Here is a 212077-nt window from a genome sequence, read left to right on the forward strand (position 1 = left end):
TCCGTCATCCTTTTTGACCATTTATCCACATATTCTTTGTGTGTCACTGATTCTGTGTTTCCCAATAATCCAAACAAGAGATCCACGGGGAGACGGGGGTGTTGCCCATACAGCAGGTAATGAGGTGAGTATCCAGTGGACTCGTGGCGAGTACAGTTATATGCGTGTATCATTTGTGGCAAATGTTCTTTCCATCTCTCCTTTTCTCTGTCTGTTAGGGTCCGTAACATTTGCAGCAATGTGCGGTTGAACCGCTCAGCGGGATTACATTGTGGGTGGTATGGGGATGTCCGTGAGTGTCCGACCCCTGACAGACGTCCAAGGGTGCGGAAAAGGTTGTTCTCAAACTTGCGTCCTTGATCATGGTGGAGACAATTTGGATAACCCAGACGAGGTATGTTATCATTGTATATCCGTTCAGCTGCAGTTTGTCCTGATTTATTTTTGGTTGGGTAAGCCTGAGCAAATCTGGTAAAATGGTCTATTACTACCAGAATATACTCATAGTCTCCCTTGCTTTTCTCCAGATGTAAGTAGTCTATGCAAACCAGATCGAGAGCGGAAGCAGAAGTCAGGCCACCCATTGGTGCGCGTATGTGTTTGGTGGGTTTCTTTTGTTTTATGCAACTGCAATTTCTTGTGACATACTCCTCTATGCATCTCTTCATCTGTGGCCAATAGAAACGTTCTCTGGCAAGATGGAGCACACGTCCTGTGCCAACGTGTCCCATGTTGTCATGGAGATGTTTTAGGGCAACTGACCGGTAATTGGTGGGTAGGACTAACTGTTTTCTCTCTGGTGTTTGGCGGTACAAGACTCCATTCTCCAAATGTAGTTGATTCCACTCATGAAGGAGTTTGCGAGTGAGCCCACTCACTGACCTTCTGACCTCATCAGTAAGAACATTATTTGACTCTTTCAATGTAATTATTTCCCCTATTCCAGGGTCCTCTCGTTGGGCTTTTGCCAGCTCTTCGTGGCTTATTTCGGGCAAGAGTGAATGAGGCTGTGGTATCACATCAGCAGAGGAGGTGTAAAGTGCAGCTATCCATGCTACATCTTTCCTCTGGGCTGCTCTACTCCCTTCCCAAGTCGCATGCAGCACATCCTGAGACAGCTCCTCCGTGCATTTCGCCACATAGTTGTCAATATCGAGTGGGATGCGTGAGAGCGTGTCCGCGTCTATATTGTTTTTTCCAGGTCTGTATTTAATATTGAAGTGGAACTCTAACAGTTCTCCAACCCAGCGATGTCCAACTGCATTGAGTTTCGCAGTGCTCATGATGTAAGTCAGCGGATTGTTATCAGTGTAGATGGTGAAATGTGGAGCATAGAAGAGATAGTCTCTAAATTTCTCACACACTGCCCACTTCAGAGCAAGGAACTCGAGTTTTCCGCTGTGGAGTCGGTAGTTCCTTTCAGCAGGTGTCAGAGTTTGTGATCCATATCGGATGACTCGGATTTTTCCACACTGTTGCTGATAGAGGATTGCGCTGAGCCCTTTCTTTGATGCATCCATGTGTAGGATGAATGGCTCCTCGAAGTTGGGGTATGCGAGGACTGGGGGGTTGGTCAGCATACTGACAAGCCTTTTCAAGGTACTTTGGTGATCAGCCTTCCATAAGATGGGTGTTTTAGATGGGAGTTGTGGACCCTTGGACTTGCAGTGACGTGGAAGGGGTTGGGGCATGGAGGACTTAACTTGGAGCAGCTCATATAATGGCTTTGCTATTTTGGCAAAATCCTGTATGTAGGAGCGGTAATAACTCAGGAAGCCAAGAACCCGTCGGAGGTCACCAACTGTTTGGGGCGTTTTGGTTTTTAAAGCCATCACTGCCTCTAGGTCTTTGGGGTCAATTCGAACTCCCTCGGCCGACATCAAGTATCCAACATAGCAATCCTCCTTCTGAAACATCTCACACTTTTCTGCCCGTAGCTTTACCCCATGCTGCTGCAGTGCTTGGAGGACCTTGCGAATCACCTCCACATGGTCACTGAAAGATCTGGAGTAGCACAGTAGGTCATCTAGGTACGGTATACAGTACTCGTCTCTCAGAGAGCCTAACATCTCCTCCATGCTCCTTTGAAAAGCAGCAGGTGCATTAGAAAGTCCAAACGGGATCCTTACCCATTCGTAAAGCCCCCAGGGAGTGATGAAGGCAGTGAGATGGCGTGACCCTTCTGCCACAAACCCCTGGTGGTAAGCTTTACCTTGGTCCAGTATGCTGAACATTGAGTACCCACCTAGTGTGTCTATCAAATCCTGTATTCGCGGCAGTGGATGTCTGTCAGGTATGGTTTTTTGATTTAGAAGACGATAGTCTATGCAGAGACGAAGGGTGCCATCCTTCTTCCGCACACATACAACTGGGGCGGAATAGGCAGACTTAGATTTCACTATCCAACCCTTTACAAGAAGATCTTGAATGTAATCTTTCACTTCTTTAAACAGTGGTTTGGGAATGGATGTGTACGCTCTCTGCACAGGAACATCGTCGGTGAGGTTGATCACCATTTGCAGATTTGGGATACAGCCGAGGTCGTTTCCATCTCTTGCAAAGGCGTTTGACTCTTCCTGAAGCATCTTTCTAGCAACCTCTTGCTGTTGTTCCTCCAGATGGTCGAGGTTTACCGGTGGGTCCCACAGAGGTGGATCTGAATTGCTGACCTGAGTGGTGTTTACCTGACTGACAGTTGCTGCAGGCTCTGTTTTGTCCAGGATATCTGCCTCCACGACATTTTCAACACGCTGCAGGATCCCTAGAGCTGTTTTACGTGGTATTGTGATGTCATGATTGGTGTTATTACCAATTGGAATGGTGACATATGGCTTGATTGGGTTCTGGATTTCAAACAAACCTGGCCCTGCATCCCACTGTCCAGACGGTAGGCTGTCTTCATCTGTCTCGAACAACACTAATCGGGTAGAGGCATCTATGTTTGACGGCACCTGACACCTCACCCACAACACTTGACCAGCTGTGAGCACGATATCCTTGGCACCTGTTCTTAAGCGTCCCTGCTGCATAACTGGCTTTGCTGCCTGAATAAGGTTGACAAGAGCTTCAGCTGTTTCTTTGGGAACAGATATGGCATTGCTAAGAAGGCTAGCAAGTACTGGCACCAGTCTCTCTGGTTTCCCACAAATTAGCACTTCCAAAACATTAAAGCCAATCAATGGTTTATCCATGGGGTAGCTGCTGATGAGGAATGGGACACTAATGGACAGGTTGGGGTCCAAATTCCCTGGCAAGTTCACTGTAATAGCTACCCACCCATCATAGGGAATGAGACTACCATTTGCAGCAATAACCTTCAGTTCCTCCTCCCCTAAGATCTCAGAAACTGAGTGAATACTGAGGTCAGGTAGGTTCTCTTCTTTCCAGGCACAACTGACTATACTGACTTGGGACCCAGAGTCGAGCAAAGAAGTGACTGCTAAGCCATTTAGATAGCTCTGAACAAGGGCCTTTTTCCCAATCAGGCTAGCAACCGCTCTGGCTTTAGCTACACGTGGTGACTGGGGAGGGAGCTGAGCTACTTGGTTACAGTGACTTACTGTGCTTGTCGTTATTGGGGTTAAGGGTGAGGAGGGGAGTGTTTTGTCATTAACGACCTCACTTTCTGGTTGGGACTTATTTCCAGACCCGGCCACTAGACGTCCCTCTCCAGTGCCCGGTTGGAGTTTCCCTGTCTCTTTGGTCGCTTGAGACAGCCTGCTGCATGGTGTCCTTCCTCCCCACATGTGAAACAGTGTTTACAGTCTTGTCTGTCTTGTTCCACGCAGCTTGGACAACCATAGGGTTTTCCACGTTTAGATTGTGTCCTATTTTGACTGTACTGGCGCCCTTTGTGAGTCAGCTGTTGTTGGTTTTGTTTTTGCATGGTCTCAACCAGTCTAGTGAGCTCCTCTACTTTGGACGTGAGGTCTCTCAGAGGATCGGGTTTTGTTTGTTTTGCCCCTACACTCTCTGACTTTGTGCTAGGTGTCTTTACCACATCCGACTCGAGCTGTGCGCTGTGCGCATTTGTTACAGTCTGTCGACGGAACGAACCAAGTCTTTTCATTCTCTCGTTTTCTTCACTAGTGATTTTCATCACATGACGCAGAATCATCTCATCAGTGACCCCACTGTTTGTCAACAAAGGTTTGAGCTCTCTGCGTATGTCAGTGTGTTTGTGTCCAAAGCCTTGGTACACGGTATGTAGGAAAACATCTTGCACTGTAGCTGTAGAATATTTAATGTTAGTGTCAGCCAGTCTTGATGTCAATAGGATGCGTTGTTTTAAGCCAATTAAACGATAGAGAAACTGCTGTGGTGTCTCGTTCTCATCCTGTTTCGTACACATCAACTCTTGGAATAGCTCTGTGCTGTTTTTTTCTCTTAGGTGAGTTTGGAGAAATCCCTTGAGTTCAGCCACTGCCATGTCATCTTTGTTTATCAACATCTCTTTGAATATGCCTGGTCTTATGATTTTGAGCACACCACGAACAATCTCTGAGTCTGAGAATCCTTCTTTGATTCCATCATCAATTTGCCTACAGACATTATTGTAGCTGATATCTGAGGATTGATCACCGATCTGCCCGCCTTGCACTTTGAACTCTCTCCGTGAAAGGTAACTGAGTTCCCTTAAGGACACCATCCCCTCGCGAGCCGAATGAGAGGCATGCTCACCTGGTGGATTCCTTTCCGGCTGCCTTAACAGAACTGAGGATGAGGGCATGTGTCTCTGTGATGGCGACGCATGTGCTGGTATACACTGTATGAGTTTCTTGCTAAGCTCCTCGTAGCTAGCGAGCGCTTTAAGCAAATCAGCGTTCGATGTGTCAGGTACATTTAACATTGTAACCGAGCCTGATTCTGATTAGGCAATACCACTAGGCAATGTAGTACTGACTAAAGTAGGTTTGTGTCGACTCTGCGGGTGAGTGTCTGTGGGGATTTCAGGGTGTGTTTGGGTAGTAACAGAACCCTCAGAAAAATCAACAAGATCATCAAGCTTATCACCACTCTGCCTAGTATGTAACTCAGAATCACCCTTTACATTTAGAAACGACATAACATCACGACATTTTACTATCTCATCAATAGTATCTTTTAATATCAGCAACTGAACCATTCCCTCGTCCTCTGTTTCAAGTAACTGCTTACTGTACATGAACGAGTTGATGTGATCGTAGCATTCCTCCTGATCTCTCTCCACAAGCTCTGACTGGTCCATGTCCGACACTGGATTCACCGCTCTGGCGACCCGAAGAAGCTCGTCAGCTGTCAAGATAAGTAGGCTCTTCCTAATGTCCCACACTAGGCTCTTCCTCCCACCACTCGACATTATGGCTCTTCGTCTCCCTCACAGCTGGCAACACAGTTCGGTGATGGTGCAGTCGGCTCTGGATCGCAGACCTCCACTCGTCCACGTTTGCAGTCCCCAAGGCTGGACAGGGCTAGCTGCTGGTCAGCGTTGTCATCACTCGGCTCCCTCTCCAATAGATGGCGCCGAAGTATCCCGGAACGAGCCCCCAAGAATCTGTAGCGGGTCCCGGCCAGGTCTCCGCTGGCAGATATATAGATAATCCTCTGATAGGAGTGCTCTGGAAATATTAGAAATATTACAGAGAAATCAGTGACGCAGGACAACAGTTGCTCATTCTCCATTCACTCGGATTATATTTATTTTCAACTTCATTTTAACTTTGTATCTGCAATCATGAATTATTTTCTGTTATTTTTGTCTGCTTTGCATTGAAGCACAGTGTATATCCACATTTGGATTACATGAAGTCATATAATCTTCAACAGTCTGTTTTCACATAAATGTATCCTCACATATTTTTTCCAAACATGAACTTAAAGTTTGTATGAAACAAAAAACTGACACTTTCCCTTTAAATCACGTTGTCTATCATCAATCATGTCTGCACTTCTTCATTTAAACACCTATCATCTTTGTCCTCTTATCAAAAGAGCATTTTTGTAATAACTGTACATTTTATAAGTGTTCACTTTATACAACAGAATAATTCTCATTTGCAGTTAAAACTGTATTACATTTACACTATAAGAACACAGACTTCAATAATAAACATATCTGCCTCGTAACTTGGCACTCAGTTCTTTGAACTAAATCTGTATCATTGTAATATTACCGTGCATGTGCCCTTAAACAAGGCCGCAGCCGTAACTGGTCTTACGCTGTACATTCACATTAACTTTTTACCCTTTTAACATTGTGCTACACTCATAGCTGTTTTCCACACACACTGAAATAACTCACAAATGCCCCGGAGCCATAAGGTACAAATAAAATAAACAATTTGCGGATGTCGGCCGCCATTTTCTAAATTGTGTACTGTCAACTTAACGGTTTACACATTTGACATACTTTTAGCTTACAGAGCACACATCACCGGGAATTCCTATTAGCTTATAAACCTCTGTAGTCACATACAAGGTGTGTAACTAACCTGGAAATATTACAAATATTACAGAGAAATCAGTGACGCAGGACAACAGTTGCTCATTCTCCATTCACTCGGATTATGAGCTCATCTTGCTCTGCGCATCGCTAAATGACCCAGTGTGACGCTGCTCATGGTTACTGCCACCCAGTGTCCATTTTATGAAAAGAAATCTCTCATTAGTATTCAATTTAACAATAAAACAGACAAAAATAAAAATAAAAAAAAATGAATAAAATAAAATACTATTTCAATAAAATGAAATTAAACAAAAACAAATAATCTCAACAAAACATATAGTGTTTCATGCTCCGCTGACCTTTTGATTTAGTGTTTCATGCTTTGTAAACTTACTCTGTGGTTACTCAGTCATACAACGAGCAGAGAGGAAGAAGATGCATTTGTCAAAAGAGAGAGAGAGCAAGAAAGAGAGAGATCGGATGAGTAACATAAAGGAAGGAATAGAGTGATAGAGAAAGAGAACCTCCTGACAGATGGACGCAAAAGGGGAGGAGCAGATAGAGCGAGAGCAGTAAAGGGAGGAGGCTAAAGGGTTGGGGGTCAGGTAGACAGACAGACCTCAGCATCCATGGTGCTTGCTCAGACAGCTGAAGTTGAAGGGTAAGTCTTATACTTCCAATATTAAATAACTGCTTGGTTGAGCAATTATGTATTTTATCTGATAGGATCTGACCTAAACCGACATATAAAATGACGTAATGTCATGTACACTGATCCTAAAATATATTTTAACACTTAAGCCGCTGTTAAAAATAAATGTCATTGCATTATTTGTCAAACCAAGCAGCATTCATTTCATGTAAAACATTTCACAAGAAGGAATTTGTTGATAAATCACTGTTATAAAAAACACCATTGAAGACTCAATGTATTGTGACATTTTTTAGTTCTAAATCTTTCTGGAACACGAGGAGAATCGACTTCATCTGCTAAAAATCACCCTGCTGCTTAAAAGTTATTGCAAAATGACTAGTGAGTAGAATTGTGAGTATAATTGTAGTTCTGAGAAAAATTCTAGCAAAGTTTTTTTTTTCCGCAGATGCCGCTTTTAGCCAGATATTTTGTTGTCTAGAGTAACTTCATGGTCCAGATAATCACTCATTAGTAAATAAATTAGTGGTAAATACTCATTATGCATTGATAAATAAAAATTTTTAACTGCGCACTTGCAATGTACAAGTTGGTTTGTATTAATCAGGTGCTGTTTAGAATAACCCAAAAGCTAGGAAACACCGAAGCATTTTGTGAAACCAAGAGTGTGAACAATATGTTTGCAGCGATAACTCAGATAAGGAGTTGAGGTTTAAACCTCTGTCAAATAAACTGTATCCAAATTACTTGCCAGCTACTTTTAAAAGTGTTCAAGTGAAACCGCAACGTCAGTGTTTGCTGTAGACTGTCATGTCACTGTTTGATATCTCTCATCGCTTTGGCCGTTGGTATACAATACGCCTCTTTACAAGAAGTCACCTTACGGTTATAGCTGAGGGTTTCTGTTGTTGTCTGTGGGTGTCATTTTGTAGTGTTAGTGGAAATTGCATGTTTATAGGCTGACCACCCACTCACAAAGAGGGGCGCACTGCTGACAATGGCCCACTCAGCAAAAGAGCCAAAGGTAGCTTGCGACATATACGCAGATCTAAAACTCATCTAAAGTTCATGTCAAGAATTTTGCAATGGAATTCAATATGCATGCTCTGCAGTTTAACGTATTCTTTGGGCAACATCCTGTCAGGTAAAAAGCCACAGCAATGCCATTTAAAAGTGAAAGTCTGAATTTTAAAAATTAAAGTTCTTTTGGCTGACTGGCTGTTTGCATTATTATGCAAAAATGTAACATAAAATAATCAACGATTATGTACAAACATTTAGAATCACTTAAAGGGAAATATAACACCAAAATGAAATTGTTATAATTTACTCACCCTCATGTAGTTCTAAACCTTTTTTCAACCTTTTGTTGTTCTAGACATTCTTCAAAGTATCTTCTTTTGAATGTAAGAAAGTAACTTGTATAGGTTTGTAACAATATGAGAGTATGGAAGCCTGTTTATGCCAGGGAATAAATAAATAAAGGTAATTGCAACAGTTTATTTCACAATTCGTACTTTGTTTCTCGGAATTCTGTGTAAAAAGTTAGAAGAGTGAGACATAAACTTGCGATTGGGTGCAAGGTAGAGATATAATCTCACAATTCTGAGAAAATAATTCACAATCACAAATATATATATATATATATATATATATATATATATATATATATATATATATATATATATATATATATATATATAAATTCAAGGTGTTAACTCAGAAGTCTGAGAAAAAGTAATTCAGAATTGCCAGGTAGATGGTCAAAATTCAGAGTTGCAAGAAACTTGAAAACAGGTATCCATATGAGGGGGAGTAAACACTGACAGAACTTACTTCAAACTAACATTAAAAGGATAATTCATCCAAAAATGAAAATTCTGTTTATTTTTTCAATACTGTGGAAGTCAATGGCTACCATCAACTGTTTGGTTACCAATATTCTTAAAAATATTTTCTCTTGTGTTCAACATAATGAACAAACTTGTACAGGTTTGGAACAACTTGATGGTGAGTAAATGATGACCTTTTTTGGGTGAACTATCCCTTTAAACTTCGGTGCAAAGCCTGTTTACACCAAGGACGAAAACGAAAACATTGACAATCACGATAATATTGACAGCCAATCAGAGCTCAAGCATTTAGAGCATCAGATGACATAACTGAAGCGTGCGCTTATACAGTAAACAGAACATTATTGTCCACATCATGGTTATTGTTCTTGGTGTTAACGGGCTTTAACTGTGGACTTAAATCATGCAGCTTTGAGAGAAAGTTGTGCTATATGCAAGTGATCGTCCGTACGATTTTGCTTTGCAGATGAAAAAATGGATAGAATATTATTCTTTCATTGCATAGCCCTGTTGAAAAAACAGCATATGCTGGTTATGTATGTTTTGAAGCTGGGATGCTGGTTTGAGCTGGTTTATGCTGGTCCTTTGCTGGTTTAAGCTGGTCATGTGCTGGCCCTAAACTGGTCCGACTAGCTTAAGACCAGCACGTCACCAGCTAAGGACCAGCATAAACCAGCTCAAACCAGCATCCCAGCTTCAAAACATACCTAACCAGCATATGCTGTTTTTTTAATTTGATTGTTTAATCATCCCATTTCAGCGTGACTTACTTAGTCTTCCTTCCCAGCAGCAATATGGACTATTTTGTGCATTTCTATGTGTCACTTTCAGCCACAGGTAAAATCCAGCTACATTTGCGGTCACGTTCTTAGTCATAGTCTCCATAGCGACAGTTTGAGTTATTAACAGAACATCATGGATCACATCATCTGATTACTACACTAGATATTATAGAAACCATAGAAATTGATATTTTGACAACAGATTAATGCAACCACAGTTGTGCTTTATTGAGACCAAGTGTTAACCTCATTCACTCTTATAAATAAAGGTTCCAAAATAGTTTTTTTTTTTTTTTTTTTTTTTTTTTTTCTCGCAGTGATGCCATAGAAGAACCAATTTGGTTCCCTAAATAATCTTTCAGTGAACAGTTCTTAAAAGAATGACTTAATGTTCTAAAGAACCCTTTTCCACTATAAAGAACATTTTGTGTGATGGAAAGGTTCCATGGATGTAAAAGGTTATAAATGCTTACAGTAGCATGTGTTGCACTTAGGGAGTGTGAATCATGTATCGATGGAATTTTGAGTGTTGATATATTTTTGAGTGTTCAGTCACTCAAAAAGTATAATTGTCATCATTTCCTCACTTCATGTCATTCCAGACCTTTTCTGTAATGCAGAATGTTTTTTTTTTTTTCTTTTAAAGAATTATGTTTTACATCTGTGTTTAAGATCCAAGGAGTGATGAAGGATTACTGGCATACCCCTCTCTTCATCTTCATCTTCATCTTATTTTATGGAACTGGCCAGTCCAGGAAAACGCAAACAGGTACCTATAGCAAACACAGAACGTTCCCCTAACATTAGTATATGGTTCCCGTTTAGATATTAAATTTTTACAGCCATAAAATAATGTTCCCAGAAGGTTGCAAGGAGTATTTTTTTAGACTTTAAAATAACTTATAGATGAATGTTCCCTAATAACTATTTTTAGCAGAACATTTAGCAGAATCATTATATTTCTATAAATATATATATATATACATATATATATATCTATATATATATATATAGATAGATAGATAGATAGATAGATAGATAGATAGATATAGATTTTGTTTTGGAACCAGAAACAAACATTTACAGAACATTTTGAGAACCAATAAATGTTAGTTTGGTATATTTACGTCCACCTATTTTGTAGGGAACTCAGTTTTTTGCCCATTTTGTAACGTTATAAATACTGAAAAACAAAGCATGTGTTTTCTAATCTCTCATTATGTTTGTCTTGGTTCCACCATAAACAGCAGGTCTGACCTGTGTGAATGACTACGTGACGAACATTTCTTGTGTGTGGTGGAACTCTACAGATTTCTCCGGCCAGCAATGTAAACTTGTGGGGAAAAGTGACACAAAAAGGTTTGAGGTTTTAGTTTCAAGTCTCAGAATAGACCAAGAGTCGGCAACCTACGGCAGAGGGATAATCGCTGGCACGCGAGCAATAGGGAAAACTGCATACTGATGTACATTCTAAGGTAATAACTTCAGTTAATGCAGCGTATTAATATAGAGCGGTGATTAAACTGAATGGTTTTAATGCATTGGCCCTGTCACACACACACATACAGTGATGTTCAGTATGGTCACACTGTATATCTGTTATTTTGAAAAGTTTAAAAAACAATTTATGAAAAAATCTACAGAAACTATTTGCATGAAAATTAAAGTAGGCCTATTGTTTTTTTTCCCGTATCATTTAAAAATGTGTATGTAGCCTACTGTACAAAGCATTAATGCGTACTGTATAATACAGAATGCGTTTTAAAAAAAGAGGCGGTGTGGGTGGAGGAGGTTTGCACAGTAGTTAACCAGAAAAATTAAAAATGGCACGTCAGGCCGAATAGGTTGCCGACCCCTGGAATAGACAACTTTAACATTGCTCAGTAAGCCTTCTCGAATCTGAATTGAATTTAAATGTGTTTGTAGATCATGTGAGCTGGTGCCACTGAGCAGTCAAACACATCCTAAGAGAAGCTGTTCTTTACATTTTCACAAACGTGTGAGTAGAAATGGCTGAAATTTAAGTTACATTATTACTGACACTGATTAACATGTATTTTCTTCCTGCATTTCCCTCTCTTTAACACAGAACTTTTTTTTCATTAACAAAATCTGGTTGAATGTAACCTGTAATGGATCTGTCATCACTAAACTGCGTTATCAGCCTGGCCGACACAGTAAGTGGAAGAATTTCTGCTATTAGTGGGTTTTAGATGTGTTTAAAATGGCAGGTAAATGTAAAAATAAAATTAATAAAATTAATCAAAGATCATATGCAAATTTGTGTTGAAAAAGCGTGTGAACTTCAGTCATTTGGATTGATAATGGTCTTTTTAATCCTTGGCACAATTAGACAAACTCTTTGATACCTTTTACACAAAGCATTTAGGATAAACTTAGTCAAATCTATAATAATATGATAAATGGAAACAGTACTAGTTCACCTCTTTTTCTACTCGCTCCTCAGCGATTGCAGCTTGCTTTTGCGAGCGTCTTTGTGGTACGCACTCTGACAAACTTTAACTTTACACCAATGAAATGTGTTTATTGCACATATCCAGTCTTGTTTAATTTATATATTTTCTGAGTTTTGTGTGTGTGTGTATGTGTTTAAGCCATTATTAGAGGATTCAGTCACCACAAACTCCCCATAATCCGTATGCTCCTTGCTGTGCAATGAATTTAAGGATGCTAATTGTATTGTTTACATTTATGCATTTGTAATTTAGATCACAGTCAAAGTGTTCATCAGTCCCTGCATTCCTTAGGAATGAAACCCATGTCTTTGTTGTTGCGAGCACCATGCTCATTTTAAATGTTCTTCATGGTTGTTTGTATTTTATTTTTGTTTTTAAATGACAGTTAAGACCCAGCCTCCAGATAAACCCACTGTAAACAGAGACAACATAACTTGGAGTAAAGGCAGTAACTTTCCAAAAGACATAGACTCTTATGAATTTCAGCTGCAGTTTAAAGCCACAAATACAAGCTGGGAGGTCAGCGTTTGATTTAAATGTTTTCTTCAACATTTAACTAATTATTTAATGAAATACAATTACATGCATTTAAATCTTTAGTAACCTGCTCAAATACAGTCAGTCAAATACAGAATCATTTTAAATGTATGATTGCATATTTTTGCATGCTTCTGCGCTATAGAGGGCAGCACATATGAATGTTTCTCATGAAAGTTACGTGCTGCTGGACGAGAATAAACTGACCGTAGGAGAAGAGTACCAGGCCAGGGTACGTGTGAAGCCTACTGAGCCCGAAAATTCTGGTTGTTTTCGGGGGGAATGGAGCGACTGGAGTCCTACTGTGTCCTGGAGGTCTGAGATTGGAAAGCCGCCAGTGAAACCAGGAGATGATGCATCTCCACCAGGTGGGGCTTCTTGCTGGCCCAGTGATATTTGTCTGTGAGTTAAAATGATAATATATTTCATGACAGCATTTTCTTTTTTTTTCAGTAGCTGATGATATTGTTCTGATCATTGGATTCCACATATTGCTTGTTTTTGCTGTTCTTTCTTTGGTCATCTGTAAGGCAAAGAAAAGCACCCGGTGAGTATTAGATGTATATGTGATATGTCTTGATGGCCCTTCCTTTATATAGTAACTTATCATTGTTGACTTTTTCTAGCTCCTCCTCTTTGATATATTTAAATTTTTACATTTATTTATTTATTTCAACAAATGAATGAAATCACACTGTCAAGTCTGACTTTTAAACAAGTTCCAAAGTTTGGTAACAAAGTTGCAAAAATTTCCAACCCCACAGAACACAAGCATAAAAATAATGCACACATTTTTAGTTGGACCTCCTGAGGTGGATGAACAACATTTGTAATTGACCTTTTGTTGGAGAAGAACAAATATTTGACCTCATTTGTTAAGACGTTCAAGCCCTAGTTTTTACTCTATTTGTGGAAAGTGCTGTGTGGGCATGTGTGTGTAGGTGTGTGTGTGTGTGTTTCTACCTACAGTATTTCCGTGTCAGTAAGTTGGTGTTTGTACCTGATATTTGTGTTGGTTTGTGCATCATTATCAAGTATTATTTCTTTGCAGATCAATAAAACCAAATAATCTACATGTTCCAGACCCCTCCAAATATTTCCAGCCTCTTCACACTGTCCATGGTGGAAACTTCCGGGTGAGTTCAGTTTTATTTTATGCAATTTTTTTTTTTTTTTATGTTAATAATAATAATAACACTCAGATTCACACATTGTTCTTCCTATGTAAAAACGTACCCATAAGAACTAACACACACACACCCATGTTAACAGATGTGGCTGAAACCTGCATTTCTTGCAAATGCCTAATCATATCTTCTTTTAGCAAGCCACAAAACACACACACTGACTGCATGCATTTCCTCTTACCTGTCCACAGAAATGGCTGGGCTGTCAGAATTCTGTTGGGCCGTTTCTTACCCCTCAGTCATGTGACGATATCTCACCTGTAGAGGTCTCAGACTTTTGGGATGTGTCCTTGATGGATCCAAACGCTCAGATGTCTACTGCCGCGCTCATTCACTCCAGTCAGATGGACTCTGGACTGGACAACAGCGGCACTAGTCATGCATCATCATCCGGTTTCTTTAACATGGGCTACTTCTATAGCAAATCCAATACAGGGTCTCTTCATCTCGAATCGTGCCCTGTGTACTTCACCTACCACCCTGAGGAAGGCACAAGCTCCACTCTCTCGTCGTCTGGGTCTTCATACGAATGCTTGCAAACCCCAACTTACCAGACAGAACAGCCCATGAGCCCAGATTCAGGGTTCGACATGCCTGAAGAGGAGCTTTTTGAGGACGATCAAGAAGACGAAGACATCAGTGGCGCGGAGAGATGTGCGGCTGAAGGACACGCGCTGGTTTCCTTCATTATGTCGCTGTCACAGGGTTCCCGTGCTGCTGTTCACCCAGCAGAGAGTTTCACTCCAGCGGCGGTCATCACACCGTGGTCTGAACCTGTGAGAGCACCCAGTTGTGTTTCCACCTCTGAGCCTGCAGAGGGCGCCGGGATCAGACCCTCCTCCATGATTGAGCCCAGCGGCAGTGGATATCTGACCCTGAAGGAGATGCAGAAATACAGCAACAAATCCATCTGAACGGAGGCCTAGTCCATCTCTGTCTGTATAGGCAAGACCGGGGGAAAATAAAACTCAGGTTAGGTTTATTTTTGAAAGTCAGTTTCTGTACAGACAGATAGAGTACAGTTCAAATGTTTGGGGTCAGTAAATGTTTTTGAGAGAAGCCTCTTACGCTCACCAGGGCTTCATTTATTAAAAAAAAAACAAAAAAAACAAGTAATATTATGAAATATTATTAGAATTTAAAAGAACTGTTTTTATTTTTATATATTTTAAAATGTAATTTATTCCTGCGACGGCAAAGCTGAATTTTCAGCAGCTATTACTCCAGTCTTCAGTGTCACATGATCCTTCAGAAACATTTTCATTATTATCAATGTTGAAAACAGTTGTGCTGATTTATATTTTAGTGGACACCGTCATATATATATATATATATATTTTTTTTCCAGGATTATGCAATGAAAAGATATATATTTGAAATAGAAAATTCTTTGTAATATAAGTGTCTTTACTGTCACTTTTGATCAATTTAATGCCTCCTTGCTGAATAAAAGTATTAAAATGCGCTCACCCCAAACTTTTAAATTGTAGTTTACCTTGAAGACTATAATTAATATTCACAAAAAACTGTTAGATAGCTTTATAAAGTGACATGATCAGCTAGATTTAAATGCACTTTCTTGGTTAAACAGTTTAAGCTCTATTTGAATGTCAGTACCACTGTAATAAGGACGATATAAAGAAATTTACAGCTCAGATAACTCGTTTTTGTATGGAAAGGGTCAAGTTGAACTGATGGTCAGATGCTGATAGAGTGGTTATGAACCCAGAACATTCCCGTTAAGAGACTGTTACACTTTTGTGTGACACATATGAAGGAAGCAGTACATTTGTGTTTAACATATCTTGTTTAAGTTTGCTTTATTAATTTAATAATGTTTTATTTAGCAAATGTTATTGCAGAGTATATAGTATATACAACTTTTTTTGCTGGGGAACCTTTTATGTTGCTACCATTTCATATTTTAATTTGTGAAATATAATTGTGAAATAAAATGATTCTCCAAACTAAACATTTTTGGTATTCAAAATCGAGTGCAAAGCATTTACTTGATTTTTCAGCTGCTAAATTAATTATTATTTCATGTTTATCTGACTGCTGTGAACATGGTATAAATGCTGCTTTTCAAATGTGAATTATTTGTTTGGAAATTCAGGGGGTCATTTTTGACTGCACGGCAATCCATCAGTACAGAATCCTCAAGGGTGTTCGGGGTAAAAATCTAGAGATATTACAACACTCCTGTATACTGATATCTATACGTTTTCTAACAGAACTTTTTATAGCAACTGTATGCAGTTTTGTGTATATTTGTGACTTTAGCACCAGAAAGTTAATTGATTGGAATCACTGTTGTAAATTACAGTTGTACATGTGGAATGTTGCTGCCATAAAACACCACTTTGTACCCGCTCACCAAACCTACATGCTTCCAGAACAGCCATTTAAGGGGAATGTGGAAAAGAAACAGAATCCATTTGCCTTATTAGAAGTCAGTGTACCATCAGAATGATTTTAAAACTGATATTTCAAGGTTTAAAAAAAAAAATACATACAGTTGCTATGAGGATTTTAGTTGCATTATTTGAGCATTTCTGGATCATACCTTTTAGAAAGCTGTAGCATTAAAATAAACTGTATTCACTTTTTTCTAAACTAGTAAAATATGTATTTTTATTTGATCAAAGAATGCAATTCATTTTGTACTTGTTGCAATTACATAATACTTGTTTTATGTTTGTTACTTTGTTTATATATATATATATATATATATATATATATATATATATATATAGTTACTTTTCCTATGTATTGTTGAATTTTTATGGTTTATTTTTTTTTTTACAGAATTGAATAAATTCCCAAAAATATGATGGTGTGATTGTCATGTTGTTTACACAAAAAAATCTTGAGTGTGTGTGTGTGTGTGTGTGTGTGTGTGTGTGTGTGTGTGTGTGTCTGTGTGTCTGTGTGTCTGTGTCTGTGTGTGTGTGTGTGTGTGTGTGTGTGTGTGTGTGAATGAGAGGTATTGCAGGTAGCTTGTGGTCTGACATTTAGAAGTGCCAGCCTGTTTCCGTTCACCGCTGTGGAGCGCGGCTTGTGTAACCAGACAAGTCAAAAAAATGAACTCAGTGAACCATAACAAAGTAGTTTTTCTAGTGAAGGAACATCAACATGATTTTTGACTTTATATGTGCCTGTGTGACTTAAGTTTTTGAGTATGTTGTTTATGATCCCTGCTACACAGTTTGGCATCCTGGTCCTCCTCATGTACCGTATAGGTGCTCCTGCCTGAATTTGACCATATTTGAGGAAACCTGGTCTAACTGTTGATATTTCCACCAGAAGGCAGCAGAGAGCTCATGACTGAGGGATGAATTAAACAGAGACATATTGGGGAGGTAACAGACCTCTTGTAGGAATATGAATGGGATATAATGGAATCATACAGTATAGCAGTTGTCAGTAGGATTTTTTAAAAGAAAGAAATCAATGCTTCTATTCAGCCATGATGCTTAAAATTCACCAAAAGTGACAGTAAACACATTTATAATGTTAGAATAAAATATTTTCATTTCAAATAAATAATAATAAGATATATTAAGATAATAAGAAATGTTTCTTAAGCAGCAAATCAGCATATTAGAATGATTTCTGAAAGATCACGTGAAGATTGGAGAAAGGATGCTGAAAATTCAGTTTTGACAACACAGAAATATATATATATTAAAATAGTAAACTGTCATTTGTTATTATATTTTAATCAGTGGAAAATAGCAGCATGAACATTGTGCCTACTATCTCTTTTTGTGTTCCACAGAAGAAAGAAATCCATATTGCATTTGAATGACATTGGAGTTTTTTATTTATTGATTTATTTATTTAATCAGGGACAATAAACATTAATAATACATAAAATCAATGTAAATTGTTTCATATTTAGACAGGGCAGGTTGATGTGAGAAAAAAAAAAAACCAAAGACAAAAAAGAAGATTCATCAAACCACATTGACTTTTTATACCTTTTAATTCTATTGGAAGTCTATTCTAGTCATGTGTTCCTCTCAAGGAAAATGATGGATGAACTACTGAGCCATTAAATGAGGGCGAACTATTCTTTAAGTTCTTATATATTTCCAGAAAGTTCTTACTAAACCCTGTAAGAAAAGCTTCATAATAATGTTTTTCACAGATCTTGACGTTAACGGAGAATAATTATTATGCGTGCAAAGCTGCAGAGGAAAATGTTGGACAACAATACTGAAAGGAAAATGAGGCAGCAGATGGAGAGCAGTGCAGCATGGGTTGAGTAGAGGACAAAATCAGCTTTTTGCCAATCAAAGGTCAATGACAAACCTTAATTTTCTTTCCATATGAAAAGAATGAGATGATTACTATTGCATAAGGAACAAGAATTCAACCAGTGACCCAGACATACTAATGCAAAACAGATGAGTGTGTGAATTCAAAGTAGGGTGTGTTACATTTAATATTTACAGAACCGCAAAAGTCCTTCTTCTATTACACTTAAGTTTTTTAATGATCCATATGTGCTGGAAACATAAAGCCATACATGCAGTATTGGCTATCATTTGTGAGCTCTATTATTAGTATTGATACTTTCACTACTCCAACCATATAATCTCTTTTCATTTCTATTGCCTTGCACTATTTTAGGTTACCTTGGAAAACTTCATTATTCCAAGTAACAGTAATCACCTCGCCCCCCTTCCATTATTCATTTATTTATAATTATTAGAAAAATACTACATGGACAAATCTATAGTAATTCTCATCTTTCTTTTTTTTTCTTTTTCTTTTTTTTTGCATAAAAAAACATGAGTATCATTTAAGTATAGCATTTAACCCACTTACTTAGATAAGTAAATGTTTGTGTAGGTCAAATTTTGTCTAAATTGGGAGACCAGCCTATGATTGAATGAGAAAAAAACAGCTTAATAAACACTAAATAATGTTTTAATGAAATTGTAAAAATGCAAAAAGGTATGGGTTTGGTTTAGGGTTAGCTCAATATAAAAACAATAGAAATCCATGGAAACTCCCAACAAATGTGTATGTTTTCACAAATGTGCATGATGAAATTGTGCTGGCATTTTCCCTGAAATTCCTTTGTGGGAGATGAACACGGGTCTCTGAAGATGGAAAAAAATCTGGGTTTTTCATGTAACAAGCCGCATCCTGCTAACATGCGTGCAACAGGACATATTGAGTTTCTGTTTGCGTGTGCTTATAAATGTTTACGTTCACAAACATTACGGGTTTTCACATTGTTCACTCAGTTCTAATGTAGAGCAGGGAAACCTTTGAAAGAAACAGACATAAAGTTCTCTTTCAGAAAACAGCTTGTTTGGACATAGAAAGTTTTCTTTTCTTTGAAACAGTTTTGACAGTCATTTTATTTTAGAAAACGTCCGTCTGAGCTGGCAGTCTCATTTTGTGTATATTCAGGAATGGGATGGAAGAAAAGCATTGAGGGTGAATGAGAAAGCGAGAAAGGGAGGGAGAGAGAAAGAGGGAGGGAGAAATAAGCTGACCAAGGATTTTTCCTTTTCTTTTTCTTTCTTTTCTCTTCTCAGCTCACTGACCCAACTGCAGCTGCAAACGCAACAAGTACTGTAAGTTTTGCTTACACACACACACACACACACACACACACACACACACACACACACACACACACACACACACACACACATGCACTTAGAATCACACCTGAAAGATCAGAAATATTGTGCTTTATATATTTGGGCTTTTTATAAAGTAAAATGACTTTAATGGCACTTTTGTAACCAAAATTTGGCAGCCTCATTCAGATGATCATTAACAGTGAGTTGCTCAAAACTGTTTTTTTCCGAGCTAGTTAACATCTTGCTAGCAGCTGGACAGCTGCGGAGACAGACAGCATGTGCAAAGCTGCTGTATCCCACAAGCCTAAACTGCGTCTTTTACAGTACAGTAATATAGGAAGACAGACTTCATGCGGTTATTTTGTTTTAGCATGTGTAGATTCAGATTTGTTGCTGCAGGTTATTAAAATCTTGTTACACTGAAAATTTAAAGTTAGAACCTGGGTCTACAAACATTTTCAAGCTGTACTAAAATGGTCATTGCATTTTAAGCCTGCTTTAAAAAACAAACAAAAAAACATGTATATAGTACCAGATTCATGCAGTTGCATTCTTTATTATGATGCTTGCCTGGCAAATCTATTAAAATAATCATTATTGATGTATAGAGTCACATACGTCTTATATTATATTTTAATTTTGCTTGATACATTTGTACTGAATTTAAACATTTAGCTGAAATGTTAGCTTATTAAAATGCATTAATGTCATATGCCTTTATTTTTTCTAGTTAATTAATTAATCAGCTAATTAATCATTGGTGGTTGTGGATCCTCTGTTGAAAACCTTGTTGATTTGTGTTGTGAATTTGAGTCGTGCTTTATTTCGTCATTAGCTTTGGTACATTCAAAACATGTCTAAGTCTGTCACTTGCACCTTTGCAGTGGAAATTGCCAGTACTGAAATTTTTATGACTAACCCCTTCAGACATTCATTTTGATGCTATTATCAAAAGCTTCACTTTTCTTATGGGTCTCAACATGTCAGACCCAGCAGCCTGATATAGTCTGATGTTATACAGATACCAGCAGATCATAAAAATCCTCTAGCTCAAACTAAAGCTGCCAAAAGCTCTCAGTGATCTGATTAATTCAGAGAATTCAGATGTGGTGCTGATATGTGCTTCTGCTTCTCAGTTTTATTTGGCTTTATGGCTTGGTGAACATGATCAAATGCATTTAAAAGTGGATTTGAGCTTCTGTTTCAAACATACATATGTTAAGATTTTTAAAAAAAGATGTTTTTAAAAAGGTTTCTACAGTAAGAACTGTTCTATTACATTACTGCAATTTAAAATAACTGCTTTCTATTTGTAAATATTTTAAAATATCATTTATTCCTGTGATGACAAAACTGAAATTTTGATGGAAACTTCAGCTGACGTCTGAGTCACACGATCATTCGGAAATCATTCTAATATGCTGATATGATGCTCAAGAAACATTTCTTATTATTATCAATATATTATTATTATTATATGTTGTGCTGCTTAATTGTTTTTTTTTTTTTTTTTGGAAACTTTCTAGTTTTTTTCAGTGTTCTTCGATTAATAAAAAAGTTCAAAAGTACAGTATTTACTTGACAGAAATATTTTGTAACATTATTAATGTCTTTACTGTCACATCTGATCTATTTAATGCATATTTACTGAATAAAAATGTTATGGTAAAATATATATATATATATATATAATTAAAATTGTGATGTTGCAGTCCTATCCTCAATAGACAATAAACTTTTTTTTTTACCCTTTTTAAACAATGCAGATGCTGGTTTCAATATTTGCTGGTCAATGCATGTCTTTCAACCACAAGGAGTTATATTTTTAGGCTTTGATTATATGATGATTATATGATGTTTTATAGCCACTGATTTAGGCCATGATTTAAGGTCTACTTGCAGCTTTTATTTTTGGCCAAGAACTGCTAACTTGCCCTACATGTAAAGCATCCAGCTAGGTTTTCTTCTTTTATGTGCTGTTTGGAACAGTTTATCGGAAATAGATTAAACCATAATCATAGTATATTGTACATAGTATACACAGTATGGCAAAACTGCTGCATGGCATAAATGTATTTAAATAATTGCATAGTGGTCTCCATCTGATATGATCCATGGAAATGAAACGCAGCCTCATTGTTTACACTTTTTGGGGGAATCAACCTATGGTTACTAATAGTATCTGTACATTTAGCTGGGACGTGAGAAATAAGCATCAAGATTAAACCTCAGCAGCGGACCTGAATTTATCTCATGAGAGTTATCAGATGAACTCTGGAAGATACGAGCTGGTTTCTGTCGAGTAGAGAGACAGACAGACTGAACTGTGTTAGTTTAGCTGTAGTCATGTGCAGGTTGGACTCGGTCCAACAGAAACACTTATCTGTGTCTTGAGGGGGGCCTACATTTGTCAGGCTGCATTCCAATCTCTGCATTACCCAGAAGCCCCTCTCTTTCTGTTTTCTATCTAGTCTACCTTAATGATCCCTTTATTAAAGGAACGGATGCTTCCAGAATCTCCTATTAGTGAAAGAATAACAGTGTGTGGAAAGTTATTATAGGGAGTGACTGAAATACACATGAAATGAAAGCAATTACTCTTATGAGTGCATATTTATTCTTTTAACTCAGATCGCACAATGTTTGGGTCCCTCCTCCTTGCCTGTCTGTTTCTACATCTGGTTGTCTCTGTACCTCAACCGCCCTGCCGTCGATGCTGTGACCACCTCCCAGCACTAGATGAAGCTGCAACCCTCAGAGAACGCACACCTGCCATGCCTGAGGTCCGCACATACATCAACATGACCATTCTCAAAGGTACACGAAAGTCTTCAAGAAGTGCTTCAGCTTACATGACGACAAGAAGTTGTGTAGTTAAAAAGCTACACGAGCACAGCTGCTACTTCTGTCGATCTCCATTCTTCGGGAGCAAACCATGTAACACTGTTTATTGCAAAATCTAAATCAAAAATGAAAATTTGATAAAAAATCTTATAAAATTTTTTTTTTACTCTTTAGGCCAACCAAGATGTAGATGAGCTTGTTTCTTCGCTCACCAGCGGCTCCTCTGCAGTGAATGGGTGTCGTCAGAATGATATTCCAGCTGATAAAAACTTCACAAAATAATTGGCACAGTAGTCCACACAACTCCAGTCCATCAGTTAATGTCTTGTGAAACGAAAAGCTGCATGTTTGTAAGAAACAGTCATCATTACATCAGACATTTATAACTTTGAACCATTCCTTGCAGTCCTCCATCCATAATATTGCTTTCTCCAGTGAAAAAGTTTCACCTGAATCAGGAGTGAAATATGCACAGATCAAGTAGCCTACTGTTTGCAAACAAAAACAGTCCAAAACAGATCTGAACAAATATTTTGGTGGATTATGATACACTGAAGGAAGCATTATTATGGATTATTGACTCGTATTTTGAGCAGAAGTGACAGATCAAAGTTAAAATGTCTCGATGATGGATTTGTTTCTTACACATGTGCAGCTTTTCACAAGATGTTAACTGATGGTGATGTTTTTATCAGCTGTTTGGGCTCTCATTCTGACGGCACCCATTCACTACATAGGATCCATTGATGAGCAAGTGATGTAATGCTATATTTCTCTACATTTCTAGGTTGTGGGTTCAATTCCCAGGGAAAACACATACTGATAAAAATAAAAATGTATAGTCTGAATGCACTGTAAGTCGCTTTTAGCATCTGCTGAATGCATAATTGTAAATGTAAATTTCTCCAAATCTGCTCTGATGAAAAAAAAAAAGAAAAAAAAAAAAACTCATCTTCATCTTCATCAGGGTGAGTAAATTTCCAGTTTGGGTGAACTATTCCTTTAAACCACTGCAAGCATCCATAGGATCTGTACATGATGTTTCAGATAACATCAGCACACACTTTAGGGAATATTGAATGTCACTATAGCCAAATTTTGAACCCAGTGATCCTTGTTGGATTTTAGTTTAAACTGTTTCCCAATCTATTGCTTCTCTGGCACAAGTGCTGTGGGATATTGGTTCTGAACTGCAAAATATAATTCAGCTGGAAAATAAGGCAGTCACTGGGCTGAATGATGTGAATATGTGTTTTCAACTGCTCTCTTCCCTTCTGTGAGCCTCAGTTAACCTCTCTTGGCTCAGAAATATCTGCTCCACTGGAGGCCTATACTTGGTGGACAGGAAGTGACAAACCTGGCAGGAAAGGTGCTGATGTGGCTGGAACCACATGAGAGTTGTTTTAATGTGTCTGTGCATGCACATATGTGCATGTGTTTGTTGCATATACGGGAATGAAGCCTGCAGGAAATTTGGTCTTCGGAAACTTTGAGCTGAAGTCCCAATTAGTGCCAGAATTGTATGATGACAAAAGACAAAGAAAAAAAGGAACCTGAGATAAATGTCTGAGAATGTCTTTTTTGTTATTTTAGAAGCTGTGATTTGAGGCTCTGGGAAATTATTTTAGTCTGCCAGAATTTGTGCTTGTGCCTTTTCAGTGAGGATTTACAATACTGAAAAGGCCCAAGTCTTTCATACACCAAGCTTTTATGGTTCATATAGTGTACAGAAGAATACTCAAATTTTATTACACTAAGCAAAATTATTCAATTTGGTGCAGAATCTGATATTTTATCAGCCATAAAGATGTCATTCTGATAGCTTTTATATAAATCAATTAGATGTATAACTTTATAGCAGCCTACTTACATAAAATGCATATAAATATCACTCTATATCTCCCAGTGGATGATATGATGATATCTAAATGCTCAGTTTTATCATCAAAGCTCTGTAGTTTTTAATATGGGGAAAAAACATATAATGCAATGCAATAAAATGATGACATATTTGATAATTACATTTTAACATGATTTTTCTAAAAAAAAAAAAAAAAGATCTATTAGCAGTCAAGTAAACCTACGTTGATTCAGTCCAGTGAGTGTTCATCTTGAAATATTTAAAAATAAATAAATAAATAAAGGTTAATTTTAAAGTTACATTTACTTTAAAAAATGTGTACCACAATCTGAAGTGCAACGTTTTTACAATTATAATAAGATATTTTTTGACAGAAGGCATTTATTAGATTGTGAACAACAGGATTTTCAGCAAACTTTTAATAATGTTGATCATATAGAGGCCTAGGAGCTTGTGTATCAGTGATATAGTAGGCTTTCATAGGGTTTCGAGAACTCTTTATAATATCCACCTGAAAAATAAGTTTACTTACTGCTTCTAGTGCTTTTTCCTTCTGCATCTTTCTGCCATTTTCATTTAATCTCACACCTTGTTGTCTGTTTTAGGTGATAAAGGTGACCGTGGAGAAAGAGGGACACCTGGGAAGCCTGGGATTGAGGGTTCACTGGGACCACGGGGGTCTGAAGGCCCCAAAGGAGATAAGGGACAAGCCGGAGCTCCAGGTGACGCCTGCAAGTCCCAGTATTCTGCTTTCTCAGTGGGCCGACGGAAGTCCCTTCATAGCGTTGACAACTACCAGGCCCTAATCTTTGACACTATCTTCGTGAACTCCCCCGAACACTTTGACATGTTTGCAGGGAAATACCGTTGCCAAATCCCAGGAATCTACTTCTTCAATGTGAACATCCACACGTGGAACTTCAAGGAGACGTACCTGCACATCATGCAGAACAACAGCGAGAAGGCCATCGTCTACGCTCAGCCCAGCGACCGCTCCATCATGCAGAGCCAGAGCATCATGCTGCTTCTGCAGGAGGGCGACGAGGTCTGGGTGCGTCTCTACAAACGTGAGCGCGAGAACGCCATCTATAGCGACGATGTGGACATGTACATCACCTTTAATGGATACCTCGTCAAACCAGAAACTGAGTGAGACCAGAAATGGAGACGGGACATGAAGTTTGAAAATGTGCCAAAACGCTTGATTAGCAGCTTTAACAAAACTGAAAAGCATCCAAACATTTCATATTAGATTTCTGCAGTCCAAAAAAAAAAAAAAAAAAAAATTCCTAATGCAGAGAAGTCTGCTTTTTCTACTTCGGTGTGGGGTCTTGTATGAAGAGAACCGGAAAATTGTGGTCACATTTAATTATTTCACATTAGAGTTTGGCCAAAAAGTTTCCCAGCTAATGCCTTCTACTGATTGCGATTTCAGCAATCTGATAATATCATTATCATGTGATAAGGACAACAATTTATGAGCCATGACCAAAGAAATCACCACGACGGTTTAACGTTGGGCATCTTTCATTTGGGGCAGCCTACAATTGTTCAGTGCAGACCAGGCATCACAGGGAACGTTCTCAGAACTTTGGCTAATGTTTTGGCAAGATTCTTTTAAAGTTCTGTAACAATAATAGAACGTCTGAAATTTGAGTGTATTCGAGAACACCCGTAAAATGTCTCGGAGCAAAGGTAAATATGACCGCAACTTAACAGTTCCCAAAAGTCAGTTCAGCTGACAATCGAAACAATTGAACTGTATGCACAGCAAAATAAAATGTGTCTTCAAGTTTCATCAGATATGTGGTTGGGTGCTGACCAATTTCATGGTGATATCAACAAAAGTGTTTGCCTTCAGGGACCTTTCTGTTTACAGTTGGACGATAAACACTTCTGACCTCCAGATCTTAAGTGAAACCAGTTGAGAACCACTGATGCAGCCCAGATATTTAGGTCTGTGTCTAGGCAGGGTCTTCTTAAAGTCCATCAGCAGCATCTGAGAAATGGTAGCTGGTTTATGTTAGTGGTGATAGGATGTTTACATGGCGTGACTGACTGCTTAAACCTGCTGCTGGTCCCTTCAAACATCGACAGACCGCTGGAGTCATTCACTTTGAAGCATGTGGTTGCTAGGGTGTTGTAGGACGTCGCTAGGCCATTGCTTACTAGCCCAAGTTGTTAATTCTTTTAATCTGGTTTAAGAAAATGTAATCAGAATCAGCCATTTGTTGGTTTTAAATGGGCCAGGTCCTGAGAAGCTCTGCTTTGAGTGTATATATGGTTGTGTCTGGCTCTGTTTATTGGGGGGAGGGGGCCTTTTTGTTGCTGTTAAACAGGATGTATGTGGCTTTCCTTTTTCAGTAGCAAGAATCCACTTGAGAGAGACTCACATGATAGAAATATAGACAGGGAGAGTGAGATTGAATGTTCTGAAACCACAAGGCACCGATCTCTGCCCCAATCAGTGACTTAAAAGATTCTTCAATAAATCTTAAAACCACTTCAGTCTGGACTGCAGAATCTGGATCTCAGGAATGTAGAGATTCTATAATATTAACAAGTAAAGAAATGGTGCTGAGGAAAAAAAAAAAAAAATCTGGTTGCATTGTTACCAAGGAATCAGGTGCTAAAAATGATTTGTAAGTTGAACACATCAGGTGCTATTTGTTACATACTTGACAGTCATTTTAAAAGGTTTTGGTTTGTAACTCAATGGTGCTTAATTTTTATGTACTGTGTGGATGTCTTTGATTATTTTATATGCCACAATAAAGGTTTTATTTCACTGATGTCATTTTGAAAAATTGACTAACGGAATCCAAATTTTCTTGTAATGTTCCCCTTCCTTAAAAATGAAAATTATGAATAAAATTACACTGTTTTTTTTTTTAACCTCAACACATTTCAAACTTTTTTTTTCATCCATAAAACATAAGGTTCAAAAAGATTTTGGAAGACTCCGTGCAGGATCTGTATGGATTACTTTTTTGTTGTTGTTGTTCTTACCAGTAGAAATCATCATAAACTTTAAAAAAGAAACCATTCTGCCTAGCATTTTGTGTTACAGAACAGACCGCATTTTTATTTTCGAGTTAAGTATTATTCCTTTAAACTTGGTTCTATGTGATATTAGCCACAGCTACAGTTTTAAGTGAACGAATGAAGAGAAACTCTTGTGTTATAACACCCTCTAGTGGTGAGAGGGAAATGCATTTCATTATCACAATGCAGATGAAATAATCATACTGATCTTTTATTTAGAAAAGATGACTTAAAAAAAAACCCTGATTTTATTTCTCCCAATAAATACAAATTCATACAAAAATTGCTTCTTACGTGAATCATTTGTAAAAGCAACTATAAATTTCTCTGCAAAATATTTGACAAAAACGAGTAATCAACATTGAGTACAATTATCCACATTATTACAACTGTTCAACCCCAAACACAAAAACAGACATATGAAAAATACAATTCATTCACATTCTTTTCTAAAACACAATCTGAAATATCAATAATTGCACAGCAATCATCAAACAACAGAAAAAAAAACAGTGACTGCAGTTTTGCAACATCCAGTGTGCTAACATTTGACAGATGAATATCTGAAATGCATGTTTGTCTACTGTCATACACACATAACTTTATGTAAATAAGCAACATCAGTTAAACATCAGTGCACAGCATTCATATTCATATGAACAAACTTCAAATCAAATTATTGAGTCAATTTAAGTGCTATTTGTTATGATTGCTTTAATTATAAACTTCAAGGTTTGATTTCCCTGCTTTCTAAAACTTCCCATATTTGTCTTTGGCTATTTAGGTTTGCTCTCTTTGAATTTCTTTCCTGTTGCTGCTAACTTCACTGGCACATGGTCAGGCTCTTGCAAACCCGGTTCCTGAAAGGATATCTGGTTTCAAAGCACAGTTTGCAAGACCCACATCAGGGATGCTGATGGCTAATGCTTAATGTATCCATATACAAGCACACAGAGCGTGACCGACCCTATAAAAGCTTTGAAACACAAGTCACCAGCAAAATCTTAAACCTTTCCTGGATGTGACAGGCCATCAGTGGACTATGAAAAAGTGAAATTGGCATTACAGCTGCATTATCATTGTCCTTTGGAGTGTAAAAAGCATTAAAATATTAACTGCTGATTTAGATTTTTTTTTTTTTTTATCATCTTGCATAAACTCCCATACAACGACCATTTTATTGTTTTTACAGTATACCTTTTAGTTAGTTTTTACTTGTTTTAAGCATAAAGCTATTTTAAATAATTTTTTTTAAGTGTAGATAAAAATTCATAAAATCCTGTTAACAAAACCCATTAAAAAAAAAAAAAAAAAAAAAAACATACATACAGTAAGACAGTGTTACCACTATGTGACCAGACCAGATCTTTCCGCTGCATCAGCGAATATCAGATTTTATATCAAAACATCAATGAAAAGAATCAATTTTCCCGATATGAATGTAATACTCCATGCAGATCTCCTTTATGAATACAGAAACTATTACTAGATATGGGGTTTAAGGCAATTAAGTGCTCATTATTCACACGGAGTAACCATTTCTATAAATAAACATCACATCAAATCACCAAGTCTATTTAAATGCTATTATTTTTATACATTACTATGATTATGTTTGGAGATCTTTTCATATTAATGAAATATGAGTAAGCCTTGGAGTTAACCTTAGTATCACCCGACGGTATGGAGAATATACTCATTAATTGTAATTGTTTTTAAACCATAAAAACATAATTTTATAGCCATGTAGTGGCTAAATGTACTACACAGAGCCGTAGTCCACCGACAAGCTACACAAAATCGCCTGCGATTTTAAAAACGATTTTCTGTAGACTGTCAGTGAATTACGGCTCTGTGTAGTAAATGCCGCTCCACCTGAACCAGTGTTGCCAAGTCTGCAGTTGTTTTTCATGTTCGGGGGTTGAAGTGACCCCAATACCAATAACGTGATATTTAGCCCCTAAAATGTGAATTTTACCAAGGGAACCCTGCCGAAAAACGTACATTTTAACCCCGGGATACAATTTTTATCGGGGAACCTCCTGGAAACGCGATTGGGCTAGTTTTAGACTAGTTTTGAGAAGCAACTGGGCAGGATTTGTTGTGAAAACCTGGCAACCCTGATCTGAACGCACATGCTGGAGATATACTACTAATTACAGGAGCGTCTTTACTGATGAGATGCGCATGAAAATCGTATTCAATTTTTTGCACAGCCCTACTGAAAAACAATGCTAATGCTTCAATGCTTGAAAATGTGTGTTACGGGCCGGAATGCCGATCTTTGTTTTGTTTTATGAAATCCGTCCAGTTGGCGGAAAACACAACGTATTTCATTTCATTCATAGCCAAGTGCACTAGTTCCTGTTTGTGTCATCAATCTGGCAACCTGTCAAGTCTGAGGAGGAGGGGGCGGGTGAAAAAAAAAACCTCTCCAATATTTTGAATTTGGACTGCAATACCTAGTTCAACCACTCTGTGTCAATCCTACATACACTAAGCGATTTTTGAAAACTATTTTGACCACTGTGTCCCATAACAAACTCGCAGCCAATCAGCAGTAAGGGGCGTGTCTAGTAATGATAGGGAAAACAGTGGTGGAGAGAACTCAATGAGCGGAAGGGAATCAGACGCCAAGGTTGCTTTGTTTCTTTTTAATAGGCGAGTTATGTTGATTCTGCTTTTTCACACAACTTCTCTGTGTTGGCTTTTGCTTGAATATGCTGCAGCGGGGAGGCATAGCAGATTCCAGTAGCCCCTCACTGCAGAACACAAGATCCAGGGGACATGGTTTTATCCACATCTACAGGTGGAGATGGTTGGGTTTAGGGATTAGGGCAGGGATCTCCAACCCTGCTCCTGGAGATCTACCATCCTGCAGACTTCAGTTCTAACCCTGCTCCAACACACCTGTCTGTAATTATCAAGTAGCCCTGAACACCTTGATTAGCTGCTTCAGGTGTGTTTGGTTGGGGTTGGAGCTGAAATCTGCAGGACAGTAGCTCTCCAGAAGCAGGGTTGGAGACCCCTGGATTAGGGGGTGGAGACGGGTAGGTTTAGGTATATGTCAGGTGGGATCTGCATCCATCCACGCCCCCTGGACTTGTGTTCTGCAGTGAGGACCAGGATCTCACAGATTCCGCCATCATCGGTGCCAGTGTTTGTGTGGGGCGGAGTTATCAAAATAGGGGTGTGGTCCTGTTGGGGTATGGGCGCATTTGTTTTGGTGCTTTCAAATATCAACATTGTTGGGCAAAAATCGCTTAGTGCACCTTTAAGCTACCCATTTGAAACAGACCCATTTCTCTTAATGTTTCTCTTTTGTGTATGGGTTCTCCAGCAAGTAGCGATATTTTTCATAGTTGTCCAGCAGGTATTTGGGAGCAAACATATGCTCTTTGGGGTCTGATGGTGGATAGTCTGGTATAGACCCATCAAACCAACCCCCTGTCCGTACTAAGTCTTTAATATAACTTATGTTCCGTTTCTCGCTGTAATCGCCCCAACGTGGGAAGTCTCCATTTTGGGCCGATATGAGTTTGTAATAAATTCCTTCTGGTTTAAAACACCAGGAACAGTGCCATCCAGCGTAGTGAACGGGGCTTCCGATGGCCCATGGTACCAGAATGCGTCCCGTGGAGTTTTCGTATTCCCGGAATCCCGACATGGAATAATACGAACGCCGTCGAAGAAGAATCCCATCACCGTTGTAAACCTTAAAGAGCATAGCTGCCGTGCAAGCAGATAAAACGTTTAGCGTTCCAAACTGCCTCCAGTAGAATCCATATAGGGATTTGCGCATGTGGATCCCAACCGGTTCCGTCCAGCCATTGTAGAGTTTGAGGAAAAGGATTCCATCTCGAGCAGGAATTTCATCCGCATCATCGATGATGAAAACATCATCCTCTTTGAGGCCCTCAAGCCTCGACATTCCATTTTTGGTCAAATAAGTGCGTAGGTAATCATCCGCGATCCAGCCATCTGCATTGCCGCCATCAGGAAAATGGTCCAGGAAGATGTACAGGATTTTGTGCTTTATATAGTCAAACATTCCCTTTAGGATCTGCTGGCGGAAGACAAGAGGTCTTGAGTCACCGTACGCCGTGAAATTGGATTCACAGACCAAAAACACATCCACAACATCCCCAAGTTCGTGGAATCGAGCATGTAGTAGGTCAAACTCGTGGTTGATGTTGATGGCATTGATGACCCGACGTGGAACTTTTCTGGGTGTTACTTTTGACTTGGATGGGAGATTGGAATGATACACAATGGTAGGGATGCCACAGTGAGGGCCGTGCCAACCCTGCCGGCAGGGACACTGACCCACCATATCGTCTCCACTGATTGGTTTAACTTTGGGGTTGATTTTTCTGTGATGTTGCTGTAACCTGCGGCGAGATGCGAAGGCGGCCACTTTCGTCCCCTCTCTGAAGCACACTGCTCCAGATTTGGTGTGGATGAAATAGGGTGTGGGATCATCATGGAGTACAAAGGTACGGTCATGAAGTTTCCCATCTGGAGGATCTGGCAGGATCACATTTGAGTCAACATTGCCCTGTTTGGAAGTAAAGAGAATTATAAACATATATATATATATATATATATATATATATATATATATATATATATATATATATACATCATACATATACACACACACATACATATATATATACATATATATATATATTATATAGATAGATAGATAAATAGATATATGTGGTGTAACGGTACACATTATTATCGAGATTTTTCGGTACAGGTCTTTCGGTTCAAATACAGCACTGGTTTAACCACTGCATGAGAGAAACTTCATTTGGAAACTTTTTTTTACTTTTTTTCATTTGGAAACATTTGTTACTTTTGATAAGAAATAAAGTATCATCTCTCAAATTATGTCAATTTTTTTTTTATTCAGGAAATTCAAACAATAACCAATAGACGGTTTTGAGCTCTATGATGTGGCGCACTAGATCACTCGATCACAACTCGTGTTAAGTGCAGAGAAGAGCATTGGGCGAACTATTAGACTTTATAATCATTATATTTTACTTTACCTGTTAGTGATGTCTTAATTATTCAATGTATATTTAAATAAACCTGTTATGAAAAAGTTCCAAGAGCCACTGTGTAAATGATTTCAACAACAAATAAAATATTTATAATTTAGAAGTTAATTTAAAAACTGCATTATGTGCAATTTACATGTTTTGCGTACATTGTTTTAAAGATGCGTGTTGATGATTATGTTTAAAAATAATTAGTAATTCAATTTAAGTTTGGGCTCTGTTGTTAATTATAACGGTAATGTAAAAGGGCTCCCTATAGTTTAGAGATTAAGCTAGGGTAGATTTTTATCCCTAAGAAAATTTTAATTATAATTTAATTTATTTAAAGAACAATTTGTTCAGTAAACCACTATTTAATTTAAAAAAAAAAAAATATATATATATATAATATATATATATTATAGATAGATATATATAAATAATTAGTTTTCCCCTTGCTGTACCGAAATCACACAGAACCCGTGATGTTTGTGTACCGTTACACCCCTAATTTAAAACTCAACATAAACCCAAAGTATACATTAAAACCTGGCCCAAATCTCAATGAGTTATCAGGTTGGATAACAGACTAAGAGCACAGACTAAAACCCTTAGACCTCTAGATGTTCTCTGTTGACCCTCATTGGATCTACCTTTGGGTGGCTGTGTTTATGAAAGTTATGCGGGGAGTGGAAATCAGCAGCCGGAAAATTCCAGAACATATCACCGAACATCTTTAACATTTTTAGATGGGTGAAGGAAGACAAGAGCTCCTTTAGCAGCGAAATATTGTGCAGGGCTTTGTAGTATTGGAGGAAGGAAATGACACAAATCCCCAGTAAGCACAACAGGATGACTTTATACCCTCGTATTCTCCTCCTGTAACACAGAAAAAAATTCTGTTAATGTAAAACGTAAGCATGTCAAAATTGTCTGGCTGTCTGAGTGTCCTCTCAGTTCAAAATTACAGCTAATTAAATAACGGCAAGCTAACGCAATGACACTCAGAAATCTCTTTTTGCAGCGGATCACAGGAGTTGTTCACAAGCATTTAGAGACGAACTAACACTATTTAGTCCTTAATCATACTCTTCTCTCTTATTGAGGTGTTTTTGTCTCAGTCTGATAAAAAAATCAAAGATGGAAATCCAAAGATATATTACCTGATTGGCTTGCAGTTTGTTTTGCATTAAGCAAACTGGACTGCTGAGTTTGTTGAGCACTTGTCTATCTCATATTTTCCACTTTATGGCCTTACTACACAGTTCTTAAACCTGTCTCCAACAACTTGGAGCAAAGATCTGACCTGAACTAACAGTCACAATAAAACACACGGTAAGCAATGGGTCAATCCAAAGTGTTCTCACTGCAACATTTGCAAGCTTTCTCATATCGATGACTTGCTAATGCTGTCTATGAACAAGTCAATTTTACTCAAAGGGATAGTTCACCCAAAAATTTAAATTTCTCATCATTTACTCACCCTCAAGATTTTTCAAACCTGTATGACTTCCTTTCTTCTGTTGAACATAAACAAATACTGTTGAAAAATATATTCTTCAGAATATCTTCTTTAGTCAGCAGAAGAAAGACATTGATACATGTTTGGAATGATATGAGGGCAAGTAAATGATGACAGAATTTTTGTTATAAATAATATATTTTATTTGTAATGTAATTTTACATTTTATTTGTACATCTCTTAAATGCCTTCATACACTATTTAATGTTGCACAAATTAATAAGCAAATGTTCCCATGCCAGAACAAAACATTTGAATCAAGGAAGTGGTTTTACTGACGCAACCTGTTATATTCCAAAAAAAGAGAGAGAAAAAAAAGAAAGGAAATTAATTAAAAAAGGGAGAAAAAACCTACAAGCACTGAAAAGAGACATGTACCAGGGTTCTTATCATAAAAAAAACTTTTTTATTACTTAAACATTAACTGAAATATTTCATTTCAACATTTCTGTTTAGTTTAACTAAAAAGATAGAAGCTGAGTGAATAATTGACCTGACTCCTGAGCTCAGTTTTTCTCTTATCATCAGTTTTCTCGTCTCGCAGTGTATCCTCAATCATCATGTTTATGGTACAAATGCCAAATTACAACCAAAAAAAGTGAAAAAAAGTGAAAAGTGACGTGACATTCAGCCAAGTATGGTGACCCATACTCAGAATTAGTGCTCTGCATTTAACCCATCCGAAGTGCACACACACAGAGCAGTGAACACACACACACACTGTGAACACACACCCGGAGCAGTGGGCAGCCATTTTATGCTGCGGCGCCCGGGGAGCAGTTGGGGGTTCGATGCCTTGCTCAAGGGCACCTAAGTCGTGGTATTGAAGGTGGAGAGAGAACTGTACATGCACTCCCCCCACCCACAATTCCTGCCGGCCCGAGACTCGAACTCACAACCCTTCGATTGGGAGTCCGACTAACAAACCATTACTCCAATAATCAACAAATAGACTGCCAGTTATTATCCTCAATCATCATGTTTATGGTACAAAGGTCAGTGTTTGACCATATGATGAATATTTTTTGTCTTCAATTATTAACAAAGAGACTGCCAGTTATTAACAAAGAGACTGCCACTACTAATAATAAACATTTTATTTTAAATTTTTATTTCACTTGATAGCAGGCATCCTGAGTTTATTAGTTTAACCCATGTCATTTCTACAGTTTAAAATAAAATGATACAGCTTACCTGACTTTACCCAATCCAAGTATTAAAACCAGTCTGCTCATTTTCAGTCTCTTGAAACCACAAAACTGTGATTTTACAGTGTAGTTTTATGTGTGTTTATATTCATGGCCCTGAGAGTGTGCTGCCAGACAGACATGAAGCATCCTTCCAAAACAACATGCTGAATCTTAAACATAACACAGCTACATTCACAGGACGATCTGCGAGTACGGGCGCTGTCTGTGCTTGCCTGAGCTTGTGATGATGTCATATATCCTGAGTCCCTGCTTAACTTCTGACTGAAGGCCTTGTTTTGGTCATCACTCATGAAATACAGGTGGGGTACCACAATGCTGTCGGTTAAGGTGTGACTCAGGACATAAAGTGCCATCCATAAATTTTGGAACAGTAAAGACACAATTGCTTTCTCTGCTGTGGAGTCAAGACATATGCAAATATGATTAAAATATGAATATGCAACAAAACTACAGAATGTCACATTTTATTATTAGGTCTTTCGACACATACATGTTTTACCAAATAAAAAGGACAGCACTTTTAGAGTTCATCCCACTATTTGATGTGAGCATAAGTATTGGAACAGTTGAATTTAAGGCAGATGTAAAAGATTAAAAGCTAATATTTAGTTGCAGATCCCTTGCATGCAATCAGAGCAGTGAGTCTGCAGCCCATAGACATCACCAGACTCTTGGTCTTATGCTTTGAAATGCTTTTCTCCAGCCTTTAATGCAGCCAATTCCAACTGTTGCTTGTTTTCGGGAGTTTCTGTCTTTAGCCCCCTCATCAGCTGGTGAAATTAATGTTCAATCAGATTTAAATCTGGAGATAGATTTGGGCAATCTAAGACTTTACATTTCTTTGCCCTGATAAAATCCTTGACTGAACTGGCAGGGTGTTTTGAGTCATTGTACTGATCCAATATGAAGAGCTTTCTAATGAGTTTGGTGGCATTTTCTTGAATATTGGTAGCCAAGATGATTTTGTACCCTTCCAAATTCATTCTGCTACTGCCATCATACATCAAGTCATCATTAAAATGAAGAGGTCCTGTTCTAGAGACAGCCATGCATGCCCATGCCATGACACCACCTCCACCAAGCTTTACAGATGAGCTTGTATGCTTAGGATCATTTGCAGTTCCTTTTTTTCTCCACACTTTTGCTTTCCAATCACTTAGATAAAGGTTAATCTTTGTCTCATCGGTCCATCAACTCAGTTCCAAAACTCTACTGCCTCACATTTGTGAAGAATCTTGCCTTTCTATTTTTGGTGCTGATCAGAGGTTTACATCTTGCTGTGTAGCTTCAGTAATTCTGTGTCAAATTCTCCTGCGGACTGTAGATTGACAGAGCATCATCCCAGCTTTCTGGAGGTTGTTGGTGATTTTACAGACATGTATTTTAGGGTTCATTTTCACAGCTTTTATGATTTGGTCTGTCATCAACTACTGTTGTTTTTCTCAGCCAATCAGGTCGTCGTTGGTTGCTGATGTCGCCAGTAGTTTCCAAACTCTTGATTTCTCCATGCCCTTTGTTTTTCCTATAGTTCTAATTGACTTCCTTGTTTATTTTAGCATCCAAATTGCTTGCTTTTCTTTCTCGTCTTCATCCTTTTTTGTGTGTCATCACCGAATGCAAGACTTAGAATGCAGAAGCAATGGATATAACTGATAAGACACATTCCCTGCTTTTAATATCTGAAGAATTAACGCAACAGGACACAGCTGAAGACTTAGAAAGACCTGTGAGGCAACTGTTCCAATACTTATGCTCACATCAGATAGGGAGATGAAACTCTAAAAGTGCTGATCTTCTTAGCTGGTACTGTAAAACATCTTTGTGTTGAATCACCCAATAATAAAATGTGACATTCTGTAGTTTTGTCTCATATTCATCTTTTAATCATATTTACAGATTTCTTGACTCCACAGCAAACAGAACAATTTTGTCTTTACTGTTCCAATACTTATGGAGGGCACTGTATATCTGAGCATAAACACGTCCCAAAGCTATTGTTACAAAGCTCTTTTTAGCAGATGAAGTAATGGGGCAGATTACATGGTTGTTCTTACTTGTTCCACCTTTAAGCAGTATTAGTGTCCACTGTTAAACATTTGCCTTGTCTACCTCGGACATGATGCAACAAAACTTGATGCAACAAAAGACTATATAGAACCCATTATAGTCAGTGATACTATCTACTGCAAGTAGTGATTACTGCAAACTGGAGCAGTGGGCGTGCTGAAAGATTAGGGTGTGCCGAAAGGTATAGGGGGCATGGATAAAGTTCTTTCTAATTGGTTAGGGGTTAGTTTCTGTTGTAGCATACACCTTTCGGCACTTTTGCCATGCCCATTACTCCAACCTGCAGCTAACCCTGTCTAATCTACAATGGATGCCGGACAGTAAACTGTTGCTGCCCCAGTATTACTCCAAGCTATTTCTGACACGAAGGACAAACTGATTTGCCAGTCGTCATTACAAGCGATTTAACACATCCAATGTAGACAGTCTCAAGCTGTTGCGGTGTCGTAGACATGGTGTAAGGCAAATCCTGTTAATCCAAATGTAAGAAATTAGGAAAATAAAAAACCCCTATGGAATGGCGCTAACGAGGCTGTTACAGCAAATACAGTATTATACAGGAATTAAAAAAAAAAATAGTAATTCTCAGTATTTGGTGTTTGACGTTACAGAAAATTCCCATGATGCAGTTATTTACTGTAATGGGAATTTGAACCAGTCCACCTACCTATCAGACCAGTGCTTACAATCCAAATGAGCTTCTACATAAATTAAAAATGTTTTGCACCACATGTCGTCATTATACAGCAAAACTGTTTAAATGATATTTTTAAATGATATTGTTAAATGAATTATATATATATATATATATATATATTTAGTGCTTGTTTACAGAATAGAATAAAATATATTGTTAACAATCACCTGATATTCACACTTCCTGTTTGACAATGTGTAAGTAAGCCTGTGTGTATGTGTGTGTTTCTTCAGAGGGCACCAATGCCAGGGGCACAATGGCTCCCTTTTTTCTGTCAGACTCCCCCTCTTCTAATTCTCAAATGTCAACTTTTTTCTCAGCCTGTACAAAAGCTCTCTTCTCTTGGTTTGGGAACACACGCACACACAGATGGAGCACACCAGCAACTTTGCTATACTGTAGCGCTCAACAGAGAAAGAGGATTACAGTTTCTCTTTCGCATACAAACATCTAATTCACTTAATTGAAAACACTGTTGTTTGTTTTTAGGGTTAAAATCACCACTTAGAAACAAACAAAGCCATGTTTGGTCATCCAATACTTGCAGCCGTAATGCTGCTATATATACACTCACCGGGCACTTAATTGCTTGGTAAAACAAATTGCTAATCAGCCAATCACATGGCAGCAACTCAATGCGTTTAGGCGTCTAGATGTGGTGAAGACGACTTGCTGAAGTTCAAACCGAGCATCAGAATGGGGAAGAAAGGGGATTTAAGTGACTCTGAACGTGGAATGGTTGTTGGTGCCAGGCGGGCTGGTCTGAGTATTTCAAAAACTGCTGATCTGCTGGGATTTTCACATACAATCATCTCTAGGGTTTACAGAGAATGGTCCAAAAAAGAGAAAACATCCAGTGAGCGGCAGTTGTGTGGATGAAAATGCCTTGTTGATGTCAGAGGTCAGAGGAGAATGGGCAGACTGGTTAGAGATGAGAGAAAGGCAACAGTAACTCAAATAACCACTCATTACAACCAAGGTATGCAGAATACCATCTCTGAACACACAACACGTCGAACCACAAAACAAAATCGCAAAACCATCACAAGACCACACCTGGTGCCACTCCTGTCAGCCAAGAACAGGAAACAGAGCCTACAATTCGGAAAGGCTCACCAAAATTGGACAACAGAAGATCGGAAAACCGTTGCCTGGTCTGATGAGTCTCGATTTCTGGTGTGACATTCAGATGGTAGGGTCAGAATTTGGCGTAAAGAACATGAAAGCATGGATCCATCCTGCCTTGTCTCAATGGTTCAGGCTGCTGGTGGTGGTGTAACGGTGTGAGGGATATTTTCTTGGCACACTTTAGAACCGATTAAGCATCGTTTAAACGCCACAGCCTACCTGAGTATTGTTTCTGACCATGTCCATCCCTTTATGACTACAGTGTACCCTTCTTCTGACGGCTACTTCCAGCAGGATAATGGACCATGCCACAAAGCTCAAATCATCTCGGACTGGTTTCTTGAACATGACAATGAGTTCACTTTACTCAAAAAAAGTACACTTTACCCTCCCCTTCACTCTGCTGACCCACGACTGCACACCGTCACACAACTCCAACCTCTTCATTAAGTTTGCGGATGACACGACTGTGGTGGGTCTCATTAGCAACAGAGATGAGAAACTACAGGAGCGAGGTGAGCCGCCTGGCCGGGTGGTGCAGTGACAACAATCTCTCTCTGAACGTGGAGAAGACGAAGGAGATTGTTGTTGACTTCAGGAGAGCGCACACTCAGCATGTTCCTCTGACCATCAACGGTGCGACTGTGGAGAGAGTGAGCAGCACCAAGTTCCTGGGTGTGCACATCACAGAGGACCTCTCCTGGACCGACAACACCGCAGCACTGGCCAAGAAATCACAGCAGCGTCTCTACTTCCTCCGCAAACTGAGGAGAGCCAGAGCCCCACCCCCATCTACAGAGGCACCATCGAGAGCATTCTGACCAGCTGCATCACTGTGTGGTATGGAGCCTGCAACGCATCCTGCCGGAAGACTCTGCAACGCATAGTGAGAGCAGCTGAGAAGATCATTGGTGTCTCTCTCCCCTCCCTCCAGGACATTTACGGAACCCGTCTCACTCGAAAAGCCCTCTGCATTGCAGGTGATCCCACTCACCCGTCACACAGCTTCTTCAGTCTGCTGCCATCAGGGAAAAGACTGCGGAGTCTCCAGGCCAGGACCAGCAGACTGAAGGACAGCTTCATTCATCAGGCTGTCAGGAAGCTGAACTCGCTCCCGAAATTGCCCCCCCATCCCTCTTCTGCCCCAGGCACCACTGAACTATGAACCTTCCCCCCAGATCCCACATCCCCAGGTCCTTCCACCCCCTCCCACTAACATTCGATGACATGCACCAGTCACTTTGTGCAGCATTGGTCTGCTCACTACCTCATTTACCATGGAACTGACGTCATTCTACCACCTCATCAGTCAGTTTAAATAAAATAACTGCTCTTGAGCCCTTTTGTCACTTTAATCAGACTGAATAAGCTTTCCTTTATGCACTAAAAATCTTTTTATCTGCACTGTTTGTTCACTGGTTTGCACTCTATCTGTCATGTGCCTTGTGCTGCTTTTATTTAACTTTATTTTAATTTTTTTTATTATATGTCTGTTTTTACATTCCCTTATTGTATAGTTATATCTTATATTTTATATTTGATCTAGATTTTTTAGGCTCTACTGTTAGTGTTATCTGTATGCACCGGGGGTCTGAGAGTAATGCAATTTCGATTATCTGTATGTATGTACTGTACATGTGGAAGAATTGACAATAAAGCAGACTTGACTTGACTTGACAAAAGGCCTCCACAGTCACCAGATCTCAATCCAGTAGAGCAGCTTTGGGATGTGGTGGACGGGAGATCCAATCCTCAATCCCCATGAATGTGCAGCCGACAAATCTGCAGCAACTGCATGATGCTATCATGTCAATATGGATCAAAATCTCTGAGGAATGTTTCCAAAACCTTGTTGAATCTATGCCATGAAGAATTAAGGCAGTTCTGAAGGCAAAAGGGGGTCCAACCCGGTACTAGCAAGGTGTACCTAATAAAGTGAGTGTGTGTATATATATATATATATATATATATATATATATATATATATATATATATATATATATATAGGGGTGTAACGGTACACATATTTGCACCGAACCGTTTCGTTACAGGTCTTTTGGTTCGGTACGCATGTGTACCGAACGAGTAGTTTTTCCCCTCAGGAAATTCAAATAATAAATGCCGTTTTGACAGTCTTTGATGTGGCATGACAGATCGCTGTATAAACGCCTTGGAGAGCCGCTTCTGGGACGGTTCAGGGTCAGGGTATATTCTGGTTAACTGTTTACCAGCAATCATGTTTCGCAGTCGGCAAAGCAGACTGTGGTACACGCCACAAGGTGTTAAAGTAGAGGTGTTAAACCCAGTGTTAAAGTAGAGCGCAAACAATTATATTTGGAACATTAGAATGATGTATTCAGTATGTGGCAACTTCCTCGTATTCAAATCGTTTGGCATTAACTTCAACTTTTAAATGTTTTACCTGGTGCCCCTGCCTTCTACTTCTCAAAACACAAACTGTCTATGGAATGTTGCTAGGAAAACAGGAAGGAACATTGTGCTTTGCCAGTTACCCATCACGTGTTGGAAGTGGCGCGTACCACAGTCTGCTTTGCCGATTCCAAACCGTGATTGCTGGTAAACAGTTTGCCATTTAATTTACCTCAGCAAGTCATCCGTGTCCACAGCTTGTTAGTTCACTAGAGAAATTAAGTTATGAAATGAAAATGAAGTTATGAAATGAAGAAAATTACACCATATACTTAATATATTTTACTAAACCTGTTTGTCTTGATTATTTAATGTACAGTATGTTTAAATTAATCTGTTATGAAACATGCTATGACAGCCATTGTGCAACTGAATATATAGCTTATAAATAGCTTAGAAATTTTATTATTTATAAGTTGATTTAAAAACCGCATTATGTGCAATTTACATGTTTGCATACAATTTTTTTTAAGTTGAGTATTGATCATCTATTTAAAAATAAACTGTAATTAAATTTAAGTTTGGGTTAAGTTGTTAGGCCTAATTGTAACCTTATTATGTAAAAGGGCTCCCTATAATTTTAAGCATAAGCTGAGGTAGATTTTTTATCACTAAGAAAATTGAAACTATAACTGAATGTATTTAAAGAAAGAGCAACTTGTTCAGTAAACCATAAAAAAAAAAAAAAAAAAAAAAAAAAGTTTAGTTTCCCCCTGCTGTACTGAACCTTGACGCTAAAACTGAGGTACGTACCAAACCATCATAAGTGTACCGTTACACCCCTAATATATATGAAAACAGGATATATATATATATATAACTATATGTATAACTATATATATATATATATATTAGTTGTACTCAAAATTATTCAACCCCCATTGCAAATAAGGTTCATTTTTTTTTAAACTTTTCAGACTTTCAGCTGTTTGCAGTGAACAAATCAAACTACAACAATTGAAATAGTTCAACACAACAAATGCTTCATGTGGTTTCACCAAATCCAACTGAAAATTGTAACTTTTAATGACTTCTGCAGTCTTTAAATTATTTAACCCCTTTATGTAAGGCATTTTTTAGTACTTAGCAGAGCTCCATTTTGCTGTTTTGACCTGCAGCAAACCAAATGCATAGCCAGACACCAGCTTCTGGCAGCGTTTCTGAGGAATCTTAGCCCATTCCTCTTGAAACAATGGCCTCAAGATCATTATTTATATTCTTGGGTTTGAGTGCAGCAACCGCCTTTTCCAAATCCCACCAGAGATTTTCTATGGGGTTCAAGTCAGGTGACTGTGATGGCCACTGCAGAATCTTCCAGGACTTTTACTGCAACCGGGCCTTGGTGGAATCTGATGTATGCTTGGGATCATTGTCCCGTTGGAAGGTCCAGTGTTGCCCAAGCTTCAGCTTCCTCACAGACGGCATGACGTTTTCTCCCAGGATTTCCTGATACTTCAATGAATCCATCTTGCCTTCCAGAGGTTCTTCCAGGTTTTCAGAGGATGCAAAACAGCCCCAGAGCATCACCAAGCCACCACCATGCTTAACTGTAAGCAGATTGTTCTTTTCAGCGTATGCTTCATTCTTCCTCCTCCAGACATACCGGTGATCCACAGGGACGAAAGGTTCCAGTTTTGTTTCATGGCTCCGCAGAACAAAATCCCAAAACCTCTGTGGCATATTTATTTGATTTTAAGCATATTGGATTCAACTTGTGCTTTGGGGTCAGTAGTGGTGTACAACTTCTGGCACGGCATTGAGTACAAAGTGTGCAAACTGAATCCTAAGTCCCTGTTGCCACCAAGTCTTGCTGCTGGTCCTTTGCAGTCATTTAAGGGTATTTCACAGCCTTCTCAAAAACCTGGTTGCAGCTGTTGAGAGCTTCCTTTTTCTGCCCTGTCCAGGTAGTGTAACCACTGTTCCTTTACATTTGAACTTGTGAACTATGTTTCCAACAGTGTCTCTAGGAACATGCAGTGTCTTTGCTATTTTTTTTTTTTTTTTTTGTACAAACCCCTAGCCAGTTCAGGTATTTCATGTGTTCTAGCTCAAGCAAAACTGGTGCAACTAATGAAGTCCTTGATTAGTTGCATCAGGTATACTTGAGACAACACCTGTTTTGCAGATTTCTGCTGTTGTGAGAGATTCTATTCAGGGGGCTGAATAATTTTAAGACTGCAGAAGTCAGTAAAAGTTGTATTTTCAGTTGAATTTGGGGAAAACACTTGAAGCATTCATTGTGTTGAGTTATTTCAATTGCTGTAGTTTGATTTGTTCATTGCAAGCAGCTGAAAGTCTGAACATTTTTACAATAAGCCTGATTTGCAATGAGGGTTGAATACCTTTCAGCATTGATGGTGCCTTTCCAGATGTGTAAGCTGCCCATGCCACACGCACTCATGCAACCCCATACCATCAGAGATGCAGGCTTCTGAACTGAGCACTGATAACAACTTGGGTTGTCTTCAAATTTTGATTCGTCTGACCACAGAACAGTTTTCCACTTTGCCACAGTCCATTTTAAATGAGCCTTGGCCCAGAGAAAACGCCTGCGCTTCTGGATCATGTTTAGATATGGCTTCTTTTTTGACCTGTAGAGTTTTAGCCGGCAACAGCGAATGGCACGGTGGATTGTGTTCACCGACAATGTTTTCTGGAAGTATTCCTGAGCCCATGTTGTGATTTCCATTACAGTAGCATTCCTGTATGTGATGCAGTGCCGTCTAAGGGCCCGAAGATCACGGGCATCCAGTATGGTTTTCCGGCCTTGACCCTTAAGCACAGAGATTGTTCCAGATTCTCTGAATCTTTGGTTGATATTATGCACTGTAGATGATGATAACTTTAAACTCTTTGCAATTTTTCTCTGAGAAACACCTTTCTGATATTGCTCCACTATTTTTCGCCACAGCATTGGGGGAATTGGTGATCCTCTGCCCATCTTGACTTCTGAGACACTCTGTCACTCTGAGAGGCTCTTTTTATACCCAATCATGTTGCCAATTGACCTAATAAGTTGCAAATTGGTCCTCCAGCTGTTCCTTATATGTACATTTAACTTTTCCGGCCTCTTATTGCTACCTGTCCCAACTTTTTTGGAATGTGTAGCTCTCATGAAATCCAAAATGAGCCAATATTTGGCACGACATTTTAAAATGTCTCACTTTCAACATTTGATATGTTATCTATATTCTATTGTGAATAAAATATAAGTTTATGAGATTTGTAAATTATTCCATTCCTTTTTTACTCACAATTTGTACAGTGTCCTAACTTTTTTGGAATCGGGTTTGTACATGTCAAAGTAACTTCCACATGAATGCCATCCAAGGTTTCCCAGCAGAACACTGATCAGAAAATTGGGATATGAATACTATAGTGTGGGAACATGGTTGACGCATTCAAAGGAAAATAACTTTAGATTTGCTTACAGAAGTGCAAGCCAAAATATTAAGACTTGCCAAAATACGCAGAGACAGACAATAGGGTAAAGGCTGGAATACACTATACGACTTTAAAATCTGAACAGATTTTAAAACAACTGGGGATCATACACTTACCATCTTTGTAATAGTCACATAGAAAAAACTGGCCATTATACACAAAATGAGGATCTCACACTCACAGACTTTAAAGTTGTTCCAATCACAACAAATTCATGCAGAAACATGCGCCTTGTTGCTAGGAAATGCTTGACAAATTAAAACAACATGTGTTCTAAAATCAGCTCAAAATATCAAACATGTTTGATCTCCCCCAACTGGATGGAATCATAGTCTTAAGCAAAAAAAAAAAAAAAGTATGTGAGCATCAAACACAACATGATTTTCTATGACCTCTGTCAGCTCAAACCTGAAGACCGTCTCTGACTTTTGGCAACTAGCATCGACTGTAAATCAGGGCAAAATCGGGGCAAAAAACGTGTAGTGTATTCCAGCATTAAAGGATTAGTTCACTTCCAGAATAAAAAATTTTGACTAGCATTTGTGGTTAAAAAGTATATAAATGCTTATTTTGTTTTTAGAAAATAAGCAATGGTTTTGCTAGATAAGACCCTTATTGGGATCATGTAGAGCCCTTTGAAGCCGCACTGAAACTGCAATTTGGACCATCAGCCCATTGGTTCCCATTGAAGTCCAATAGATGGAGAAAAATCCTGGAATGTTTTCCTCAAAAACCTTAATTTCTTCTCGACTGAAGAAAGAAAGACATGAACATCTTGGATGACATGGGGGTGTGTAAAATATCAGAATTTTTTTTATTCCGGAAGTGAACTAATCCTTTAAAACAAGGGTAAATACTGTCTGTGTTTATAAAAGAAGGAGGAATGTTGCGTATGGATTTCAGTTGAGGTTGGGTTAAATTATTTGGAAATAGGCTTCCTGTTTGTAATTCCAAGTGACACCAGTAGCACAGAAACGGCATATTACACTTGAAATCATTTGTTGGCATTTCAGCTGCAGGGAGTTTCGCTGTGAGTAATTTTTGACATTCAGATTGTGTTCCACCTGTTTTTGGAGCTTCGCGTCAGCTTCCTGTCAGTGTAACTACACAGTCACTGCAGCTGCAGACTCGAAAGAGTATTCACACTGGAAGCATTTGCACAGCAGCAGCTCTAAAGCTACATTTACATTTCATTACAAACACAACTATAAATTTGTTTGTAAATGGTAAACAACAAAAACACCTCCGATCACGTCATTTCAGTCATACTTTGATACAGAATGTGCTAATTATAATGCTATTTTTATAATACACCACACTTTTCCCCTAAACGGAATAATTAAAAACAAGTTTAAATGGGTAAATCTTCTATACATATTTTTGATTCTTCATTTTCTTTTCTGGCATATACCAGTTCTTGTAAAACCACACTTAGACCACACTAGACAAATGCTGTCACTTTTGATGGACAAAAATAAATATGATTTCACACTGCAAAAAACGACTTGGCACCGAAACCACTTCAGTACTGCTTACGTAAAGAAAATATATATAGAACAATTGTGAAGGAAGATAAATGGTGACTTTATAGAATATGAATAAAGTTTGAAAATACTAATAAAATGGCTTATCGAAACAAACGTTGATGCTGGCTGAACCAAAAAAAAAAAATTTAAAAAGCCTGTAAAGGCATTATATATTTTGATTACACTATGGATAACATGATGGACAAATAGATGGATAGATATTAAGCCACATGGTTTGATACAAATCATGTTCATAATCCTCAAACACACCCTTCTCTGTACGTTCTTACATTAACAGGCAAAGATGCAGATACAGAAAAGAGAAAGGTGATAAAGAACACACAAACAGGCTTGTATCAGGTGGCCATATGGGCATCCCCTTCATCTGCATACAGATATATAGAACCAAACAGCTCATAAAAAACTGCTATCACATCAAGCGCTATTTGCTTAAAGCAGGTGTTTCCTGATCACGTTTGTACTCATTTCGAAACATTGAAATGGTCTTGAAACCACAATTTGACTCATTGTTTTGCACTGGCGCTCAAAGGCTTACACTTTCAGAGAAACTGTGTTGGCCAGTTGGTTAAGGAATCATCTTTGCATATGCAGATGTGAACGCCTGGTGGTCCTGTTGTAAACGTGCTTAACATATGTTCTTAGGCCACCCACAATCCATTCACTGAAGCATACTGCACTTCAAAATAGGAAACATAAAATGAAATCACCAATTCCAATCTGACTGGAGTTTAAAAGGTACCATGTGTACATACAATGAGCAATTATTTACTGGATTTGCTAACGTTTGTGGCTTTAAATATTTCAAACATACTCTGTTTTCTCTGGAGAGAAGTTAAGATATCAGCAAACACAACTCTACTGTATTTTAACTTTGATTTCTGGTTCACATCTGTGAAATAATCTGATCAAGTGGTCTATACTCATTTTATGGTAACTTCAGCTAACTTTCAAGACACTTGCTTGAGCATGAGAGCAGTTGATCTAAAGCATTTTGTAACTTAACATCACATGCGGGTGTGTTGCAACAACATAAAATTTGCACAACTTGTTGTCATATAACAATTTTAATTTCACAAGCCCCATTGTTTTCCTCAACAACCTCGCAATGCACCATTTCCAAAGTACAAACGTATGGCTCAAACTTTAATGTCTAATGTCACAGCTGAGCTTGCATAGATGAAAGTTGTTGCATTCACAAACTCGCATACAATTTATTTCAAAGGAATTCACCCTCAGGCCATCCAAGATTTAGAAGAGTCTGCTTCTTCTTTGGAACAGATTTGGAGAAATTTAGCATTACATCACTTGCTCACCAATGGATCCTCATTAGTGAATGGGTGCCGTCAGAATGAGAATCCGAAAAGCTGAGAAAAACGCATAATCAATTATTACAATAATCCACAAGTAATCCACGTGAGTCCAGGCCATCAACTAACATCTTGTTTGTTTGTAAGTCTACAATCCATAAAAAAAGTCCATCCGCTTTTGTCCCTTCAATCACAGAAACAAGCTGCTTTTCCACTATCGGGCCAAACGGTTCTCTTTGCTTAACTGTTCCATTCCTTGCCGATCCGGGCCAGTCAGCATGCATACGGTTTCATTTTCCACTGTGGTGCTGATAACGGAGCTCTTTGGAATGTAATAATTATGCGCCAGTCGTTGCCTTGGTAACGCAAGTGTGCTGTAAACAGCGATATGGACGATGATCAGATATTTCTGTTTTTGGGACTCCTTTTTTATCTTAAAAGGACACAACTCTTGACGAAAAATAAAATAAACAGAATAAGCCCAGTAAGCGCAAATGTTTACTCCACAGACCAAACTGTCTCAGACATTTTTTTTATACTGAACGTAGCATAGCGGTTTACTTGGATGCTTGATCAAATAGCACGCTTCCACTTCCGCAATGGAGACACTGGTAGCCAACAGATTTGTGACGTCACGCACATGCTCAGCTCGGTTGTCTGTGCCGATAATTCCTGGCCGAGGACGGTTTGTAACCGTGTACACGCTGTACCAGGCTCACGTGAAAATACCACTGGAACCGTAGGCCTACTTGACAGTTCTTAGAACCGTTCGGCCTGATAATGGAAAAACGCTCATTTTTCTTTTTTTAGAACTGTTGTAAACAGTCCTTAAACGGTGCATATTTCTCTCCTGATTCAGACTTGGCGACTTTTTTTTACTGAAGAAAGATTATGGATAGAGAATTCATATTTCAGCCTGAAGCAATGTTTGTCGTTCACTTCAAAATGCTTTAATTGATGGACTGGAGTGGTGTGGATTACTGTGACATTTTTAACAGCTTTTTTAACTTTCATTCTGACGGCACCCATTCACTGATCCATTGGAGAGCAGGTGATGTAATGCTAAATTTACATTCAGGGGAAGTCGTGGCCTAGTGGTTAGAGAGTTTAACTCCTAACCCTAAGGTTGTTGGTTCGAGTCTTGGGCGGGCAATACCATGACTGAGGTGCCCTTGAACAAGGCACCGAACCCCCAACTGCTCCCCGGGCGCCGCAGCATAAATGGCTGCCCACTGCTCCGGGTGTGTGTTCACTGCTGTGTGTGTGCACTTTGGATGGGTTAAATCCAGAGCACGAATTCCGAGTATGGGTCACCATGCTTGGCTGTATGTAACATCACTTTTTTTTGTCACTTTCATTTAACCAAATCTGTCCCTATGAAGAAACAAACTCATCTTCATCTTGCAAGCCAAAATTTAAAAACTTGCCAAAATATGTTCAGCCAGACAATGGGATTAAACAAGAGTAAACGTTGCTGGTGCTCTTACAAAATGAAGGAATTTATCAAAATGGAATGGAACGTTTGAGCTTCTAATCGACAGATAAGCCACTCTCAACTTTCTGCCACACAGGTTAGATCTTGACTGTCAAGGCCCCGTACGATCTGTGTTTCTGATGTCTGAGTTGGGGGAAGTGTGATGTGCAAAACGGCGAGATAAGTGTAAAGAGCATTTGCAAAGTTTAATTCTGCCAAGTCACATTAACAGAAACTTCTGAATTTCAGCTGTAGGGAGTTTCGCTGTGTTATTTTTGGCATTCAGAGTCTGTTAAGAGTTTGTGACTTCCAACAGCACCTGCATCACTCTTTTTCTTTTTAGGTAATTCAGCTTTTTTTAACACTGGCTAAAGAAAGAGTTTTGTACTAGAAATGCAAACAATCTAAATTTTGTGTTCATACAGTAAACAGGTATGTGTTTGTGTGTGTGATCAGGAAGACTTGCTATTTGGTTTAGTCATTACTCAAATGTTATGCAATACAGTGGAATACTGCAATACGTTTAGTATACCGCCCTAACCCTACTAAGCTTTATTTGTTTATTTATTGAGCCCCCTAAAATTGAAAATCCTAGAATCGCTCCTGTGAATCAACTGATTAAATGCAGAAGCTCATAATATCCACCTAGGTATACTGAAGTTTATGATCTGAACAACATCAGCGGAAAAAGCGGCGAATCTCTCTCCAGCACAGTTCGAGTTAGCGGTGAGGTATCTTACCTGACAGACAGGTGTGATCTTCCCATGCTGCTCCTGCATGTGTCCGTCAGGTCGTTTGGTCTTAAAGCATGTAGCGTTTCTGTGTGCTCGCGCTCTTAACTGTTGTTCAGACTCGCGCAGGAAAGTAACTGAGCACACGCGCAGGCTCGCGCGCGCCACTGTGAACAGCGACAGCGTGACTTCCTTGGGTTCATCATCAGCCCACTCCCACTCTCTCCTTGTCAGTGTTGCCAACTTAGCAATTTTGTTGCTAAATTTAGCAACTTTTCAGACTACCCTAGCAACTTTTCCCCCCCAAAAGCACCCGGCAACAAATTTAGCAATTTTTACAGTTTATTTGGCAACTTTTAGCAACTTTTGATAAGTGACTCAGACAATAAAAAGGCACACATTTCCCATTCAAATTACACAAAAAGAGGAAACCAAAGATGCCTAGCACTAAACACATCACGTGAACTGCTATGTTCAATTGTTTCATTTAATAATAATTTAATAATTGTTCATTTATGATACACTTTGTTAGTAGCTTGTACCTGCAGTTAGTACTCTGTAAGAAAAATGGAAAAGATACTAATTTTCCAGGACATTATCCATCATCACCCTGTAACCCGAAAACACAGTGTGTAATTTAAAATGCAGGTTAAAAATAATAATAATAATAATAATAATAAAATACGGAGAATTCTTTCATATTAACATAGTAGATTGTGCGCTATTTGTACAGACTTTTCTTAGAGTGTAGCACACTAACTACTAACACACTGCTTAAAGCATAATTGTTAGGAAGGTGTAGTATTACTAGTTTACTAGCTGTGTTAGTGTTCACTGAATTTAAAAATACAGTCACTTATATTTTAATATTATATTATGCATATTATTTTACAAACAAATCTAAATCAACATATACAAAATAGTTTTTTGCTGCGACTTGATGTGACGCAATGTTGCGTCGCGATTACGCAAAGACGTCATCGCGCAATGACATCATAACGTCATTTAGCAACTCGAAGCAACAAATCGACCTTCCTTTAGCGACTCTCTCTGAAAATGAGTTGGCAGCACTGCTCCTTATCAGCTGTTTCAGTGTGTTTTATTGGCTTGTCAAAAAACTCCTAGACTGGGACTGAGCGTGGCCAGACCTAAAAGATATAAGCAGTTGCATTGGGCCCCAGGGCCATATCAGGGTTCAGACAGTACTGCTTGGTAATTACATTGATAATGTTTCATCGAATTTCGATTCAGTACATGTTTAGATTTGAATCCAGTGTGCTGTTTAGTGTTACATCTTTGTATTTGACTGCACTAGACAGGTCTTCCACTGCAACAAAACCTTGCATCTTGCAGTTTAGTAAACTCATTGTTATAAAAACAAATGCCATTTATACTGACTGCAGCCATTAAACATATGACATTCTTCTTGGCAAGGCAGCCCTGAGACTCATTGAAAAAAAATCCATAATATAAGAATGAAAAACACTTTTCAACTCAACAGATAAAATCTAATGAGCTGCTATATTAAGATGCAAGGTGCTATTAGAACTGCTACATTTCACTAAAGTGCATGTTGACTTCTGAGAACTGAACTGAGTTTACTTTACTGTTCATCACAGACTGGGATGTCTAGGTTCTTTTGTAGAAACAGAAGCTGGTCTACATGTTCCGGAGAAAGCGTGCTTCACTGTGCAGTTACTACTATCTGCTGCAACACTAGTACCAGGGATGCATTGATAATGCTTTGCCAACTTGGTCAGCAGCGGGAAGGCAGTCCACCAGCTGACGGGGTTTTAGTGGGGGATAGTGGAGGGGGGCCTCCAAATATCTCCTCAGCTCTGGCATCAGCAAATCGAGGGAAAACTCTGCCATTATTGAACGCCTTGCACAATAGATTCACCAGTGCAGATGTTCTTTTCGGGGCAGGGCCTTCACCTAGGCCTTTGTCTGTACTATCTGGCTTAGCAGGGTCCTCAAGCTCCTCCTTCTGCAGTGAAAGAGAACAGAAAACAGTCAACAAAGTCCCATATTTGAATTCCAAATTCAGTGTTATCTTGTGTCTCTTTCCCTAAGATAAAGTTGGATGCTCCTGATAAATTGGTGTCTCTGTTCTGCACATGACACACACACACACACACACCAATTTATCACACGCATACACAATGTATGGTAGTTGTTGTGGGGTCGAAGCTCTGCCACACTTGTGTATCTCTTGGCCAGATCTTCATGGAAAGCCTGTTTTACTTCCTGAACGACTGGTGCATCATTACCACAAAAACCTGCTTCTGGTAATAACATAACTTGTCCAATGATTGATAAATAAATATTTGATCGCTGAATATTGTACCCTTATTGAGGTAGCTGTTTAGTAGGAGCATGATTTTGCATACCATTGTGTGAATGAGACATAATATATTATTATATTTATGACTAACAATCAAATGTTAGAAACTAGTTGTTATGAATATAGGTGCCATTGTCTTCTTATGAATGAATTGTTTGTCATTGAGTCAGTGTTGCTGATGCAAAGTAGGCTCTCGTTACCAAACACCAAGAAACTAAATTAGGATACAATTATGAGTCGTTAGCAAACTGTTAGTTACTTTAAACTAACCTTCATCTAGGAGATCACAGGGATATGTGAATATTTGATCTGTTAGCTGGTGGGCTTATGACTCGGCAGAGAAAAGCTGCTGCTATCAAACATTGTTTACTTCATCAACTTAAGTCAGTGTAATGGCGAAGGTTTAGATCAAATAGGCCAATTGATGGAAGGTTTGCGAAGAAATTTCACGCTCTCTTCTAAAGGTATTTTTTTGTATTTTTTAAATACAAAAATACAGTTACTTGAAAATTTTGATGCTTGAACAAACAACCCTGACTTGACAAGCCCGCATCCAACAGGAGCTGCAGGAGTTTCACTGATCACAAGACTGACTAGACCAAGCTCAGTGACAAACATCATGTCTTGTAAGATCTGCTCCCTTTACACAGAGTAAACGTGTTTGAAATCAAAGGTGAACAGTGCGAGCTGTACAAAAGTGATTTATGACCGCTCCCTGCTAAAATTATTTAGGCGTACAATGTTAGCACATCTGCGTGGGCGGGTGGTACGAAAACACAACAGAAAATATATAATTTTGTGATTGGCTGTTATGTAGTGTGGGGCCAGGGTGGGCCAAGCTTCTGTGAGCCTGGACTGAGTCGCCCTTGTTCTCCACCCATCACACATCAGTGCTACTAATGTTGCTGTCTTCAAGGCTTCTGCAACCTTTATCTTCATTTCTTGGTATAGCTGAGGTGGGTATGCGGTATTGCAGCTCACTTGACTATATGTGTGGTTACTTCCTGGTTTTCGATAAGCCAGTTCAGTCATTTCCAGTCAACTGTTTTAATCAGCTGTGCTATCAGGGGAGTGAGGGCCCTGACTCTACATAATCCATTCACAATGAAAAGTTTTGTTTGTCTAAGAGGACCATACTGTATACTACCGTATATTGTTTCAGGAATGACACAAGTGAATCCGCTAAATTGTTGCACGGGTGTTTGCTCTAAATTGATGGTGAAACTGTAGAGATGTAGGAAACGAACTAACTGACAAACCGATGTCAAAAATAAACGTGCATTAAGTGATTCAGACTAAATTCATAGTAACAAAATTGTAAAAAAATGAAAATAATTATTTTTTAAATCAAATCTAAAAATATTTTTAAAATATTAAGTGCATTATTTAATTGTTGTACCATTAAAAATTAATTATTTAATTTGTAGTTAACTAGTTAAGTAATTGAATAATTAACCCTTATAGGCTGTTGGTGTCTGGGCTTATTTTTTTATTTTTTTTAATGACATGAGAAATTGTGACTTCCTGCACTTGCAATACTTTATACTTTAGTGCAGTAAAAGTACTCAAATGTATTACAATAGTCATTTTATAATAAATCCAAAAGCAAGACTTCAAAAAGAAGAAGAAAAAAAAACTGTAGGGAGTTGAAATGACAACTGACTTCCATCTACTGGTTATAATGGTAATTTCATGTCATTTTTTATCTTAAAAGTCTTTGTTCTAAGGTTCTAAGATGATATTAAGACAGTTTAATTTTTTTTATAACAAAATTAAAAAACATTTTCTTTACTTGAAATAAAATAAATGTTAACTGAAATAAAATACTTAAACTGTTTTTTTAGCCAGTTGACAAGGAAACATTTCACATTTTCATTTAGTTGATCTTGATGTAAAATAACTAAAAGTAAAACTATTTTTTTTAAATAATTATAAAGACACCAAAACATAGACATTAAAAAAAAAAATCTAATAAAAACAACAAAAACAAACAAAATTGCTAAAACTAAAATGAAAACAGAAAATATAAAAATAATTCAAAATGTTTACAAAAACTATAACACTACCTGAATGATACTAAAATAATATTACTGTACAATAAGGTGTAAGAGGCCCCCAACTGCTTAGGGCCCCCAAAATGCCCTGCGTCAACGTTGTTGAGAGAAATCGTGTGTAAGTGCAGAGGGTTGTGTGTGCTGTGTAAACATGATGCTTACTGTAGTTCTACACTAAATGTCAACATCCATTTATTCATCTCACTCGCACAAAAACAGATTCAGTATTCCTCAGAATGAATAAAAACAGTGAAATGCAAACTCAGAATATGACACAAAGCATATTAAATGTTAAATAGCACAAATATCCTTTGTGTTTAATCCCATTTTATTAACCAGTGTCTTTGCTGCTGACCTTCAATGATCCATTTCAACCCTAAGCAAAAAATTACTTTAGATAAACATAACATTTGTGTTTCCTTTTTTTTATTGCTGAAAAGAGAAAAATGAGCCAAGCCCAGATGAGAAAATGTAATGGAAAAGTAATGTAACATCACTTTCCAAAAAAACTAAGAAACCCAATTAGTTGAAGCTAATTGTAGCTATGATATTAATATAATTTTCCTATGTTATTGGATTGTTGGATAGGGGTTGAGGCATCAAAAGTAATGAAGTAACAAAATGTAGGGATCAGTATTAGTCAGTGTAAGATGTTTGTGCTCATTATGGGTTATTCTCCTCACTAAAGACTTTCTCAAATGTGTTCTTTGGCTTGTCAGTGAAAAAATCTCATTTAAAAGACACCATTTTATAATCTATTTTTAAGTAATATAAAATCAACATATTTATAATTGAATATGGCAGATGGCTGAAAAAAATCCCTTGACCCCTTCATCTAGTATAACACTTACCTTTTGATGTAAGATTTTTTTTTTTTTAATTTTCAGCCTTTTACATTTACCAATGCTGCAATTATTTCTTCAAAATAAATTTAAAATAACTATTTTGTATTTGAATATATTTTGAAATGTAACTTATTTCTGTGATGCAAAGCTGAACTTTCAGCATCATTACTCCAGTCTTCAGTGTCACGTGATCCTTCAGAAATCATGACTTGATGCTCAAGAAACATTTATCAATGTTGGAAATCATTGTGCTGCTTTATAATGTGGAAAACAGTCAAGAATTACTGCAAATACATTTGAATTAAGGTGTATCCCTATCATTGGTGTTATCAGTGTTAAAAATAACACATTGATGCAAGTTGTGGATAAATCTCACAGGGAGATATTTTAGCCTTCATTAAGTGTCATTAATAAATGTTAAACTGAAGGTAGAGATGAGTTAAAACCTTTTTGCAAGTCATTTTTTAATTACCCAGTAGTTGGAGAAATACATCTGTAATACAATCAATGAATGATACAAGTATAAAGTACAAAACATAGAACCAAGCAATAAGCTTGAATAGCCACTTAAGATTTGTGCCATAACTATAAACAAGTGGAAAAAAAAAAAAAAATTTTTTTTTTTGTTTCATTTGCAATAATCAAAATCGGTTCCTTTGCTTTCAGCACTCTCTGAACATTTAGAATTACCAAAAACAATTTTCTCTGCTCTTCTGCAACAATGATTCAATACTACACTGTAAAAGATAAAGCTATATAAGATGCATTAATATTAAGACGTCCTAGCCGCAACTTCTGCTACTCACAAATTCAGACACAAAAAAAAAAGTGTTACTTTTAAGAGTTTATTTGAGGACCATGCAATGGCCATGAATGGCCCTTGACATTTTTTACAAGTGTAGATCCTTCATTAGCTCTACAGTACAAAATAAGTTTAAGTTACTAAAAAACAAAAGATACATCTAACAAAAACAAAAAAAAGGGGAGGGAGAAAAAAAAAAAAAAAAAAAAAAAAAAAAAAAAACCCTGCACAGCAGACTCTGGGATGCTTGTGACGGCATGTACATTTTACAACCTGCTCTGAAGAAATAAAGTTACATGAACGGAACAGTTAAAGATTGAGATTAGCAAATGAAACTTTACTGAGGGAATGTGGGAGGAGCCATGGGGAATGGCATGGACTGTGGCATCTGTTGGGGGTTGAAGGGGAACGGTGGAGGGTGGTTCATGCTGTTCTGAACAGCCCCTTGGTTGGGAGCAAACTGCTGGTTCTGATAGCCTTGGTTTCCGTACCCACCAGATTGACTGCCGAAGTTACCCTGTCCGTTATTGCTGTATCCCGCGTTGAAGCTGTTACTGCTGTTGTAACCGCTAGATCCGTTTTGAGTTTTGTTTCCAAACACCTTCTTTTGCCCGTAAGAGTCACTGTTACGGTTATCCTGGCTGTAGCTGTTGAAGTCCCGCCTGCCGCCAGTGTGGCGATCGCGGCGGTCATCCCTATACCCTCCACCTCGACCTCCCCTTGAACGACCTGGAAGAGAAACTGGAGTTAAACCTGGATCCGTAAACCGATCGGAACTATGTAGAAGAACCATACCCTTTAAAGAGAATGCAGGACAAAACAGGCTGAGGGTAAACCACAGTTCTTGTATCTCACCAATTGGATTTACCTCCTCTGTCTTCGGCCATTTGGATGAGCTTGGGGTTTATGGCTTGGTTGGCCTCACGGAGGACCGAGACGAGGTCGTGAGCCTGTTTCATGTTGTTGGGCGTAAAGAAAGTGTAGGCTGTGCCGGTTTTCTGACTGCGAGCCGTACGGCCAATGCGGTGAATGTAGTCCTCAGAATTGTTGGGGTAGTCATAATTAATGACAAATTTGATGTCCTCCACATCTGTTAAGAGAAAACGGACGCGCCATGGCAGGAATAGAGGAGTGCGGGTGCACACCGCCATAGCAGCGAGGACAGGAGGTGTTAGCAAGGGAAACAACGAATGATAGGTCATCGACTTACCACGCTGAGGAAAGGATGGTTAAAATCAGGACCTTAAGGATCCAAATGACAATTAACAATGTCCTCTATTAAAAGCGACAGGACAAACTGCTGCATCTTGCCAAGACTCAACTCGCTCAAAAACGAGACCGATTAAGGGCTTAAATTTAAGGCTGACGCAAGCTTTCCAACCAACCGGTGCTCACTTGAAAGAAAATATGATTCTCTTTGGCAGGACTCGACATGACTGAAGCCAGCAAAAGGAGGGCACGCATCGACCAGCCGGGTAATCGCATTCAGTGCGGAGGCATGTAGGTTAAAGCAACTGCTCTCGATGGAAAACCGCTAAAATTTCATACAACGCACTTCCTTTAGAGAAAACTCACAGTCCTTAAACTTAAAGTTCAACAGTTCAAGCTGTTGCGCGAGAGCAGGACGCAAGTGCAACCACTCAACGGCAAAGCACTCCTCCGTGGTATGCCGCCCCTTGGATTACACCCCAATCACGGAGCTCCGAACACCTCTGAATGCAATTTGATTGGCTGGCAGACAAGTAGAACTCCACAGAGGAGCTCCTTACCCCCTCCTGGTGAACCTGGACGCGTCATGCCAAGGTCCTGCCTCCAAGACTCCACCTTCAGGTGAGAGGGGCTCAGAAAGGCACAGCAGTTAAAAGGAAACGGCAGAACTGTATAGTATACACAATAAGTGACAAGGACATTAAAACGCAATAACAAACCTAGTCCTCTGGAGGCAACGTCTGTGGCAATGAGGATGGGCGCTTTGCCATATTTGAACTCTGTTGAGGTAGAAAAAAAATAAATTAAAATCATGCAAATTAACCAAAAATGCTGAGACCTTCATGGCAAACACGTACCATTGAGCACCCAGTCTCTTTCCTGCTGACTCTTGTCTCCATGGATGCCCATTGCTGGCCACCTGCAACAGGAAAAACCAGTCAAATTCCTCCATTTCAGACCCAAACAAAGCAATCATGACAAAGCAAAGCAAAGTAGGTCAATCTTACCCATCCCTACGCATGCTCCTGGTGAGATCATCACACCTTCTCTTGGTCTCCACAAAAATAATGGTCTTGTTCTCCTTCTCGCTCATGATTTCCTCCAGCAGACGCATCAGTCTGAAAAAGAACCAGTTTGTCGTCATGCGTTCCCTCTCACAACCCTCAAAACCAAACTTTAATGTCCCCAGCACTCACTTGTCTTCCTTTTCGCCATCATTGCAAACGTCGACAATCTGTAGGATGTTGTGGTTGGCGCTGAGCTGCAGCGCACCGACGTTGATCTGTACATAGTCCTTCAGGAAGTCCTCAGCCAGCTGCCTCACCTCTTTGGGCCACGTAGCGCTCCACATAAGAGTCTGTCTGTCCGGCTACAGGAGCAAACGATTCAAGAGTTACTATCTTTTGAAAATCGACAGCCGATACGAATCTCTCCAGACATTTTAAAACGATGCATACTCTAATTTGGTCCAGGATTTTTCGAATCTGAGGTTCAAATCCCATGTCAAGCATCCTGTCAGCTTCGTCAAGCACAAGGTACGTGCATCTGCGCAGATTTGTCTTTCCAACTTCAAGGAAATCGATAAGTCTTCCGGGTGTGGCGATACAAATCTCGACACCTGACACCAGCAATGGAAAAGACAGACATTAAACACCCACTTAAAGCATGCCAAAAGAGATTCAAGATCTGTTCCAACTCGCACCCCTTTCCAGATCCCGGATCTGTGGTCCTTTGGGAGCGCCTCCGTAGATGCAGGTGGACTTGAGACGAGAAGCCTTGCCGTACTCTGCCGCCACCTGCTGGACCTGCTGCGCCAATTCACGGGTGGGTGCCAACACCAAGCACTAGAGACATAAAAACATCCGATTAAAACACCGACTTAAAGACAGATTGAAACATACTTGACAGGTCGCTGAACTTACAATGGGACCGTCGCCACGTTCCAGGAATGGTTGGTGGTTTATGTGAACAATAGAGGGAAGCAGATACTGTAGAAAGAAGGGATTATAATTATAACCAGTTCAAATGAGTCAAAGCCAGATGATTTGTGTCAGGATTGTTTAAAAGCATCATACCGAGAGCGTTTTTCCAGAGCCGGTCTGTGCAATGCCAACCATATCTTTGCCACTCAGTGCCACTGGCCACCCCTGAGCCTGGATAGGAGTTGGATCGGTCCAGTTCTGTTTAGCGATCACATCCATCACATAGTCTACAAAACAGAACAGTTAATTTACCCTCACAAAACTCTATATTCAAAATCTTTTAAAACGTATTAACTTACTTGGAAAGTTTGCTTCATGGAACTTTACAATGGGTTTGGGACAGTCTCGACCTTTCACCGTGATCTCCTTGGTTCTCCTGTAGTGTTCAACATCTTGCTGCAATACAAGAGACACGCCACATCTTAAACTCTAAAAGACAAGAAAAACAAACACCACATACACACTCAACTGCAGTGAGAGTTTACGTACAGCTGACCGCCGAGAAACCTCAGGATGCTCCTGGTAGAAGTTCTTCTCAAACTTGGGGAGCTCGTCCAGGTTCCAGTGCTTTTTCCGCAGACGTTCACCAGGATTCCCGAACTTCTTGCCCGCAGGAGGTCCGTTTCTGCTGCCTCCAAAACGTGGAGGACCACTGCTGTAACTACTAGTGGAGAAAGAGGACATTTTAGAACAGCTGAGGCTCAATGACAAATTAACTGGCCAGTGTGTGTGTGTGTATACAGATCAAAAGCACCACAGAATATCTATCTGCACTGCCATGGTACTTTTAAAAAAAAAAAGAAAAAAAAGGCACTTCAAGTGTAACGTTAGTTCACGTCATTTTAGTGTTTTGGTAGGAACATTTATAAATAAATAATAAAATAAAAAACTAAGTTGCTATGTGTAGTAAACCTACAAACCAAAAACCTGGTAGCAACATAGTACAGTAACGCGTCACGACACTTTAGATATTCACACCATACAGCTATGTCGCATATATCACTGATACACCATGGCCACACACACACACACACACACACAGATATATACAGACACATACACGTACTTTTGAACCTATCCTCAAACAAAACAAAAAAAGGTCCGTTAAGCAAAACTCAAAAGGCCTGAATAATAGATGACAAAAGCTCAGGTTTGGATTCAGATCGTGAGTTCTTGTCTGCGCCACGTTTTAACGTCGCTGCCATTTTATTTCCTACCGGCAGGAGACAAAGAGGAAAAAAACCGGCCGGCATTTTACAACATCACGGTCACATGGCCCGACGAGGCCTTTAAACGGTATAAATCCACGAGATTTGTGTTGAAATTCAATTAAACGTGCTTTTTTCGACATTTACGATGTGTTTTACGCGTTAGAATATCAGAAACTCCTTTTCCGCACGATTTGTGTCGTGTAAACGGACACGTAACGTAACGTTACCTATTCATCCGCCATAACACGCCCTGATCGGATTGAACCACACGACAAAACCGACGGAGAAGTGATTTGATTCATCCGCGAGAACAACCGATCAACGGCCACATTATAACGAAACCCGCGTCGATTGATATTTTAAATTATCACAAATATTTTCATCGAAAAAACATCGACCCATCTTACCCTCTGTCACGACCGCGGTCTCTGTCGGAATATCCAGGCATATTGTAATCTGAAATGATAAATTAAAATTTAAATAATCGGACGTTTCTTCCCCCGGTGACTCGCAGTGATGGTGCTCGTGAACGCCGATTACTGCGTGAACTCGCCGGGTTTTATAAGAAGACGAGCTGACTTCCGGAAAATCGTTGACGTCTTTCTGACGTATAGGCGTCGCGCGCGTTCTCGTCGCCGAGCATGCGCGTTGGAGATTAATGCCTACTCTGAATTCTTACCAAATATTGTGAGGGTGCTATGATAAAATAGTGGTAACAGATGGTAATACATTATTAAGATAGTTCTATCTCATTGTATTTACACTAAACTGAAAATAATACCATGGGACAATATGTCCCCCGAAAAAAGGCAGTGTGATTGCACTTTTTTTTGCATTAGTAAACAGTAGTTGATATTTTATAACAATGCAAAACTTCAAAAATTGAATTGGATCTGGAGCTTCAAAAATCTTTTAAACCCTGTAAAAGTCTCTTACCACATTTATCTTTTTTATAAACGCAAAACTGTTATTTTAGAAAGCTATGAGAAACTCCAATGGTTTGAAAAAGAAACGTTAGTGGAGTATAAAATAAGAGTTTCAAGCAACTTATGTGATATCCCGAAGAATTACATTCCTATATGTTCAGAAGCTAAGGGCTGTATAAACGTTAGTGGTTATATATATATATATATATATATATATATATATATATATATATATATATATATATTTATACAGTCATGGCCAAAAAAATTGGCACCGTTGGTAAATATGATCAAAGGCGGCTGTTTATTTCTGGATCTTTTATTTTAAAAAATTCACAAAAATCTAACCTTTCATTGGATAATAAGAATTTAAAATAGGGAGAAATACCATTATGAAGTAAATGTTTTTCTCAAATACACGTTGGACACAATTATTGGCCCCCATGTAAATTCTTATGAGTAAAATATCTCTGAAGTATATTCCCATTCATATTCACAATTCAAGCACTCCAGGGTGATTATGAATATGAAATCATCCAGCTCTGGCTTCCTGTTTCACAAAAATATAAAGAGGAGGGAAAACAAAGCCCAAATCCCCTTAATCATCCATCACAATGAGAAAAACCAAAGAATATATTTCTGATGTGCAGCAAAAGATAATTGAGCTTCACAAATTGGTGAAGTGGCTTTAAGAAAAGAACTAGAGCAGTGAAAATTCCCATTTCCACCATCAGGGCAATAATTAAGAATTTCCAACCAACAGAAAATGTTACAAAACTGCCTGGAAGAGGACGTGTGTCTATATCGTCCTAATGTGCGGTGAGAAGGAGAGTTTGAGTAGCTAAAGACTCTACAAGGACCACCGCTGGAGAATTGCAGAAAATAGTTGAGTCTCTGGTTCAGAAAATCTTAAAAAAAATGGTCAAACAGCACCTACATCAACACGTGTTGTTTAGGAGGGTTTCAAGAAAAATTCTCCTTGCTCATCCAAAAACAAACTAAAGCATATTCAGTTATCAGCCATGACTGGAACTTTAAATGGGACTGGCTTCTATGATCAGATGAAACTAAAAATGAGCTTTTTAGCAGCAAACACTCAAGATGGGTTTGGTAAACACAGGGATAAAAAGTACCCCACGTGTACAATGAAATATTCTGCTGTATTCTTGATGTTGTGGGCCTATATTTCTGCTGGAGGTCCTGGACATCTTGTTTAGACACATGGCATAACTGATTCTATCAAATACCAACAGATACAAAAAAAATCAGTAAGTGACTGACTCTGTTAGAAATCTTATAATAATCTTACAATAATCCAAACACAAACCTCAAACAACACAGAAATGGGTCACTGAGCTCAAAACCAAGCTTCTGCTATAGCCATTCCAGTCCTCTGACCTGAACCCTACCGAAAATGAGTGTGATGAACTGAAGAGGAGAAGCACCATCATGGAGCTGGGAATCTGAAGGGTCTGGAGTGATTCTGGATGAAGGAATGGTCTCTGATCTCTTGTGAGGTGTTCTCTAACCTCATCAGGCATTATAGGAGAACATTTAGAGCTGTTAAACTGGCAAATAAAGGTTTCAAAAAGTATTGAATAAAAGAGGGCCATTAATTGTGGCCAATGTCTATTAGAGAAAAATATTTATTTCATAATGATATTTCCCCCCATTTTAAATTCTTATTATCCAATGAAAGGATACATTTGTGTGAATTTTTGTAAAATAAAAGATCAAAAGGATTAACAATGCAGATTAATTTTCACAGCCTTCTTTGATCATATTTACCAAGGGGGCCAATATTTTTGGGCATGACTGTATATATATATATATATATATATATACACACACACACACACACACACACAAAGAAAAAGCTCAAATATATAATAGTTCTCTCATGTTTAAGCTTTCTTGGTCTGTAAACACTTTTCATGTGTTATTTCAGTTTTAATGACAAGTATTATTACAGAATGTGTAGAAAGTTAAAAAACAAAGCACAAATGTTATAATTTAAGTAATGAAGCACACTTATATGCACTCTATTGGCAGTCATTTTGGGTTCCATTACCTTGTGTGAATGGCAAAGATTGTTGTCTTTAGATTTGGTCAAATTGAGTCTGACACTCTGAAACTTATCAAAAGGGGAATATTTTCACCTCCCCCCACTTTTCAAGAGAGGGGTCAAATTCTTTCTTATTCTAATGGGGACATCTGCCCCCTTTGTACCAAGATGATGCTTAACAGCCCACCTTGGTGTCACAAAAGGATTGTGAAGCACTGCGATACTCTTGCCACACTATTGAACCTTTGCAATCAAGTTTGCAATCATTCTTGCTGCATCTATAATAATATGGTAAATAAATACATGATGCATCGAGGATGTAACCCATTTACACACAGAATCACAGTGATAGAAAGTCTCCCCTCTTTAACTCAATTACTGAACTTGTTGGTTGATGTGTCAATGAAAAACATTAAAACAATATATTTTATGGATTATTTATACACAGTCATACAGAAGCAGGCGGCCACAGTGATCCCATCAGGAAGGCACATTTAATCAGATCTAATTACACACAAAAATAAAACACTCTTACAAAAAATGATCGTGTGTGTTACATTTAGCAAATTGCACTGGTCAGCTATGAAAGTTAAAAGCGTTGCTAGTAAATCATGCTGTAAAGGAACGACCCTCTCAAAGCCTAAAGTCAACAGGGCATCCAGTCCACATGGAGGTCTGTTTAACTATACAAATAAAAACATGTTCAAAGAAGAGAAGACAGAGAGATCTTTGTGTGCACCGCATTTAAGTGAAATATATAATCATTCAGTCCATAAAGAGTTTGGTAAATATATATATTTTGCTTATTATATACAGCCATTACATAGTGTGTGTGTGCAAAAATTATTTTTCTTTCAAATCTAATTAATTTAAAGATAAATGACAGTCAGTGACCCACATATATGAATGATATTTTATAACTATCCATCCAGAGGCTTTTTTATTATTTTTTTTCACCACCTTTCACACTCAAATTTATAAAAAAAATAACAAAAGATGTATAGCTCATATTCAGCGTATGCAAACTCTTAACAACAGTCCATGGTCATAGAGGATTGCTATAGACAGGCAGCATCTCAGACACATTCAACTATATATATATATATATATATATATATATATATATATATATATATATATAAAAATGCATGTGTTTACGCAGTTTCTTTTAATAATCTTGAAGGAACAGGTTTTCAAGCTGTGCATTTCAGAGGCTTACAAAGAGCACATCATACATGCTTTTGTTGTTTTCTGCTAGATTTAAACCTAAAGCGGATGTATTTCTATGAAAGATAGAATCGTTTCTTGTTCTTTAGTACAGCTATCCTCCTTGCAGTTCGTCTGTAATGCTCACTGAAGGCCAGTGACATTTTTCCAGGTAAAAATGTTCAGTAAATTGGTACTACAATGGATTAATAATAAATTACAAAAATAACAAGTAACACGGACACTACTCTCCCTTGATTTCCACGAGGGGTAAACGGTTACATTTCTTTTATGAAATAATATTAATAATAATAAAAAACAGGCCCAGAAAATAAATGGTAACAATATAATGAGAAGGTATGAAATGGAAGACACTTCACATCTCATTAACATGCTCATACATATGCATCATATTTAAATCTTTTAAAGGGTTCGATTGACATCTGAGACAAATAAGAATACAGTTTACCGAAAAGTTGACACCAATAATGCAACATATTAAAATGTTTTTCTTCACAATATTTTTTACAAAAAAAAAAAAAAAAAAAAATTTTTTTTGAACATTCAAAGCAAGCCAATGCCAACCTCACTAAAGCCTTTTCAACTTCATTTTTTTGCTCTGGAAACATCGGCAACCATCGGTTCCTGTGATGATGCCAATATATTATATCTGTATAATTTTATTCTTTTTACCTCGTCCTCTCACGCCGTAAAAAAATAAAGCTAGACTACCTACCTACCTAAGAATTCATGTATCATTCGTTCACGTTCAACAAGCTTATAAGTCAGTCTGCGGGTGACACCAGTCTTGAGGAATGGAGCACAGGTAGTCAAGATGGCTTCTGGTGTAGGGCAGCCCAGAAGAGGCCAGTGGAGCACAGGTCCCTGATCGAAAGGAAATTCATCTCGCGGCTTGCTGAAGTCCAAGTGGGCCGAAGATCGGCACCCTTTGCAAGTCCCAAATGACAAACTTAGTCTTTTGTTGACATTGGCTTCCTCCTCTCATCTAGTCTTCGGTAAGGACAGTAGTGCTTCTGCATTAGCTTATGCCTGAACGCTCTTGTTCTGAGTTCGGCCTCTCCTAAAGTCTAGTCTGTGAAAATGCTACATGAAATACTGTTAATATGTTGTCTTAATGCTAAAAATCAACTTATGGACTTAACAAAAAAAAAAAAAAAAAAAAAAAAAAAAAAAAAAAGGAAGAGGAGGTTCCAAAATAGTAAGTACAAGAGTTACTAGCAGCTGAAAAGATACATTGTTTTCTTCTCTTCTTTTCAAATAATGCAGAAAGATCTGTAAAGCAGCATCAGGCGTGGAGTGCTGCTGTATAATCCACCCTTCCTCAGCCTTTCCGTCTGAGCTCCTCGTGAGGCCCACACGTCTGCCGGCTGACTGACCGGTCTGTCCCGCCTGGAGAACGGTTCCTCTGCGAGCGCCAGCGGTGGACGATCATTCCACAGCGAAGCCGCAGGTCTCCTCGATGGCCGTCAGCAGTTTGTCGTAGAGTTTATCGTAGCTCTCGTATGGAGGAATGTCGATACGGTTGAAGCTGAGCCGAAATTGAATAGAAATGAACAGTGGTGAATTAGTGCAGAAAATAGTTTGTCCTAGAGTTAGACTGATATATTGTGGTGAGACTGATTAATTGGCTAATATTTCACATTTGAGACTATCTTATTATTATTGTATAATGATGACAAAAAATATATTGTTTTAAATATTTTTTATATTTATACTCTACCATTCAAAAACTTGGTGTTGGTAAGACTTTTTTTAAAGTCTCTTATGCACACAAAGGTTGCATTTATTTGATAAAAATACAGTAAAAACAGCCATATTGTGAAATATTACAATTTAAGATAAGTTTATATATATATATGGGTGTCACATGCTCATTCATAAATCAGTTTAATTTGTTTATTTTGTTCAAGAAACATTTTGTATTACTATTAATGTTGCAAACAGTTGTGCTCCTTAATGTGTTTGTGGAAACAGTGAGACAGTTTTTCAGAATTATTTTATGAATAGAAATTTTAAAAGAACAGCATTCAATTAAAACAGAAATCTTTTATAATATTATAAATGTCTCTCTGCTGTCACTTTTAAATAATTTAATGTAGATTTGCTGAATGAAAGTAATAATTTCATTAAAAAAAATCTTACTAAGGACAGTGTACATTTTAAATATTTCTATAATTTAATTTAAAGGAAATATAATAAAAAAAAAAAACATAAAATGAAAAATATAAATGCAAAAATGCACCCACCATATCATAAAAAAGCAAAAAAAGCAAATACATATAAATTATCACTTATAATTAATTTGCTCAACAATAGTATTCATTTAATTTAACATTTTAATTGCAGTGTGTAATAGTTTAAATATAAAAACAAAAATGCAAAACTGAAGTTTTCTTTAAGTTGTACACTATCAGTCATATATTGTATATATATTTTCATTATATTGGGGTTTAACTACACTGCTCTCTCTCCTTTGAAAAAAAAAACATACTGGTTGATCACAAGTCTGTAGAGATGTGCTCACCAAGTGTGTGCTTTGGGCAGGTTATTGGTGCTGGCGTCGATCTGATGGATGGTGAACAGACGTGGTCCAGCAGCACCTGGATCATCAAGCATTTTAGAGCAAACATGTATGTATGATTATCATAAAAAAGAAATCCGCTACAAATGACAAATTAATTGCAATTTGATTACATTACTGATTACTAAAAAAAACAAAAAACAGATTACTTTACTTTCAAGTTATCAAACCTAAAAAATACACTACGAAGAAAAACTCATAGTTCTTTCTCATAGTAACGAAACAGCAACTTGAATGATTACTTGCAATTTTTCCTGATAAGAGCGAAAAGAGCTGTCATTTTTAATCGTACAGATAAGTACACTCACAATATCAACAAAACATTGTGCTTTTGTAAAATAAAGAAAATAAACGATGCACTTTCTGTAGTCTGTCTTCACGAACTTCTTTCCGAAACACGTCAAATGAACCAAAACTCAGCGAATACTACACACACAGACATTAGAGATATATCTAAAGTTTAAAGTGTCTATTTTTAAATGAAGTAAGTCATGTCTAAAAACAAATATTCTGTGATAAAGTAATCCGTATGAAACCAACGCGAGGTCCAGTTTTTCCCATCTGAGCTCATTATCTGTAATGTGATCATGCCCACAAGCAGCGCATGCTATTCATACGGTAATCATCCACATGAGATGTGTGAGCCTGTAAACTGCCACATAACCTCCATAAACAAAGCATGAAGATTCATCTCGGATACTTTTCGTTTCTGGAAGAGACGCGCTGTGAGGAATAAGCTAGAATTTACCCCAAAAGAAGAACACGACACGGCGTGCGGCTTGGGCAGCGGAGGAGATCATTCTGATGAGTCAATTATTCTTACTTATATAAGAGTTATTGTGATAAACTTCTACGCATTTTACGAATTTATTTTCCCAAATTATAATGCCAGACTAAAATATGTTAAATCAAGTGCAACATTTTAAAATATGATTTAATTTAATTTAATTTCATTGCATTTAAGTGTTGTACGACTTGTCTGCATTTTAGCTCGCATTCTCCGGTGATTTATTAAAGGACATACTGACGTGCAAAAACATAATTTTAAAATCCTTTTACTTCATATTTTTTCTTTACACTGCATTTGTTACTTAAGTAACATCATTTTATTGATATTAGTAACTGTAATCAATTTACATTCATTTAAAATGTAACGCATTATATTACTGCGTTATCAAGAAAGGTAATAAGAATACAGTAATGCGTTACTGTGTAATGCGTTCTTCCCAGCTCTGATGATTATATGTATAGCTTCCTTTCCAGATCCTGAAAGAGAAACTTGTGCTAAAGGACATCAGGTACCTTGCAGGGCTTTGAATCCTTGTAGTGGGACTCTGGAGGAGCCGGTGACAAACTGCAGCAGTCTGGCTCTCCTCTCCTCATCATACGACTCCACGGCGCGCCAGAACCACTTCACGATGTTACTGTCAGGTGTGCAGTGCTTCAGACGGGTGTTTGACTTCCAGTCATTGATGTCGATCTTCCCGAGTCCACACACAATAAGCTGAAAGTACGAGACACACCTGAATCCCTAACCATGCTCTGATACTGCTCATTGTTATCAGTGAAAATAGCAACTAAAATATACTCCATTACACATTTATCAAGACTGAAGTATGAGCTGAGAAGTCAATTGCCTGTTTGAAGTGGATTTATTTTAGCAAATGGACGTATTTGTTTTCTGAAGTAAGTTTTCATACCTCCAACTCTTTCTCATCAAACGCTTTGAGTAGGTGTTGTGGGATGACCTCATTAAAGCCTTTCTGCAGGGCCAGGAACTGAGCCTCGATGCCCCTCAGGAACCGCCAGTTCACATAAAGCCTGCGCAAAACCAGGAACAAGACACTTAGGCTATTTTCATACTGCCAGAAAAAAAAAATTTTTTTGCATATCCAGATTTTATCCAGATGTGTTTTTGAAAGCCTGAACAGCAAAAAAAAAAAAAAAACCCACATTAAAATTAGATTTTTTTTTTCCAAGTCTGATTCAAACCACATTTGAAAGTTTTTTGAAACTTGATTCCAATCAGATTTTTACAGATGTGTCTCAGTCTGGGCATTCTGGCTGCTCAAATCCGATTTCAAATAGTCTTTTACATCACTTTTAACATGACACAACACACAATGATAACATCAAAACCGGGGACAGAAATGATGAAAGTATTCATAATGTATTCAAACGAAGCTGAAGCCAGCCCTGACTACAAAACAGAACATCACAATATGTACTAGTCTACTCCATTTTTATATTTTTAGCTTATTTGGAGAGCGAGATGATGCACCTCTGCTTTTCCTGCATCTGTTTTGAAAGCCTCGTCACATACGTGGGTACTTCTACGTCATTACCAAAGCAACCCATGCAGATAGGTTGGTCATGTCTGGACACACAAATCTGATTTGATACACTTGCAATTAATAGTGTCTGCCTGAAAAGATCTGATCTGAGAAAAGTCAGATTTGCCTGCAGTCTGAACAACCCTAATGATATCTGCAGAGACACATTAGACAGGGAGGAGGAAGCAGCTGAAGTCCACACTCACCTCACATACTCCTTCTTGGTGTCCTGGGTGACAGGGATGCTCTTGCCGTTGGGTTTGAGCTCGTGCTGAATGATCTCTCCGTATGCATTGTGTTCGACGCAGAACGTGTGGTCCAGCACCCCAGTGATGTCATTATCTCTAAACACAGACATAAAAGAAAAAATAATCATTCGAAGATTAATTATGCATGCATTAATATATATTAAATTTTATAACAATTTTAATTAAGTTAATTCATTTTAATATTAAATGCACTATTCCATTAATTGCAGGACTAATTTGAGTGATTTGACGAAGGCAAAAGTTTTTTTTTTGTCAACTATTCATATATCTATGGTAGCATAAACTCTCTGAATCTACTTTAATTCCACCTTGAAAGCAGAAAATGTGTTTTGCAATTCAACATGCTGCAACAACTGCTGCTTCCTTCTCTTATTTTCTTGACAAGAATTGTGCTTATTTAGATGCAGAACGTCTTTATGACCACATCAAATGGGAGACATTCAGACACGCACTCAAACTTCAACTCAGTGCCAGGCGCTAGTCAAACAAGCACGGAAAAGGTACAAGTGACGAGGAAGCTTCAGTGAACTGCGGTCAGATGAGATGTTGTCATATGTCAGTAAAAACCAATATAGCCGTTAAACTGTGCTCGTAGCACAAATATGGCAGGAAGTGCTGTATTATATTAAAGTGCTATATCACATTAACACGCAAATGAAACTGCGAGCATGCAATGTTGTAATTATGTCATCAGTTAAGTCATGAAGTTACCAAAAAAAGTGGTTTTGGTTAAAATGGTTAAATATAAATGGTTAAATATTAGGGAAAAAAACTATTTCCTAGAGAGAGCAGTAATATTGGTATCAGTGATAATCACCTTCAGTTATAAAAAAAGATGTCACTAAACAAATATCAAAATATATACTGTCTTTATGTTGTTTTAACATTCATTTGAAGATTGAATGTGAAATTACTGCATTATAAAAGTATATTTAAAAACTTTAATGTTAGGTGGGATTAATCGCGATTAATTTTTTTTTTTTTATCGAGTGACAGCGCTAATATATATTTACTTATATTATACAGCACAGACATATTATCATGCATCATTCCAGAGCCTCTTTTTCTGAAAATACAGAGGCAGAGTAATAACTGTATTACAGTTCATTTCTGAGTGTATATTATACAGTGCTATAGAAGGACGTATAAAGCACACTGACAGGATCCAGACGAGGCTGTTGTGGAGATCTGGATCCACTGACTCCATGTCGTCCAGAGTGATGGGTTTCCCCAGCAACTGCTTGTAAAAGGGCAGAGTGAAGCCTCCGTCTATGTAGTGACCGTGGAAAACAGCCATTCCCATAATCCTCCCCACAAAGTGGAAATAGGACAAATGCTCCTAAAAAAACAACAAAACAAAAAAGATGAGTGTTTTTTGGAAAATACTAGCATTTGTCTGAGTAAATGGGAGCTCATGAGGAAGCCACTTACAGGATTAACGGCAGAGTCCGGGTTGATCTGTAGCGTGTAGATGTCATCTCGTGAATACTGGAACAGTCCATAGTATGGATTTAACATCTCATGTGACAGCAAGTATAACCACTCCCTATGACACAAACACGCATAATGGCACAAATTATTGACAGACATTCAGTCTATCATGGCCCACTGTGACTTGTTACACTCTAATTCTACCACTAGATGGACACACAAGCGTTCAAAGACAGCAGGAAACTGCATTCATAACCCATTTTACTTCCCTGTTGTGATATATTCATTAGCGAAATAGGATATCATTCAAAAATGTATTCCAGGAGTTGATTTTATCCATTGGGAATTGATTGCATTGTGGAAAATGATAACAGATGGTTCATCAGTGAATAGTTACATATTACTGAAATTATATTACAAAGACATGTTTTTCTTTTTAATAATGTTCACAGATGAATCATTAACACAAATGTGTTAAGAAAGAAAAATGGGGCCAATTCTGATTTCATGCTCAGCATCAAGCTTTAGGTTTTGTGTCTCGGTGTCAAACTCATACCTTGCGACTCCACCATAGTCGAGACCTTCCTCTCCTCTGAACTTGACCATCAACCTCTTCCACAGGTCCTTCGGCCTCATCTTCATCACCTGCCGATATGATTCCTAAAGAAACAGTGGAGATGTGGTGTTAAAATATAAGAAAGGTTACAGACGTTTGTAAGAATGCAAGTCATCCATACGGTCATATTTAAATTAAGATGTAAAGTTCACACTAAGGGCATAGTAACTGATTTGACAAACTAGTTTCAGACTTATTTAGCTTTATATAACCGTTAAGTGCAGTAAACAACTTTCTTTGAATATAAGCCCATTTTTTTTGCTATATATTTGTTTCTTTCATTTTTTTAGTTTTTAAGTTTTAGTAATTTTGTCATGTGTCCTTGTCATTTTTTAGTTTTATTCATTTATTTTTATATCATAATGCCTATATATGTTTTATTCAATTTGATTTCAGTTTCAATTATTTTAGGACATCAAGTTAAGTTTTATTTCAGTTAATGTTTGAGACAACAAAAAGTTTTTTTATGGTTTTAGTTTTGGTTAACTATAATAAGCCTGGTATATGCAGAAACCAAAAAAAAATACATTTTAATAAATAATTAAAAATACATTAACTAATCAAGGACAAAAAATTATAATAAAATAAATAGGAAACAAAACTAACTAATGTAATACAATTCATTTGCCATTTTTCCCATCTGATCGTAATTCTGTAAATCTTTTGAGAGAAAGTTTCATTTGATTTGATTTCGCACTTCAACTGTGCTTAATGTGTACACAAATCTGCATTACTTAAGCTGTAATTTAGCAACCACTTATGCTGCAAACAGCTCTTGGAGGTGTGTCAATTTATTACAGTTGATCTGTCATCTTAGAACCTTGCCAATAAATTCAAAAGAACCCAAACTCGTGCGAAGGGTTCATATAACCGATGTTTACGGTCGGAGTCGTCCGTGGGGAGAGAGCGCAGCATGTTGGAATGCAGCATCCAGAAATGTCTGTGTGCATCCAGCTCAACACCCATAAACACTTAAAACAGATGACCAAACAGACCAAACGCACAGACCAAAAATCACTTCAAGCTGAGCGAAGAGAGAGGGGGGTATGAATGTTTTTCCAACAGGCCCGAGATGGGGCTCAGAAACGTGTGCAGTACACGTCACACACATTAGCTGAACTCAGCATGCTGATGAAGTTTAACCTCGTGTTTGATGCATTATGGCTTTTTCCACACGTAAACTGATTTGTGGCTAACATCCAGCAGATCTCAAAAGCCTTTACAGTAAAGGTTAACCAGGTCTTTTGGGCTTGTTCAGCACTATTAAAAGGCTAGTTCAGAGGCTCGGACAGGTGTTACTGGGGCAACTAACACCCTCAAACGACAACATCTGCCTCCATGCTGACAGCACTTCTCAGAGATGACAACTGAGTCAACGTCAATGTGGATTCTGCTGCTGTGTGATTGGTTGAGAGGTTGCAGGGGTAGGCAAAAAAACAAGACAATAAAAACAGCCCAACGAAATGAAGAAATGCGAGTTTTACTTATTTTGGCTAGAGGTCGACCGATATATCGGTTTTGCCGATTAATCGGTACCGATAGTTGATTGCTGGAACAAACGGTTATTGGCAAAAATCCATCCCGATAGTTTTCCAGGTTGTGTCCATTGCTGGAGCGGCTGAGAAGGGTCTGTTTTCATTATACAGTGGTTGAAATCACTGACAGCACGTGCTATTTGTTTAGACTCGTGATGCTGCACGCTGAACAGAGCGAGAAACTTCAGACCCGGATTTAAATGCAGCTGACAGAAAATCCTGCCGCGCCACAGAGCACCATTCACATAGTTTTCCATTAAATTACATTATATTTGCCCCGAATCATTGTTAATGTGCATAGTGAATTGTATATTGAGCATTTTCACCTAAACTTTTGGCTTTCAGTGGCTCTAATAAAGTCTGTATGCTTCATTTATAGAGCTATAATATTGATCGCTCTTTCCATTTGCTCCGTTTTTTAAACACTGAACTTCAAACTTATCTATGCCTCATTGTTCATTCTTGAAGTAAACTTGTGTCTGTTCGGTCATTAAATAAACTGTTTTAGACTGCTGCTCGAGTTGAACTGCGTCTGCAGTGTGTGTGATACCGGTGAGTTCTCCTAGACTCAGCGCTGCTCTTTTATTTTGATTAGATAATCATTAAGTGTTGAGAAGAGGCAGGATTGGGATGGTAAAAAAGAGCATTAGGTGGGATTGACCCTTGTGCCACATAGATTATACGAGCGTCAAGACTCCTAAAACCAGAAACAAAGCAACAAGATGAATTTAATGAAATTTAGAGAGGTTAATGCCTTTTTTATTTGTCAATTAAATAAAAAATAAACTTAATTAGGTAAAAGATACTTTTTCCCTTAGATTACGCTATGAAAAATACTGTAATTTCGTTTACTGAGTAAATGTATTTTTTTTTATAATGTTGAGATATTTTTTACAGGAAAAGACAAGAAGAGACAAAAATACTGAAGATGAGATTTTAATGGCATCTCTGATTTGAGCATCATTAGCTAAAACAGCTGTAGAGTTGGTAAGTTAAAATTGATGAATTGATTCAAAGCTCTGATTTAATGATTCATTTGCATCACCATCAGAATGCTCAAGGAAGTCTCTATATCATATTTTTAATATTTTAAAATGTCTTTGTAATATATTTGTAGGTAAATATTGTTATTACTATGTTTTTGTTATGCTGGTGCATAAAAAACAAATATGATTCAATATTATTCCTAGTGTGCCTACTTGGTTACAGTGGTTGTTTGGTTGATATGGTGCTTTCTCTGATTGACAAAAAAACCTCTTAAGTACATCAATTTCTACAATGTTCAAAAGTTACGTGTCGGTAAGATTTAAAAAAAAAATGTTTTTGAAAGAAGTGTCTTGAAATGGTAAAATGTCCACCCAAGGCTGCATTAACTTGATCAAAAATACAGTAAAGACAGTAACATTGTGAAATATTATTACAATTTAAAATAACTGTTTCCATGTAAATATATTTTAAAATGTAATTTATTCCTGTGATACAGGGCTGAATTTTTAGCTCCAGTCTTCAGTGTCACCTACAATTTGTTTCAGGAGTATTTGATGAATAGAAACTTTAAAAGAAAAGCATTTATTTGAAATAGAAATCTTTTGTAACATAGCAAATGTCTTTGTCACTTTTGATCAATTTACTGCATCCTTGCTGAATAAAAGTACTTATTTTCTTTAAATAAATATTTCAAATGTATTTCCTGAATATTTACTGCTGTATCTTCCTTTTAAGTAGTGTTTCTCAACGGCCCGTTGGGCCCAGTGTAGTAGTGTTAGTGTTAGCTGCTAGTTTACCGCTTCTAGACTAGACGGCATATCATTTCTCTCACAAACTAAAATCTCTTCTGGAAAAATGCTGCTGTGGATATATTCTAAACAGAATTTTTTTTTTATCAAGTCTCTTTAAATTTGAGGCAACAGGGTATATCAGATCTCAACATCACCAAAGCTGTCACAATGAAAATCACCAACATGCTTAAAGACCCCGTACTTCACTGTCTTTTTGATCAATGTAATGGATCCTTGAATTAAAGTAATTTCTTAAAAATGGTAATGACTCTGTAAATATAACAACAGTCCTCATTATAACTTTAATATTCAGTGAAGACAATTGGACTATGTTTTATTTGATGGGGGGCGGTGAGGGACCTGGATAATGGGTGTTGGGTGCTGGCTCAAAAAAGGTTGAGAATCACTGCTTTAAAGTAAAATAGTCCAGGGTCTCACCTCAAATATCTCCTCACGCGAGACCTCGATACGGCAGTGTCCCGCCTGCGGTTGCTGCTGGGACAGCTCCTGTCTCAGGATTTTCAGTTTCTGCACCAGATCTCGCTTGTACTTGGGCACCGTGAGACATTCAGGGTCCTCTGGGAGATTTCCGGGAGACACGACAGACTGAGCCTGCTCCTTCAGCTGTCCGGGACGACTGCGGAGAAAGAGCGAGGGGAAAAGAAGAAACGGGGGTAATAAAATGAGATGAAATGTTCTGTCAACATGCATGCACAAACACTGAAGCCTGACCCCTTCTTCACCCCTGATGCCAGAGCAGCGTCCTCCTTCAAGTGCCAACTCACAGGTATGTGTCACGCCAGCACCACACAAAAAAGAGCTTCCAAATACATGAAATGACACGAGTTCACTTCACAAGCTCCAACATGGTCCTGAACTGAAATATAATACTGAATACACAGTCAGCCCAAAACACTGGACATTTCTGAACAATTAACGACACTTCAAATGTTTAAATGTCACTGCATTAAATTACAGAATGACAAACGATGTGGCCTCTGCAAACAAATTCAGTGCTAGACAAATAAAGATGGAGCGAGACACATTCTTTAATATCAACACACACACTCACTTCACAGCCGCTCTCAGACTCTCATTCATCCATGTGACACGGCTCCTCACACTCGTTCCCTGTCTGCACGTGACCCACATTCCTCAAATATTCCCTTCCTCCTGTTCGTTTTCCTTGACACGCAGAAACTCACTTCTCTTCCTGCTGTATTTAAAGGACTTAATAACTGGTCTAAGATCTGGTTTGAATCTGAATCAATATAAACACAGACAGTCTAGATGGGTTCTTCTTACTGCTGCTTTGAGCATTAAAAAGTGCATTATCCTAACTTTGATTCATGGGTATGACAAATAGTGATATCTGAGAAGATAAGGCGGAAATCTAGAAGAAATCTTGTTCAAAACCACGATCACTTTTTTACTGTAACCCATTAGTGACCCTTGAAATGCTGGATGTGGATCAAGAGGGTGGATCCATCAGAAGACAACAGCAACTCAAGCATGCACACACGCACAGCCACACACACACACATGCATGACCATCACCCACCCACTCCAAGCTTTCATCACGCACTTAAAATTACCGACTGATCGTGAGATCATGAACCCATCAAGGTTGAGAGGAAAGCACACAGCAGAGGATTTTTCCCTGATGACAGAGAGGTGAGATTTTCTGCGCTGATATAAGGCAGATGTTTTGACAGATATCCACATAATCTGTCTGATGCCTTTTCCAAAACTGAAACTAGTGCAGCGCCAGGAACCTTTAGACTGACTCACTTTGACAGTTAGTTTGCTTGATGGATGACGTCTCAATGCAAATGATCTGCTCCAACCGTAGTCTGGCATCTCTTTGTGGAAAACATGGCGATGCCATATAAAATCAAAATCTAGGTTATGAACATACTGTGATTCTGTCGTGTGGTATATTGCACAGTTTTGTTGCTCTATTATCTGCATTACATTCATAGCTCATTAAGTTTCAGGAAAATAATTTTGGAAATAATGACCTAAAGCTACAGAACATTTCGGACTTGCTCTGAAAGTTAGACTCTCATGTGAAAAATGCTGCTTCTTGCTGTACTACTATACAGTATCATGAGGTTGCTACGCGGTTGCTAGGGTGTTTTCTCACAGGATAACTGGTTGCCCTAAATTTCATGAAACATAAACATGATGATAATTGTAATGCTATAAGCTCTTCAGTGAAAAAACTAGTAAACAAATATTTATTTGGGATAATCAAATAACTAAATATCCCTTGTACTATTATCAAAAAGCTTATAAAACGAAAAAAGGCATGTTTACATAATGTTTTGTAATTGTGTCTTTCTTCCTCCTCCTTTTACAAATATCATGCATGTCTGAGTCATATATATTAAGTAGTATTCTTTTTAATTTAATCTGGGAAAAAGGTCAAAATATCTGATATTAAAACAACAAAAACTTTGATGGATATGTTTTTTTTTTCAAATATATATTTTTTCAAGTATTTTTAATATATAATATCAATATTTGAAAATTGTTAACCACCAAATAAAAGAAAATTGGCTTCATTTAATAGACAATTAATACAAAAACAGATTATGCCAAGTTATGGTATGAGTAACATTTTCTCACAACTATTTCTTTTCTTTTAAACTACTTGATCTTTTAAAGTATTACCTTGTTTCTCTTTTTCTATTTGTACCTTACCTTTATTTGTTTTCTCTATTTCATACTTTTCGGGTGATAACTACACCTGCTTGGTCGATAGGTTTGGATTTGAAAGATTATTAAAAAAAAAAAAAAAAAGTGTTACATTTTTAATAAATACTGCAAAATGTAGTTTAAATATTAGGAATGGTCATTGAAAAGTCATACTGATCTATAAAGGGAGATGCTTCATATTGTGAAAAGATGCTATGCAGGTGCAACCATTCATTTGCGAGCTCCTACGTGAACCGATATTCCCCGACTTGTGAGATTTCACCCATGCATGCCGTACCCCACCAAATATTCTTGTTACTGCAAGAACAACATGAAGTGGGAAGACGGAATGTGGGACACGTCCTTTGATCTGTCAGGACAGGAAAAGAGAAACTCGAGCTCTCCCCATTAATGCATTCCTCTGGCTCACAAGACACACACGCATACATGTGCATGCAGATAAATTATAAATAAAATGCTCTGACTGCAGAGACTCCGATTAATTCCTTACCTGCTCTGAGCCTCAACAGCGGCACGGGAGCCATTCGGACTGGGACTGTTAGAATAAACGTGAAACACGACGAGATGAGACTTCAGCAATTCCACAATGCACATTTCAGGGCCATTTCATGTCTCTATTTTCTAGGTTACATGGCGACTGGTTCCTTCTTAGGATGCTGAGACTGACTCACTTTAGGACGAGGTGCAGGTTAGCGGAGAGACGCGGGTCTGTGAATTGTGTGGTTCGGTTGTTGTGGTCCACAAAGTACACGCGCCCGGTGGCTGTGTTTCTTATCTCCCAGCCTGGAGGCAACGGGCCCAACTCCTCACAGTTCACATTACTGAGATCCCTGCAGAAAGAGAGGCAGATGCAAATCATTACAGGTTCATTTTAGTAATATGGTTATACCATATTATGATTATTGTGATCATAATACTATCATTGTTATGATTTTTATTAGCTGTTTATGAGCTCGTGCCCACAGAACATTAGTTTTCTCCTTGTTGAGATGATAAATTACTATGATACTTTAATTATAATATTACCTGTATTGATTGTATTTTATAGTTATAATATTATTATATTAATTAAAATTTTTCAAAGACACTGGCTTATTCTTTAGCTGGATGATTCATCAGCATAGTAAGTTTCATTTTACAGAGTTGATTTTTAATACAATTATTTTTTATTTTATTATTTAATTAAAAAGATGATTTATTGCTTTTTTCTATACATGTAGGACACATTACATTTATTAATATAATAATATAATTTAATATCAAACTGATTTATATCATGATAATTCTGATGTTCTAGTGGAAATGATATTGGTGGAAATGAAAATGCCTAGTATTCATAAAATAGCACTAAAAAATATAGATTAACTATATTTTAACATGCTCCTTAGACTGAAGTTCAAGTAAACGCGTGGAGGGGAAGACAAAAACAACAAGAACAAAGTGAGAAAACAGATAAAACAAAGATCAAAATGACAAAGTAAAAAAAAAGAAAAGACAAAGCAAGCTCCAGGGATGCTGCTTTCAGGCTTCTGCCAAACATCATCAAACTAATAGAGCAAAAAATGTGCAGCACTGCACAAATGTTCAATGTCAACTCTCAACAGACGAGAAAAATAACTGTAGCCCGCCCTCATTTTTTCAATCATGTTCTGCTCTCAGATAAATGGCAAGCAGCTTTCCCTACACAAACAGTGGCTAAACAGTCTCCGCATATTTCCAAGTTTCTCCAAGTTCACGTCTTCTCAGTTTTTGTCCAAACCAGTTAACAGCATTGAGCTTCAAGACAATTTTTTTTTTCTTGCACATAGTAATATCTCATTGGTCAAAAAACCCTAGCTATATATTACACATTAATGTTTTGATTTTGTCACTAAAAATTATGCATGTGGTTAGGACAAGGCACAAGTTAAAGAGGTTAAACAAGTTAAATAATTCAAACAGTACTAAACGTGTAAAATACACAAAGGTAAAGGAGGTACCTGGGCACTCTGGGGTCGTGCCACGTGCTGACGCCCGTCTGCGTGTGCAGGAAATAGACCTGACCCTGCTGCGTGGTCCTTTGCTCTGTGAACAAACACCAGGGGGCACCATCGGTCATTCACAATGTGGAAAAAATGACAAGCGGCTTGAACACAATCAGTGTTTATCAGCTTATGTGTGTTTGTGTACAGTAGTAATACTTTCATTCCTTCTGATCCAGCACTGTAAACTATGACCACATCACACAAATTAATCAACATGAAGAGAAAACAATGGCTAAATATTATCAATAATGGCACATTTTTATGTTGTCTAATGAAAGGAATTCACAGAATGTTATCAATTTATTTAATCTTTTAAAATACAACAAATAACTTGCAAAAAATATAGCATTTTTATTTACAGAACTATATACTTTATTTACATAATTATACACTGTATAAATAAAAACGGATGGAGAAATACCTTGGTTGCATGATTTTCCTTAATACTACAAAATATTAGTAGAATAATTATTAATAATGCGATTTAGTAAAACATTGCATTTATTATTATTACATTAAAAAGTACATTCTACTATACAACAGTAATACACTTTTGTCAATGACTTCAAGTTAAACCAAGCTTTTATTCTGGTGGTTTGTCCTGAATACCTTTGAGTTTCTGCGTGTATTTTCAGATTTTTTATCAAATAAATTGGTGAAATGTTTGTGAACTCTCAGAGCAGCTCTGGAGATGAAATTCACGAAACTGTAGATGATGAAAACTCTATGGCCAGAGTATGTAAAGCAGACGAAACCAGATTGTCAAGATGTAGGCTAAATAGCAGGACAATACTTGAAAGTTTATTATTAATAGTGAATTTAATTATTTATGACGTTTATTGATACATCACCCAACCAATCTCAAAGTCCCTCTTCCACACATGTACTTGACCTTCATCTCATGTCTACAGACCTACATTCAGATACTTGAGCAGAGGAGAGCACACAGAGCTCTGTTTAACCTGTTTCTGTAACCTCTGCCCTTCTATAATCTCTCCACAGACTCACACACATGCACACAGACATAGCAGGATTTCCAGGTCACCCGTCTGACCCTGCAGCTGGCGCTGACGGCACGTCGGAGATATTTCAGATGAGTTCCTTGTCTACAGCTCTAGAGACATTTTAATTACTCCTGCTGCAGCACAAATTTCCAGCGCAAGTGCATGTGTGTGTGTGCGTGCACAAAACTCACAACTTCAGAGTGTGTGTTGCAGGGTGTATTTTTGACCTTTGCAAGCTGGCCAGTATTAATGGAAGAACTGATGCGTGTGTGTGTTTGAACGAACCGTATCCCTCGGGCAGGTCGGGCGGTGTGTGTAGGTGAGTTCTGCTCATGTAGTTTCTGTGTCTCTGAGAGCGAACCCTTCGCTCCTGCACCCGGGGGTCATCCACAGGTACGCCTGCTGCCCCGTTGGGCGTCATGATGGGCGTGTTCTCATCCACAATGCAGCTGAGTGGCCGGCCGGGGCTCGAGTACTCGGATGCAGGCCTGTGTGTGAAAGAGCAAATGAGAACATGAGGGAAAACAGGCTACATTAAAACCCAACCCAAGCTTCCCAAGCAAAGTTTTAAATGCAAAGTTTCGAATAAAAAGTTTTAAGTCCCTTTTTAAAATAAAAAATCTTAGTTCTTGAAAGAACCTTCTAGTTTTCAGGTTGAGTTTTTTTTTTCTTCCTAAATTACAAATTGAAATCAAGTCTATTTCCACGGTAGTTTCCAAACTGTTTGGACTTTGCTGGCAAAAAAAAACTAGAAAAGAATACAAAAGTATATTTAAAATCCCTCAATAGATAAATAAATAAGTTGGTTTGCTGGTCTTGGTTTAAAATTGTCTTTCAGTCTGGCTAAGCAGCGTGACCAGCTGAAAAACATCCAAAATCCCTCTAAAACCAGCCAATATTTAAGACTAGGACCAGCAAGTCATCTTAGCCTGGTCCCTCCTATCCAACAAAACCACCTTGAAGTCAGTGACCTGGACAGTCATTTAGGAAAGCCAAAATGCCATGATCTTTTAAGACTTTATTTCAGTCTGTAAACCATTGGCATCTCTAACAAAAAAACATTTCTGAAAAACATCCCTGTATCCTTCTAACACCAGCCAGCCTGTTTCAGAAGGATCATGTAACAATTTGGTTGCTCTGCTGGGTTACAGATTCATATTAAAACAGCACAAACAGATATTAGCTGTGGAAACCCAAGCACACAATAGTGTGACCTTTTGGTGTGAGGTTCAAATCGCAGTAGTACAAAATGTACAGGTGCTTTGGATACTAAATGAATAATGCAACTGTGTCAGCGCCCTGCAGTCTCCGTAGACAAACACTGGCAAGCGGAGCCGTGAGGAGCCGAGTGACTTTCAACGTGACAAAGTCACAGACCTGCAACAGACCTCTCCAAACAAGGGAGTGCATTTCTGTCCGGCTCCGGCTGCCCAGGTTGACCGTGACTGCTGTTATTGTGAAGTGAAAACATCTAAGTGCAAAAGCAGCTCAGCCGTGAAGCGTCTGGCAACACAAGCTCAACGAACGAGGACAGAGTGCTGAATCATGTAGCGCATAAACACAGCCTGTACTCGCTTTCAATATTCCCTCTGTTCCACACGGTGTCAACACATCAGAGGTTCAACACGGCCTTTGGAAACAACGTCTGTATGAAACTGATGTTTTAATAGCTTCCTTGGCTGTGAATTGTAATGCGTACTGCACACTAGGACTAGTCGGCCAGTGTTGACACAAAACCTCACTAACGTACTTCTGGCTGAATTGAACCAAATCCCCACAGGTATACGGCAATGTAGGAAAAACTAGAAAAATAGAGAATGCAGAGTAGAAACAAAAGAGTATATGGGTGTTTCTTAAACTATGGGCACTTTTGGCTCAGTATTTGGAATAAACTGGGGGCTAATTTTATTGCTAGCATTTTATGCACCCTAAAAAACTGAATGAAAAAAATGTTTTCACACGTCTTGTATTTTTTGAGGTTTATTCAATGGTGTTGGAGACGCTGTCCTTGCTGTCCCGGGCTGAGTTTTCCAAATGCATCGTAAGCATCCTCGTAGAGACCAAAATGTTTGGGAAACGTAGTCCAGACCAACGTTTTTTCTAGATCTTCGTCTAGGAATGTTGTCTGGAATGTTTCTTGGTGTTTATGGTTGAGTGTTTCCTTAAAAATTCATGAAGTGGGGATGCTTCCTGACATGGCTTTGTATCTTTCAGCTGTGTTCTGGATAAATTTGTGTCAGTGTCTGCGATGGCAAAGAAGACGGATGTGGCCGACAGACATTTCCCTGTTGTGTGGTACATGGGTACTCTAACACAAAAACCACCCTCCTATTCAGCAAAACCACTTCAAACCCAATGACCTGGACAGTAATTAAGGCAAGCCAAAATGCCGTTATCCTACAAGACTCTGCTTCAGTCTGCAAACCATTTGAACATCTAACCAAGCTTAAAAAGAAAAAATACAATAAAGCAAATAACAAAAAATTTAAACAAAAATAAACAAAATTACAATAAAAAAAAAAAAAGAATGAAAATAAGAATAAATAAAACTGAAGTGAATAAGTTAAATATAAATAAAATAAAAAAGTAAAAAGGAATAAAAATAAGAAATAAATTACAATAAAATTTTTTTTAATAAAATAAAATAAAACAAAAGTAAAATTAAAAAAATAACAATAAAAATAAATGACAATAAAATAGAAATAAAACAGAATAAAAAGTGGACTGGGACTACAACAAAGGAAACCTGATCCCACCTGGTAGGTCTCTCCCACTGGGTGCTGCGTGTGATATGATTCAGATATTGGATCCGGCCAGATGCAGTTCTCCTCTCCTCCCAGCTGCAGAAAGAACACAAAGAGACATTCATACAGACGAACAGACAGACAGACACACACACACACACACACATGGTGCAGGAACAAACACAGGGGTTGGATAAGAACGTTGTCTGCTACCGTTCAGTATCTGCTAAAGATTAAACACTGTTATATATTTAAGCGCTCATTTATAGTTGCTTTTAAAGAGTTATTTCTTGTACCCATCAGGCAGGTCGTTGTCAAACAGACGACTGCAGTCCACCACTGGCCCTCCGCTGCCTATCCTGTCCCTGGACTGAAGACTAACTGTTGACACGAACACAAAAAAACAGGCTGTTAGAGGGGTCCCATCTGTGCAAGGTTGTAGTCTCATGGAATGACAGAGACTATGTGACAGAAATGTCAAGATGAGTGACATGCATTGCATAGATATTTTGCATATATAGTTTGCATATGTGTGTGTGTGTGTGTGTGTGTGCTATTCAAACGTATCAAAAATATTGGCAAAAAGTGTAATATTAGATACTGGTATAATCAAGGAATATGAAAAAATAACATTATTAACCCATATTGTCAAATACAGATTTTTAATTATCAATAAAAAATAATAATAATAATAATAAAAAAAAAAAAAATTATATACCCATTTAAAAAAAATAAATAAATAAGGGGTGTAATGGTTCAAGTTACTCACAATTCGGTTCAAATCACGGTTTTAGAGTCACAGTTTCTGTATGGTTCAATATGTGCTATGTTTAGGGAAAAAGGACTATATTGTCAAATATAAATAAAGAAAATAAGAACAAATAATCTAACTACAAGCAACAGCACAAATAAATACAACAGAGCAAAGATACAAATAAAATAAACAGTGCTTTTCAGGTTTTTTAGGTAGGTCTTACAGTTTTTAGGTACAGAAAAGTAATCAAATGTAAAATAACAATGCATATTTGACTGTAAAAAAAATTAAAGATGAATCCTTATTAAAGTTACAAAAGCTATTCAATAAAGAAAAATGATCAAACTCTAAGTCAATTCACGTATCAATAACATAATGAAAATGCTAAAACTTTAACCCAAAACAAATACACACAACGATACGGTTCGATATTTATGGGGAAAATAAAAACATCCCACCCCTAATACAAAAAGTGTGCAATGAGATAAATTTTGGGTTAGGGGTTTGTTTAAAGTGTTTAGCATAAGCTATAGTAATAGTAAAGCTTGCCTTAGGGATGGGGATAATAACTACTTGCTTAGTGCTTGAATGTAATCATGTGACTCAACAAAACACGTGTCGCAAATGTTGACGTGACATGAAGACATACAGACATATAAGAGGGTTGTTTAAACTCTCAGCAATGGGAAAGCATTCGTCTTCTGATGAATGGATGCTTGTAAAAACTGTGGTGTGGCTACGGGACATGAAACCCGGGGCGCAAATACATCACCTCCCCACAAAACTCTTTCTTGATGAAGAAAAAATGCGCTTCTAAGAGCATGAAAGAAAATCGCAATGGAATAGCTAAACGCAACATATAAATCATACAGAATGAGTGCCTTTTTCCTCCTTTGGTCCCAACCGAGTAAGGTTTTTAGGGCGTCAAAGGTAAATGTGTGGGTTTAACCATCATTAATGACAAGCTTTGAAGCTGGTGTGACTCATGGGATAAATGGCAGATGTGGCAAGGAGTGCAAATTCCTGACAGGTCAATTCCTTGGAACCAGCAAAGCTTGTGACTCACCAACTATCTGTCCCCGCACAGTATCGCTGTCATTAGGCCCCAACTTGTTCAAGTCCAAACGCTGATCTGTAAATGAATGAAAGAGGGGAAAAAGAAAAAAAGGTTGAGAAAAAGTTCACTTGAGAAACCAAGGAGCCTGCATGGCGTTTGTGTCACAACCTCTGACCTCCTCACTCGACGAACCATCTGACACTTAAAAAACTGCCTAAAACGCTCCACATTTCATGTGTTAGGTCACATACACTGCAGTGTGCTGTGTGTGTGGGTGTATACACAGAGGCTGCTTTATTCCTCTCAGACTGTAGATGTGCTGATAGGAGGGAGACGCTTCCAGAAACACGCTGAGGCTCTCTGTCATTGCCGGAAAGAGGGAGACAGGAATAACAAGTAGCCTGCAGACATTAGAGAGGCCACTATCTGTTCTCACTCTCTCACACACACACACACACACACACACACACACACACACACAGTCAGATCAGGACGCACAGCTAGACTAAACAGGACTGGAGGAGCATTCACCCATCCCAACACACTCGACTCACATTTAAACCCCTTCATATGGTCAAACAACGGCGTAGGTGATTTAAAAAAAATAAAAAATAAAAAAATAAAACATTTACTATTATTTTACTACTATTATTTTAATATACTATACCATACTATCAAATAAAACAAACCGTACTATTGACAAATATTGACATAGCAGTTACAGGCACATTGTGCAGTTTTATAATTTTATTTTAATTAAAAAATGCTGGGCAATACCGATAAGTGATATATTGATATACACTATATATTTTTGAACAAGTAATACTGTATAAAAAATACAATCCTATACATCAAAACAATATATTATTTTATTTAATATTAATAAAAATAAAAAAAAAAAACATAAACTGAAATAGACAAAAACAACATAGGAACTTCTGGAAATGATATATATCAGTGTTTCCCACAGACTTACACTCTATGTGTGGTGGCACTTCCCCCGGGGGAAATATACATGTATATAATGTAAATATAAAACAGCAGACGGCTGATTTAAAATGCAAATTCACTCTCTGCCAGCAGGAGGTGCTTTAGGAGCAGCAGAAATAGCGGTTTCCCCAGTAATCGCTGTAAACAAAGCAGCGCTGAGCTCATAAACGCTGCTTTATCAGGCGTTATAGGAAAGATGAAATGAAAATGACATCAAAACTTTTCAGAAGACAATTTGTCCCATTCAAAAAAACAACAACATACATTTATATAAAAACACCCATGGTGCGTTTTGACTTTGAATCGTGCAGTGCTCATGTTTATTCAACAAAGTCAAAGCCTTTTAGAAAATCTATTTGTGTGTATGGGAAACCCTGTATATGTTTTTTTTTTCTATTTAAAATACATCGAAATATATGAAGAGTTATGCAATATCGTGTTCATAATCGCAGATGAGTCACATTCGATTATGAACGCGATAAGTGTTTTTATTAATACCATTAATGTTTTTGCTTATACAGCGTATAGCACTAGTCAACTAAATGAATGTAACATGGCAAAGATGAACGCACTTTTGGAAGTTGAATGTAAGGGAAATATAATTTTGGAATTTCTGTGGTCTAATGTGATGTTGTTCATGTATGTTCATAATGAAATTTTCTTTTATTGTTGCAATTAATTTATAGGATTAACAAGATGACCCGTTGAATTCATTTTGGGAGCGATGACTGATTGAATGTATTTTTAGTCCAGAACCTGTATATAAGATTAGTATTGACCAATTTCAGAGCCTGTCATATGTGGATCAACTTACTATCTTGTGCATTTTTTCAAAAGTTTCAATATGAAAATTAACTTTTATATTGCTTCAATGGAAAACAAACAAACAAACAAACAAACAAACAACAACAACAAAAAAACGTGTCATGGATTTATTGCATTTTGGGGAAAAAATGAAATCTTATAATAAATCTTTGAAAATCAAAATCTGGATTTGAATTTTTAATGTTATTATAACCTAAAGATGTGAGAGTTTGAAACAGAAAATAGTGGTTTTCATCTCACCACTTTCTGGGTAAAAAAACAACAACACATTTTTACTTAAATTGATTAAATTGCATTTTGTAACCAAACTCTTCATATAGACACTTATGACAAGAGGAAGAGCAAGAAAAAGAGGAAAACAATGACAAATAGGAAGATTTGATATTTTTGTAAAATGTAATATTGGCAGAGACCGAATTTTTTTCTATTGAATAATAATTTCCTATTTAAGACCCTGATTGTTACTGACAGACTGAACGGGAGACAGAGAAAGAGAGAGAATGAGAAAAGACAGAGAAGGAATGATGGCAGAGAGACAGAAGGGGTGCAACAGGAAATGGTGAACTGTATCACTTCCAGCTGTGGGAGCGGCTGTGGGTTTCCTGTGCTTATCCAGGACAGTGGTCACGCTGGAGGGTTTCTAGGGAAAGCCTGCTTTTAAAATCCTCTTAAACACAAGCGTGGGGCTGGAACGCAGCCAGACAGACTGTGACAGGGGCCCTCCGTACCCTAAACATATGGACTTAGTTCACCACCAAAAAACACTGGTTCTTGTGTAGCCGACAGGAAAGTGATGCACAAATAACAGGACGTCTTTTACCTGAGACAGACAGTGGTCTTAAGCCAAAGATAGATAGGCCTCTATTATTATGTTTAAAAACACTGTTGTTGTGTTTTATTTAAAGGTTGTCCATTTAACACACACACCACCACTGCAGTACATACAGTACATACAACCACTCTGAGCCAATCACACACACACACACACACACACACACACACACACACACACACACACACACACACACACACACACACACACACACACACACACACACACACACACACACACACACACACACACTTGAAATCTGCCGCAGCCAGTTTTACACACAAGTTAGACCTGTGTTTTCTGAGCTAAATATACACACACTAACAGACGGTTTCTTAGCCAATCACACACAAATATACACCCACACTCACAGCCTGTGTCCTTGAGTCGGTTAATGGAGTTGGAGAGGAGTCGTACGCATCCCAGGAATCCCGCTCCCTGTTTCTTATGGATCTTCTTATGGTTCCACACGCTGATGGTGATGGAGTCTGACTTCCCGATATACCTGAAGAAATAACAAGAGACGTCACTTCAAGTCAGATTTCTGCATTTTCTATCACGTCTCAAACTCAGACCATATCGGTCTCGAAAGCCCATGGTGTTTGTGTAAAACATGTACTATGAACCATGATTACACACAGCGGCTCAGAGGAGAAGAACTGTTTTAAGTACAGGAATGAGGACTTTATTAAAAAAAACAATGAAGACGGTAAAAATGATGCCAGAAGAAGACAAAAGGAAGACAAAAACACTGAAGATCATTACGAAAACAAGTAACTCTTCAGTAAGATGAAACATAAATACCAGAGGAAGAAGAAGAAGAGGAGAAAAAAAATAAGAGGAAGAGTAGAGTAGAGAAAGACGACAAAGAAGCGCAAGATGACAAGAAAGAGTAAGTATACGATAATGACAGACAAATAAGAGAAAAGGGGGAAGAACAGGAAAAGACAAGATAAAGAGAAAGACAACAGAAGACTAAGAAGAGGAAGAAGGGCAAGAAGATGACAGAGGAAAAGAAAGTAAATGAAAATGACAAAGAAGAGGAAGACAACAAAAAAAGAGGAAGATGACAAAGTAGGTCAAAATGACAGATGAGGAAAAGGTATTAGAAAAGGAAAAGGTGAGGATGAAGATGACAAAGAAGTGAAAGAATGACAAAGAGGAAGTCAAAGTAGATGAAGAGGTAGAGGAAGTAGATGAAAATGAGGAAGAAGAAAGAAAAAGAGGAAGATGAGAAGAAAAGCGAGATGATTATAGAGGAGGAAGTAGATGAAAATTAAGATGAGATGAGGAAAAAGACAATGAAGAGGACATCAATAGAAAGAAGACCACCAAGAGGAAGAAGAAGATGATAATAAAGAAGAGCAAGATGTCGAAGTAGACGACATTAACATATGCCTAGTTTCGTTTGGTTCTTTTAAACAAGGTGAAAACACCTGAAATCTTCTCATACCTTCAGCAAACCTAACAAAGAAGTTCAAGGACTTCAAGCGATCCCACGCAGTTCTCTCGTTCCCTCACCACCGTATGCATTTCATCAAGTCCTACATAAAACTCAGCTGGTTTGTCTGAATGTTTTGGCATGGCGTTAGACAAAACAAATGATTCCCTTAAATTCGGGGAACAGAAACACCTCCAGAACTGGACATCAAAAGGAGCCAGGCTGTCAAAAAATGTCCAAGCAAAGTCTGAACGTTCTGTCAGCCTGCCAGTGGGACAGAAGCCCTGGGCAACAGACCTTGTTTGGACGGAAAACCAATCGAAGAGGTAGAGGAGTAAAGAGAGAAAGGGCAGAAAAAAAGAGCAGGATGAAAGAAACGAGAAGACAGAATACCAATGACTGCGTGGATGTTCTCACCAGAATGAGTCCAACCAAACCCAAACAATCAGTGTTCTTCTCTCTGATCTGGAGAACATTTATCAACTGCCTACAGAGCCAAAAACCAGCTCATAGCAGCCCTTATACACAATACCTCGGAGAGTCTTTACGCCAAATTTTACTTATACCAGACAAGAGCTTGTAGCAACAAGTTACTCAACCAGACCAAAAGAAAACCAAGCCAAGCCAAGACAATAAACCGAAACCTGCTCTGTCAACACTTAACAACAGATAATTATGGTTTAGTGCAGTTTAGGTTTCTCTGATAACCCTTCATCAAACCTCAGTGATTGTTTCTGAACTTTCCCAGCAAAGACCAACAACACTGATTCGGTAAATGGGTTAACAACAAATAGTAACGACAATATATTCCTTTTAAGTCTAATTTAAAGCATATGTGGCAAGCTTTCACAAATGTACATTTTGAAAAACCCTTTTGACCAAAACTCTTGATTTAACTTCTGAAAACATAGCGAAATATAGGGCTGTCGCGGTTAAGAAATTTCCCCTGCGGTTATTTTGGGTGGCTCAATAGCGCGATATGCAGTATTACCACCGTTTTTTTTTTTTCAAACCTAATTTATCCTGATTTTACTGCATACAAAGCTCTATCGTTGAGTTATGTAACATATATTGTTGCTTTTTAACTGACAGAGAGACACGTTTTAACACATTTTTTTTTACTGTTAAATGCCAAACAGCAACAAGAACATGCCTTTTAAAATTAAAAAAAAAAAAATAAATAAAAAAGTTCTAAAGTATCACATGAAAACAAGAAATAAGAATATGGCTTTTTCTAATTTGAAAAACGAAAGAATTCTTAAGTAGGCTATCACATGAACAACGTGTAGACCTAAGTGTAAATACAGAGAATAAACTAAATATTACTTAATCGGTAACATAGGCTATGTGATTTAGACCTGGGTTATCATGTCCTTGTTGCGTGCTAGGAAAACCAACATATTAACCTTATGTGGTTTCAGGGAGGATCGCACGGGGGTAACAATATTCCCCGCGGCACTGAAAACACTTTCTGACGGTGTGCTCGTTGCACAAATACACATGTATTTGCGCGCGTCTTTGGACAGCAGCGGAAATCTAGACTGATTATCGCACCACCAGGACAGTGGATTCGCGTTGGAGTCGATGCACGCCTCATGCAGATAGCGTGTGACCTCGTTATCTGCTCGCACTCTCTTGGGTTGGAAGCCGAAATGTTCCCAAACTGGCGACGTGACATTAGGTTTTGTGACGAGAGCACCTGCCATCGTTTCAGCCGGCCTATTCAAATCAAACGAAACACCATAAAGCTACAACGGCTCGCGAGAAAATGACAGTCGTAACCATATTGTATCATTCATTTATTTAACATTGAATGCACAGTGACAAATTGAAAAAACAAGAAGGCCACAGCCTCATTTAAAAAAAAAAAAAAAAAAAATCCTTAACACTGCGGTTGCTATCTTTCCTCTGCGGTTTGCTTGTCAATAGCGCGGTATTACAATATTGCAGTTATCGCGACAGCCCTAGCGAAATATTCAAGTAAAAATATGCGTCAACGTACACATCAACAAAAGACAAACACACACACACACACACTTGTGTATTAATTAATTTTAAAAAGACTATTAATTTGAATATAAATTTTCTTTGGGGTTTTCATTTGTTTTTCTAAAATATTCATAGTTTAAAGCAAAACCACTGCACTGAAGTAAGAACGCAAGAAATAAGAATACAAGATCACGGCTACTTAATTTCTAATAATTTTGCTAATTAATTATGGCTACTTAATTTCTGAATTTTACCACCTCAAGACAGTTATACAACACTGACCTTTAAGCACAAACAAACAAATAAATTATGAAAATGATTAGTTAAAAATGGTTTGAAAATACTACTTTGGTGACCATGACTTCGCTCCCCATCACAAATTGATTTTAACAGTACGCATAGATTTGTATGCTTTAGAAGAGCATGCAGCCTTTATACACTGACAAAGCCATCAGATATAATGAGCAGGGCACCTAATTAACCAGGATTAAATGACTACCCAAGTAAAAAAGTAATATATTTAAAATACATTTATTTCATACGAAGTATAATTCAAATCTATTAACATTTACTGACATATCGCTTGAGACTGAGAATAAAACTAATAAAAATAATTAATAACCTCTTTATTATCTATGTTCCTCTTTCATAAGTCGCTCTGTATAGAAGCTTCTACGAAATGCATGAATGTAAATGTGAATCTCTGCTGGCTTTGTTTTTTTTGGTTATCAGCAAGTTTTTCTTCAGCTTGATTCTCTGTGTTATTGTTCAATATGCACATTAGCAGTTATCTTTCAGTTCAGCATGCAGCCCTAGGAGGTTTTTAGTCCTGTCAATCTTTCATCATTAAATGATTCTGACATTCTGCTGGTCCTGACATTCAATGAAAATAACAAAACTACCAAATAGCTCAATAACCTTTCAACAATGGCGACATTTCAACTGTTTTCCCTGCCAACAAGGAGACAACTGAATCCCTGTGATGTGCCTTTTGGGAATCCTAGTTTTACGAACTTATAACTTGAGTTCAAAAGCACTTATTAAAACCCAGATGGCGAACAGAAATCCCAGAGTGTTTAGGATGTAGGGTTTAAGCAACATCTCCTCGGTTTCTCTTCCCCACCCATTATTCCGGGTTGCGGGGCAGGCTGTGGAAACGGCGGCCTATTTTCCGCTGACAGACATGACATGTTTGGCTAACTCGACAGCCGTCCTGGGGGGTGAGGGTTAGTCTACGGTTGCCCTGGCAACCAAATAAACGGAGACGTGTGCTTCCTTTAGCTGCCGGCTGTCAGCTCGACATGAGAACGGGACAAGTATTGGAAATCTGTTTTTTTCGACCTTTCCTTGCATTTCGGTTTTTAATGCTTTGTTTGCTTAAGTTTTGCTTTTGGTCTGTGGGAAAAACGACAAGCCTGCATGGAGGGAAAGATTCTATTTTTATCCCATGCTGTGAAATTGTTGATACTCGTAGCTGGAGATAAAACCTCTTTAAAAATGTAAATAGAGCTAGAAGCGTACCGTATAACGAAAGGATATGGGATTTTGCACCCATGGAAATCTGATCCGTCCTGCACAGATAGAGCTGTTGACTCCAGAGAAGGTGACCTAAATCCTCAAAGCCTGAAGGATGCTGGGAGCTTTACTGATGGGCTACACTGATCAAGAGATTGGAAGAAATCGCACACCACCGGCACAAGAAAAACCCCTGGGCTTATGTGAAAGTGCATGTTAATGGGTTAGTTCAGCCCCAAATTTTTAATTTATCGTTATTTACACACCATCAAGCCATTCATGATTTTCTTTCTTTTGATGAAATCAAAATTTTGAATGGAAATGAAAGATATTTTGAAAAAAGTTTTCCATAATAAATTGGTCATTTTATTGTTGAGCTTAATCAAGGGGAAAAAAAGCACCATAAAAGATGGTGCATTCTCCAAAATATCCCTTTTTTTTAACAGAAGAGAACAATATACAGATTTGAAAGAACACAATGGCAATAAAATAATGGCAGAATCTAATTTAATGCTTGAATATTCCATATTATGGAAGCACACTAGCTTGATTTGCTAGTTTTCTTTCTTTTGTTTTGTTTTAAACCCAGTATCAAGTGAACCACAATCCATAAGCACACTTAAATGTGATGTCAAAAACAGGCTCAATCGCTCTTGGTGACTCACGCAGAAAAACGGCCAAAATGAACCACACATAAGCGCCTAATGATACAGTCTGACACTCTTAAGCTCCTACAGAAAAGAACTACAGCGCAGAAAGCCAAGTCTCTAAGACTCAACCGAACAGATGACCACGTGCTTCGAAATAAGATCTGCTTCTGAGTGGTGGTCTCTAAACATTACTGTCTCAGAGCTGGGATCAGTGCAAAGGGACTCAATGTGTGCCATTGGCTGTGTGTTTAAATGCAATCAGACCAGGAAGAGCTCTTACAGGTCATAGTGCTGGTTCCATTTGGGGTCCAGCGTGTTCCTCACTGTGTCTGTTGAGTGGCACTGCCCTGAACCGTCCACCACCACCTTAGCAAAGGGGTCTGGCAGTCCTGCAAAATACACAAGCATCGTTTACTGAGACTTCTGAGCAGGAACTGAAGCCAGCATTGAATACAAGATCATTTAGTTCATAATGTGTTTTGAAATTGATTTGAAACCTGAAACCCGCGAATGCTGCAGAGGAGTCAAAAAAATAATAATACTCCGATTGCTACAGATGGACTTATACTGGAAATGGTGACTATCATGTAACTTGTTAGATTACTGTGCTACTCCCACGCAATAATATATAATATTTACTGTGCATTCGGAAAGTATTAAGGTCACTTCATTTGTTATGTTACAGCCTAATGATAAAATGCTTTAAAATACTTTTATTTTAATTGTATTATTTTTTATTGCTACATTTTCTGGTTTTAATGATATGCAGGGAAAGATATGCATGCAGGTTTATAAATAAGAGCAGAGGGACTGTAGTCTTCATTTAACCACATACAGTCTGCTAAACCTCATCCCTCTGCCAGCATCACATTTTTGCTACTCTCTTTTTGACTTTCTCCTGCTTTTCATCAGTCTCGCCTTGTACCTGTCTCTCTTTCCAGTTCCCAACACTGTCTGTCTCTCTCTTTGATATCTATCTGTTGGGCGATTCAGATGTGGGCTTGGTTGTTTGTGTTCGTCAGGGTAGAGAAAGTGAAGGCAGAGAAACCGAGATGAGTATACATGTGTCAGCCAGCGGTTGCTTTGTCTCCTCGTACTGACCCACATTTCTGGGGTCTCGTGGGGGAAGAGCACTTATCTCTCTCTGCACACTTTTAACAGATGAGCCTCTGCTGAAACACTGCACTGAGATACGCTGACAGGAATAGCGCGCTCTCGCAGTTCGTTATCAGACACACATTCTCAGTATCTATGAAGGTCGGGTACTTACGGAAGAAGTCTTTCTTCACCAGGTTCTTTGCGCAAAGAACTGCAGAGAGAAAAGAGCAAAAAATAAATAAAAAATTGTTACTTGGACATTTTGGAACAAAATAGATATTTGTCAAACAAGTAAACCATAACAGTGATTTATGTTTTAAAATACAGTTTTGAATCAGAATGCAATATTATTATTGTTTTCCAGTAAAACGCTCAATATCCTCAAAAAAATGTGTAGGCTATTTAAATTAAACGGCTAATTTATTTCCACCCCCACAGAATATATGTCTTGAATAAAGCTATTATTTTTTATAATTATTTCATACTCCCTTGACAAACTTTTTTTATTTAGTTAATGAAAAAAATACTTATTTATTTTTTTATGCTTAAAACGAGACAGCAATTTAGGATAAGAACAATTAGCTTAATTCAAGACATATTCTCTGAAAACAAATACTAACTTAACATCTAACGAAACATGCAATTTTGCTTATGTATATTAAAGAAAATGACTAATTACATGATTTTCTGCAGTGCACAAAATGAGTTCAGAGGGATTTAGGTCTCATAACGGCTGACAGCGCAGTGATGCATAGATGTGTTTTTTATTTCTGAGTTTTGTATTTTTAGGATCTCAGCGTCAGAGAAAATGTTTAAATCCATAACACGGCTCTTACAGTGCTCAGCAGTCCCAGATCAAGCTCACAGTGTATTAGAGATGCAAAGTAAAAAAAAAAAAAACTCCCTCTGATCCACATCCCATCCCACCGCTGGCCTACATTCAGCCTAATATCTCAAGAGTTTAAAAAAAGAGAGAAAAAAAAAAAAAAAAAAACTCTAGTTCTTCTGACTTCAAACTGGCCTGAGCAGACAGTTAACAAGAAATTTCAGTTTAAAGAGATACTCCACACCAAAATGAAAATTTTGTCATTAATCACTTACCCCCACAAACCCGTAAAAGCTTCGTTCATCTTTGGAACACAGTTTAAGATATTTTGGATGAAAACCGGCAGGCCATAGCCAAATAAATAACATTGTCAGAATAGTTCATCTGCCATCAGTGGTTCAACCGTAACGTTATGAAGCGACGAGAACACTTTTTGTAAGCGAAGAAAACAAAAATAACAACTTTATTCAACAATTCCTTTGTCAACAGTCTCCTCTGTGTCTCTCCATATCACCGTATGCTGCGTATGCTCCGCGCCACAAGAAAGTTTTCTTTCAAAACAAAACTAAATACATGTAAAAAAAGAACACCCTAATAAAGTTGCTAATACAGGAGAGCATACACAGCATACTGTGATATGGAGAGACACAGAGGAGACTGTTGACAAAAGAATTGTTGAATAAAGTTGTTATTTTTGTTTTCTTCATTTACAAAAAGTATTCTCGTCGCTTCATAATGCTACGGTTGAATCACTGATGGCAGATGGAGTATTCTGATGACGACTTTTATACCTTTTCTGGACCTTGACACTGTTATTTATTTGGCAGTCTATGAGACAGTCACAGGCCTCCCGGTTTAATCCAAAATATCTTACATTGAGTTTCGAAGACGAAAAAAGCTTCAACTGTTTTTTAACTACATGCATGTAATTTATTAATTACTAAATTTCAACATTGAGATCGATATACCAAATCATCCTTTGACATCTGTAACAAAGCCAACAAAATTGATACATTTATTCTTCCTTTGACATCTGTGAGAATGTTGAGGTCAAGAAACACGTACGGATAACAATAAAGTTGAAAAACGTTCACAATCAAAATGATCAACTTTTGAGGTTCATAACATGGACTAAGGGTTTGTGACAGAGACAACTTTCAAAATAGCTTACAGGTTACTGTGTTTTAAAAGTCTCAGACACAATACTAGGAGCACTTGTAGACAATCACAATGAGAAATGAGACTGACAAAGCAAAAAACGTCTGAGGAGGACATTATGGAAGATGGAAGTAGGGATGGTGAACCGATAACCAACAGAGGGTCTAAATAAAAATTATTAATATTTTTTCCAAATAAATTGAAGATAAAACATTAAAAAGTAAAGTCAATCAATTTAAATGATAAAAGTGAATTAAGGCATAATGACCGATATAAAAAATTCTAAAGATTACATTTAACACTATCATTGACATTAAGAGTGCGTTACACAGCAGAAAAAGTTCATCTAAATATAAACACGGGACAATGAGCATGAACAATTAAAATCCAATATCAACAGATATATATGCAATATTGATTCAGTAAATAAAAAAATACCAGGAATCGCTAATACAAAACGAAAGAGAGACATAGAGAGAGATTGAGTGTGTTATACAGAGAAAGTAAAAAGAAAACGAGGGCAGACAGGCATTTGAGGGAGATAGACGAAAAACTAAAAAGGGAGGGCAGACTGCAAGAGAAAATGTGACAGCAGGAATGAAGGGCGACTAGAGAGCAGGAGGACAACGTTTGAGGTATTCACTCAAAAAACTAAAGCAGTTCACCCCTCCAGATGGAAGAAAGCTGAGATGGTAGGTGGAACCGGAATAATAACAACCGAGAAAATGTTCATGAGCAGGTGAGCTGCAGACTTTACTTAGCAAATCCAAACAACCTGGGAAACACCCATACTGAGACCGCTATTGATTCTGTCTGCGGCACGACCACGGCTATCCCTCAACTCACACGCATACATATATTCAACCTAACTTTTAAAAACTGCTATAGAAAATGCATTAATCAAGCCAGTGTGTCAGGAAAAGTGAAGAGACTCATGTGAAGGGTTTGGACAGTTGCAGCAGGTGATGATAGCGACGGTCCGAATCCAAGAGAAAGGAGGGAGATGGAGAGAGAAAGAGGAGAGGGAGGGATCGGATAAAAAGGAAACATGCTTGCTTCGCAGTCGAGGAAGAATTTCTCTCTGCAAACATCCCTGGGAATGTTTAACGTTCCAGTGAAACCCACCTCATCATTCCACCATCTGGAATGTATCTCCCTCTCTCTCTGTGTATGGAAGTCTCTCTCTCTCACACACACACACACACACACACACACACACACACTCAGCCTTTAACTCCTCGTCCTCACTCAACTCTATTAATTATTGACATTAAGCAACGGTGCCTGTATTAGACACAGATTCAACAAACTAGTAACAGAGCATTTATGAACGAGTTAATTTTTTTTTAAATATGCATAAACTATGAGTGAAAACAACTGAATTATGAGCACTTAAGTAGCATTTAACATGTGTAGCAACTGCTCTTCAAATAGTCTTGAAGTAGGCACTTAAAGGATCTGCTGAAAATTCTCTTTACCCTCAAGATGTAGATGAGTTTGTTTCCTCACAGAATTGGAGAAATGTAGCATTACATCACTTGCTCACTAATGGATCCTTTGCAGTGAATGGGTGCCGTCAGAATGAAAGTCCGAACATCTGATAAAAACATCACAATAATCCACACGACTTCAGGTCATCAGTTAACATCCCGTGAAGTCTAATGCTGGATGTTTGTAAGAAACAAATCCATCAATGAGGCGTGAACTTCAAACCTCTACCCATAACATTGCTTTCTCCAGTGAAAAACTTGTCTCGTCTGAATCAGGAGAGAAATATGCACAGATCAAGCACCATTTACAAGCAAAACAAGCCCAGACTGTTTTAAATATGCTGTTGGATTTTGACGTGGGAGGACAACAGGAAATTGACTTTTTCACTGGAGGAATCATTATTATGGATTAAGGACTCATGATGTTTTTTTTTTTTCTTACACAGCTTTTCACCACACAAGACATTAATTGATGGACAGGATTCGTGTGGATTACTTGTGGATTATTGCGATGTTTTCACATGGAGCAATTGATGTAATGCTAAATTTCCCCAAAGTATATAATCAGCAAACTTTCACCATCTTAATTTACATGATGCATGTTTTCTGAAAGTCTTTAGTCCGTTTCAAATGTGGAAAGACATCTTTCAAAGTTTTGTTGACTGAGCAATCAATATTCATTTACACAACTAAAGTATATTTATCCCCCATAACCTCATTTTAATTTGCATTAAATTGCGGTCTACATGCAGTGATTTCCAAGAGAAACAGGATGTTCAACAAGACAAATTAAGTACAATGCTATTTGATTGGGAAAGTGTATGCTACATAAAAGATTAGAGCCTGTTAAAGGGGAGCAGTTATAATAAATAAGAAACTGGTGATGTCATCTATAAGGAAAGTCATTTAAGAGGTGAAGCAAGTTGCAATAAATTTTAATGAAACATTTCGAATTTCTTTGGAATAACCTGGACCTTAGTTTACAGTAAGACTGTGTATTTAAGCAAATATGTAAATTCTAATTTAATTTTGACTATAAATATGGCATCTCCTTTTACAAAAGTCATTCATTCATTAAAGAAGTTCCTAGATCAGGAGCAATGCCAAATTCCCCGAGCGTAATGCACTCAAGCAGTTAACGAAACACACCATCCATCTCACAGCTGAGGAAGTCACAGCACTAGTTGATAAAGCACCATTCCTCGTGGTCTGCAGTGACAGATCAATAATTCTGTGAGATGTATAGTGAACTGGCAGTGTGTAATGCAGTCAATCTTCATTCTTACGTATAAGTTTTACCAGCCTGGCTGTGAATCACTCGCAAAGTGAAATTCCGATGCATCTGTCCTCCGAGCAACAGCATCTGCTGCGCCACAGATGTTCATTTATGAATAGAGTGATTCACGGCCACTAACACACACTTATCAATTCATCAGACGTAAAACATCAATGCGTGAGCTCATATAAATAGACACGACAGCACTGTACTGCCAGTGAACCCCAGATAAAAACCTGGCTTAGATTCTGTCAATGTTTATCTCCTTCCTGTCTCAAAAGTAAACTAAAAAAAGGTTTAACTGGTTTCTGTGACGCTCTTGAAGTTTGCAACACTAGTTTAGTACGTCAGATAACAGCAACTACTCGTAACCAAGAACACCGAACACGTGACAGCAATGCTTTCCCTAATGAGAGTCGGACACAAAGAAAGGAACACTGTAATGCTCAACAGCGCCTGAACAACATGTTATTATTATTTTTTTTTTTAAAAAAGGTAAAAATCTAATTTTATCATTTATTAAATACTAGAGGTTTGTTTGGCTTTGTAACACTGCCGAATATTCATGTTTAAGCCAATATTAATTTAGCATTTCAAAAATTTCTAAAATGTACAAATAAAATGTGTTGTTTCTAAATTGTTACGTTTCATTTTCACAAGATGCTGCACTCTTCTGATAAATTAATATATGCATGGAAATGTCTCACAAAACAGTGATAAGATTGGGCTGCAGCTTCTGGTTTCCCACAGTTCTTGGATAGATGATTAGGGTACTTGATGTAACTGACTCACTGAATAAGACAAAAAAGCCATTTTCAGATGCATTTTCAACTTGGCAGGAGTCGGACAGCTCTGTTTGTTCTCCTTGGTCCAACTGTGTGTGGCTTTGTGTGTGTGCTTGGGCAAGATAGTAGCTAATTTAGGCTGTAGAAGCAAAGAGTAACAGTCTGAGGGGGACAGAGAGCAGTCTAATGCCGGGAAAAGGAAGTGACACGGGCAATACCAACAGACGTCGCTCTGCCCTCTGCCCATCAAGGGGTCTGGAAGAGCTGGACAAAGCGGCCTCAGCGTGCACCTTCTTTGCGTCAAGAATGGCTGGAAGATAAAGATAGGACTGCGGTGTGATTTCAAGACCTCAATGGAGAGACACCGAGAGTGAGGAAAAAAACCAAGAAAGCATTGATGAAACAAAGGCAGGGAAACAAACGTGCACGGATCGAGAAGCAGTGTGAAAATAGCTGAGGCGCACAAGAGTCTCGAAGGACAACTGGAAAAGTAAGGACTTTGTAAAGGGCTCCGTTCCCACAGAAGACGAGCTTCCAGCTCTACAGGATGCATACATTATCATTCCCATGACACGTGGCCCTTTTCTTCCATTCTGCTTTTCTTTTTCTGTGTCACGTTCGTGCATTCTTGTTCTCTGAATCACATGCGTACTCAGCAAGTGGCGAGAGAACTGCTTTTTTGATGTTTTATCATCTTTCAAGTAGTCTTTGAATTAGACGAAAGCAAACGTGATGGGGAAAACCAATTTAATGAAGCCCAAACGTGACAGCAAAACATGTAGATACGAAACCATCATGCTGTGAAAACTTCTGCCAGAGAAAATCTTGGAAATGGTTCCTATGTCCAAGTACCTCCCCATCTAAACACAAGTGAAAAACAGGACGTACTCAACGGTTTTGTCTTTAACCCAGATGCCAAGTCATCAGGTAGAACAGGAGCTCAAAATAGCATTGAAGTTTAGATGCTATCACTCTTCATGTCTGGTGCAGTGGACGCCTCGTCAATGACTAGGCAATTTCCTGTCAAGTCCATCCCAACTTTCTTTGGAAAAAGAAGACCATATAGTAGATCACACGTACGGGGCAGCACATCAATATTTTATTGGTCATGCTGGGAGTCTTGTGTCATGTTTTCCGTGAATACATGTACAAAAACAAGAGAGAAGAAAAGAGGAGAGGTGAAGTGGATATGATTGGACCCGTCGCTTGAGCAAAAAGACAAATCTTAGCTGTCAAAAACACTTTTGTACACCGTCAAAACACACCAATCATGCCAACTATGGCACAATGGTCATTGTTCTCGGCTAATCCTGATTCCCAGAGGTTTGTGAAGAGAATTTAACATACTACAATCCACCAAATCCCATCTTTCCTTTGAGAAGTGTTCCCCAAAGGTTTACAAAGCTCAACTACTAACAAGCTCATCTGTTTTAGTGTGATGTAAGATTGTCCTTTAATGACTGTTTGATGAAAAACTGACCTTCCATCAACTACAGGGACCAAAAGATTGACTGTCTCCAACAGAGAGCAACAAGAAAATGGAAGGCCTGATATTTTTTGTCTGCCATGCTGCAACTGTGTCAGAGCCTGAATTCCCCCTTTAATTGGCTCTTATAGGTTTTTTTTTTTGGACATATAAATTAAGAATAGACAAGCAATGGCACAAACAAATACAATAACAAGACACAACTAAAATTAACTGTGCTTTTTCAGGTAGGTATAACAGTAATATTCAGGTACAGAAATACCACAGAAACGGAATAATCTATTTAACTTTAAAATAACACTGGTTAGTCTTTAATATATAAATAACCATTAATGACAGACAGCAGCAGGTTTATTTAGGTTGCTGTCTCTTTAAGACCTAGGGCCCTTTGAAATCATTTTTTTTTTTTCCAAATTCTGTTTTTCCCATTTTAATTTTTCTGGATTCTGTTTTAATGGTTAAATTAAATTGTATTAATCAAAAAACATTTCTAATTAATTAAAATCATGAAACGTATACATTTTCACATCAATTTATTAAAAGTTTAACAAAAATTACATGTTTAGGGCCCTATGAAATTTTTTATTTTTTCTTCACCATATGCTTTATTGTTACCTAATTCTGTTTTAGCATGAATAATTATTTAGATGCATAAAAACAACTTAATTTATAATTTTTTTTTCATAAAATAGCCTTATGAAATGTTTTTTTTTTTCCCCTCAGAAATTCTGTTGTGTATTTAAATTGTTCTGGTTATCAAATGAAGGCATAAAACATTAATTTAATTTATCTCTTAATTATTGAAAATTAAACTTTATTTTTTGGTAAAAAAGGGCATTTACTATTAAAATTAAAACATGGAAGAAATGTTGTGTGATTATTCTTTAAAAAATAATGATTGTTTCTTTTTAGTAGTAGTAGTAGTAGGCTCTGTACATTCTGCTGAACAATAGTAATACATTTCTGGCAAATACTTGTCTTTAAATTAAACTGGACTTATTTTGACGAGTTGCCGTGAATACCTTACAGTTCTGTGTATGTGATATGACGCTAGTTTTACTCAAATCAAACGGTCAAATGCTCATGAAGTGACTCTTATGTGCGTAATAAACAAAGTTCATTAATAGAGACACGCAGAACATGCAGGATTCTTATTTAAATAGACTTTTCCGGCTTAATATTTACAGATATTAGTCCATATTGCTATTTGATTTGAGTGTAATGACCTACTTTTGATGACTGGATTCCACGATTCCGTCCGTGTTTTCCGCATCACGGAAATCATAGGGCCCTAAAGACCTCATGCATGGATCTGTTACACATAAGTTTTGTTTCTCAACAGTTTACATTCACTTAATAGCCTATATACTGACAATGTTTAGTATAAATCTTCTGTTTACGTGAATACTCATCAAGATGGGCATTTTGATATCATTTTGAATGTATTTGGCCATTAGGCGCAACAACTTCATTCTCTAGTCACGCACTCTCAGATGTCACTCTGTGTGTGCATGCTTTAAGTGTGAGCTCGCAAAAAGTGGTCTCATAGAGAGCGCGCAAGTACTGAATTGAGCACTTAAATGTTAAAAATTGTAAAACTCAAAAGCATGTGTAAATGATACATTCCATCATTTGTCCCGAGTGTCTTTCACGCAGAAATATTTGCCAGAATTTCCCACGTTCAAGTGAGGAAAATGCGGGAATGAGTAGAATTATGCCAAGTCCCGTGCCAAAATTCGAGCCCTTTGTGTCAAATAATATCTAAAACATCAAACTCAAGTATAAATCCCATCCAAACAGATTGCAAAAATAAACACTAATGGAGACAAGTTTTCAACCGACCACCAATGGACTGGAAATAAGTCTGTTCCCAAAGTTGTTTGATACTTGGGAAAGGACACAACCAATGGTGGGAAGATTTGGGGGTTGACAAAATGGGGTTAGTGGTTAAATAACAGGAACGCTGCATCATGGTACACAACACTGGAGAGGAAATGGGGGTGTGCGAGAGAAGGAGCTGAAAAACCAAATGTTATTCAGATAATTAACACTTTGGGGTCCAATCTAAATCAGAGATGGAACAATAATCCTTGCGTTTCCTCGAAACTACATGGGCCTCAATACTCAAAACAAGAGTTTTTCAAACTTTTTGATGCCACAAATGTCCAAATATGATGATCCCCTTCTTAAAATGCAAAGGCAGCTATATTTTCCATGTATAAAGACTCAAAGTTTCAAATATTGTCTGGGGAGACAAAAAAAACAAACAAAAAAAACTACTCACTGATTTTGAGATGTATAAACCTGAGCTGAACCATAAAAACTATAGTTATTAACAGAATAAAATAATTGTTATTAGTCTCAGGATTTCTAGCCAATCTTTAGAAACCAGTAACTTACAATTTATTTGTAGAAAATGTAAATATATATATATATATATATATATATATATATATATATATATATATATATATATATATATATATATATATATATATATATATATATATATATACACACACACACACACACACACACACACTATACAATATATATCTGTGTGTTTGTGTGTCACTAGCATACAGATAGCCTCAAAGCTAACAAACATGGACTAAAAGCCACAAAGCTACTATTTTGTTTTCATGGAGTCTGTTGTGGTGGAAGAAAATGGTCGTCTGACTGAACGTTTGCCTTACTGAAAGGTCTGCTCATGAGTTCATCCATGACTTTCTGAATGTATAATCCAGTCACTCCAAACAGGCTGAGGCACCTCACTGGAATGCAGGCCTACTTCCTCCTCGTCTCTCTCACTTAAACCACTTCCCCTCACACTATCTGCGGAGTGGCCCAGCCTTGCCCTGCCCGTCTGCAGCCATGTTTTGTCTCCAGGTCTAGGGCCGCACGCTCTTGTTCGCAGCATTGTTCGTCTGTAAACAAAAGGCTTCCTTTCTCTCCGCCACTCCTTCCTACTTCGCTTCTTAAAACAGTACAGGAAAGATGACGGAGGAAAGGAGAGAAGGGTGGAGAGGTCGTCTCGTTGTTAGTGGAGAGCTAGGTGTAATCTTGAATTCGCTTCCTGCTACCGCACTCTCCGGTTTCCCCCCTTTCGTGATCGTGATTGAGTAAGGAAGGATTTAGTTTTACTTTCTCACTCACTGGATTGGTATCTCATTCATTAGGGCCATTTCTTGGCATCCTGTTTGGTTGAGCTCACATCTGAGTCAAGATGTGCACTTATCAACGGAGAACTCAGTGACCAATCGAGATACTGCTATAATAAGTGCTACAGGAGGCGCAAAGACATTATCGGATTGGATCGTAGTTCTGAAATCCATTTTCCACCAACTTCTTTACAGTGCCAAAGGTTAATCTCTTAGTCAGAGGTCTGAGAGACCACTTAGTCACAAATTGAAGGCCACATAAGACTGAAAGAAAACACAAGAGACTTAAGGACCATCAATGGCTATCCCAGAATTCCTCTGTGGTTTCCATCTCAGACTATGAATCATTTCTTTGGGGTTAAAAATCAAGCGATATTGAAAGCTTGTTTAAAAGAGAACATTTTCACCTTTAGTACATAATTCACTTGGAGGAAAAGTGTCTGAATCAAGCACATTTACCTTTGACAAGTCAATCAAAACTATAATTTACTGACAGAGTGACAAAAAAAGCAGAAACACACCATAAAATGTGGTTTAACTGTAGATAAGTACATCAATATTACAAATTGCAGTCACAAATAGGTTGACTGCAACAACATATCCTTCCTGCAATGCTTTCAACCACCAGTACAACCTAAGTACACCTTGGCAACATAATAGCCATTGGCTAGTATAATTTTTGGTTTACTCGCCAGACTGATTATTTTTTATATAAATATAAAAAGCTTATGTTTGTAAAATGGCGCAGCTTTTTAAATATCTGAAAGTACACTCTTAACATCAGTCAGTCAAGCATTATAATATGATATTATGACAATCAAGCATTATTTAATGATAGAACTTTAGTAATTAGAATTAAGAGTCATTGTAACTGAACTCAGGATTGGTGGTGATGCTTAAGATACTGTTGGTCATTCAGTGTTTCTGTAAAAAAGGAGAAAAAAAAACAATAATACTGATAAGATAATAATAATAATACTATAAATTTTACTACTAATAACAATATAAAATGCACTAATGATTAATGAGCTAATGAGTTGATGAATATTAATCATGTTGTCTGCATTTGCTTGAACTGATTTGCTAAAATCAAAACAGGGACAGTAATAGAGGAGCGCCAGCCAATGAGATTGCTGTTTGCACATTAGTTCCGCCCACTACCGGAGAAACCGGCATATTTTCAGCTTGTTCTTAAAAGCTAAAGAATTCCAAATGAACTACATTATTTTGACAGGAAAATACAACAAAGAATATGGTTTACATGTAGCGTGTCAATTCTGCATGGTATGCAAGACTCTCTCTCGCCCTCTCTTTGGGTGTGTGAGAAATAGCGCTCTCAGCAAATCAACGGCGAGTTTATGGTACGTCAAATACAGGTATGCTGCACATCCATTGAGATGAACTAAAAAAAATTGCACAGACCGCTTGACAGAGATCGAAACACTGAAGTGCTCAGTTAGTGTTCGGTGAGTGAAAATATATCTGTGCAAAACTTATAATTAGCCTTCAACTCACACACACTGGCGAGTAAAATCTAAGAATTTATAAGCTAATGGCTGAAACGATTAGTCGGCAACGCTGACTAAAAAAATTGTCAACAAATATTTTTGTTGTCGAATAGTCGTTTGATCTCATATGACCTAATGTAAGACCCTGCAATAACACAGTTTGACCAGTGTGGTGCTGTAACACAAGTCTGTAATTCAGCCCTCCCGGATGCAATTCAATAGAAGACAGCAGAGCCGAACCTGAGGCTGTTGAGCGGCGTTTGGATGATTATGTGAACATATGCTGTGCGTTTTCCTCTCAATAACAAAATAAACACATCAAAAACTGACAGCGGTGAGAAAGCAGCAGTTAGGAATGCATCTGATTACAGTGATGTGGATGTTTGCACAAGCTCTGCAGTTCGGTACTCCAGTAAAGTCCAGTCACGTCACTTTATTTATATAGTTCTTTATGCAATAGATAGCCTTAAATCAATCAACTTTACAGTATTAAACATGAAAAACCAGAGTCAGTGTCGCTTTCAGTTAGAATTACAACTTGATTTTCTGTTATAAATCAGCTCTCCGGTGTAAAGTTAGCTAATGATAAAATCTTTTTATTAGTGGGGGAAAAATATTTAATTAAAGTGATAGTTTGGTTTGCAGAGATCAAAACTTGATCTAGCTCAGGACTGTTTTGATTACCATAACCCTATAAGGTATTTTAACAGAGATTATGTTGTGAATATAATACCAAAAATAAAACGCCTTATCACTTCCCTTTATTTTGTTTCTTATCCATATGACTTACAAAAGGAGATGGCAGACAGAATGATGTCATTCAGTAACTTTTCATATAGCGAAAAATAAATGATGAATGAGAGTTTCTCTGTCTGTCATCTCATTTTGTGCCAAATATATTTATTTGTATAAATTAATTGTATAATAATTGTAATTACACACGATTTTCAAAAGCTGAAGTGATTACCTTTATTTATTTGTTAGAATATGTATAACTCAATATTTTAAATAATTGCAAAAGCTAAATAATCAATATAATCAAATAATCAATCAAAGTCAAAACTGATTAATGGGTGAAATAATCGACGATTACTCGGTTAACTGTACTAATAATCATTCGATTAATAGATTATCAAAATAATAGTTTGTTGCAGCCCTAATGGCTAACAAAAGAAATCATTTAGTCCCTCAAAGTAAAGATTTTGTCGCATATTGTCTTAAATGTCCTTTGGCAGCTGCTATGGTATTAATGAAAAACAAACTGCTTTGGATAATTCTCTGAAGTGCAAAGGTTTAGCTATGTTCTCATATTCACATCATGAAAATCATGAATGAGACAATATCAGGCACAACATTGAGAAGATGTATCTCTTCTCCTGAGATATGTGGCTCTAAAATGTGAAATGGAAACCCAAAGATTCGGCCCATATAACCCAGACCTTTAACACTTTAACAAAAAGGAAAAACCACTACAAGAAGACACCGTGAACCGCTGGAGGAAGGTCTAGGGTAGTGGGCTCAGACTAAACAACGCAGACCTCAGGAAGCCTGGACGACTGCCTAGGTGCACTTGGAGCTGCTTCAGGTAAACATCAAGATATGTTCCCAAACGAGACCACCGCTGTGTGTGGCTCTGCCGACAGACCCCTAATTCACCTGTGAGCAGAAAGTTCACACTCGGTTTGCTCAGGCGCCGCTGAAGTGAGAAGTTCAAGACAGCAGAAAAATTAGATGTGGTTTCATCACTTTTACACAGTCCTTATGATTTGTCAATAATAATGAAAACAAATTACAAAAACTACTCATTAGCTAGAAATTTAAAAAAGCTAGATCAGAAAAAAGATTTTTTTTGAAGTTGTAAATAAAACAATCATTATTGGGGTACGTTTTACAAGAAAATGCTACTGCAAAATTTTACATTTAATTCAACGTATTGCTTGCCGTTTCACTGTTTCACACACACACAAAAATCATTGCAGTTTAAGCTGGATCTTCCAGCAGGGAAGGGTTAATGAAATCTACAGTTTATCAAATGAAGACATGTATTTTAGTCGATTGCCATTTATCACTTTAATTCCCACTAGAGAGCAACCCCGGCATGCTTTTCCAACTGTAAACCATTAACCGCTTCTATCTGATCAACACAGCAGTACTTTCCCATCTGAAGCACCCATAAACAGCATGTAGTTTAGCGGAGTTAATATTCCTAACAATCCATCAGCGTCATCTACAATAAACAGCACTGCTCTTAAAGATCCACTGAATCCAACTGACCGACAAGAAGAACATCATATCGGCCAACTTTGAACTATTAGCATTGGCCAATAACCACATTACGGATGGGACAAAATGGTTGACTCACCCAACAAACTCAACTGAATATTTTTCTTCATCAGTATATTTGTGTTTTTCCAAGTAAAAATATCTTAAAACAAGATAAGCTGACTTGAGAACAACAAGAATATATTTTATACTCCATTAGCAAATATGTGCAAATCTAATACAATTTATCAAGGGATGTGCTTAAACCAGAAACAGAACTAAACAAAACATATTTACATAACTAGCTACTTGACATTTAACTACTGACGAAATGGGTGGAACTCACAAAACCTGTCTAGGTTAAGTCTACATGTCACCTCAGAGTTTCACTAAAAAAAGGAACTACACTTCCTTTAAGGAAGTGCTTCAAGGAAACAACTGCCAAAGTATTCACAAAACATCATGATATATTCTTTAAAAATGAGTCTTAATTTCCAATTATTTAATATTTTCTTACTTTTTTTCCCATAAACAACTTTCAGAAAATTCAAAGCGGGACTGGACTGTGTTGCTCTAGGACAGTTGTGTCATCCACAGACCGAATTTGACAAAATGCTCAATTAAAAGACGTTTCTACCACTTCTATGCAAGCTATAATGTGCACAAACAAAATGAAGAACTAAAATAAAATATTATGAGTATACAGAATTGACAATAAAGTGACTTAAACCTTTCCCCACAAGCTAGACTGCTCTCCTCCACAACTACAGACACAAACAAGCAGGGAAAGACGCCAAAAAGAGAGATTTTTTTTAAAGAAATTGAGGCCTATAGCCTGTATATAAAATCCAGGCCCTGTGCATTTAACCGAGTCCCTATGCGCAGATATATGCGTTAAACACACAAATGTTTACCATTAAAAACTGTCCCGCCTGACCACAAAACTGTGTGAAATCTCTTGAAAGCTGTTCCTGATCTACAGAATTAAAGAGTGCTAATGAGGAATGTCTCGCCAAATGTTTTCGTTTTCAGCCAGACATGTGGTGGAAGTCATACGCAGACTTGTCTCAGCTGGCATCGGACCACAAGCCAGATCCTGGATCACATTTCCCCCAGTCCAATCTGGTCAATCAAGGTTTAAAAAAAAAAGAGAGGAGGAAAAACAGACAGCATTATTTCTCTGAATCGTGAAAAACACACCTAAATGCTTCTAGCATCTTGACACCTGGTCTGAAATATTGCACAGCGCAGCGGTTAAACAGCCTGCGTCTGCGATTCTGTCGCAGCTGTCCTGCTTATCTGGCCGGTGCAGTTCAGATGCAATGGCTTGTAAGCACAATCGTCTCGGCCTTTGCCTTGCAGCAGAGCAGCTGAACCAACAGGAAATCCAGTCTCAGTCTATTAATTGGTGGAACAATTTCAATCATTCGAGGGCTCTCGGTCGGAGAAGGAAAACGTTTACAAATGGCGTGTAATTATTACACTTTCTTTTTGCCTGCTTTCGATTTGTTGGGTTTTTTCCCCTCCTGCCCTTTAAACTCTCAGCTAGAATGCAATTCGGAAATTTGGCAGCCGAGTCGACAGCCATATGCTGCTAAACATGGTGTTTTTACCACATGGCCGAAATGACTTTCGTTGCATTCCATTAACTATTACATCACATTAGACAAGGACAACAGTCTGATGCCTACAAATAGACACTCTCCTCTGAGTTTTCTTTACTAATATCAATGTTTGAACCACAGCTATAGATAAGAGTTTCATGTTGGATTAAGATTACTTTGCAGTCAGCATAACCCAACTTATTTCAGTAATATGATGTATTTCTGAGAGAAACAGGAGCAAAACAAATGTTGTGCAGGATTTGATTGGGGGAGGGGCTGAAAAACAAGAGGGCTTGATGATGTCAGCCAGCAAGGAAGTCGTTTCAGAGGTGGAGCAAATCATTACATTTTGATTAAAGATTACGAAGACAAATGTTTGTTCAAATGCTTTAGAATAACACGCACAACACGACAAGGACTGCGCATTAAAAAAAATTTATTTTATTTTTTTAAACCTAAAAACTCTAGGCTTCCTATAGACTTTTTATTAAATCTGGGAATAACAATACAAGGACACTATTTATGCTAAATCATGCCCAGACAACTATAATTGTAACATACGACTGAACAGAGGCATAGTGAAACAGAGAGGGAAATGACAAGGAGATGCCAAACCATGCGGTGAGTCACACAACAAACCTCTGAATGACAATGCTTCTCAGAGTGAGATGAAGGGCATGTCCCTGGCCTAACCTAGTCACGTTGAATGTAAGACAGTGATGGATAACTCTAGGGAATTCCACACACGCATTCTTCAGCTCTGTGGATATGACAAATTTCCATCTTTGTTTTAAAGTCCTTTCCTTCTGCATCTTCTATATGTGTTCTACTAAAAAGACGAGTGTCATCAGACTTTTCAAAAAAAAAAAAAAAAAAAAAAAAAAAAAAAAAAACTTTTTGCATAATGAAAATTAAGTCTATTCATTAGACCTTTGTGATTTTTACATTTTAAAATTGCTTTCATGACAATTAAACTTGTTCTCCACAAAATCTGGTTACTGTAATCACAGATATTAATACAACTACTGAATAAATGGACTTTTTTTTTTTTTGCAGTTTCTGAGGATAAAAGAGGTAATAATAACCATTATATTTGAAAGCCACATTAAATAAATTTTATAATCCAAAAACATATAAAAATGACTAATATTTCAGGATCAATCCATCCCCTGTTTATTTTACATTATAGCAATGAGAAAGCAATAGCTAAAATTTGTAATGGATCTAAAATAAGGTTAATTTCATTTATGCACAAGACGAATCCGTTTTCATTCGATATAGACTTAATCCAAACAGGCTTTGTGAGATCCACACATATTGTCAGGAGCTAAATGTCAAGTAACTAGTTATGCAAATGCAAACGTTGCAATGGCAAGTGCATGTAACTGAAGAACTAAAGCAAGATCCCGAGATTACAATCCCGTCTACCACCATGGAGCAAGACACTTAACCCAAGGCTACTCCAAAGGGACATGGCAGTAAAAGCGGTCTAGACCTCAAATAAAATACAGTAGATCAAACCAATGATGAATCTGAATCAATCCACACAAGAAATCTTGTTAAGGTAAGGGGGGTCTTTTTGATTTCCTCAGTGAATTTGCATTCCACAGATGCCACTCGTCACCACAAAATGCCCGAGTCATGATATCAGTTTACAACCATCAGAACCAGATGCTGAACAGTAGTCTGCTGCAGTAAACATAAGACTACAGCTCTAAATGTCCTCTCCTCTCCGCCTCATTTCAACAGACACAGCACAAGCTTAAATATTTAATTTGGCCGCTCGCGACGAGTGGAAAGACTTGGAATTTGCCGGAGAGCTGATCCTGGAGGCACATCAAACATGGCCGCTGTCGTCTGTCTCAACGTCCACTAGTGTTTGTTTAGCTGTTTGCATCAAAACCGCTCAAACTAAATAAAAGTGACCTAGAGGATGACAGCAGAAATGTTGTCATCTGTTAGCAATAATAAGACCAAGATGGGTTCAGAAAGCACGAGATCCTCCTCACCTTCCAACACGATTCAGTAAGCAAGAAAGAATTAGCTTAGCTGTACTTGAGTGATTACACAAAGCATTCAGTTCACCCCAACAATTGAAATTCTGTCATCTACTCACCCTTTGTGTCTTTTCGAAACCTGTACGACTTTCTTTTGTGGAACACAAAAGAACATATTTATAGCAATCTGCTCTTTTCCATTCAAACGGAACGGACATTGTATAGCTTCAGAAGACTTGAAATACAACTCACAAGTTACGTTTATGGTGCATTATGGGGATTTTTTTTGGTGTTTTTGGAGCTTGACGTTCTCGTTTTGTGCTCCACAGAAGAAAAAAAAAGCCATACATGTTTGGAAAAACGTGAGGGTGAATAAATTATGTTTGATTTCTGGGTCAACAATCCTTTTAATAAAGAATAACGGCAAAATTGTACAAAGTAATAAAGGGTGTAAGATCACTAGGAAGTGGACATACTTAAAAGTGGGCTCAGGAATCAAGTAGCTTAGAGAAGCTGTACATTACACTGATTTTTTCATCAGTTATCTGAAGTTGTTATTGGAGTATGTTTTACAAAAAAAATAAATGTTCCGTTTTTCTACTTCAAAATCACGTTTTATTCAGTGTGTCACTTGCAGTTTCATTGTATCTGTTTGTGAAATGTAATAGGTTTCTACACCAAATTTCAGTGCACTTGTACAACAGCCATTGTGAAAATGTTTTAATACTAAAAAACATCAGAGAGACATTAAAATGCTTTCAACCAATCAGGACGTCTTGATTCAAGAGAAATGAGTTGCACTGTGGTGCAACTAGGTTAATCTCTTATATTTTGCAGCACTGGGAGCCGGTGGGAAGCTGTGAGATGACAGCAGGTCAGTCACTGTAAAAGTTTTATCCTCATTCCAACCCGCGGCGCAGTGAAAATAGCTCATTTAAAGGTGCAACAGCAACTAGGGAGGAAAATGAGCTCTTTCTATATGTGAGAGCCAGACATCTCTAGAGCCCCGCAGACGAATCTCCCAGTCTCACAGACTGCTGCTTCCTCCCACAACCGCACTGCTGGGTCATGATGAATACTACAACATCCTGCTGCATACTTGGAGGTTGATTTCACTGCACGGTATGCTTCATTGTGGAAAGCATTCCCTGAGGTCACCAACAGAAACTTTCATAGAGCCTGACTGATCATCGGGTTGACCGATCATTTTCATCGACATTCCCATCTGTGGTTCTTCAACATCGGGTCTCCGCGCCATTTGGTGGGTCTTTAAAGAACATCACCCAACAACACAACTGAGAGTTCAACAGGAAACAGCAGGGCTCACAGGAAACGCAACTTACTTATTGTTTGCATAAATTACTCATCTTTTATGCAACAGCCTTTCATTCTGAAATAAGAAATGAATAACATTTAATACTTACAGGCCAAATAAACTTGAAAAAATATTGGTGATTATTAGTATAATATCCATAATGCATACTACACAGTGCTCAAAGCTAAGGATTTTTTCTACTTTCCTGGTCGGGCCATTGGTTCAACTTTCTACTGGCCCTGCCACACACACACACACACACACACACACACACAAGCTTCTGTGACACCAACATTATAAGATTATAATAAACAAGAACAAATTACAAGCAATAGCACAAATAAAAAAAATAAACAGAACAACTGCTTTAGATTTTTAGATTTGTAGGTGTTCAAGTACAGAAATTAAATACTTTAATGTAAAATAACATTGCATATTCTTCACTGTATATACGTGCCTTGCATGTGTGCTTTTCATGTCTTCAAATGCTTTTCAATTGACTGAAAGCTTAAATTGGCAAAGCTGTAAAAACACGTGCAAATTCTAAACTTTTGTGAGGACTAGTGCTGTCAAACGATTAATCACATGCAAAATAAAAGTTTTTGTTTACATAATATATGGGTGTGTACTGTGTTTATTGAATATGTATATATAAATGCACACACATGCACATATATATTTAAGACGAATGTTATGTTTATATATTAAATATATTTATATATAACTATATGCATGTAAATGCATGTAAATATTTTCAAAATATAAACATGCATGTGTGTATTTATATATACATAATAAATATACACAGAACACACACATATATTATGTAAACAAAAACGTTTATTTCGGAAGTGGTTAATTGTTTGACAGCATTAGTGAGGAGGACACAGGCGCAGCAGTGCTCAACAAACCCATCTACTGTCCCGAGCGTCTTTTACACTGGCCCCGGGCCACCGGCCAGTCCTTACTGTCGAGCCCTGCTATGCCTTTATTTCTGCACTCAAATGATTAAGCTATTTATTAGTTTAACAAAACATTAATAAAATAATAATTAAAATGAAATTATTGTGCATTTAATCATAAAACACTTGTATATTGGTTGTTAAAACATTTAACCTTCTTTAATAATTAAATTTTCTAAAGTGAAACCTGTACTTCATGGGTACAGATGCTAACATTGTGAAGATTCACAGTACTCACAAAATACAGTGACAATGCTTGTTTTGTCAAAAATACCAAATTCAAAGATTTTCGAAATAATAAACATGTAGAACCATTTTTTTTACTACTTTGACAACAATAACTTAGTAATAACAAAAGAATATACAGTATGGATATTTTAATAAATTAAAAAAAGTAAACAGCTGCGATTTGTGAACAAATGCCACCAATAACTCAAACAAAGGTGCAGAGCTATATTAAGAAACCGATAAAGACAGTTTCGATGCTCAAACAAAATATCGGTCAATATAATGTTACTAACACCAAGTTATTTTTAACAGTGCAGTCCACTGTGTGTGCGCGTATAACTCGATATTATAATGGCTCATCTTAAAAACCCCTAGATCGAGGAGTATGTAAGTTAGCTGAGTGTATTCGCTTTAATAAGCAGGTTAAAGACACCGGCAACCAACTTAAACAATGAACGCAAAACAAATGGTAACGTTATTGTTGCGTTCGCGCGGCTCTATTATAACGTTAACGTTAGCCAAAGAACGCGACGCTGCAGCTCGGCCGTACATACGCCATAAAGCAAAACACAAACATGTATCATCTAGATATTAAACCCACTAGAGTCCTACTAAACAGAAGCCCACATGTAAAGATTGTAAACCACGATGACTTACAGCAGTAGCTGCTAGCCAGCTAGCCAGTTTCAGATGAAACTCTACGATGTGGCAAATTCCTTACCTGTTAAACGCAACTTAACGGGTCCATTTCTTCTAACTCCTTGATTAGACATGTCCTTGACCCTTATCCCGGCGGATTATCACGGAAAACGAGTCGAATGTGCTGTGGAGTTGCTTTCTGGTTGCCCTCAACGCCAGTTTCACAGTGAACAGAAAATAATGGAGTCACGGTCCTGTGGCCCGGATGTGGACAGCCCTGCCATGTCTACATACACACATACACCCGCGCCGCGGCTTCAACGCGCGCCTCGTAGTTCTACCTCAAAAGATCCGCTTACGAAGCCCTCATGAAGCCCTCCGCATCTTCCCCGCACGGGCTCTGCTGCCAGCTCAAGGAGACCTCGAGGGAAAAGTAGTATCGCTACAGGCGACTGAATTGAGGAAATGTGGTTTGTAAGGTGTCTGGCATCTGCTGAGCCACTAAAACCGCCCAGTGTGACGACATCACACCCACTTATTCACAGCGCGCGTGATCCCCACTTACATATACAGCTACCGGAATCACTCATTTCTACATTTTATTTATTTCGAATTGAACTCATGCATAACGAAGATACAAAACCACTCGTTCTTTCCCATTTTTATTTACAACAAATAAAATTTAAACAGATTTGTATGTACAACTCAGAACACGAGGTCCTCACAAAGACAAACACGAACAAGACAAGTAGTGGGCAGAAGTGTTCAGAACTAGCGTACAAAAATACCACAGTTTATGATTAGAAGTTGAAAGTGCTTTGGTTTTCATTGATTTGGAACGCATAGCCATCGGTGGTCGCTTCGGGGGCAACGCACTCGTCCTCTTCCTCCTGAGAGACAGAAATAAAAACAGCACTTTAGGAAGAGCGGGTTTTCTAAGAAGTATAAGAAACAAAGAATGCACAAGGACAGCTAGTCAAACCACTTTCAAGAAACAGAGAGACTTGTTTTGACAAATATAACAGTCAGTTATTAACATGCAAACTGCTAAAACCTGCACGATGCATACTACATTGTCCATAGATTTGGGTTTGTGTCACATTCTTTGCACTTGGCTAATGAAGAGATTCTGATAATGTGCAACAATGCATTTAACGTGGAACCGACCTCTCCAGAGAAGTACTTTTCAATGAGGTCGAGGGAGGCCTTGTAGACCAGTTCATTTTCGTGGGACTGCAAAGCTTCAATTTTGTCCAGGCCGCCACATTCCTCAATCATCAGGGACAGCTTTTCGACCTCACCAATCTTTTCCCCAGCCTAAAAAAAAAAAAAAAAAAAAAAGATAAATAAAATGGCAGATTTGACACCGAACGTGTAAAATAAATAAATATAATCCCATATTTTAAAAGTTATGATGGAACTATTGTCATGTACAACCAAGTGAAACCAAAATAAATAAATAAAAGTAGGATCTATGCATCGGTTGTTGAGACTTGGGTCAACAATTCATCCGTGCGTGTCTCATGATATAACATGCATTCAGAAAATAGATTGTGTGACTTCTTATTTCATGTCAAAAGAAATCATACCAAAAAGATATTGCTGATTGCATCCAAGATGACAAGAATAGTTTTGCTGTCTTTAGTGGAGAGCAGGTTCAGCAAGGGTTCGAGTACGTTGGCCTGGACAAGGTAAACCACTTGCTCTACTGTGCCTCCGCTGGTGTAGTTGGTCACTGCCCACACGGCCTCCTTCTGGGTCTTGTAGTCACCCTGCAGGAGTGTGAGAGAAAAAGGAGTTCAAAATAGATCATGCACGCAGCCTCACAGACAAGTGTTCTACTGTGTTCTTGTGGCAACGTACCCGTCTGAGAACTTCCACCAGGTAAGGCACAATGCCTGCATTGATGACCTCCTGAATTTGATAGTCTCTGCCAGCCGTGATGTTGGACAGGGTCCAGGACGCCTCCTTTTGAATGTTGTTCTTATGGTGGCGCAGCAGAGCTGGGAACATGGAAAGAGTGCCAGCGTTGAGCACCACCTGGGTCTGTTCATCTGTACCAGTGACGATGTTACCAATGGAACGCAGTGAAGGGGTCTATGGGAAGAAAACAAAAATTAAATTACATTTTTTTTTTTTTTTTTTTTTTAAATATAATTGAGCATATCACTACTTTAAGCCAACTTACCACAATGGAGAGCTCCCCTGATCCCAGTAGCTGCACCAGTCGAGGAACCACGCCAGTTTCCACCACAACCTCGATCCTTTCATTGGGCCCGTCGGTCAGGTACGAGATCGCCCAGCAGGTGTCCGCTAACACCTCCTTATCTTCATGATGCAGAAGGCGGATGAGCGTTGGCAGTATCTGTTTTATGGCATCCAGAGGAGGTGCAGGGTTCTTGTTGCGGCACAGGTTTGACAGGGTCCAGGTGACGTTCCTCAGGTAACCAGACTGCAGAACGAGACAGACTAGTCAGGAAAAATTACTGAAGCTTTGGGGCCACCTACTGGTAAAGTATGCCCACTACAATTTAAATAGCAGTTAAAAGCCAATAGTGCTGAACCCCAAAATAGAATGGGAGGAAAAAAAAAAGAAAAAAGAAATAAAAAAATTCTTCATTTTAACTATGACCCATTTACCTTTATTAAATATTAAAATTGTCAAATCATCATGACCTCAGTCAAGTCAAGCCATGACATACAATCTGTAAAAGCAGCTTTGTCAATTTTTTTTGTAAATATATTATATATATATATATATATATATATATATATATATATATATATATATATATATATATATAAAGTTAAGAATCGATAAAACCATCCAGTTAAGAATCAATTAAAGTCAGCTTTTTTAAAAGTAAACTTTTAAAATGTATTTTTATGCAATTTAATAAAATAGAATTAATAAAAACTTTCAATCTAATTAATTTTTTATTCAATAAATAATTTAAAAAATAAATATTTATATGATCTATTGTTTAATATCATAAGAATAAATATTAAATATAATATTTTACTTATGAAAGAAATATTTTATTACTATTTGTACATCATTAAAAAGATGTTTTTTTAAATAAACATCTAAAATGTGTAATTTTAACAAAATACAACTTAAACCTAATAACCATTTTCAATATTTAATATTAATAAACACTTTAGTAAATCATATTTTAAATAATTTAGAAATGAGCTTGTATTAAAATAATAATAATAATAATAATAATAATAATAATAATAATAATAATAATAATACTTACAGGAAATACAGAGAAATCAGGAACAGCCAGCAGAGCTAAGAGTGGGGCAACCGCACCATGTTTAATGACTTTATCTCTGTATGCAGAGCCATCACCTACAAGCACAAAGGAGCAAAAATAAATTCACACAACCAAGTCAACAAAAATCACTACATCTCATTGAACAGAAATGCTACTGGCCACCCACCAGCAATGTTTCCGAGGGCCCAGACTGCCTGCTCGCTGATGTGAGCGTGCGGTGAAGAGATGAGGCTGATGAATGCTGGGACGGCCCCTCCCTGAACCACAGCGCTGGTCTGCTCAGATGTTCCAGATGCAATGTTAGTCAGAGCCCAGGCTGCCTCAAACTGTATGGGAGGAGACTCGACCAAGCTCAGGAAGCTCACGAACTTGGGAATCAGACCAGCGCTGATGATGCGGTCAATAGGGGGATGCCTCTCTCTTGACAGCAACTTCCTGCATTTCAGTTTGACAAATCACAATAACAGTTGAAATGAATGCATATTTCTCTGCATGCAAATGCCAGCTTTTAGGCACTAACGTTACCTGGCAGCTTGGGTGGCCTGGACCTGAGTCTCCAAGACATTACTGTTCACACCATTCACGATCTCCTCCACCGTCCAGTGCTGAGCCTGATGAACACAGTCATGTCTTATGACGTGTAACAACCACGTGCTGAATGGTGGATCATCTACACACCTGACAGTTCTGGCTCTTCTCTTGAAGAGGAGAGGTGGCCTCGTCCAGCAGACTGCTCACGTTTCTCCTCTTCAGAATCTGCTCGTCTTTCTTTGCTTTGCGAAGCTCAACGTTGACTTCGACCCTTCGACGTCTCAGCTCCTAGCGGCACATTAAAGCATTTGACATCGATCATCAACTCAACCGCGGCACATTTGAAAGAAAACAGTCGATAACAAGCGCATTTTTTGTATTATCGTTTTGCAAAACTGCTTACATTTGCATCTTTTCCTTTGTTTTTGAACTGAGTGAGTCGTGCGCTGTTCTCATTAGCAGAAGACATTTTAATGAGGGTTGATTTTTCACAGTATATCGCGACCTGAAACAGAGAAACACGTTTGCGAAGATATCACACTCAGTTCTGAAATTAGACATGCGTACTTAAGAATAAACTACAATACGATATATTCAACTGTAATAATTATAACTCTACTGAAGAGGCACTTACCTTTCTTTCTAACCAAAGGACTGTGTGGCGGTGGAAGTATGAGGCAGACCTTTAAATTCGCTCTATGAAGAATCTGATTGGTCCGTTCGAGCAAAAGCATTTTCCTATTGGACCGTTTTGAAAAATCACACCGCTGGCGTGGGGACGGAGCTTCCGTATTACCGCGAGATTTGGCTAGAACGCCAAATAAGATTTCTGGGAACTAACTTCAATATTGCATCCTTTAGAACGAAATGACCTTCAGATAAACATGTTATTGTATTAACACTAAATTTGTATATTTAGAATATTTAATATTTTACATTTTTATTAGTGACATCTGATCGTTTTATTAATTTGATCATCTGATTAAAGGATCTCTATAAATATTTATGACGGTTGTTTACAAAAACCTGATTATTTAAGATGTTTTCAGCCGTTGGAGAAGCGGTTTCAAATTGTTTTAACCCACAATCATGACATTAAACGATACTGCAGTTTGTATTAATATAAAAGCTGTTAAAGGATGTGCTGTGCTGTTATGATTATTAAATATACTGTTTCTATTGAAAACAATTTAATCATAAATAAATCTATAGAACGCGCTTTGGTTAAAAGGAATGTACGTGTGACAAGGGGGCGGGGCGAGACAGCTCTAAGTTCAATTCTGATTGGTCAGCGGCTTCCTCAGATTTTTAAAATCCAGGATGAAAGAGAAGCTTGACACCACGTGTTACAGTATACAGAAAAATAAAAAGGATTTAGTATTTCTTTAAATCAGATAATCCTTCTTTGGCGTAATTATCATATTTATAATAGGCAATTATTTGTTTGATAGTCAAAGCAACTGGTGACACACAACTTGCCAGTTGTTAACGAAACTTTTAATTCGTTAATTAAAGCAATTCATTAGACTACGATTTGAAGATCATACGTGTATGAGCGTAGGATTGTAGGCTTGACACAAATGATCCAAAATATACAACCAAATAAGAGAAATAAGTCTTTATAGAAGTACTGTGATTCTATTAAGATCAGAGATAGGAACAAAACATGGTTATTGCCATACAAATTCTGTAAGATGGGAAAAGTGCACTTAAAAATATAACACAAAAAAAGCTTACTGTAATTAGTATATCCTTAACTATAAACATGAGAAAATATATGGTTTATTTTGTGCCCTTTAACACAAAAAATCTAGACAAAACATTAAGAATCGTGTTAGATCATTTATGTATCTACAAGTACACCATCTTAAAAAGAAATTTAAGAATTTTTTTTTTTTTTTTTAAATCTGAACTGCCAGATTGTTTAGGGGTCTAATAATTTTCAAATGAAGAGAATATAGAAACATCTTAATCAATGTAGAAGAGAGAATCCTGTCCCCTCCATTTATTTGTTTTCATATACATCAATATTTCTTCAGTTGTAATAAAAAAAAAAAAAAAAAGACAAGTTATACAAACAGGATACCTTCTTGACTAGTACTTTCATCAGGCCTCAATGCATTTTTAGAGCAACACTCTCTTAGTTCAGGTACCTTGATCAACCCCATTGCTTAAAAACCAATTAGCAGATTGCGTCCACGTTCCACTTCTGAAGAAGTATGCTGAATCATATAAAGGGGGGAAAAAACAACTGGTGCACCCATGATAGACCCCTGCTGTCCGGGAAAAAGCAAACGTGATTCCGGAGGGTTTTAAAAACTCACAAAAACTTTTCTGTAGGCATTTAATCCTCAGAGAACTCCAACAGGAGAGCATCCCAGTCTAAACTCATTTGCTTCTACAACCGTCCATTCTTGATCCGAACCCACAGCTTTCACGTCCGATATTCCACCAAACGCTGTGGCTATGAGCGATGCTGGCTGACTGGGACAGAGTTCCATCTTGAATTAAATGTTCAAAGTTTATTTAGAACAGCATGTGGTTGTATTCTATGAGGCTGATGACTGTAGTTTGTTGTTATGAGACCTAGAGAATACAGAGAGAATGAGGTTAAAAGCCCTTTGGTTTTATTGAACATTCATAAAGGTGGACAATTAAATCTACAGCACAGAGAAAAATAGCCTCCTTAGAGGAATGGCAGCCATGTTGGCATAATACAACGGGAATGCCTTCAGTCATTTAAATTGGTGCTGGTTTCAACCTAAATTTAAAAGAAATGAAAAACAAACAAAAAACAATTTAAACCTTCTTTTAAAGCATGGTCCTTTATTTAAACATTGAAATCCTAATAAAAGGATTTAAAACTCTTTTTTTTGCTACATATTCAAGCCAACCGAAACTGCGCAGATTCTGCGCAAGTTATAAAGTTGCACAAATTTTCAGCAAATTCATTTAGTCCTCTCAATGAAAACTTGGACAGATCAGCAAACCAGCTGAAACAAACGTTGTTAAGCACATTACAGAAAAATAAACTGAACAGGAAAGTCTTAAAATGCCTTTAATCGGCCAATCCATGTGATAAATATGATCATGCATCCATGTAAACATCATAAATAACATCATGTGATCAGCAAACGTAATGGGTAAAGAAAAAAAAAAAAAACAGGATCATAAATGCACAGACAGCATTTCCCTTGATTTCTGTGTGTTCAACATGGCTGCCGATTGCCAAAGGCTTCACTGGAGTTTTGGCTTGGTTTTATTGACAGGTTCTCCAAACAGTTTTACTCATTTCACTTAAATGTACATCAGCATCCACTGTTAATAAAACAGCAAGTTCCATGATTCTCTAATACAGAATGACTCCGCCCCTTCAGCCACTATGACTTATGATAATCTGCAAGAAAGGACAATGGACTGAATGAATGACATGCATGAACCACAAACACAAACGGTTATGTTATCAGCACACAGTCAATGAAATAATGACAGGAATAAGAGGACGAAATGCTAGACAGAGAAATCTAAGGTTAGATAACTAAACTAAATTGCCTCTGAATTAAAAAAAATATATTTAAAGCAGAAACATTTATAGTGTGCAAACAATGTACATGAAGACAAGCAGATACAAAACAAAACTGGATGTGTGTAAGCCAATGCAATGAAAAAGACTAATGAAACTAGTGAAATCAACACAAGAGCAAACTAAACAGTACAATGCAGTGACAAATTTAGTACAAAAAACTAACACTATGGCCAAAAAAAAAAAACGTACCTGTGATAAAACCACTGTTATACCCTTTTATGTAAACCGATATATCGGTTTGACCATTGTTTAAATCGATATTTACAATTTTCAAACTATCTGCTACATGCCACAGAAACATATTTAATGTATTTTTTGATAATTACTCCAAATATTTAGCTTAACATTTAAAATAAATATGAATATGAATGAATGTCTAAAATCGGTTTAGCATATCGGTTACAAGACACTCAAACATAATCTGTATCCGTTTTGGTCTTAAATTGATTTCAGTTCGTAACAACGTAAGGCAGAATTAAAACATTTGGGTGAACTAATCCTTAAATATCCTAAAAACCATCCTATTCTGCTAAATTACATGTGTGGGAGCAGACGTTACCTGCTTGCTTTGAAAGCTTTGAGTTTCTGTACAAAGAAAGACTCCAGGAACTCCGCACACTGGTAAAAAGGTGAGTCGCTGGGATTGTAGTAGCGGCAGTTGTCAAAGATTTTGGTCATGTCCGCTACGAACTCTGTGAGTTTGCTGTAAAAGCGTTTCTGTATCCTCTCCTCCATTGTAGAAAGGTCTGCAGATAACAGCCACACAAGGGAAGCAGAAAATAAGGAAAATCATTACTAAAACAGACAAAATGCTTCATGCAAACATTCTTCAATGTTACTTATAAATCATTTATAAAAAATAATCTAAAATAGCATATTAACAGTTTAAGAATTACCTTAAAACTACAGAAATGTACATATAACCAAAGAGAATATTATACAAGTCACAAAATAATTCTGGTCATACAAAAGAGAAGAACAAGAACTCTTACCCATCGGTTCCTTGATGATCCCATAATAATCTGGAGCATCATTCGGATCCACTGGTTCCAGGAATGGCCACGCCATCTTATGGGACTAACATACATAAAACATAGAAAATGATTATAAGATTCAGTTCCTATTGTCTTCCATTAGATTTTTAGAACTGATGGGAACTGAAAGTTACACACAATCTTCAAAACATTGTCTTTTACTGTATGTTCCACAGAAGAAAGATGCCCATACAGTCTTGAGGGTGAGTAAACGATGACAGATTTTTCATTTTTGGGTGAACTGTGATTTAAATATTGTGCAATACCATACAAGGGTTTTCTGTAAAGCAGCTAGAGGTCAAGTTCACTACAACCAGACAATTGCTTGCTTACCATAACAAAACAAAAAAAAAAAATAAAATCTAAAAAACAAACAAATCAAAAAATTTATCATCACCAAACAAAACAAAATAAACAAAAACTCTAAAATTCCAAACAGCCTTGAAAAGATTCCATACGAACCTGTAAGGAGCGCAGGATCCGCTTCAGCCCCTCGTAGTCTTTATCTGTGAGTGGCGTCAGGACCGTCATGGCATCCTCTGTAGACTGGCACTGCGGGCACACATACTCGTCGATATGTGTGGCTTCGCTCTGTAGGATGCCCACGCAGCGCCCGTGGTACCAGTTCTGACAGCGATCGCAACCGATGTAGAACCTGAGAAGCATACCAATCATATCAGAACCTCTGCTTCCACACGCAGCGTTTGAAAGACGTGTGGTGAGACTGCAGGTGTGTGATTACTGGGACTCGTCGTAGGGAGTTCTGCAGATGCAGTAGAGCTCCTCTGTGCTTCCCTCCTGAGCGCGTTTACATTCTGAACAGATGTAGTCATCCATCTTCTTGGCCTCTTTCTCGGTGATGCCCACACACTCTCCATGATACCAGTTAGAGCAGAGGTCACAACCAATGTAGAACCTGCAGCAACAGTAGATTCATCCATCAGATGTTCTAAGACATCATGTCTTTCATGAAAAATCATTATGAATATTTTTACGGCTTCAGCAGCAGTAGCATGATTTACATTTATTAAGCCAAATGCTTTTATTTAGTGTTCAACTGTTTAAGTTTCAGAAACAAAATACACAGAGGTGTACTGTTTTACCAAATTGTGAATTTAAAGTCAATTAACTTGTGAAGAAGGCAAACAAATGTGACTTTTAACAGTTTTCCACTGTGTTCAAACAAGTCTTGTGAGTCCAAACTCTTTTTTTTTTTTCTGAAAAAGTTTGGATGCACAAATTTGTTTTACATTATATTTTCAGTTCTCTGCAAAAATAAGTATATTGTTTCCTCTTTTAAAATCTTAGTGTATGTGTATATTTTTTAATGCCAAAACACTCACATATATTAAAATAAAACAAAACAAAATAAATAACCAATTCCAAAAATCTTATTGAATGTTTAGATTTTTCATGTCAAAAATTTGAACTTCTGGTGTAAATATATATTGCATATTGTAAATCTCTCTCTCTCTCTATATATATATAATCTTTGTGTATGTTTAAATTTTTCATGCCAAAAATTTTAACTTGTGGTCCACATAATGTAAAAAAAGAAAATAAATACATAAATGATTAATATTAATATAATAAATTGATTATGAAAATGATCTAACAAATCAACACACACACACACACACACACACACACACAAAGACAAAATAGGTAGATTGTTTCCTTTTAAAATCTAATTATGCATTTATATTTTTCAAGGCAGAAATTTGAGCTTCAAAATTAAAATATTTAAAAAAAAATACAATAATTATATGAATGATAAACACAAAAAGCAAGAATTCCTAACAGAAACAAAAACCCATATAATTGTCATACTTAGACTCATCGTAGGGCGTCTTGCAGACGCAGTATAACTTGATGTCCCTCTTGCTGTCCTTTGAGGTAGTGGAGATCATCTTTTTGCGCTTGGACTTGGAGGCGTCTCTCTCCTCGTCCCGCTTGCGTTTGTGCGTGGAGGAGGGGGACGTGGCCGTGTACGAGGAGAGGCCGCTGTGCACGTGTGAGCTGGCGGCCGCGGCAGCCGCTGCAGCTTGTGCAGCCGCAGCCTGAGCTTTCTCCTTCTCCCGCCGCAGTTTAATGAGATCGCGCTTCAGCTCCTCCTACAAGGAAAGAAAACATGGAAATGACTCAACATTGTAGCACAATGTAGCTTCAGCTGTCTATTTGGCAAGTCTGCTGTGGTGTTAACAGTGTGTGAGTAAAGCTGAGATGTGGGCGAGAAATGAAATCATTCGAAATCACACTACTGCCAGATTCCCACTGCTAAGATTATCATAAACGGGGAAAAACAGTCCTTAATTACTGTATGTGAACATACACTACCTGTCAAAAGTTTTTTTTTTTTTTTAAATGTTCTTGAAAGAAGTCTCTTATGCGCACCAAGGCTGCAGTAAATCCATCAAAAAAAGAAAAATAATAAAATAAAAATTCAAAAAAATAAAACCAATTTAAAACAAAATATTTAAAAATTAAAATATTTTTAAATTAAATTTATTCCTGTGATGCAAAGCTGAATTTTCAGCATCACTCCAGTCTTCAGTGTCACATGATCCTTCAGAAATCATGCTGATTTGCTGCTCAAGAAACATTTATTATCGACAGTATTTATTATTTATTAATTAAATAAGTTTATTTAATTATATAAATCATAATAAATATAAATTATATGCGTATAAATTATTTGAACTTACTGATTTTCAATCATTTCTTTTGTGTAAAAAAAAAAAAAAATAGTATACACACATCTAGAATTAAAAAGAAATCTCAGATCAGTGAAAATCAAATATATTTGATAAAGTTAGCGCACTTCCTGTTCCTCTCACCTGCACTTGCAGCTGTAGTTCTTTATCAAGCAGAGCTCTTTTCTTCAGGATATCAGCCTTGAGCTGCTCTTTGTGTTTGAAGAGCAGAGCCGACAGCTTGCTGGCGTTCTGCTTGCTGCGCTTTTGCTCCACAGACTCCTCCCGTTTCCTCTTTTTAGCCGCCTGCCTCTCGTCCTTATCGATTTTATCCAGGATGAACTTCATCACCTGGTTACAGACAATCATCCTGCCCGGACAGACCAAAGACAATGGATTGGGTTGATTAAAGCCAGTCTATTCTTAAGTGAGACTTCCATAAATACGGCTTCAGTTGCATATGGCTTTATCTGTGGTGCACGCATTACAAATATAATGAGCCTAAATAATGCTTCATGTTAGCTGACATTTAAAATCACTGAATTTTCAGCACAAAAAGTCACTTGGAAAGTGGGAAAAAGGGAGATCGACAACATATAGAAAGTATTCACCTCTGGTTCTCCTCTCTTTCAGCAGGAGTCATGGTTTTCTTCTGTTTCAACTGCTCTATGACCACATTCTGCTTCTGAGCCACTAGCGAAAACAAGACCGAGCGTTTCAAAACAACATGAAACACCATCAGACAAGACTGGAACTACTGTAATGCAGTGTATTCATTCACACATGCAAAATCATCTGATGAGTAATGCCTCGAACCGTAGTGGCAGACAACAAAAAATATCAGCTGAACTCACTCTTAAAATTTGATCGCAAAGCCTTTAAGTTTCAGATCAAAATCATTTTGAACAGAGCCATTCTTAACACTGCGACCAATCGTATATTGCTACTGTGTGAAAGTTACCTAAGGTTCACATAATACCCCATGTTTCTAAAACTCGTACTGATCCTATTAAATTATTCTGGAGTCACATATTTGGGTCCAGACCTGTTTCTGTATCAGATCACTCTGGCTGACGTGCTGCTGGGCCTGCTCTCTCTTAGCCTCCTGCTGTTTCTTCTTCTGCTGCTGCTGCTGTTCACAGAGCTGCTGGATGCGCTGGAGCTGCTCCTGGACGCTGGCTGTCTGGATGGTCACCAGATTCTGGATCTGGTGCGCTTGGTCCTGCCCTCCGCCCTGCTGCTGGATCTGAATGGGCAGCTGCAGTTTGATCTGCTGGGGCATCCCGGCCGTGGTCCCGACCTGCTGGACCTGAGCTTGAATTTGGGCTGCTACCTGACTCTGGATGTGGGAGATGACCTGCTGCTGGAGCCCGGGGACGCTGAGGAGCTGAGGGGGAAGCTGGATCTGGGACTGTACTTTGGTAACGGTGGTCTGGGCGATGGGGAGGGTGGTGATCTGTTGTGGGAGGGTGGTGATCTGTTGTGGGAGGGTGGTGATCTGTTGTGGGAGGGTGGTGATCTGTTGGAGAGGTGTGGTGGCCGTCACCTGAGCTATTTGGTGGGTGGGGACAGGTGTAGGGGGCGGGACCGAAGGTTGTGGAGGGACTTGGGGTTGAGGTCGTAGTTGTACGGGTGGGTGGGGCAGTACTGATGGAATCGGTTGGGGAACAGCTGCACTTGGGACTGGGGTGGGTGCTTGCTTGACCGGCAGTGATGGAGGGACAGATGATGTGGGAGGAAGTGAGGTCAGCGGTTGGGGCAGTGGAGCAAGACGAGCAGCTAAAGAGAGAAGAGAAAATGTATTGGAACAGCAATAATACACAGAAACAGCCCCAAAATTCAAACTGGTAGGTCTAAACAACAGAGCAAAACAATAAGGACTGCATTAATGATGTTAAATATTAATTTTGTATGTATTTATCTGCTCAAGTGCAAGTAGAAATAAAAAGTTTATATCAAAACACTCATCGTAGTGAGTATACTCAAAAATAGTCAGTTCTGTCTTAAGTGAAGGAAATCAGTTAAGAAAGAAAATGCATATGTATCAGAATATCAGATCTGTGTATTAGGTTTTAAAATGACAGCAGAATTTATATATTTATATACATATATTAGTGTAAAACCTTTTAATCATCTGTTCACGAAGAAGCATAAATGGCGCATGACGCATTCCCGAATGCATGTTAAACTCAAATTAATTGCATTTACTGTAAACTGAGCCACTCTGAAACACTGAAAAAAACTGGATCATGAGCTGCTCGCGTGTAAGAATACAGTGAAACACAGAAACTACATACTTGATCAATTAAAATGCACACTGTTGTGTGTCAACAAAAGAGAGAGTGAGAAAGAGCAGCTGGTAACAATGTATAGACACTGCAGAAAGTATTGAAAAATTCAAAATATTCAGAATTTATATGTGTGTGTGTGTGTGTGTGTGTGTGTGTATATACATATACACACATATATATATATATATTCATTTATGTGTGTGTGTTAGCAGAGATGGACAAATCTGAGGGCTGTCAGATTACACTGAGGGTGATCTATTGTAACTTGTTACTGTAATTCCCACCCTTGTCCAGTTGGTGGCGAGTGGCAGCAGAGCGTGGGTTCAGCCTCCAAAACAAAATTTAAGTTAGAATTAAATCGAACTGTTGCCTCTGCATCAGGCTCTCTTGATGCATTTGATTACGTCCTGCCGAGTATTGTAATAATAAAGATAAAATACTAACGTTATAATTACATAATGTTTCTACTCCAATTTGTCTTATATATATATATATATATGAATATGTATTATGGTGCATATATTTAGCACATGTTTTTCTCCTACATAACGAGTTACATTAGGTAACATTACTCAACATTGTTTTATTGTCGTATTTCTGCAGTTGAAACACTGACTGATTGGTTACGTGAGACATGAAATGGATTTTGGAATAATGTGAATAAAGTGTCTAATAAACAGTCTGACCTGGCTGAATGTGTGCTGGAGTTGTGCTGGTGGCAGCAGCTGGTGCAGCTGTGGCTGGGATGCCTGATGAGGTTGTTGTGGAGGGGGCAGTGGGGGCAGACACTGGTGCAGGGGCCATGGGTGTGAACAGGAACCGCTGGACTTGGCCATTGGGCATGGCTGCCTGCATGAGCTGCTGACCGGGCCCCGGAATGACCGTGACCCCCTGAGGAATGACCTGCAGCTGGCCGGTGGTCTGACCTTGCCCCTGGATCACAACCGTCAAGCCCTGGTTCCCTCCCTGAAGAGTGAAAGACTGAGTTTATTTCAATATTAACTTTAACCAATCACAATCTGTGTGGCCTAAGCGACAAAACAAAGTCGTTTGAATAGAGTACTACAGGGATGATGTATTTTTGTAGACCAAAACCAGAAAAAAATAAATAAATAAATAAAAAAAACTTCGCACTTCTGGTTCCATTGTCCTAAAGTTAATGTTTTGTTCAAATGGATTTTTTTAGTTAAATGCTTGCAAAAATGTGTGTGGTTAACACAAGTTCAAAATGTTTTCATGTTTTATTCTACAACATAAAATGCATCAGTAATACCATATACAGCCAACATTTAGCCTTTTAATTCTGCCGACTGTATTTGTGCTTAAGAACTCATAAAAGTTGTTCATTAGTGAAGAATGATCAACAAAACGTGTAAGAATCATAAAAACATCTGTCGGTCGCAGAGCTTATTTTCTGCAATTTTCGGGCACAAAAAGAACATTAAAACAAGCTGTTTTAAAACTGGCACAAACCTGAGCCCCCTGAGTGAGCTGTGTGAGCTGGGCCAGAGTGAGTTTGACCTGCCCCTGCTGTGGTCGGGGAGCAGAGGGTGTCTGTGGGGTCTGGCCTTGGTTTGGTGTGGAAAGGCGAGGAGCCACCTGAGCACCTGAACTCGTTTGCACTGTCTGTTGTGCTTGACCTGTGTGATATAAATCACATTTACACTCTAAAAATCTGGTATATTTACATACAGAACTGGCCATACTGTGCACATCACAACTGCAGCATTATGCAGTCAAATATGTTTGTATAATCAAATAAAGTCCCATTTATTATACAGCATTTTTGCAACACAGATTGCTTCAGTAAATGTTTAAATTCATCAATTCTGAAACAAACTCAATTTCAGCTGTCTTTATTCAGCTCAATAACCACAGTTGCAAAGTTGATAAATTATGAAAAAAAATTATTTTCAGCTATAAAACAGCTCTACAGAAGACAATAGTGTCATTATTCGGTTGTATTTAGTTCAGTGTTGTTACAATTCATTTCAGGAACTGTCAATGTTGCAAAGTTCATCAATTATAAAACAAGTTCATTTCAGCTATAAGCAGCTTTACGGCAGACAACAGTTTCATTATTCAGCTTCAGCTCAAGACAGTTCAATGCTGATTCAATTCAGTTCAATAATAATGTTGATGCTGCAAAGTTAGTGTCATTATGCAGCTCAAAACAATTCAAATTTTGTTCTTATCCAACAGTGGCTGCACAGATAAATCAATGATATCACAGACCTTTAATTTTATCTTTTAAACAATGACCACTAATTGAACGGGAGTCTATCATTTCCTGTCTCTACTACACTATTGAATAAAGTGTTTATTAAATGTAATTAATGAAATGTAAAAAATGAATAATCATTTCACTTTCAGGATGAAACCTGGTTGAGAATACCTTGCTGAACCATCAGGGGCGTGCGAATGATAGTCTTGCCCAGGGCGGTGGTCTGCTGCAGAGGAGAGCGTATCACAGTCATCCCTGGTCGGAGAGCGCTTCCCGTCGTAAGGACCTGGCCATGAACCATAACATAAACCATTACTGCAGGAACAAAAAATGTTGAGTTTACCAGAGTGGATCATTTTACTGAGAGCTCGTGCCTGATGCGTGGAGGTGGCTGTGTTGGGTCTGATGTTGATGGTGGCTGTACGGGGCTGGAATGCAGGGAAGGACTGTGCGGTGCCCGCTGTGCTTGATGGAATGATGCCCACCACCTTCTGCTGTACCTGCACCAAGCCTGCCGAGACGATGAGTAGATTTAGTTTTCTCCAAGAATACTGCATTACGTAGATACAGAGCTGGTCAAAAGTTTGGAGTCGGTAAGATTCAAAAAAAAAAAAAAAAAGTTTTCGAAACAAGTCTCTTAAGTTAACCAAGGCTGCATTTATTTGATATGAAATATAGCAATATTGTGAAATATTATTGCAATTTAAAACACGTTTTTTAAATTAATATGTCATTTATTCCTGTGATGCAAAGCTGAATTTTCAGCATCATTACTCCAGTCAGAAATCATTCAGAAATGCTGATTCGCTGCTCATTTCTTATCATTACCAATGTTAAAAACAGTTTGCTGTTAGCAAAAATAGATCAATACAAATGATACTGCATATTATTCTATTATAAATGTCTTTACTGTCACTTTTGATCTATTTATGCATCTATGCTAAATGTTAAATATTAAGTAGTAGTTTCTTTCAAAAGTAAAAAAAATTCTTACTGACCCTAAACATTTGAATGGTACTTTTCATCAGAAACTGAGAGTTGGAAAATTAAGTTTAAGTGTGAGCCAAACAGCGCCATCTTCAAAAAACGTCTAAAGACATCTTTTTCGTCAGCACTTCACTAACTAATGCTAACATTTTCTCAGTCTCTTTTTCTGAGGATAAAACAAACAAACTGGTATGTGTGCTGTGCTAGACTAACTGAGACTTGTTATACCGTTGCCTTCCTATTGGTCTGAATTGCTTCTATTTGCTCTTTTCATATGTAGGTAGCTTTTGATAAAAGCGTCTGCTAAAGTGATTAAATGTAAATGCATCAACAGAACAATTTAGAATTAAAACAAAGACAGTAATCCTTTGTATTCAACAATTATAATCAACTGAATTAAATTCAAAATAGTAAAGCCATAAAACAAACTGTACCAAACTTTAGTGGATGTTCACAATGACAGCAATTAAAACGGAATGTTTCCTCTCAATGAAATTAAATGACTTTCGATTGCTGTATTGCAGCAAACTGCTGCCAGTCTGAACACCCTTTTAGACCACTAACAGGCTGTATTCAGTGACCCATGCTCACCATATGTTGTTCATCATTTGAAAAAAGTAAAAAATACATCATTTAAGAATACTGAGCTGATATTTTGCCTCTCTGCGTGCAGGCAGGCCTGACTTAAAACAAAACCACATGCCAATGATGTTGGAGGCCTGCCGTACCTCCTTGAGTGGTTGGCACGTTCACTGTGACTATCTTGCTGTTGGCTGGAACAGGTAGTTTAGCAGCGATGACACTGCCGGCCATCGACCCCGCAGCAGCAGCGATGTGGAACGTTTGCCCAGACGTGGTGGCGCTACTCGCCGCCACAGTCACAACCGAACTGGTAGAGACTGTAAGACACAGGTCTGATCACCACCCTAACACATACATCTCAATCAGGAAATACAGCAGCGGTTGAATCCAAGAACGCCACGGACAACGAAACGATGTCAAGCACTAAATACACCACCACAAATACACTTACCAAAAAAAAAAAAAAAAAAAAACATAACTGGACGGCAAAAAAATCTAGCTAATTTCCAACCAAATACACCGACGTGCAAAAAAAACCAAAACAAAACACAAACAAACAACAACCTCTACAATAAAAGCCATCAAGCAACATTAACCACGCCTCCTCATAACACTGTAAAGACTGACCTGAGTTGCCTTGTTGGCCCTGCTTGACCCAGGAAGCAAAGGACTGCTGGAAGTTCTTGTTTTGCTGGAATGTCACTGGAGAGCCCAACTTTGTGGTCATTACCACTTTTGGCGCTGAGGTTACCTGACCGGTAATTGAACCCACCACCACCTTTTGAGTAGCGGTCCCAGGGGTTGTAGGGGTGCTGGTCAAGGTGGGTGTGTTGCTGGTGCTGCTAGGTTTCTGCTGTTCCAGCCGTTTCTGCAATATAGTCATTGAACAGTTCACAATATAAACAAAGATACAAGCCACAAGATAGTCAGCTATGGGTGAGTAATTTGATTAAAATCAAGATGATTAAATTATATGAATTTACCCAACCAAACTAAGAGTGAAATGATCATTAAAAACAAACATAAATAAATGAATAAATAAAAATCATAAGGCCCATTGGGAAGAACACCCATTTCATTCAATATTGTGCCCCAGGTTAATAAAAAAGGGGCGCCCCAGGTGGGCACATGTCTATATTCCCACCTGCTGGGCTGCCAATCTCTGCTGCTTTAGCTGAGCTTCCAATTGGGCCTTGACTTCCTCTGCTTTCTTCTGCACACTAACCTTAGTTGGGTCAGCTGCTTGCACCTTTTCCCTCTCAACCCTGTGAAGTCAGAAGGTTTAAAAATCTTTAAAAGAATACGAATGAACTAATAAAACATGAAAAATTGAGACACACTGACCGTTGGGAAACAAATTAATATCATTAAAATAAATAAGCTAATATATGCAAATATTCACGTCTCATATACAACCCCCCTTCGTCCAAGATCTTTCACTGTAGAGAAAGCTTTGATGGAGCGTTTGACAAAGGGAATCAGTAAGTTTGGTTTTAGAGTTTGCAAATCCACAAAAAAGAGGGAATTTCCACCTTTCGGTAAAGGCTCGAATCTCCCAGAGTTCTAGGTCTTCCTCAGCCACCCAGGTTTCGATCACAACAGGCCCAGTCTGCTTAGCTGGCTCTGGCTTCTTTGGCCTCAGAGCACTTGAACGAAGGCCTTTCCTTTGAGGAGTGGGAGTTTCTGCTCAAAGGAATGATGGACAGATCAAATATCAACAGTGTTTCTGGTCAATCAAAGCTTGCATGATAGAAAACTTTCCATGTCTTAAAAAAACAAAGCACTCATCGGTTGCCAGGCATAAGGACTCTTTGAGTCACCTTTACCTTTGGGAGTCTCAGGCACCCCAAGGGGACAAATGATCTTCCTGATGCAATACTCAGAACGAATGCCATAAGGACCAACATCTCTCCGCTTGATGATCTCAGTGGTGGTGATATCGGTGTCAGATGTCTCTGTTAAGTTACACAAAAAAGTTTGAGTGCTGAACACCAAACGATAAAGCGACATGTGACAAGCAGTTAGGTGCCAACCTGTTCGCGTCGTTCCTCCTGTGGGCGAGGGTTTCACAGACATATCGTCCCATCTGAGGCAGGCCCAAAGTAGCCGTAGCATTAGGCTCACTCCAGCCAAAGATCTCACCGTCTGGAGTCGATATCTGTATGACAGAACCTCCAGCTCATTAGCATTACAACAAAGGTTTAAAAGAACTAAGCACTCATGCAAACTATTACTAATCTTAAAAAAAGGCAGCTAGCATCAATACCCCCATTTTTTCTGGACACCAAAGTAACACTAAGAAAAGACAATACCAGTAATTGGGACCTAGAGCATAATAAAACAGGAAAGAGCTACAAAGACCCTTAAGGAACTAACATATGTTAAACTAGATTACTACATTCTCTGAACAAAAAGGAAGTGGTTCTTCAAGCTGAATCTGCCACTAAGAGTGCTAGGGGGTTGCCAAGGTTTTCTATATAATTTATAATGCATTGTTACAGCAATGCTAGGATGTTCTCAATGGTTGCTAGGGCATTGGTAGCCGACTGCTCACAGTTAATACTTAAATTTAGGGGCTTGTTCAAATTCCTATCCTAGTGTCCAATCCTGCTCCAAGAGTGCCAATTTCCTGCAGAGTTTAGCTCCAACACACCTGCCTAAAAGTTTCTAGTGACCCTAAAGACCTTGATTAGTTGGATCAGGTGTGTTTGATTAGGGCTAGAGCTAAATTTAGCTGAAAGGTGGCCATCCAGGAGCAGGAATGTACATTCCAATGCTCTAACCCCAAGTGTAAGCCATAATAATAGTGATGTTTTCTTTAGCAATTAATTCAGGTTTTCAGAAAGACAATGTTTAAAAGGGATGACAAAGATCAGGGGGGAAAAACAGAAGATATAGACCTCCATGTGATCCCAAATGTTGGTCGTGGGGATGGGTAGGGCCAGATGTCTAAAGCTGGCTTGGCGTTATAATTAAAGATAGGAACTTCACGGATGCCACCGCGCCTTGCGAGTTTCTTCAGCTCGTCATTTGGAAGAACAAAGATACTCTTCTTGCTACTCTTGGTCACAAACTTGCGGTATGAGGGCAAGGCTGTTCCGGACCTTGTTTTCTTGGTACAAGAGAACTTTAACAGTCGTACCCTGTCCCTGGTGGAATATTCTTGACTCACTGTCATAGATTTTACAATGGAACCACTAGGACTAGACATGGTATCGGTCAGTGTTTTCGTGACAGTGGTCTTGCACTCTTTCGTTAGAGTAGCTTCCTGGGATGAGTTCATAACCTTGGTAACAGTAGTGGTAGCTTTAGTGGAGAGTGTCGAAACAGAGCTGGTAGCCTCCACTTTAGAATCTGCTGGTACAGATGTACTGATCCGGTTATTGGAAGCAAGACTGTCCCGTGAGGTAAGCACCATGCGAGACTCTGTGGATACTGTGGTTGTAGTAGTGGTGACTTGAGTAATGACAGTCATAGTCTCACTAACGCCGCTGCTGTTTTCAGTGAGGTCACTGCTTAAGCTGGACTCTTCAGCTGAAGGGACAGGTGAAGGAACAGGAGGCTTTGCCTCCTCAACTTGCATCGGCTCCACCTTTAAACTATGACTAGGCACCTCGGATCTTGCATTTGGCTCGGAAGCTACAGAAGACGGTTTGGGTACAGAGGAACCAACCGAGGAGTCTACAGGTCCTTCGATGTTGTTTTCCAACTTGGCCAATTTCTGAGGTGGTGGACAATCTGGGTCAAGCTTGGTAACTCCTTTCTCCTCATCCGAATTCACCTGAGGAAGCGTGCTATTAGTCCATTCTTTAAGACACTCTTGAGTGGCGTCTCCATTCATTAGTGACTTCACTGGTTCCTTTGGTGATATTGCTTTAATCTCCTCCCCAACGGTATTGGTTAGCTCCTTTGTGTTAACATTATCAGTCAAATTCTTGCATTCCGTGTCAACAAGACCGTCCTTCCCATTTACTTGCACAGGCACTGTTCTCTTTACGTCTAGGTCGTTCTCATTGTTTTCAATGACGTCCTTTCTCTCAGAGTCTTCAGGCGGACACGTAGCTTCTGTAACGGTTTTATCAGGTTTAGCGTTTAAGCTTTGATCCAGACTTTGGGAGTTTCCATTAAGCTCAGACATTGCCACCCTACTGGTGGTCTTAGGTTCTGGCTCTGGCGACTTCTGCTGATGTTCACACGAGTCACTTAATCTGACGTCCAGGATGTTCTTCTGTCCTGAAATGTTTGTCTTCACCTGTTCATCCTCTTGGTTAAAATCGAGCTTTTTGACCACATTGTCTTTTTCTTGGATCGCTAGACACGCTACCCCCTCTGTCTGTCTAGACTTTGGCGTTTCAGAGATAGTTCCTTCAATCTTGACCTTTTGGTCTTCAGCAGCAAAGGTTGTCTCCTTGTTTTCCATTGTCTTTTCAGTCAAGGGTTTAGAATTGGTGGCCTGCTTGAGTTTCTCATGCCTCTGCTTCTCTTCTATGGTGAACTGTTTGACCCGTCTCTCCAAAAGGCCATCAAGTTTTGAGGTCTTCATTTTCTTGTATGCCGTGCGTAGCAAGAAGCCGTCACTGACATTCACAACATCATGCCAGAAGGATTGCTGGGGTTGATTCAGAGCACTATCCTTTATTACCTCACTATCCGAAGGCTCTCCTTTCAAAGGAGAGTCACCGGATGAGGCATTTGTAATGTTAGCTGCAAATATGAAAAACAGAGACACATTAGCAACTATTTTCCACAAGGGAACTATTTTTTACAATACATGCTATATCATTTCTGATATACTTCTGTCCTTGGTACGGGTTAAAGCATTGCAAATACCTGCTTCATCATTTACGGAGTTAGGCGTGCTGGTGTCCATTTCTTCCACAGATTCATTTTTTTCAGCCGTTTCATTCTCTTTTTCTTCATTTGGTTCTTCATCTTTTAACACAGGATCTTTCTCCACAGCTAGCTTTTCTTCAGAAGAATCCAGTGACATGTCCTGGACGTTATCCTTTTCAGGCACATTTTGAGATGAAATTTCATCTGTTTTAACCGAAGTTTTTGGTGTTTCTGGGAGAACTGCCTGATTGTCCTTTCCCGTTTTAGCTGCTAAAAATGAATTTGCATGAGAGAAATTCTGCCAATGGAAGACTTTTCTGTGTCCCAAATTACATTTTGTAGTATTATATATGAGCAAACAACATACCCTCAAGTGCTTTCCGGTAATTGACATTGGTGTTTCCAGGTAGCTTTGGGACAAAGCGATGGACGTGCGTCTTACTCTCCCAGCTCCAGCCTCCATACCCAGTTACTCTGTACTCCTCACCCTTCTGCTTCCACACCTACAGAAGATGTTTCGACAGTTACCGAATGCCTACAGCTTGACGGCTGAAGCTGATGTGATTTCCTTAAATGTTCATGTGAAACACTCATCTGCCACGTGTTCAGACGTACCTGGTGTTTGATGGGGAAAGTGTACTTCACCCATGTGGCCTGCTGCATAGTCTCTTCATCTTCTAGCTTCTTCTCTCTCTTTTTCACCTTCTCCTTCTCTTCCCGCTCCACAGAGGTCATGCGATGAAGCCTGCGGAAAGATGAAGAACAAAAAAACAAAGCTCACCAAAACTGGGACATAAAGGTGACTCACTGTACATATTCGTAAAAAGCCCCCAGCACAAAATTTGATCAAGTACACGAATGCTTTCATGTTTAGAAGCAACAATGTGCTGGAAAATATTACTGGATTATTGTATTATTATCCTTACATGCAAATAAGCATTTCATTTCCCTGACAATAAACTGCAAATGACAATTACATAAGCTTAAAGCCAACATACTGCTATTATAATAATGTGCCTGTGGGTTTCTGTCTTTCCTTCTTTTCTTTTTTTAAATCCCTAAGCTCTTTCTGACTGTAAATCCTTCTAAAGCTTTCAAGCTACATCCACCAAACACAGCCTAGACATGACTTGGGTTATTATGACTTTCTTACTGAACTGACAATTTCCCTCAGGAGAATATCAAACAAGGCTAAGATCCTACAGACTTCTAGTGAGATCCTGTGACTATAACAACTCTTAAAACTTGCAATCCACTAGACTCCGCACTAGACTCTGATTTATTCAGCTTTAGCTGCAGATCTCAAAAATCCCACAGAGCTCAGATGATTTCAAACTCCGTTCAAATGTAATCACAAACACACTTTAATACTTTAATCTACTCATCTATGTATCTATCTGGTTTGTATGACCTGTAAATATTACTTAATATAACTATTTTACCATTAGAGACTGCTTTTATAGAAAGACTTGTAAAACAGCTGTAGCATCAGATGCAATTGCTGATTGATAGCTTTATATTTTTTATATTTTCTATCCAATCAAGCTCTAACAGGCAACAGATCATGTGAGCTTCACTGTCTGTACTCCTTCTGGTAGTCTGCATATTGCATTTCTTTGGATTTGCATCGATTAAAACTCCGCTCATCTTCATTGCTTCGCTGTTTTTCGACGCATCAAAAGATTGCGGATGGCTGTTTTAATATCCGTATTTATTTAAACTGACCTCGTGTGACCCAGAGAATCCTTCCACATAGGGAGCATGACCACTGGTTTGATCGCACACTCCAGAATGGCCAAAGCCAAGGCAAACTCTCTCGCCTTGCTGCACATCTGGACAGCCTTTATCCAGTTTGACCTACAGCAATGGAAAAGGTTAAAGGATGACAAGGATAAATACTGCTTCCAGAAACCATTTAAAATAAAAGTCCTTCTGGCACTTGTAAGACTTTTACCGGTGTGACGCCCAGTTGGGATGCAAGAACGGAGCAGGGATATTGTTCTCCAGCTGGATGATGGTTAATCTCAGTGTGGACACAGTCAGGGCTTTGGAGCCGTACAGCGAGCCGTTCCACTTGAACTCACCAGCAGGGGTCATGCAGAACTTGTGGGAGAGGTGTCTGCGTTTGTCGTGGTCCTCGCGGTGTTGGTGCTTGTTCAGTGCAAGTGTGTTAGTGCTGTACTGATTGTGGTAGACGCGAAATTTACCCTCTTGGCCCAGTTTGAAAAAGCCACTGCTCTTGTTTGAATCTCTTTTAAAGGAGCCGAAGGATGACAGGGAAGGAGTCTGAAATAAAATTCAAAGGATTTAAAGAAATACACACGTAATTTAACAGTGGAATATATTTCAAAGTAACTTTTTTGCATGAAGACCTCTGGTATATTTTTTGCTTAATATGAGCAACAGGAACATTGATTCACGCCTTAGCAAACACCGCTAATGACTAAAAATATAAAGTCCCACCTCTTTAAGTGCTCTGCTACCATCTTGCGAGCTGCCATCTTTGTCCTGCATGACCTTGCGTTGGCTTAGCTTGCTATCAGGGTTTCGGAGTCGTGTAATCATGCGCGACGATCCTGTTTTTCCGCTGTCTCCATTAGCTTTACCCTCACCTAAAGATTAAAAAGTTAACGTGAATAAGTGTACAATATGACAAATGTAAAGAATTATGTTATGGGTGTGTATGTGGGTGCATAGACACCTGTCTCGTCTTGGCTGTTGAGAGAGGACTGTGAGGACCGGTCCACCAGGTCAGGCTCTTCTGGACCTCGCAGGCATTCAGAAATGGAGAAATGACTGCTGCAGCTGTTCTCATCCACTGTTTGTGCAGGTTCAGTCTCTAGTACAGAATCTCCTTCTCCGTGACCGGCAGACTCTGAGCTCTTACCAAGGACAAACAGTGACAGAATATATATTACATACATTAGTAATGTGTGACACTTTGGCCATGTTGAGAGTAGAAGACTCCCACAATACACGTACTATTTCTGCGTACTGTGAAACCAAAAGATTATCTTTTACAAAAAACTGCTCATGTAACAGCGTGTGACTTGAACGGCCGCTGTACCTGCCAACTCTTTCACCCCTTCAGACTCTTCCCGTTTCTCCTCACCACTGGAAGACAATGTCACGGCATTTCCCGTGGGATTCTGGGAGTCAGATTTAGTCGGTATGGTCGAGCTGGATGCAGCGAGCTCAGGAACATCAGTGCTGCCCACCTCACCAGCTGGGACAGCTGAGACTGAGGCTGAAATATGAATGGACAAATGTCTGCGTTCAATGTATTAACACTAACAGATGAGAGATGCATTGATTTGTTTGTAGTTTCAAATGCAAATGATGAGGGTTGTAGCTGCGTTTGAGAATAGCCAAGATTACCACACACTACAAGTAATCAATATTGTGAAATATTATTACAATAAAAAAAATAAATTTTTTCTAATCAAGTATATTGTAAAATATAACTTATTGCTGTGATGCAAATCTGAAATCTCAGTATCATTTCTCCAGTCTTCAGTGTCACATGATCCTACAGAAATTAGCAAACAGTTGAAAACAATTATACTGCTTAATATTTTATTTTTTGTGTGGAAACAATGAAAAAAATTTCAGGATTCTTGACTAGAAATACTGAATAGAAAATTTCTGTATGATTATAAATGCTGTTTTGTCACTTTTGATCAATTTAATGCACCCTTGCTGACTAAAAGTAGTCATTTCTTTATTAAAAACTCATACTGACCCCAAACTTTTGAATGTGTGAAGTATTTTCAAAATTAGTTTCAGACGGATTCGCTAATGAGTCACCAGCTTGAACAATTCATTAAAAGATCTGACTCAAAAGAACAACTCACTCACAAAAATGACATCACAATGGCTTGCCAGCAAATTAAAAAAAAGTTCTACACAGGGGACATATGGTAATATTTAATAATAAACATATCTCAGAGTAAAGTAAAATTAGAAAAATGTAAATAAATTAGAAATTCCCATGATTTTTTTCCCCCTGATATATCTAGGTTTTCTATGATTTACATCCTGTAAATTATAAACATCATTAAAACATGAATGTCCTTCCAATAGAGATGTAACGATTCACTCAACTCACCATTCAATTCGATTCCTGATACTGATTTCACGATTCGATTTTCTCACAATGTTTTCACAAAATTAGATTTAAGACAAACTATAAATGAAAAGTTGTCCTTTTATTATTGCTTGGACAAAATGCTGCACATTTCTTTGTGAAACAGAAATGTCAAATAACAAAACTAAATTGAAATTTTAAAACAAACCCTTAATCTTATCAAATAAATAAGACAAAAAACCCTTCTTCATATAAACTAAGGCTTTGTCTGTACTCTTTCCATTCAAAATTACAGGCAACCACTGCATTTGAATCACGATCCAAACAAAGACGCTGAATACATGCAGCATGAGCAGTTTTTAAAAAAATCTAAATTAGATTGTATCATTTTAAATTTTAAAACAACAACAGAATGCTCTGACTTTAGTTTTGTGAAACTATACTACATAAAACAGCAGACGGGCTGAATGAGACGCAATTTCACTCTCTGACAGCAGGTGGCGCTCATAAAACAGCAGTAATACAGTGTTTCCTTGGTTACCGCTGTAAACAAAGAAAATTTCATTTTCTAAAGACAGTAAGTTCCCCTCAGATATACATTCATATAAACACTCCCCCCCAAATGTGTTGCAATTTGTTTAACATCTCAAACGATTTGAATCGTCACAGATTTGTATTGATTCTCAACCAGCTCGTGGTGAATCATTCCATCCCTACATTCAAACATTTTACACTATACTGAAGATGATTTAAAAACAATATTTTAATTAAACAGATCAGAATCACATGAAATACGGCTAGTAGATCCAGGAATCTCTCTCACCATCTGCAGAAGTTTGCTCATTCGTTGCATTCCCGTTACCGGAGTCTTGTTGTGGACATGATCCGTTCGAGTTCATCTGATCGGCCGCAGCTGGTTCGCCAGCCACAGATTTTGATTCCAGTCTGGTCCTCTCGGCCTCCTCCGCTGCCCGTCTCTTCACCTCCTCAAGCTCCGCTTCCTGCTTGGTCTTCAGACGGTCCAGGATCACATCTGGAGGAAATGGACAGAAGAAAACTATCAAGATACTGAAACCCCACAACAGCTGTACAACGTGTTTCTCTAAACAAATCATTCTCGTTTCCTATTCACACATCTTAAACTGGTTAAAGGGGAACTCATACAGGTCTGGAATATCTTGAGGAGTAGTAAATGATGACAAATTTGTTCATTTTTGGGTGAACTATCAAATTACTCACTGACATGCAGTGGCTTACAAGTTATTACGTTTTATAATAACTACTTGTTTGCCTCGAGTTTGCATTTCAAAATACCACATGAATCAACGTTCGCATGCAGGAAGCAAAAAGCATGCATGAAACATCTGCAGCTTGATAAAAACTTTACAAGATGAATCTGACTGTAGTGCAGGTGGAGCTGCTTTTGCACTGCTAAAAATAGCTGAACGGAAACACACCTTACAGTGATTTGCATTACAACCAAATTTATCATTCTATACTCCAACACATTAACTAACATCGAGTCAGATATAGTTACTGTATACTATGGACGGATTGTTGCAACATGGTTTGCATTTTTACATAGTTTAAAAAAAATGCGGTAGTACAACAATTCTTTTCATTTTCTTTTTGATACAACTTAATTACACTGCATGTTCTCACAATAAATGTGTGAAATGGAAGTTCTTATTTGCAAATAATGTTCATTTACCATAACCTGATGTATAAAAATCCAGCAACAGACACACTGGAACATAATTCATGTTGCTTATTTCATTTAGTACTTACCGATATTTCTTACTGTAAGCCAGGAAAAAAATAATACTGATATACAACTTAAAAAAACAAGAATAACTTGAATACGTAAACATTTATTTAATGTGTAATGGTCTTATCTAGTAATGCAACAGTAATATTTTTAATACTAAAATGAAATAAGTATTGAAAGTAATATTAAAAAAATTAAATTAAATGTAATAAAACTACAGTTCACATGGTGTGACAAACTAGAGCAGGTTTTACTAAATGGATTTGTTACACTTATATAAAACAAATCAATTGAAATAAATTCAATTTATTGAAAAGGCTTAATTTAATTATTTGTAAAAGTCTCAAATTAATTTACGCTCACTGAAATTGTTTTGAGTGGATTTATTAAAGTTGGGCCTTAGAGTCAATTACATATAACATCTAGGATTTGATTAAATAGGCCTACTTTCAAAAATAAAAATGCCCACATACATATGGAAAATAACTGCTGTGGTCTTAACTTTAAGAAATTAAATACATCCCTCTATCACAGAGCAGACAAGGGACCAGCAGAGTCAGCAGTGTTATGTACTATTTAAAAAGGGGGGGAAACGAGTGTGGGTTGCTAAAATGATCTGTTTCCAAAAAAAAAAAAAAAAAAAAAAAAAAAAAAATTTTTAGTTGGAATCAGAGATTAGGAATAGCCATCTGCTTAAAAAAATTAAACTAACATTTGAAAGGATACTATGGCAAAGTTATTGCTTTCCTTATTCAAGCTGATTTTTTTGTTCATGAATATATGGTAGACCTGAAGAACGAAAGCTATATCATACACTTGAGCTATTATGAGCTATTTCACCGCTGTGTGACAATACAGAGAGATGAGACCAAATACAGATACTTGGTTCATTAGAATATTAATAAATTGAAAATTTCTTAAAAATAGTATTAAAATATACTATGACAAAATATTTGTCTTTTAATTACAAAAATAAAACAATGCAGATGTATTTTTAAATATTTTAACTAATCCAGGGCTGTAACTAATGATTATTTTGGTAATAAAGTAATCTACTGATTATTTTGACAACTGAGTAATCTGATATTTTTTAGCAACACAAACTAAGTGAAAACCAGGCTTTAGTATGACTATTTATATATAAACTAACAATGAGGCAATAATAATTGGCTCAAATAAAATATCAAAACCAAGTAATTACATGGTTTCATTGAACAACACTGATAAAATATATAATGCAATATTCCTATACATAATATGAACATAACTAACTTAAATACATTATGTATTATAACAAATACCTGCAGAGAGCGCCAACGGCATGGTGACATTTTACACAGCGTGATTAAACGATTTTAATATTTGGCCACATGCAAACTCAGAAACTTTTATTTTGAAATCACGATGTACAATACATGGCATGTTTAATCATAGGTTGATGTCCTCCTGTCTTGGCAACGGTTTATAAATGATTTGCGTTACAAATCTAGTGAGATGCACACTGTTTTCCCAGATGACATTAAGCAATTCAAACTCACCGCATATGCAGAGGAAGAGTTTAGCCCCTTTCACACATACAGTCTTTACTGGTAAATGACCGTTTAAGAGATCATGTGTGAACAGGACCTTTTCAAAAATCCCGGTAAATTCGTTCGTGCAATCATATCGTTCTTATGAAGATGAGATGATTACTCTGAGCTGTTTACAAAGCTCCACTGCTTTTTAATTAGTTTTCCTATATAAATATGCATTAGATGGACATCTTTTTTTTTTTTAAATGTGCATTTCCAAGATGGCAATAAAAAATGAGCTTTATGATTTGTGTATTTTCTTACCGTTGGCAACGGTGAGGTATGCCTTGTTATTCCCCCGGGCCTTGTTAGTGAGCTCCTCAGTAATGTCCATGTGCGAGTGAATCTCCTCTCTCATCTCCTCCAGCACAGAGCAGAGGTCATTCTCCCAGTAGTCTTTATCCAGAACCTCCAACAGCTCGGCCAGCTGGACTTTAGTGCTGTAGTACCAGATCTGCTTATTTTCATCCTCACCGTCTTCCTCTCTGAAACAGATCAAAACGCACAGGTTACGTACATTCAATACAGACCCTTTATAGACTTTAAAACATATTTTTATGTTTAGAAAACCTAAGCTTGAAAAGTAAGTGATGCATTCAAATTTGGACAACCACAAATTGAAAAAAAAAAAGACTTTTTTATTTTGGATTTATTTTATACCATATCTCTAGTAGTTTACATTTATATAATGCAAATACTCACACAATAATCCTCCTGTTAAGAAACCAGTATTTTCTTTGATGTCGGTCGTAACCAATGGGCTCCTGCCGGATGTACGGCCGGCTCTTCTGGAACTCGGTCAGACAGTCTGTCACGCCGGGCACATTGTGTGCCACACAGATCTCACACTGCCACTCGTCCTCGGGCACCTCCTCCAGAGGAGGCTTGACGCACTCCAGGTGATACACGGCCGAGCAGGTCTCGCAGCACAGCAGGTCTCCGAGCCGGTGGCAAACCCGGCAGTGGTCATCATACTGAATGACGCCCTCGGACATGAGCTCCTCGCGGGCCAGGTTGGTGGTGAGGAATTGGTCCACCAGGAACTGCAAGACCTTGACTTTGCTCTCCAGCGGGCTGAACGGATAGTCTTCACCCTCCAGGTCTGGGAGCACGTGGTGATACTCGGGGTCGCTTTCGCAATATGCACGCACCACTTCTGGCCAAGTCATACCGTCGATGAAGTAGAGCGTGGAGTTGACGCTGTCTTTGAGGTCCGCTGGTCCAAAAGTGGTGTTGGAGGTGTCCTCCTCCCTTAAGATGGCCTTCAGCAGGCAGATGTGCGTCTCCGCCATCAGCGTGCACTGCTCCTGTCCGACCAGAGCAGCGCAGAAGTCCTCGAAGCGGAAAAGAGAGAGACGCAGCACAGTGCTGAAACTGCGAAGCACCTCGTAAATAGCCGATGCATTAAGTAGCTGCTCGTTGGTAATGAGAAGGTCCTCGGAGGAACCGGGCAGCTCCAGAAGAGGAATCTCCTTCTGCTCCAGAATAGGAGAAGGTGGTCGCCTGGGTCTGGGTCTTTTACGACCTACTAAAACAGAAGGAATCAGAATCAGTTTTGATTGCCCAGAAGATAGTCTGAATTTTCAAAAAAAAAAGGAAAGTCTCAATGCAATTTTATAATGCATATTGAATGCATGTCTTTTTCAAAATAAAACAATGAAAGCAACAACACTTGAATCTACAAGTGGTAAGAAAAAGTAAATGTATATTTTAATCACTGAAAAAAATTGTATGCACACCACTGTTTAAAATAAAAGAAATTATTTACTTTTATTGAGCAATGTTGCATTATATTAATCACAAGCGACACTAAGACATTTAGAACGCTGCAAAATATTTCTATTTAAAATAAATGCTGAAACTTTTGAAAATCATCAAAGAACTCTGAAAAAAAAGTGTCAGTTTCCTGAAAAAAATATTATGAAGTGATGCTCAAGAAAAAAATTCTTGTCATTATCAATGTTGAAAACAGTACTGCTTAATGTTTTTTTTTTATTTAATTTAAACTGTTTTCAACACTGATAATAATACACGTTTTTTGAGCATCAAATCATCATATCAGAATGATTTCTTCATGATCATGTGACACTGAAGACTGGAGTCATGATGCTGAAAACTCAGCTTTATCATCACAGGAATAAATTACATTTTACAATATAATAAATCGGAAAACAGTATAATAGTCACTCAAAAAGCATTTTAGCCCTAATTATCCCCCACAGGGCGAGTAATCAATCGTGACAGCACTAAAAGCTACATCATAAGTGGCTTTATGACGTCACGTGCGAGCGTGACACAGGAGCGGGTCGAAATCAAACTTCCTCCCCGCGTGAGGTGCAGCGGCACTGGCGCTGGATTTCAAAACAATCGGCCCCATGCTGCCCTGTCATTAGCTGCTCTTCAGCCCTGGCTACGTGCTCCCAAACACCCGCCAGACTGCCACGGACTCATGCAAATGAGGGTGGACAGTAAGTAAGACACTTCAATATAAGATTCGCTGCTACTTTTGTTAAAGTCTACGGAACGTGCTGATCATTTTGTTAATAAATGATCTTATCAGCTCGAAATCAATTAGCAAGACGACGGGCTAAGTTAACTAACGTGTGCTGTGCTCATGTGTGAGACTAAAAAACGCGTTCCCTTCACAGTCTAACCTAAATAAAGATGTACTCATACAACAAGGAGGAATGATTTAGTGATATTAAAAACACAATCCAGAATGTGTCTCGGTTTAATACGCTAACATGCTAACGTTAGCATATACATAATTGAAAGGTAGCGCGAGCTTTTTGTTGCTGTATTAAAAACGGCTTTGCTTTTATACAATGGAAAGATGCGATTTTTAAGTTCAGTATTTAATTCTAAATCTCTTTTAATGCTGAGAACGTCCCGCGAGTGTAATTTCCTCACAATGAACGACTGCCGCGCTCAAGCTAAGCGCTACCCCGCGGCCTTCGCCAGCTCAGAAGAGCACCAGGATCCATTTTGAGTGTTTTGCTCAACAAAAGAGCGATCGTTTGGCGAGGACTCTGCGCATCGGTCGCTGGCGCGCCCGTACCTGCGTTGCTGCCGTGGCTGCTCTCCGTGCAGTAACTAGCATCGTCTTCCTCCAGATCGTTCAGCTCCTCCAGGTAGTCGGACTCGTCGTTGGCCTCCTCCTCCTCTTCTTCCTCCTCTTCGTCCGTCGGAGGCTCCTCCGTGTATTCTTCCTCGTCCGATCTCAGACTGACCGCATCTTCATCCTCGTCGTCGCTCTCGTGGTCGTCGTAAACCACCCCGCTCGCGGTGTTCCGCCGCCCCCTGCTTCTGGCGGTCCCCCTGCCTCTTCCTCTGCCCCGCGATGCCGCGGAGCGCACTTTCCTCCGGCCTCGTGTTGAATGATGATGGGTGCCCCGTTTAGGGGTGACATAATCCTCATCGCAGGTCCCTCTCGGCTTCGCCCTCAAGCCCCGGCGGGGTCTCAGACCGCGCACCGGCCCCGTCGAGGGCTCCTGCGTTAGCTGCGCTTTGGGCGGCCTGCCTCGTCTCCCCCTCATTATGGATAAAAATCTATTCTCCTCCGTTTCGCGTTTTGCCTGCACTTTACACGCACCAAACCCGGAATTTCGGGCACCACTGCAAAGTTGATCCCGCGCAGGTAAGGATGCACTAGTCCCGCAGAGCCGCGGTCTCGGTTAACGCGAGAAAGCTCAAAACGAACGCCCGGCGCCCCGCTTCAGATCGCTCGTCGCCGCCATGTTCTTCCCTCTCCGTCCGCTGACAACACACAGCAGGCCTGTGCGGGCGTCACGTGACCCGCGCTGCGACGCCACGCTCGCCGCTTTCAGCGCGCTGTTTGTTGCCTTTCGCGAATGTCAACACGCTTCCTGAGCGCGCGTTACTATCATTAGGCTCTTAAGCACGTGAAAATGTGCTTGTGCGTGTCAGTTGCTTGTTTTTAGTGTTGTTTCGGAGCGGCGGCTCTTGACATGTTCTCCATTTCCCTCTACGTGTGAACTTCATTGAGATGGAGGACTGACAGAAACCCGTAGAATTAAGAAACACACTGATGTAAGTGTTTACAAGTGTGTATTTTTTTTTTTTTTAAATTGGTATTGCAGAACATGTGTTTTTTTCATAAATGACGCACTTTGCATGTGCACATGAAGCAGCCTATTTTGATCTAATCTTTCTTTCTCGTGTTATTTAAAAATAATTGTTCAATAATAATCATTTGTTTTTCTGTGCTCAATTTCACATAATATCTGCCACTTATGTTGATCAGTGACGAGACTAAGATCATAAATATTTAGTTAAAACAAATGTGCTCTATACAGTGTGTATAGAATAGAATCAGCCCCCTTTAAAACAATCACATTTTGTTGCTTTGCAGCCTGAAATGAAGACGAACACAGTTTTTGTTTTATTCAGCTGTATTTACTCAGTGCAACTTATAACATCCAAGTGAAAGATTTAACACCAACATAATAATAATAATAATAATAATAATAATAATAATAATAATAAAACAAAATCACGGAGTTGTTAAAAGGATAACCCTAAAATCCTAAAAATGACTTCAGGTGTAGCTAATCACCTTCTCAATGGCACACAAAGCCATTAACTTTCAACTGTGGTCAGTTTGATTAGCTCTGCATGAAAAGAGCTTTCCTGAAGCATTTCAGTCCTTGGTAGTGCATCTGAAGCAAACAATCAGCTATGCGTGGCAAGGCACTGACAACAGATCTCTGGGATAAAGTTGTGAACAGACACAAGTCAGGAGAGGATACAAAACAAGTTCAAAGGCTTTATTAATGCCGAGAAGCACAGTGAAGTCTGTGATTAAGAAGTAGAAGGTATTTGGTACAACACAGACCCTCCCTGGATCAGGACGTCTCTCCAAACTGATGAAAGACTCAGGAGGAAACCGGTCAGAGAGGCGACTAAGAATCCTACAGCAACTCTGAAGCAGCTGCAGGAATTTATGACAAAGAGTGCTCTATGTGTGCATGTGATATTAATATCACAAATTCTCCACAAATGTGGCTTGTTTGGGAGGGTTGCAAGAAAAAAGCCACTCCTCAAGAAAGGCCACATGCAGTCACGACTGAGATTTGCCAAAATGCATTGTGAAGATTCTGAGGTCAGATGAGACTAAAATTGAATTATTTGGCCTCAACACCAAACAACATGTCTGGAGGAAATCCAACACCGCTCACCATCCAAATAACAGCATTCCTCCAGTAAAGCATGGAGGTGGTAATGTCCTGTTATTGGGGTGTTTCTCTGCAGCAGGGACTGGAGCACTTGTCAAATATTGTGAAGTTAGTAGAGACGGAGACAAATCCCAACAAACTAAAGGCTGTAATTAAAGCAGAAGGAGGTTCAACAAAATAATGATAGAAGGGGGTGATCCTTTTCCCAACTCTCTGGAAAAGAGATTTTTTTTTTTTTTTTTTACATTTATGTTCTGACATGTTGGATAAAACAAAAACTGTGTCCGTGTTCATTTCAGGCTGCAAAGAAACAATGTTTTTGTTTTAAAGGGGGCTGATTCTTTTCTATACCCACTGCAGATATGTCTATATATTCATGTTTGTTTCATATTATGTTTGAAAACTTAGCTTTTTTTTTTTTTGTAGAAAAGTACAGAAAAACTTTTCTGTGCACCTTGAAGACATTTTTTTTTTGTATGCAACACAAAAATACAAGTTTTCAAACTTACTTTCAGATTTAGAAAAGCAATAAAGTGTTTATTATTAATTTTTTTTATTTTTTGGTCAAATTGAAACCGAACGTCGTCCTGCGTGTTAGGTGCAAAACTTTGATTAGGCAGATCAAAGTTTTCCAAAAATGAAAACATACTGGAAAACAAAATGTTTTCACTTATGTTTTTATTTGAATAAGAATGTCAGCTCTCAGTCTTTTTCAAAAGTTATATCAAACAATATAATAAAAATACTTTTGTCTGTTGTTTTTGTTTACTGTAAACAAGCAACACTGTGAAGCATCAAGGCTTTAGTCCCACTGACCGTGATTTTTATGCTCTGACCTCTTTCAGAGTTATCATTTTGCCATCATAAAAGCCTTGGGAACCTCATATAGTCATTTGCTCTTTAAAAAGCGTTAATTTTCATAGCAATATAATATAGTCCGGCTTGTTTATATAAAAGTGATCAAGCCGGATACCAAGATCAAAGAACAGGAAAAAAAGTGAACTCCAACATACAGAGCTGCTACACACAGGTCTTGAAGAAGCATGAACAGCCACTGTACCATACAGACAGACATGAAGCCGAAGATCTGAACAGAGAGCAGTGATCAATACTGGAGACACAGGGACCTCTGCTGGTCAGCTTGGGATTGTCAGGTGTGGAAAATATATATAATACAGTTAAATAAGCCACACGAAGTCTCAAGCTTCATATAGTGAGCTTCGCGCTTCTATTCGGTGTATGTAGATCTGAATCCAGCAGATCTAACATCTGAACCCGAGCTTACAATGCTGCTCATTCTTAAAGCCGCTTGTGACGTAACAAGCACACTGCACTGCCCTCGAGCTTCCGTGTTCTTCCTGAACTAATGTGTCGTGAGAAGCAACTATTCTTCTGAACGGTGCTAATGAAACTCATTACAACAGAAGTAATCAGATGACGGGTATATGAGGTATTTTTAACCATAGAGGTTATTTTCATATAAAATTTTCCCAGAAGGCATTGCAGTCTCAAGTAGTCGTGGCCGAGTGGTTAAGGCGATGGACTAGAAATCCATTGGGGTCTCCCCGCGCAGGTTCGAATCCTGCCGACTACGAACATTTATTTGCTTTTGCAGAGATCAGACGATACGGAGCGTGCAAAACATGTCTTTAAACACACACAACAAGGAATCTCTTTAATAAATATAATTTATTTAATTGTAATTTTAATTAAATGCTACCCTCGTATATAAATACCTTACAGTCTGTTTTTTTTTTTTTTAGCGGTGATAAGATCCTTGAAATTACCCACTGCTTGCTTGTACAGTGTATCTGTACGTTTAAGAACAGATCTGACATTTGTAGCTGGTAGTAAATGAAGTAAAATATACAATTTCAGTTGCCAGCAGGTGGCGACTTAGTGTCATTTTCCTGCGAACTCAATCTTAGGATCATAGTTCATATTTTGGGGTTCAGTGTTTATATCTAAATCTATTCGAAACTGTCCAAGAAAAAAAAGAAATCATCATTTACACACCCTCATGTCATTCCAAATCTGCATTTCTTTCTTTCTTCTGTGGAATATAAAAGATGTAAAGACTGTCTCAGCATCTTTTTTGTCACAGAAAATATAATCTAGATATAATATATCTTAGATATCATCTTTTTTCCATCCAACCGTAGGAAAGAGATGTGGCAAAACAAAGGAACAGCAAGTTGACCTGTAAGGTATATGATAGCCTACGTTAAGTAAATGCTCCAGAGATCAGCGTTTGCATTTCGGAGCACATTTGCATAGGGTGCGACTGAAAAGTCCTCATGTTTTACTTCGTCTCACTCTCATGATATCACACAATTCGGAAATGGAACACTGTGCCTTCTGAGATACTGCAGCACGCGCTGATCACCAGGTGTGACCCCAACATGAGTGTGTGTGTGTGTGTGTCCTCCACACCAGAGCCCATGCTATCCATCGCTGGCTTCTGTCTGCTAACCACTGAGTAATCAGGTTCAGACCGAATTTTAAGGTCATGCAGCCAAGAAAAAATTGGCAGAAATTGTGTGGTTAATACTTATTTATATGACCTTTCAAAAATTTGGGGTCAGTAAGATTTTATTTTTATTTTTTTTTGAAAGAAATGAATACATTTATTCAGCAAGGCCGCATTAAACGGTTGAAAAGCAAGCAAAAATATTTACAAGGTTACAAAAGATTTATATTTCAAATAAATGCTGTTCTTTTGAACTTCCTATTCATCAAAAAAATCATAATAATATCTCATTATTTTACTATTTTGATCAAGTAAATGTAGCCTTTGTGCGCACAATCTTTCAAACACAAATTCAAAGCCTACCGGCCCCAAACTTTTGAACAGTAATGAAGGTTTTTCATCGTAAAGAACTTTTTAAATTCCTTTCAGAAAGCGAAATTACTGGCTGTATATTGAGGAGTCTCCTTCTCTTCAGTCCAGATGTGAGGCTTATTTTTAAAGGCTTGAAATTAGTTCGGTTTTTCTGTGCTTTTGTGGGTCACGTTGACCCGTTTTAAACTCAGATTAATTGCAAATAAATGTCAACATTTAGCCTGAAACCTCCCGTCATGTGATTTAAATGCTTTAACCATCGCCATGTTTCTCGAATACTCCGAAAACTGATTTCAGAGCTTTAATTGGTCACGGTGGATCTTCAGCAGAAGTGTGGTTTTAAAGCCTTAGCTAACGTACGTCGCGTAATAATTTCTGTTTTCTTGTCATTTTTCATACAATAGTTTCAAAGAGTATTTTGACACAAATCGCATTTGAAAAACTTGCACTGAAAAAAGCAAGCCATTTCACAAACAAGGTTTTAAACGATAAAACACTCAATACACTGTTGAAAAAGAAGGCAAAAAAGTATTGTGGTTGTCAAATATTACTGTATCATGTTCTTTAAGATTATTCTAGATGCAATATAATTGGCTGCATAATGTTGGTTTGCACAAAAAATATTTCCCACCTGTCCCTCTGTGACACACTTGTGATTTAAAGGGATAGTTCACCCAAAAATGAACATTTGCTGAACATTTACTCACCTTCAGGTTATCCAAGATGTAGATGAGTTTGTTTCTTCATCTGAACAGATTTGGAGAAATGTAGCATTACATCACTTGCTCACTAATGGATCATATGCAGTGGATGGGTGCCGTCAATCCAAACAGCTGATAAAAACATCCCAATAATCCACACGACTCCAGTCCATCAATGAATATCTCGTGAAAGGAGAATCTGTGTGCTTGTAAGAAACAAATCCATTATTATCGTCCAGCACTTTAACTTTAAACCATCGCTAGAGTTTGTAACACTTCCTCCAGTGTAAAAGTCATCCTGTTGTCCTCTCACATCAAAATCTACAACACATTTGTTTGTAACTGTTAGGAGTTGTTTTGCCTGTAACGGTGCTTGATCTGTGCATATTTCTCTCCTGATTCAGATGAGACAACCTTTTCACTGAAGAAAGCAATATTATGGGTTGTGGTCTCACATTTTAGCCAGAAGAAAGAGTTTGAAATTAAAAAGTGCCTTGATGGATTTGTTTCTTACAAACAAACAGATTTTCGCTTCACAAGACGTTAACTGATGGACTGAGTCGCATGGATGTGAAGCTAAATTTCTCCAAATCTGTTCCAGTGAAGAAACAAACTCATCTTCATCCTGAATGGACTGTGTAGATTTTCAGCTATTTTTTATTATTATTATTATTTTTTGGTCAATTATTCCTTGAAATAAATAGGGCCAATCCATAAACAAAAACCTCACTGTTTAAAAATGACACTTGCTTTGATGTTCTGCATCCAGTACACGTGACGCAAACAGGTTTAGAGCAACAGTAAGCGTTGACGCACAACACAAATTTTGTTTCAAAACCTGCATTGGCAAAAAATAAAAAGTGACCATAAAAGGAATCCGCAGTATATTATATGAAACTAGAAAAATCACATTCACACAATAGAAATGATCTGACACAGACGTGTTTTCTTTTTATTTATTCAAAAGAAACAAGGAAAAAAAAAAAAAAAAAAAATGAAAATAAAATAAAAAATAGGTTAAGAAAAAGGCGAGACATTTAAATAGGAGTGACTGTGTGCAGGTGTGTTCATCAGGAGGAGAAAGAGGACATGATTTCTCACAAAGCCCAATGCTCAGGCTAAAGCAGCAAGCCCGAGACACTGTCACACCAGAGAAAAAGGCACTAATCCAGAGAGAACAAAACAACATCACAGAAAACCAAAGAGGAGGAGGAGCGGGTCAATAATACACGAGGAGCAAACAAAATACATAAGCGCTAAAACATACAACACTGAAAAGACAAAAGAGGTAAGAGAAGACAAATGGAACGCATCAAATACGTCGATGTGACAACTCAAACGCACAAAAACTCTCCGCTTTCTTACTGGCTTCACTGGCATCCACCAGTTATTCAACCCCAAATCTCTTGATTTGAAATCGTTTCGTTACGTGAACAGCTTTCCGACATGGACATCGTGAACAGATGTGTCTCTGAAATCATGAAACTGTGGTTCAGCTCTCCGGTCTGACGTCCCTACGGAGTGATGTTGGCTACATTCACATCCCAAGACAGATAAAAAGTGGCTGCAATAAATACATTGGCTTAAAATGGTGGCTAGCCATCTGGTTTTTCACATTAGATCAACTCCTGCATGATTGGAAGCTCCCCGGCGATACATTGCTGTTGCCAAGGATCCACTCACCGATTGGTTCTAAAACAAAGAATGATGTCAAAAGGAATACATGATGCGTTAAATACTATGGCGTTATGTCTGAGATGCTCATAAAATTAGCACGTCTCAGAGCTACTCCGTTTCATCCACCCTCACCAAAAAATTAACATAATTTACAACTGAGAAAAAAAAAAAAAAAAAAGAAAATGTGTTGAAAGGTAAACCAGACAGACACATACAAATATATAATATATATATTCTTAAAAAATGGATTCTCTCTATAGGTGATTTTTTTTTTCTCTCCACAGCCCAGATGTACAATGCGTTTGCAATTACTTACTCTTTAATTTTTATATATTTTTTGAATGTTTTTTTTTTTTTTTCCTTTTTAAAAACAGCGTCAGGATTTGCTATTATAAAGAGATTTAAACATGCAGCCAAAACAAAACAAATGAACAAAAACAATTCTAATTGCTAGAAAAGAAGCCAGAAGCAGCAGGATGAATCTACAGACAGAATCATTGTTGTTTTAATTTATGCGTGGTTTACTATGCTAAGATTCAGCCTTTCCTTCGCCCTAACAGCTCAGTCTGGACTGTAAGCGTTCATGAAGACATCACGATTCTCAGGAATAATAGTTTCGCCCGGGCACCACGGAAGAGGAGGAAACCTCCAGCCTCTCCGCTACGTCTTTTTTTCTCTCCACTTGTTTTCGGTCACAGTTTCCATTCATCTGTGCCGCTTTAATTTTCACAGGACTTTAAGGGTGTTGACGAGGACATGTAGGGTAGTCTGATTGTATGTGAATGTGAGGGGCCGTTAATTACAATTTATTCACTAATGGCTTGGTTTTTTTCCTTTACATGTTCCGGTTGACAGGCGTGACGTAGTTGCGTGGGAACATGCCCGTCTGGCTGTGACAGGCGCCCTTCCACCAGTTGGGGTCAGAGTTGTCCAGGACCTGAATGAAGTCTCCGCGTCTGAAGCCCAGCTCTCCGTCCTCCTGAGGGTCGAAGTCGAACAGGGCCTGCACGTATGTTGGATGCTGCTGGTAGACAAAAGACACGTGTAAATAACAATGTTTTTGAAAGAAGTCTCTTATGTACACAAAGGCTACATTTATTTGATTACAAATACAGTAAAAACAGTAATATTGTGAACTATTGTTACAATTTAAAACAATATCTTGACATGTAATTTATTCCTGTGATGCAAAGCTGAATTTTCAGCATCGTTACTCAAAAATCATTCTCATAAGCTGATTTGATGCTCAGGGAAAATGTATTTTTATTAATGTCGAAAACAGCTGTGCTACTTAATATTGTTGGAAACCATGATGCAATTTTTTATGATTCTTTGAGGAATAGAAAAAGCATTTATTGTCTTTACTGTCACTTTTGATCAATTTAATGCATCCTTGCTGAATGTAAGTATTCATTTCTTTAAAAAAAAAACATTTGAATGTTATATAAATGAACTTATGGGATATTTACAGTACTTCTGATATTTTAACAAACACCATAAACAAAGGTGATTTTAAGGCCTACTTTAACATGTTATCAAAAATCTATAGAGAGAGAGAGAGAGAGAGAGAGCGAGAGAGCGAGGGAGTGAAAGACTGATGTGTTGACAGAAGCTCCTGTTTGGCATTTTTTTAAATAATAAATATTAAACTTGCTATTATAAATTAGTTTACTGATTTATCGATTTAAAAATGTATAAATAAATATTTTCTTTGTCTTCATTTAGTGACTACAGCATGCCTTTTTTCCTAGTAATTGCTAACAGCTATTCTAGTGCAGGTTATTCCAAAGAAAAGAAAATTAATCTTTAATCAAAATGTAGTATCGTGCTCTTCCAGTGAATCTATTTTCCTTTTCTGTGGATGCCCCTTAGGCTAAATATCCGGTTACACATTACAGAAGTTACAGAAGTAAACTTTATGGATTAAAATCAGCATACAGACCTGAGGCACCTGCTCGATGTCTCGTAGAAAGATCTGCTGGTTTCGGGAAACGGAAGTGGTGCGGTGATAGTCCACCAGCTCGTTGAGAGAGTTAAACTTCACGACCCACAGGAAGTACTTTCCAGCCCCATCACGCAGCACTTTGAAGTGCTGTACATCATTGCCAAACCTACAACAACAACAGAAAAGAATATGACTATCAACACAACACTAATAACCTGCATGACTACATCAAGCTTTATTTAATACTGACTGATGGTTTAAGTTGTTCATTGGTGAAATACAGGTAGAACCTAAATGTGAATGCAAACACTTCCTGATCTCAGGCAGGTCAGGACTCTGACCTCATGAAGCCTACAGTGCACACAGAAATGATTCTGGGAATAAGTAGAGGTGTTGACGTACTTGACGGACAGGGAGAAGTCTCCAGGCGCGCTCTCGCTCTCTCTAATGAGGAAGGCTCCGTCGTGCCTCTGTTTGTTTAGGATCTCCTCCGCTCGGGCCCTGGGGATTCTCCCGAAGAACCACCTGTGAACACACACCCACATCAGAACTAAGACACGGTGTCAGCAAAACTGCAAACAGAAGAGGTGCAAAGAGATCAGGCAGCTGAAGACGATTCTCACTGATTTACATGGAGGTGTGGATGAAGAGAGAGAGGAAAGATCTTTTGCAAAGCACTGGTGCTGAGAGTAGCAGCTTAGAAAAAACTGAGATGCCAGTTTTCCGTCTGATGGAAAGCCAAGAGAGCAATTAACACCGACAAAGATGAGTGCAGACAATCAAAAAAACAACAACAACAACAAAAAGGCAGCACAGAGAAAAATCAGCTCAGAAGAACAGCTACGTTTAGAAGATTGTCAGATGATCAGCACAGAATGCTTCATTACAGCATGTGTGTGTTCACAAAAACATCCAGATGTGGCTAAATTGTGACAGACATAAAAACGTCTGCCAGTGTCTTCTTTCTTTGAGAAGAAAGCTGGTTGCAAGCCATTTTAAAAACTATCCAACAATATATGCTTATTGAATAAAATTAATAGACATCTAGTTTAAACAATTATATAAGCTGATACTCTATATCTACTTAAAACAGTATGTGATGTGAAATTATAATACATTTCTGCTCCCAGAGGGCCAGGAATAAAGCCACAGGCTGTCTCGGCTGTACCTGCCTTATCTGTCCTGTCTGCTTTGATGTGGACTGCACAAGCCACAGACACACAAACACAAAGAGCATGTGACCAGGAAGTGGCATTAAAGCGCTTGAGGGCAAATTCCACTCGACCACTGTCCGCACGCCGCATCCCGTTCGACAATATGCTTGAACCCGTGATAAGAGGCATCCGCCTGCTCCTACCATAAACCTGGCCAATCTTGTGTACCTGCTGTCTGATGGTAAAAAGCCGCTGTGTTTTCTGGGATGTCAAACAAACGTGGAAAAACGTTGATGACTATCAGTTCCAGTGATTCGAAGGATCAATATTCAATTAGCTTCCCTAAAGTACACCACAGGAAAAACTAATATCATTAGCTCTCCTTTATTTAAAACATTACTTATTATTGTAAATAATCAAACAATATTAAAACAAAGGAATGCGGCTTTCAAATATTTGCATCTGCAAGTGATTATTCAAGAAAGAAAAAAAAAAAAAAATGGCAAAAATAAATGAAGGTTGGCTATTTTGACTTGAGCCAGCAAGAAACCACCCAGGACACCCTAGTAACCACCTACTAACACCCTAGCAACCATACAAGACACTAAAAACACCCAGTGTACCTTAGCAACCGCATAGTAATGTCATAGTAATAACCAAAAACATCATAGCAATCATTTAAAGCTCTACAAACACTTAAAGTATGTTAGCAACCATATAGTAACACCTTAGCAACCACCCAAAACACCCTAGCAACCACATAACATAAAAGGCACAATATACAGTAGTCAACATTTGAAGTGGATCAAAACCTTTCATCATAAATTTAATGCTGCAGTCTTTTCATTTAATTTTCATTTTATTTGCGACAGCAGTAATGGATTTACTTTAAATGTACAGCAGCCTTTTTGTCCACGCGTGTTGCCGTAGCACGATTGCGTGGATATTACCTCATTGATGGATGACAATGAACCAGGACGAGCCATTATTTAAAAATGGAATTTCTCTGGATTTACAAACCCTTGGGAACTTTTGGGATAACGTAAGAACACAACTGCATGAAATATATCACACTGTGCAAGTGGTTTTTGGATACAGCGCATCCTTGTGGCGCGGATGATACAGAAGAGCATACGCAGCATACAGTGAGATGGAGAGACACAGAAGAGACTGTTGACAAAGGAATTGTTGAACAAAGTCGCTATTTTTGTTTTCTTCGTGTACAAAAAGTGTTCTCGTCGCTTCATAATGTTACAGTTGAACCACTGATGGCAGATGGAGTATTCTGACGATGCTTTTCATACTTTTCTGGACCATGACACTGTTATTTATTTGGCAGTCTATGGGACAGTCTCAAGCCTCCCTGTTTTCATCCAAAATATCTTAAATTGTGTTCTGAAGACGAATGAAGCTTTTACGTGTTTGGAACGACATGGGGTTAAGTGATTAAAACGTTTGACCGATTCTCGATTTTTACGATTTTCAACTTGAAAACGTAACTACAACAAGATTCAAGAAACTTTTTCTTTATTAACTCTCTAGTTAAAAACATGTCTATTCCAAGTGCAGCACACATGAAGTTGTCAGCATGATGTTAATGTTAAACAAATCACTTGTTAAATATTTTTGCAAAAAAAAGATGCATGATCTACAACTACATCTTGTACAAACTTGTCTTATACATTTTATATGTTCAGAAAACACTTAAAAATTATTTAAAAAATATTATTAATGACAAAATTTTCATGTTGGGGTGGAGTATCCCTTTAAGCAACACTTATTTTGATTTTAGATAAGGGACTTTGATGGTGGATCATGTTCTCGAGCTTTATTGTGTGTCATTACATGGGTTTCAATTCTCTCTCAAGTCAATATTAGTCAATTATTCATTCATACGTCTGTCCTTCCGCATTTGCTACTGTTCACGGGACAATAATGAAACTCACTCGCACCGAGACCAATGAGGAAGAGAGCGGGAGGAACAAACCATCTACACATACAAACACATTAAGCTCAAACTAACTATCGAAAGGGCAACAAAGCGTTCCCACGAAAATGATCAGGAAGTTAACTGACAAAAAAAAAAAAAAAGAGAGATTCTGCAAAATGCCAAGGATGGATTAGGAAAAGTAAACAGACGTGAGAATCCGTGATCTGAGACCAGAAGTATACTGCAGAATACTGCAGTAATTTGAATTGGTTTTTACTTGTATTTTAAACTATTCTGATACATAAATAGGAAGATTGCGAGCGAACGCAGTCTCTTCACTTCAAGACTTTCATTTTGCTTTCTTGAGCGATACCTGAGATACTCACTCCCTTGTTTTATAACTGCTGCTCAAAGATTTCGAAACATGATTATAGTCAAGCTCCTTGATAATACTGGCAGATTCGTAAAACCGATGTCTGCAATGAAGGAGGAGGGAAGAGACGTCATGTCAGAGAGGTGTTAGATGGAGTTTTTTTCCTGATAAGGCCGTGCACCAAGGAAATGAACCTTGTGCAAAGTCACACATGATTCAGCAAAGTCACTTAGACAATTATAAAGAAAAGTGATTCTGAATAAAAACAATCAAGCAATATTTCTCAAGGTGGAAAGAGGAACTGAAATGACACACACTTCATCTTTAAAGCGGTCAATGATCTTGTGCTTTGTAGCAAGAGGAGTAAACAGAAGTCAGGCTGTAGTGGCTGAAGTATCTTAATATACTCACGGATGCGCCTTCATCTCGATGTAGTTTTTAGGAATGAAACCGTCTTTGCCATTTAGTTCTGCCTTATACCAGTTCTGATCACACTCTTCATTTAATACCTGCCAATGAAAGAGAAGACGATTAATATTGATTAAACATGACTCATTATCCTGCTGTAATTGCACATTATAGCATTACACTATAATTTGCATACAGGATTATACTGTTACAGATAACAGGATCCTGCTGAATTAGCACAAGAGTCATTTTAATCAAGACCACTATCAAAAAAGGCTAAACATCAGACCAGCATTGGAGAGTTCAAACATCTGTGTGAGAGTGTAATGCAAGAGTAGTCATGCTAACACCCAATACAAACCACCTGCATTCTGGTCATCTTATCTTATTTTAGCATCACTACATGTGAAAATGAAAATAAAGTGGGGTGAGGTGTTGAAATCTGATTGGACGCTAAATGTTTATGTGGACGGAGGCTTTTTCAGTTTAGGTTTTAGAGAACCATCTCTCTGATTATGGTGCAAAGTATTACATACGCACAGATTCCACAGATCAGAAACTCATGCAAAGTGCCTGAAAAACAGTTTCATCTTTGACTTGTACTGCAGCTCTTAATTTAAACAACAAAATGTGAAAATTAATAGTTTTTGTTGTTAATGTCTGTAAACAATGCTTTTGGAAAATATAAATTGAGAAAAAAGTCCACCAAGAAAAATAAGTCCTTGAAATGCAAAAATCCCAAAAACAAAAAAAAAAAAAAACTGTGCGACATGGCAAAAAAATTACATCTGGATTTTTTTCAGAACGTTTAACCGATTCTCGATTTTTACGATTTTCAACTTGAAAACATAACTACAACATGATTCAAGTCACTTTTTCTTTATTAACTCTCTAGTTAAAAACATTTCTATTCCAAGTGCACCACACATGAAGTTGTCAGCATGATGTAAATATTAAACAAATCACCCTTTTAAATATCTTTGCAGCGTCTCATGCATGAATCTCTTTACTGTTAACATTGGCACATTCTCAAAGTGTCTAATTCTAACGTTTGATAATATTTCTATTCAAAATCGTGATTCTTCAATTTATAAAAAAAATAGAATAATAACAACAACAATAAAAACATGGGATAATGTTTCAAGGGATACTGTTGGATAACAATAAAAATTTAACCCTTCACGAGAATAAACAAATATATATATATAAATCTTTACTGTAATCAAACAGTATTCCTTGAAGTTAGATGTAGATGAAAGAAAATATATTAAAACCAAAAATATTGGCTGACAGACATCCAATATGGAAAGATACTGATTTGTAGCACTTGGACCAATTAGACACACAATTATTTATTATATTAATGAATAATCCAGCAAACCCCCTCACCCAAAAAAGCAAACTATGTGTTACCATGGCAAGCAATGACAAATGGCAGGTATCATGCATTTAACCAATTGAAACAGAGGTTTAATATAAGCTGTACACCCCGTTGTAAAATGGGGTTTCACTCAGGTGGTTAACGGACTCATTTTCCATAGCTGGTTTCTCTTAACCGTTTCATTCATCCACTTTAACTCCCCTGTGTATGTATGCGTGAGAGTGTATGCTTGTTTAGACTAGCTATGTGCTAGTGTTTAGTTAATAACCCTTTTGTGCACAAATTACTCTGATTCTGTCACTGCTTGTAAATTGATGTCCCGATCTTGTTGCATGCTCTAATTCATTAATACTGTAAGAAAGTTATTTTCTGTGGCCACAAAAATATCATTACTTAAAACTGATATGAAATTACACTGAATGTTTGCTGGACGAACAAATTAGTTGATGGTAATATTAATTCTGGTACAGTTACTACTGGCAGCTCATATAAATAATTACATATTGTAACACTACATATTTAACAATTAATATAAATATGAACATCAAATTAAATTACATTGAATCAGTCTAAAATATTATCATCTTAGCTGGTAATTGTTAAGGTCCTCCTGATATATAGTTGCATCCCTAAGCCTTACATTATTTTGAGATTGTCCCAATAGATCAGCTTTCAATTTGTCCCAAAAGGTGCCTGCATTCATATTCTCTGCATTGGTCAACATCCTTTTGAATAGCAGTCAAATGTGGGAGGGAAGGTGGGGGACCAAATATCTGCCAGAAAATAGACTCAAAACTGTGGTTTGGAGGAAACAGAGCATGCAACATCCTTCCGCTGCAAAGATTGATGGGTAGACAACCAAAGCAAAAGAACAGAATGAGAAAGTCTGACGACAAGGGATGGACCATTGACCAAAAATGGGTTAGTAACATTTAAAACATTTGGAAACAACCACTAAGTGTCCAACCTGATGCCCATTCCACTCTTCCACAGGATCATAGAAAACGATGGCAGTGGTTTCCAGTGGTTTTGGCATCTGGTTAGCACCTTTGCGGTTCACTTTTACTTTATAATTTTGCTTGTGAAGAATGTATGAGAAATACAATCTACCATATAACTAGTATAACAGTCTTATTGCAGGCCAGATTATACCTGTGAGAAATATGTCATGCACGTTTTCATGCACGTTTTCCTACATGCAAGCTTTGATTGAACAAATGTTTAAAACATTGTCAGATAATTTCAAATCACCTTTCAAGATGTAAAAAAAGTCATTTTTGGCTAATGCAATCTCTGACTACACCTTTAAATTTCTGCAATAGTACTAACATTAAACAAACAAACAAACAAACAAAAAAAAAGCGCAGGAAACTTGCAAACAATGATTGTCCTTTTTTGACTCATGCATACAATTTGGCGTGTTCATAACTGGAATTAAGTGGGTGCACATGCAAAAGACGAGAAGACGACGTGTTGGGCGGTTCATGGGACACTTTCAGTGCAGCAACAAACCCACAAAGAGAAATACAGAGAGAACTGATTGTGCACTCCTCTCCCTGATGCATACTTAAAACATAATAGAACGCTAACAGCTCTCAGCTAAACCCAAAAGACGACGATGAGATTGACACCATCCACTCAGCGGCTTCAATCTGGAGTGAAAGTTACAGATGGCCATCAATTATTTATTTACAGAGAGAGCGCAATCTCGCTAACTGCCTGCATCATGTTTGGATCTGATCATTTACCCAACCACACGCACAACAAACATATTTCTCACGCATGATGTTAGAGTGACTTTCATGAAGCCCGTCATACTGCAGCCTATGATAATTATTTTAAAATAATATCAAACTTTAATTAAAATAAAATAAATCAAGATTTACAGCATTTTAATGACAATCAAACATTTTAAAAATCCCTCCCGTAATTCTCAATGGCCTACTCTAATGCATAAATAAATAATACATAATAAAGGACTGAATTTTCAGCCACCACACACCAAAAAAAATAAAAAGGCAACAAAGGGGGAAAATCTAATCACAAGCCAAAATTTGCGTGCATATAAAATAATTTAAAACTCCATCTAATAAAAGTAAAATGTGATAGGTGCAACATTAAACTCATCTGCAAATTCTGTTTTTGCTCTTAGACAAGTGGCAGTCTGAAAATAAGAATACCAAGAGCAGAAGTTCACAAGATCAAGAAAGACTGTGTAAAGGTCTATGGGCCAAATGGTTGTATTGCAATACTGCAAAGCTTGATTTAATATAATAGCAAGAACAGAATGTGTTCACACAAGTAAAATACATCGATCTGAAGTTTCTGGACCAGTTGCAAATGGAACAAGATGGAAGATTATGAGTGAACAAGAGCATCAAGCCAACAAGCTTCAGGGAAGTGGCCTCATTCTCTGGTCTGAGAGGGAATGATCGTAGAGAGGAAATGAAAGTAACCTAAAAAGTGCATCATGGGAACTACACAAGTGTTCTTGCATAACTGCCATTAAGATTCAAGCTGCTTAAACATTTCCACGCAACAGCATGTGATCTCTTTTGTTTGACATTTTCTGTCATCAAAAAGGCTGACTATCCTCAGACTGAGTGTATTTGTTACAAAACCTCAAAGCCCCTTTCCAGAACACTTTGGACAGGATAGCAACAATACTACAAAGTGGAGATTAAAAACAGATATTTACACATCTGTGATTACTCACAGTCATTGTTATGATTATTAAATACACAAAAGTTTATAATTTCACTGACAATACTGCAAATATCTGCACACGATATTGCATAAGGTGCCATTTTCCATGAGAAATGCAAAAGTAAGCAGTTTATCCCCCAATCAAGTTCTTAATGTCACTACAAAACAAAGACGTTTAACAAAATGCATGTGTTTTTCAAATAGCAATGCGGGGAGCTAATAATTACTTGCACTTCTCACACACAGAAACAACGCTATGCCTACATGTGACAGATCAAAATTAGATCGTAGCAATTATAATCAGTGGAGGGGTCAAGCGTCAGTCGTGCCAAATCTTAATGCCCTCAGTTGATAAACATGCCTTTTCTATTTCTGATGCGCTGCACAGCCACTCAAGCTAACTGCCAGTAATTATTTTCTTTACAAATACGTGAACTGATTGACACGTCTGTGAATGTGAATTTCATTCATTACTTATTTAAATAAGATCTGCCCATCATAACAGTTGGCTCATGATGTTTTTTGTCTCGCTGTAATAAATTTTTTTTCCTTCGAGTATATTTATATAAATAAACATAATATATAAAACGGATCTATTCGAGAAAATCCCAAAGTTAGTTTCCAAAGCAATGGATTTCACTGAAAGAGTAAGAAAATCAAAAGAAACTTTGCTCATTTACTTTCTTTGCCCAGTATTTTAGTCGAGATAATGAGCATGCAAGAGTAAACAAACGTGATTGGCTCTTTTAACTCCTCCCCTTATGATGTCACTGATTTCAGAGATAAACTGGACAAACTCGGTCACTCACAATACCCATAATCTTTTTTTTTTTACCCAATACACACAGCTGAACCTGAAACGTCTCATCAGAGAGAAAGAGAACGATTTGCTTTGTTGGCAGTTTTATCAGTGGACACAAGCGTTCTTGTGACGGCCCACACATTCTCTCTCACTTACAAACACAAATCTCTATCCATTGTCAAGTCAGTGCTGTGTCAACAGCCCCCAGCGCTCACCCCCACTTTTAATCAGACTGTGGCGCAACAGTAATGGTGCTTTCGTTTTGTGTGGCAGAGATAATCTCATCCACAGCTGTCGTGGTCTTCTGCTCCAACCAACAGCCGCTGCTTCACAGTCTGAGATGAGAAGACACAGCAGGATACCCACAACGCACCGCAACCACCTCTACTTAATTCAGTATCAATGAGGCAATGGTTTGGAATAAGAGCGCTGAAGGAAATTCGACGTCATCAGATGAGGGTCAAGGCTTTCAGAGACTGACAGAGACAGGAGAAGCAGCAATGCAATCCGGAGAGGACTGTGATGCATGAAGACAGTAGATTATCTAAATGTTTGGATTAATGTGGTGTGTGGCCCATCCCAAAAAAACGATCAATTAAAAAAAAAATAAAAAAAATGAAATGGCTAAATACTATGCCAACTTCTTTTGAACAACCCACTGTACTAAATATAAAAACGAAAATATCAATGTAAAGAAACTAATTAAAACAAACAAACATAACATAATAAAATACATAATCTGAATCTAATATAATAATAAATCTAAACAAAAATTAAAAAAAAGGAAAACCTAAAGTTGAATGCTGACGTTTAATGCTTGGGGTTAACCCTAAGCATGGGCGATAATAGAAAGTGACGCTTGCCGAAGCAAACCAAAATTTAGATTCAGAAAATGGTGAAAGGTATGCAGGAAATGAGCTTTGTTATGTGAGCCATGTGCTGTTATCAACACTGCCATCCACCACTTCACAAAGGGTCAGGGCACGCTACACCACCACAGACATTGATGTGCGCTGCAACAAGGCTTCTTTTCATCCCAGCGTCCGCTTGCACAAAGACACCAGTATGCAGGCTAGTGTCAGCCTCTGCTTAAGCCTGACTGGACGACTGCTGTCAGGCTGTCAAACACACGCTCAAAGACTCAGCATGACATTTTAACATCACAGCCAGTGAAAGAGTGCTGAGGAAGGGAACGGATCAAACACAGTCTTAATAAAAATACGATATTTAATAAAAAATGTATACATCAAGCCATACGAGGCCATTTCTCTCAACCCAGTACTTCAAGCCTGATTCTGGGACGCATTCTGAACACAACATCCCTTCCAAACAATAACTAACCACATCCAGCAGAGTATCTGATCTGGGCTGCTTCTGGTGTTCAGTTCTGCACATGCTTCCTGAAGAAAGAGCAATGGAGAGAAACATCTTGATTAAACAATCTGATGAATACTCGCATACATCAACTAATCGCGAGAACGCCTAATCGTAATCTTTAAAGATCATAAAAGCAAAGAGATCAAGCACTTTTGATGGCAGCATTTTATTCAAAAAGCTCATATTACTGCAGGCAGTGAGACAAATGGACAAAACCCATTTGAAACCTATTTAAATGAAGCTGGCGCAATTATAAAGTTTGACCTCATTACAGAGGCTAAGAGTCCTTATTGCACAATTATTCCCAAGAGTCCTTGTCATGCAGAACGTGGACTGACTCAGCACTCAGATGTCAGATCAGACGTGAAGTCACTGCGCTGAATTACCCTACAGATGAAGAGAGGCCGAGGTCACGTCGCTACTGCAAATCACAGCAATTACCAGGCCTTGATTACGGGTAAGTGGCACCGTTACACTTGGGTTTGTTTGTTTTGTGCTGACCCTGGAGAAAACATTCATGTGGAAATGCTAAAATGGAAACTCTGAATGGAGATAATGGCGAACCGTCTGGACTTTTCAAATGGCATTTTGCATTTTCACTCACAAAGCAGCTCAGCAATCAGAGGCTGCTGCAAGAGTCAATCAGCAGTAATCATTTTGGTCCTGATTCGCAGCTCTCCCGCTGGGACTTGTGATTGCTGATTAAATACAGCTCACTTGCACTCGTGCACCGAGAATCCATTTCATCATATTTCAGGGAATTAATGAAGTCTGAAAGTCTTTTTAGAAAGAAAAATCCCTGAAAGAGCTCCACAAGTCTCTATGATAATGGCTTGTGTGCTCCCCCTAACTAAAGAGATTCTTCTAAAGATTCACACTATATAGGTTATCGGCTAATATTTGTGATTTATTTATCAATATTAAATATTTAAATGCTATTTCCGGTTTTTACAATTTGATTACCTTTGCTGTCATCTAATGCCAACTTAAAGTTTAGCAAAACAATTTAATACTATTTAAAATGTAATCTAATACATTCACGTATGTGTGTGTGTATACACATACTCTCACACTAATATATATATATATATATAGCCATATGGTTGTTTATTTAGCCTGGCATAAACTTTATTTTAACTTACACTTTTATATGTTTACTTTAATTTTTAATCACTTTAATCTATTTTTCATTTACAGTTGATAAAATACTGGAGAAAACATTCACAAAGAATAACAAAATTACATAAGTCAAGTTTAAAATCATTTAAATTTGAAAGTTAAATAGACTAAAACAAAGTTTAATAGACTAAAAACAAAGCATGACAAGTTCAGAAAATGTAAAAAAAAGTGAAAATTCTTTGGTGAGATTGGCTGTAGTTTCTTGACACAAAGAGCCGATGAGTTGCTTAATGAGCCGTCTTTGAGTCACCTAAACTGCTTACTAGGGACGTCTCGCCACGATGACTCAGTCCCTAAAGATACCGGCAGGCAATAACACTGCTGTGCTCCTGGAAACAGCTTCATCCTTCTGTGATGCCACCTATAACTCACTCTCTTCTTGCGTCGGGTTATAGCTTCATTTCAAACACCGCGAGGTAATTGTGTGCATGCATCATTTCAGCAAACATTCATGTAGAACGCATGAGTGCGGCTTTTGCTAATGCAGAGCTCACAGACTCATGCTGCACACAAGAGCTTTTACAATGCTTCACAAAGAAAAGATTAAAGAGAGAAAGGCTGCTAATTTCATCTACTTAAACATCAGAGACAGATTATGTCCACTGTGAAACTGCTAAAGCATGCATATAAACACTGTAACACAATGTAAAGAGTATAATATAAATATGCATACTAGCACTCAACCAATATGGCTCTTTCAGTGGCTGATGACTAGATACTAGAGAAAGTGTGATTTCTGAAATATGAATCATACAAATTAGTGACAGCAAATTAAATGATCAGTTATGAACTGTGCTTAATCCATAAAAAGATTCACTTCCATACCACTATTCAGCTGGGTACAATCAAAAATAAATATATTTCTTTACATTTCTACATTAATTTGACCTAATAACTAAGTACTTGTACCAAAAGAATCAGATTCTATGCACCGTATATTTAATAATCTAGCCTTTGACTAAAAATGTTAAGAAATTCCATGAATGCACTCATGAAAGAATGAAACTCGTGAAACACAAAAAAGGATATCAGAAAGAAAAAAACAACTTGTTCCTAGCCAGTACTCGTATGGAGTCTGAAGCAGGACGGGACATGTTTGAACAGATGTTGATTAGACAGTGAAGCTGCAGTTAAATCAGACACTGCTGAATGTCTGCCGCATGCACTCCACTGCAACTCTGCGGAGCCGGAGACAGGAAACTGCTGGGGGTGGAAGCTGTACCCAACAGGAAGTGAGAACAAAGTCTGCAAGCTCACATGCTGATGTCACCAGGGCGCCGTGGTACACGCTCAGTCCCCTTTTAGGCTGATGTTCCATCCCAGAATGCCTGGGTCAGGAAGTGATCAACAGATAGTCGGCGAGGAGGACAGAGAGTGTGTCCCTGACCGTCCAATAGAGAACACCATACAGATATCACAGATTCCACACGCAGCTGCTGAGATATTAACACTGATACATTTACAGTCATCTCACCCGTATACGGCTTTCTGTACATTACAAAAATACAGATTTTAGGCTTTAAAAATTCTTTAAGAATCTCAGTGCATATATACTGTTTGAAGTTTAAAGTATTTCTTGTCTTTCATTCAGGGTTCCCAAACCTGTTTGGACCCAATGAATGCTCATGACCTTTGAGAAAGGTTATACAAATAATTTTATTTTTAAAATGTAAATTTTAAACCATTTTGGAGCCAACTGTAACTAGAAAAATGTATATTTACTACATAATAATTGATTTTTTTTTAAATACATCACAAAATGTTTTCTGTGACTAAACACATATCCACAATAAATTGACTTTGAGAGAGAGAGAGAGAGAGAGAGAGAGAGAGAGAGAGTAAACTGATATAAAATGCATGCTGTAGAAAGTCATTTAATAGATGTGCGACTCAATCTCATTAAAAGTTCAAAAGCGCTGGATATAATTACAACAAGTGCACAATTCATCAGAACAGAGCTCAGCTGATGTGCGTCTGATCGAGATGAGTTCCTTCTTCTTTCTGCTGGCAGTGTGATTCAAAACCACAAGATCCTTGTGCTGAGAATTTCCACGCGTGTCAATTTTTGGGAAAATCTGAGAAATCATTCTGATAACACTATGACATCTGATTATGACAGCCACTTCAAAACATCATCCCTTCACACCTCAGATTTGAAAAAGACTCCAGAAATGGGTGTTTAAAGCTGTGGAAAAGTGGGAGTGAAGAGTGGAGAAAACAATAAAACACAGACCTACAACACACTCATTATACAGACAAATGAATATTAAAAAATGAGCAGAGAGAAAGAGGGGGAAAAAAACAGAGGTAGGGGGCCACCTTGATATATTTTAAAACAAAAGAATGGGAGTTTAAAGAGCTCAAAGTGGAAACTAAACTAATGAGTGTTGCACAAGGAACATATATGACAATACAAACTGCAATCAAAGCACCAGCGGGGCGGTTTATTTGGCTAGTGCCACAAAAACTGCTACCGAATATATCACGACAGCCAAAGACATTGACAGTGCATCTTAACTTGCGCAGTCATAAGACATTTACATAGGCAAGCTGTGTCTAACAGTGTTATCACTGCATGTCTGCTTCAGAGAGGAGAACCCATGCAGTCATGATGATCTAAATTAAAAAGCCTCTGAAATGTGGTCTGTAACCAGATGGGTCGAGAAGACTCTGTTGCACGGAAGTCAACTCACTCAACACAACAGTTTAACATCCACGCGAGGCTTATTGTCAAAAACAAGCCCCGATGAGAAGTTTCTCTTAAACTGACAGTCAGCTTTAGGTTCATTTTCAGCTTTGGGATTACAAAAATTGACTTGGAAAGCTGAAAGTCATGCTTTGAAAAATCTGCTGGTTCAGTGCAGAAGAGACAAAGCCTTTACACTTTTCAGCTTTGAAGCGATTAATGCCAAAGGGGTAAAACAGGGGAGTCTGAACTCTGTCTCTACTGAAGATGTCAACAGCAAAGCTACATGAAACGACAGAGATTACATGCAAAGCAAAATGACGACGACCAAGAATCAAGAGTCAAGTTCGGCATTGTCATGTAAACTATGGCATGTCTTTGCTGTGCTATAAACTTGTAGATATCAATCCGCATGTGTGATTGACATCAGTTCTCCTTTTGAAGACATCTCGAGTAAAACCACTCCGTATTTAACAAAGCACATACAACAGACCTGAACCGGAAGCAAAGCGACACATAACCCCTATAATACATCAAAAAAATCTTAAAACATTACAGCAAAAACGTAAATAATTTTAAACCTAATTTAAAATTAAAAATCTCAAAGAAATTTAAAACACACTATCACAATTACAACATAAATTCAAAAAAATATAAAATAAAAACAAAAATGTAAACAACATATAATAAAACTATTCATTTGATTAAGTTTAAAATATTTATTTATTTGACATAAGCATTCTTCAACTGCTTGTGTTCTTAAAAATGCATTAAAGTAATCACGGTATCCAAAATTCTTATATTCTTGCACTTAATGAACGGACAGCACTTTTTAATAACGGCACTCAGACAGACGGCCACATTAAATCTTCCATAACACTCTTATACATGAACACATTAACATTTCATCCTCCCGCCTCTTTCCTGTCCTTAACCTCAGTGTTATTTTAAACCTTAAGACCTTTTGAGAACTGGTTTTATGAGTTTTCAGCCTCAATCCAAAGCCACTCAACTACTTAATATCCGTATCTTTCGCTCCTGCTCTTCACAATAGGTAATGAATAGTTAAAAAGCAAGCTTGGCTTTCAGCGCAAAAGACTGAGAATCTCCATTAAGCCGAAGGCGGCATTTTCCATTTCCCTTTATTACATTTTAAGACAGTCTCATGGGGAAGTGAGGAAAATCCGACTATGTTCCAGATACAAGTAATGGTACATGACAGTTTCCAGTAAGTGACAGTTTCTTTCTAAGAGGCTGATCAGTAATAAGCAACCTTCAGTATTAGTAGCTGTCAAGCTGAAGTGAAGAACCTGTTGGCCGCATGTCAGTGTTACTTCAGGGGGATTTCTTAGAAACATGCACCTGTAGCGTGAAACTGCTCTACTCTTGCAAAGCGTTCAGTCTCATGATCCCAGCTCACAGAGCAACCCAAAACTAAAAGGCTGTGGTTAATCTGGGCCGAGAGCAATGTCAACATACCCTAACTACAAACTAGTGTAGTTTAAATGTAAATTTAAAAAGTGTATTTCTACTCACTGCAGGAAAAAAAAAACTGTAATATTATTTGATGAATTAGGTTTTTTTTAATTGTGCGTAACTGACAAAGCCAAAATGCATTATCTAAATTACCAGAAAAGCTTAGTTGCATGAAATCCTTCCAACAAACATAAAAGTGGTTTGCGAGCAGCCAGTCCTGACTCAACTATAATGTAATGCAACAAGACGCTTCCAACAGTTCCCCCATCACATCAGCTCTGCTCAAATACAGTAGAGGAAAAGACATTTAAATCAGAGTAGGTCACAAGGCCAAAGCCTCACCATCAGTTTGAAGAGCCCCTCTATTGATCACAGATAAAATCAAGGTAAAACCATTGAGCTGTCGCTGAGCGAGCAATCAGCCTAAGAGTTTACACAAGCCTATCCTCATAAATATAACCCGACTAGCCCCAAGTGCACAGTACAAACCGATGTCCTTTATCAACATTTACAAAATTGACTGGAAATCTAAAATCTGATAGATTAGTAGTAAATCTATAAAATAAAAAGTAATGTTTATATATTTTAAAATCTTGATTGACACTTTAATGAATTGCAATTAATTTGATTTTTAGCATTTTAAATCAAATCGTGACTAAAATGATTTACAATTCAAAAATCCACGTTTCAAAATTGATGCATAGTCAGAATTTTTAATTGATGCATTGAATAAGTGAATTGTTACACGCCAATAATGTATTATTATCATCATTATTATTACTGGTCACACTTAATTTTGAGGTCCAATTCTCACTATTAACTAACCATCAACTTTACTGATCATTAATATTCAAGTTTAGGTATGTGGTAGGATTAAGGGATGTAGAATATGGTCATGCAGAATAAGGCATTAAGGCGTACTTCATAAGTAAACACCCAATATGCTTGTAATATTCATGATAATAAGCAACTAATAGTGAGAATTGGTAAGAAGTAACTGAAGCGCAACCTTGAAATGAGCGGTGACTTGTATTCCAAAAGCAACTTATATAATGCAATTAATATCCAGCATGCAAAACATAGCACATTTGCCACATGCCCGAAATTTCTGTATCGCTTTAAATAAATTTGTTTAGACTTGGTGTTTATAAAAAGTTGCTTATAATAAACGCCTCTGTTATTTATTTATTTATTTATTTTTTTTATGTTTTTTTTTTATATGTTCTGATTTCTATTAAATTTGAAAGCTTTGGTGGAGTGAGACAAACTAAAATACTTTATAATGTCTGTAAATGTTTTTTTTTCTGAATGTAATAATACAACGCAACTTATACACAGTTTTTGTTTCTTGTTTAATTAAGCTGTAACAAACAGCTTTGAAGTGCTTTTGACTTCATTACAAAGACTTCAAAGAGCATTCCTGAGCAAAAAAAGAAATCAAGTTCAAATCAAACATCAAAATGTGTTTCACTTCATATTTTTGACGCCCAACAAAGCCGTTGAACCCGCCTGCACTGCGAGCTGCTCTGTACAGGAATGATGTGTTCAGGATGCTGCTGGGTTGAAGAGGTAACAGCCCCCACCTCCAGATCTAGGACACTGCAGAAAACTCCAGAACAGGTGGAAGAAACCACAAGCCTGCTGCTATTTCCCTGAGATGATGAGCTTTAGGACGCCAAAAGCAATCTGAAGCCCTGTTCAGAATAAAAATCACTGAGGGTTGCTAGCAGATATTACTGCATTAACCAAATGCAGGAACTGTCAGTTTTTGATACTTTATTTCATGCAATACAACACTCTTAAAGACCCCCTGTCGTAAAAAACAAGTTTTAAACATTGTTTACATGTCTGTCTTGTGTTGTTTTGATGTACATAATCTCTCTTCTTCTGCAGAATCAGTATCAGGTTGAAATATATACAGCTGAATTAATCCAACATTGCCATTTGCCATTGTGTCTCGTTTACTACTTCAGTTAAACTAGTGAAAGCAGAGCAGGAAGTCTGAGCTGCGTGCCTGGGTGGAGGTGTGGACTAATTTGCATGAATCGTGTATACTAAATGAGGTAAGGGTGTAGAGTTATATTCAAGCCATTTTAAGGCATGCAGCAGTTTTTTTTCCTCCCCACAGGAACCAAACATTTAAATATGTCATTTTGTTTATCAAATATGAGTTTTAAGGGATAAAATTGGTGACTGCAGAGGGATTTTAAAAACACAAAGGTTCTAAACGAGGGTTTTTCACAGTGATGCCATAGAAAAACCAATTTTGGTTCCCCAAAGAACCTTTTACTGAACAGTTCTCAAAAAGTACCATTTTTCTCCTTATGTTGAAGAACATTTTAATAATCTAAAAAACCTTTTTCCACTAAAACAAACCTTTTGTGCAACGGAAAGGTTCCAAGGATGTTTAAGGTTCTTAATGGAACCACAGTTGGCAATTAAGCACCAATTTTGAACAGTTTCCCCGACTTTGACGGAACTTTCCGTCATTTATGAGATAACGCTTTCACACAATCCAGATATAATCTGCACCAAAAACGGGATTTTCTCAGATTTTTGGTCAAAATGTTTTTTTTTTTTTTTTTTTTATGAAACTTGCCCACATTCAAGTGTTGATAAAAAAAAATGCATGCAGCAAGAATAAAAACTTTGTTTGTTTGTTTACAAGCACAGGCTCTTTCAGATATCCATACAACAAAATGTTCTGGGGGCCATGGAAATTTTGTGAAAATGATCAAAAATGCTGGCTGTGGCTGGCAACTAAAATAACAATACCATAGCATGATATCATAATATTCAGTAGCTGATCCATGTATTATAACGGTCTCATTTCATAAATTCTCTAGGCCCAATAAACCAAATCCAGATCGGATGTTTACCAAAAGCGAAGTTATTTCTACGCTTTGGCAGAATTGAATTGAATGTTCAACAAGTACAAAATATCACTCACATTATAAAATGACTTTGATGAGAAGACCTTCAGATGACAGCTGCTAATAGTCAATAAGACCTCAAAATGCACGGGACACTACTGAAGCTACTGACAGTCTTAGCTTCATTGCATCAGTTGCGTAAGACTGTTGTTGCATATATTTTGCCTGAGGTATCGATTTAATACCACAGCCTGGAACTGCACAGAAACCAACATTTTAGTATCCATCCACCCCTAATTCGAACTCTCATTGGGAGCCGCCACGTCGCATTACTGCTCCTCTGCATAATGTTGAACTCTGCTCAACTTTGTCAACATACCACCAAAGGTTGAAAACCAATGACTTCTGGTTGTTTTGTCAGTGCAAACTGAGGTCAGTGAGGGTTATTTTTTAGATGTGTGTGTGTGTGTGTGTGTGTGTGCTTGTACCCCACTTATACTCTGACTTTATAGCAAAGCAGACAAGAACAAATGAACTGAGAGGGAAGCCATCGACTCTAATAGCTGACATGCTAAATTCAGCTTGACTAGAGGCCGAGGGCAATGGAGCATGGGCCGGTTAAATCATGTCTGTCTCTGACTCATCTCAAGGAAAAGATCAGAGCGTGTGTCACAGTCTGGGAGGAGAGAGAGAGAGAGAGAGAGAGACGGATGAAGCAGGAAAGCAAAAAACAACACTTGAAAGCAAGTGCATTGATGTCAATGCAAACTGTGTCAGTCTATTGCGGCATCAGAAAAAGGTACTTTATTATCAATTCAGTGATTATTTTAGCTCATGTCCACAGCTAGAGGCAAATGTCCCTGACATATAAACCAAACTATGTCAAGAGCAAATGACAGACATTAGCGCACTGTTCATAAAGCATGCAGCAGCTTTGCGAGGCTGTCAGAGTTCAAACGCAGGGGATGCTGAATGGCAGCTACTGAAACGTTTCTTTATTCACGAGGGAGAAACTGAAACTATGTGGAGGAATGAAATGAAACCTCCAAAAATGTAGCTGCCAGGTTAACAGACAACATCTGCAACCACTCATTAGTAAACCTGCGACTGACTTTGTGACACCTGATCTTATGAAGTATGCATTTGTATTCTGCATGATCGCGTGTGCTCTGTGTGACGGTCGGTCCGTGTGAATTGAATATACGGACAGGAGGAGAGTTCAGCTTCATTGAGATGCACGATCGACAAACTTTAAACTCGTGATTTCAAATTATGCTGCGCTTCATGCTTTTGCCCACTGTCATATTCATGTCATTTTCACTGTGTGCTGTATGTTAAATCAGTGTTACCTTGGCTTTATTTGAAAAAAAAAAAAAAAAAAAATGTGATTCCCAAGGAATGCACACAAACTTCCCAGAATACTGAGTGCCTTGTTGGTTACAGTGTTTACTTCATTTTTAATTATATTTTTATTAAATATTTGTTTATTTGTGAAAAATACTTTGTCATTTAAGGTACAAGCATGGTTATTTTACACATTAATTTTTTAACCCATTTTCAAATTATTTCAAATTTCTTAAATATTAAATAAAATAAAATCACATCGGCTTTATATCGGCCATCGGTCCCCCCCCCTTTCCAAGATATCGGCAGACACAAAAACAAAATCGGTCGACCACTACAGAGTATACACTTTTTACTTTACTATATACACTTATTCATACTTTACTTTATGGCATTTGGTTTTAGTCATTTTAGTACTTCAAGAAATTTATTTTATTTTAGTTAGTTTCCAAGGCAACATTTCTAATATTTGTATTAGAGTTTTTAATCTGCTATTTATATTTTATTTTAGGTTTATTTCAATTTATAAAAACAGTTTTTCAACAGTTTTCAACACACAATTTAAAGTATCATTCATGTTCACAACCGAAAGTGCAGGACACGTTACATGCTGAACTTTAATACTTAGGGTTAACTTATCAGTGCAGCCTTTATCTCTGCTGTATTGCATTTTGAATTACTCAAGAGTACTGCAATAAAATCTCTTCATTCCTTTTGAAAAAATGTTCCTGGTTATTTCTAGAATAAAGATTCTGGAGCATAATGACTCATTTAAGAGCTCTTCTATCCCAGGAAGACTTAGCCATTGGGTGTTTTTCAACAGCAGTGCAACCTCTTCGGCCCATTTGTGTCAGCGGGACAACAGCCCCTCGGGCAAACATTTTGACTCCCTCTCCATCTCATCAAAGACGAGACAGCCAATAAACAGAGCAGTCCTGCTCAAATTAGCCTCCACGGAGGAAATTAAGAGTGAATGAAAAGGTCAATTCAAAAACGCTTGGCCTTTCAGTGACAGCTATCAGCCAATCAATGTTTATTCTGCAATATATTACAAGAACAGCCACTGTTGTCCATTTAAGAATAACATTCTGCCGTCCAATCAGCTATAAAAAGCGAAACCAGGAGAGGAAAGTGAAAATGAGAGGATACAACACTTACATTAAAAATATAAGTACAATAAAAAGAAAAATCGGCCTGTTCCTCTTATTGTGGCAGCAGGCAAAACCCCCCAAAAGTCCTTGATTTACAACCAAAAATACTTCAGAAATACTTACACACTGTTAATGTGTGAGATCACCGTCACAGTCTAAGCTCCTTATAAGCCAGAGAGGTGTCTTAAAGCATTGTTAAAAGCATGATAGCACTATCATAATGCGTCTGAATACATGCACTTCCTCCTTCTGACTAATGGACCAAAATTCATACACAAGAGGACAGTGTTTAAATCCACTCTGGGGCATTATTTCACAGCATTCCCTTCCTCTTCGTATGTCCATCACAGGGTTAAAACACGAAAAACTTTCCAAACTGAACACAAACCCAATAAATATTTTTAATCTCTTATTTTTGAGCAAAACAAACAAACAAATAAAAAAAACCCTACATTTTCTCTTATAGTAATATAAAATACTACAATAAAAGCAAACTAAACAATTATAGATTGCTTTATTTAAATAATACTTAAAGTATAATATTTTATTTAATACTTAAGGTGTTTATATATATTTACTTTAAAAATTGACTATATTATTATTATTATTATTATTATTATTATTATTATATAAAAAATTTTTTTTTATTATTTTCTTGATAAAAACAACTACACAAGAAACTCTTTTGGCTTTTGCATCAGAACATAAACCAATACAAGACCACTTGAGCTTGTTCACCACTGAAACCTCAGTTTGAAAAAAATTAGGGCACAGTGATAAGGGTCAGTCGTGCTCTACAGACCAACAGAGAGATAACCTGTGGGTTTTCAACATCACCACCGTTTCCAGACATGCTGATATTATGCTAGATGTCATATTTTCTACATGAGAGGCTGATAAGCTCAAAGATAACAAAGATAGAGAAGTTCTTTAAAAAAAAAAAAAAAAAAGAGAGAGAGAGAGAGATATGAACAGCAATGCGGCATCAACAGGTACAGAAGTTGGAGCCACTTTGCACTAACACAGACTTCACCACACAAAAGGATACATAGCAGATGCACTAAAAACCCACTCAGAAGACCTTAGCAACTGAAAAGCATCACCTTGACAACCACCAAGAACACTGCTGAACTGTAGTGGTGACTTCTGCATGGGCAAACACCACTCGCGTTTCATCTCAAAATGAAAATATAATTTAAAATATAATGCTGACAGAGGATATTAAAGCTAGCCTATCTAACTTCTGGATATTTTACTTATGGTCCATTTTTTGCACGCTTTGGAGAATCACTTCCTCATAAAAATCAGAGGTGCAAATAGAAAGACAAACAGCACTAAACATCTTGACAAGGCATTTCCATTAGACTGCAAAGAAGACAGAAGGAACTGTGGGAAGTGGTTGGATTTGGAGCCAGTAAGTGTCCTAAACTCATGACGTTTGTAATGATAAAGTAAGTAACTTAGTGTTTACTGAACACCAATCTGCAATGATTGTTGGGTCCGTGTGAACTAGCCCATAAACACACCAATAAAACATGTCAGAGAGATCCAGAACACCTCGCTGACGAGGCTGAGCAAACTGTGTTTTTAAAGATAAAGTTGTGTCATTGTGGCCGATGATCAGCAAAATTGAAGACAGTTTATATTTTTGATGTGTGTGCTTTTGATGCATTTCAAAACAAGTGAAATTTAAGGAATAATTCACCCCAAAATTAGAATTCTGTCATTTATTCACCCTCATGTCATTCCAAACTCTATCTTCAGGGTTTCTGAGGGTCTTAAAAAGTCCGGATTCACCCTTCCACAAATTAAGGCCTAAGAAGGTCAAAAATCAGAGCAGAACATCTTATTCATAAAGTCATAGCACTACATTTTTCTCAGTTTTTTTATTATTTTATTTTTTGGTTTTCCAATACAAATATCTAAACTTCCTTAAATCAAGATACATTAACTTGAGATGAAAATTGAGGATATGAAGTCTTGTTTCCTAAAACACTGAAAAAAATAAGATTTTATGCTTAGAGCGGGAACAAATATCTGTCAATGGAGAATGAAAACTTGTCATCCCTTCAAATTAAGATTTCCGAGTTTCCTGAGCCCACTGGCATATATTTGTTCTGGTTTTTATTATAAACTCAATTCATTTTGATCCATTTCTCAGTAAACAATACATTTTATGTCATTTTGCTTCTCAAGTAAATATATCTTGATTTAAGAACCAAGACAAAGAAGAACATTACTTTTTTGCAGTTGTTGCAGAGGAACAGTGCAAGTTATTTCCACATTCTGGAGGTTGGGAGCAAAGCTGAAATAAATGTAAAAAGTAATAGAGATCTACTAAAAAGTGTTTTTTTTTTTTTCTTCCAACAGTTAAACCATTAAAGGGTTACTTCTCCCCAAAATGAGAATTGTGTCATTAATCACTTACCCCCATGCCGTTCCAAACCCGTAAAAGCTTTGTTTGTCTTCGGAACACAATTTAAGATATTTTGGATGAAAACCGGGAGGCCTGTGACTGTCTCATAGACTGCCAAATAAATAACAGTGTCAAGATCCAGGAAAGTATGAAAGTCGTCATCAGAATACTTCATCTGCCATCAGATGTGCAATCTGAATTTTATGAAGCGACGAGAACACTTTTTGTAAGCGAAGAAAACATAAATAACTTTATTCAACAATTCCTTTGTCAACAGTCTCCTCTGTGTCTCTCCATCTGACTATTATTTTTGTTTTCACAAATTAAAAAAAGAATAAAGTCATTATTTTTGTTTTCTTCGCTTACAAAAAGTATTCTCGTCACTTCATAAAGTTACATTTGAACCACTGATGTCAGATGGAGTATTCTGACGATGTTTTTCATTCTTTCCTGGACCTTGACACTGTTATTTATTTGGCAGTCTATGGGACAGTCACAGGCCTCCCGGTTTTCATCCAAAATAGCTTAAATTGTGTTCTGAAGATAAACAAAGCTTTTACGGGTTTGGAACAATATGGGAGGGGGGGGGGGGGGTAAGTGATTAATAACAAAATTTTCATTTTGGGGTGGAGTATCCCTTTAATATTACAAGACATTTAGATACTAATGTACTGAATCCATTCTTTTCTTTCTTTAAATTTCTATACTTGTCTTAAAAAGGACAAATAAAACCCTACCTCTTCATAAAACCTGCAGAAACCCTGTTCTTTTGTCAGAAAAAAAAAAGTTTCAAAAGTGTTAGTGGACACCACTGACAACGTTAGACCCACTGTCATTCACTGCATGGACAAAAACAACAGAAACCTTCTTCAAAATATCTTTTCACTATTGCATTTCACAGAAAAAATAAATAAAAAATACAAGTTTGGAACAACATGAGGGTGAGTACCCAAAGACACAATGTTAATTTTTGGGTGAAGTAGCTTGCGTAGACGGTTTCCTACTTATGTACAAGGCATAAGAGACAAAATAAAGTCAGTCAGGCATCTTTTTACATGCATGATATATGCAATATAAAACGCAAACAAGAACATATGATTGCTTGTTGTATTATTCATACTGTAACTACACTTCTGTTCTGCATGCATTATCCAACACTATAATCTGAAGTCAAGGAAAAAAAATCCCATAGAGGACCAAACCAATGCCATAATCCTGCCGGTTTTTCTCCACACTACTTCAGGACGTGGTTCATGTAGTGCCTCTGCCGTCCCATTGCAAAGAGAAAGACCTCATGATAATCTCGGCCACTAATCAAATCAAAGGAATGATGCTGTTGACGTGCTTATGACAGGCTTATGCATGCATGATGCATGAAAGATGACCTCAAATTCAACCTGAGAGATTAGATTGATTGTGTTTAAATCTCCAAACACTTGAGTACAAGGCCTTTCCTCCGCACAGCTGATATGTTGCAATCCAGCTGAAAGAGGGCCGGCTTGAACTCTCCTTAGGGACAGAAGGAAAGATCGCTGATTTACATAAACTGGAGAGCGACATACAGCTGTGAGGTCTGGCCAGATTAACAGATGCTGTGCTTGAGATTAGCATTCAGACGCGAGAGGAAAGAGAAATTATGTGCTTTCATTAAGAGTCATTCTGAGAAGCTGCAGGTTGAATGGAAGAAACTGCAGTGACATCACCAAACAGATATTAGAAATGAGGAAATAATGACAAAAATATCTGGAAATGAACAGGAACTTGCCCTAGAAAATCAACAAATGGCTTTTTGTTCATGATTTCTTCACTCATACCTTCAAATGCTTTTCAATCTTAAATGCTGAACACTATAAACTCCTTTATGAAACGACAACATACTCCTCACCGTTTGTCGTGAGTTTTTAAACACGAAGTTGCATTATTGTGACCATCGATCAGCAAAAATTAAGAAAGTCTGTCAATGTGCGCTAATCTTCCAGACGCACTTCAAAACACAATAACGTAAAATTACAAAGACAGTTCACCCAAAAATTTTAACTGTCATGATTTACTTGCTCTCATGTCATTCCAAAACCATATATATATATATATATATATATATATAATATATATATATATATATATATATATATATATATATATATATATATAAAATAAACTACTTCCTTATTCACAATACCATAATCATCCATCCAACTTCACTAAACAGCAAATCATTTTCCTGGCATATGAACAGAAGACCAAACAATAAAACTAATCAATAACTAACAAACCAATTGGTCCAGATGCAATATAGCCTGTAAGTACTGTTACAGTATTTAATTAGTAATGAGACTATAAGGCACTTACAGACATTCTGATGAAGATAAAAAGCCCCAACTACGTGCTCTCGCGTGGATCTATATTAACACACATTAAATAATCATGACTTACCTTCAGTACTTCCCCACGTTTAAAACTCAGCTCATCATCTGCAGTTGCTTTGAAATCATACTTGGCAATGGCCTCCATGATTCAGCCTGACGGACACCTATGTGGTAAGGTTCAAAGCAGTGGAAAAAGCCTCCTGATGCAGTTTATATCCCTGTTGTGGACCAGAGGACCAGACAATGAGATCTCAACAGCGATGATGAGCACAGAAGACACAATGATCTCCACCTGTCTCTCTCTCTCTCTCTCTCTCTGTTTGTGTGTGTGTCAGCCCCGCGTCTCTCCTCCCGTCGCGATCCTCACATACAGACCACGGCGAGAAACCTGCGAACAAAATACTTTCAGTCTTTCAGAAAACCCGATAGGGCTCGATAGTGTTGATCTAGTGTTCTAGATTGTTCAATGGGCCGCGCCCCACGATACAACTGGTATTAAAAAGCAAACGCTCCCCATAAAGAGGAAGGAAACCCGTCTGCTTGACGTCTCAAGCGGCCAATTACGCGCCGCGGCTAGAGCGGACCGACCAATCAGATTAGCGCGTTGAAACGGCGTCAGCCAATCATAGCCCTAGAAGGGGCGTCAACACCCAATTGGCTTCGCTCAGTCTGCTGCTCGACCAATAAACGGTCAGAGTTTCGCAGCGTTCGCGAACTCGAGGTTCGATAACGTCATAGCGCTTTAGAACGTGCACAGAATAATATTAGAATTTTTAGCAAATATCAATAATTGCGCATTCATAAGTCAACGTGTAAACGAGCTGTAATGTATTACCGATATCAGCTTTCTAGAGGAGAAAATTGCGTAAATGGCACCGGAAATGCTCTGGATGTTATTTAAAGCACTGTATTATCGTGATCATAATCATATTGTTATCTTACATGCAGTGACGTTACTGCAATTCAACAGGCAGCATTTGACAACGACGTTTTATTGTCCAACGCTACTTGAATCTCGAAACAAAGACTTGCGAAGACTTCCATATAATGTTTACAACATTCATGGACAATATTAATTTTAAACGGAAATGAGTGAAATTGTTTACTATTATATATGCGGCAACGCAACATAAAACTAACTGTCAAAGTCTAAATATTATATTAACGTTTTTAAAGTATTCCTATTCATAATGCATCGTTTAAGTGATAATAAAAAATAAACATGACTAATTCCAATACAGTTTCAAAGGTGCTAGCTTAAAAAAATCTCGTAAAATAACTTTAAAAAACAACCCGAGACTGAGCTTCTTCTGTCAACTTTTTGTCAACGTGTCTAGAAGCATAAAATCCATGGTTTCATTGCCATAAATAATAGTGGTAATGTATAGAAGAGCACAGAGGCCTTATGGCCTTTGCTCATGTTAACGTGGAAAAAAAACATTGCCGCTGGCAGTCCGAGAAAAGCTGTAGTTTCATATACTCACTCTTGAAAACAACTGTGAGGGCCAACACTCGCTCTCTCGTTTTCAAGAACTCAGAATCCACTCTAATTGGTCTTTAATCGTTGATGAGGCTGAGCTCTTGTACCTAGCCCGACTTGAAATGGTGAAAAATTGCTGTATTTTCTGTTTGTTTCCGTTTCCTCTTTGATTCAGCGACGGTCAGCTTCCGCCTGCCCCTAGTGGACGAGTTGTGTCGTTACACAATTCATAACTGAGTTCAATGATTGCAGCAAAGCGCCATCTTCTGTTCAATCACCAAGAGTGTCTTGATATTACTGGAAACTGAATCATATCCATATGTACACTAATTCATACACAAGGCCAGAAACATATTGTACAGTGTATTATTTCATGTGTCAGTTCTATAGTGTATACTTGTCATTGTCCACTGCATTGTTGTGGAGCTTGTATTCTACATAATGCATATCCTCCTGAGAACCAGGAAAAAAAGTTTTGTGAATTAATTTAATTTAATTCGTTTTTGTTATTACATTGATTGGAGCATAAGAAACAAATGGAGATTTTTTTTTTCTTTTTTTTTTTTTGAAAAAATATATTTTATAGTCTTTAATTTTATTCATATTTTATACTATGTACTTTGTAGAGGACTCCAGGACTATGTTATTCAAAAAGATAAATAGACATGAAAAGGCATTTATAGGCAAAAACAATGTTTTATTTTTCATTCATCAATCAGTTTTTAGGTTTCAGGCTATTTTTAGCCAAACTTTGTACAAAGATGATTCTCAACTATGTTATGAAAGATATAACAGAATGATTTGATATACTATTGTACTTTATGGAATATGTGTGTAAAATGTCCATAAATTGGTTTTCCCATTCTACACAGTGTATCTATACATTGCATCTAATTTGCATATTAATGTGTTCTTGCATATTAATGAAAAAGAAGTGTTATAATGTGAGTAATAACAACATTTTCTTAAGAATATCTCATATTTCATAGGAATATTGATCTATAATTTCTTTTCCTATTGACTTGTTGTGTCTCTCCCAAGATGTCTGATTAACATGATGTTTGTCCTCTACAGAAGACACTTGAAAATTATGACCTGTTTCATGATAAAAAGTCATACTCCGATTTGAAACCCCATAACATGTTTCTGAGATTTTTATTTATGACAAACAATTTTAAAATTAGCCAGATTAAAATGATAATTACAAAACATTATCATATTTCCCTAAGAGTGCTAAATTGGATGATTCTGTCAATATCAGTCATGTTTGACAGGAATGAAAACGAAGATATAAAGGATAAAGTGCGCACATTTAACTGTACAGTTGTTTAACATCATACCGTTTGTTCAGCTATGGAAACATTCATCTGAGAAACACTTTCAAAACTCCATAAAACAGTTTTAATAGTTGTGAAAATTACACGATCTGGCCTTTGTGTGTCATGTAAAGACTATCGACAGTCAGCCATCACAGCTTCGCGTCTGACCTGATTAAGCTCTATAACCTCTATATTGACCAATTATTATTGTCAAATGATGCTAAGCCAGACCAAAAACCACCTGCAAAACCGTCCCTCAGCCTAGCTAGTCTTTCAAAGAGGCTAAATACTGATTGAGGGTTTAAAAATAACAAACAATGTACTTTGAAACCCTTTCGATCATAGAAGGATTTATTATATGAATTATTTTATCGACACATATTTTTCGTTTTATGGTTATGTAATAATAGGCCTACCCGGAATAATACCTTCGGACATGCGCACATAAAAATAAATAAATAAAAATAACGACCACCTACAGTGGATATTCAGATGTTTACAAGAAACAAAGTTATGATTAATACGTGGAATATTAATATGTGTGATTAATGGCATAAAGTTAATGCATTGCATGACATTCTTACTGAAATATTTGTTAGATTTATCACTTTTATGCAGGTAGCCTATTAAAGAAAATATATTGCAGGCTTTATATGCGCGCTTCACGCGTAGGCTGATCAATCCCTGCAGGCTTTAGAGCGAAACAACATTCAGTGCTACATTCGTAAACATGCTTCCACTTTTCACCTCGCAGACACTTTAAACCCAGCCTGATTAAACCGCTCACTAACTGCAGGGACAGTCCCAGTGTGGAAAGACGCACATTATGCTGTTGAAATGACCTCCCAGATGGGATAAGCTGCTGTAAATGGACTCGAACTACCAGTCCTGTGCAGTTTCTGGTTTCTCCAAACCGTGGTGTAGCTGAAAGTGCCCAGATGGATGATGTTCGTCACGTCAGCAGGATCATAACCATCAAGCAACAAATCAGACGCAACATCGAGCTCGACTCTTCAGGATCACACATAACTCCTTCTCCCAGCAAGGCTCACAGATGTTCTGGAGAGACATTTCTATCAGTCCATGAAGCGTTCCAGTGTACACACTGGCGGTGTTGGAGATCATGGTTCGTTCAGAGCGCGTTTGAGGAGCTGTCATGTGTTTGTGAGGACGAATCCAAGGCAAAGAAAGACCCCTGTAACTGCTGTGTTCTTCAAAGCACTGGAGATTATCAGATAAAGGTAGGTTCGTGAAGAATGAGATGACATTTAATGTTTTACGCAAACAAAAAGTGTTTGTGGACATGTAGCATGTCATTAGTTCATCATGATATTTAATATGAGACTACCATGTTCCTTATAGTTCCGTGTAAATAGTATGGCAGTGGTTTCCAATGCTGGTCCTGATGACCCATCTATATCTATATCTATATCTATATCTATATCTATATCTATATCTCTGTATCTCTTATCTGACACTCAGTTCAGCTCAAGGAGTCTCTCCTAACGAACTGATGATCTGAATCAGGTGTGTTAAATAAGGGAGACATGCAAAATGTGCAGAGCTGTGGGTCCTCGGAATCGAGATTGAAAACCATGTACTACTGTATGGTATATGAATATTGTTTTTTCTTTTTTCGAGGGTATAAATAATGATATGGCAGTTAAAAGGAAAATCACTATTAAATGTTCACGCATAAAGACCCATTTATACTATCTGAGGAAAAAATAGTAAGATTGATTTTACATAACTTAAAAGCAAAATAGATGATTCAGATCTTATCCTGAGAAATTTTATTTTGTTTGTTGACAGTGCATTTTTTTTCTCTATGCAGTATCAATTGTCCTTATTTTTATTGTTAAAATAATTCTGATTTCATGATTCACCGGATAAAAGGTGAGAGAATATTATTTGGTAAATAAAATTTAATTCGGTGCATTTATTGAAAAATCGCTGCATTAAACATTTAATTAATACTTTACAATTTTAACTCAGACGCCCTATAAAATCTTTGCATTTTTCCTCTTAAATTTTCTGCGGATACACAGCACCCCCTTGTGGCCTCCTGGGAGTCCCCAGTTTGAAAATCTAAAAATGAAGATGCCAAAACACTGCTGTCAGTAAAACAAACAGACAGCAGGCAACAGCAAGCATGATGCAAAAACAAACTCCAGTTATAATCCTGAAAAGCCTAAAAGGTTTGGACAAATCCATAAGACAACTAGTCTATTTTCAGTGTCCAGATTTGACTTTACAAAGATCTCAGTAAGTGTCGAATATACGTTTAAATGTATAACATTATTTAGAATTAGCTTATGTAGTCAGAAATTGTGACAAATATTTGTAATTTTCTTCACAGTAAGCGTTTTTCTCAGTATGTCACTTATAATGTTTTGAAACATAATCATATCTCGAATGACAGATAGAAGCCTGTTATTAATTACGTGTGTATTGTGTTTTATGGTCAAGTTTGTGATGGATTTCGTCGTGACCCCCGCTGATAATTCCAGTGATGAGTTTAACTCATCTCAACATTTAAATGCAGGTAAATATATAACGGTTTTTGTCTGGCAAGCTGAATGTGTCATGCAAATGAATACATTTTGTTTAAGTCAAGTATAAAATTTCTGTGACTAATTAGGTTAGTCCACCGAAAGTCATTTTAAGAGGCAAGTAGCTCTCTTACTTTCATTTGCTTAATAAGATTAATTTGTGGTTCTCTGCTTGTGTCTAGCTCTTGACTCACCGGCTTTGTGGCTGGGATAATGTTCAGTCATTATGTTGAATAAACCCCTGCTGGATGATCAGGACCCTGAGACTGAGAGGACCTGAATCATTTTGACAGGGTTTAGTGTGTGATAATATCCTGCTTATTACTTACCACATAATGCCTAATGCCTAGAAATATTGTTATGTGAAAATAATGAGACCACAGCACACAAGACATATGATTTTCTTTTTAATCCACAGTAACGTATAAAAAAAAAGAAAACCAAGATAGAAAAAAGATTACCAGGGACAACTGTCAAATACATAATTTAGTGATTAAAAATATTTACACTACTGTTCAAAGGTTTGGATTGTAAGATTTATTTAAATGTTTTTGAAAGAAGTCTTTTACACTCACCGAGGCTGCATTTATTTGATAAAGAATACAGTAAAAACAGTATTATTGTGAAATATTATTATATTTTCAAATAACTGTTTTCTATTTTAACATATTTCAAAATGTAATTTATTGCTGTGATGCAAAGCTGAATTTCCAGTCTTCAGTGATCCTTCAGAAATCATCAAATATGCTGATTCGCTGCTCATTTCTTATTATTACCAATGTTAAAAACAGTTTGCTGCTCAATATTTATGTGGAAACTGTGATATATTTTTAACAGTGATAGTTGTTTGAAGAATAGAAAGTTCAAAAGATCAGTATTTATTTGAAAAGGAAATCTTTCAAGAGGGTCTGGCTGCAGACTTGCACTCTCAGACTTGCATTCTCAGACTTGCATTCTCAGACTTGCACTCTCAGACACTTGCACTTCCACTAGCGACGTCACTTGCAGTCTTTATTTTTTTTTCCTATTTATTGATAACTTTTTGTTTGAATCTCTCAACATTTTATAAACTGTTAATAAACTGTGTTAAAAACTGTGTATTTAATTAGATATTTTAATAGCATCTTAATACATTATGCCATATTAAGTGTCTGTTTTTTCTACAGGAGGAAAACACTTAACGAAAGACTTAATGTTTTTTTTTTTAAATGGTACTTAAAATAAAACAAAAAAAAAATACTCTTCTTTTTTTCCTGCAGACACTGACGAACAGTATCACAATGTTCTCATGCCAAGCATTTATGGAGTCATCTGCTTCGTCGGTATAATTGGCAACTGCATCGTCATCTACACCATCGTCAAAAAAAATAAGTTCAGAGCGCAACAGACGGTGCCTGACATCTTCATCTTCAGCCTATCTATCGCAGATCTTCTGTTTCTCCTAGGCATGCCGTTCCTCATCCACCAACTTGTGGGAAACGGTTCGTGGTGTTTCGGTGCCACCATGTGCACCGTCATCACGGCGCTGGACTCTAACAGTCAGATCGTGAGCACCTACATTTTAACGGTCATGACGTTGGATCGATACTTGGCCACGGTTCATCCCATCCGCTTCAAGCACATACGCACTCCATGCGTGGCCGTGGCGGTCGTGGGTCTGGTGTGGCTCCTCTCGCTGCTGTCCATCACGCCGGTGTGGATGTACTCCGGCCTCATGCCCCTACGGGACGGATCGGTGGGATGCGCTCTGCTCCTTCCCAATCCGGCTACAGATACGTACTGGTTTACTCTCTACCAGTTTGTGCTGGCGTTCGCTTTGCCGTTGGTGATCATTTGCGTGGTGTTTTTCAAGATCCTCCAGAACATGGCCGCCACGGTGGCTCCACTTCCCCAGCACAGCCTTCGCATGCGCACTAGAAAGGTCACTCGGATGGCCGTCGCCATATGCCTGGCGTTCTTCATTTGCTGGGCGCCTCATTACATCTTGCAGTTGGCACATCTGAGCGTGCAGCGGCCCAGTTACGCCTTCCTGTACGCTTATAATGTCGCCATTAGCATGGGCTACGCCAACAGCTGCATCAACCCGCTGCTCTACATCATGCTGAGCGAAACCTTCAAAAGACAATTCATCGTAGCCATCCGTCCAGCACACAAAGATTTCCGGGTTGATCCAGCCGACGGGAGTGTCAGTCTCCGTCTGGCCCCTGACGGAGCGCAGCAGTCTCAGTCCTCCCGCGAGCTGCTGCCGGTTACCGTGGCTGTGCACTGAAACGGCACTGACTCATGCTCAACTCATTTTTTGTGTCTATAATAGGCATGCAGGTGAAAAGAAGTCATGAAGAGTCTTACAGAATTGCTCATTAACAGTTCGTGGTTTGAAATGGATCTGTGATGAGGCACATTTTCCTTGGCATATTTCTGTGCGCTGAAGTATACACAACCCAATTATAGCAACATTTTTACACTGCAGTGATTCAATACCTTGCAGAAGCATTTACAGCCATTTGTTTTCTGTAAAATAGGGCTACTGAAAGTCTCTTTTGCTCACCAAGTCTACATTAATTTGATTAATTTGGTCAATTTAAAATAACTGTTTTCTATTTTAATTTTGAATTGTATTTATTCCTGTAATGCAAAGCTATATTTTTTTCATTGAGTCTTTAGTGTCACATGATCACATAGAAATCATTCTAACATGCTGATTTAAAAAAAAAATATTATAATCAATGGGGAAAACAAAATATTTTTGTGGAAACTGTGATGCATTTTTTCAGTATTCTTTGATGAATTAAAACTCAAAACACCAGCGTTTATTTGAAAGAGAAATCTTATTACTTTTGATAGATTTAATGCGTCCTTGATAAATAATAAGATTAATTTCCTCTGCAACTAAATAATTTTAGAGGCAAAATAGAGGCAAAGAAATATGACAGGTGTATTTTATTTTCCTTTTTCTCTTTTCTCATTATGTCCACAAATGTCACATTTTCTACCTCAAAAGAAAAGAAGAAGTATTGTAAAGTCATTGAAAATAGTTATTTCTTAGCTGTTCTTTTTTGCTGGAAACACAACTCTTGTTTTTGATGTCAGTGTAAATGTGTATGTGATGTTACTTGTTTTTGATATTACATGTAGGCTATGTTGTCCTCTTTAAACATATCAATGTATTAAATCTTTTCAATAGTCTTTACGTGTAAATATCACCACAAAATGTCCTTTATTTGAACTCAGTATTGGTATGAAGATACAGTAGGCATGCAGTGCAAAACAACACTAGTTTTCACAATGCCAGCCATTGTTCTTCTGAAAAGGGACAAAGTAATTTTGATGGAAAGTTGTTTTCCCCAATTTTATGGGTATATTATTTTATTGAAATCAACGTAAAAAGTATATTCACATCAAAGGAGTTCAAAGCCCTCAATTTCCTCATGGTTGCAGTGAAAAAACAGGACAAAGCAAGTGTGTTGCTCAGAAACTGCCTTGCACTTTCATAACACCCCTCCAGTGTCACACACGCCTGCAGAGTTGTCTATGAATTTATGATTTTATTTCATTTGCTTGTTAATGAGGGCTCATTATAAAGGAAACACCTACATACAATAAACTTGCTCTGGCTGTATAAAGGCGTCTCCATTTAGATGAACTAATTATCTGAACATTTGTGAACTAAATGAAAGCGAACATGTGGAGAATTATAATGAATGTGTAAACAGTGTTACCACAGGAAACGAGCCTGAGCCGGGGTTCAGTTTTGTTTCTAGGAAACGCTGTGAACTCGTGTCACGTTTGTTTCACGCTGCGCTCAAGAGGTTGTGGAGAATGTTTGGTCTGTCAAGCATAAAGTGGTGTTGTTTTATTAATTTGAGCGCGCACGTGAATACACGATGCAATGAGTGCCTGAAACAGTGTTACAGAAACCAGCCGATCATTCACGACGATTGTACCTATATTCAAGCATTTTATCAGTACTGGGGCACTGGCCCCCATCAAAAAAAGGGTCCCCATAGATTAATACTCTTTCTTGATACTGTTTCTGATATGGATATGAATAGTCTTTACCTCCAGTAGCCACAGTGCTCGTCCACACACTGCCATAAAGAGCTGACACACTATAGAAGATATTAAGTATATATTTCTTCATCCAGCGATCTCGTTTCGGTGTGAGAATCTCCTGCAAACGATTCAGTGCGTGAGTAAGTGTATAAATGTAACCACGGTGTATACGTGTAAATACAGGTACCCAGGTATAGGGAATGTTCCCAGAACCTGCTCTGAACAAACACTCTTCCAGTAACATTATCAGAATGTTTGCTCAAAGTTATCTGGTTTCAGCATTCTCAAAACATAAACACAAAAACATTATTGCATGTTCACGTTTTTCTGAAACATTCCAGCTGGATGTTCTATCTTAACAGGAACATATTTTTGTTAGCTGGGTATGTTTTTAGTGTTAAAATTTAATGTTGTTGATGTTACTTTCTCGTATGCAGAAACACTGTGTGCACTTCACTTCAGAAGTGTGCACTTCTCCGTACACAATAAAAAGGAAATATTTGTATAAATGTAATTCATTTACACAAAAGATGATGTCAGTCATTGCATCATGCATATACAGTATACTATCAATAATATACATTGATCTGATTCAACTGTTTTCAGGTGTTCAGTGTTCAAATAAATTAATAGTAAATTTCAACAAAAAAATACATATAAAATTCCTTAAAGCAAATGGCTATAAATGATACATTTGTTTTACCAGGAGTTACATGTCAAAAATTGATGCAGAACACTGTGTGAATTGAAAAACTGAAAACTGTGTGAACATCGAACAATAAAAATGATTGAAGTTTTACACATGTAAGAGCTGTGTTCTTGTTCATGATGAGTGATTGAGCAGTAGACTCGGTCCTGGCTATAAGTACTGCAATGCGTTTCACCCTCTGTATAGTAGACTACATGGCATTCCATCTCATTATGTTTCTGACTGCTTCTCCTTGACAGCTTCAATTGCATAGATTGCTGTGGTCTGCATCTGCAACAATACATAATGATAGTCTGGTTTTCTAAGAAGTGCACTGAGTGTGATCTGTAGCCTTGGGCTGTATAGAGCAGTTTTTCGGGTGATGGGAGTAACAGCCACCATCATTTAACATAATAGAAGCTTTTCTTTTTTAAAAAACAGATTGCTATTGATTGAGCTCATTCACTCTTTCTTTTGTCTAACCATGTAAATATAAAGTGGAAAAATCCTTACTGTGATTTCTAAAGAAAGAGGCAAACATAATGCCCTACAGGTCTTCACTTATGGACACTTTCACTTTCAGTTGACGAAGTGAACGCATGTTCAGTGTTACAATGAACATAAACACACAATAAAAACAATATTTACAGAATGGATACAAAGAATGCAACATAAATTGGTTCACTGCAAAAAAAAAAAAAAAAAAAAAAGTTTTATTTGGTAATCTTAAAAACTGTGCTTCATGCAGATACTAAATAGACCTTCTAATGCATTCCATTTTCAATGTTTTATTCAATGTTACTGCAAAAATCAGACCTAATTAGTACAATCAAAACACATTTCCCTTTGGTATGTGGCCTTGAGGCAAAACTGTGCAGCAACGGAAAGATATTAATGAACATTTAATGAATTCCAAGGTACAGCAAGGTGAACGTTTCACTTAAATATAACTAAATACTTACTACTTGCTATATCTGACTAAATATTTAATTAATAATAAAACACTAAAAAGATAGATACCCTTACCAAAAAGAAGTATACTTCAAGTTTATTTTAGGTGTACTTAAGTAAAGTTCAAGTATATTTTTTTTAAGTATACTTATGTAGAAACATATTTACACAGAAAGTAAGCTATCATAGATCTCAATATTTTTTGCTGCTTGAAACGGCCAAAAGTGTTTCTGCGATTCTCCCTCCCACAAGGGTCTGATGGCTCTGACACATCCACTCACTGACTTTGAAATATCTCGCAATATTGACTTAATTTTCACATATTGTCCAAACAACACTCCTACTTCATGAACCCAGTGCAAATGGTCACGAATAACTGGAGATGCTGTGTGATTCAATTTTCATAGTGCAGAGCACAGTGGACATAAAATGCAAGTGGCTGACTCTCTTTGATGATGGCCTGTGCCCCTGAATATTTCCCTGCCATGTTTGCTGCACCATCATAAGCCTGATCTTTCAGCCCAGAGATGGATAGATTAAGAATAATCAATACACCACTCAAAACCTTTGCCAAGTTCTCTCCTTACACTTTATGCATGCCTATAAATTCCTCACGGACTACTAGATCGTGATCAACAAATCTTAGACAGATCGAGTCCTGTTCTTTCCCTGAAACATCTTGGGTACCATTCATGATGACAGAAAACTGCAAGTTTGGAAGTGAAATGATGCTTTGTGCAGTTTCAGGAATTATAGAATTACTGGAGGATTTCGTTTTGAATTTGTAGAGAGTTATAATCAGTTTCGAAAGACAACTATTTGCTTAGGCATGGGTCATCTTCTGACTTGTATTTAAGAAGTTGAGCAAGGTTTGCTTCATCATCACGATGGCCTCTTAAAGGTAAACATTGTCTTGCCAGAAACTGAAAAGCACTGATTATCTTCAATAGGCATTTCTTTGCCTCTTCTTGCTAAGATGCCTGTACATTGGACAGCTGAACATCTATTGGTTTTGCGTAATAGATGTGTTGTTATGGCCATCTTGTGACATTCTGACTTTACATGCTAATGTAATTACAGTACATGCTATGAAATAATTGTGGAAATATGAGAAAAAAGAATCAGCTGCTCTCTCTCTCTCACACACACACACACACACACACACACACACACACACACACACACACACACACACACACACACACACACATATTCATCACTTTATAAATATTACAATTTACCAGTATATATATATATATATATATATATATATACTGGTAAATTGTAATATTTATAAAGTGATGAATATTGTGTGAATATGATAGGTGTAATGTACAAAAACACTTTTTAATTCAGAATTATTTATTGTTACTTTTATCAAATCATTTACTCATTTTTTATGTTTTCCATTGCTGTCATAAAAAAATTACATTGTTTCACTGACTGAAAATGGATTAATTCACATCAGCTACATTTGTCTAGTATATATTTATGCATAGCTATTTCATATGGCATAATTAAATAAAATTTTGCTTGTTTTACTAAAATATATTATTTTCAATAAGAAAATATGCAAGTATTGGTCAGAATTGTATCATTATTATTGTGTGTAAGTGTTGGGGTGGGCTAGCAATGCAGTTTATTCTTTGGTAATCTTAATTTTTAAGTAGTAATACTTATATTTTTGAGTATAAAATCAACAGTCTTCTTCAAAGGTGAGACCTTCGAGCAGCTGCCCGACGTCTGCTCTGAGGAAAAGCGTACTAGGTAGGGTTGTTTAATTAGTGATGCTATGAGGTGTTAGTGCACCTGTCGCTCTTATTTATTTATTTATTTATTTATTTTGTGAAAAATGACAAGGTTAAATGTCTTAGAATAATTCATCACAATGCATTATTATTATTGTTATTATCTTTTTTTTATAAGCCTGAGGGATGAAACTACAGTTAAATTCAGCAAGAAAAAAAGGAAAACACAAAGGAGATTTAAAGCACTTTTACTTTCAAAAGATGAGGATTTTGGGTTTATTTGGATGAAAAAAACATACCTTTCAGGATAAAACTATGGGTCACAGGTTAACAATAAAAGAACTTAAATCAACTCAAAATGTATTGGTTATACAAAAATCACAAAATAGATGGGCAGCTGTTTCATCAACAAGACCACAAAATGAGCAAGATCGATCAATATCAAAAAAAAATTCCGATACATGAATTAAACCTGTCACCTGTCGTATCTTTTAAGTAGATGTTCCTGTTATTACGCCTTAAGTCACACGATAGCAGCAACATTGTGGATGATGTCCAGATATCATTCATACTTAACACATTTAGTCTATAGAGTAGGGTAGAGTAGTGGAAAATGCCCCCCTTAAGGACTGTGTAATTTATTTCTGAGAAACAAAAGTTAAATGTGTCCAGAATAGTTATAGTTTTAGTGATAATGGCTTAAATTATAAACCACATATGAACTATAAATCACACACCGCAGTAATTAAGCCATGCTCCCTGGGTGCGTTTTACCCCACAGACTAGGTTAAAAAAAAAAAAAAAAAAAACGCTATATAGAAATTATATATATAAAACATAACATTAAGCGAAATTACCCTTGCATTTAATTATACTTTAAATAAATTATACTTAAATTTAACACATATAAACAAACACTCAGGTGACACTTTACAATAAAAAAAAAAACTACATTTGTTAACATTAGTTCCCTACCCAACATGGACTAACATGGCAAATACTTAACATTAACCTTAGTTAACTGTACTTAATATATTAACCTAGTTAATTTCAACATTTACTAATACATTATTAAGAACAAAAGTTGTGCCTGTTGAGATCATTTAATGAATCAGAGCTAACATGAACTAACAAAGAACAGTATCAAAAGTATCAAAGATTAATGCATACTGTAACAAATGCATTGCTTATTGTTATTTAATGTTAATTTCAACATTTACTAATGTTAACCAAAGATACCTTATTGTAAAGAGACACCAAAACTTAGTGTTTTGAACAACACATTAGTAAATGGCAAAGTTTTAAAATTAAAAACATTTTATATATTTATTTATCTAATAATTTACAACTATTACCATGGATCATTTCTGAGTGAAACAATGAGTACTTTTTCTTGGTTGTTGCCAATTATCAAATTGCTCAGGATTTATGGTTGCTGTGGTGTAACATGTCTTTCTACTTCTTAATCCGGTGACATCTTTGTTTGGGAGCTTTCATTTCTGCACCTGTAAAGAGCAAATAATATTCAACAATTAGTAAAGGTCTAACGTAATGCGTCAATGTGAACTACATTAAATGTATGTACCTGTTATTTGACAGACTATTTACAGCACTAACTGCAATGATAGCATAATAAGTGTCTGTACCCAGCATGATTAATATTAAGTGTATAGCATGCTAATTAATAGGGGTGCACAATAAATATCGGCCGATAGTTAATGCGCATCTTGTCAGTAATGTTGTTCCAAACCCGTAAAAGCTTTGTTCGTCTTCGGAACACATTTTAAGATATTTTGGATGAAAACCGGGAGGCTTGTGACTGTCCCATAGACTACCAAGTAAATTACACTGTCAAGGTCCAGAAAAGTATGAAAGACATCGTCAGAATAGTCCATCTGCCATCAGTGGTTCAATCTGGATTTTATGAAGCGACGAGAATACTTTTTGTACACGAACAAAAAAATAACGACTTTATTCAACAATTATTCAATTATACACAGGCAGTGTACGCTCCTCTATGTCAGACGGGCTGCACAGATGCACTGTTTTCATTCGAATCAAAGTGTAAATACACATAGAAAACGTATCCTTGTGTTGCGGCTGACACAGAAAAGCGTGCGCTGCTTGTGTTCAGCTCATATTCTCCAAAATAGTGCTACGGTGATGCAGAGAGACAAAGAGGAGAATAACTGTTGAATAAAGTCGTTATTTTTGTTTTCTTTGTGTACAAAAAGTATTCTTGTCACTTCATAACGTTACGGTTGAATCACTGATGGCACTTTAATACTTTTCTGGACCTTGACACTGGTATTTATTTGGCAGTCTATGGGACAGTCACAAGCCTCCCTGTTTTCATCCAAAATATCTTAAATTGTGTTCCGAAGACGAACAGAGCTTTTACGGGTTTGGAACGACATGGGGGTAAGTGATTAATGACTAAATTTTCATTTTGGGGTGGAGTATCTCTTTAAGGACAAAAACCTGACAAATGTTTTTTCCTTCAGGAGCATCAGTGACTGTTTGAACCTTTTGTATTAGTTGCGTATGAGTCCCTCAGTTGTCCTCAGTGTGAAAAGGTGGATCTCAAATCATACAGTCACTGCTGGAAAGGGTTCAAATACACAAAAGATGCTGGAAAACCAAAGAGTTTGTAAGACCTGAAGGATTTTTCTGAAGAACAGCAGGCAGTTTAACTGTTCTGGACAAACAAGGGACTCATGAACAACTCAACTCAATCACAAAAAAAAAAAAAAAAAAAAAAAAAACAAGTGAAGAAAATTTACACTCAAGGTGGTACTTCTGCTGCTGAAGTTAACGATTGCACTGCTTCACTTTTTTATCCATTTATCCATCATATTTTTCCCATAAGAGTGGCCATTTGTAAATTTTCTCATCTCCTTCCAGTTATTTTTAGCTGTACAAACAGTATATTTCAATTTGTCTTTCTATATTATTTTAATGTATTATCTTAATTATGAATTATGAACACACTGGTTTGTGTTGCAAACTGTTTACAGCACTTTGTCATTCTTCTCGTTATTTTCCCTACAGCAGCGAATGAACCAGATGTCTCGCACATTCACAGAAAGTGTATTACATCCTTACATACGTGTTGACAAAAAAGGTGGATAGCAAAAAATTTGTTGGGTAACTTTATGACCTGCACAGGTCTATGATTGCATGTGTCTGCTGCACATCTAATTACATGTCACGAATGAATAATCTTTTGAAATGACAACTTGCAGTCCATTAATTACCACCCACATCAATAATTTATCAACTTCCACATGAATAAATAATTCCATCCACACTCATCACCATGAACAGGTGAAGAGGTAATGCGCATCAGTGGATGGTATTGATTTTTTTATTCTGGAAGACTACTTTTTAATGTAGCCTGACCAGCCCATAAGCAAGAGAACGGTCTCTCATTTAAATGCATCTCTGGCTGCTTCACTCTTATGCCCTCTGAATGCGATCATTTAAAATGAGGGTGGGAATCATGTCATATGACACTCAATGCATCTTTATCAATTACATGTCACAAACTGAGTCTGTAAAAAGAATGAGAATGAATTTTACCTGTGCCTCCTCATTTTTGACGAATGTGGATGAACATTTTCATGAATAATTCTTCTGCGGTTTGGAAGGACACACTAGGAGCCAAAGGGTGCCAGTGGCAAATCTCATGGGACACTCTTGCTGATTTTTTGAGAGTACAAGTGCACCTGTCTTTCTTCCCTTTTTCGATTCATGAGCACAATACCCAGGAGAAGCACTGAGTTTCTTAGTGGATCATGATAGCTCCACTGCAAGCTATTTACTGTCAATTGTCTTGGAGATTTACAGATGCTAATTCCCACCAGAACAACAAACAACACATTGAAGTGCTTTGCCGTACTGACTGCTAGAACCTGGAGGTTTTAGTTGTAGAAGTAACCTCGGTTCTTATGTGTGGCGGAGTTTCCCTTTCAGATCTGGATAGACAGATGACAGTCTCACCATCCTGAAACAGACGAGGGCATAGCAATAACCCTCCATTAGAAAATGGAGCTGTGGAGATGGAGGAGATCTATAAATCACACAGACAGAAAGAACACGGATGCAAGGAATACATTCAGAAAAGATTAAATCAGATGTGAGAAACATTAAAGGGGTTATATGATGCTATTTTCAAAGCTCATTAGTCAGTGTATCGGGTGTAATAGAATATGTTAGCATGCTTTAATGTTAAAAAAATTCATTATTTTTCATGTACTGCGCAGACCCTGTCTTTCTAAAATGTGTCGATTTCTAGAAAGCCACTCTTTCGAAAAGCACAGTGTGCTCTGATTGGCCAGCTGACCCAGTGCATTGTGATTGGACAAACATCTCAAGCATGTGTCGGAAATGTAAGTTCCCGTACCATAATCGTGAACTTTAGCTTCCAAAGCAATTATAAGAACAGTTAATAATGTCAGCAGCTTTTACAACAGGCGCATCCTGCTTCAGCTCTATACTTGAGCGTCCAGTGTGAAGCAGAACAAGTACCAAATCATGTTTGTCGTTTTTTTGCTGCCAGTTATAAGTAGAAAAAAAGAGCATACTACGTTTGTAAACATAAATCCATCTCTATCTGCACTTGTAAGAACTCCTAATTGTGTCCACTTTCAGAAGGCCAAAAAAGTGCTTTTGCTTTCACATAGAAATACAAAGCCTCTCACACAGCATGGTCGCAGCAAAACTACTGCGATACCTGAAACCAACTCTTTCTTTGCGCATCTATTTTGGTGATATCAAAGTCCCTTTAAGGCAAGACATGTCACTCAGCGGCCATCATTCAAACGCCTCTCGGGCATGCAAGTGCAGATCCTATCTCTTTGAATGGGGAAACATTAAATTGTCCAAAACTGTTGGCCAAGCTTTAGATTAAATTTCATATTTGAAATCTCCAATGAAATCTGAGAACAACTGTCTCATAAATGGTGTTTCTTTGCTCAAATAGTGTTAAAAAAAGCGTATTTTTCAGGCTAGACAGTGCACATGTGCAGTCCTAAGCATTCGTCTCACAACGCTGTTTTTTATAGCAACCGGAACTTCTAACGCCAGCTGCTGTGATGCGATGACTTTACTGATTATCAATTGGCTCTTTTATTCAGAAGGCGGGGGGCTTCCTTAGATAGAGTGGCCATATTGAGCTTTTCGTTTTTTCCCCATTCAAAACTATACAAGCAACACCTCTTGGGTATTCAATAGTCTCTGGTGGTATTATGCAAATATTTCCAAATAGTGACATAGAAATGTGAGGGTGAATTCAATCGAGGCGTTTTCGGCTGGTTTGTATCTTCTCTTTTAGATAGAAAAATTCCTTTTGTGCGAGACTTGAAGCTTTGTAACTTTGCAGATCTTATGCATGCACAAACAGCTACAAAACACACTAAAGTAAAAGGAAAACAGGAAAACGCATCATATGACCCCCTTTAAAGCACTGAGTAATCGGAAACCTACGTCATGTTGACTCTGGCTAAAAGTTGAATTAATCCACTGCCAGTAATGAATGCCAGAAGGACCACAGCCAAGGATGTTTTTTGGAAGAGGAAAGACGATCAGCTTAATTACATTTCCTTCACACACTCTTTTAGGGTTTCATCAGTTGTGACAGAAGTCGAAAAGGAAGGAAGCAAGGGAAGAAGTTTGAGAAGTGAAAGATCATGAAGACATGGTTCATTATACTGGTGCATTTTAAAGAAACAACCTGAGCTTACCTGAAATGCCTGCATTTTATTTGATCAAACATACAGTATAAAACAGTATGATTACAATTTAAAATATCTGTTTTTATTCAAATATAATTTAAAATGTAATTTATTCCTGAATTTTCAGGGGAACTGAATTTTCAGCATCATTACTCCAGTCTTCAGTGTCACATGATCCTTCATAAATCATTTAGACATATTGTTATTATTATCAGTGTTGAAAACAGTTGTGCTGCTCAATATTTTTCCCAAGATTATCTGAAGAATAGAAAGTTCAAATGACCAGCATTTTTGCAAAAAAATAAAATAAAATAAATAAATTATAAAAAATAATAAAATGAAATAAAAATGAGTTTCCCCAACTTCATAGAACCTGGAGGTTTTAGTTGTAGAAGTAACCTCGGTTCTTATGTGTGGCGGAGTTTCCCTTTCAGATCTGGATAGACAGATGACAGTCTCACCATCCTGAAACAGACGAGGGCATAGCAATAACCCTCCATTAGAAAATGGAGCTGTGGAGATGGAGGAGATCTATAAATCACACAGACAGAAAGAACACGGATGCAAGGAATACATTCAGAAAAGATTAAATCAGATGTGAGAACATTAAAGGGGTTATATGATGCTATTTTCAAAGCTCATTAGTCAGTGTATCGGGTGTAATAGAATATGTTAGCATGCTTTAATGTTAAAAAAAATTCATTATTTTTCATGTACTGCGCAGACCCTGTCTTTCTAAAATGTGTCGATTTCTAGAAAGCCACTCTTTCGAAAGCACAGTGTGCTCTGATTGGCCAGCTGACCCAGTGCATTGTGATTGGACAAACATCTCAAGCATGTGTCGGAAATGTAAGTTCCCGTACCATAATCGTGAACTTTAGCTTCCAAAGCAATTATAAGAACAGTTAATAATGTCAGCAGCTTTTACAACAGGCGCATCCTGCTTCAGCTCTATACTTGAGCGTCCAGTGTGAAGCAGAACAAGTACCAAATCATGTTTGTCGTTTTTTTGCTGCCAGTTATAAGTAGAAAAAAAGAGCATACTACGTTTGTAAACATAAATCCATCTCTATCTGCACTTGTAAGAACTCCTAATTGTGTCCACTTTCGGAAGGCCAAAAAATGCTTTTGCTTTCGCATAGAAATACAAAGCCTCTTCACAGCATGGTCGCAGCAAAACTACTGCGATACCTGAAACCAACTCTTTCTTTGCGCATCTATTTTGGTGATATCAAAGTCCCTTTAAGGCAAGACATGTCACTCAGCGGCCATCATTCAAACGCCTCTCGGGCATGCAAGTGCAGATCCTATCTCTTTGAATGGGGAAACATTAAATTGTCCAAAACTGTTGGCCAAGCTTTAGATTAAATTTCATATTTGAAATCTCCAATGAAATCTGAGAACAACTGTCTCATAAATGTTGTTTCTTTTGCTCAAATAGTGTTAAAAAAGCGTATTTTTCAGGCTAGACAGTGCACATGTGCAGTCCTAAGCATTCGTCTCAGAACGCTGTTTTTTATAGCAACCGGAACTTCTAACGCCAGCTGCTGTGATGCGATGACTTTACTGATTATCAATTGGCTCTTTTATTCAGAAGGCGGGGCTTCCTTAGATAGAGTGGCCATATTGAGCTTTTCGTTTTTTCCCCATTCAAAACTATACAAGCAACACCTCTTGGGTATTCAATAGTCTCTGGTGGTATTATGCAAATATTTCCAAATAGTGACATAGAAATGTGAGGGTGAATTCAATCGAGGCGTTTTCGGCTGGTTTGTATCTTCTCTTTTAGATAGAAAAATTCCTTTTGTGCGAGACTTGAAGCTTTGTAACTTTGCAGATCTTATGCATGCACAAACAGCTACAAAACACACTAAAGTAAAAGGAAAACAGGAAAAAACGCCATCATATGACCCCCTTTAAAAGCACTGAGTAATCGGAAACCTACGTCATGTTGACTCTGGCTAAAAGTTGAATTAATCCACTGCCAGTAATGAATGCCAGAAGGACCACAGCCAAGGATGTTTTTTGGAAGAGGAAAGACGATCAGCTTTAATTACATTTCCTTCACACACTCTTTTAGGGTTTCATCAGTTGTGACAGAAGTCGAAAAGGAAGGAAGCAAGGGAAGAAGTTTGAGAAGTGAAAGATCATGAAGACATGGTTCATTATACTGGTGCATTTTAAAGAAACAACCTGAGCTTACCTGAAATGCCTGCATTTTATTTGATCAAACATACAGTATAAAACAGTATGATTACAATTTAAAATATCTGTTTTTATTCAAATATAATTTAAAATGTAATTTATTCCTGAATTTTTCAGGGGAAACTGAATTTTCAGCATCATTACTCCAGTCTTCAGTGTCACATGATCCTTCATAAATCATTTAGACATATTGTTATTATTATCAGTGTTGAAAACAGTTGTGCTGCTCAATATTTTTTCCCAAGATTATCTGAAGAATAGAAAGTTCAAATGACCAGCATTTTTGCAAAAAAATAAAATAAAATAAATAAATTATAAAAAATAATAAAATGAAATAAAAATGAGTTTCCCCAACTTCATAGATAGCATATAGTTTTTACATATCAACATGAGCTTAACACTGTTCAGTTGTAGTGTGTCTATGACAGGTAGAAATTGGTCCCTTAAAAAATATATTTATTTATTTATTTGGTCTTTGAAAACTAATGGAAATGAGCTGAGATATGAAAATGGATTATGCACAATTATCAAGTCACCTTTATTTTACTTTATTTCAAGTGCTTTATACAGCACAGATTGTCAGCTTATGACAATAATTATTACTTTTTTCTTCTTTTTTTGGAGAGAGAGAAAAAGTTGTCATGAAACACTTATCATCAGCCTAAGAGACTTCTTTCAGACACGTATAAAAAAAGCGTACCAACCCAAAACGTTTGAATGCTCTAGTCTATAGACTCTAAACAAAAGATCCAGAAGTTTTTTTTTTCTTCTATCCAAGCAGGATATAAATGTATACAGAATGCAGAGGTCAAATAGGGTTTCCTATTACAGTTAAAAAAAGAATGTGCATTATACAGCTCACTTCTGTCAGTTATTTTTATAGAAGTGTTTGTTTTTCGGTCACAGTTTAGCAATGAGTTTTCACAATCCTCAGTGGACAAAACACATCAGCTGGGTGCACAGAACGGTTTAATCATCAAAATGTTCCGCAAGATTTGCACTCAATGGCTTTGAGTTGCATAATTCATTTCTTTCAGCGTACTTTCTACCACGGGGAGCTTAAAATAATCTGATTTTAAACTATTTTAAGTTCCCTGTGGAATAAAGCAGGAGCGGAGGAACAGTTTAAAGTACTGAAGGGAACTTTGAAAAATGACGATTGTCCCAGGGACAAATGTGATAGAATTTTTAAAAAGCGGTATGCAGGAGAGTTGGAGGTCATGTTCCCGTCTGTTATAAAGATAACTACAGACCTGCAAGAACATGGAGCCACTCCATGAAAGAAGTACTGTCTGCATTCATCACATTTCATTAAGTACAATAAGCTCAAAGCTTTGAAAAGCATATTACAATGATTAAAATCTCACATTTGCACTAGCATTGTTATCTGGTCAAACCTCATTAAATATTGGCGTGACTCATGTCTGCAAACGCCGCTGTAGACTGTGTTCACCGCTTCTCTTCCTCTGAGGAATCAATACGTTTTTTTCATGTTGAGTCACACTCGATCAGGAGGCAATGTGATGTGAAAGTTCAGGATTGAGAGTGTTTTGGGTCATCCTGGTTACACAAGCTGTAGGTCTTGATCTTGAACAGAGTCAAATACAAGTGGCCATCAAGTACTTACTGGAGCAGGTCTACTTGAATGAGGAGAGCCAGAAATCTTCAAAATGTAATTCAAAAATAATTTATACATTCTATTGAAGTTTAGCTGGGGGAGATGGCTTCTGAATAATTTTACATTCGCTGATGCATCATTATCCTGCACTTACAGTTTAAAAGCAAATGCACTATGTTTTTAAGGCAACTTCCCCTTCTTACCCAATGTTTTTTTTTCTCTCTCTCAGGGCTCTTAGATAAATAAGAACAGCGTTTATTTGAAATAGAGATCTACTGTAAAAATGTAAAAGTCTCTACTTCCACTTTTGATCAGTTTAATGCACCCCTGTTGAAAGAGCATTAATTCTGGCTCTAATTTTGGAATTCAGTCCAAATAAAAGTGTTATTTCTCCTCCACGTATGCTCCTTGCAACCAGATATTCATCTTTCTCTGCTACAAAGTATGCAAAAATCAGTATGATAAATGAATAGGAAGTCCGAATACGAGCTATTAATGATACAGTCAGCGATAAGATTGTGAAGCAATTCATTTATACTTCTGGATTTAAAGGGGTTTGTGTGATCATGCAACCAGACATCTAATCAGTCTCCAGATGATACTAAACAGTCACTAAGGTCATATTTCGGATTCTCTATTCTGCTCTCATTCTGCCCTTGAGCGATGTGCTGAGCTCCAGCAGACTCCTCCTGGAATTACGTGAAATTGAAAAAAATCAGCTCATTAAACAACACCTAGAAGGAGAAGTTCAACTGAGAATTAATAAGAGATACGTTATAGGTTTTTTTATATAATGACTCAATGTGCAGCTTCTCTTCGGGTCCTGCTGTGTTCACCAGCTGTCCTGTGCTCTGGAACACTGTTTTCTGTGTCCTGTATGACGCAGTTTGCTCTGACCTCTTTACAACTCCCATCAATCACCCACACATCTTTTTCAAGAATATTGCAGCTAATTTAAGGCAGAAAAACTGTACAGACACTGTAACATGTTCAGTCGTCTCTAAATGCTGTTTGTATACTCAATATAATTTATTCATCTCCCAAAGTGTGGTTATTTATACATTCAGCAGCACTAAAATGACTTAAGTCACACTTAAAAATATGTTTGAGTGATATATGACCAGTACCTAATATCCAATGAATTAAAAAAATATATATTTTCACCTACATAGTACATATATAATTAAAATACAAGCTGAAGACAAGAAACATATAGTATTTTAAGACTTTGAACAAGAACATGCCACAAAGAAGTCTTCTGACCAAGTTATTTGTAGTAATTTGTAGTAATTTGAAATGCTTATAATTAAGGCCAGGTATTAAGTTCAAAGTACACTCTGCAAAACAACATTTTAAGAATGAAATCATTGACCTGTTGAGAGTGTTGACAGTCTGTGTAGCTGGATGGTTGAGCTCCAGGTAATCAGTAATGAGGTTGCTTTGTCAGTTGCAGATTTAAAAACAAAAAGGCAGGAATAAACTCTAAACTCTAATACAAAGAACCATTTCAGGGGGAAAAAAGGTTCTTGAGGCTAATATGGTTCTAAATAGAACTGTTACTCCATGTAAAGAACCTTTAAAGAAAGGGTCAAAGTACGCACATCCAAAAAAAAAAAAAGTTTTGGCCAGGTATAAGATCAAAAGGCACATCAAATAACAGAAAAAAGATCTGCACACTGTTATTTTCCCTTTATTCAAAAAAGTTAAAAATAGCAACTAGACCTTTGTCAGGCAAGCAAAGGCAATAGCTCAATAAGTACTCAGATTCAAACAGAGTTACAGTTGATGACACCTGTTAGCAATCAAAGTCAATCATGTGAACAGCTATAGCAGGAGTGGCGAACGTCGGTCCCGGAGAGCTGCAGCCCTGCAGAGTTTTGCTTCAGCCCTAAATCAAATACACCTGAACAAGCTCATCAAAGTCTAAAGGTTTATTAGAAAGCTACAGGCAGGTGAGTTTTAATTAGGGTTGGAGCTAAACTCTGCAGGGCTGCAGCTCTCCAGGACTGGAATTTGCCACCCCTGAGCTATAGTATATCACATTTAACATATACATAAAAATCAACAAAATATATATACACATACTCATAAAAAATGCTCTGCATTTAACCAAAAAGTGACGTGACATTCAGCCAAGTATGGTGACCCATACTCAGAATTAGTGCTCTGCATTTAACCCATCCGAAGTGCACACACACAGAGCAGTGAACACACACACACACTGTGAACACACACCCGGAGCAGTGGGCAGCCATTTTATGCTGCGGCGCCCCGGGGGAGCAGTTGGGGGTTCGATGCCTTGCTCAAGGGCACCTAAGTCGTGGTATTGAAGGTGGAGAGAGAACTGTACATGCACTCCCCCCACCCACAATTCCTGCCGGCCCGGGACTCGAACTCACAACCCTTCGATTGGCAAATTAGCCTGAATTCGCCCAGTACAACACCCACCAGGATATATATTATATAAAAAAAATCCCCAAAACATCATAAGACAACACACAAACACTCACCCATCTTTTTTAATTACTTGTCCTAGAATGAATCAATGCATAACTATACAACATGTATTTAGGTACAAACGAGACTGTATCAACAACATTCACCTTTAAATACAAAAAATATATCAGTTAGAAACATTAGTTAATGTCAAGTTCTAAATTTAAACCCATAGGGGAAAGTGTATTTAGTGTATAAATATAATAAGCTTCTCTTTTTAATAAGATATTGTTGACATTGCCACCTCTCCTAGGTACTTAAACGTGTTCAATTCCAATATACCAAAGTGTTGAAAGGTTATGCCTTTTTAATTAAAATGTACTGCTACCAGGTTTTTTGATCATTTGTGCATATACTGCTTCGATGTTCTCCAATCCTAGTTTTTAAAGCACGTTGTGTCTTTCCTATATACGCCAACCCACATGGACATTTGATCATATAAATAACATTTTTAGTAGTACACGTGTTCCTTTGACTTGATGGTCCTAATAATTCAAGAAACTACTAATCAGCTGGACAAGATTCGTCAACAGATACAAGAGACATGGAGCAGTTTGGAGAAGGATTGTGTTGATAAAGAGAAACTGAGAGACTGGTTTCTGGAGTGTGACCAATACAAAGAGAAGATAGAAATGGAGATCAGAACTATTAAAAAGAACAAGTTTGAAAGAGATGCAGAGGACTATCGTCTTGGGAGGGTGTACCCGTGGAGACATGTCTCATCTAGAGATAAAATTCAGAAAAGATTCCCTCTTTAACACGTGTCCATGGAGACAGATTCTGAAACTCAATTCAGTACGGATTCCTCTTCATCTTCTTTCTTAGACGATGTGACACCTCAAAGGCGACTAATATCCAGAGGCAACGTGAGAGGAAGAAAAGGAGAAAATGTAGGAGGAGCAAGAAAAAGAGACTTTTCTCCCCGGCGATATCAAACTCAGATCAGGAAATATCCAATTTGTCTGATAAAACTATTCCTCCTGCAGGTTTAACCACCTTGAGTAAAGGACTTTCTTTTGTCCCTACAACAGATTATGATGAATTCAACACCTATGTGGACCTTCAAATATTTTTTAGAACTTTACGTGTTAGAGAATTCTTTGGTAATAGATCTGTTGTGGAACCATTGAATACCCTCTCTGGTGTGGAAGATACTCCTTCTGATCATCCTCCCCCTTCTGAAACAATGAGAATTCCTACAAATTTTCGAGGTAAATCATCATTTGTTCCTTTTAAGAACAGAAATGCCTCATGTACAGGAGGTATTTTCTAACAAGCGCGAGTACAAAGTTTTTAATAATTTAACTAAGGATGAACGAAGTGCTCTGTTGGATTTAAGAAAAGATAAGACTATTATAGTCAAACCAGCAGATAAGGGTGGTTATCCAGTTACACCAGTCATTTATATACTTCCCAAAATACATAAAGACCTTACTAATCCTCCAGGAACACCGATTATATCTGGAATCGGGTTTCTTACTGAGAAAATTTCAACATTTGTGGATTTCTTTCTTAAAGGGGCCATATAATGCGATTTCAAGTTTTCCTTTCTCTTTGGGGTGTTACAAGCTCTTGGTGCATAAAGAAGATCTGTAAAGTTGCAAAGACTAAAGTCTCAAATCCAAAGAGATATTCTTTATAAAAGTTAAGAGTCAACCACACACTTCTAAAACGGCTCGTTCTAACACGTCCCCAGATCTCTACGTCACTATGTGGGAAGATTTGCATAACGCTGCCCAAATGTTCACGCAAAAAAAGAATGTGTAACTCTTATTCTCACTATAGTATTGTTGTTGCCACTGCCGCCATGTCCTATAGACGAAGTGGATTCCAGCCCGTGGACATCACGTGTCCTTCATTGAATCCGCCGGCCGCGCCGTTCTCTTACCTGCCGGCTGTTCCTCAATTAAGCCCGCAGTGTGTGATGCTGTGTGACGCATTTTATGGAGGACTGTTTCCTGAAACTGCAGACTAGCCTACAATGGGTCTGTGCTCAAAGGCTGTTTCTATAAAGTGGGGCAGTTCCAACTTTGCAAGGACAGTCTGGCGCTTCTGACTTACAGTCTGTAAGTACATGTTTTATATTTAAAGAATTTGCCAATGATGTTTCAAACGCGAGTTTTGAGCAGTGTAGAGTAGCGTTTGTTGTTTGTTGTTTCTCCGATCACAAATGCAAAAAAATGGTTTTATGTTTACGCAGCGCTATACACAACGTAACACATAAAAAGACAGTATAAGTCATTATAATCAGTAATTATGTCCCCACTGGATGCAGCAAATGCTTCGTTTGTAATGGGTTTTATTGGTTTTGTCTTGTCGGGCTGGGATACGGCATCACAGTATGGTGAGGGGCGTAACATTTCTATCACATGCTTGAGGTATTCAGCCAATCACAACGCACTGGATAGCTGTCCAGTCACAGCACACCTCGCTTTTTCAGACCGATGAGCTTTGTAAAAAATCGATGCGTTTCAGAAAGGCGGGGCATAGAGGAGAAACAATAATGTACATTATGTGGAAAATAATGTGTTTTTTAACCTTAAACCGCAAAAATACATTGCATTACACCAAATACACAAAATAATGATCTTTTTAGCAACATCATATCACCCCTTTAAAGCCAGCTGTATTTACATTGCCCTATTTTGTAAAAGACTCTACCGATATGATACAAATTTTAAAAACTATTGATTTACCGGATGAAATATTGTTTGTAACATTCGATGTTGAGTCTTTATACACCAACATTCCACATGAAGGAGGGATTGAGGCAGTAGATGTCTTCCTTAGAGACCCACATCAAAACAAAAACCCTAGTGTTGATTGGATTAAAACATTAGCTAAAAAAAATTTCAGATACAAAGATGATTTCTTTCTTCAGATTAAGGGTACCGCCATGGGCAGCACCATGGCCCCAAATTATGCAAACTTGTATGTGGGCCTCTTTGAACAGAAATTTATTTTTAATGGTCTACAAAATCCCTTTCTTTCAAATATTGTAATTTGGCGAAGGTATGTTGATGATATTTTTATGTTATGGTCAGGTACTGAAAATCAACTGCTACAATTTTACAGTTTTCTTAACACTAGTGATGAACACTTACGCTTTACAGTTAATTATGATGATTCATGTGTTAGTTTTTTGGACATTCGTATAATTAGGAATGGCAAAAAAAATAATCACAGATCTTTACAGAAAACCCACTGATCGTAACACACTTTTGCATGGACCGAGCTACCATCCTACAAGTTAGAAACGTAGCTTGCACATTAGTCAATTTAACCGGATACGTCAAATTTGTAGTACTGAACAGTCAACAAAGCACTGATCTGGTTAACAGAATTAGGCAGTGAAGTTACAATGAAGATTGGATACAGTCTGCAGTTACGAGATGGAAATGAAAATCAAGAGACATCTCTAAATAAAAAACGGTTAAAATCAAAAAATAAAACCATTGTATGTGCTGTTCAATATTCTCCTATTTATTAAGATATAAAAAAGATCATTGATAAACACTGGTATATCTTAAAATCTGATCCTCCCCTCAGTGATATCTTTGAAAAAACACCAAGGTTTGTGTATAAACGCTCTCCTAATATACATGATCTTCTTGTAAGAGCTGATGTTAGTTTATCTGAACGGCCCACTCATTTTTTAACTATCCCTTCGGGTAACTACAGTTGTGGTCGTTGGGCCCAGTGTAATTTCACTATAAAAACGAATGTCTTCTCTCATCCTCATTCTGCAAGAGAGTGTAAAATAAAGGGTGTCATCACTTGTACTACTAAAAATTTTATTTATATGATAAAATGTCCATGTGGGTTGGCGTATATAGGAAAGACACAACTTGCTTTAAAAACTAGGATTGGAGAACATCGATGCAGTATATGCACAAATGATCAAAAAACCTGGTAGCAGTACATTTTAATTAAAAAGGCATAACCTTTCAACACTTTGGTATATTGGAATTGAACACGTTTAAGTACCTAGGAGAGGTGGAAATTGTCAACAATATCTTATTAAAAAGAGAAGCTTATTATATTTATACACTAAATACTCTTTCCCCTAAGGGTTTAAATTTAGAACTTGACTTTAACTCATGTTGCTAACTGATATATTTTTTGTATTTAAAGGTGAATGTTGTAGATACAGTCTCGTTTGTACCTAAATATGTGTTGTACAGTTATGCATTGATTCATTCTAGGACAAGTAATTAAAAAAGATGGGGGAGTGTTTGGGTGTTGTCTTATGATGTTTTGGGGATTTTTTTATATTGTGGTTGTATTTACATTTTTGCTTCAATGTGGTTGTCTTGTTTTAAATGTGATATACTATAGCTGTTCACTTGA

General features: G+C 37.7%; 9 protein-coding genes and 1 non-coding gene across 30 annotated transcripts; 4 read left to right on the top strand and 6 right to left on the bottom strand.

Annotated features, from left to right (window-relative positions):
* Nucleotides 1–6935: 6935 nt before the first annotated feature.
* LOC109057652 (interleukin-2 receptor subunit beta-like) lies at nt 6936–15110 on the top strand. Of its 3 annotated transcripts, XM_042729141.1 has the most exons (11): nt 7032–7085; nt 7373–7469; nt 10384–10480; nt 10959–11070; nt 11638–11710; nt 11801–11888; nt 12574–12707; nt 12871–13093; nt 13179–13272; nt 13777–13861; nt 14104–15110. In XM_042729141.1, the coding sequence occupies exons 3-11, from the start codon at nt 10396–10398 to the stop codon at nt 14824–14826; spliced, it is 1617 nt and encodes a 538-aa protein (XP_042585075.1). In that variant the 5' UTR covers nt 7032–7085; nt 7373–7469; nt 10384–10395; the 3' UTR covers nt 14827–15110. The 3 variants fall into 3 exon arrangements, with proteins under 3 accessions (XP_042585070.1, XP_042585083.1, XP_042585075.1); XM_042729136.1 differs by lacking the exon at nt 7373–7469 and having other exon boundaries at nt 6936–7085; XM_042729149.1 differs by lacking the exon at nt 7373–7469 and having other exon boundaries at nt 6936–7085; nt 13182–13272.
* Nucleotides 15111–19430: 4320 nt separating this feature from the next.
* On the top strand, nt 19431–27614 carry LOC109057624 (complement C1q tumor necrosis factor-related protein 6-like). The gene is made up of 3 exons (XM_019074855.2): nt 19431–19509; nt 22153–22338; nt 24832–27614. The coding sequence occupies exons 2-3, from the start codon at nt 22161–22163 to the stop codon at nt 25377–25379; spliced, it is 726 nt and encodes a 241-aa protein (XP_018930400.1). The 5' UTR covers nt 19431–19509; nt 22153–22160; the 3' UTR covers nt 25380–27614.
* Nucleotides 27615–29396: 1782 nt separating this feature from the next.
* On the bottom strand, nt 29397–50118 carry LOC109085392 (beta-1,4-mannosyl-glycoprotein 4-beta-N-acetylglucosaminyltransferase-like). The gene is made up of 3 exons (XM_042729169.1): nt 49890–50118; nt 32976–33201; nt 29397–31829 (listed from the first exon to the last, which is right to left on the bottom strand). Exons 1-3 carry the CDS (start codon nt 49913–49915, stop codon nt 30579–30581), a joined length of 1503 nt encoding a protein of 500 aa, XP_042585103.1. The 5' UTR covers nt 49916–50118; the 3' UTR covers nt 29397–30578.
* Nucleotides 50119–55570: 5452 nt separating this feature from the next.
* Nucleotides 55571–60892, bottom strand: LOC109054318 (probable ATP-dependent RNA helicase DDX5). Of its 4 annotated transcripts, none has more exons than XM_042729176.1 (13): nt 60735–60892; nt 59606–59780; nt 59416–59512; nt 59210–59343; nt 59057–59122; nt 58837–58978; nt 58592–58752; nt 58331–58503; nt 58142–58252; nt 57992–58053; nt 57854–57913; nt 56794–57015; nt 55571–56654 (listed from the first exon to the last, which is right to left on the bottom strand). In XM_042729176.1, exons 1-13 carry the CDS (start codon nt 60773–60775, stop codon nt 56263–56265), a joined length of 1836 nt encoding a protein of 611 aa, XP_042585110.1. In that variant the 5' UTR covers nt 60776–60892; the 3' UTR covers nt 55571–56262. The 4 variants fall into 4 exon arrangements, with proteins under 4 accessions (XP_042585110.1, XP_042585115.1, XP_042585124.1 ...); XM_042729181.1 differs by having other exon boundaries at nt 59606–59777; nt 60735–60884; XM_042729190.1 differs by having other exon boundaries at nt 56317–56654; nt 56781–57015.
* A 2849-nt stretch (nt 60893–63741) lies between these two features.
* LOC109049134 (E3 ubiquitin-protein ligase SMURF2) lies at nt 63742–115950 on the bottom strand. 2 transcript variants are annotated; one of them, XM_042729276.1, is made up of 20 exons: nt 115512–115950; nt 94905–94943; nt 93915–94023; nt 88411–88544; nt 85402–85467; nt 83878–83962; nt 83594–83677; nt 81123–81325; nt 79789–79873; nt 78481–78639; nt 78300–78344; nt 75527–75725; nt 71716–71819; nt 71160–71274; nt 70889–71067; nt 69666–69803; nt 68827–68947; nt 68429–68630; nt 67070–67145; nt 63742–66073 (listed from the first exon to the last, which is right to left on the bottom strand). In XM_042729276.1, exons 1-20 carry the CDS (start codon nt 115561–115563, stop codon nt 65974–65976), a joined length of 2295 nt encoding a protein of 764 aa, XP_042585210.1. In that variant the 5' UTR covers nt 115564–115950; the 3' UTR covers nt 63742–65973. The 2 variants fall into 2 exon arrangements, with proteins under 2 accessions (XP_042585210.1, XP_042585206.1); XM_042729272.1 differs by having other exon boundaries at nt 88405–88544.
* Nucleotides 115951–116075: 125 nt separating this feature from the next.
* LOC109049135 (importin subunit alpha-1-like) lies at nt 116076–119930 on the bottom strand. The gene is made up of 11 exons (XM_042729284.1): nt 119879–119930; nt 119648–119749; nt 119392–119532; nt 119239–119324; nt 118880–119148; nt 118693–118787; nt 117618–117881; nt 117293–117526; nt 117019–117201; nt 116597–116746; nt 116076–116319 (listed from the first exon to the last, which is right to left on the bottom strand). The coding sequence occupies exons 2-11, from the start codon at nt 119711–119713 to the stop codon at nt 116230–116232; spliced, it is 1578 nt and encodes a 525-aa protein (XP_042585218.1). The 5' UTR covers nt 119714–119749; nt 119879–119930; the 3' UTR covers nt 116076–116229.
* A 1286-nt stretch (nt 119931–121216) lies between these two features.
* On the bottom strand, nt 121217–148835 carry LOC109049414 (nucleosome-remodeling factor subunit BPTF-like). Of its 9 annotated transcripts, XM_042729236.1 has the most exons (33): nt 147959–148831; nt 145603–146428; nt 145165–145385; nt 142385–142594; nt 140542–140721; nt 140176–140361; nt 139938–140086; nt 139429–139760; nt 139200–139331; nt 138090–138219; nt 137842–137977; nt 137472–137744; nt 135542–137345; nt 134675–134799; nt 134468–134596; nt 134174–134324; nt 133786–133906; nt 133269–133509; nt 132788–132958; nt 131447–131583; nt 131244–131358; nt 130322–130488; nt 129535–129814; nt 128077–128336; nt 127603–128034; nt 127169–127251; nt 126702–126927; nt 125695–125978; nt 124607–124780; nt 124327–124519; nt 123823–123907; nt 123390–123576; nt 121217–121830 (listed from the first exon to the last, which is right to left on the bottom strand). In XM_042729236.1, the coding sequence occupies exons 1-33, from the start codon at nt 148434–148436 to the stop codon at nt 121794–121796; spliced, it is 8655 nt and encodes a 2884-aa protein (XP_042585170.1). In that variant the 5' UTR covers nt 148437–148831; the 3' UTR covers nt 121217–121793. The 9 variants fall into 9 exon arrangements, with proteins under 9 accessions (XP_042585170.1, XP_042585162.1, XP_042585148.1 ...); XM_042729228.1 differs by having other exon boundaries at nt 127603–128336; nt 137472–137741; nt 147959–148833; XM_042729214.1 differs by having other exon boundaries at nt 127603–128336; nt 145603–146425.
* A 2772-nt stretch (nt 148836–151607) lies between these two features.
* trnas-aga lies at nt 151608–151689 on the top strand. Its single transcript has one exon. It is a non-coding gene; the product is annotated as a tRNA-Ser (tRNA).
* A 2891-nt stretch (nt 151690–154580) lies between these two features.
* Nucleotides 154581–184521, bottom strand: LOC109088127 (growth factor receptor-bound protein 2). 4 transcript variants are annotated; one of them, XM_042729311.1, is made up of 7 exons: nt 184367–184521; nt 183187–183270; nt 182950–183102; nt 161129–161226; nt 157663–157785; nt 157258–157426; nt 154581–156339 (listed from the first exon to the last, which is right to left on the bottom strand). In XM_042729311.1, exons 3-7 carry the CDS (start codon nt 183025–183027, stop codon nt 156151–156153), a joined length of 657 nt encoding a protein of 218 aa, XP_042585245.1. In that variant the 5' UTR covers nt 183028–183102; nt 183187–183270; nt 184367–184521; the 3' UTR covers nt 154581–156150. The 4 variants fall into 4 exon arrangements, with proteins under 4 accessions (XP_042585245.1, XP_042585237.1, XP_042585250.1 ...); XM_042729303.1 differs by having other exon boundaries at nt 182950–183100; nt 183175–183270; XM_042729316.1 differs by having other exon boundaries at nt 154581–156336; nt 182950–183270.
* Nucleotides 184522–186373: 1852 nt separating this feature from the next.
* LOC109065295 (melanin-concentrating hormone receptor 1-like) lies at nt 186374–190854 on the top strand. 4 transcript variants are annotated; one of them, XM_042729329.1, is made up of 4 exons: nt 186374–186922; nt 188151–188226; nt 189493–189555; nt 189679–190854. In XM_042729329.1, exons 1-4 carry the CDS (start codon nt 186620–186622, stop codon nt 190500–190502), a joined length of 1266 nt encoding a protein of 421 aa, XP_042585263.1. In that variant the 5' UTR covers nt 186374–186619; the 3' UTR covers nt 190503–190854. The 4 variants fall into 4 exon arrangements, with proteins under 4 accessions (XP_042585263.1, XP_042585258.1, XP_042585277.1 ...); XM_042729343.1 differs by adding an exon at nt 187730–187879 and having other exon boundaries at nt 186804–186922; nt 189493–190854; XM_042729324.1 differs by having other exon boundaries at nt 189493–190854.
* Nucleotides 190855–212077: the final 21223 nt, after the last annotated feature.

Source organism: Cyprinus carpio, chromosome A3 (genome assembly GCF_018340385.1).
Source record: "Cyprinus carpio isolate SPL01 chromosome A3, ASM1834038v1, whole genome shotgun sequence".
Classification (NCBI taxonomy): Eukaryota; Metazoa; Chordata; class Actinopteri; order Cypriniformes; family Cyprinidae; genus Cyprinus; species Cyprinus carpio.

Excerpts from the sequence above, each read along its gene's own strand:
- LOC109057652 (XM_042729136.1), top strand. The coding sequence starts at position 10,396 with ATGAAGGATTACTGGCATACCCCTCTCTTCATCTTCATCTTCATCTTA. Across the intron at positions 10,481-10,958 it reads GTCCAGGAAAACGCAAACAG|CAGGTCTGACCTGTGTGAAT; the intron begins GTACCTATAGCA and ends CACCATAAACAG. Across the intron at positions 13,862-14,103 it reads TCCATGGTGGAAACTTCCGG|AAATGGCTGGGCTGTCAGAA; the intron begins GTGAGTTCAGTT and ends ACCTGTCCACAG.
- LOC109057624 (XM_019074855.2), top strand. The coding sequence starts at position 22,161 with ATGTTTGGGTCCCTCCTCCTTGCCTGTCTGTTTCTACATCTGGTTGTC. Across the intron at positions 22,339-24,831 it reads CAACATGACCATTCTCAAAG|GTGATAAAGGTGACCGTGGA; the intron begins GTACACGAAAGT and ends TGTCTGTTTTAG.
- LOC109085392 (XM_042729169.1), bottom strand. The coding sequence starts at position 49,915 with ATGGGAAGATCACACCTGTCTGTCAG. Across the intron at positions 33,202-49,889 it reads AGATCACACCTGTCTGTCAG|GAGGAGAATACGAGGGTATA; the intron begins GTAAGATACCTC and ends TCTGTGTTACAG. Across the intron at positions 31,830-32,975 it reads ATAAACACAGCCACCCAAAG|GGCAATGTTGACTCAAATGT; the intron begins GTAGATCCAATG and ends ACTTCCAAACAG.
- LOC109054318 (XM_042729176.1), bottom strand. The coding sequence starts at position 60,775 with ATGCCTGGATATTCCGACAGAGACCGCGGTCGTGACAGAGG. Across the intron at positions 59,123-59,209 it reads GCTCTGGAAAAACGCTCTCG|TATCTGCTTCCCTCTATTGT; the intron begins GTATGATGCTTT and ends TTCTTTCTACAG. Across the intron at positions 58,253-58,330 it reads GATGGCGAAAAGGAAGACAA|ACTGATGCGTCTGCTGGAGG; the intron begins GTGAGTGCTGGG and ends GTTCTTTTTCAG.
- LOC109049134 (XM_042729272.1), bottom strand. The coding sequence starts at position 115,563 with ATGTCTAATCAAGGAGTTAGAAGAAATGGACCCGTTAAGTTGCGTTTA. Across the intron at positions 83,678-83,877 it reads GACAACGACCTGCCTGATGG|CTGGGAGGAGAGGAGAACTG; the intron begins GTACAAGAAATA and ends TTCTTTCTGCAG. Across the intron at positions 67,146-68,428 it reads AGGATTCAAAGCCCTGCAAG|GTGCTGCTGGACCACGTCTG; the intron begins GTACCTGATGTC and ends TTGATGATCCAG.
- LOC109049135 (XM_042729284.1), bottom strand. The coding sequence starts at position 119,713 with ATGTCTTCTGCTAATGAGAACAGCGCACGACTCACTCAGTTCAAAAAC. Across the intron at positions 119,149-119,238 it reads CAGGCCACCCAAGCTGCCAG|GAAGTTGCTGTCAAGAGAGA; the intron begins GTAACGTTAGTG and ends ACTGAAATGCAG. Across the intron at positions 116,747-117,018 it reads CAATCAGCAATATCTTTTTG|GCTGGGGAAAAGATTGGTGA; the intron begins GTATGATTTCTT and ends TTTTTTTTTTAG.
- LOC109049414 (XM_042729209.1), bottom strand. The coding sequence starts at position 148,436 with ATGAGGGGGAGACGAGGCAGGCCGCCCAAAGCGCAGCTAACGCAGGAG. Across the intron at positions 134,800-135,541 it reads ACATTTGGGATCACATGGAG|ATATCGACTCCAGACGGTGA; the intron begins GTCTATATCTTC and ends TCTGTCATACAG. Across the intron at positions 121,831-123,389 it reads AAAGCTTTCAAAGCAAGCAG|GTCTCATAACAACAAACTAC; the intron begins GTAACGTCTGCT and ends TGTATTCTCTAG.
- LOC109088127 (XM_042729311.1), bottom strand. The coding sequence starts at position 183,027 with ATGGAGGCCATTGCCAAGTATGATTTCAAAGCAACTGCAGATGATGAG. Across the intron at positions 157,786-161,128 it reads ATCGAGATGAAGGCGCATCC|GTGGTTCTTCGGGAGAATCC; the intron begins GTGAGTATATTA and ends GTGTGTTCACAG. Across the intron at positions 157,427-157,662 it reads GACTTCTCCCTGTCCGTCAA|GTTTGGCAATGATGTACAGC; the intron begins GTACGTCAACAC and ends TTGTTGTTGTAG.
- LOC109065295 (XM_042729324.1), top strand. The coding sequence starts at position 186,620 with ATGGATGATGTTCGTCACGTCAGCAGGATCATAACCATCAAGCAACAA. Across the intron at positions 186,923-188,150 it reads CTGGAGATTATCAGATAAAG|TTTGTGATGGATTTCGTCGT; the intron begins GTAGGTTCGTGA and ends TTTATGGTCAAG. Across the intron at positions 188,227-189,492 it reads ATCTCAACATTTAAATGCAG|ACACTGACGAACAGTATCAC; the intron begins GTAAATATATAA and ends TTTTTCCTGCAG.